This window comes from Ambystoma mexicanum, chromosome 11 (genome assembly GCF_040938575.1).
Source record: "Ambystoma mexicanum isolate Mex_15411 chromosome 11, UKY_AmexF1_1, whole genome shotgun sequence".
Taxonomy (NCBI): domain Eukaryota; kingdom Metazoa; phylum Chordata; class Amphibia; order Caudata; family Ambystomatidae; genus Ambystoma; species Ambystoma mexicanum.
Genome location: NC_090934.1, coordinates 1,272,935,363 through 1,273,218,156, shown reverse-complemented (window position 1 = coordinate 1,273,218,156; position 282,794 = coordinate 1,272,935,363). Strand labels below are relative to the sequence as shown.

At 46.8% G+C, this 282,794-nt stretch overlaps 2 protein-coding genes across 2 annotated transcripts in view; one reads left to right on the top strand and one right to left on the bottom strand.

Moving 5' to 3' along the window:
• LOC138504323 (cholesterol 25-hydroxylase-like protein 1, member 2) overlaps positions 1-3,045 on the top strand; it is a 3,874-nt gene extending 829 nt beyond the window's left edge. Inside the window, exon 1 of the mRNA XM_069624741.1 lies at positions 1-3,045. This exon is cut by the window's left edge and continues 829 nt beyond it. Within this exon, the coding sequence (XP_069480842.1) occupies positions 1-495 (495 nt within the window). The 3' untranslated portion in view covers positions 496-3,045.
• A 37,821-nt stretch (positions 3,046-40,866) lies between these two features.
• LOC138504844 (uncharacterized) lies at positions 40,867-270,309 on the bottom strand. The gene is made up of 8 exons (XM_069625281.1): positions 270,059-270,309; positions 267,714-267,766; positions 182,630-182,888; positions 182,073-182,232; positions 181,080-181,120; positions 180,431-180,596; positions 95,352-95,538; positions 40,867-41,073 (listed from the first exon to the last, which is right to left on the bottom strand). The coding sequence occupies exons 1-8, from the start codon at positions 270,226-270,228 to the stop codon at positions 41,051-41,053; spliced, it is 1,059 nt and encodes a 352-aa protein (XP_069481382.1). The 5' UTR covers positions 270,229-270,309; the 3' UTR covers positions 40,867-41,050.
• Positions 270,310-282,794: the final 12,485 nt, after the last annotated feature.

Below are 282,794 nucleotides of genomic sequence, written 5' to 3'. Positions count from 1 at the left end.
CATCACAAGAATCGCTGGCTCTACAAGACGTTTCACGCCCTCCACCACGACTACATCGCTCCATTTTCCTTGGCCACCCAATGCCTGGGAGGCTGGGAACTTATCACTGTTGGGTTCTGGACCACCGCCAATCCCATCCTTCTGCATTGCCACCTGCTCACCACTTGGGCTTTCATGCTCTTCCATGTCTACGTGTCGGTGGAGGACCACTGTGGCTATGACTTCCCTTGGACCACCTCGCGCCTGGTCCCGTTGGGCATCTACGGAGGACCCATCAAGCATGATGTGCACCATCAAAAGCCCATGAGCAACTACGCACCGCACTTCGCCCACTGGGACAAACTATTTGGGACGCATGCAGAGTTTGGACCAGCCAAGGGTTACCTAGAGCCCGTTACCCCCAACGGAACATGCCGCATCAGCCGTTGCATGGATTCTTTGTACGATGAGAGTGTCTCTCCAACAGAGCGAAATGCAGAGGAGAAGGACCGATGAGAGCTCACTTCCACATAAATGACATAGATTAGGACAGTAATAAAGGTAATGGGCGCTTCTGAAATAGTGCAGCAAAGGCACTGTGGACCTGTTTCATTAACTCTACTAACCTAGCCATTCAGCGCCTCGGATTTAATGCAGAATTGCAATGTTTGCACAGTGATCTAAGTGCATGCATAATGATTGCCTCCAGTGCAGGAAAATGCATGGCCAGTTTATTTGACCAAATTGATCACTTTCCTTAGCATTACCGGTTCTTGACCCTGCAGCTGTGGGAGAATTGATCGGAAAGTTGTTGCCGCTAAATGAATGACCAATGTAACTGTATCGCAGAAGTTGAACAGTGAATGACTATTGTTGTAAAGCAGAGAGCATGTTGTAAATATGATTGCACGTCTAAGCACGGTTACTGTCATATGTGTGTAGTATGATGCCGGGGTGCTCACTGCCAGTCAGCGAGGGCTGTGACATGTCCGTTTTTCTGTGTAACCATCGAACTAGGAAATTACCCTCTCTCAATGGTATCAGGTAATATTATCCCCACCAATAATATCGCCATATATATGGTCGTGGGGTGAGGCCATAGGCGATATTATTTGTGGGGATACTTTATGGGGTTAATGGGACCAGGGGTTGTGGGGGTGTCCCCCGCTCCATTAAAAAAATGACAGGCGTTGCAGGGGTGTCCCCTGCAGGTTCCATGGCTTAATATGGTCGCAAAAAATATGGCGATATTCTTGTATGGCGATATTTTTGCAGGGATATTAACACATGGAACCCTCTCAACATGTTCAGATGAATTGTATGCAACATTTTAATAATCGATATACACTGTGAGGACCCCACCCCTGGCTGGACTCAGCCATCGAGGACGGGCAGTGGGTTGGCATGGTTTAGCATTTGCGTGTGTTATCTCGCTGGGAGTGGGTGCAAGTGTTTGTGAGGGTTTGGTGTGCCGGGTGCCATGCAGGTGCATGATTTCTCGGACCTTTTAGTAGGAGGTTATTGGGTTTGGAAATGCAGTGATGAGCGTGAGGGTTGAGATGAGATTGCTGCACCCCTGCACGCGTTCCGGTTAAAGATACGAGAAAACGCTAATCCTTTTGTCACCAGACAAGCTTGAAAGCATATAGAATGCTTGCAAGTGCACCTGTCTTTGATCAACTTTCTAAATGGATGAAAGTGACATTCACCTCCTTGCCCCCAGGATGTTTTCGGCACAGCTATACCTACCACCTGGGTATGCAATGAAGCAACTATCATAACTTTGGAATAAAAACATTGTGTCACCAGAGGGCCTTAATCACTGTTAAAGGCCTGATATTTCACTCCCAACTTTCTCCCTCAATGATTGGTGTCTCCATTGGCCAAGAGCCAAACACCTTCTCCAACTGTTTTGGTTTGTTTGTGTGTCCCATTATGATAGAATTACAGCCCTGTGTGCGAGGCTGTAACAGATGTTACTGTCCTTTACCTTATGTGCCCTCGGTCTCACCTCGAGCCCGGAATTCAAGTGGCCTGATCAGTGGCGTACCGAGTATGGGGGAAGCTTGCCCCCCTCCGCCCCCCCCACCAGTGGCTCTTTTAATAGCCAGACCGGGACATTTGGCAGAGGGACACCTTTCCCGTTCAGCACTGAAATGACAGGTTGGGTCCTGCGATCTGCAGGCCCTCTCATCAGGATGACATGTGTCCTACTTTTGCTTCGGGCTGCCTGTCAGGGCGCCTGCGGGACCCACCTTGTGGTTTCAGCCTCTGCAGGGCTCACACTAAGTTCGGCCTCTGGACAACAGAGGCTCTCCCAGGGACCTGACACGTTGTTCTGTATCAACATAGCATTACAATGGGAGCCATTAGACATTGATGGGAGGGTGGAGGGACTATTAGATGGGACTTTGGGTCGCATTATGACTTTGCTGGTGCGGTAATAACGTGCCAGTAATTCCGTTTACCAGCACGTTACCGCACCAGCAAAGTGCAAGCTTGCTGGTGGAGCACCTGATTTACCTGCAGCTTAGAGCTGAAGGTAAGTCAGGGGCCTTACCAGCAAAAGTCGCCTTTAATAACGGTGCTGGTAATACCGGCAAATCCCCCCACGGAGTGCAATCGGGCTCCATGCAATGGGGATGTACAAGCGTTGCCAGCACTCGTAATCCAGTGGACAGATTGCTGGTAATGATAATACAGTTTGGTGGTATTTGGGCAGATTAACCGCTCAGGTACCGTCAAACTTGTAAGGGGGCCTTTTGCCCCTTAGGAACTGTAAATGGGGCTGATCAGAAGTGAAAGGGGTGCATAATGCTGCATGCTTTACGAAATAATGCTTTAAAACCCAAGGGGGATTTGTTAGGCTCACATTAATCTGCATGATCCTATTGGGACTTTTGCATGCAGGATGGGGAGAATAAAACTAAAGCCATACTCTCTTTGCTCAACACATGTATATAGTGTGGAAAGGCTAGTTTATTATGCAATGTGGTTTGCTTAAATAAAGCATTAAGCACATAAAAATACAAAGCACGTCCGTAATAAATAACTATATCTACTAAACCTGTGAAGATGTGTTCAGTTCCTTAAATTGTCCAAATGAAAGTGTGTGATCCTGGGCAGATCATTTATTCACACTGGCTTATCTGCAGCTCCGTAAGTGATTCACTTGATAGTTTATGTTAATATATCAATACTATTATTAAAAAAAGTTGAATGGCTGTAGAGTTTCTCCATATATAATAATAGTGTCATCTTTTCATTTTGCACCACAAAGTTATCTGCCAATTGGCTTACTTATGGCACCTTACTCTAAAGTCATTTCTATGGCGCCTCCAAGTATCAAACACTGCTGATGCTCCTTGCAATGTCATTTTCTGTGAAGTCACTTGTTGGTGCAATCCATAGACAAATTAGGAGGCCTGCATGTATTTTCCCCCACAGAACCTGGACAGAGCTGTAATAGTTGAGTTTTCAGCATCTGTAATGGTATTGCAGTTTTTTTTGTTTTGTTATGTGCATTTGTTAAAATGCCATCTGCCACTTATATTAGCAACACGTTGATTGGGCAGGGGGGCGAGGGTGGAATGAGAGCGTATGGAAATGGTATCGCGCGCACTGCATTTGGGGAAAGAAGTAGCAGTACTTTTCCCGTGTCTCCCCCACACCTCAATCCTCTTGCAATGTTAGATGCTCCCCTACCCTGCGGCTGATGGCAACTGCCTTAATGGCGCACAACGTGACATGACGCATGACGGCTGAGGCAGCGCGTGCACATCTTCCCGTTTTCCCGCCCACTGGTGACGCTGATGCTCGGTGGTCTGATGTCTCAGCCGGCATCTGCTGTTGTCCACTAATGAGCCGTCTGTATTCGGGTCAGTTAGTCTTTGTTGCCACCAACCCGATTTCTTTTTTGTGCCTCTCCTAATAATACTCAGTATCTGTGTCTCAAGCTTTACCTTTTTAGGGGTCCAAAAGACTCCCCAGAAATAGTGTTATCTCGACAGAACTGGAAGTGAAAATGTATTTGTGGCCAGTGGCGCAGACCAGGTTTTAGCCCCTACCCCGACATTCTGGGTTGTGATGACTTGACCTGGCTGACCTACAGAGCCGCAGCAGAACAGTACACAGACACTAAAGGCACGGCAATTACTGATGTCAAATATTTCATTGTTAGCACCTGCGTTCATAGGCCTGCATTTGTAGGCAATTGAAATCGTGACGAGGTGTTAGTGCTGGCATGTCAGGGGAGTGATTGGAAGGGTAAGAGGATGGGGGAGAGGAGACCGCTCATTCTCAGAACAGTTCTTAAGTGTGTTGTTTCAGAAGTGAAGGAGAGAGTTAACTGCTAGTAACATTGAAGCTGCACTAGAATAACCTCATTAGAATGTGTATAGATGTTGCATGCACGCCTCTCGCCACAGTCTCCGAAATTAGCCCCTCTCCCAACATTGGAAAAGCTAGACCCCCAATCCCCCACCCCGAAATGTTAGCCCAGTTGCCCCCTGCATGTGGCCAAGGAGGGGACACCATCCGTGAACACGGCTCTTCTGAGCGGGCACGGAATAGGCTTTTTAGAAGCCAGGAATTGGCCGAGAGTAACCCCGCCAGTACAAAGCAGAGCCAGCCTTTAAATGGAGAGCTGTCGCCTTTCTCACGCCTCTAAAAAAAAAGTTTAGAAGGGCCAGTGCGAAAACATTCTTTATTTTCTTTTTACGCACGTTGTTGTGTTACACGACGCTGGATGCGGGCTAGGGCTACTTCTAAGCACTGTGTTTGTTGCTAAGCAACTGAGAGACCCAGCCAAAAAAAGTATATTACAGTTCAGCATAAATGATATAGTTTAAAAGAAAGGGCTGGCAGTCAGGGCTGCTTCGAGGTGATGTAGTGGTCCGTGTACAATGTTGTGAAATGGAGTGGACGTGGGGTTAGGGACGAGATAAATGGTGCATACAGCTCAGCCGCTTTTCCTAATTTGCAATTAATTCACTGAGCTCCTCGTGGCACCTCAATTAGCTGCCCCGCTGAGCTGAGTGGTCCATCAGAGCTCCTGCACAGCACTGCACTGAGTACCTATAGTTCATCTAACACAGCTCCTGTAGGCATTGCACTGAGTACCTATAGTTATTCTAACAGAGTTCCTGTGCAGTCACCCAACAGAGTTCCCGTAGGCACTGTACTGCGTTCCTATAGTCATCCAACGGAGTGCCTACGCAGTCACCCAACAGAGCTCCTGCAGGCACTGCATTGAGTTCCTACAGTTCACCCAACAGAGCTCCGGTAGGCACTGCACAGAGTTCCTACAGTTCATCTAACAGAGCTCCCGTAGGCACTGCACAGAGTTCATGCAGTTCATCTAACAGAGATCCTGTAGGCACTGCACTGAGTTCCTATAGTCACCCAACATTAGCTCCTGTAGGCACTGCACTGAGTTCCTATAGTTCATCTAACAGAGTTCCTGCAGTCACCCAGCAGAGTTCCCGTAGGCACTGCACTGAGTTCCTATAATCATCCAACAGAGTTCCTGCGCAGTCACCCAACAGAGCTCCTTCAGGCACTGCATTGAGTTCCTACAGTTCACCCAACAGAGCTCCTGTAGGCACTGCACATAATTCCTACAGTTCATCTAACAGAGCTCCTGTAGGCACTGAACGGAGTTCCTGCAGTTCATCTAACACAGCTCCTGTAGGCACTTCACTGAGTTCCTATAGTCACCCAACATTAGCTCCTGTAGGCACTGCACTGAGTTCCTATAGTTCATCTAACAGAGTTCCTGCAGTCACCCAGCAGAGTTCCCGTAGGCACTGCACCGAGTTCCTATAGTCATCCAACAGAGTTCCTGCAGTCACCCAGCAGAGTTCCTGTAGGCACTGCACTGAGTTCCTATAATCATCCAACAGAGTTCCTGCGCAGTCACCCAACAGAGCTCCTGCAGGCACTGCATTGAGTTCCTACAGTTCACCCAACAGAGCTCCTGTAGGCACTGCACATATTTCCTGCAGTTCATCTAACACAGCTCCTGTAGGCACTTCACTGAGTTACTATATTCACCCAACAGAGCTCCTACAGGCACTGCATTGAGTTCCTACAGTTCATCCAACACAGCTCCTGTAGGCACTGCACAGAGTTCCTACAGTTTATCTAACAGAGCTCCTGTAGGCACTGCACTGAGTTCCTATAGTCACCCAACAGAGCCCCTGCAGGCACTGCATTGAGTTCCTACAGTTCATCCAACACAGCTCCTGTAGGCACTGCACAGAGTTCCTACAGTGTATCTAACAGAGCTCCTGTAGGCACTGCACTGAGTTTCTATAGTCACCCAACAGAGCCCCTGCAGGCACTGCATTGAGTTCCTACAGTCCATCTAACAGAGCTCCTGTAGGCACTGCACGGAGTTCCTGCAGTTCATCTAACACAGCTCCTGTAGGCACTTCACTGAGTTACTATATTCACCCAACAGAGCTCCTACAGGCACTGCATTGAGTTCCTACAGTTCATCCAACACAGCTCCTGTAGGCACTGCACAGAGTTCCTACAGTTTATCTAACAGAGCTCCTGTAGGCACTGCACTGAGTTCCTATAGTCACCCAACAGAGCCCCTGCAGGCACTGCATTGAGTTCCTACAGTTCATCCAACACAGCTCCTGTAGGCACTGCACAGAGTTCCTACAGTGTATCTAACAGAGCTCCTGTAGGCACTGCACTGAGTTTCTATAGTCACCCAACAGAGCCCCTGCAGGCACTGCATTGAGTTCCTACAGTCCATCTAACAGAGCTCCTGTAGGCACTGCACGGAGTTCCTGCAGTTCATCTAACAGAGCTCCTGTAGGCACTTCACTGAGTTCCTATAGTCACCCAACAGAGCTCCTGCAGGCACTGCACTGCGTTCCTACAGTTTATCTAACAGAGTTCCTGTGGGCACCGCACTGAGTTCCTATAATCACCCAACAGAGCTCATGCAGGCACTGACCTGAGTTCCTACAGTTCCTCTAACAGAGCTCCTGTAGTCACTGCACTGAGATCCTATAGTCACCCAACATAGCTCCTGCAGGCCCTGCATTGAGTTCCTACAGTTCATCTAACAGAGCTCCGGAAGGCACTGCACGGAGTTCCTACAGTTCATCTAACAGAGCTCCTGTAGGCACTGCACGGAGTTCCTGCAGTTCATCTAACAGAGCTCCTGCAGGCACTGCATTGAGTTCCTACAGTTCATCTAACAGAGCTCCTGTAGGCACTGCACTGAGTTCCTATAGTTCATCTAACAGAGTTCCTGCAGTCACCCAGCAAAGTTCCCGTAGGCACTGCACTGAGTTCCTATAGTCATAAAACAGAGTTCCTGCAGTCACCCAGCAGAGTTCCCGTAGGCACTGCACTGAGTTCCTATAATCATTCAAAAGAGTTCCTGCGCAGTCACCCAACAGAGCTCCTGCAGGCACTGCATTGAGTTCCTACAGTTCACCCAACAGAGCTCCTGTGGGCACTGCACAGAATTCCTACAGTTCATCTAACAGAACTCCTGGAGGCACTGCACAGAGTTCCTGCAGTTCATCTAACACAGCTCCTGTAGGAACTTCACTGAGTTCCTATAGTCACCCAACATAGCTCCTGCAGGCCCTGCATTGAGTTCCTACAGTTCATCTAACAGAGCTCCGGAAGGCACTGCACGGAGTTCCTACAGTTCATCTAACAGAGCTCCTGTAGGCACTGCACTGAGTTTCTATAGTCACCCAACAGAGCCCCTGCAGGCACTGCATTGAGTTCCTACAGTCCATCTAACAGAGCTCCTGTAGGCACTGCACGGAGTTCTTGCAGTTCATCTAACAGAGCTCCTGTAGGCACTTCACTTGAGTTCCTATAGTCACCCAACAGAGCTCCTGCAGGCACTGCACTGCGTTCCTACAGTTTATCTAACAGAGTTCCTGTGGGCACTGCACTGAGTTCCTATAATCACCCAACAGAGCTCATGCAGGCACTGCACTGAGTTCCTACAGTTCCTCTAACAGAGCTCCTGTAGGCACTGCACTGAGATCCCATAGTCACCCAACATAGCTCCTGCAGGCCCTGCATTGAGTTCCTACAGTTCATCTAACAGAGCTCCGGAAGGCACTGCACGGAGTTCCTACAGTTCATCTAACAGAGCTCCTGTAGGCACTGCACAGAGTTCCTGCAGTTCATCTAACAGAGCTCCTGCAGGCACTGCATTGAGTTCCTACAGTTCATCTAACAGAGCTCCTGTAGGCACTGCACTGAGTTCCTATAGTTCATCTAACAGAGTTCCTGCAGTCACCCAGCAAAGTTCCCGTAGGCACTGAACTGAGTTCCTATAGTCATAAAACAGAGTTCCTGCAGTCACCCAGCAGAGTTCCCGTAGGCACTGCACTGAGTTCCTATAATCATTCAAAAGAGTTCCTGCGCAGTCACCCAACAGAGCTCCTGCAGGCACTGCATTGAGTTCCTACAGTTCACCCAACAGAGCTCCTGTGGGCACTGCACAGAATTCCTACAGTTCATCTAACAGAACTCCTGTAGGCACTGCACAGAGTTCCTGCAGTTCATCTAACACAGCTCCTGTAGGCACTTCACTGAGTTCCTATAGTCACCCAACAGAGCTCCTACAGGCACTGCATTGAGTTCCTACAGTTCATCCAACACAGCTCCTGTAGGCACTGCACAGAGTTCCTACAGTTTATCTAACAGAGCTCCTGTAGTCACTGCACTGAGTTCCTATAGTCACCCAACAGAGCTCCTACAGGCACTGCATTGAGTTCCTACAGTTCATCCAAAACAGCTCCTGTAGGCACTGCACTGAGTTCCTATAGTCACCCAACATGGCTCCTGTAGGCACTGCATTGAGTTCCTACAGTTCATCTAACAGAGCTCCTGTAGGCACTGCACTCAATTCCTATAGTCATCCAACAGAGTTCCCGCAGGCACTGCACGGAGTACCTCCTAGGGCCATCAACAGAGCTCCTGCAGGCACTGCACTGAGTTCCTATAGTCATCCAGGATTTCTGCAGGACTGCACTGGGTACCTAGGGCCATCAACAGAGCTCCTGCAGGCACTGACCTGAGTTCCTAAAGTCATCTAACAGAGCTCCTGTTACTATAGTAATCAAATAGAGCTCCTGCAGGCACTGCACTGAGTTCCTATAGTCACCCAACAGAGATCTTGCAGGCACTGCTCTGAGTTCCTACAGTTCATTTAACAGAGCTCCCGTAGGCACTGCACTGAGTTCCTATAATCATCCAACAGAGTTCCTGTAGTCACCCAACATAGCTCCTGCAGGCACTGCATAGATATCCCACAGTTCATTTAAAAGAGCTCCTGCAGGCACTGCATTGCGTCCCTACAGTTCATCTAACAGAGCTCCTGTAGGCACTGCACCGAGTTCATATAGTCATCCAGCCTAGTTCCTGCAGGCACTGCACTGAGTACCTATGGCCATCAACTGAGCTCCTGCAGGCACTGCACTGAGATCCTACAGTCACCCAACAGAGCTCCTGCAGGCACTGCACCGAGTTCCTGCAGTCACCCAACAGAGCTTCTGCAGGCACTGCACCGAGTTCATATAGTCATCCAACAGAGTTGCTGCAGGCACTGCACTGAGTACCTACGGCCATCAACAGAGCTCCTACAGGCACTGCACTGAGTTCATACAGTTAATCTAACAGGGCTCCCGTAGGCACTGCACTGAGTTCCTGCAGTCACCCAACAGAGTTCTTGCAAGCACTGCACTGAGTTCCTAAAGTCATTTAACAGAGATCCTGTTCCTATAGTCATCCAACAGAGTTCCTGTAGTCACCCAACATAGCTCCTGCAGGCACTGCATTGAGTTCCAACAGTTCATCCAACAGAGCTCCTGCAGGCACTGCATTGCGTTCCTACAGTTCATCTAACAGCTCCTGCAGGCACTGCAATGAGTTCCTGTAGTCATCCACCAGACCTCCTGAAGGTACTGCACTGAGTTCCTACAGTCCCCCAAGAGAGCTCCTGTAGGCACTGCACTGAGTTTCTATAGTCATCCAACATACCTCCTGAAGGCACTGCACCGAGTTCCTACAGTCCCCCAACAGAGCTCCTGTAGGCACTGCACTGAGTTTCTATAGTCACCCAACATAGCTCCTGCAGGCACTGCACTGAGTTCCTATAGTCATCCAACAGAGTTCCCGCAGGCACTGCACGGAGTACCTCCCAGGGCCATCACCAGAGCTCCTGCAGGCATTGCACTGAGTTCCTATAGTCATCCAACAGAGTTTCTGCAGGGACTGCACTGGATACCTAGGGCCATCAACAGAGCTCCAGCAGGCACTGTACTGAGTTCTCATCCAACAGAGATCCTGCAGGCACTGCACCGAGTTCCTGCAGTGACGCAACAGAGTTCCTGCAGGCACTGTACTGACTTCCTAAAGTCATTCAATAGAGCTCCCGTTCCTATATTCATCCAGCAAAGCTCCCGTAGGCACTGCACTGAGTTCCTATGGTCATCCAACAGAGTTCCTGTAGTCACCCAACATGCAGGCACTGCATTGAGTTCCAATAGTTCATCTAACAGAGCTCCTGCAGGCACTGCATTGCATTCCTACAGTTCATCTAACAGCTCCTGCAGGCACTGCACCGAGTTCCTGTAGTCACCCACCAGACCTCCTGAAGGCACTGCACTGAGTTCCTACAGTCCCCCAACAGAGCTCCTGCAGGCACTGCACTGAGTTCCTACAGTGCATCTAACAGAGCTCCTGTAGGCAGTGCATTGAGTTCCAACAGTCATCCAAAAGAGTTCCCACAGCCACCCAACATAGCTCCTGCAGGCACTGCATTGCGTCCCTACAGTTCATTTAACAGAGCTCCCGTAGGCACTGCACCGAGTTCATATAGTCATCCAACAGAGTTCCTGCAGGCACTGCACTGAGTACCTAGGTCCATCAACAGAGCTCCTGCAGGCACTGCACTGAGTTCCTATAGTCATCCAACAGAGTTCCCGCAGGCACTGCACTGAGTACCTACGGCCATCAACAGAGCTCCTACAGGCACTGCACTGAGTTCATACAGTTAATCTAACAGGGCTCCTGTAGGCACTGCACTGAGTTCCTGCAGTCACCCAACAGAGTTCTTGCAAGCACTGCACTGAGTTCCTAAAGTCATTTAACAGAGATCCTGTTCCTATAGTCATCCAACAGAATTCCTGTAGTCACCCAACATAGCTCCTGCAGGCACTGCATTGAGTTCCAACAGTTCATCCAACAGAGCTCCTGCAGGCACTGCATTGCGTTCCTACAGTTCATCTAACAGCTCCTGCAGGCACTGCAATGAGTTTCTATAGTCACCCATAATACCTTCTGAAGGCACTGCACTGAGTTCCTACAGTCCCCCAACAGAGCTCCTGTAGGCACTGCACTGAGTTTCTATAGTCACCCAACATAGCTCCTGCAGGCACTGCACTGAGTTCCTATAGTCATCCAACAGAGTTCCCGCAGGCACTGCACGGAGTACCTCCCAGGGCCATCACCAGAGCTCCTGCAGGCATTGCACTGAGTTCCTATAGTCATCCAACAGAGTTTCTGCAGGGACTGCACTGGGTACCTAGGGCCATCAACAGAGCTCCAGCAGGCACTGTACTGAGTTCTCATCCAACAGAGATCCTGCAGTGACGCAACAGAGTTCCTGCAGGCACTTTACTGACTTCCTAAAGTCATTCAATAGAGCTCCCGTTCCTATATTCATCCAGCAAAGCTCCCGTAGGCACTGCACTGAGTTCCTATGGTCATCCAACAGAGTTCCTGTAGTCACCCAACATGCAGGCACTGCATTGAGTTCCAATAGTTCATCTAACAGAGCTCTTGCAGGCACTGCATTGCATTCCTACAGTTCATCTAACAGCTCCTGCAGGCACTGCACCGAGTTCCTGTAGTCACCCACCAGACCTCCTGAAGGCACTGCACTGAGTTCCTACAGTCCCCCAACAGAGCTCTTGCAGGCACTGCACTGAGTTCCTACAGTGCATCTAACAGAGCTCCTGTAGGCAGTGCATTGAGTTCCAACAGTCATCCAAAAGAATTCCTACAGCCACCCAACATAGCTCCTGCAGGCACTGCATTGCGTCCCTACAGTTCATTTAACAGAGCTCCCGTAGGCACTGCACCGAGTTCATATAGTCATCCAACAGAGTTCCTGCAGGCACTGCACTGAGTACCTAGGTCCATCAACAGAGCTCCTGCAGGGACTGCACTGAGTTCATACGGCCATCAACAGAGCTCCTACAGGCACTGCACTGAGTTCATACAGTTAATCTAACAGGGCTCCCGTAGGCACTGCACTGAGTTCCTGCAGTCACCCAACAGAGTTCTTGCAAGCACTGCACTGAGTACCTAAAGTCATTTAACAGAGATCCTGTTCCTATAGTCATCCAACAGAGTTCCTGTAGTCACCCAACATAGCTCCTGCAGGCACTGCATTGAGTTCCAACAGTTCATCCAACAGAGCTCCTGCAGGCACTGCATTGCGTTCCTACAGTTCATCTAACAGCTCCTGCAGGCACTGCACCGAGTTCATATAGTCATCCAACAGAGTTCCTGCAGGCACTGCACTGAGTACCTAGGTCCATCAACAGAGCTCCTGCAGGCACTGCACTGAGTTCCTATAGTCATCCAACAGAGTTCCTGCAGGCACTGCACTGAGTACCTAGGGCCACCAACAGAGCTCCTGCAGGCACTGAACTGGGTTCCTAAGGTCATCTAACACAGCTACTGTTCCTATAGTGATCAAACAGAGCTCCTGCAGGCACTGCATTGAGATCCTACAGTTCATCTAACAGTGCTCCTGCAGGCACTGCATTGCGTCCCTACAGTTCATTTAACAGAGCTCCCGTAGGCACTGCACCGAGTTCCTATAGTCATCCAACAGAGTTCCTGCAGGCACTGCACTGAGTACCTAGGGCCACCAACAGAGCTCCTGCAGGCACTGAACTGAGTTCCTAAGGTCATCTAACAGAGCTCCTGTTCCTATAGTCATCAAACAGAGCTCCTGCAGGCACTGCATTGAGATCCTACAGTTCATCTAACAGAGCTGCTGCAGGCACTGCATTGTGTCCCTACAGTTCATTTAACAGAGCTCCCGTAGGCACTGCACCGCGTTCATATATTCATCCAACCGAGTTCCTGCAGGCACTGCACTGAGTACCTAGGGCCATCAACAGAGCTCCTGCAGGCACTGCACTGAGTTCCTATAGTCATCCAACAGAGTTCCTGCAGGCACTGCACTGAGTACCTAGGGCCACCAACAGAGCTCCTGCAGGCACTGAACTGAGTTCCTAAAGTCATCTAACAGAGCTCATGTTCCTATAGTCATCAAACAGAGCTCCTGCAGGCACTGCACTGAGTTCCTAAGGTCATCTAACAGAGCTCCTGTTCCTATAGTCATCAAACAGAGCTCCTGCAGACACTGCATTGCGTCCCTACAGTTCATCTAACAGAGCTCCCGTAGGCACTGCACCGAGTTCATATAGTCATCCAACAGAGTTCCTGCAGGCACTGCACTGAGTACCTAGGGCCACCAACCGAGCTCCTGCAGGCACTGAACCGAGTTCCTAAAGTCATCTAACAGAGCTCCTGTTCCTATTGCCATCAAACAGAGCTCATGCAGGCACTGCACTGAGTTCCCACAGTTCATCTAACAGAGCTCCTACAGGCACTCACTTGAGTACCTTCAGCCATCAGCAGAGCTCATGCAGGCACTGCATTGAGTTCCCACAGTAATCCAACAGAGTTCCTACAGTCACCCAAAAGAGCTACTGCAGCCACTGCACTGAGTTCCTGCAGTTCATCTAACAGAGCTCATGTAGGCACTGCACAGAGTTCCTACAGTTCATCTAACAGAGCTCCTGTAGGCACTGCACGGAGTTCATACAGTTCATCTAACAGAGCCCCTGCGGGCACTGCACTGAGTTCCTGCAGTCACCCAGCAGAGCTCCTGCAGGCACTGCACTGAGGTCCTGCAGGATTCCCACAGCGATGCTGCAAACACCCAGCATTGCTCCTGCTGGCATCTAACGGAGGTCCTACTGCAGGGCTGGGACTATTTTGGACTCGGGCTTCCATGTGCCATCACCATTGGCTAATGGGAGATACAAGTCAAAACATCTGGAGAGGTTGCCTGCCCCTGTCCTACATGTAGCCAGGTGATTTCCTGCAGGTGCTGCACTTTACCACAACACGTGTGTAGATGCTCAGATCCAGGCGCTGCCACATGTTTCTACACTCACCCCACACATTTACTCTCCTTTTGACCTCTTTCCCTCTCACAGCTGCTTTCATCATCTCTCATTCCATCTTCCGTTTTCTCCCCATCCCTCTATCACCTCGTTTATGTCTTCCGTTCATTTCCGCCCCTTTCTTGATCTTCCAGAAACTCCTACTGTTTCTGTTGGCTGTTTCTCCAGCTGTCTCCCTCACTGTACGCTCCTTTCCCTTTCTTTTTCCCTTTGTCTCACAATTCTTTCTTCTTCTTAGTCTCCCTCATCCTTGCTGTCTCTTTTCTTCTATCACTCGTACATTTGACCACACAGGTCCTTTTCTGTGTTTGCATTCTCCCTCTGTCTCTGCTCCCTCTGTCCACTTATCTATATGCCTTTTTCTTTCTGCATCTAGTTTTTTCTTTCTACCCCAGGCAGTTCGTTTCTCTACTCTGGCTTTGCCACTGTAACTGTCGTGTCTGTCTCTCCACTGTTTCCTCTAGTTCTCTACCCGCCCGTCTTTCCGCCATCTCACTCTATCTCAACCAGCACCTTCTGTCTGTCACACTTTTTTCTCTTTTACTGTTTCTTAGCCTCTGCCCCACTCCATCACCATATCTCCCCTTCTCCCTGACCCCTTGAACTCATTTCTTTGCCCCACTGCTGTTTTTCTTCCTCTGTCTATTCCCGTTGTTCAACGCTCTTTCTCTCAGCCCTGTTTACCTTCTTCATTTCACACCCTACGCCCTTTTCTTCTTTAGATGTTTCTGTTTTCTGCCCTTCTTCATTCTTGGCTCCCCCAGATCTCATCAGCAAGCGCCTAGCAGAGTGAGCTATCCGTCCTGCAACTGAGCATGCGCTGCGTAGCTGAGTAGTGAGCATGCTTGCTGCACAAGGTTCTTAAGTAAAGCAAATGTGTGATATGAATTATTTTCTCACTGTTGAGGCAGCCCGAGCTTGAGAGTGGGTGCTTGGGGGGGGGGGGGGGGGTAGTGTACACACGGAGCCCTAAACCAGCAAGAGACCAGCCTTGGAGTCTTTGATGTCGTTGGCCCAGCAGGGGAACGCTCGACCTGTTTAAGGGCCAGTCCGCCCCTTCCCAGTGCCATCACATTGTACACCCTGCACAAGAAACAGACCTGCTGGCAGCTAACCCTTTTTTAACGTTGGCTTTATTGTTGACCGCTTTTCAGCCAATCCCAGGGCTCTGACTGCACTCGTGGCATGACACTGACTGCATTCGAGGCAATGTGACAAACAGCTGTCCCGCGCATCAAACAGCAAGTGTCAGCTGCTGTCCCACGCAGCAAACAGCAAGTGACAGCTGCTGTCCAAGGGCACAGCCATTCTGATCAAACGGTGCCGCAGAGAAAGCACTTGACAAACATCTCTCTTCAAAAAGTTGCACTTCAATAAAACATTTATCATGCCAGTGTAAACTGACCTGCTCATTTTTGTGACAGAAAATATGTACTTCCTGTGTGTGCTCAAAGAAAAACGTTTGCCATCACTGCCCCTTGACATGGTATGCAGTGATTATACGAAAAAAATGAAAAATATATGGTGATTGGGGGTAAGGGGTTATACAGTGTTGGGGGTGGTTCTGGGTGGGACTAGAAGGTGGGGAAAAGGGAGGTTTTTGGGGGCAACCCCCGCCCCAATTTAAAAACAAAAAATTCAGGGTTTCTTTTCAGTATTATTTCATTCATTTTTTTGTATCCGTTGTAATGACATGTAACCCCTTGACATTGGCCTGTAATGCAGACGTTAAACGCTCAGGCGTTATAAGGGGGGCAGGTATGAACTAGGGACAGCGAACCACCATTGGGACAACATGCTGTGAGCAAGCGACACAGTGTCCCTCAATCTATGACACTTCGCCTCAAGACGACTCACCGACAGGCAAGTCAGGGCATTTATTTCCAGAGTCCTATTAGATGGGTCTTTATGTGCATTTCACATCAGCACATCACACTGTTATTTTTTAAAATTTGCAATAATATTTTCTTTAAGTTAAGAGACGGTGGCTACCCTCCGCTTTTTTCCACTACTTAATTACTTCCGCCCATTTAAATCACCCAGCTTTGACGTTTTGTCTCTTTGTGTTTTCCATGAACTCTTAAAATTTATTGTGTAATTGCCCTTTTGATTTTAGTATGAATATGCACTTGTTATTGACTAATATCTTGGTTTGAAACATCGGTACACTTTGCACTTCCATGAGTGCCTTTTCGTTGAAAAGGTAGAGAGCTTACAAAATCTACTCGCTCACCCGCATCATCAAGGAGGTTTTATGACCTACTAGTGCCATTTGCATGTTATTCAACCTTTCTGGTGAGTATGGGGATGTTTGAAACTTGCATTTGACAGTTACTGCAAACAAATTTTGCAGTAAAAGGAGAAGGAAAGTTTCCCTGCACGCGGCGGGCCTTTGGTTGGCATCATTGTGCCAAATGTGATGTGTGCCGTGATGTCTTTCCTCCTTTTTACAGAAAGCACTGGTAAATTTGTTGACACCGGTCACCATGCGGCGAGTGCATTTTTCTTAGGTCGAGTATGTAAGCTAAGGAACTCGACCTGCAGGTCTAGTGTGATGTTTAAGAATTTGCAAGGTCTGTTTTTTTTTTAGTTTGCTTTTCATAGAGATGTATTTCATTTAAACAAATGAGGTGAGTTGGCAGGGCACAGTCTCACCACGATCAACTGAAGTAAGCAGGAGGTGCTAACCTGTGTGGCTATTGTGGTGTAGTTAATTGCCATTCCTCACTTATGTCCCCAGGCTTTATGTTGAACCATTACTGAAGGCAGGCAATTATCCTCTGATAATGACCCCACAGGAAATACTGACTTCATGCAGACCTTTTTGACCTCATTACTACAACCACAAATGAGTTATTCTCACCCAGTCTGTGGCACACTTTATGGATATAGCGATACTCTTGTATTACAGGGCCATCTGACACCATATACTTCTTCATTCACACCTCGCCATACATTATATTTGGTATTCTGTGATGAGTAGGGCAAGCCATTTACTTCCTAGGACGCATTCCTCAGGCTGTGCAGGTCGCGCAACCTCAGTTTTGATTGAGTCTCAATAATATTTTCCTGCGCCCTGTCCAGATTCCTATGTGCAGGCTTCACCCAAGCTGCCCTAGAGGAAGCCTGCTGCACCACGCTCTACTCAGTCAAATGCCCTTTCCACCTCTTCTAAGCTTCTCGCTAACCCCAAGATGAACAGGCGAGTCTGTACCCGACTGCTATCATGCCATAGGCTCTCACAGTGGGATCATTGAGGACCCGGCTCCACCAATTCCCCCGGTGACTCACCTGTCAATGTGCACGTGTCAGGTTTCCTTCTCTTATTCAAGTTTCCTTTTCATTATTTATCCTTTTCAGATTAGCTTTGTGTGGGTGGGAAGTTTTCCATTATAGTTGGTTAGGCCTTAACTTGATGATTCAGAATCCTGGTTCTGACCCAAGGCAAGATGGAGCCTCACAGTGACAGCTCTGATTGGCTAGAAGACAATGCTGAACAACAATGAACATTCTAAACTGTCACTCTGTGCCTTTCATCATCAAAACCCCATCTGAGAGGACGTGTTCAGTGGCTGCTCCTGCTTTAGTATTAGGCCTGGTGGATTTTATCCTTCAGATCTCAGCAGTTGAGCGGCTACTTTCTTGGGGGTTCAGGAGAAGTCTTCAGCTGGCAGGAATTCGTTTTGGAAGATAGGAAAAGCAGGAAATCTTTGTGAATTCGCTAAGGAGATAAGTGACTTTATTTCTACTGTAAATCTGTTCATCTTAAATACAGTCTCCTTGAAAATTCGTTAAAAGTAGTGTTTCAACTAAAACAATTGAACTATCGGTGTGCGCTTGTGTTTCCAGTGCGGTGTTCCTTAGCGCGAGATTTTGACTGTAACGTGCGTATTCAAGTGAGCGCGTGCTTTCTAGCGTTTGTATTCCGAGCGCGAGCAGAGGTTGGTCTCGTGCCATTTTAAAAGCGCGTGTGTTTTATTGCGCGAGAGATCCTTTTCGCCAAAAGCTATACGCAGCGTGAAAACTACAAAGCGCGTGTGAAATACAAAGCGCGTGTGAAATATAAAGCGCGTGTGAAATACAATGCGCGTGTGATTTTTAGCGCGAGTATACAAAGCGCGTGTGAAGTATAAAGCGCGTGTGAAATACAATGCGCGTGTGATTTTTATCGCGTGTGTACAATGCGCGTGTGAAATACAATTCGCGTGTGAAATATAAAGCGCGTGTGATTTTTATCGCGTGTGTACAAAGCGCGTGTGAAATACAAAGCGCGTGTGATTTTAAGCGCGAGAATCTGTTCGTCGCGTGCCTTGTGAGTGCGCGTGTGTTTTTTCCATCGCGAGTAATTTTGCGCGTGACAATCACTTCGTTGCTTTTGAACTCAATAGCGCGGGTGTTCTTATTTCGCGTGTCTCGCAGGAGAATATTATTGCGCGTGTGGACCATTGCGCGTGTGAATTGTTGCGCGTGTGGATTTTTTGCGCGTGTGGATTACTTGGATCGCGCGTCTTCATCCGTTTGCGCGTGTTCTTCAACCAGGAAGATTTCTATGTGAAGTTCAACGATTAATGGAAATAACCTGCGTGTGCAGTTAGCACGTTTTTTCCTCTTTCTTCAAGGATTCAAAGACTCAAGATAATTATAAATAGTTTGAAAAGTTTTGATATTACAAGAAAGAACATTTTAAAGACAATCTAATTGAACTACCAGTGCAAGTTGGAAATAAGACAAACAAAGAACTAAAACTTCCAGTTTTGCCTAATGTAAGAAGTTGCTGGGAATTTCTAGTATCGCAAGTAAGAGAGATTTTCAGCTTCTTATCCGCTTCTCTAAGAAATTTCAAGAGAAGAACCAGGTAGGATTCTCAATTATTAGTTAAGGATTAATTACTTCCCATTCATAAGGTTAAGTAAGTGAATTAAGAAAGTGTATATGTTATTCTTTATCCTCTGCAGGTTCAGCACTGATTAGCCTTGACGCAGTCTGCCTGGTGTTGTTTTGTTGTCCCATTCCCCCTTTCCCTTTGGGGTGTAGTTTACAGAGCTGTATTGAAAACTAGTTCTGGGAAATACATCTCAGGGGGATTGTCGGGGGTTCAGCAGCTTCTGCGAATACAGGACCTCTCAGCCTGACAGAATGAAAGGCCAATAATTTAGTCCGCCCGAGCTGTCATGAACCCCGACGAATCCATGGAGATGTTAGGATCTTTGATTAGGGAGTTACGGGAGGAGTTGAAAATTTCTCGGGATGAGAATGCTTTACTTAGTCAAAAGGTGGATGACTTAAGTGTTAAAGTTACACAAATTCAACAGAGGGGAGAAAGGAGAGAGGATGAGGTTTCAGGGGGCGCAGGTTCTCCACCAGAGTTAGAAAGAGAAGATCAGTTACCACACATACAACGGGCGCCTACAGTGGCAGAAGGGGTAAGGAGTATAATTATGCCAGTGCCTTTGGCGTCCCCAGAACGTTATCATGGGGATTCCAAGAGATTTAGGGTGTTTTTAACACAATGTGAATTACATTTTATGAGTAGACCAGAATTATTTCCATCGGATGCTTCTAAGATAACATTTATGTTGTCATATCTTTCTGGGGAAGCATCTGCTTGGGCTGGGTTGTTGGTGAGTCAAAAGAGTGCGGTTTTAGAAAATTATACCAACTTTTTAGAGATATTCCGAAAAATGTTTGATAGAAGACAGCTATCTCTGGAAGTGGATGGTGAACTTTTAGAATTAAAACAAGGTAATAGAGACTTGATTGCTTATATAACACAATTTAAGTCCCTTGTGTTAGAAAGCAAGTGGCCCGAGGCTAAACAAGCCTCGTTGTTTTATTGGGGCCTTAGAGATGAGTTAAAGGATGCCTTGTCTGGAGTAGTTGAACGCCCTCCTACTTGTGAAGGTCTGATTGATTTGGTTATTCAATTGGATTTCCGTTTGAGTGAAAGGAAGGCAGAGAGACGTCATGGTCAGAGTGATGTAAAGTCTATACTTAGAGTAGATAGACCCAAAATAGAGAGTAGACCCAAAGGGAATAATTCATCTCCAAGAATCAGAGGCCCGTTAACAGTGGAGGAAAAGACTAGGAGGAGAGAGAATAATTTGTGTTTATACTGTGGAAGAGGTGGGCATTTTTTAGGAAACTATCCTTACACTCCCAAGAAGACTTCTTCCTCAGCAGTCAAGGTACAACAGATCGCCAATACGGTGCAGACAGCGGTTCCTCATATAACCATAAATGTATTCTTATTTTTTGATTTGGAGTGTAAGGGAAATGGTCCTGTAATGATTGACTCTGGTGCGACTGGGAATTTCATGGATTGGGGTCTGGCCAAATCGTTGGGAATTCCAATTATTCTGAAGGAGGTTGTAGAGCAGGCTAGGGCTGTTGATGGTACATGTTTATCTTCTGGTCCTATTACTCATAGAACTGGTTCTTTAACTTTGGAGTTATCAGGAGGTCACAGAGAGATAATTTCATTTGAGTTAATTGATGCCCCTTTGTTGAAGATTATCTTAGGCATGCCTTGGCTTACTCTTCATAATCCCCTAATTGATTGGAGTGCTAGGACAATTGACATGCAATCTGATTTTTGTAAAGAGAATTGCTTTTCAGGAAGTCTCTTAGAGGAAGAGGTAAAACAAAGTAATTCTGTATCTAGTTTTCTGGCTGAGACTGGAATTGGAGGTCATGATGTGGGAGCTGTAGTGGGTCAACTTCCCCAGTGTTACAAAGATTTCTGGGACGTATTTGATGAGAAAGTGGCAGGAGAATTACCACCCCATAGATCCTTTGATTGTAAAATTGAACTGGAGCCAGGAACAATTTTGCCTAGTAGTAGGGTATATGCTCTTACTGAGAAAGAGAATGATTATTTAAAAGAATATTTGTCGGAAAATTTGGCCAAAGGATTTATTCGTCATTCTAAGTCACCTGCGGCCTCTCCTTTATTTTTTGTACCAAAACCGGATGGCTCGCTTAGAACTTGCATAGATTATCGAGCAGTTAATAAAGTCACTATTAAGAACCGGTATCCTCTTCCTCTCATCTCAGAAATGCTTAATCAAATACAAGGAGCAAATATTTTCTCTAAATTAGATCTGAGAGGAGCTTACCATCTTGTACGTGTGCAGGAAGGGGACGAATGGAAGACAGCGTTTAAGACCAGATTTGGGCTGTTTGAATATCAAGTTATGCCATTCGGTCTATGTAATGCTCCAGCGGCTTTCCAATTTTTCATTGATGAGGTTTTTAGAGAATTCTTGGATATTTTTGTTGTCGTTTATATCGATGATATTTTGATTTTCTCTTCTGACCTAGATCAACATCAGAAACATGTGCGCTTGGTGTTACAAAAATTGCGAGAAAATCATTTGTTTGCCAAATTGGAAAAAAGTCAATTCCATACCGATTCTGTGGAGTTTTTAGGTTTTATAATTTCACCTAAGGGTTTAGAAATGAATCCTAAAAAGGTGCAAGCCGTTCTTGAATGGCCCCCTCCTACTAAGGTTAAGGAAATACAAAGTTTCTTAGGGTTTGCCAATTTTTATAGGAGATTTATAGAAGGTTTTTCTCGACTGGTTGCTCCTATAACGAGACTTTTGAAAAAAGGAGTGAAATTTGACTGGGACCTTGAAGCAGAAAAGGCTTTTCAAGAGTTAAAACAAAGATTTACTTCTAGTCCAATTCTAATTCATCCAGATCTTTCTAAACCTTTTTTTGTGGAGGCGGATGCTTCAAATTTAGCGTTGGGGGCGGTACTTTCTCAAAGGAATGAAACTACTGGTCAAATACATCCAGTTGCATTCTTTTCTAGAAAGTTTTCTGCTGCTGAAGTGAACTACACAATTGCTGATCGGGAACTGTTAGCAATAAAGTCCGCTTTTGAAGAATGGAGACATTTTCTTAAAGGAGCAAGACATACAGTAACGGTCCTTACTGATCACAGAAATTTATTGTTTTTAAAATCTGCAAGAACTTTGTCTCCACGACAACTTCGTTGGTCTTTGTTCTTTGCAGATTATGATTTCATTGTGACTTTTAAACCTGGAAGTCAGAACAAAAAAGCTGATGCGTTATCTCGCCAATTTCCTGGAAGTGAAGACAAAGAGATTATAGAACCAGAACCTATAATTGCTCCAGAACGTTTTTTGTTAGCTGGAGCCATTAAAGAAATGGATTTTTTGAATGAAGTTCGTCAAAATATGTCCTTGCAGAAGATGGAGGAGTGGGTGAGACTGGATCCAGCTAGAAAGTTGAAAGACAATCTTCCTTTTTTTGATAATAAGCTTTATGTACCTACTGATGAGTTGAGAGAAAAGGTTTTGAGAAATTGTCATGAATCCATTTTAGCAGGACATCCTGGGTTCAGAAAAACTCTGGAACTGGTTCGAAGAAATTTTTGGTGGGAAAAAATTCGCCAAGACACATTGAATTTTGTTAAAACTTGTGTAGTCTGTGCACAAGCGAAAAGTCAAGTTGGGAAGCCGCATGGTTTATTGGAGCCGTTACCTGTTCCTCCTCGTCCTTGGCACACAATTTCTATGGATTTCATAGTAGATCTCCCTCAAGATAAGGGTTGTACTACCATTCTTGTTGTGGTCGATCTTCTTACTAAAGAAGCACATTTTTTACCAATAGAGGGAGAGGTTACCGCGGAAAAACTGGCTCATAGTTTTTTGCAAGGTGTAGTTCGACTACATGGACTCCCAAGTCAAGTTATCTCTGACAGGGGATCTCAATTTATTTCAAAATTCTGGAGGGCCTTCTGTAAGAAACTTGGAGTGGAAGTTAGTTTGACTTCTGGGTATCATCCGGAAAGTAATGGACAAGTGGAGAGAGTAAATCAAGAATTGGAGAAGTTTTTAAGGTGTTATTTACAAGCTAGAGAGGAATGGGTGGATTTGGTGTGGTTGGCAGAATTCTCTTACAATAATTGTGGAAAAGATGCTACTTCTATGTCCCCTTTCTTGTTGGGTCGTGGGTTTCATCCTCGCTTTCTGAGTTTTGAGGTGTTGGAGGAGGATTCAGGGAATCCTAGAGTGGAAGATCGCTTGTTGATAATGAAAAATAACTTGGATAGAGCAAAAAAGGTTCTGGGAGAAAATAAGTTGAAATATAAGAGATATGCCGATTTGAGAAGAAAAACTGGTCCTGAATATAAGGTGGGAGACTTAGTTTGGCTTTCTACCCGATACCTGAAAATTAAGGGGAAGAATAAGTTCAGTCCAAGATTTGTAGGCCCTTTTGAGGTAGAGAAAATCATCAACCCTGTGGCAGTACGATTGAAATTACCCAAGCAGTTGAAGGTACATCCTACCTTTCATGTTAGTCTTTTAAAACCAGTTTGTTCAGGAGCTAGATTCAGAACACCACCTTCCCCTGTGATTTTGGAGGATTCATCTGAGGAATTTGTGGTTAAACAAATTTTGGATTCTAGGAAAGTGAGGGGAAGATTGCAGTATTTGATTGATTGGGAGGGATATGGACCGGAGGAACGCTCTTGGGAAGATTCAGTTGATGTACATGCCCCCCGTTTAGTTGCTAAGTTTCACGCTAAATACCCACACAAAATAGGCCCAGAGACTGGGCATTAGGAGGGGGGTACTGTCAGGTTTCCTTCTCTTATTCAAGTTTCCTTTTCATTATTTATCCTTTTCAGATTAGCTTTGTGTGGGTGGGAAGTTTTCCATTATAGTTGGTTAGGCCTTAACTTGATGATTCAGAATCCTGGTTCTGACCCAAGGCAAGATGGAGCCTCACAGTGACAGCTCTGATTGGCTAGAAGACAATGCTGAACAACAATGAACATTCTAAACTGTCACTCTGTGCCTTTCATCATCAAAACCCCATCTGAGAGGACGTGTTCAGTGGCTGCTCCTGCTTTAGTATTAGGCCTGGTGGATTTTATCCTTCAGATCTCAGCAGTTGAGCGGCTACTTTCTTGGGGGTTCAGGAGAAGTCTTCAGCTGGCAGGAATTCGTTTTGGAAGATAGGAAAAGCAGGAAATCTTTGTGAATTCGCTAAGGAGATAAGTGACTTTATTTCTACTGTAAATCTGTTCATCTTAAATACAGTCTCCTTGAAAATTCGTTAAAAGTAGTGTTTCAACTAAAACAATTGAACTATCGGTGTGCGCTTGTGTTTCCAGTGCGGTGTTCCTTAGCGCGAGATTTTGACTGTAACGTGCGTATTCAAGTGAGCGCGTGCTTTCTAGCGTTTGTATTCCGAGCGCGAGCAGAGGTTGGTCTCGTGCCATTTTAAAAGCGCGTGTGTTTTATTGCGCGAGAGATCCTTTTCGCCAAAAGCTATACGCAGCGTGAAAACTACAAAGCGCGTGTGAAATACAAAGCGCGTGTGAAATATAAAGCGCGTGTGAAATACAATGCGCGTGTGATTTTTAGCACGAGTATACAAAGCGCGTGTGAAGTATAAAGTGCGTGTGAAATACAATGCGCGTGTGATTTTTATCACGTGTGTACAATGCGCGTGTGAAATACAATTCGCGTGTGAAATATAAAGCGCGTGTGATTTTTATCGCGTGTGTACAAAGCGCGTGTGAAATACAAAGCGCGTGTGATTTTAAGCGCGAGAATCTGTTCGTCGCGTGCCTTCTGAGTGCGCGTGTGTTTTTTCCATCGCGAGTAATTTTGCGCGTGACAATCACTTCGTTGCTTTTGAACTCAATAGCGCGGGTGTTCTTATTTCGCGTGTCTCGCAGGAGAATATTATTGCGCGTGTGGACCATTGCGCGTGTGAATTGTTGCGCGTGTGGATTTTTTGCGCGTGTGGATTACTTGGATCGCGCGTCTTCATCCGTTTGCGCGTGTTCTTCAACCAGGAAGATTTCTATGTGAAGTTCAACGATTAATGGAAATAACCTGCGTGTGCAGTTAGCACGTTTTTTCCTCTTTCTTCAAGGATTCAAAGACTCAAGATAATTATAAATAGTTTGAAAAGTTTTGATATTACAAGAAAGAACATTTTAAAGACAATCTAATTGAACTACCAGTGCAAGTTGGAAATAAGACAAACAAAGAACTAAAACTTCCAGTTTTGCCTAATGTAAGAAGTTGCTGGGAATTTCTAGTATCGCAAGTAAGAGAGATTTTCAGCTTCTTATCCGCTTCTCTAAGAAATTTCAAGAGAAGAACCAGGTAGGATTCTCAATTATTAGTTAAGGATTAATTACTTCCCATTCATAAGGTTAAGTAAGTGAATTAAGAAAGTGTATATGTTATTCTTTATCCTCTGCAGGTTCAGCACTGATTAGCCTTGACGCAGTCTGCCTGGTGTTGTTTTGTTGTCCCATTCCCCCTTTCCCTTTGGGGTGTAGTTTACAGAGCTGTATTGAAAACTAGTTCTGGGAAATACATCTCAGGGGGATTGTCGGGGGTTCAGCAGCTTCCGCGGATACAGGACCTCTCAGCCTGACAGCACGTCTCTGCGAACAGTGGTTCATTTTAATGTCCCTGTGGAGTGCATTAGCCATATTCTGTGAGCTTTGCATTAGATTCCGCGATCAATTAGAGACACCTTCATTTCTAATTACTATGAGCCAGCGAGCCTTTTCTTGAAATATTATGGTCCGCGCATAAGTAATGCTTATAACGAAAATACATTGTCCCATCCCACAGATTCCTTATAAAGGAATTCATTGGCTACCAGATCATAATATAAAACGTGCATTTGTAGCGCTTTTGACAGATATCAGATGTTAATCCTCAAATTGAAGATCATTCTAGAAACATGATCCTGGATACCCCCTTGTCTTAAAGATTTCATGTATATACTTTTATATTCTTCTACATTTTGTAAGTTGTGTAGTGTGAATTTCGGATCTACACTTGTGAGGGGAGCGATGTGTAATGCGCACATTCACAGCCAAACGTGGATTACGTTCAGCACTCTATGTACCATCACATTTTGGTTTTTACTCCTCTCTCCAGTCTATTGTTCACTAAATCTCATTTGCATATACCTTACTATCTACTAAAACTAACCCGCAAACCTTGCTGTTATTGCTTTCTGAGCAACCTGCCCATAAATGCCCCTTCAGGAACATTGTACATTTTGAAATGTTCTTGTTAACCGCTGGCCCTCCAGTTGTTTTGGCCTACAAAGCCCATCGGCATTCGCCAATACGGTCAATGGTGAGGGATCATGGGAGTCGTAGGCTAACACATCAGGAGGGCGGCATGCAGAGTTTATTTCAACAATCTTAAAGAATGAACATATGTTGAATATTTTATAGCGAAACATTTGATGAAGAATGCACTTAGGGGTGGAGTAAAGGGATAAATCTTGTGGGGAAGTGGTTGGGGTGGGTTTTTAGGGGTGGGAAATGGGTGTTTGGGCGGACTCCCCGAAAGAAAATGTTGTTATATTTTTAGTTCTAAAAGTTTTGATATATGTTCATTTTTTATATAATGTTTTGATATAAAGACCTGTAAACCAGGAAGGCCGCAGGTGGCTCACCACGGACATACACCGTCTTTATACTGAGGTAAATTGATATATACCACCCATGAGGGATCTTCTTTTTGAGGCAATGTAGCAGCAATAATGCATGACAGTGGCTGAGGTGGAGAAGGTCTCACGTCTGCTATAGGCCTAATGAGGTGCTGCCTTGGTTATCCCTGCCACGGGATAAGTGCATTCAAGGTACAGATGCACGACGATTAACCCGCACCTATGGGCTTATAGTTTCACACCCTTACCAAGTATATACTGTTGTGTTATTTTCCATGTGACCGTGCTGTGCATTTACAGTGCCCCTGCAGTGCCCAGCTAGGTCATCATGCCCGTGTCCCGGGGTCATCATGCCCAGGCTCTCCGGATGCTCTGGACTATGACTCCAATGATCCCCCACCATTGACTACGCTGGCTGAGCTGATGGTAGTCCAAAACATCGGAAAGGTTACAAATGCTGGCCCTAGTCCATTGGAAGCAGGCGCCACGTTGCCCACCTGGATGCCAAAGAATAAAGTGGAGGTTCAGTTAGAAACCCATCCAATCTAAACCAGACCTGGGCAGTGGGCTCTTTAGACAAGACAAGCCCCACAGTCATGTAAACTCCTTGTGACAGCTCTGTGTACTGATGGGTATGCCTTGAAACATCTTTCGACGTCCAAAGCTATCACACGCCCCAGTTGAAGAAAGTGATCATACGAACTGAAGAGTCTGGTTTCGGGACACCATTCTAGAGCCATGCTCGCTCTAGATGTTTGTTCTGATGTTACGCAGAGTGCTGCCATGCTAGTTCCTAGCTGCTTCCAGGCGCTGTGAGACACAGCTGCATGAGGCAATGACAGAAAAAGAAGGCACGTTTTACACAGCGGTGGTAAAACGTTAGTTCACCCTGGGGTGTTTGTAGAGGCTATCATTGCTTAGTTTGAAAAAAAATAAGTGCCAGGGCTGAAATATTTTCTAGCGCTCCTGTGACGCTGCAGGTGGGCACCACTGCTGCCACCACCCAATGCTGCTGTGCGCAGTGTCGACAAATTTGGGTTTACACTACACCTCACACCTGCTCATAGTGATTGATGGATGTATGGACTATCATCCCTTCATAATTAAAGTGAGTCTGAGACAATAAGTGCCGGGCTCAAAAATAAGTGCCAGAGCTGAGCCCTGGCAAACACCCCCACAAATTAAGCCCTGGAGGCTATAGCCCTTATTCTGAGACGGCCGAGAGCCCTCTTTAGCCCTGTTTCATTTTCGCGAAAGATGGGTGGCCCTGCTCTGGCAGCAGCCCGGCCTCGTTCCCATGCCAGCTTACTTTTGAGGTTCCACGTGTGTTTTAAAGACAGGAGCTCTCTTAAGCCAGTGCTAAGTTCTTCTGGGACTCCTCTGCATATAGAAGTTCCCACACTTCCTTTCTGTGTGTAGTTATCTCAAGGCGTAAAAAAAAGGCGTGAGCAGCGCTCCTCGAATGTGTGCAGGACTTCATAAAAATCAGTAGGAACTCAGCCAGAAAAGGAGCAGAGGATTCGAACGCCTAAATCTGTGGGGGCGCGACAACGACACACGTAGAACTAGGGAAGTATTAGCCCTCAGGACAGACACAAACAGGAATGTGTGAGTTAGTGACTGTCAAATGTGTGCGCACTTTGCTGTATCTTGTAATAAACGAAGCATGGTCTGTGAGGTTAACAATTCCAAACATACTGTGTGCCATTCGGGTCCTTTTGATGGACGCTTTTTAGCGTTATTTCGTGCCGCCTTGTGGGTAGTGTAAAGGCGGAAGTTCAGGTCTCATGGCTATTAGTCGTCCAGATTGGTCGACTGATGGGTTGCTTTCTCTGGGGCAGGAAGTGTACTGACCAAGGAAGCGCTCTCTGATTGCTGAGACCAAAGGCCTAGCCTGTTGCAAAACGAGGGTGAATCGTGAAAAGCCTGGCGACTCTTGAACAAGTGTCTGTAACCTTTGGCGCTCCAGATGTTTGGGACTACATCTCCCATCACCCCTAGCAAGCAGTGTCAATAGTAAGGGATCGTGGGAGTTATAGTCTAAAACATCTGGAGAGCCACAGGTTGCCAATCAATGCTCTAGCACCAAGGCATTGTGCACTGCAATCTGAGGTAATGTAAAAATGTATTCATACTCGGGCCATCTTAAGCACTTTTGGGGCTTGGGAAACAGACACCTTTTGGGCCCCCTCGACGGAATGAAGGGATCCCGAATATCTGGTTGCGTCCCCCTTGTTGCGATCAGTTACACAGTTTGATATGCTGCCTCGCAGTGATCAAAATAAGCATCCTGTTACCCTTTACATTCTTGCTATAATCAAAATGATAAACAAGTAGAATTCCAAGGACAACATTAGCAGTCCATAATGAGGGTACTTGTGCTCTAGCATAGGTACTGGAAACATTTCAAGAATAGCGGCCACAAGGAAGATATACTGGCTTAAATGTAGGGCACAGATTGCATGAACAAGGTGCCTGCAATCCAGCATAGACAGACGACTCAGATTAGCTGCCTTGCAGAATGCAACAGTGCTCAAGCATGGAAACAGGAGACCACTTGGAAGCAAGGAAAAAGCTGCACATACCACAGCATAGACATAGAAGGAAGATTAGAAGCTACCAGGAACGTGAGATTAGAAGAGGGATGTGGTTTTCCAGTAATGTTGCCATTAGAGAGAAAAGACTCAACTGGCGGTAGTGCACAATATATCGATGTTCACTATTATTATAGCGGAAGCAACACTATAGCCAGAGAAACCACGAGTGAGGCTTTTTTGAAGTTCTTACCCCGAGAAAGAAATCATTCTGAAAGGCTGACAATTTTGAAAGGTTTAGGCACTGGCAATTTTAGCAGGTTAGGCAATATGAGATTAAATGGGATGCCCAGGATCACACATTGGGTAAGAGGTGATGCTGGGATTTTCACCCACCCTGCAATGTCTCCACTTTACCACTTTCTTTTCCAGTTCATGCCATAAACTAAAATGATCCCATTTTGTAGAATATAAATGATAAGCACAAGAATCACAAAACCCAGCATGACCATTCTTAAAAAACCAAACGTTATAGAAGCATATTATGCAAAATCTGAATGATTCTAGCTTCATTGTCTCCATCACAAAGGGAAATATGTGAGTACCAGCATACTAACTGATGTGACCTTAAAATAAATCAGAGTTGTGAAATTATTTAACACATGCAGGAAAACCTTTGATGTACAAAAAACAGACCGTTTTTTGTGTGTCAAGTAAGCAGGCCTTAAAATATGCTTGCCAAAGGCCTGCAATAGCTGGTATCTTCTGCCACTCAAATGGCCTACTTAAAAAGAAGGAGCAGGTCATTGGCTAACAATGCCACCAGCCGGTATGAAGGCAAACCTTTTTCACAAAAGGCAGCACCGTACTGTCAGTGATATAAGATGATTGGTCCAGGATCACCATTTCGTGTGCTGTAGTGAACATCTTGGTTTCACCATCTTGAATTTGGATACCTAATCACCTCTCTGGACTAACACTTTACCCTGATCATTGCAGGTGGCTGCCTAGGTTTTACAACTCCCAATCTAAACAAACCAATGTCTAGACCTTCAACATACAGATGCTATGTTAGTTTCTATAGCAACTGCTATCTGGTGCAGGTGCATTGGTGATAATAGCACCTGTTCTGCTACAAAACAAAGTACACAGGCATGCAGGTTTATCAACTTCAGACATAGGAAAGGCTGAGTCAGCCTTCATGGAATTTGGCATTGTAATCCTGCATATGAACAAAGAGCACTGCAATGAGTGCTTAACACGCTGCGCTATCTTCTGCGCCATCGCGGCACTCACATTGATCAATATGCATTTCAACTTTTGCTATTCCACATGATAAATGTAATCCCCATAGACAGGTGAGAATGCTACAGTTGTGCTGTTGTGAACACACACACTCTGTATGCCACAGTGAACACAAAGTCTGTCAGGAGGAATTGATCGGAGCAGAAACTTGTCAACAGACAGGCAATAAGTTTAGAGCCCCAGCAGCATGCCATAATATATCATGACATGTCCTGTTTAAGATTGGTGAACCATGGGAACAGACTTCTTTTGATAGGTCCAGCTTGACACATAATCAGTCTCCTTGACTCACATACCCTCCCATCAGTCTATCACAGGACCCATTCACTAGCCAGGCCTCCATGGGTCGCTTGCAGGGGCTTAGTCGCCCCTATGGACTTTCTTACTGGCTACGACAATGCACACAGGCATTCTAAATCCTCTTCATAATTCTCATACTTTGGACTTTAATCCTCCAAGGGAGTTCACCCACAGCGCTTTGAGGCCATACCAATGTCATTAGGCACTATACAAATACCATATAACATAACAGACAGCCTTCTGGGCTCCTCTCCCTTCAGGGTGAAGGCTCGGACTGATTTGTTTATACTGCTATATTAATCACAGCAGCATCGGTTGACACGTGACTGACTCGGTCCCAGCCCCAACAGCCCTTCTGAGGCCTCCTGGATTTCTGTCGCTCTCTATTGGTCTGCGTAGTGCAATTGCCACGCTTAGCATGTGACTTACTCTCCCCAAGGCCTCCAGGCCTTCCAGAGGCCCGTGGCGATTTCTCCCATTTACGCAGCTCGCCTTTGCATTTGCTAAACATGGCGAATTGCAGCTCCTCGCAAGCCACAGTAATCCGAGGCTGGGCCCTTGTTCACAGTCTATCCATTGGGGGATTCGGGGCCGCTGCAGAATAAGCCCCAGCTCTTTCCTGTGGCCTATTTGTAGCACTGCCACCGCTGCACTGGCTTGAGAGAGCAGGGTGGGGAAACTGCTCGCAGGCGAAGACTGCTCCTTTGTGCACGCCGGACCTCTGCAGGGCAACACAAGCCGCCTGCTTTCCAAGGGCGTCCTCGGTGCCCTGTGAGATCAGGATGTGCTTCTTCACACTACCACCACGGGGCCAAGTCCTAAAAAAAAGTGGGGGGGGGGGGGCTCATTAACATACCAACTGAATGTGGCGTCACCAGAAATTAGCATATCAAGGTGCCCTCTGACAAAAGTGGGGGGACTCTGTCCATCAGCGTGTATCCTTGACATGAGCCCTGCACCCCTCGGCCCCCCTGCTCCTTTAGAGTTTGCTTGCTTGGGGGCTATCCAAACTTGAACAAATACAACCAGGAAGGTTTGGCAGTTGGCACCGCTTCCCGGCTCTGCGGCTCTCCCCCTCTCACTTCTGCGTGCTGGGCCTGTTAAATGACGAAGAAACGACAACGCACATATTGTCGCCGGTGTGTTTCTGCTCGGGAAGCTCAAATGCTGATATATGCGATAAAGTACCCCTAACCACCTTGTCACAGAGGAGTTTGTGACCAAATAGAGAAACGAGGCCGAAGTCCGAATTCCTTTATAAGGGCATGGAACTCCTTTTGACTCGTAAATATAATTTTTTACGTACAGTAGGCGGTATTTTATTCCTTATAATACATGGTCACACACTGTCATCTCCTTTACTACCTGGTCTCCTGCTTAATCGAATGTAAGAGATCTTCCATTTGCTGTGCCATATAATTCACGTAGAATGTGTTTGGATCGATAAACGGTAACATGCAGCTTGTAATGTCTTGCAGAAAAATAATTTGAGCTTTGGCTCTATCTAAATAAATAGCCGGGGCTAACTCCTACTGAGGCCCCCCAATAACACAACATACCAAATATTACCATCATAATAATCTGAGAGGACCATTTTTTATGTTGGAAAACAGATCACATTTATTGGAGTCAACATAATGGGCGGTTCCATCCTTGCTCAGTGTACTTGGCCTACAACACTCACTGGGTGGCCCTTTGCCATTCCCGGTATTCCACAACCCGTGCACCAGCACTTCGGCTTAATGTCCTTCCGGATGACCCTGTCACTTCCGGTTTATTTCCTAGCGACTGTTATTACTGCCAGGCCAGTAAGTCGCCCATGCTCTCCCGTGGAGAGAATAACCCAGGAGCACTGCATTTAGTTGTCGAGGAGTCTCAACGGTATGTAAGGGTGTCAGAGCCCATCTAACCTCAACCTGGCTTGTGTGGGCACCGGGTAATGCTTGCGGTAGCATCCGCAGCGTGACTCCTCTCCGGCTAGGACCGGCCAGTAACTCTGCCATGCTTTGGGGGTGGCTCCCCTGCAGCTCCCACTACTGATACTCACCATATAACCTCACTCACAGCCAGCCAGGAGGAAAACATTGCACCCCTCCTCTGATAGGTGAACCCCATTGTTAGCAAAATTCATGGGATCCTTCTTGCACAGCATCTTGTGCCTGGTAAAACTCTTGCCCTATTTTCATACATTTCTCCAAACTCTTATTCAGTCTTTTTCTGTATTTTTCGAGGGGCAGTAGTGGAAACTCGGACCAAACCATTTCTGTGGCTGGCAGCCTTTCGCCTGAAATTCTGCATGTGGGCTATTAGCCATCCTTTCTCTAAGGTGACAAGATCACCCCCCCCCGTGCAAGACCCCAATTGCGGGTGCCGGCATCCTCCCCAGCTGTCTGCGAACCGTGGGCAGCAAAAAATGCCATTGCATGCCTGGTGTGCCCAGCCAGACCAATTTCATGTTCCTCAGACCCATGCTGTCACTTCTCCGCCACTGCTGTGCTCTCTTCTCCGCCCGCAACACAAATGAAAATCCCATGAGCCAAACAGCCCCTTGTCCGAAATACAATTAGATGTATTAAAATTATTATTTTAAAAAATCTTTTATATATCTGTACGTATAAATTAAAACAGTAAACACCGTGATCAGTAAAGCGCAGGTTTTCCTGTTCCCACTCCATTACCGTCCACCAATCCATGATCCTCTTTGACCAGAACCTAGGCTTGCAATGGCAACCACGCCAGGCCTTACGTATAACCTGGAGTGGTCAGAATCCCACTTCCTGTATTGCTGGCCCAGGCATCCCTAGCTGGAAAGCAGTCATAGCCGCCCCTATCCTGAAGCTTTTGGAGGACTAACCCATACCATGGTAGCCACCCTTGGGCAGTGCTGCTGCCAATACCTTGCAAAATTGAAACAGGGTCAAGGGAGGCCCGTCACCATGCACTAGTAGGTAATACCCCCCCGTTGGCCTACTGCTCAAGTACTGCGAAAACAACGCGGTGGGGCAAATTTCTTTGCGCTGGGAACTAAATAAAGAAACCCATTTGCCCATCCCATCCTGATCCATCTTGGATATTCTCAACCTTTTGCTCATCCCAACGTCCGTGAACACGTCATCCTCTGCTAGCAGCGCCCTTCGTGACCGGTCACCTTTGCCAGTCGCGACCAGCCCGCTGATGCAAAACGCCTTAAAAAAAGCCAGAGCAAAGGACGCCCTAAACAGTGTCACCGCGAATGAATCATAACAAACCGCAGGCAACCCTTTCAGTAGTTTAATTAATACCCTGAAATCAATGGGCCTGTGCCCATCCTTCCTAGGCCCCTCTATCCTGCCCCATCCTTTCAGCATGGCTTGTACCCCAAAACCCTTGGTAGAATCAACCCGACCCAAAAGCTTGCTGTAGAAAGCTATTGCCGCCAGATGGCCACTTCCCAGCTCCTTGTCTTACCACTTTTGTGTGCCCAGACACAAAATGTGTGCACATGCTCTTCCAGCTGTTCATCCGCGCACCCTTGTGTATGCGACACACTTAGGCACTAACCATAGCCTCACTGGTACCAGGATTTAGCTCCTGCCGTGAGTGATCACTCCCCGAAGGTCCCAGAGCGTCCGGTCCACGTCACCCGCTGCCACCATTCATTGGTGAACTGCACCCCCACTTCCCATGCTGCGGAATGGGCCTTCTGGAACTTGTCCCACTGAAAACGAGAAAGAGCATCAGCTGCGGTTTTAACAGTACCCTGCACATGGCACACCCTAAATTCAGTATTCTGGTACATGCAGATTTCCACTCGTTTTCTCAGCAGCCTTAGTACAACCGGACATGATGCTGACCGTAAGTTAATGGACTGCACCACCGCCCTGTTATCGGACCACAAATGCACCCTGCTGTTACTCAGCTCACCTGACCACAGCAAGAGAGCTACCACAATCAGGAACTGCTCTAGAGCCATGATATTCTTGGTCCGTCCTTTTTTCCGCAATTGTGTTGACCACTTCTGTGAACACCATACCTGACCTAGAATCCTCCCAAATCCATCCCTTCCTGATGCATCAGAGTACATTTGGAGCTCCTTGCTGGTTGCCCTCCACAACCTTATCCCGTCAAATCCTATTAGGAATGCCCGCCACATGCAGAAAATCCTCTTTTAGGGCTGAACTGAGCCTGACGCGATGCTTCTGCATGACCCCTGCCGTTGCCCTCGCCAAACCTCCTAGCAAATGCTCTGCCCACAGGGATAACCCTTGAAGCAAAATTCACCTTGCCCAACAACTGCTGCATTTTACAACTGTGGTCCTCTCTTTGGCGACGTTATTTTCAATCTCTGCATGCAGTCCCATTACCTTGTCAGCTGGCAAACTGCAGGTCCCCGTGACCGTGTCTATTTCAATGCCCAGGAATGTGATCTCTGCCGCCTGACCGTGTGTCTTCTCAGGTGCCAGCAGGATCCCCAGCCTGCCCATCAAACTGCAAAAGGAGGCCAATGCACCTGCACAATCTCCAGAGCCCCTTCTCCCACAAAGATAAAATAGCCACGGTAGTGAACGACTCCACCCTCTGCTCCTCCTTAAGCTGAGCTTTAGTCCCATTTTAAGGGAAACAGATTGTGTCCCAGAAACTTGCTGCATCCTTGAGACCTTTGTTTCTAAGAACGTTGTGCTTAGAACTACAACTCCCTTCTGGATTGTAGTTCACGTTTTTTAATAATTATTTGCTGTCCGGCGGGTGAGCGCCAGCGCATGGCATCAAGCTCGGTCTGTTTCGGCATTTAAGAAAGGTCGGCTTCCTTTGCACATTATTTGCTGCTCTGTGCTATGCACCCCTTCTGACTCGGCGTGCTGTTACAAGGAACGCTACTGTCTCGGAACACAAAGCTTAACTGTATTCAGATGTTGCACACTAAGTAATATTGCTCTGGAGATTTTTTTCGGGTTCCAACTAGAAACACCTGCGTTTCTGGTAATGGTTTTAATACTGGACACCAAAAACAGACTACATCTGCCCCAATCATGAAGATAAAAGAAATAATTACAAGTACTCACCAATCGTTTGCGCTATCTCAGACCTGTGAATGCAGGATTTCCACATTCCCCCGAAACTAGGGGGTGTGTGTCAAGCGTTTGCTTCAGTACGTACAGAGACAGGTCGCATGGCAAAGAACCCCATAGTAAAACTAGGAAAAGTGAATGGAAAATTATAATACTCAAATCGTGAAACATTATAATCAATGACTTACCCCAAATCCCTCGGTATCTCCCGGGCTAGATCCAATGCACCATGCTCTTCTCTGCTTAATGGCTCAAAACAGGTCGGCACATAACTAGGTCTCCATAGTTTCTGTGTAAGACCTGTAGGGTCGTCTGATGGAGCTATGATGTATCTATTTCCTCAGCCCTTCATCTCTACTTCCAAGTCAAGTATATTATGTGGTTATTCCACTCAACTGAAATGTTGAGTCCCTGGTTGACTGTGTTCAGTCGATAGATCCATCTCTACACTAACTTGTGTAATAGTGCCGCCATGTTGCCCTTCTGTGTCTTATCTCTACAGTGGTGCTTGACTTATTCTTATTCCCCATCCTTATAATGCGTTACCATTGCCTGTTTTGCCACCATTTGCTTGTTGCACTTCACATACTCTCATGGCTCTTGCCAATGTTTGCACAGTTAATTTATGGCTTTTGCCAATGCTTATTCTCTTGATCTGCACAGTTCACAATGATATCCTTGTGTCTCCTGCCAATGCTTTCACAGTTCCTTTAACTCATGTGAGTCCACAAGACAACTTTCATTCATAACAGTATTCAACCATGCTTGCATTCATTCAAATCAGTATTCAAAGTTCCAAAGCTCTTGCTTTCATGTAAATCGGTATTCAAAATACTTATTTTCATTAAAGTGCTTGTTTTCACTTAAATCAGTATTCAAGATTCTTTCTTTCATCAAAATGCTTACTTTTATTTAAATCATCAGCTTTCTCATCAGTTTTACATGCTCACCTGCCAGCCTGGTGTCCCCTTCTCTAGGCTGACTCACGGATCGGTTCTTACGGCGTTCCAGCGAGACTTCCGGCTGTCACATGTCCTCTCTCTCATGCAGCTCCTCGCTCCATCTCCGCAGGGAAGCCGCGGCTCTCCATGGCTTTGCTTCCACCAATGATGCATCTCTTGCAGCTCGGGCCTCACTCATCAGCTTCTCCTGCTCACGCCAGTACATTTTCCGCACTCTGCCACTGGCAAGCAGCTTCCTTTAGCTGCACTTGACGCTGCAAACACTCTGCATCTTCTCTGGTTCCTCAAGCACTCCTTCTGCCACGCTGTCTTCCTGGAGAGGTCTGCCTTTGTCCCACAGTACAGATAACTGCTTCCACAGCTGCCCCCATGTTCTTCAATCTTCCTGCTTTTAAAGCTCATGCCAGGCTGATTGCTCAAAAAAAGACTAGACTGCTCATTGCTGGTTTGGGAGTTCAGTGGAACTCTTAGTTGCCTCCTCCTCATCCCAGTACATAACTATGTATCATTAAAGAGAGGCTGTGTGTTTCTAGTTGGTCTCTTCCTCGATCCCAGTATATAACTGGTGTATTTTAGGGTTTGTTTTGCAGGAAAAGTGGGGAAGGGATTGACAGCAGCCTATAAACTCTTGGAGGACATTGGAATCATGGTGAAAGGAAAAAGTGGGTTACCATGTCTTACCTAAGGACGCCTCATCCCCCACTCCCCAAGCCTCTGTCACCCAGATGACCCTCCCTCAAATATTCACCCCCCCCAGGGTCAGGATCTGATACCGATGGCCTTTCCTTGGTCACCTGGGAGGGAGATACATTGGGAAAGAAGTGAGGACGCCCTCAGATTCCTTACATAGTATATTTGTCTTGTAAACACTGGGAGTATACTGGGACTGCCAAACTGTGTGTACATTGGATTCTCCAGGGAGGGCATATGCTGAATATGTGCAAATGGGGAAATACCTGGTTGCCATATTGGAAGTGAATTGGGATTGCTAACTGAATATATGGTGGTTGGGCAAATTGGGTTGTCACATATGAGGGTCTCATAAGGGAAGTATACTGGGATGTTCATACTGGGCATACACTGGGATTATTCTGTACAAAATGGCATTATACCGGGTTTGCTTAACTAGATATATACTTTTTTAGCTAAACTGGGTTCGCAAAAAAGTGGAATATAGAGGGATTGTGAAAGAGGGATTTTTTAAAGTGGGTTTATAGTGGGGCTGCCAAGCTGGCAGAATACCCAGTTGTCAAACTGGACATGTGCTTGGTTCATAACACTCAGAATATACTTGGATTATAAAAACTAGAAATGTCAATTTGGTAGCACGTGACTGGATATGTAGAGGAATTATGCAAACTGGGACTATTCTGATATTGTGCAAAGAAAATGTGAAGTGTTTTAGAAATGTTTCACAGCAAACTTCACGGGAAGTGGGATTGTCTACTAACAGGTTAGGAGTAGTCGACTAAATGTGAAATAGTACAATGGGGGTATGCTTGATTTGTGCAATAAAGGAAAAGTGTCGAGTTTGTGTGTACTGGAAGTACACTTGAATCAGTAATGTTGCCCTCCCGGAAAACTATTGACTCAGCTACAGGCCCAGCATTTAACAATTCCTCAAACGATCAGCCATACTCAGGCTTGCCAGAACTACAAGTCCCAGCATGCAGACGATCAGCGTGCAATTCCGCCTTGCTGTCTGCTCAGGATCAAAAGAAGACAGTCATCTGTTTTAGTTGTGTCTGATTTTGGTTGTCCACATGTCCCCTAATTCTGACTCTCCCATTTTAATGGCTGTGTGTGCCGGATACAGCAAATCTTCCCGTCGGTGTCTCTCTAGTGCATCAGTTGTCCAAAGACTTCCTGGCTAGGAGTTCACAGACTTTTCTGTGATTGCTCAAAGCACAGGGTAGCCCAGCGGGTTTCTCTGTATGAGCGGAGCTTTACGAAAAGATCATTTATAGGTGAAAAAAGTAGTGGAACTGTGGTCTCGGCATGGAAGAGGGTAGGCGGAAGCATAGTGTGACATGTGACAAGGTGTGGCGCCCGGGGCCTTGCAATAGGCCAAATTGACTATTAACTAAGGCTCCTATTACAACTTTACACTTGCACAAGGACATGAATGGACAAATCCTCTATAATGAATGGTGAATATGGTCGTAAAAAGTAGAGGAATGGTAAACAGAAAAAAACAAAAGTAGTGGTACACAGTTCCTGACAGTTCCCGCTCACTTTGATCAGTGTTACAAGTTGATTAGGAGGAGTTGCCCTCCCCTAAGAGGTGCAAATGGTTGTTGAATAAATGGGATGGGAGCACAGGGCAGCACGCAGTTGACCTCATATTATTTTGCATTTTCTTTCGCAATGAATACCGTTTTGAAAGCCCAAGCGAGATGTGCTTATGTTGATATATGTGTGCAGGCTGCTACCGCCATTTTCCCTTCAGGTTAAGGAAATTAAATCTATGAACATATTTTATTTATTTATATTTTGCTTGTCATGTTTTTTTAACAATATTGTCCGGTAAATTCTTATGCCATTGGGTACTTTTCGAGGCATTGCATTGATTTAAATAGTATTATTATTAAGCTCTTAAAACCCAAAGGGTAACTAATACTGATATCAAATAAAGATGTAAAAGGCATGTTGTCAAATGCTTAAATCGCAGACTGGGCCCAGATCCCGATTTCACCACTTTACCCAAGTTTGTGATCCTGGACAAATTATTTGATCTCACTGTGGTTTATCAGGCACATTTGGGAGGCTTGATAAGTGATACACTTTGCAGATTTTGCTGTATAAAAAATCCTCTCTTATAGTTTCATAGACCATAGAGGGCCTAAATATACAATCACGGAGACCAGTCATATGTTTTTCTCGTTTCCTACACATGGAATGATGGAAACTTCTTTTAATGTTAACAGTGATGCTGTAGTTTATCAAAGATTGAAGACACTTATTTATTTTCTGTGATGTGACTTCCAGTGTTGGCAATACATATGCAAATCAGGGGGTCTATTTGGTTTTTGCCACGCAGGGCCTGTGAAGCCACGTGACAGGCCCAGGAGACAAATCTATCCGTCAGACCCCCGTATGCTTGGCAGTTTTATTTTGGTTGTGCCTTTTATCTGTTAAAATGCCTATGCATCGAAGGTTACCATAAAAGTGGACACGTGGGGAATAAGGTTGTGATGATGCTGCACAGTCGCGTCCACCACAATCTGCTTCTGCGTCAAAACTGACCTGGGAAACCATTTTCTAAAGTTGGCCACCACGCTGTCATCAAAACGAATAACTGCTGTAATCTATTTGTTCCTATTATGGCCAGGACAAAGCTCCTTACGTCCAGCAGAGGGCAGATCATCCCCAGCAACACAGGACAGAATTGAGAGAGAAATTTACCTCAATGATTTACGCCCCCTACGATCAGAGCCAAACTAGATTCCATCTGAAAAACGGCCATAGCAACGCTGCGCCTCATCTCGTGCGGGACACAACTGGAAATGACGGTTGTTCTTCTTCCGGATACGACCTGACATCCCCTTGACCTAATTCATTCGGACAACAATCATATCCAGCAGGGTGTGTTGCTGGGCCTAGAAAAGATCAGTGGCTACGCAAATGTCGGGACTGGGGGCTAACCAGCAGATTGGTTGTAGCCCCTGAGCTTTAATCCAGGTCTACAACCAAAAGACCCGGTGCTAAATACCCTGTATATCCCCCGCGCCGCCCCTCCCCATCAACCCCCTTCAGCAAGGCCTTTGATATCCAGGCGGGTCTACTTGCATGAACCAGGACGCGCTTATTGTTGAAACAAGTCAGTTCACGTAGCAAGACTCGCGATATGTCTCTCTATGCTCTAGGCAGTGAGAAATTGAGCCTGCCTCCTGGAGCTATATTTAAAACGAACAGAAAATGGTGATGTTGTTTATCAACTATCCCACACACATGATTAATCAGACATGCATTACATAGTATGAAATTGTCCACACCCCAGACGCTAGAAAAATAATATATTTATTGTACTCAACCATTCGAGGAGAGATTCGACACTTGTCCATTTACTGCTGCGTGTCTTTGGTGAGCTCGGGGTTACAGAAGGCTTTTCAGTTCAGCATGCCTTGTTGCTGCAAGCACAGTGTACTGAGGTGTCACGTTGTGCACCTCTCCAGTGGATGTAGTTATAGGCGACTGTATTTTCTTCCTTCAGAATCAAAAATAATAATTATTATAAACACAAGATGGCGCTTACTAGCAGAAGCTACATAAAGTCACAAGGGACGGTGATTGCAGAGTGTGAGAGGATACAACACGGGGAATTCTTTTCAAAACCAACTTCTAATCTGCAGCCTGTCTAATGTTAGAGGCTCCCAGGCCTTTAAGTGGGCCGCGGCTAGCCAGGGTGGTGTCCTGGCAGTATTCAAAAACGTGCTCCTGAGTCAGAGCTGTAGGCACCAACACCCCCAGTGGCCAGCGCCTTAACTCAACATAGCTGCATGGTTAAAGGGATGCCTGCAGGGTCTGTGCTTCTGATCGAGAAAAAAAACGGAGAGGCATCAACCTCGAAAGCAGGCCTTTAACCAGGATGGTCTGTTGGGTTAAAGGGCTGCATGAGGGGGCTGGCGCCTCTCACAAAGAAACAGGAGAGGCAAGGCGCACTGCTATCAATTATTTTTCTTTTGTTGTGCCCTGAACCTTTTACTCAGTGATTATGAAAGAAATGGAGAGGCGCACCAAAAAAAAAAAATGATTGATAGCAGTGCACCTCACCTCTCCTGTCTGGCTCACACTGCCTGTCCAAGTTCCATGTCAAGCAATGACCTCCCACCCCTCTATGGCACGCCCACTTGTTGGAGCCCCCACCACCCTCAAATCCTTGTAACACTTAGGAGTTGTAGACTTCAATTTTTAAAAATAGCCAAAGAAATGTGACAGGTGGAAGACCACGAGGATACCCCAGATAAAGAGCTTCCGTCTACCTTTCCCATGGATACTTGACCCAACCACGTGTGCTTTTTTAGGTTATGGCACATCGATAGTTGTGCAAATATTATTGGTATTGATGGTGGTAGGAGGTAATTGTGTTTGGACGCCCATTCACCATAATTATGAGATATTGTTCCCCTCATTACTATGTTTCTGGCATTGTGATTGGTCACTTCTGCTATCCATTTCATGGGAAAGGCCAGATGCCCGATTTCCCTGCAAGGTACTGGTGCTGTAAGACCATTACAGTGGTGACTGGCGCACTGTAAAAGCTTTATAACATAGCATATCATAACATTTAACAGAAAAAAAAATCATTTGTCTCTGCCAATGCTTGTTTTTCTTGCAGCCGTTTTACAAAAAACCTTCACAAAGATAAAACTGTCCTTTTCGGAACTCATTTAATTTCCCATCCAATCAAAAAGAAAAATGACAAACAATATACTATGCCTGTTTCCTTGACACTGTGAATCGCGTGTGTGGTCTTAGCATTGGCAACCTTTTATCATTGTTCAATGCAGGTGTAATTTTCAATCAATAGAGGTACAGTACGGGTACAGCCTTCTGTCAAGTGAAGTGCATGTCCTTTAAAATGCTCCTTATTCCTGGTGTCTGTTCTGTGGACAGCCTTAGCATTTATGTTTCCATATCTGCGGTGTCAGCAAAGCTCTTGATCCAATATCTAACCCCTTGCTCAAGCGAGTGTTAGTTGCAGCTTGTGAGCTTTGCGTCTGCTTATCTATTTTCCACCCTGGGAACTGTTGCTGGGGAGCAAAGGCTTACATTTCTACTTCATGCTGTGAGCAGTGACGTCGCTGCATTTCAGAGGCCAGCTACGTGTACTGTGGTGGCAATTTCTTTACCTTAGAGGGCAGTGTTATGCTAGAAAGCTCTGGTGCACGCTTGTGGAACTGAAGACATTTTTTTTAAAAAAATGGCTGCCACAGAAAGGGAAGAAGGGATTATGCATAGTCCCTTCTCCCTGTCCATTGCGGCCAGTGAAAAATGAAAAAAACAGTAAACAAAAAAGATGCTGCCATGGGAGAAGGGACTATGCATAGTCCCTTCTCCCTTTCCGTGGTGGCCAGTATGCGGCTGCGACTGGCCCGACAAAGGCATTGTCGGGCTGGTAGTGACCCGGCGTGGGACAATGCGCTTGCTTGTAACAAGCTCATTGTCCCTCGCCGAGTACAAATACACAGTGAATCGCCCCCCGCCTCTCCACAATGTTTGCAAAACATTTGTGTGTTGGGCTTTTCTTGAAAAAAAACCTAAACTGACAAATGTTAAAGTAGATGTATTATTGTAGGAAGGTTACTGTAGGCTAAGGCTATTTATTTGCAAGATTTCTCATATTTTTTCATGTTTAGGTATTGTGGATGGACTCTGGAGAGAGACTGATTGACCTTAATATGAACTAAACGGTCAGAGAACTTTTGTACATTTCACTAAAGAAAAATCTGAGTTCAATGTAGATACAATGTTGATATTGGATACTGAGCAAGGTCCACTTAACCACACGTGCTTGAAGACACACGCACAATAACATTTTAAAGAACACAGGAACCCTCTAAGAGGGGAACCAAATGATTCTTCCGTCCTGATGAAGGTGGGTTAAAGCTGAGAACATGTGAATTGCTCCAGAGGCTGAAACACCTGTGTGTCGCCAAACCAAAAACATGAGTAGTGCTAAAAGTACACTACTACATCCATCGGAACAATCACGAGTAGAAATTTAGATAACCCTATCAAAGAGTTAGGCGAGTGAAATGGGATGAGCTTCACCCCTGTTTTGAGTTACAATCAAATATATGTGTAATGTATTGTATGTTCACCTGTGTTATTAGGTTTATGAGTTTTACACTGTATAACTTTTGAAATTACAAATGTGTAGTGTTTATATTGACATGGTTTAAAAATCAATCGAATATGAATCAATCAGAAAGTATTTAGAAGGGGTATATAGTATATTCGGAATCACCCTGTCCAGGTTTGTTACTTAACAGTATATTGATGCCTGGAAGGGACAGTGAATAGCCAGGTGACCCGCCTTTGATGAATATTGGGAATCTCCTCTACTCCTGAGACCCTCTACTCCGACATGCCAGCAGCTCGGCAACCACAACAATCAGGCTCACATGAGGTAACCCATTTCTCCTCCATGTGTTCCGCTCCGCAACCTATGCACTTCACAGTTTTAGAGGACACTCTCTCAGAACACACAGGTGAAATCTGCTGCATCCACGTTCTGGTGTCCCTCTTGTTCTCCCACTTCTGTTTGGTTTGTGTCAGGTTGAGACTTAAAAAGTTGTCAGCAGAAGCAGCTGAACCCCAACAGTCCCTCCAGAGTGTCATGCCCTCAACTACCAAACTAACAGTTGAGCATGTCACACTCCATGGGGAAAGGGGAAGTGGATAAAATAATAAAATCCCAGATCTCCTTCAACTACTTCTTGTGGATCTGTAGAGGAAAGAAGGAAAAGAGATAATGCCTAATTACTACACTCCTACATATATTCCTGCCCCCTACATCACCTGACCCCTTCGAAAAAAATAAAAAGGTAAAAACCTGGTACTCCTCCGCAAACTGCCCAGAGGAAGTCTTTATTTCTTGTCTGTTCCTTTTAATTCACTTGTAACTTGTTAACCAAAACTGAAAGTCTGTGGTTCTTGAAAAATCTACAAAAGAGTTGGCTGATTCACTAATGTAATTTAGTTCAACTCTACATGAGCTTGTGGCTTAGTTTTAAACTGAAAAAAGCATTCAGATGAAGTACTCCATAAACACTGTCTCTGAAATCCTCCTGAAGCTTGAGTTTTGGGTTTGAAGTGAACCTGAGCTGCTAGAAGAGGTTCCTGTTTCCAAACCTTTAATTCCAGTCACCGCGCTACCTGCACCCTGCTGTCTCCAATGAAAGAACTATTGAAGCAAAGTCAGTGCGCAACCTGCGCTTTAAAAGATGCACACATGAATGTCAGTTACCAAAGTCTCTGTGCAAACCATGCTAGAAGACAAGTTCTTTTCCCAACATGAAACAATATTTGGGAAAATAATCGAAATATGCGCACGGTTAAGCTGCCACACAACGAAAAAATTAAACCTAATCATAAAAATGGAAATATGTTCCTTTTTCCTGACGGCCAGTGAGTGCTGTCAAGAATGTGCTGGCGCCAGTCCTGGAAACCACTTAAGGGTTTCCTGAAGTTAAATTTAAACCTCCTGTGTAGAAAGGCAGTTTATTTTCACTCGAACACTATTCAGATAACTCTTCAGTGCTTAAATGATACTAAAACCCAAGCTTCAGTTATTTAAAAAGGCAGTTCAAAGTCTTTGTGTGAGGAAGGCTCTTCACACCTTGTCTTCTTTTTTTCTTCTTTTTATACGTATTTATTCAAGTTAACTACACGCACAAACCCCGAGCAATCCATCTTCATCAAAGAACAACCGACGACTGCGTTGGCCTTAGAATCATATATAAAGATTCCACACAGATTGTTCACCCATGACATCACTATACATTCAACTCTATGTACTCTCTTGTTGAAGAGCAACAACAATATAACACATCTCCCTCCTTTGTCTATGCAGAACTATTTACAATGATCTTCCCTAAACGTTACACCGCCCTGACAGGGTGAACTATTTACAATATAATTTACAATGTGCTCATACATATCTGAGGTTTTCCACAATCACCCCTCAAACCTCTCTTAACAATGGCAATGCGATTCTTATTTCACACCTGGCCACCCGTCACTCTGACCGCACCCCTCATCATTGTTACGACCCTAACCGGATACAAATACAATACATCACCTTTCCTTTTTACAAGATCCTTCCTGATCCTCACCCAATCACCACATTCTACTCTCAACTCTTTCTTTCCTCTCCTTAAATTTTCTCTCATTACATATTTCCCATTCTTCTCTTTTATATTGTTTCTCAGGAGATCAACCACGCAATCCGAGATCCTCTCCCTACCTGTAACGCTCACCTGGTATACACAGGGACGTCACTCAGCCTGTTCTGACCTCTTACGACTTCGAACCCTTCCCTGGAGGCTATTCGACTGGAGACTGGGCCTGAAACACAGGATTGGTAGAGTTTAACTCCCTATTGTCTCTGTGTGCCTGAACCCCTTCTTCCCCGGGGTCCAACCCTTCCCTTTGATCCACAACTGACCTTGTTTTCTTGGATAGTGTGATCTCCATCCTGCCTTCAGCACAGGGGCGCGTTGATTGATGCAGGCTCGTTGCTGCCTAGTTACTTCACTGGCAAGAGTCCGACAGGTAAGTATAATGCGTCTTTTGAACAGTTCTCTAACTTCGTTCCTTTCCTTCCTTAGATGATGGCCGGCGTCCGGGGATGGCGGCGTGCTGCTGAGATGAGTAGCGCTGAAGGTGAGTGAGAGCACGATGCGCGATGCACCCCTTTCGTATTTGCATTGAACTGAGTTCTTTTTCTGTGTCTTTTAGGTGCCACAACGTTTTCAGCGTGGATGCCAGTTATGAAGAACAAAAGCGATGGGTAAGCGCAGTATGCGGCGCCTCTAGATGTTTCCACGCTAACCCGGAGTGTCTTTTCCCTCTTGCAGATGGATGAGAAGTTCTGGAGACAGAGTTCCCCCAGAGCGGCTGGGATTCAGGTAAGCGTTTGAAGCTCGTACAGTATTTAAAAATAAGCGAAGATTTGCAGAATGCTTACTAATGCCTTTTTTCTGTTCTTTTCCCTTTTCCTTAGGAAGCGGCGTGCCGGGTTGGGAATGACACCGCCGAAGATGCCCGCAGAACAGAAGGAGCGATGACTGATGGGCAGAAGCGCCGCAAGGTAAGGCTGTTCCTAACGGTGTACTTGTTCTTGCAGGAGCTGAGCACAGAAGAAAGATGCAGGCCTACTGCAGACCGATCAGAACACGGTGAGTGTCACGCTGCAGGTGCAGAAAACGCAAAGCATGTTTATCAGCCTAGGTGTGGCTTAAATAGTCTCTGGGTATCCCAGTTGCCTCTGGGCTGAACCACACCCAAAAGACTAGACCGCACATGCAGTTCTGGAAACCGAAATATGTGGGGGCATCCATCTTGTCCCCATCAATGCACTACAAGTCCAATCCCCAATGTTATCCTATGGGAGTGAGTGAGTCTGGTGCCACAAGTGCCAAGTCTGACTCGACGTGGGTCTTTGGAGGGATGCAGAGGCCCTTGAGGGCCATGTAGGTGATTGTGGCCTGGCTCCAGCCTGACATCTTGGAGGGCTGGGGACATGAGGGGCAGGAATCATGACAGCACTCTCCCCCCAAGGCCCCTCTCAAGGTGGCTCTTCTGTCTGGTCCTGGTTTGGTTGGATGGTTTTGATGAAATTGTCTAAGCAAGCGAGGTGCATGGATGTACTCACAAGGCTCCCATGTCCTGTCTTGTGGACCATACCCCTTCCAGTCTACTAAGTAGTATAATTTGGATCTGATGTACTTTGAATCTAGGATGTCCTTGAGTTCGAATTCTGGATCCCCAGTGACTACTACTGGCTGCGGTGGCGTTGCTACCCGGGTCCCAGGTTGAACAGGTTTAAGGAGAGACACGTGGAACACAGGATGAATTTGCATGTTTGACGGAAAAGTTAGTCTGACCGCCACAGGATTTATCACAGAGGTGACGGTGAATGGACCCAGGTATCTTGGACCGAAAGTTCCAGCTCCTTTAATGGACACGTGTTTAGACAACAGCCAGACTTTGTCTCCCACTTGGTAGTTGGGGGCCTTTGCTCGGTGTTGATCAGCAAACTTCTTTTGGCGATTCTTAGCTTGAAGTAGGTGTTCAGCTGCCCTTTTAAAGGTTTGAGAAATGGTCGTGTGCAAGGTTTTGACTGCTGGCATTTCCAGGGTTGTAGGAACATCCAACTCAGAAGTACGTGAGTGCCAGCCTTACATGGTATAAAAGGGTGTCTGCCCAGTGCTGGTGTGTAGGGAATTATTATAAGCATATTCAGCTATCCATAATAGGTCGAACCACCTTCCTTCAGCTTGGTGTAACATGCAACGTAGATACTGCTCGAGCGTCTGATTTGTCCTCTCAGTTTGACCATCCATTTGGGGATGGTGACTGGTGGATAGCCGGATGTCGATCTGGGCCATAGAGCAGCATTTTCTCCAGAAGTTAGATACAAATTGAGTACCTCGGTCTGAGACCAAAACTGAAGGAAACCCATGGAGCCGTATGATGCCTTCAAGAAATACCTTTGCCAGAGTGGAAGAATTTGGGACGCCCTTAAGAGGAATGAAATGTGCCATTTTTGAAAATAGGTCCACAACCACAAGAATAGTGTTAAACCCTTGACTGGGTGGTAAATCAGTAATAAAATCGAGGGACAACGTGTGCCAGGGTGCTGGGATTTCCAATGGTTGTAAGAGCCCAGCCGGTTTCTGCTTGGATGACTTGTTTTGAGCACACACTCCACGAGATAGGATGAATTGGATAATGTCTTTATGCCACGTGGGCCACCAATAATTTCATTTTACCTTGGCTTAGCGATTCCGGGGTGGCCCTCGATCAAGGAATCATGATAACCGGACATGACGTGTTCTCGTAGTTCTTGGTTTGGTAAGAATAAATGATTCCTGAAGTAGGGCAACTGATCTTTTATCACATAATGTTTTCCTTGTGCACCCCCCGCTTGTAATTGCTCCGGACACATCCGGTTTTGGATTTCTTCATGTAATTCTTTCTGAGTTATGGTTGCTGTGATTCCTAGGAGCTTGTCACTCGGGATGATTGCTATTGGGTCAGGGGTCTGATACCCTTGCTCTTCCACCCCATACGGGAAAGAGCATTGGCCTTCCCGTTTTTCACCCCTGGTCGAAATGTAATCACGTAGTCATATTCAGCAACAAAAAGAGCCCAACGTAGTTGTCGTGAGGATTGGGCCTTTGCCGTTTTTAGGTACTGGAGGTTCCGGTGGTCAGTTATTACGGTGATTGTGTGTCTGGCGCCCAAGAGGTTGTGCCGCCATGCCTTAAAGGCTGACTTAATGGCCAGGAGTTCTTTGTCTGTGATAGCGTAATTGAGTTCACGGGGTGTGAATTTACGCGACCAGAAGGCAACAGGGTGTAACTGGCCCGTTTCGGGGTCCGTTTGTGAGAGGACGGCTCCCATAGCCATACTTGAGGCGTCCGTTTCCACCAGGCATGGGAGATCAGGGCGAGGGTGGCGTAAGATTGGGGCAGATGTGAATCTTGCTTTGAGTTCCTGGAAAGCCTCCTCGGCTTTTGTTGTCCACTGGTACTTTTTGTTGTTTTTCCTTAGTAATGACGTGATGGGATGCACGATTTGCGAAAATCCTGGGATGAACAGGTGGTAGAAGTTTGCAAAACCCAGCATAATTGAACCCCCTTGAATGAATTTGGGGATGGCCAGTTCAGGATAGCATCTACCTTGTGTACATCCATTCGGATTCCATTCGGGCTGAGAATAAAGCCCAGGAATTCCACCTCGGAGATGTGGAATGAGCACTTTTCGAGCTTGGCGTAGAGCTGGTGTTGGCAGAGTTTCTCCAATACAGTGTTTAACGTGGTCCTGCTTTGATGCGGAATATGCTAGGATATCGTCGATGTACACTAGAGCACAGATCTCAATCAATTCCCGTAGGACATTGTTAATGAAGTATTGAAATGCAGCAGGCGCGTTGCAATGGCCAAAGGGCATTACTTGATATTCGTACAAGCCGTATTTGGTGCGAAAAGCAGTTTTCCACTTGTCCCCCTGTTTTACGTGAACAAGGTGATATGCCCCCCCTCAGATCTAGTTTTGTGTAGATTTGGGCATCTTTGACTTGATCAAGCAATTCAGGGATCAGTGACAGGGGGTAGCGATTTTTTACGGTAATCTGGTTCAGTGCGCGATAGTCGATGCACGTTCTCAAGTCCCCCTCCTTTTTCGGTACGAAGAATAGAGGACTGGCTGCTGGAGACTTCGAGGGACGGATGAGCCCGTTGGCCAGGTATTGGTCAAAATAGGCCTTCAGGTGCTGGTTTTCTGGTTCAGTGAGTGCGTAAATTTGCCCACAAGGGATTTGTGCGCCGGGTATCAGGTCGATTTGGCAATCGTATGGTCTATGCAGTGGCAGGGTATTAGCCTGGTCTTTCTGAAAGACATCTTGAAAGTCCTGGTAGTCACCTGGTGGGGTGCCGATTGCCACAGTCGCAAGTGTGGACGTTCTGGCGTCTATTGGTTGTTTCTCTTGGCGATAACAAGTGTGGGCGCAAGTCTCGGGAAAGGCCAATTCTTTTGCTAGCCAATCGATTCAAGGATTGTGAGCTACCAACCATGGCATTCCCATAATCAACCGGAACTGTGGTGCCTTAATGAGGTTGAAAACGATAGATTCTTGGTGTCCATCCTGGCGCAGAAGGGTTAAAGCTGCAGTGCATTGGGATACTGGACCAGAAGCTATTTCCGTGCCTTCGACTGTGGTAACAGTGTTGGTGGTTGATTTAGGGCGTAACGGAAACCCCATCTTTGCCGCAAGATCCTGGTCGATGTAATTCCCAACGGCTCCACTGTCTATGTACGCTCTTACTGCGTGCATCCGAGACGGTTGTTGGTGATTGATCAAGACCACAGATAGTGCAAAATGGGAGGTCTGTAGTTCATTTTCTTCGCTCGACAAGTAGACCCCTACACTTGCCGGACTGGGGAGTTTTCCGATTCCTTGATGGTATCTTCCTTGCCGTGGCCCCTACCGTCCTCCTCAGTGGCTTCACAGGGCTCTCTTTAAGGAAATGACATGACCTTCCGCAGTACAGACATAACTGCTGCTGTCTCCTTTTATCCCTTTCCGCTTTAGTCAAGGGGGATCTGACCCCTCCGATTTGCATTGGTTCTCCTGAACCTTCTGTTTTTCAGGCAGTATTGTCCTTTGAATGCACATACATAGGGCGAGGGTCCGGTCTGGTTTGATCTGCTCTTCGGTCCTGCAACCTATGATCCAGTTGAACAACAAGGTCAATGTATTGTGAGCAGTCTTTCGGGGGGTTCACTACTTGTGCGAGAACATCCTTGAGCTCCCCCCGCAACCCCTGATGAAATAACATGGTTCTCTTCTCCACTGGCCATTCTGCTTCAACTACGAGTCTATTGAACGTGGCTATGTATGTTAATAGGTCTTGATTCCCTTCGCGTAGGGACAGAAGTTTGTTGTCTAATGCCTGCCCATGAGTACGATGGGCGAACAGCTTTTTCATCTCCTGCTGACAGCCCCTGAAGTCATGCAGCAAAGGATCGTCTTAGGCAACAAAGGGTACAGACCAGTCCGCGGCGCTACCACTCAGGTAGGATAGCACAAAATCGACCCATGATTGGTCATTCGGAAAGGCCCCTGGCCTACAAAGGAAGTGCAGGCGGCACTGGTTCATGAACGTTGCAAACCTCTTGGGATCCCCCATAAATCGTTCGGGCGGGGCCAAGGGAACTGCCCCAGGAAGGGTTATCTGAACGGGATTGGCTGATGGCGCTGGCATCGAGGGCACGCTTCCCAGCAATGGTGCATGCCCTGCTTGTGACTGGAGAAGTTGCTGGCTTAAATCATCAGTGCGTTCTTTGGCTACTATCAGCTCTCTCCTCAGGGTGTTGGTCTCCTGCCTGGCTGCATGTACTTCGGAACGTAGCTGCCCCAACATGTGGGCTAACTGGTCGGTTTCTGATGTTTCCATGATGACCAGGTGGATTTTGATGTGAGGCTTTGCATTCTTTAACGCTCACCTGGTATCCACGGGGACGTCACTCAGCCTGTTCTGACCTCTTACGACCTCGAACCCTTCCCTGGAGGCTATTCGACTGTAGACTGGGCCTGAAACACAGGATTGGTAGAGTTTAACTCCCTATTGTCTCTGTGTGCTTGAACCCCTTCTTCCCCGGGGTCCAACCCTTCCCTTTGATCCACAGCTCACCTTGTTTTCTTGGATAGTGTGCTCTCCGTCCTACCTTCAGCGCAGGGGTGCGTTGATTGATGCGGGCTCGTTGCTGCCTAGTTACTTCACTGGCAAGAGTCCGACAGGTAAGTATAATGAGTCTTTTGAACAGTTCTCTAACTTCGTTCCTTTCCTTCCTTAGATGATGGCCGGCGTCCGGGGATGGCGGCGTGCTGCTGAGATGAGTAGCGCTGAAGGTGAGAGAGAGCGTGATGCGCGATGCACCCCTTTTGTATTTGCATTGAACTGAGTTCTTTTTCTGTGTCTTTTAGGTGCCACAACGTTTTCAGCATGGATGCCGGTTATGAAGAACAAATGCGGTGGGTAAGAGCAGTATGCAGCGCCTCTAGATGTGTCCACGCTAACCCGGAGTGTCTTTTCCCTCTTGCAGATGGATGAGAAGTTCTGGAGACAGAGTTCCCCCAGAGCGACTGGGATTCAGGTAAGCGTTTGAAGCTCGTACAGTATTTAAAAATAAGCAAAGATTTGCAGAATGCTTACTAATGCCTTTTTTCTGTTCTTTTCCCTTTTCCTTAGGAAGCGGCGTGCTGGGATGGGAATGACACCGCCGAAGATGCCCGCAGAATAGAAGGAGCGATGACTGATGGGCAGAAGCGCCGCAAGGTAAGGCTGTTCCTAACGGTATTCTTGCTCTTGCAGGAGCTGAGCACAGAAGAAAGATGCAGGCCTACTGCAGACCGATCAGAACACGGTGAGTGTCACGCTGCAGGTGCAGAAAACGCAAGGCATGTTTATCAGCCTAGGTGTGGCTTAAATAGTCTCTGGGTATCCCAGGTGCCTCTGGGCTGAACCACACTCAAAAGACTAGACCGCACATGCAGTTCTGGGAACCGAAATATGTGGGGGCATCCATCTTGTCCCCATCAATGCACTACAAGTCCAATCCCCAATGTTATCCTATGGGAGTGAGTGAGTCTGGTGCCACAAGCGCCAAGTCTGACTCCAAGTGGGTCTTTGGAGGGATGTAGAGGCCCTTGAGGGCCATGTAGGTGATCGTGGCCTGGCTCCAGCCTGACATCTTGGAGGGCTGGGGACATGAGGGGCAGGAATCATGACACTACCTAACCACGGTGGACTAACTTCGGTATTGGCTTTCCGTCCTCTCAGCAACTCAAATGGAGTTACCTCCATCTTGGCATGGGGCGACATCCTCAACGAATACATCCTCTCTTGAATTGCCACCTTTCTGTCCATCCCACATGTTCCTGCTATTCTAATGGCCTCCATTATGCATCTGTTCATCCTCTCCACCAAACTGTTTCCCTCAGTATGATACAAAGCCGATTTCTTGTGTCTTATACCACACTTTTTTACGTACTCTCTGAAACAACCACCAGTAAATTGGGTACCATTATCTGACAAGATACTACTCAGAATACCTTGTCTCAGAAATACATCTTGCAAGAAATCCACAATCACCTCGCCCGTTATTTCTTTAACAATTTTAAATTCACACCAACGCGATAACAAATCCACAATCACCATCATTTATTTTCCTCTCCCAAGTCCCAGATCAATTGGACCTAAAATATTGATTGCAATATCATCCCACACCTTCTGCGGGACATCAACCTCAATCATAGGTTGTCCTCTTGCCACAACACTTTTACATCCCTTTTTACACTTAACACATTCACCCACTCTTCTCTCAATCCCCCTATCAAATCCTGGCCACCAGTACTAATTTCTCAATACGCCTTTTGTTTTGGATATACCAATGTGACCTTTATGTGCCAGATCAATAATTTTACCCCTAATGGATTTGGGGACAACAGCTCATTCCCACCTAAAAGTTGTTCCATCCACCACACTCAACTCATCTCGAACCTCCCAAAACGTTTTTTAACCTTCCTGTACCTCCATTTTCTTTTTGGCCATCCTTCGTCTATGTATCCTTTCACCTTTGACAAAATCTCATAATTTCCCATGGAACCTATCCACTCATCCTCACTTATAATGCCCCCATAATTAACGAACACCATCTCAGACTGTTCCACTTCTTTACCCTCATCCTGATTTCTGCCTAATCTCAACAAACAGTCCGCCAAGATGTTATCTTTACCACTTATCAAGCGCATTTCGAAACTATGACACTGCATGTGTGTGACCCACCCAGATAGACGTCTCGACACCTTGTAATGCCCTTTTGATTTAGAAATTGCTTTCATCGACTTATGATCAGTTTGCACAATAAATTCAGTACCCCACACAAAGTTTTTAAATGTCTGTACCACCCAATAACATCCTAAAGCCTCTTTTCCAACATGGAATACCTCTTCCTAGCACCTTTCAATCCTCTGGATGCGTGAGCTATTATCTCTTCTTCCCCACACTCATTCTCCTGGGATAAAACTTCGCCTATTCCTACATCACTAGCATCCACAGCAAAATGTACCTAATGGACCTGCCAAGTTGGTCTCCTCTTTTATCTCTCTAAACTCTTTATCACAACTCTCACTGCACACAAATTCTTCTCCCTTCCTCAGTAACTTTCTCATCTCACATACCTTATCTGCAAAATTCCTAACAAACGTTTAGTAGAATTCTAATAAGCCTAGAAATGATGTAACTCACCCTTGGATCTTGGTATCATCCCATCCTTTATAGCCCTGACCACTGAGCTCTTAGGTCTTATCCATTGAGCCGATATTTCATGACATAGGTACTCTACCGTGTCGGTTCGAAAAACACACTTTTCTTCTCTTAACGTAATACCTTTTGAACCTAAGATCTCCCGGACTTTATCTAGAACTTTGTCATGGTCATTTTCATTTTCCCACATATCAAGAAATCAAGATATCATCCTGAAAGCAAAAGACCCCAGACATGCCGTAAAACAATGCATCCATGATTTTTTGGAATACAGATGATGCCGAAACCAATCCAAACGGCATTCTTCAGAATTGAAAAACCCATTCATGTGATATAAACGCAGTTAACTTCCTACAGCTCTCCTCTAATTCCACCTGGTGGTGTGCAGAGGCCAGCTCTAACTTCGAGAATACTCGCCTATGACCTATCACCGCAAGCATATCCCCTATATTTGGTAATGGATGCCTCTCGACCAACACATATCTATTTAATTGGCACAGGTCTACACACAAGAGTAATTCTCCCGACGGCTTTTTGACTACCACCAAAGGTGACCTCCACTCCACACCTCCAGCTCTCTCTATAATACCCATGTGCAGCAGCTCAACCAACTCTCTCTTCACTCCATCTCTTAAAGCTAATGGCACGGGTTGCAACTTTGCAACAGTTGTCACGATCCACTTTTTCAGCACAATTTGGTGCTGGATTCCTTTCACTTTACCCACACCTCTTTTAAATACATTCCTATATTTGTCCGCCATATTGGTATTCACTTGTAAAACTTGGTCTTCCTTATTGGGATCCGATCTAATCTGACCCACAGTTTTTCTTGTCCACGCCACCCAAGCAATGTCATGCCCTTTTTTGTAACATCGACACCACTCTACCATTCACACACACACATTTGCAAATGGACGTTCACATTCCTCTACAGCATCATCTCATACCACATTTACTGTTATGTTTTCCACTGCACGTTTTTCCTCATCATCAGATGATCCATTTCCATTATCATCATTAACATAAAATACTTTTCTTTGGCTAAAATGAAGGTTTTTACAACAATTCGCAAAGTGACAATTTCTTTTACATTTAGCACAAATGGCCTTTCTTCCCAGACATGACCATGACCTGGCAAAATGTGTATTGCTTCCACATCTAAATCTTAACAGCTCTTGCTCATCATTCTCCTCTCCCTTTGTTATTTTTATCATTGTATCTTTCCTTCACCATGGGCTTATCTCTTCCCTTCTTACTGATTTCCCATCTGCCACATTCATAACCTCCACTTTACAGTCAATACGCTCCTTGTCTGTGATCTTCGCGACACAAGCCAAAGAGTGTTTGACTCTTTTTGCTATGTTGAGCAATTCTTCTAGTGATGGCTCATCATTCAGCCATAATTCTTCCCTAATTTTATTGCTTCTACAGTGTATCATAAATTGGTCACGAATATACTCATCTAAACTATCCCTGAACTTTCATGACAATGCCAAATGTCTCAAAGCAGTGATATATTCTTACACACTCCCTGTTGTTGAGTGTGTATGCCAAAATGATACCTTTCTAAAATAGTACTGGTCTTCGGGTTGAAGCGTAAGTCTAATTTTCTCAGGGTGTTGTCTAACTCATTTATACAATCGCCATCTCCATGTTCTGGCACTGGTGGTAGAGTGTCATATACGTGTTGTCCTTCGTAGCCTAGGAAGTGCATTGATAGTGATACCTTTCTATCCTCGGAGTATGAGTTACCACATGCGGCCTTGGTATAATGTTCGAAGCCCTTCTTCCATTGGGACCACTTCTCTTTGGGAGGTCCAAGGAATGCCATAAACACTGGTGACCCTGGTAGGCCCGCCATTGCCATTTTCACTGCTGCACTAATCTAAGTGCCTGTATTCTCTCCAGAGGCGGATCTAACGGTCGCCAGGCAGACCAATGGCGACCTGACCCCTGTGCCAGGCCCCGCCCCTTTCACGCAGCAGAGGGCCCTTTGCAGCACAGGGCCCTTTCTGTTGGACGTATTGGACGTCACTCCAGAGTCCAGTCTCCTTTCTTTCTCCCTTCCAATCCGGGGCCAGTGTAGGTAGTGGTACCTGAGAGACGACCGTGACGTAGACACGTCTCGTGACGTCCATACACTGGCCCAGGATTGGAAGGGAGAAAGAAAGGAGACCGTTAGATCCACCTCTGCCAGGTGACTCAGTGTTATGTGCCGGTGTGGTGGTGCCACGAGGAAGGAGTCGCCAATCTCCATTGCCCGGGCCTAGCTGCAGAAGAGAAGGTGCTGCTACTCGAGTCGAGGGAGGCTGTCGTCCAGCAGTGTTTGCGGTCTGCTGCTGCTGCTTACTAAAACAGGTAAGCTTGGCTATTGTGGGCTTGGGGGCTTTGATGGTGTTTTTTTATTTCCAGTGTTTTTTTGTTTCCAGTGTTTCTAAGCATTTGTCTGCAGGCCTTTGCATGGAAATGGATGTATTTATTTAAAGGGTGTGTGTAATCCGCGCTATGCCACTGTAAGCCGCTTCATGGCGCTGGAGGGAGGGGTGAGGAGTGGAAGGGGAGACAGGTTGAGAGGGAGGACAGAGATGGCAGATTTACTATTTTTTATGTCGTCAGTGCTTCCGAAACTAGCGGGTGTGCAACTGTGTGTTTTCGTTTCGTTTTAAATTCATTGTAGAGTTTAGGCTGATGTGTCCTGAGCTGCCTGCCTCCTTGACTGTTTGTCTTTGCTGGGCCTCGACATAGCTACTGCTGTGGGGATCAAATGGGACACGTAGGTGGTTGGCCTCTTTATTGACGGAAGTGTGCAGCTGCAGCCACCGCGCACATTCCGTACTTGGACTCTTTGTGTGGTGGAATTTCGGAATTAGCGGATTTCGGTGGGTGATGCTTAGCTATGGGGCTTGCCCAGGTGTTAAAAGCAGTGCAGTCAGTGCCCATCCAGTGATTGTTCTTTCTTCTCTGGGGGCGCTGGGAGAAGTCTAGCCTCTCTGCTCACTCAGTGCTCGGCCATAGGGCCTCCCACCCATTTGCTGCTTGGCCTCTCGGTGAACTCTGGAAGGTCTCGGCAGTCAGTTTTGTGATTCGTTGTCTAATTTTTAATGAGTGCCCTGGGCTGGATGTAGTGACGGCTGCTCATTTGATATGCTGCGTGGCCAGGCCTTGGCTGGGGAAGAGTACTCTATAGAGTTGTCTTATGGTTATTGCGGCCCTGATTCAGAGGCAGATCCAATGGTCGCCAGGCACAGGGACCATCCCTGGCACAGTGAGTCAGAGGCTCTGGGCCCAGCTCAGAGGGGGAGTTCATGGACCGCAGTAGTGCGATGCCACCATGGGCCCACTTCCTTGCCTCTGTGTCTTTCTTTCTCGTCCTGTCCCCCCTTCTTCTCCCTTCCCCTCCATCTCGTTCATCTGTTTCTCTACAATCCTCTCACCTGCATTCTTATCTCATCCCATCCCCCTTCCCCTTTACCCACGACTTCCTCTTCCATCCTATGTTCTGTCTTTCTTTCTCTTAACTCACTTTATATAATCTTTCTCACTCCCTCTCCTAGACTCCCTGTTTTTCCTTATTCTTTTCTCCTTCGTTCTCATCCCTCCATCCCACTTCTCACTTGCCCCTCCTGTTCCTCTTTCTCATCGCCCTTCTCTAGCACCCATCATTACCTCTCTCGCCTTTCATCGTATTCCCCTTGTCCCCCCTCTCATCCGCCTCAAAAGCACTCTTTGTCCCCCTTTGTTTTTCTTTTTCTTTCCACCTAGCTTGCTCTCTTTCACTCCTCACTCCACAGCCCCCTCCCCTTTCTTCCCCCGTGGATCTTGCACCAATCTGGTTTGAAATGATTGGCACAAGACAAGCAATGCCATACCTGATATAACTAGAACACATCTCCCCTTTCTTCCCCCATGGATCTTGCACCAATATGCTGGGTCTATCTGGTTTTAAATTATTGGCACGAGACAAGCAATGCCACGCCTGATATAACTAAAACACATCTCACGTATATATCTGTTGCAAAGAGCTAGAAGCTCAGAGGCTACAACCAAAAGGCTAGTGTAGGGGAGGACTGGTCCAGGAGACCCCTCTCGCCTGCGTTTTCTCCCCAGGTGAGGGCTATGGCTCATTGGGCGTTCCCTCATGCCACCCGGGCCCAGGAGGTGGAGGGCTCACCCGCTGGAGACATTGCCCACACGTATCGATTGCCCACACGTATTGATTGCCACACAAGTTTGGCTAGGCCCAGAAACCATTTTTTGTCCGGTAAAGATGGTGTGAGCTCAGCGCACTGTAGCGCGGCCCCCACCCTTGGAGAGTCTCATCCCTGTTGCCGCAGCACCCTGGCAGATCCGCTGCGAGCACGTTCCCACGAACAAGACGGACATGAGCTAGTGCAATACGCTAACATTGTAACAGTTCACCTCCCGCAGTGTACTATCACTATCAGCATGACCCGGCCAGCAGGCCTGAACGATGAGAAGAACGGTAAAATGGTCATCTGATGGCAGACAGTCTTTATATATATGTATATATTAATGTCAAGACCACTTGCAAAGTATGCTTTCTTCCACAAAATCTCTTATATTACAAAAGCCTGTAGAATGTATTAAAATGAGAGAGCATGCTCCCATGATATAATCAATGGCGAGCTCACACCATTACAGGTGGATGCTAATAATAAAGGAACGCTCCAGGGATCTGTTTGTTGCGTGTATCACTGGGCAGCCTACCTCCCATGGTTTTGCGCCATAACTAAGCTAATGCTGCTAGAGTACACGAGAAAGCGAATGCAACTATACTATGAACTCATGTAAAGGATGCGCGAGAATGCACTTATCATGTGTGTATGTCTAAGCCCCTTATGTGCCACCACCGTCACGTACAGTGGCGGGTCGTTTTCTATGTACTCCACCGACCCAACTACTACCTCATTTACTGCGAATGTATATGCATGTAACTAAAATACTGTAGCTGCTAGAACATAATGTACAAATATGGTGCTCGGACTGGGTATAATCGAGACACATCCAGCAAAGTTTAAATGCATGTTTTGAAGTGATTTTGAATAAGTATTATAGAAAGTGTTCAAATGTTTGTGATGTCTTTACCTACATTCAGCAACACACGAGGGAGATACCTTTGTGAATGCGTACAAGGCCATTTCCCCCTCCCACCCTGCGAAGGCTGCCAAGACATGAGAACAGAGGCCCGCTCTGCGCTATCCCACCTCCCCCGACCAGACTGGAGCCGCTTCAAAGATTTGTAGCCCCACTGCAGCACCCAAGGCCGCGACCAGCCACCTGCATTATTTACAGCACAGCAGTAAACCTTTGTCTAAACTCACGCGCCCCCTCGTAAACCCCACAACCCACCGGACCGTCTTAGACTTATGGCCCTGTGCAATCAGGACACCCAACACTTTGACAACACACAGCGGAACATCCATAACTACTTCTAACAAGACAGAAAGACCTGTACCACCCGTCGCAGGCCCCGAAGCTTAGCCCCTCGACCTATGGCCCCGGTCAGCAGGACGCGGGTAACCAGGCCTCGATGTATTACCTCCAGACCTCTCACAAGGTGCATTCCTCCTGTGTTGCATTAACCTATAAAATAACCTATTGGAAGATTTACTAAAGAGAATAACACTGTAAATGACTGAATGACTGCGGTGTGCATGGCCGAGGGCAAGTAAGTCAGGAAAGGCATTCATCTCTGCCACAGGCCGCCTCGGCACACCAACACCGCCCGGATGAACTCAAGCCGACCTGCCAGGCCCAGCCCAACCCACGAGGGTGACCAGTGACGTCCTCCAGCCAAGACCAACCACGCCGCAGCAGCACCTATAGTTAGACGTCGCCACCCAATCCCAATGAACTTGTGCCCCCTATAGTATGTAGGTTTTGATGACGTTTTTTGTAAATATATACGCCTGTCTTTGCTATTGTCAGACAGAGCGCTCTCGGAGTTTTGCAGAGTCCTTTGCATGCCCTATTCTGATTGATAAACTCCCATTTAAGCTCACCCGCACTCTGTCTTGGCTTTATTCCCTACCTGGGAGAGTCCATCATTGTCTCTCATTGCGGGGAGGATCGTGCTGGCGGGGGACGCCTCCTTTCAGTGGTGACCCCGATAGCGTGATTTTTATTCCTTCCTAACTCCTTATAACCGTCCCCTTTTGGCACGAGAATCTCCGGTCGAAAAGGGATACGCACGGTGAGCCGGCTCCGGGAGGCTGCCCGCCAACGGCGACCGGTACACTAAGAAGTGCGCACTCAATAGAGAGGGGGTACGGGATCCCGGTTGAAAAATCCCCTTTGAGTACCGCTCGCCGGAGCCGGGGCTGACTGTAGAGCTGACGGCGACACTCCCTGGACGGACCCAGTTTCGGAGACTATCGGTTCAAGACGGGCACGTGAGTACTGAGTGCGAGCGATTCTAAAGGGAGCGGGGAAAGAAGTGTAAGACAGATAACGAGAAGGGGGGGTACGCAGATCTTCTAAGGATCATCTTAAATTTTCCTTGCTTTTTCTTTGCATATGGCCATTAGGATCAAGAGGTGAATAAGAGATAAAAGTGACGGGAACCTAGCTCCGAAAGGGGGTGGAAGGCGGCACCGCATAGTGCTATCTTGACCAGTACTGGGAATATATGAAGAAGTGGAGTATAAAATAAAAGTGTTCAGCAAAAGGGGACACTGAGAGTACATTAGTGACCGCTATTACTTTTTTCCTTTCTTTTCTTTAAGGGTAGGGGGAGAATAAAGAACTGTGATTACCACAAACTTAGGGAGACAGTAAGAGAAAAAGAGTCCTACTAGAAGGGGGGAAAACAGGTTAATCTCTATATATATATGGGCATCTAGATATTCAAATAAGACGAACAGGGACAGCCGGCTAGGGAGGAAAGGGAGGGCAGCTTGAATGGTGAATTGAGTGGTGCCAAGAGGTGTGTGCACCTCGTATGTGCTAGAAGACATTTTGATGTTGTGAATGTGTGAAGTGGGTATAAATGTATAATAGTTAAATGGTCATGGTAAGTGTGGTCGGATAAAACTTTTTTCCCTTTTCAGACAACGTCAATATAGTGAAGTGAGTGAGTACCTTTTTGATTTCCAGGCTGACATTGTCAAAATAAAGGATGGGTTGCTCTTGTATGTGCCCCCCAAAGAGAACAGAATAGACATTGTGTACGGCCAGTTCTGTATTGCGCAGTCAGGGAGGAGGAGAGCCCAAAGGGACCCAACGTTGAATGTGAAGTAAAATATAAAGAATAATACTGATACTACATTTACATTGTAGTTGCAAATACACGGAGACACACCAGTACTAGGAGAGCACAGAGATGGGGGCTGAAACACCCTTATCACATGTTTGTAAGAATCTCCCGGGATACGTGGAGCGGATTAAAAAATATCACGACCAATGGGTGACCGAGCTAAAGGGGGAGGGGTTACCTCAGATTTGGCCCGAGGTAGGGTCATTTGATAAAAGTGTTCTGGATACGGTGGCCACATGCATTTTTCTAAAATACAAAGGAAAGCAGCTGCAAAATAGGAGGGAAATATTAGATCTTTGGAGGTTATTTGAAGAGATACCACCGCCTAAAACACCAGCATTAAATCCTGATCTCCCGTCCACCACAGACAATCCACTACTAATACAAAGAGATGTCAAAGAAGGGTCAAGTGTAGCGCCACCAGTAGAGGTAATAAGTTTGTACCCGATATTAAAGAAGCCTGTGCCCGCAGAGGGGTACAGTGACCCCACTTACATACCTCCCCCGAAAGATACTACACCCCACCAGCCCACGGCACCTCCGCCATATGAAAGCACGAGGGAGCGAGCCCAGGCAGGCACACAAAGGGTAGATATAGAGAAGCTCACAGATGATTTAGAATCAAGACTGTCGATAGCAAAGGATGAGCTCTCAAGTATAAAAGACATATGCGAACGAACAGCACTAGATGCTACTAGATCAGGGCGTACGTCCAGAGCACCAGGTGAAAGTAGAAAGCCCGAAGAGGGGTGGAAAAAGGGCGAGATTCTGTTCAGAATTGAGGAAGAACCAACGCGAATAATAGAAGTAGGGCCCCAAGAAGGAGATGTTGTAAACGAGGAGAGGAATTGCTGTGTGATATAAGGGACGAGTTAGAAGAAAGCGACAGGTTGAGTATAGCGGTGGGAGGGGGAAGCGAGGGGGAGGAAGGTACATGTTCAATGAGAACCCTGGATGATGAGTGGACGGGGCGACTAAGGAACAGAGTGGGAAAAATGGCATCACTGGGAACATCAGCAGCCAAAACGGGTCCGGACGCAACGGCGAAAGGAAGGCTACAGCTCCCGTTGATGCACAGGGGAGGAGGGAGGCCTAACTATATCCCATGGGCACAGATGGACAAAGCCAATTTATTAAAGCTATTACCCCCGTTGTCAGGAGGGGCAAGTAAGTGGATATATGCCTTTGAGAAACATACTGCTGGGGTACCCCTAGCCATAGGAGATCAGCAGTGGGCGATCAGGCTGAAAGGGTATGGGTTAAGGCCGGTTCTCCGGGAGTAACACTAGACTAGACGGTGGCCACATGCATTTTTCTAAAATACAAAGGAAAGCAGCTGCAAAATAGGAGGGAAATATTAGATCTTTGGAGGTTATTTGAAGAGATACCACCGCCTAAAACACCAGCATTAAATCCTGATCTCCCGTCCACCACAGACAATCCACTACTAATACAAAGAGATGTCAAAGAAGGGTCAAGTGTAGCGCCACCAGTAGAGGTAATAAGTTTGTACCCGATATTAAAGAAGCCTGTGCCCGCAGAGGGGTACAGTGACCCCACTTACATACCTCCCCCGAAAGATACTACACCCCACCAGCCCACGGCACCTCCGCCATATGAAAGCACGAGGGAGCGAGCCCAGGCAGGCACACAAAGGGTAGATATAGAGAAGCTCACAGATGATTTAGAATCAAGACTGTCGATAGCAAAGGATGAGCTCTCAAGTATAAAAGACATATGCGAACGAACAGCACTAGATGCTACTAGATCAGGGCGTACGTCCAGAGCACCAGGTGAAAGTAGAAAGCCCGAAGAGGGGTGGAAAAAGGGCGAGATTCTGTTCAGAATTGAGGAAGAACCAACGCGAATAATAGAAGTAGGGCCCCAAGAAGGAGATGTTGTAAACGAGGAGAGGAATTGCTGTGTGATATAAGGGACGAGTTAGAAGAAAGCGACAGGTTGAGTATGGCGGTGGGAGGGGGAAGCGAGGGGGAGGAAGGTACATGTTCAATGAGAACCCTGGATGATGAGTGGACGGGGCGACTAAGGAACAGAGTGGGAAAAATGGCATCACTGGGAACAACAGCAGCCAAAACGGGTCCGGACGCAACGGCGAAAGGAAGGCTACAGCTCCCGTTGATACACAGGGGAGGAGGGAGGCCTAACTATATCCCATGGGCACAGATGGACAAAGCCAATTTATTAAAGCTATTACCCCCGTTGTCAGGAGGGGCAAGTAAGTGGATATATGCCTTTGAGAAACATACTGCTGGGGTACCCCTAGCCATAGGAGATGTAAAGAGTCTACTCGTATCAGCAGTGGGCGATCAGGCTGAAAGGGTATGGGTTAAGGCCGGTTTTCCGGGAGTAACACTAGACTGTGACCGCCATGATGGGGCCTCCTTTAACACTGTGCGTGCTAGGGTGTGGGATGCCTTACGCGACACATTCCCAGATACACCGGACTTACAGTCACTGATGCAGTGTACAATGAATGACGGGGAAGAGGCTATGGATTACATTTTTCGGGTCCAAGAGATGTGGAGAGCAGAAACGGGCACGCCCTGGTATCAATCGACATCTTTATTTTATTTTATTATAAAGAGAGGGCTCCCAAAGGAAGTGCAGAAGGCGCTTGACAAGATAGCAGGTATTGAAGCAAAGGGATGGCCAGAAATTCAGAGCATAATAGTACACCATTGTAAACGAATAAAGGAGAGGGAGAAGGAGGTGGCGCAGAAAAGATTGGCAGACGAGGCGAAGTTAGTACAGTCAAAGTTAGTGAAGGTTGCAGCAGCAGTAGCCGCGCTCCCACACAGTAGGGAGGGAGATGATGAGGAGGAGGGGCTGATAGCACTCCAAGGAAGGGTGGCAACTTATTGGGCGGGAACAGCACAGCGGCAGTGGACTGAGCAGGAGCAAGGTGGAGGTCCGCAGTGGCAAGAGTGGACCCCTCGAGGGGGACGAGGTGGGTACAGGGGCCGGAGAGGAGGCGGACAGAGGTACGGGGGAATGGGAGGAAATGGATGGCAGGGTCCCAGGGGCCCCCAGGGGAGTTGCTGGAACTGTGGACGATGGGGGCATTACTCCAGGGAGTGCAGAAGTAGACAAAACAATGGGTTCCAGGAGGAGGAGAATTATGGTCATCCACACCCAGGGAGCCCATATGGTCTCCCAATGGGACAGCAGCAACTAAGAAACCCCGGCCAGGGTACCACGGGCCAGCAACAGGGACACCAATATAGGACACAAAACCACCCACAAAACAATGACAGTATGCAATACACGCCAGGTAACCCTTTCGCGACAACAGCAAACGGGGCCCCCGCGCCAGCACCTTATAGCGGCATGTCAGTGGTTTCAGGGAATGTCTTTAATGAGGGAGGGGCGATGAGATACCCCGCATAGGACAGCCCACAGAGAACACTTGCGTGTCCAGTTCTATCCACCACCTACAATGCAGCAGAGGAACCATTGGTAGGGGCGCAGATAGGAGACAAGCAGTTTATATTCATGGTTGATTCGGGAGCGGAGAAATCATGTGTCAGAGAGGGCCGATTCCCGTTATCTAACAGGAAGTTAGAGATGCAGGGGTTCTCTGGGGCTGTAATTGAAGTTCCTTACACAGAAGCTTTGGATGTAACAGTGGGGGGTAAGACTGTGAAGGCACCCTTATTGTATTACGAACATTCCCCAATAAACTTGCTAGGGAGGGATCTCCTGAGTAAACTCAACATGACCATATCATTTACCGAGAGAGGGATAGTGTGTTCTACACCCGGGATATGCCCCTTGCGTGCGATGTTGGTAGTGCAAGCCTACACAACCACACAGGAAATACGAGGGCTGCCACAAAATGAGGAAATGTTTATCAAAGGGCTGAAGAGTTTGGCCCTCATAATTCCCGAGCTAAGAAGCATGGACTGGAGGATTCCGGCGGAGTTCCTCTTCCGCCCCATAGTGTGTCCCAACACAGCACCAGGATCAGTGGTATCATTAGACTTGCATGCTGTACAAGTGTCAGCAAAAAGGATCGCTGTGATTGGAGTGGACGAGGAAGGGTGTGAGTGGCGCACAGTACTGTGCACAAACGCCAACATCGCCCTACGAGAGGTAACAGATGAGGATCTCTTTTCAGACACAGAAGGGGATGGTGAGATAATAATGGAAATAGCGATGCCCTGTGATATTTTAATACAAGCAAGGGAGACCCCCGTCCAATTGATGACAGTGATAGGAGCACCACCGTCATTTTTTGATGACGACATGAGGCTCGTACCAAACAACTTATGGACAACAGGCCCCCATGATGTGGGACTGCTGCACGGAGTACAACCTGTGGTAATAAAACTAAAGCAAGGAGCAATTTTACCGCGAGTTAAACAGTATCCTTTGTCTCGTGAAGCTGAAGAAGGGATAAAAGAGACAATAAATGCCCTACTAGCACAAGGGATAATAGTGCCTTCGAACTCCCCATGCAACACCTGTATTTATCCAATAAAAAAAGCGAAAGGGGGGTCTTGGAGGATGATACAGGACTTACGCCCCCTCAATGATGTAATTCAGAAGGAGTTCCCTCTAGTCCCGAACCCTGCATCAATACTATGCAGCATCCCGAAAGTGGCATCACATTTCACAGTAGTAGACTTGAAAAACGCATTTTTTTCCATACCCCTGGCTGAAGAGAGTAGATACCTTACCGCCTTCACACTGGGGGGTAAAAGATATGAACATTGCAGATTACCACAGGGATACTGCGAGAGCCCGAGCATCTTCAACCGCGTATTACATGAAGACCTAGGAAACCTAACAGTTGAGAGCACCATTATTCAGTACGTAGAAGATTTACTAGTCTGCGCACAAAACGAAGAGAAATGCAGAACAGATTCCATAACATTATTGACTTTGCTGGCCAACAAGGGGTACAAAGTGGACAAGGGAAAGCTACAGTACTGTCTGACAGAGGTCCTGTACCTGGGACAGCTGATTTCAAAAGATGGGAAAAGAATAATACCAGACAGAGTAGAAGCCATAAGATCAGTAGGTGAACCCACAACAGTAAAAGACATGCAGAAATTCCTGGGAATGTGCAATTACTGCCGAGCATGGATATTAGATTATGCGGCATACACCAGGCCCCTATTACAAGCATTAAAGGTGGCCCAACAGGAGAACAGGAAGATGGAATGGACGGAAGAGATGAGCTCCTCTTTCCAAACATTAAAAGATTTGATTTCAAGCGCTCCAGTACTCGCAAACCCTGATTATGGACGCAAATTTTACCTATTCTCACACTGCAAAGAAACACTCATGACAGCAGTGCTGACACAAAAAACGTCCTTAGGACACAAGCCATTGGCTTACTATAGTGGTACTTTAGATGCCGTGATGCAGGGCCATTTCGCGTGTGAGCAATCACTCGCGGCAGCCGCGTTCGCGATTGAGAAAAGTGCCACCATAGTAATGGGTTGCCCGGTGACATTGTTTGTGGAACATTCATTATTTGCAATACTAGAGAGATCAAAAAGCACACTGACCACGCAGCGGGCGACAGCCTACGAGATTATATTGTCCAGCGCCAACATCCATATAGTGAGATGCAAGACAGTGAACCCCGCCACATTCATTACAGAAGCGTGTACACTAGAGGACATGCAGAACCACGATTGTGCAACCTACACAGGAGAAAGAGGGGAGGACACAGTGGTGTGTGAGAACGCTCTAAGCGAGGGGGAAGTGTACTTTGTGGATGGGTCTGCATCAATTGACGTGGACACGGGAGAAAAACACGTTGGCATGGCAGTAGTGAGGTTAGAAGACGGTGAGTATGAAACACTGGTACAATACCGCCTCCCATCACATTACTCCGCACAGGCAGCAGAACTGATTGCGCTCATAGAAGCACTACATGCAGCAAAGGGTTGTGCAGTGACAATATACACAGACTCAGCTTACATGACAACGACAGTACATGGAGGCCTAGCAAGATGGGGGCGTAGGGGATTTAGGCGGGCAGACGGAACACCAGTACAGCATGCAGAATTGTTTAAAGAGTTAATTGAGGCCCTGCAAAACCCTACAGCAGTAGCAATAGTAAAGTGCCAAGCACATACATCCAACACAGATGTTGTGTCTTTAGGGAACGCGGCAGCGGACGCTGCCGCCAAGGAGGCTTCCTATTTTCAAAAAATGACACAGGTGAGTACATGCTTAAGAACAAGAGAAACGAAGAGCCCCCAGAAGGATATAATATGATGCCCATATCACAAATAATAGAATTACAGGAAGGAGCCAGTGCAGAGGACAAATTAATGTGGACAAAACGAGGGTGCAGCAAGTCAGGAACAGACCTGCTGTGGCGGCAAAATAACTCGGGGAAAGTGGTAATGCCAATACAGCTATTAGAGGTTGCATTTCAACAGCTACACTTCCCTGCACATAACACCAAACAGCACATTGCAGCAGAAATACAGGAAGAATGGTTCGTGCCCTGTCTCCAGGAGCATGTGTCTCGATTGGCAATGGAATGTACAACATGCCAAATATACAATTCAGGAATGACATTACGCACTCTCCGGGGAACAAAACCTAAACCCATTGGCCCATTCAAAGAACTGCATATACATTATGCAGATATGGGGGAAAGGTGTAATGGCGCATGATACATGATCGTGGTTGTGTGCCCATTTTCGAGGTGGGTGGAAGCAGGACCTTGCGCACGACCTGATGCCAAGAGCGCCGCCAAGTTCCTAGTAAGGGAAGTGTTCCCGCGCTGGGGAATTTGTGACGTGATTCGCTCAGACAACGGCACTCATTTTGTGAATGAGCTTTTTAAGGAAGTCACTACATTATTGGGAATAAAACATAAATTATGTTCAATTTATCATCCTCAAAGTAATGGCGTAGTGGAAAAGATGAACGGACTGTTGAAGGGCAGGTTATCAAAACTATGCTTCTCATTAAAGAAGAATTGGATTTACTGCCTACCCCTTGCGCTATTTGAATTGAGAAATCAGCCAAGCAAAGACCACCATTTGTCCCCGCACGAGATCGTGACTGGGAGACGAATGAACACAGCACACTCGCCACTGCACGAACACTCAGACGCTCATAGAAGCGCCGCGATATTGGGAGATGAGTTCACAGATTACTTAAGGAAATTGACAAGGGCAGCGCGCATGATATCAAAGCAACTGTCCCCACCCTTCACTAGAGAAGAGGGAAATGCAACAGGCTCTGCCCCGGAGCCAGGCCAACAGCTACAGCCAATGCCAGGCGACTGGATTTATGTCAGAAGCTTTGTACGTCGGTGGAATGCACCACGATTCCATGGCCCATACGAAGTAATATTTTGTACGCCCACGGCAGTGAAGGTCAAAGGGTTGAGGTACTGGGTGCACCTGACCGATGTACGGAAAGCATATAGCAACGTACAAGAGGAGGTAGATGAGGAGGCACAGACAACAGCAAACGATGCAACTGAGCAGAATGACTGAATATGAACTTGTGTGTATGTGTTGGTACTAAACTTGAATAAATGCAGAACTGAAAAAGATACAAAAAAAAAAAAAAGAAAATTTTTTAACTTTTATCTTGTTGAGTGTGTATATATATATTTAATGGAATGCCAAATTATAGCTTGTATACACCCTTGTCTGTGGATACCCCTCCCCGTAACCCCACCCGCCTCCATTCCCCCTCACATGTATATTGGCACTGATGGTGCTAGCAAAATGTTTACATGTATGCACTCAATGCACTTTTATATCTTAAACAGGAGCTTCCATGGCATCTAACGGGCAGCCTGCAACGGATAGATTTACTAGAATTAGAGAGTGGTTAACTGAGAAATGCATATATTCGTATGAATGTGGACTATCAGCGTGCATTATATTGTTTTTTACATTAATGTTTGGTCTGGTTACATACTGGTTCATAGCGTTCATCTCTATCGAGATGAACGAGGGGGGAGGGAACAACACAACTACTGGGACCAATACAACTGCAAGTGTCAATGCCAATACAAGGGAAGGTGATTTCTTGGTATGGGACGGAACTAAACTTGTGTGGGGCTACTATACTACGCCATCCAATGTTGTCATCTCACAAGATGGAGGGCCAAGGGGTAAAAGGCAAAATAACACACTGTCCCCACCTGAGATGTCTAATTACAATGCTCACAGCTTAAATGACCGAAACCCCTCTGCCATATCCTGGTTGTATAACACCCCCACCAGCCAACCTGCCCCCATGGCCATAGACAATCAAAGAATGAAAGCAACACATGAAATATTATACGATGACTGGGTGAAGGGGGGCGGGAAGGGGAAAGGGGGGTCTGTTTTGCCCTTCGTTCAGGAGGTTGGGAAGCGCCAAAGGAACAAGAATAACAGACGGAAGAGGGAAGCAGGGAGGAGGAAGTAGGATGAGTACATTGGGCTAGGTCTAGATAAAATGGAAGACCCACGACACCCCCACCAAACAAATAAGTGGTATGCAGGTATGAGTGCCACAGCTAAACAAACAACAAACGAGAGCTGTTATGTCTGCTCCCCCATTCCCCACGCATCAGGTACACCCAAAGTATTGTTACCCAAAGAGTTGCCAGTCATAGATGCCCAGTGTCTCCTTCATCTTACGTTATGCAGGATTAAGAGCACCTTCCAGGCACATGAAGTGACTTTTCAAATGCTACAGAACGAGAAAACGTGCTACCCAAAACCGGCAGGGGTGGTATGTCTGAAGGAACCATTTTTTGTAATCGAAGGGACACTTTTTTCTGACAACAAGTGGAAGGACGAAGAAGTAATGTGTAAAGCTGAAGCACTGAGGGGTGTGGCACCGGTGAAGCTGCAATGGATAGAAGAAACTTGCACACCCATATGGAAGGAACACATTTCAAAATTAACCTGGGTTACGCCCATCGAAAAGCCTTTCAAGCTGCAGAGTGAAATAGACTATGAACTATGTTTCGAAGGAGAAGGGAGAACGTCCATGGGGACGAACAAGAAGTGCAACAAAACCCTCACCATCCCAGATCTAAGAAAAGGGACTGCGGGCCTTATGGACACGTACTGGGTATGTGGCAACCAGGCATACCTACACCTCCCCCCGTCGTGGAGTGGCAGCTGCTCAATGGCCACTCTGCACTCAGCTCTAATGGTGATACCAGAAAGCCACATCGATGGAAGCAAAAGGACACAGGAACGCACGCAACAGAGTGTGGCCCAACCAACTGCAGAATCACAAATGTATGTCCTGTCTTCCGGAAGCAAGGGAGAGGTGCTAACCTGTCACAGACGAGCATCAAATTACATCTCACAGGCATCATCAGAACTATTGGCTCAGATCCCAGACAAATATCGATTATTCAACTCAGCAGAAACATTTTTTGCCTCACTCGTATCAAGTGTCCAAGCAAGGGCAAACGCAAAATGGCTCCAGATAACCCGTTGGGAATTGATTCAGCTGGCAAACGACACTGAAGAAGGATTTAATATAATAAAGGTCGAACTAAGAGCCTTGCGACTGATGACCATGCAAAAAAGGTATGTCCTGGACCTGTTGACGGCGATGGACGGCGGTGTTTGCCGAAAAATAGGAAGTGCCTGCTGCACTTTCGTACCTTCTGAAGACGCAGAGAACGGCTCCCTGTCCCATGTGATCGAAGCAGTCCACAACCTAGGAGAAAAAATGAAGATGGAAGGCGGAGCAGAAGATAGTACATGGTTCGATAACATCTTCTCCTGGGTCCCCTCATGGCTTGGAACAACTGTGAAATGTTTGATGCCAGCTGTGGTGTTCCTCCTTTTGATTTTCTGCCTGTGCCAGGTGGGTCTTCGAGTCTGTGCTAACGCAGTACCAAATGGTGCAATGATGATGGTGACAATGGGCAACTCACACGGTACAATAAAAACAATGCAAGAAGCACAAATACAAACAGGGATAGATAACACACCCAGGTACCAACTGGTGCCCATGTACCACGACAAGGATATTGTAGATAAACTGTGGCACACCACCATCAAAGAGCCCCGCATACTAGAATGGTACGAGGAAGTTTGGGTAGATTTGGAGGGAGATGGTGGGTGTATATATCTCACGTGTACTCCAGATGAATACGCCAGGAGAGGTGAGAGCTTAAGGGGGGTGTGCAGAGCATGGATGCCTATCAAAGGAACTCCTGCATGGGATGAGGCGGTTATGGACGAAGCAGAATGTAGGAGGATAGAAGAGCTAAAGAATTCGTTACTTAAGTAACGAAAGGGGGGAAATGTAGGGGAGGACTGGTCCAGGAGACCCCTCTCGCCTGCGTTTTCTCCCCAGGTGAGGGCAATGGCTCATTGGGCGTTCCCTCATGCCACCCGGGCCCAGGAGGTGGAGGGCTCACCCGCTGGAGACATTGCCCACACGTATCGATTGCCCACATGTATTGATTGCCACACAAGTTTGGCTAGGCCCAGAAACCATTTTTTGTCCGGTAAAGATGGTGTGAGCTCAGCGCACTGTAGCGCGGCCCCAACCCTTGGAGAGTCTCATCCCTGTTGCCACAGCACCCTGGCAGATCCGCTGCGAGCACGTTCCCACGAACAAGACGGACATGAGCTAGTGCAATACGCTAACATTGTAACAGTTCACCTCCCGCAGTGTACTATCACTATCAGCATGACCCGGCCAGCAGGCCTGAACGATGAGAAGAACGGTAAAATGGTCATCTGATGGCAGACAGTCTTTATATATATGTATATATTAATGTCAAGACCACTTGCAAAGTATGCTTTCTTCCACAAAATCTCTTATATTACAAAAGCCTGTAGAATGTATTAAAATGAGAGAGCATGCTCCCATGATATAATCAATGGCGAGCTCACACCATTACAGGTGGATGCTAATAATAAAGGAACGCTCCAGGGATCTGTTTGTTGCGTGTATCACTGGGCAGCCTACCTCCCATGGTTTTGCGCCATAACTAAGCTAATGCTGCTAGAGTACACGAGAAAGCGAATGCAACTATACTATGAACTCATGTAAAGGATGCGCGAGAATGCACTTATCATGTGTGTATGTCTAAGCCCCTTATGTGCCACCACCGTCACGTACAGTGGCGGGTCGTTTTCTATGTACTCCACCGATCCAACTACTACCTCATTTACTGCGAATGTATTTGCATGTAACTAAAATACTGTAGCTGCTAGAACATAATGTACAAATATGGTGCTCGGACTGGGTATAATCGAGACACATCCAGCAAAGTTTAAATGCATGTTTTGAAGTGATTTTGAATAAGTATTATAGAAAGTGTTCAAATGTTTGTGATGTCTTTACCTACATTCAGCAACACACGAGGGAGATACCTTTGTGAATGCGTACAAGGCCATTTCCCCCTCCCACCCTGCGAAGGCTGCCAAGACATGAGAACAGAGGCCCGCTCTGCGCTATCCCACCTCCCCCGACCAGACTGGAGCCGCTTCAAAGATTTGTAGCCCCACTGCAGCACCCAAGGCCGCGACCAGCCACCTGCATTATTTACAGCACAGCAGTAAACCTTTGTCTAAACTCACGCGCCGCCTCGTAAACCCCACAACCCACCGGACCGTCTTAGACTTATGTCCCTGTGCAATCAGGACACCCAACACTTTGACAACACACAGCGGAACATCCATAACAACTTCTAACAAGACAGAAAGACCTGTACCACCCTTCCCAGGCCCCGAAGCTTAGCCCCTCGACCTATGGCCCCGGTCAGCAGGACGCGGGTAACCAGGCCTCGATGTATTACCTCCAGACCTCTCACAAGGTGCATTCCTCCTGTGTTGCATTAACCTATAAAATAACCTATTGGAAGATTTACTAAAGAGAATAACACTGTAAATGACTGAATGACTGCGGTGTGCATGGCCGAGGGCAGGTAAGTCAGGAAAGGCATTCATCTCTGCCACAGGCCGCCTCGGCACACCAACACCGCCCGGATGAACTCAAGCCGACCTGCCAGGCCCAGCCCAACCCACGAGGGTGACCAGTGACGTCCTCCAGCCAAGACCAACCACACCGCAGCAGCACCTTTAGTTAGACGTCGCCACCCAATCCCAATGAACTTGTGCCCCCTATAGTATGTAGGTTTTGATGACGTTTTTTGTAAATATATACGCCTGTCTTTGCTATTGTCAGACAGAGCGCTCTCGGAGTTTTGCAGAGTCCTTTGCATGCCCTATTCTGATTGATAACCTCCCATTTAAGCTCACCCGCACTCTGTCTTGGCTTTATTCCCTACCTGGGAGAGTCCATCATTGTCTCTCATTGCGGGGAGGATCGTGCTGGCGGGGGACGCCTCCTTTCAGTGGTGACCCCGATAGCGTGATTTTTATTCCTTCCTAACTCCTTATAACCGTCCCCTTTTGGCACGAGAATCTCCGGTCGAAAAGGGATACGCACGGTGAGCCGGCTCCGGGAGGCTGCCCGCCAACGGCGACCGGTACACTAAGAAGTGCGCACTCAATAGAGAGGGGGTACGGGATCCCGGTTGAAAAATCCCCGGAGCCGGGTTGACTATAGAGCTGACGGCGACACTGCCTGGACGGACCCAGTTTCGGAGACTATCGGTTCAAGACGGGCACGTGAGTACTGAGTGCGAGCGATTCTAAAGGGAGCGGGGAAAGAAGTGTAAGACAGATAACGAGAAGGGGGGGTACGCAGATCTTCTAAGGATCATCTTAAATTTTCCTTGCTTTTTCTTTGCATATGGCCATTAGGATCAAGAGGTGAATAAGAGATAAAAGTGACGGGAACCTAGCTCCGAAAGGGGGTGGAAGGCGGTGCCGCATAGTGCTATCTTGACTAGTACTGGGAATATATGAAGAAGTGTAGTATAAAATAAAAGTGTTCAGCAAAAGGGGACACTGAGAGTACATTAGTGACCGCTATTACTTTTTTCCTTTCTTTTCTTTAAGGGTAGGGGGGAGAATAAAGAACTGTGATTACCACAAACTTAGGGAGACAGTAAGAGAAAAAGAGTCCTACTAGAAGGGAGGAAAACAGGTTAATCTCTATATATATGGGCATCTAGATATTCAAATAAGACGAACAGGGACAGCCGGCTAGGGAGGAAAGGGAGGGCAGCTTGAATGGTGAATTGAGTGGTGCCAAGAGGTGTGTGCACCTCGTATGTGCTAGAAGACATTTTGATGTTGTGAATGTGTGAAGCGGGTATAAATGTATAATAGTTAAATGGTCATGGTAAGTGTGGTCGGATAAAACTTTTTTCCCTTTTCAGACAACGTCAATATAGTGAAGTGAGTGAGTACCTTTTTGATTTCCAGGCTGACCTTGTCAAAATAAAGGATGGGTTGCTCTTGTATGTGCCCCCCAAAGAGAACAGAATAGACATTGTGTACGGCCAGTTCTGTATTGCGCAGTCAGGGAGGAGGAGAGCCCAAAGGGACCCAACGTTGAATGTGAAGTAAAATATAAAGAATAATACTGATACTACATTTACATTGTAGTTGCAAATACACGGAGACACACCAGTACTAGGAGAGCACAGAGATGGGGGCTGAAACGCCCTTATCACATGTTTGTAAGAATCTCCCGGGATACGTGGAGCGGATTAAAAAATATCACGACCAATGGGTGACCGAACTAAAGGGGGAGGGGTTACCTCAGATTTGGCCCGAGGGAGGGTCATTTGATAAAAGTGTTCTGGATACGGTGGCCACATGCATTTTTCTAAAATACAAAGGAAAGCAGCTGCAAAATAGGAGGGAAATATTAGATCTTTGGAGGTTATTTGAAGAGATACCACCACCTAAAACACCAGCATTAAATCCTGATCTCCCGTCCACCACAGACAATCCACTACTAATACAAAGAGATGTCAAAGAAGGGTCAAGTGTAGCGCCACCAGTAGAGGTAATAAGTTTGTAACCGATATTAAAGAAGCCTGTGCCCGCAGAGGGGTACAGTGACCCCACTTACATACCTCCCCCGAAAGATACTACACCCCACCGGCCCACGGCACCTCCGCCATATGAAAGCACGAGGGAGCGAGCCCAGGCAGGCACACAAAGGGTAGATATAGAGAAGCTCACAGATGATTTAGAATCAAGACTGTCGATAGCAAAGGATGAGCTCTCAAGTATAAAAGACATATGCGAACGAACAGCACTAGATGCTACTAGATCAGGGCGTACGTCCAGAGCACCAGGTGAAAGTAGAAAGCCCGAAGAGGGGTGGAAAAAGGGCGAGATTCTGTTCAGAATTGAGGAAGAACCAACGCGAATAATAGAAGTAGGGCCCCAAGAAGGAGATGTTGTAAACGAGGAGAGGAATTGCTGTGTGATATAAGGGACGAGTTAGAAGAAAGCGACAGGTTGAGTACGGCGGTGGGAGGGGGAAGCGAGGGGGAGGAAGGTACATGTTCAATGAGAACCCTGGATGATGAGTGGACGGGGCGACTAAGGAACAGAGTGGGAAAAATGGCATCACTGGGAACATCAGCAGCCAAAACGGGTCCGGACGCAACGGCGAAAGGAAGGCTACAGCTCCCGTTGATACACAGGGGAGGAGGGAGGCCTAACTATATCCCATGGGCACAGATGGACAAAGCCAATTTATTAAAGCTATTACCCCCGTTGTCAGGAGGGGCAAGTAAGTGGATATATGCCTTTGAGAAACATACTGCTGGGGTACCCCTAGCCATAGGAGATGTAAAGAGTCTACTCGTATCAGCAGTGGGCGATCAGGCTGAAAGGGTATGGGTTAAGGCCGGTTTTCCGGGAGTAACACTAGACTGTGACCGCCATGATGGGGCCTCCTTTAACACTGTGCGTGCTAGGGTGTGGGATGCCTTACGCGACACATTCCCAGATACTCCGGACTTACAGTCAGTGATGCAGTGTTCAATGAATGACGGGGAAGAGGCTATGGATTACATTTTTCGGGTCCAAGAGATGTGGAGAGCAGAAACGGGCACGCCCTGGTATCAATCGACATCTTTATTTTATTTTATTATAAAGAGAGGGCTCCCAAAGGAAGTGCAGAAGGCGCTTGACAAGATAGCAGGTATTGAAGCAAAGGGATGGCCAGAAATTCAGAGCATAATAGTACACCATTGTAAACGAATAAAGGAGAGGGAGAAGGAGGTGGCGCAGAAAAGATTGGCAGACGAGGCGAAGTTAGTACAGTCAAAGTTAGTGAAGGTTGCAGCAGCAGTAGCCGCGCTCCCACACAGTAGGGAGGGAGATGATGAGGAGGAGGGGATGATAGCACTCCAAGGAAGGGTGGCAACTAATTGGGCGGGAACAGCACAGCGGCAGTGGACTGAGCAGGAGCAAGGTGGAGGTCCGCAGTGGCAAGAGTGGACCCCTCGAGGGGGACGAGGTGGGTACAGGGGCCGGAGAGGAGGCGGACAGGAGTACGGGGGAATGGGAGGAAATGGATGGCAGGGTCCCAGGGGCCCCCAGGGGAGTTGCTGGAACTGTGGACGATGGGGGCATTACTCCAGGGAGTGCAGAAGTAGACAAAACAATGGGTTCCAGGAGGAGGAGAATTATGGTCATCCACACCCAGGGAGCCCATATGGTCTCCCAATGGGACAGCAGCAACTAAGAAACCCCGGCCAGGGTACCACGGGCCAGCAATAGGGACACCAGTATAGGACACAAAACCACCCACAAAACAATGACAGTATGCAATACACGCCAGGTAACCCTTTCGCGACAACAGCAAACGGGGCCCCCGCGCCAGCACCTTATAGCGGCATGTCAGTGGTTTCAGTGAATGTCTTTAATGAGGGAGGGGCGATGAGATACCCCGCATAGGACAGCCCACAGAGAACACTTGAGTGTCCAGTTCTATCCACCACCTACAATGCAGCAGAGGAACCATTGGTAGGGGCGCAGATAGGAGACAAGCAGTTTATATTCATGGTTGATTCGGGAGCGGAGAAATCATGTGTCAGAGAGGGCCGATTCCCGTTATCTAACAGGAAGTTAGAGACGCAGGGGTTCTCTGGGGCTGTAATTGAAGTTCCTTACACAGAAGCTTTGGATGTAACAGTGGGGGTAAGACTGTGAAGGCACCCTTATTGTATTACGAACATTCCCCAATAAACTTGCTAGGGAGGGATCTCCTGAGTAAACTCAACATGACCATATCATTTACCGAGAGAGGGATAGTGTGTTCTACACCCGGGATATGCCCCTTGCGTGCGATGTTGGTAGTGCAAGCCTACACAACCACACAGGAAATACGAGGGCTGCCACAAAATGAGGAAATGTTTATCAAAGGGCTGAAGAGTTTGGCCCTCATAATTCCCGAGCTAAGAAGCATGGACTGGAGGATTCCGGCGGAGTTCCTCTTCCGCCCCTAGTGTGTCCCAACACAGCACCAGGATCAGTGGTATCATTAGACTTGCATGCTGTACAAGTGTCAGCAAAAAGGATCGCTGTGATTGGAGTGGACGAGGAAGGGTGTGAGTGGCGCACAGTACTGTGCACAAACGCCAACATCGCCCTACGAGAGGTAACAGATGAGGATCTCTTTTCAGACACAGAAGGGGATGGTGAGATAATAATGGAAATAGCGATGCCCTGTGATATTTTAATACAAGCAAGGGAGACCCCCGTCCAATTGATGACAGTGATAGGAGCACCACCGTCATTTTTTGATGACGACATGAGGCTCGTACCAAACAACTTATGGACAACAGGCCCCCATGATGTGGGACTGCTGCACGGAGTACAACCTGTGGTAATAAAACTAAAGCAAGGAGCAATTTTACCGCGAGTTAAACAGTATCCTTTGTCTGGTGAAGCTGAAGAAGGGATAAAAGAGACAATAAATGCCCTACTAGCACAAGGGATAATAGTGCCTTCGAACTCCCCATGCAACACCTGTATTTATCCAATAAAAAAAGCGAAAGGGGGGTCTTGGAGGATGATACAGGACTTACGCCCCCTCAATGATGTAATTCAGAAGGAGTTCCCTCTAGTCCCGAACCCTGCATCAATACTATGCAGCATCCCGAAAGTGGCATCACATTTCACAGTAGTAGACTTGAAAAACGCATTTTTTTCCATACCCCTGGCTGAAGAGAGTAGATACCTTACCGCCTTCACACTGGGGGGTAAAAGATATGAACATTGGAGATTACCACAGGGATACTGCAAGAGCCCGAGCATCTTCAACCGCGTATTACATGAAGACCTAGGAAACCTAACAGTTGAGAGCACCATTATTCAGTACGTAGACGATTTACTAGTCTGCGCACAAAACGAAGAGAAATGCAGAACAGATTCCATAACATTATTGACTTTGCTGGCCAACAAGGGGTACAAAGTGGACAAGGGAAAGCTACAGTACTGTCTGACAGAGGTCCTGTACCTGGGACAGCTGATTTCAAAAGATGGGAAAAGAATAATACCAGACAGAGTAGAAGCCATAAGATCAGTAGGTGAACCCACAACAGTAAAAGACATGCAGAAATTCCTGGGAATGTGCAATTACTGCCGAGCATGGATATTAGATTATGCGGCATACACCAGGCCCCTATTACAAGCATTAAAGGTGGCCCAACAGGAGAACAGGAAGATGGAATGGACGGAAGAGATGAGCTCCTCTTTCCAAACATTAAAAGATTTGATTTCAAGCGCTCCAGTTCTCGCAAACCCTGATTATGGACGCGAATTTTACCTATTCTCACACTGCAAAGAAACACTCATGACAGCAGTGCTGACACAAAAAACGTCCTTAGGACACAAGCCATTGGCTTACTATAGTGGTACTTTAGATGCCGTGATGCAGGGCCATTTCGCGTGTGAGCAATCACTCGCGGCAGCCGCGTTCGCGATTGAGAAAAGTGCCACCATAGTAATGGGTTGCCCGGTGACATTGTTTGTGGAACATTCATTATTTGCAATACTAGAGAGATCAAAAAGCACACTGACCACGCAGCGGGCGACAGCCTACGAGATTATATTGTCCAGCGCCAACATCCATATAGTGAGATGCAAGACAGTGAACCCCGCCACATTCATTACAGAAGCGTGTACACTAGAGGACATGCAGAACCACGATTGTGCAACCTACACAGGAGAAAGAGGGGAGGACACAGTGGTGTGTGAGAACGCTCTAAGCGAGGGGGAAGTGTACTTTGTGGATGGGTCTGCATCAATTGACGTGGACACGGGAGAAAAACACGTTGGCATGGCAGTAGTGAGGTTAGAAGACGGTGAGTATGAAACACTGGTACAATACCGCCTCCCATCACATTACTCCGCACAGGCAGCAGAACTGATTGCGCTCATAGAAGCACTACATGCAGCAAAGGGTTGTGCAGTGACAATATACACAGACTCAGCTTACATGACAACGACAGTACATGGAGGCCTAGCAAGATGGGGGCATAGGGGATTTAGGCGGGCAGACGGAACACCAGTACAGCATGCAGAATTGTTGAAAGAGTTAATTGAGGCCCTGCAAAACCCTACAGCAGTAGCAATAGTAAAGTGCCAAGCACATACATCCAACACAGATGTTGTGTCTTTAGGGAACGCGGCAGCGGACGCTGCCGCCAAGGAGGCTTCCTATTTTCAAAAAATGACACAGGTGAGTACATGCTTAAGAACAAGAGAAACGAAGAGCCCCCAGAAGGATATAATATGATGCCCATATCACAAATAATAGAATTACAGGAAGGAGCCAGTGCAGAGGACAAATTAATGTGGACAAAACGAGGGTGCAGCAAGTCAGGAACAGACCTGCTGTGGCGGCAAAATAACTTGGGGAAAGTGGTAATGCCAATACAGCTATTAGAGGTTGCATTTCAACAGCTACACTTCCCTGCACATCACACCAAACAGCACATTGCAGCAGAAATACAGGAAGAATGGTTCGTGCCCTGTCTCCAGGAGCATGTGTCTCGATTGGCAATGGAATGTACAACATACCAAATATACAATTCAGGAATGACATTACGCACTCTCCGGGGAACAATACCTAAACCCATTGGCCCATTCAAAGAACTGCATATACATTATGCAGATATGCGGGAAAGGTGTAATGGCGCATGATACATGATCGTGGTTGTGTGCCCATTTTCGAGGTGGGTGGAAGCAGGACCTTGCGCACGACCTGATGCCAAGAGCGCCGCCAAGTTCCTAGTAAGGGAAGTGTTCCCGCGCTGGGGAATTTGTGACGTGATTCGCTCAGACAACGGCACTCATTTTGTGAATGAGCTTTTTAAGGAAGTCACTACATTATTGGGAATAAAACATAAATTATGTTCAATTTATCATCCTCAAAGTAATGGCGTAGTGGAAAAGATGAACGGACTGTTGAAGGGCAGGTTATCAAAACTATGCTTCTCATTAAAGAAGAATTGGATTTACTGCCTACCCCTGGCGCTATTTGAATTGAGAAATCAGCCAAGCAAAGACCACCATTTGTCCCCGCACGAGATCGTGACTGGGAGACGAATGAACACAGCACACTCGCCACTGCGCGAACACTCAGACGCTCATAGAAGCGCCGCGATATTGGGAGATGAGTTCACTGATTACTTAAGGAAATTGACAAGGGCAGCGCGCATGATATCAAAGCAACTGTCCCCACCCTTCACTAGAGAAGAGGGAAATGCAACAGGCTCTGTCCCGGAGCCAGGCCAACAGCTACAGCTAATGCCAGGCGACTGGATTTATGTCAGAAGCTTTGTACGTCGGTGGAATGCACCACGATTCCATGGCCCATACGAAGTAATATTTTGTACGCCCATGGCAGTGAAGGTCAAAGGGTTGAGGTACTGGGTGCACCTGACCGATGTACGGAAAGCATATAGCAACGTACAAGAGGAGGTAGATGAGGAGGCACAGACAACAGCAAACGATGCAACTGAGCAGAATGACTGAATATGAACTTGTGTGTATGTGTTGGTACTAAACTTGAATAAATGCAGAACTGATAAAGATACAAAAAAAAAAAAAGAAAATTTTTTAACTTTTATCTTGTTGAGTGTGTATATATATATTTAATGGAATGCCAAATTATAGCTTGTATACACCCTTGTCTGTGGATACCCCTCCCCGTAACCCCACCAGCCTCCATTCCCCCTCACATGTATATTGGCACTGATGGTGCTAGCAAAATGCTTACATGTATGCACTCAATGCACTTTTATATCTTAAACAGGAGCTTCCATGGCATCTAACGGGCAGCCTGCAACGGATAGATTTACTAGAATTAGAGAGTGGTTAACTGAGAAATGCATATATTCGTATGAATGTGGACTATCAGCGTGCATTATATTGTTTTTTACATTAATGTTTGGTCTGGTTACATACTGGTTCATAGCGTTCATCTCTATCGAGATGAACGAGGGGGGAGGGAACAACACAACTACTGGGACCAATACAACTGCAAGTGTCAATGCCAATACAAGGGAAGGTGATTTCTTGGTATGGGACGGAACTAAACTTGTGTGGGGCTACTATACTACGCCATCCAATGTTGTCATCTCACAAGATGGAGGGCCAAGGGGTAAAAGGCAAAATAACACACTGTCCCCACCTGAGATGTCTAATTACAATGCTCACAGCTTAAATGACCGAAACCCCTCTGCCATATCCTGGTTGTATAACACCCCCACCAGCCAACCTGCCCCCATGGCCATAGACAATCAAAGAATGAAAGCAACACATGAAATATTATACGATGACTGGGTGAAGGGGGGCGGGAAGGGGAAAGGGGGGTCTGTTTTGCCCTTCGTTCAGGAGGTTGGGAAGCGCCAAAGGAACAAGAATAAGAGACGGAAGAGGGAAGCAGGGAGGAGGAAGTATGATGAGTACTTTGGGCTAGGTCTAGATAAAATGGAAGACCCACGACACCCCCACCAAACAAATAAGTGGTATGCAGATATGAGTGCCACAGCTAAACAAACAACAAACGAGAGCTGTTATGTCTGCTCCCTCATTCCCCACGCATCAGGTACACCCAAAGTATTGTTACCCAAAGAGTTGCCAGTCATAGATGCCCAGTGTCTCCTTCATCTTACGTTATGCAGGATTAAGAGCACCTTCCAGGCACATGAAGTGACTTTTCAAATGCTACAGAACGAGAAAACGTGCTACCCAAAACCGGCAGGCGTGGTATGTCTGAAGGAACCATTTTTTGTTATCGAAGGGACACTTTTTTCTGACAACAAGTGGAAGGACGAAGAAGTAATGTGTAAAGCTGAAGCACTGAGGGGTGTGGCACCGGTGAAGCTGCAATGGATAGAAGAAACGTGCACACCCATGTGGAAGGAACACATTTCAAAATTAACCTGGGTTACGCCCATCGAAAAGCCTTTCAAGCTGCAGAGTGAAATAGACTATGAACTATGTTTCGAAGGAGAAGGGAGAACGTCCATGGGGACGAACAAGAAGTGCAACAAAACCCTCACCATCCCAGATCTAAGAAAAGGGACTGCGGCCCTTATGGACACGTACTGGGTATGTGGCAACCAGGCATACCTACACCTCCCCCCGTCGTGGAGTGGCAGCTGCTCAATGGCCACTCTGCACTCAGCTCTAATGGTGATACCAGAAAGCCACATCGATGGAAGCAAAAGGACACAGGAACGCACGCAACAGAGTGTGGCCCAACCAACTGCAGAATCACAAATGTATGTCCTGTCTTCCGGAAGCAAGGGAGAGGTGCTAACCCGTCACAGACGAGCATCAAATTACATCTCACAGGCATCATCAGAACTATTGGCTCTGATCCCAGACAAATATCGATTATTCAACTCAGCAGAAACATTTTTTGCCTCACTCGTATCAAGTGTCCAAGCAAGGGCAAACGCAAAATGGCTCCAGATAACCCGTTGGGAATTGATTCAGCTGGCAAACGACACTGAAGAAGGATTTAATATAATAAAGGTCGAACTAAGAGCCTTGCGACTGATGACCATGCAAAACAGGTATGTCCTGGACCTGTTGACGGCGATGGACGGCGGTGTTTGCCGAAAAATAGGAAGTGCCTGCTGCACTTTCGTACCTTCTGAAGACGCAGAGAACGGCTCCCTGTCCCATGTGATCGAAGCAGTCCACAACCTAGGAGAAAAAATGAAGATGGAAGGCGGAGCAGAAGATAGTACATGGTTCGATAACATCTTCTCCTGGGTCCCCTCATGGCTTGGAACAACTGTGAAATTTTTGATGCCAGCTGTGGTGTTCCTCCTTTTGATTTTCTGCCTGTGCCAGGTGGGTCTTCGAGTCTGTGCTAACGCAGTACCAAATGGTGCAATGATGATGGTGACAATGGGCAACTCACACGGTACAATAAAAACAATGCAAGAAGCACAAATACAAACAGGGATAGATAACACACCCAGGTACCAACTGGTGCCCATGTACCACGACAAGGATATTGTAGATAAACTGTGGCACACCACCATCAAAGAGCCCCGCATACTAGAATGGTACGAGGAAGTTTGGGTAGATTTGGAGGGAGATGGTGGGTGTATATATCTCACGTGTACTCCAGATGAATACGCCAGGAGAGGTGAGAGCTTAAGGGGGGTGTGCAGAGCATGGATGCCTATCAAAGGAACTCCTGCATGGGATGAGGCGGTTATGGACGAAGCAGAATGTAGGAGGATAGAAGAGCTAAAGAATTCGTTACTTAAGTAACGAAAGGGGGGAAATGTAGGGGAGGACTGGTCCAGGAGACCCCTCTCGCCTGCGTTTTCTCCCCAGGTGAGGGCTATGGCTCATTGGGCGTTCCCTCATGCCACCCGGGCTCAGGAGGTGGAGGGCTCACCCGCTGGAGACATTGCCCACACGTATCGATTGCCCACACGTATTGATTGCCACACAAATTTGGCTAGGCCCAGAAACCATTTTTTGTCCGGTAAAGATGGTGTGAGCTCAGCGCACTGTAGCGCGGCCCCAACCCTTGGAGAGTCTCATCCCTGTTGCCGCAGCACCCTGGCAGATCCGCTGCGAGCACGTTCACCTCCCGCAGTGTACTATCACTATCAGCATGACCCGGCCAGCAGGCCTGAACGATGAGAAGAACGGTAAAATGGTCATCTGATGGCAGACAGTCTTTATATATATGTATATATTAATGTCAAGACCACTTGCAAAGTATGCTTTCTTCCACAAAATCTCTTATATTACAAAAGCCTGTAGAATGTATTAAAATGAGAGAGCATGCTCCCATGATATAAGCAATGGCGAGCTCACACCATTACAGGTGGATGCTAATAATAAAGGAACGCTCCAGGGATCTGTTTGTTGCGTGTATCACTGGGCAGCCTACCTCCCATGGTTTTGCGCCATAACTAAGCTAATGCTGCTAGAGTATACGAGAAAGCGAATGCAACTATACTATGAACTCATGTAAAGGATGCGCGAGAATGCACTTATCATGTGTGTATGTCTAAGCCCCTTATGTGCCACCACCGTCACGTACAGTGGCGGGTCGTTTTCTATGTACTCCACCGACCCAACTACTACCTCATTTACTGCGAATGTATATGCATGTAACTAAAATACTGTAGCTGCTAGAACATAATGTACAAATATGGTGCTCGGACTGGGTATAATCGAGACACATCCAGCAAAGTTTAAATGCATGTTTTGAAGTGATTTTGAATAAGTATTATAGAAAGTGTTCAAATGTTTGTGATGTCTTTACCTACATTCAGCAACACACGAGGGAGATACCTTTGTGAATGCGTACAAGGCCATTTCCCCCTCCCACCCTGCGAAGGCTGCCAAGACATGAGAACAGAGGCCCGCTCTGCGCTATCCCACCTCCCCCGACCAGACTGGAGCCGCTTCAAAGATTTGTAGCCCCACTGCAGCACCCAAGGCCGCGACCAGCAACCTGCATTATTTACAGCACAGCAGTAAACCTTTGTCTAAACTCACGCGCCCCCTCGTAAACCCCACAACCCACCGGACCGTCTTAGACTTATGGCCCTGTGCAATCAGGACACCCAACACTTTGACAACACACAGCGGAACATCCATAACAACTTCTAACAAGACAGAAAGACCTGTACCACCCGTCCCAGGCCCCGAAGCTTAGCCCCTCGACCTATGGCCCCGGTCAGCAGGACGCGGGTAACCAGGCCTCGATGTATTACCTCCAGACCACTCACAAGGTGCATTCCTCCTGTGTTGCATTAACCTATAAAATAACCTATTGGAAGATTTACTAAAGAGAATAACAGTGTAAATGACTGAATGACTGCGGTGTGCATGGCCGAGGGCAAGTAAGTCAGGAAAGGCATTCATCTCTGCCACAGGCCGCCTCGGCACACCAACACCGCCCGGATGAACTCAAGCCGACCTGCCAGGCCCAGCCCAACCCACGAGGGTGACCAGTGACGTCCTCCAGCCAAGACCAACCACGCCGCAGCAGCACCTATAGTTAGACGTCGCCACCCAATCCCAATGAACTTGTGCCCCCTATAGTATGTAGGTTTTGATGACGTTTTTTGTAAATATATACGCCTGTCTTTGCTATTGTCAGACAGAGCGCTCTCGGAGTTTTGCAGAGTCCTTTGCATGCCCTATTCTGATTGATAAACTCCCATTTAAGCTCACCCGCACTCTGTCTTGGCTTTATTCCCTACCTGGGAGAGTCCATCATTGTCTCTCATTGCGGGGAGGATCGTGCTGGCGGGGGACGCCTCCTTTCACTAGCTAGCCTCGAGTCCAGACAGTCCCGACATTAGCATAGCCCAGATCTTTTCCAAATCTAGCAACACCCCTCTCTGAAAGGGTGGACTTGTGGGGATGGATGGGCCTCTGTGAAACGTGACTATTTAGGGATCAAACACGTGACTCGCCACCTTAACTTGCTGTTGAGATAAAATGGGTGTACAAGGGCATCATGCGCATGGTGCAGCAGTTGCTACCCTGGGTTGCTGCTTGTCAACCCTTCACCCCCCCAATGGAGCATAATTGGGACACTGATAAACTAAAGAGAAATCTGCTTTTGTCTTTTTTGAAATGTTACTGTCTGTGGTCAAAGTTGAAAGTCATTAATTTGAGCTTCAGGAGGAGTCCGAGAGAGATTCAATGTTCGGAAAGGTAAAGCTCGACTGGAGCGTAACTGACCCCTAGGTCACTGTAATAAAGACAACTTCATAAAAAATAGCTTTTGTCCCTAAAGTTTGCCATTGTGCACTTGTTACCACAATTAACTCCGCCCACCCAAAGCTCCGCCTCCATGACCCGCTGTAGAGCTATCGCGAGAGCCCCACTCTCGCGAGATCTCGCGGCCGCACCAAGACCGCCCCCGCGCGCGCCTCGCGCATTACGGGAGCGGCAGAGGGCGCATCAGGACGCGTCCGGACGGCTCCTCCGAGATTTGGGCTTGGGGCCTGCGCACAAGGCACCCCAGCCCTGCAGCTGTTAACAGGCACGTTGCCTGGTTGTTTTGGCATGTTTATGTGCATATGTTTGCAGCAGATGTCGCCCAGTTAATAAAGGACATCAAGCTAACCGACAGCCTCCTGTCATCTTTATAAGAATTTACTACATAAATTGACGATGAGGATCACCACTACAACCCACGTGAGAACATGCAAGGAGCGACGCCACCACCGCCCTTCCTGCAAACTCCAGGTAGACCTGCCATCCCGTGGCCGCAATGGCAACCCTTATTCACGACGTATGTGGAGGCACTGGGAGGGGCTGGATTTTCAGCGGCAGGGCGCAGGGCTATGTTACTTAACGCCCTGGGAGTGGAAGGGCAGAGGGTGTTTGAGAGTCTCACCCCGATTCCGGTGGCGGGTGACAACGATGATGTCTTTAAGGAGGCAGTAAGGAGAATCGTAAAGCGATTTGCCAGCAAAGAAAACACGGTGTTGCACAGAATACGTTTTTACAGCCGCAAACAAGAAATCTCAGAACCCGTTGACGATTACGTCACCAAGCTGCGGGAACTGGCGGCGCTGTGCAGTTTTGGCAACAATGCTGAGAGCCTCATCTGCGATATGTTGGTAGTCCACACAAACAGCAGGAAAGTTCAAGATAAATTCATAGTGGAGAAAGAGTTACAGCTAGAGAAAGCGATTGAAATTGCCAGAGCAGTCGAAGAAACAGCAGGAAGACGAAGAGAACTCACAGGAGCACAGAGTTCCACCGAAATTCAAGCGGTTGCATTTCACTCGAGAAAGGAAAGACAGACACCAGACCCGAGAGAGGGGAACCCCTGAAATGCCACAGGTGCACCAGCACGAAACACCTGGCGTTTGACAGGGAGTGCCCAGCCAGAGATAAAGAGTGCTCCATCTGCAAACGCATTGGCCATTTTTCGATTGTGTGTCGATGGAGGAACAAGAAAGTTACCAGCGTAAACACAGATCGCAACATCGAGAGAGAATCGTCCTCAGAAGAGGAGGGGAGACCCACCGTCATTATGGTAAACAGCACAAGGGCGAGAAGAGAAAAGCCCCATTGTATAATCAAAATCGACGGCCTAGAAACAAAAGTCATGGCGGACTCCGGGTCGGACCTCACCATCATACCCCTACGAACCTACAAAGAAATGGTGGGAAAAGAAAAGGTCCAAGTTCTCACTACACGACACAAACCCACAGTTTTCGGTGGGGCGTCAGTCGAACTACTGGGATATATCAATGGAAAAGTGGAGTTTAAGGGAAGAGAAACCATCACCAGAGTCTACTTCAGTCATGAAGGCCCAGCAGTGCTGGGATGGGACGACCAAGACAAGCTGAAAATCAAACTGGACCCCAGCACAGAAGACCGGGTACTGTCTGTCGGTGCGAGGAGCGGGCCCATTGACAACAGTGACTATCCAAAACTTTTCTCGGAGGAGCCGGGACACATCAAGGGCTTTGTCCATAAAATAATGCTCAAGAAGAGTGCCGTCCCAGTCAAGCATCGAGTGAGGCCAGTACCAGCAACCGCAAGAGACACGCTCAGGAATCAATTGGACATAATGAGAGTGGAGGGAGTCATTGAAGAAATTGAAGCGTCGGAATGGCTGAGCCCGGTCGTACTCATAAAGAAGCCCAACTCACAAGAGCTGAGAGTGTGCATTGACCTTCGCAGTTTAAACTTAGAAGTCATCACCGACAACTACCCACTACCGAGCATAAACAAACTCATTCTGTTGATGAAAGAAGCCAGAATATTCTCAAAATTGGATATGAGAAACGCATACCACCAAATACAATTGCACGAAGAGTCGAAACCTCTCACAGCATTCATCACACCGTTTGGCACCTATCAGTTCACCAAGATGCCATTCGGCTTATCGTCAGCGGCATCAGCTTTCCAACGCATGATGGACGTCATGCTACGGAAGGTCAGAAATGTTGCCTATTTTCAGGATGACATCCTCGTGTACGCAGGGGATGAACAGACACACGATGCCACACTGAGAACTGTCCTGAACAAGCTGCAAGAAGCAGGTCTGAGACTGCGCCATGAAAAATGCGTATTCAAAGCGAAAGAAGTCGAGTACTTGGGGTACAAAATCTCAGAAAAAGGGATTAGTCCCAAACAAAACTTGATGCATGCCATAATTAAAGCACCGGAACCCACTAGCAAGCAAAGATGAAGTAAGATCATTTCTCGGACTGGCGGAGTATTACGCCAAATTTATCCCCAAGTTCTCAGAAACCTCGGCACCACTCCGTGACCTCCTCAAAAAAGGTTTGGAATTCTTGTGGCAAGAACCCCAAAAGAAGGCGATCGAAAGTATAAAACGGCACATCATGGAAGCGCCGTGTTTACAGCCATTTAACCCAGAGTGGGAGACAGTAATCACCATGGATGCCAGTGCGTATGGACTAGGAGCCGTTCTAACGCAGAAGAAAGGAGACACGGAACATGTGGTAGCCTTTGCCTCGAAGGCTTTGTCCTCGGCGGAACAGAACTACTCCACCATAGAAAAGGAAATGTTGGCATGTGCATGGGCGGTAGAACATTTCAGAACATATAAGTGGGGCACGAAATTCAAATTGGTGACAGACCATAAACCCCTCATCCACATGCTCAGCCCGGGAGGCACAAAAGTGTCTTCATCCAGATTGGCACGCATTGCAGCAAAACTGCAGGAGTACACGTTTGAAATGCAGCACATCTCAGGATGGAAGAACTCGCAGGCAGACTGCATGTCGAGACTGCCAGAGGGCAAAGACAAGGCCACCACGTTTCTACAAGGGGAGTGCATCGTGGCATCCATCACTGATATAAAAGCACCTGATTACCTGGAACTCAGTGAAAAACACTGGATGGAAGAAGACGGAAAAGACCCGACCATGGCAAAAATCCGAGACTGGATCAAGGAAGGGTGGCCCGATGAAAAAGCAATGCCAGAAGGCATGAGACCCTATTGGAAGGTGGCCGAGGAGATATCTGAAACGGACGGAATAATAATGAAAACGGACCAGATAATCCCACCCGTAGGCATGAGGAGAACCATTCTCTGCAGAGCCCATGCGGGTCACCTGGGAAACACGATGACCCGTCACAGAGTCAGAGAGGCCTACTGGTGGCCTTCCATGGACCAAGAGATTCGCACCATGATAGAGCAGTGTCATGAGTACCTCAATAGCGACAAAAGATTAAAAGTCAGAAAGGCACCTCTAATTCCCACAGAAGTACCAGAAGCGGTGTGGTCAAAAGTGGGCATAGACTTGATAGGACCCCTGGAGGCGATGGCGCCAGAACATCGGTACGGCATAGTGCTGGTAGATTACCTATCCAAGTGGGTCGAGGCGGAGTTCGTCCCAAACATCACCACTGCAACAGTAATCAAAGTCCTCATTGAAATTTTTCAAAGGGAAGGACTCCCCAAGGAGGTAGTGACGGACAATGGGGTACAACATATATCACGGGACATGGAACAATTCCTGAGAAAGCACCATATAGGCCAAAAGAAAGCGGCTTTGTATCATCCCCAAGCCAATGGGCTCGTAGAGAGGGCCAACAGGTTCATTAAAGGGGCCATCCAACTAGCCACAGCCTCTGGAATGGACCCACTGAAAACAACCAAGGAGGCCATAGCAGCCCACAGGCTCACTCCCAACGGGATCACGCAAATATCCCCGTTTCGAATGTTGAGAGGGAGGAGTGCAGCCTCCACGCTCATACCCCCATGGCTGTCCAAAGTAAGAGAGGATGAAGCAGTTGACATGTCAGAGGTGGTGTGGGAATTGAAAACAGCAAGGCACGCATGAAAACATGGAGTGACCGAAGAAGAAGAACCAAGCAAGCATCAGACATGGGAAGGGGAGATTGGGTCAAAATAAGACTGCCAAAAAAAGATCAAATCACAGGCTCGCGGTTCAGCAGACCCATCAAAGTGAGTCACAGGGGAACCAACCATGTTCGCACCGAAGATGGGCGCACGTTGAATCTCGAAAGAGTAGCCCTTTATCAGAAGAGACAAGAAAGAGCGAGGACCCCGGAGAGATCACATGCGGAAGGAGGATTAGACTATGAGCGAAGGGAAGAACACGAGCCAGAGAGGGACGACAGAGAGAGGGAAGAAACAGAGATGGAACCGGAAACACCCAGGTCTGAACCAGAACAGGAGCAGACGGAAGTCCGAACCGGAGAAGGTGGCCGACCCAGTAGAGAGCACAGAAGACCGGTGAGATACAAAGACTATGTCTTGCAATGAACTTCCTTTGCATTACCCAGGGGAGGTGTGTAGAGATATCGCGAGAGCCCCACTCTCGCGAGATCTCGCGGCCGCACCACGACCGCCCCTGCGCGCGCCGCGCGCATTACGGGAGCGGCAGTGGGCGCATCAGGACGCGTCCGGACAGCTCCTCCGAGATTTGGGCTTGGGGCCTGCACCACAAGGCACCCCAGCCCCCCAGCCCTGCAGCTGTTAACAGGCACGTTGCCTGGTTGTTTTGGCACGTTTATGTGCATATGTTTGCAGCAGATGTCGCCCAGTTAATAAAGGACATCAAGCTAACCGACAGCCTCCTGTCATCTTTATAAGAATTTACTACACCCGCCCACCGAGGGCCCTGTGTCAGGTGCTGCCCACGGGGCCCTTTGCCTTAAATCTGCCACTGATTCTTTCTTCAGCTTTATAGTGCTGTGATTGCGTTGCAAACTCTTTTCAATACTTGTGTTCTTTCTTTAGCCTTGTAAAGGCTAGCTATGTTGGCTCTAGGTCTATCAAGCCCGTGTTCCTTCTTGAGCTTTGTATCAGTAATTTGCACTCCCATTCCCTTTAAAAAAAAGTTTAAGAAAATAAATAAATAATTTATTACATGTTTAGAGTGCACTGTATCTTTTAATAAGGTTGTCCACATGTTGAATTACATCTGCATACTTTGTTTTGCCCTCTGTAGCCTTATTGCTGAATGCCGCCTGCTTTCTTTAGCCGATGCAAAGCGATATTGCGCATGCGTTATTAGCAATCCTTCGCTGCGCCTGGCTCCCTTCGACAGTACAAACTGCTACTGCGCATGCGTTTTTGGCAGCTCTTTGCTGCGCCGCCTTATTCCCTGTTATTGCATATGCAGGTTTAACAGCTGTATGCGCTTGCGCACGAGTTTGCCTGGCTAGAAGGACAAGTCCACGCAACCGATAATTAAGAAGAATTTCGCTGCTGCGCATGCGTTCGCTTGGGGAAATCTCTTTCAGCATTGACCGTATAGTACGCGCTGCTTACCGTACTTGTTTCCAGCGCCTCTGCAATACTTTCTCTGGATAAGTCACTCGAGCACACGCTGGTACGCAGCTTGAGGTAGACGGATGCGCTAGCAGTTCATATGAACGCCGCTCCTCCTACGTTTACAAGTTATCCGTGCACCACGTTGGGTGCATCTTGCTGCACACCACGTCACTCTGGAAGGCTCTTGGCAGGAGGAGCAGCATTCACAGTGGCCGCAACGACTCCTGAACCTTTGCTCCTGGGAGTCTGTATCCTTGTTTAAATCCACATCGCCATTTGTGAGGAAGGCTCTTTACGCGTGTCTTCTTTTTATGGGTATTTATTCATGTTAAATACACGCACAGGCCCCCAGCAGTCCATCTTCATCAAAGAACAACCAACGACTGCCTTGGCCTTGATTCATATATACACATAGATTGTTCCACCCATGACATCACTATACATTCCACTCTGTACTCTCTTGTTGAAGAGCAACAACAATATAACACTTTGGCCCTCATTAGGACCCTGGTGCTAAGTGTTTAACGGCGCCGTAAAAAGCTGCGGCGCCATTAAACAGTTAGCGCCTTACTACGAGGTCCCTTTGAGGGACCCCACCTGAACGGCTGGTCTAGACCACCTGTTAAAGTAGGGACCCGCAAAGGGAATCTTGAGGTAAGTACGGTACCGCAATTTGCGGTACCGTACTTACCGCCTTCCCCAGTCCCATTGAGCCCTATGGGGCAAAAATGGGAATGGGGAAGGGCCATTGTTCAATGGGGAATTACCACCCTGCCAACCTTGGAATGGGGTGGTAATTCCCCATTGAACATTGGCGGACTTGTTAAGATACCGGCACCAACCATGGTGCTAATAGCGCCATGGTTTAGCGCCAGTATCGTAATGGGGGCCTTTGTTTAAAATAAAGACAAGCTTTTCACAAACTGAATTAGACAGTCTATCCAGAACATTAGCGGTAGAACACTTAGCTTATGCTGGAAACTTGATGGCTTAAACTGCTGCCTGCTTCTCTCCTCTGCTCCAGACTCAAAGGCTTTTACTTCATAATTCCAAAAGATGCCCAAAGTTATTTGGTCTAAAGTAATGGAGCTCCTGAACAGTAGGTCTTCTCAGCTGGGCTGATGACAATGAAAGTCTAGCCACTGCCCTTTGTCTCTCCCCAGCAAATCAGGGTGCCAGATGTAAACCACCATCCTGGCTTGGGAGACTGTCCACACACTGCAGATAAAAGTTAAGGCCAAACAAACCAAACCCAACCACAGAGAAAACTACATATATTACAGGAACCCAGGAAAACCCTGACAGTTTGCCAGCCTCGTTCCTTCCTTCTACTTCCAGTGCTGCAGCATGCACTCCAGCTAATGTTCCAGCTCCTTCCGCTCCTTCTTCTTGCCTGCACCTGAGGGGGCCTTTGATGCCCCAGGTTCCTTCAGTTGTGGGCTGTTAAACCCAATTGCCTGTCTGCTACAATGGCTGTTAGGCCTAATTGCCTGACTGCTACAACTGCATGCATCTTCTAGACTCAGTCCTTTTGCAATTATGTGACTTGTAGTTTCTTTCAGCAAAATTAGTTTTCTCAACATTTGAGTTACTTGCAATGGTAGATCTAATTCCCTTAAAGTTGTTAAGAGATGGACCATGAGAATTAGCTGTTCTAGAGGAAGGTATTTTATTGAAGACAACATTTCCATACTCCTTTACATTGCACCCTTGGGATTGAGCAAGGTGTTTAGTAAGGATGAGTGGATAGGTGCCATGTTGGTAAAGTTTGCTCAGGTCTTAAAACCTTAGCTCCTTCATGAGTTTTAGGGACATTAAAATGACAATAAGCCATTACCTCTTTAGGTACCTTGGCAAGAGTCTTCCTGTCAGAGGAGAAACACTGTGTCTCATCCCATGGCATCTCCTTACTCCCGCAGTACACCACCCCCAGGGTTGGAATCAGGAAGCATCTGCCTTTCCCTGGCCACCTGGGAGAAGACTTTAGGCAGGGTGTCAGTGAGGGATCCATAAGATTGTTCATATTTCCTCAGATGGGCAATTTTCTGAAGGGCTTCTGAATGATTTGCTTTCAGAGAAATACTCATGCCTACTCTGGCAGAAGTAGCGTTTGAAGTACTGGAATATCTCATGTGCTCTCCTTCAGAGCTGCCTGTAAACCCATTGGTCTTCATTCCAGCATAAAATGATGCCGGCCATTGTATCATTTATGATCTATTATTGTAAAGATAGCATTGGGGGGCTGAACACCTCATCCAGACTCTACTTTAAAGAGAGGAGACAGATTAGATATTTCCCTCATTAGTGCGCAACCATTCAGGGCAGGTACAGTGTTCATGCCCCACCTGTTTGGAAATGTACATGTCACCACTGGATACATGTCTATGTGTTGGCTCAGATGGGCGACTATAAACATGAGGAAAGTCTTAAAGGGAAGAGTGAACAGATCTCTGCCTATGCCAATGATACCGTTAATGCCCCCACAGGTAAGTTCGCAGATGGGCCGCAATACCATAGAAGAGCCTTTGATAATGCTGAGACGTGGAAGCGGGTCCCGTACAGCATATTTTGTGCTGGGGGGTTGGGGAGATTTCAAAATAAATTCCACGTTGTGGAAAGATTTATAAAAGAGATGCATAACCTTTTATTTTCCCATAACCAAGAAAATTGACATATTAACTTTGGGAGGGAATTGTCGCCCACCTATAGCTGTGAGTGCAAACACACCAACACGCTTGTCTACATAGGCCTAGGTGGCGTCCCCCTGTGCCCTCTCTCCTGCATGACCAGTCCTGACACTGTTGATATAATCTGGGACCAATTTTGTACTGTATTCTATTTTCTTTCTTCACTAAGAAATGTTGTTCTAAATAGTACCAAAAGCAAATGTAGCGTTCTTTACCTGCAGAATCAGTTGTGCATGTTTTTGCACTTTTTCATTAATTATCATTCTTCTTAATTAGGTAATTTCTCTTAACGTACCCCCACGTTGAAGGTAGATAGAAGATATTCTCCGGCGCTGTGGGTAGGTTAAATCTCTTGTCAAGTTGTTGGTGAGTTGATCTTCTGAGTTGTTTGCGAGTCGATCCTCCTTTGTGTAGTAGGTGAATTGATCTTCTGGAATGGAGGTTAGTTGGGTCGGGTAATCACCATCATCCTCATTTAGACCCTATAAGAAAAAATAGTGGATTGTTACAAAATCTCTTCATTTTGAAGAACCTCATGCAAAGAACTAGTAGCTACTAAGAAATCTCATAGAAAGAGGGCCACATGGTGAAGGACTGGTTCTATTTGAATAACACATAGCTTTAAGGCCACCATCCAACTACCCAGAGAAAGAACAAAGGGACTTGATCAAGAACATACAATTTGTTGGACAGGATTTTCGACTGGCGGTGCTTAGTTATGACTTACAGAAACACCAATGTCCTTGGAAGCATTGTGGCTATGGTCCAGGAAAATGACTCCTATTGGAAGGTTCTGTATTGCAACAGAGATTGGAAGGATAATTTAAGAAAACCCTTCTAATATGGCTTCAACCAGTTGAATAATGATATCATCGTAGGTGAAATAGTTATGGACAGAGTCACAATGATATATTCTCAATAAGGTGCTGTCAAGGGTGTAGTCATTATCGATGCTGGTGACGACAGAGCTCAAGGCATCAACAACACCCTCTATGGGGATGCACTGTTGGATGTTGGGTCTCATCGTCCTCCTCAACGGGTTGTGGAACGACAGTGCATTAAAGAGTCATAGGCATGACCTTGTTGAAGAAGATTTTAGTCAGAGGTCAGGATTGAAAGGCACGCAGCAGTCAGTCTCAGCAGGGAAGGGGGAGAAGAAAGGAATGCAATACACCATACAAAGGACATGTGAAATGAACAAAATGATGTGACATCAGAGATTAAACTATGGAAGTGGGCATGAAAGATGGGTTGTCTGATGAAGTCTCCTGCCAGTTCTTAGGAATGGATGTTATCTACCATGTTGAGGGCAGGGGTTCTTCACATTGAAAGGTCATGGGAGATGTCAAGGCATCATGAAGTAGACACAGACAACGGGTTCAAGATTGGTTCTCAATATTTTTATTAACTTAAAATGTAGGATGGAGCAAGGCCTAACTTGCTATGCTAAGGTGGAAATCCTGTATTTGATGAAAACTAAGGATAGTCTGTGTCAGGAGGTCCAAAACAAATATCGGTCTGTGTCCAAAACCTAAACGTGCCCTCACAATTAACTGTATACAATAAGCCTCATTATGAGACCAGCGGGGCAGCCGCTGGTATAATTTTTTTTCTTGCGCCCGCGAACAGGCAATTACCAGGTAATTGCATGGTAATTGCCCATTTGCGGGCGACGGAATACAATGCTCCCCATTCCAATTTGAGCCCTGTAGGGTTCAATGGGAATGGGGAGGTTGGATGCACCGGCACCATTTGTGAATGGACATGCTCTGCTCGCGAATGCTGGTATGCCCGCCAGGCACCTGCAAGCAAAACTCGTAGTTTGCCGGTCCGGTAACAACAGCACCAGCAAGCTTACCGGTACCGTTGTTACCAGACCAGCAAACTTATAAGGAGGCCCAATGTGTAGAGATGTCAGCAACAAAATAAATAGTGTTCAGAATAAAGTTCTGAGTTTCTCCCAGCTCTTGTAATCAGCTTCCCCTTCCCCAAGTTCAAAAAAGTTCACAATGTATCAGGGTTGCCTTCCCCAAGAGTTCAAATAGTCCTGCTTTTCAAAACAACATAATTCCTTGGGACACTTCCCAGTTCTTTTAGTATCAGTATTTTTCACTTGTTCACATAAATTGTTCTGTTTCTTGACTTCAAAATCACACAAGCAGCTGCTGCAAAATGCAAGTTTCGTTATGGATACTCACCTTGGCTTTTCCATACAGAGGGCACTCGGTCTAGGCACAGTTGTCGGACCACACTGTCCACCCATTACAAGTCATGCAACCGATACCCCTTCTTGACTGCTTTGCATTAACAATTGGCCACTGCCTTCCTTTGACAGTGAAGCATGGTTCTTTCATCAGTATCACACTCTTCTAACATGGTACCATGGCTTGGTTGGCCACCATGCCCTTTGTTACACTTTTCTGCATTCTTCTGGCTCTAGCCAATACAGGCTTCCTCTTAATCTGCACTTCCTTGAACTCCTTTACCTTGGCCATTACTTAGTTTCTCCTCTCATAACGTTCTTGGTATTCTCTTGGCTTTACCAATACATGAGCCTGAAACTCCTCATTCTGTAGTATCTGCTACATGCATCACCTTTCTTTCATTCCACTCAGGAGTGCTTAAAACTTGCTTTTTCTCTGTGCAGCATTCAAAAGTGCTTATAATGTCTTTCAGTTCGTTTGGTATTCAAAAGTACTTTTTTTGGCATTCAAAAGTACTTCCAATAACTTTCAGTTCGTTCTGTATTCAAACACACTTGTTTCGGCATTAAAAAGTACTTACAATAACTTTCAGTTCGTTCAGCATTCAAATGTACCTGTTTCAAGTTCCCCAAGCACCCCCATATGAGTGTTTCACTTGTTTGTTTCCACTCACCAATTGCATGCAGCAGCTCTCTTCTGTTTCTTTCACCCCTCTGTCTGCTTTACAGCTTCCACGAGCTTCGCCTCCCTTGTGGCAGCCAGAGAGAGCATTGCTTGCTCTCCTCGTTTCCCGCAGCAGCTGGAATTCCTGGGCGAAACACAGCTCCTACTGTATGTACCTGGAAAGCAGGGTAGCAGGACTTCTTATGGCCGGCCTCGGCCGCGGTATCTCTCTCCCCTGCTCGACACAGCTCCTGGCTCCGGTGTCTCCAGATTCCTTCTCTCCAGCCCGTTCCCCTTTGTGCTGTGCAGCAAGGATTGTTATATCCCTTAGGGATAAGTGACTTCAAGTGTGGGTCATTAAGTTCGATTGCCTGACCATGGCGGAATCCATTAGGTGGACGTGCCTGGTTGTTCCACCTGTACACCTCCAAAGCCTTCTTCTTTGTCTCAGTACAGGAGTGGTGTTTTGAATTAATAAAGGAAGTGTGCATAACTCTGTGTTGTCTCCTCCTCGTCTTGGTACCTGACTGATGTGTGTCTGTATTATCAATATAGGGCTGATATGTGTTTGTCTCGCCCAAATGAGGATGTTTCTTCCTAAATGGTCTCTTCCTCGTCCCAGTGTTGAGGTGGTGTTTCTGGGGGACAGTTTGAAGGGAAGATAAGTGTGAGAAACCTGAAAGTGTCTCACCCGCTAGTCCCCAGGGATCTATCATCTAGGTGGCCATGACACGTCCATCGCTTTTGGATCCAGTTCCTGGGGGAGGAGCAGTGTGGGAGGGTAACCTGGATAGGGCTCTTCGGGGAGTGGAAGTGGGACACCTGATGGCGAGACACAGTATTCCCTTGGCTATAACACCTTTACCTCATCCTACCAGGTGGGATACATAGGGATTCAACCCCCCACACCTCTATTCTGACACAAACACTTTCTCCCGGACAACTCACTGTGACGGAAAATGGACTAACACCCAAGCCATATACCTGACATGTCTCAACACGATGCTCAGGCAGGGTCACACAATTACTGATCATTACACCCACCTGACTTCCATCGCACTTCCCCAAACGGATAAAAGGCGGAGCACGAGAGCACACTCTGAGTGAGGCAAAGCACATGATGAAGCAGCATTTTCAAGATGGCAGTTTAATACAAGGCGAAAGATGGCGAGACCGAAAACAGACTGTAAAATCGAAGTGGTCCTGCAATGGGTCAAGCTAAACCCTGTGCACATTCAAAAGTCTTTGATACTTGATTGAAATTGGTCTGACTGAGGGAGACTAATTGTGTTTACAAGGGGATCTGAGCCTGGCTGAGGGGGATCCAGGGTGAACCGTTGAGTCATGCCAAAGAATATCCTGCAGCCATTGTGCTAAAGAGATCTGAGCCCGACTGTTGGGGATCAACAGGGAAGGAACATTGTGTTAAGGAGATCTGAGCTTGATTGAGGGGGAACAAAAGGGAATGAACATTGTACTAAAGAGATCTGAACCCAACTGAGGGGGATCCGGGTGAAAAGTGAAACACCTAAAGTGAATACTTGTAGCAATCCAAAGAGGAAAATAACTTATCGTTTTTGTTTGGTTGCATCAGGCCCTCTGAATGAAGAGACTGACATACAGAAGGTCCTGATGTTATGATTGAACTGTTTCCTCATGCTAAAGAAGCCTGAGACTGTGCTATGATTGAGTGAACCACCTTGTCCAGTGCTAAGAGCGTGGGGAAGGGAGGCCAACAGTCAGAACCTTCTGACATATCATTTTGAACACTTTTTTATGTTTGTGACATTATGCCCCACACTTTTTGTATTTAGAGGTAAGGATTGGCAATAGTTTCTTTTAGTATAGGACCTTTTATTTTGAGAAGACACCACTAGGACGGCATTATTATTAGTTGATGGTCGTAGCTTGCTCCCATAAGTAGATTTAGGATTAGATAGGTGTTTATCATACCCTTGTTGAAGGTCAAGAAACACCCTTAAATTGTGGTCACTTGTGTCTGTCTTACTGTTGATACCATGCCTTCCTTACAAAAGAGAAAGCGCTGGCAGTAACCTACAAAGGCTTGGGGGATAGGGCGTTTATTCTGAAAAGGGAATGGGGGATACCATGTCTCACCAAAGGACATCCTCTCCCCGCTCCCGAAGTTCCCTCCAACCAGGTGATCCTCCCTTGCATATCCACCCCCACGGTCAAGATCCAAAAGCGATGTCCTTTCCCTGGCCACCTGAAAGGAGGCCACCGGGGTCAAAGAAGTGAGGACACCCTCCTGTTCCTCACATAGGCTATACATTTAAGGCAGCATGCTATCCTGTACTCTATTTTAAGAACATATCTTTCATCCTGAAATGCAGTGATTCCAAGATAAAACTAGCCAATCAAGCCACAAGGGCACCAAAGCATTCATGGGAAAGTGAGAATGTGTAGGCTCTCAATAGCAGCTTGTGAATATGTGGTTAGATGGAGGGGCATTAAACTGCTGCAGTCATTCTCTTATAAACTGGCAAGCTCTGATTCTCTAATATGGTGGCTTGAGCAAAAGCATCTCATGGGAAGGAGTGGAGCCAATACCAACTGAGCAGCCGAGGAGCCATGTACTGCCAAAGAGGAGCTCACACCTACAGCATGTGTAACAGAGACCATCCCAGTGGCTGAGGCCAGATCCAAATAACAGGGAGGCCATTGCAGAGGAAGGTGGGAGTTTGGAGACAGAGCAGGAGCAAGCGGTGGTGTGTTGGAGGAAAGAGGAGTTGCAAGGGAGACAGACCTGAAGGCAGGAGACTGGAGAGAGGCGGACCGGGGTAAGGACGTGTGAGAGGTGATTGGGTGTGGAGTGGAGGAGGTAAAAGTAAAGGTGGAGGAGAGGAGGAGGGAGATGTGGTAGAAAGAGGGGTTGAGGGAGGATGGTGAGCATCAGTGAAAAGGAGGAGGCAGTGTAAAAGCTAAGGGGGAGGAGAAGGAAGCTGATGGTATCTTGAAGGTGGTAGAGGGCAAGAAAAAGGAGGAGATCATATAGGAAATGGTTGAAAGTCAGGTTGATGAAGGAAGAGGTAGGGCAAAAGACCAAGGAGGAGGTGATAGAATATTTAGAGGACACAAGAGGGAAAAGGGAGTTGGAGCCAGAACTAGGGAAGGGAACCAACTTGTATGAAATGGGTGTGAGTACGCGGCTGGAGGTACGAGCATGTGGTAGAACATCAAGTAGGTGCTGGGGATTTCAGCGATAGGAACTAAAAGGAAACGTGCAGAGAAAGAGACCCCTTGAGCCCAGGGATGTGCCTGCTTGTGAGGGAGGCAGAACAGGATGGGCTGGTGGGGACCATATTAGAGCCCTGAGAAAGGTAGGGAACTAGAACCACCAAAAGTAAATGTTCAGCAACCTGGTGGCTGCTCTGTGGCTGGGCCTGGTGATGACATTCCATTGGCTGCCACCTTGGCCTAATCCTCAGGCAGTCATGGGGCCTTGAGCCATGAGGAAGAGGTCGACAGGGTCTGGCCAGAAGGAGCTAAGGAGACGATCCTACAGACCTACTGGCCTACAGGGCCAAGAAAGAAGTATAGGGACTTTTAAACACTCAAGGGCACCCATGAGGGATAACCAGGCCTAGGACAATGTACCCCCATGGACTTATGAACTCACTCCAGCAAAGCTTCTTCTGCATTTGTTTGCCTCCCTTTTTGATACACCCTTTCTTGAATCACTGAAAGAAGATACCCTACTGATTTGTGTGGAGGCTCCCAGAGTGGGTCAGGAAAATTTACTTAACCAACGGTTTTGAGACATGGACCTGGAAAATTAGGAAAGCATCCTCACTCTTTTATTATAACCAGATGTTAGATTCTTTTGCTGCACTACCTCACAAAATGCAAAGTGTCTTGTTTGTGGGTTGATCCCATTTATCGGTGAGATAGATATGACGTTGGAACATGTACACAGGCATTGGTGATGAAGATAGTGTAGGAGGTCACACAAAATACATGGGCATGGGTGAAAAACCATGCCCATGTCAAGGTAAAACCATGGGCATGGAAGGAAAGGTGTAGGGCAGACCAGTGATGTGGACGTGGAAGGAAATGTGTGAGATCAAACAAGGGTCATGGGTATGGAAGAAAAGGTTTGAGGGCGTCAAGCTGTGGGGGATGTATGTCTTTACTTCTTCTGCATTCACTTCACCATACATTCACTTTGCCACATTTACCTCTTCATACCTTTACTTCTCTGTCTTTCACTTCTTTTAACAATCCCTTCATCATTACAGGGTGGGGCTCCCTGTATACCATCCTCTCTTCTCATCCCTATTCTTCCCCCTATTATCCCTACCACTTAATCCAACCCTAACCTTACAACTAACATTAAGATCGCAATTGCCAACCTTACGATAGGCATTGCCACCATAACAACGTGAAGATTTGCTGACGGAGTAAGGGTAAGAAGAAGTAAATGTCTGGTGAAGTCAATGTAGAAGAGGTTCTGATTGTGGAGTAAAGGGGGGATACCAGTCTGCTGTCTGGACACTGAAAGGAACGTGTCAGGTCACAGAAGACTCTGGCGAAACTGCCAGTAATGCTTGCAAGGTGGTGCTGTGGCATGTATCCCTTGTTTACCGAAAAAGACATTCTTTTGTTGTAATGTGACAAAAGACTATGCCTTTCGGTAGGTTTTTACAGGTAGAAGATTTTCTCCTTGCATTTTTTAAACTTACTTCTTTGATATTCTTGTGGTTTGTCAAACAAGCCCAAATGCTCCAGTCAAAAGGATGTCAAACTGAACCAAACAGACGATCCCCATTAGGGGTGAAATGCACATCATTGAGAGGTGTTGGTCTTGAGCTGATAAAACTATGTATAAAAGGGAGCTGACCACTAAGACAATGCCAATCATCACACATGGAGGTAAAATGTATGGGTTTCAGTTAATTTGCATATCCATAGTGCATTGTTTTGTGGCTCTGAACTGGAAACTCTGAAATGCTTCTAGTGATGGCTCCTAGATGGTGCTGTGGCATGTATGGCTTGTTAACTGAAATGGCCTACTCTACATAGGTGCTGGCGGTGGGTGCAGCAATGTTGAGGGTCAAGTGAGTGTGGGTGCTCTCTTGTTTATGTGAATGGAAGATAAATTGAGCAACTCAAGAGTATGAGAGCTTGTCCATTAACTTTGTATGTTTTTTAGCAATCCACCAATAAGATCTCATCCAGAACTGCTCAGTTCAATGGAGTGTTAGTGAACACTGTACAGATTAAAGCCAACCCTTCCACATGGAGAGTAGAAGCTGACATGTCTCTTAGTGTCAGCAAACGTGACCCGACAGGTGCATTAAAGTGCCAAGAAGTGACATTCTTGAAAGAGGAGTCTTTCGATTACTAGATTATTGGATCTAGGTCATGTGAGAAACCTGAAGTTGTCTCACCCTCTAGTCCCTGGAGATCTGTCATCCAGGTGGTCAGGACACAGCCATCGCTATTGTATCCAGTTCCTGAGGGTAGACCAGTGGGGGAGGATCACCTGGATGGGGGGTCTTTGCAGAGTGGAAGTGGGACACCGACGGGTGAGATGCGGCCCACTTCCTTCTAACCTCTTTTTTCCATCCTACCCCGTAGGATACTTAAAAGCTCTACCCTCGCCCCCTTTTCTGACATGAACACTTCATTACAGCATGACAGACAACGGACTAAAACCAGAGCCATTTACCTGATGTGTCCCAACACAAGGGTCAGGCAGAGTCAGGCAATTGACAATAACTACACACACCTGACGGCCCTTTCCCTTCCTCACAGGGATAAAAGGTGAGCACAAGAGCACACTTTGAGCAAAGGTGAACACACGAGGAAACAGCTACACCGGACCAGCAGTTCAAACGGAGGAGAAAGGTGGTAGTAGAAGGGAAAAAGATTACTTTCGTTTTTGTAGTGTTAAGTGTGAGGTAGTGGGAGGACATCCATGATTTGATGGCCGATAACAATGAAGACAGCTGAGTATGAATGTCAGATGAGAAGGAAGAAAAAGAAAGGAAGAGCTGGGTGTCATCAGCATAGAAGTGGTGGGATAGGCCATAAGAAGAAATCACTTTAGCAAGAGGACAAGTATCGAGAGAGAAGATAAAAGATCCCAGAACCGATCCTTCTGGGACATCATGGGCAAGAGGGTGGGGCTCCGAAGTTGTCTCACCCCAAGAAACAGAGAATGTCCTTTGGGACAAGTAAGATTTGAACCAGGAAAGAACAGAGCTGGAAAGACCAAAGGATGAAAGGGAAGTTAGCGAGAGTGAGTGATCAACAGTGTCAAAGGCAGCAGAAAGATCTAATAGAATAAGAATGGAAGAGTGCTTGGAGTGAAGTTTCATGAGTAACAAGTTTAGGGCTCAGAGAAGAGCGGTTTCCCTTGAGTGCATAGGACGGAAACCAAATTGAAAGCGAGGGAGAATTGAGTTATTAGACACAAATGAGGAAACTTGTAGGTAGACAAGACATTCAAGTAGTTTAGAGAGATAGGGAAGAAGAGAAATCGGATGAAAGTTAGAAACAAGAGAGGGGTCAGCATAAGACTTCTTTAGAATAGGAATGATGGAAGCGTCTTGATGGAGCAGGGTAAAGTTGAGGTTAAGAGACATAGATTAAAGAAGGATGTGAGATAGGATTTGAGAGAGGAATAGACCTGAGAGATAAGAACAGATGCAATGGGGTCCATTGGTGCGGCAGTGGGATGAGCACGGGATATCAGAAGAGAGATGTCTTTGTCTGTGATGGTAGAGAAATGAGCGATAAACAGGTGGGAAGGGTGATGAGGGTGTGGAAGAAGACTCAATAGCGAGGCAGAGAGAGGCCACCTTGGAGGAGAAAAAAGAGGCTATGTCAGAGGCAGATAAGGAAGAGTTAAGTGAGTGGTGCAAGGTTAGAGGGGCGAGAACATGAGAAAGGGTTTGAAAAAGGCATCATGGGTGAGATGACTGAGCATGAAGGAGAAATACGATTGTTTTGCATCAAGAAGCCAATCATCAAATACAATTTGATGTGATGTGTATGAATTGAAGTCACCCTCAAATTTGGAATGAAGCTATCACCTTTGCAGTTGATGTAAAACACATTGCATCGACTGAAGGTGGGTAGAAAGCCAAGGTTGAGAGGGTTTACAAGAAGGATTGAAAACAGAAGCAGGATAAAGAGTGTCGAGAGATGAGGAAAGTGAGGAGAAGAGAACAGAAGCTCCATTGTCAGCTGACAGGGCAGAGAAAGCAGAGTAGGATGGTAAGGCAGAGAAACATGTGGAGACAAACAATGGGGTATTGAAGCTACGCAAGTTGCGCCGGCAGAATGAGAGAGGGGAGGAAGAGACAGGTGATGTAGGAGGAATGGGAAGGATAGAGGCAAGAAGAAGATAATGATCAGAAAGATAAACAGGGAGAGATGATACATCATAAACTGACAGAGGGGGGGACGGATCTACCCAAGCCATGGCCATCGAAACTGCACAAAACGACTCTGATGCAGCTGAACATTTCCACTTGGTTCATCGATGGGAAGAACAGAAAGATCATAAGCCCGTCCATCGACCTCAAACTCAGGGAATAGATAAACAAAGGGGGTCGCATAGGATCAACTAAAGGATGCCACGAGAGAGAGTAGAAATCAGGAAAAGTGATCTGAAAGCCAAGGAGGAAAGCAAAAGGTAGGAATTAAATTGAAGTAGACCACCTCCTCCGGTCTGTTTTTCCTGTAGAGAAACCAGACATTTAACTAGGCACTATCCAAAGAACATAAAGGATGAACCTATGGAAATAGGATGTTTGAAGGGCGAAGAGTGGGAAGAACCCGAGGAAAAGCTAAAGACCTTTAGCATCTGTTTATGTCAAACTCCTACCGAATTCACATATGAAAAGGTTTGGGTGAATGGGAGGAAGGTAAGGGCTTTGATTGACTCAGGCAGTGAGCAAACCGCTATACAGGCCGATTTAGTTACAACAAAAGAACTAGACAATGCTGTCCTAGTTAGAGTGACATGTGTACATGGAGATAATGAAGTACACTCCAAAATACCAGTACACATTGAAATCCATCCCGAATCCTGTGAAATATCATCAGCCATAATTCCCGGGCTCTCCGAAGAAGTTATTCTGTGGTGTGACTTCCTCATCTTCTCTACCCTCTTACAAGAGTCTCCACTTCCCTTTGGAGATTTTCTACCCCAGAGATCCTGGCAGGCGAACTATTACACCCAAAACTCTCCAATATGGGACTGGGAAAACTGTGAGCCTATGAATCGCAAAACGGTCCTTGAAACCCAATTTATTGGTTACTGTAGAGACCGGTAAAACCACTCCACCTCTACCTACACCGACCAAAACCAATCAGTGGAATAGGTGAGAGCTCCTGGACATCTCTTGTTTCTGTTCTAATCCAGGTCTTAACAACTGGGAACCTGAACAACGCACAGGCATATCCACCTGGCATAGGGAAAGGGTATGTGAGAGACCTGAAGTTGTCTCACCCTCTAGTCCCCGGAGATCTGTCATCCAGGTGGCCAGGACATAGCCATCCCTATTGGATCCAGTTCCTGGAGGTGGACCAGTGGGGGAGGATCACCTGGATGGGGGTCTTTGTGGAGTGGAAGTGGGACACCGAGGGGCGAGGCGTGGTAACCCCTTCCTTCTACCCCCTTTTTCCCCATCCTATCCCGTAGGATACTGAGAAGCCCTACCTCCCCCCCTTTTTCTGACAAAAACACTTTATTACATAGTGACAGACAATGTACTAACACCAGAGCCATTTACCTGACATGTCCCATCACAAGGGTCAGGCAGAGTTAGGCAATTGATAATAACTAGGCATGCCTGATGGCTCTTTCCCTTCCTCACAGGGATAAAAGGCGGAGCCTGAGAGTACACTTTCAGCAAGGCCGAACGCACAAGTAAAGAGCTACACCGGAGGACTACAAGGAGGGAATTGCCATTGCCCTTTTCAACTCAGACCCGCAAAGCTTCCGAAAGGGAAATCATAAGACCGGGCAGTGCAGCTGGCGTGCGGTGTGATAGGTGTCAACAGCACACAGGGCCCTCCCGCGCTGATAGCCAAAGGGGGTAGGAGCGCATGCTGCCATGGTGCTGTCCTTGACTCCCGAGACACGAAACTCCAACAGTTCAGCACAGCCGGTGAGTCTGAGAAGCCAAATAGTAAAACCGAACTGTGCTGAGCCCAAGGTTTCAGGCGGCAACCATGTTGAACAAAGAACTTGTGTAAATGAACTTTAAAGAAACCCTAGTAAAAGGTTCAGAAGCAGAGTTGTTCGGCATTGCGGGGCTTATTCGGAGGACTCTAACTGAAGCCTTTTTGGATTTCGTTTTTTGGTTGAAACTATGAAAGCCAAGAGGCCTTAAGAAAGGTTGGAGTTAAGTGGCGAAGTAGTCATACGAGGTTTGAGCAAAACCCCTCATACACTCGAAAGTCTTAGACACAATGGGGTAAACTGAGTGAATTGTGAAATTGGCAAATGTGAACCCGACTGAGGGATGCCTACAATCAGCGTAAACAGTGACATACCTGAGAACAAGGTATTAATAGGGCTGTGCAACGCCTGTCTGGGGGCTTTAAGAGAAGCTGGCTGGGGGCTTAATGGAAAGCGTGACTGGGGGCTGAGACTGAACATAGCTCAATGGAAAACCTAAGGGGTGTTGTGAACTGTGGCAAGTGTGAACCCGACGGTGGGATGCCAGGAGAAAGCTAGGGCAAGGGAATTCCGCTTTCTGATGAGATTGCGAACTTTGATATGGGCAAATGTGAACCCAACAGAGGGATGCCTGCGAATTGAGGAGAAACAGTGAACATTGTGATGACAAGTGTGAACCGGGCTGAGGGATGTCCAAATTGGATAGTTGTTTAAAAAATCTGTGAGACTATTGAATGATACGTATTGATTGAAGGCCGTAGTGAACCCGATTGAGGGGGGCTAACATTGTAAGAAGGATCAGACCCCGGCTGAGGGGAGTCCAAAGGGGTGAAGAGCAATCGCCCAACATGAAAGATTACCAAAAGAGCTTTTGTTTGTTTATTGTGTATGGTACAGCAGGCCTTCTAAGGCAAGAGAGTTTTACAGGAAACAGACTTGGCCCCAGAAGGTCCTGACATTGTTGAAAGGAACTGTAACCTGGTGCTGACAAGGCCAAGGAGTGTGCTGTGCTCCAAGGTCCTGCCTTTTCCCGTGCTAAAAAACGTGGGGAAGGGAGACCCCAGCCATAACATCTTGACTTATCATTTGTTGAACACTTCTTTCTTTTCTTGAGAACATTATCCAACACTATTTCTGGAACTTAGTTGTAAGGATTGGCAATATATATATATATTGTTTTTTAGTATAGGCCCTTTTTATTTGACAAGATGCCACTAGTACTGCCTTATTAATATGTAATGGTCGAAGCTTGCTCTCATCTTATATTTAGGTTTAGATTAGGTGTTTTTCTCACCCCTTATGCAGTTTAATAAACACCCTTCAATTGTGATCACTTGTTTCTGTCTTTATTGTTGCCATCATGAGTGCCTTACAGTCATAACATGTTTCTTTGGTGTAATCGGTTGCACTTTTCGAGACTCTCGGTAATTGGACAGAGAAGCTAAATTTGACATAGCTTTGTTTGCTTTCGGAGCGGTGGCTCTAGGACTAGTGCCTTTTTTCCCAAAGATTAAAAACCAGTAAGGTTTATATAGACAACGTGATGGCCATGTACACCACAAGCAAGTATAGCAAATAGTGGGGTCAAACAAACTGCAGTGGCTATTGATGATCTCTTGAGAGATAGTTTTTCATAAATCTGACCAGGAATGAGGAGAGCAATTCGGGAGGCAGGATTTCATCCAAAAAATCCTGGTGTGTCTTATTCTGACCCTCTCTGTGAATGATGCACGTTGCCGCCCCTGCTTGCTGGCAATTTATGCTTGGATGGGCAGCAACCGGCTCTGCCTGAATGGAGAGAAGACTGAGGTCCTGGTGGTTGGGGCTCTGCCCAATTCCTCTCCCTGGTCCTCCGAGTTTTGGCCTCTGGGGTTTGGCCCTCTGCCATTGCCACAGGCCACAGTGAAAGATCTCGGGGTCACCCTTTCGGCCTCGCTCTGTATGGCTGACCAGGTTAGTCCGGTCTGTAAAGCCATCGAGTTTAAACTCTGTATTCTTCATAAAGACCTCCCCTTCCTGCCATCCCAGCTTCGTTCTCTGATCGTTTAGTCTCTGGTCTCCATTTGCATTGACTACTGTAATTCTCTCTACCTGTCCCAACCTGCATATCTGATCCAACGTCTTTAGATCAACCAAAACTCTGTGGCGCGAGTGGCCATAGGCACCCCTCTCCACTACTATTCTTAGAAAGCTGCATTGGCTCCCTGTGATCAAAAGGGTTAAGTTTAAGATGCTCCATCTTGTCCATATGGCCATCTATGAGTGAGGCCTGAAGTATTTGCAACTCAAATTTAGGCAGTATATATCTTCCCACTCTGCCATGACCTGTTGTTTCATGATCCCTCGGTTTAAGCACGCTTCTGCATGGGCGGGCGCTCTTTCTTGGTTGCTGCATCTGTACGGTGGCACCATATGCCTCTCTCTCTCCATTCCATAGACAATCATGTGGCGTTTCAGCATGCACTTAAAACCTGTTTGTTCATTGTTTAAACCTTGTATTTCCCACTAATCTTTTCTCTGCTCCCTCCGTTTTGGACTCCTACCGCCATGATGCCCTAGCTGCTGATGGTCTGCTGTATATAAATACTCATAACATAACATAACAAAAAATGATACTGTTTAAATGTACAAAGTGGATCTTTTCATGACAGATTAGAATTTGTACCATGATTAGTTTTCATCAAGAGATATTCCTAGGAAAGGTTCCCAGATAGATGCGAGTTCATGTTGGCTTAAGGATTTCCTCCAGTCCTGTTATTCCATACGGTGTTCAAGAGGCAGAGGAAATACCACACAGTTGGCATTCTTACTGCACAACAGTGGTCCAGAATTTTGTTCCCACAAAGTGTTGACACTTAAGAAAGGAACAGCTGGAGGAATACGCTGTCTCTGTGAGTGCTATTTCAAAATGAAGGCTAGCTTTGTTTCGCCCATGCACAAGCATGCCAGAGTTACAAGTCTGGCGTCTGAGCTCTTAAGGCTATGATCTATTTGAAGAAGTAATTAATGATATCGTAGGAGGTAGGAGGGAGATCACTTAATGTCTGCATGTGCGTCGGTGGTGCAAAATGTGTGATCGGTCTGAGATGAGGATTGTTCATCCCTTTTCAACTCTAATTTCGTTTGAGCATCAATGTCTACATGGCCGCAACCCATTGGACCACGTTACCACCTCACATTAGAAGTATGAGTCGCATTTAGCATTCTGGAAAGCAATCAAAACTATGCTTTTTGTTTAACTGAGCCACAGTGGTTCTCAATGGCTTCTGCATGATTGCCTGTAACCACCTATGTATGTAACCTTCTAAACCTGCCATGCATGATCAGACGCTCACTGCAAAGTAATCCTACTGTAACTAAGACAAATCTCTTGCAACAGCGCCTCGATGCCCACGGGCTGTTAGTGCTCTTTACAAATAAAAAAATAAAATAAATAAATAATGTTGGAACTCCACAAGTACGCATATATGAATATTTAGTAGCTCACCACCCACATAAGAGAATAAGTGGGCCGTGGGGAGCAGAAAACGGTAATCTTTGCTTTGACCCTTTTCTCCGTGTCCATTACCAGACAATTCAAAATTGCCCCACCCACGGATTCATAAAGCCTCAGAACGGTGCGGACAATCAACACTAATGTTTGTACTGAGTGGAGATGGATAAATCCTTCAATGAAGCACAGGTCGCACGGAGCCCCAAAGATGGTGCCCGCAATGGAGCTCACGGACAGTACAAAAAGATACAGTCTCCTGGGACCCCAAAAAGGGGACCTTCTGCCAACATCCCCATGTGACTGTCCGAACCCCTGGACTGTGCAGAAGAAAATGTGCTTAGGCAGTGGTATGTCACCTGCTCAGCAAGCACTCTGGAAGTTGCTGTGGTCTCCACCAATCTCTCACAGCCAGTGTCTGGCTTGTGGGTGTGAAGCCTTGCAAGCGCTTAGCTATTGCCCACGGGGTGGGGGCTGCTTCCGTTGGTGGAACTCTAGTCGCAGAGTTAATTGGAAGAAGTCGTTTCAAGGGAATTCAGAATGTCAGTTTGGATAGAAGTTATTTGGGCCAGGGTTAGTGTGTTCCTACACTGTCTTGTACAGGAAGTGGTCTGTTCCCCCAAGCCAAGAGGTAGGAAAGGAGTAGAACTCAGTCTGAGGAGGAATATCTAGGCAGTGTACAACCTTGCCAGGAGTTCTATAACTGTCACACTTTGCCTGAAATCTCACCTGTTTGTCTTTCGAAGTCTTGGACTGGTTCTTTTCCTTTTTCCGGACAGCTCGGGGCTTGTAAAGACACGGGCGTGAATCCTCCGTCGCCAGCGTGTAGATATTTCTGACTGAGGGAGTCCGCGTTCAATTCCAGGAGGGAGCACAAGTAACTAAGGTCCCAGAAGGAGGGAGACCAGGAAGGAACCAGGAGAATCAATGGAAGAAGCGAGCCCAGCGTTGAGCGAAAGCCCTCGATAAGGGGGAGCGCTGAAGGAAACTAGGAAAGAGAAGTTCTAAGATCCTGGACAGAGGGTAAGAGCACAGGAAAATACGAACACACTTGCCGAAGTTCGGAAGTCTAGCATTGAGACGCGAAGCACCACGGGGGCGTGTCCTTTTTTAAGGGACTGGCGAACTCCTGGAAACGCTAGCGCGGTACTCGCGCACTAACGTCGCCCATGTTGAGTGTGCCTTAGAGGGAGTATAGCAATGCCTTATGGACCACGTAGCCAAGAAGGGGCTGAAACGACGAATCATGACAATAACTGCCTTTCATCCAAGTAATTTAGTGATCAGGTCCTTTGGCCGGGGCTCTACTTTTGAAAGCCCAAATTAGAAGGAAGAAGACAGAGAAGGAATCGTTCACGCCTGAATTTCAGTGTTGGACATCTTCAGCTTAAGGTTGGAGACGGTGCAGCCTTTGGTACTGAAGCGCAGAGATAGAAACTAAACTACGCAACCTTTGGTGGCATAAGACCAATTATCTGAGCTGTTAGCCTTTCCTGTACTCCCGCTTTGGATCGCTAAAAACGATTGGCCTTCACTGATCAGTAGTGCAATAGAGGGCGGAATGTTAAAAGGCAACTATTGCTCCTGCGCGCACTTGCTTCACCGATCGTTTTCTGCATCAGGATTAGTATCATCTCTATTCTAAGCAATTTCCATGTCAGCCGGGTGCGGCTCATATCCTACGTAGGATCGGCCTCTACATGCATTAAATCTACTGCGTGTGCATGCGCAGTTTCATCAGTGCACATTTAGGAAAATAACTCCCTGTTGGAGATCAGTGTCCCTGTGTGTTATTGTTGTAAGCGAACAGCAAACGGACCACCTTAAACAAAGAATGACCTTAAAGGCCAGGATGAAGGACTCTGCACGGGGAACAGAGGAGGTAGAGAAGGGGCTGCTAGAGCCCGGATGGTAGTACTGTAGAGGGAAATAAAGATGGTTCCTACAGCAAACGTCTCTGTCTCCTGTTTGCTCTCAGAGGATCTGCTCTGTCTATAGCTTGATAGAGTCCAACCAGCATGACCCTAACAGTTACTATATACAGTGCAGGTTGGTAACGCTAGGCTAGCAGAGCTGTTCTTCTTGTGAGTGTTGTGATGTATATCACATCTAGTCCTATTGACAAAACAAATAGGACACCAAGTAAAGGAAACAAACAGAATCTATATAAAATCAAACCATTCTGTATTAGGTTGCATAAGCAAAAAGTTGGAAATGGCTATTAACTGATGGTTTCCACACCAGACATGCAGTATATGCAACTAGCAACAGTAGTATAAATCAAAACAGAAAAACAAAAAGTTATGTTGTTATCATTGGAAACATAAAAGAGAAAAGCACACACCTTATACATTCATGTTCTTTGATCACAAGAGATGTAAGTTTGAATCCGGGTGGTGGTGTTGGATAGAATTGTCGGTCTAGAAAAACGGACACCTCTCATGATTGAGGGCAAACGTATTTTGGTTGCCATGGGCCAACCGTCTCATGTACATAACAATAGAAATACAGGTTTCCAAGTTTGTCCAATGAGCGGCCATTTTGATGTAACAAGAATCACCATTTTGCTCTTTAACAATTGCTCATTGCTTTCTGTTCAAACTGCTTCGCAGCTTTGTTTTGCCAATTCTGCTTATTCTGCTGACTGTTAACATTGTTGTCTAAAACGTGAAAGGGCAAGGCCACGAGGCTGATAAAGAGTTCGCTGAAACACAACGTGGGCAGCCCAGAGAGGAATGCCCAGCTCCCTCCTGGGTGTAGCCTTGAAGGAGAGCCGCAGGGCGTTTAATCATTTCACAGCTGCCAGACAGTCTCGTTATATGGTAGAAAATGTTAGAATAAGGCAGCTAGAGGCCCGAATTATGCCCCTCTTATGGCCCCCCATTTCTTGCCCTGTAGAACGTGTCGGCTCCCAGGACACGAATAGCAACTCAAAGATAGTAAGGTCTGGAATGTGACTCTTCCCCCGTATGTAGCTCGCTTACAAGAACAGAAGCACGATGTTCTGTTCAACAAAGAAGTCTGTCTTTACACTTAGAAAATTGCATATTGTTGCATATTGTTACTAGAATAGATATTTGAAGGTGACATATTCGTCGAAATTGTCCATCATCACACTGAGTTCAAAGAAACCCAATAAAGGGCGGTGTTAACATGTCATAGCTGATTATAAGATGTGCATTTTGTATATATGTAACTTATGTATGTTATTCGCTCGCTTGCGTCCCTCGAGGTCTAGAGATACACGCCGCAGGGCTTGAGACCGAGTTGGCCAACTGAGACTCTTTTGCTTTGCAATAAACCCTATCTTTTGGGAATTCAACCTCGTGTCTGGCGTATCTATCGTGTGTGGCGACTTGCCTTGTTTCCATAACGCGAGGGACCCCTGGGGGCCCTTTTCAGAAGGGGAAGAACACAGAGAAGGAAGTAGAATAATTAGCAGAAGTAAAAGGAAATCATAAAGTAGTGATAGCAACACAAGTGGGACAGGGTCGTTCCTGTCCTAACAGAATGCTATGAACAAATCATTAGGCTAAACACAATTTGTGCAGCTTAAGTTTGGGAGTGTCACTTTGTTACTCCGAATTGGGGTCTGAATAGAGAATGCAAACAAAATAAAGGTATTTCATCTGGGGTGTAACTTCGTTTTCCGAGGTGAAGGTTTGCCAACGCAGTGGGGGAACGGAGTTCAAAGAAGAAGTCTTTGTGTGGGGGGATGTAATAACACCTACACACCCCTCACAGTTATTGCGTGGATGCTGTTCGTAGACGGGTTGACACGCAAGGGCGATGAAAACCTATCTAAGAAGGGGAGACAGAACAGGTAAGTATAACTGATAGGATGTAAAGAAGTACAGAGTTGGACAAAATAGGGGGTGAACAACTTACTCTAAATTCTGAAGGGTGTCAGCTAAACTGCGTGTGTAACCTCTGGTACTCGGGAGAGTCAGAGAATTGCTTCCTGAATTACTTGATCGAGAGCGGTTCTAAAGATAACAAAAAGGATAGCAAAGTAGTAACTGCTTACTAGTGTAATAGTGGGAGAAGTATAGGGGGAGTGAAAGGCAAAACTCACTGGGCCTCATCACGACTTGGGCAGTAACCCTTAAAATCGGCGGTAACGCTTTTAGCGCCGATTTTAAGGGTCCGTCGGCTCACGACTCCAAATACCACCGGCGCAATAACAGCTGGCGCAAGGACAGCCGGCTGTACAAGCGCCGGCCATAACAGCGCCAGGAACCATTCGCGCTAAAACATCATCAATCACGAGTCCGGCGTTAGCGCTATTAGCGCCAGAAAAGCGGCGGACAATCCGCCGAAAATACCTCCAGCAAAAAGCTGGAGGTAACAGAACATAGGCCACAGCAATGAGGGCCCAGGTGGAAGCAATGCAAATCAGAGGCCTACAAAGGACCCACCCATGCACAGTACACCCTCCCCAACCCCATTAGACCAGCAGGAGCAGGGAGGAGACAGCAATGAGGGCCCAGGTGGAAGCAATGCAAATCAGAGGCCTACAAAGGACCCACCCATGCACAACACACCCTCCCCAACCCCATTACACCAGCAGGAGCAGGGAGGAGACAGCAATGAGGGCCCAGGTGGAAGCAATGCAAATCAGAGGCCTACAAAGGACCCACCCATGCACAACACACCCTCCCCAACACCATTACACCAGCAGGAGCAGGGAGGAGACAGCAATGAGGGCCCAGGTGGAAGCAATGCAAATCAGAGGCCTACAAAGGATCCACCCATGCACAACACACCCCAACACCATGCTGCCATTTGGAGCCGGGAGCCTTGATGTCGACTTCTACCAGCTGCGTCTGGAGCTACAGAGGCCAGTCAACCAGGCCAGGTCCCTGGGAGTGCAGGGGGCAGTGGGGATGAGGAGAAGGAGGAGGAGAGCAGCACCAGCAAGGCGGCCAGCCATCCCCAGGGTCAGGCCAACACCCTGGGCCCTAACTGATGGTCAGTTGGTGACAGAAGATCGGCTGGACAGGGCAACCATCACCCAGTTGCTGGACACAATCCAGGGTGACATATGCAGCCGCATAGCCACCAGCACGGCGGTACCTCCCCTAGTGAAGCTTGTGTCTGTGCTTCAATTACTTGGGACTGGCAGCTACCAACATACCGTTGCCATGATGCATGGTATGGCCCAGTCCACATTCAGTGCCATGCTGGGACAGGTACTGGATGCACTGTTGAATCATGTGAACGAACACATTGCATTGCCAGCCACACAGGCACAGGTGCCCCAGCTTAAGGGTCAATTCTATGCCATTGCCCAAGTCCCAAATGTAATAGCAGCCCTGGACTGCACACATGTGGCACTTGTACCACCCCAGGAACATGAGGCTGCCTACAGAAACCATAAACAGTACCATTCCCTCAACGTGCAGATGACATGTGACCCTGACCTCACCTTCAGCCACTGCTGTGCCCGCTACCCAGGATCCACCCACGACTCCATGGTCCTACACAACAGTACCCTGCCAGCGTACATGGAAAGGCACAGAGGCCAAAACACATGGCCACTGGGTGAGTACAAATGTATCCGACAAAGCATGTCAATTCACAACTGATGGTGCCTGTCACATAATCCATCATTCCCAATAGTCAGCAGCATCACAGCAGCATACACATTCAAGCACCTTGCACGATGAACCTTGGACATGTCCTACACAGCAGAACACACCCATGCAGGATGTAAGACATGTGGCGGCACAGTGACATATGGAATCCCCACCACAACAAAGCCTCCTGTGTGAGTAGCACCACGGCTCACAACACTGACACAGTCCATATATCCCACCCTTGCCATCCGACAGTAATGTAATTCCAAACCATGAGCTGGCACATCCACGAATGCTCCACACATAAGTAGGCCGAGTAATGACAATGCACATCCCACAGACACTGTCCCCAAAATGCCCATGGAAATGCATGGAGAACAGTACAGAATACTGAAGAGCAGCAAATGCAACTGCAGCCAAATGGATTTGCAATGACACATGAGGCAGCCACTTCTGTCAAGCAGAAGTAGATGGAAGGGCCCCCTCATCCTGCGACAAGTGAATGAGCACTGTTACATACAGAAACATAGGCGTACCAAGTGGAGAGTACCCCTTTGATTCAATCGTGCCCGTAGGACAGCACACTCCACAATGTTATAGGCCAGATGCCAATTATGGCAAAATCACACTGATGACAGGGCTCTGTACACCCACTGGATTTACCTTGTCCCCATACCGGCTTCCTCTCCCCTGCAGGTGATTCTGCATATCCCCAGTACACGTGGCTCATGACCCCTGTGCGTCACCCACACACGGCGGCGGAGTGGGCATACAACCTTGGCCATGCCCTTACACGGATCTGCGTGGAGAGGGCATTTGGACTGCTGAAGGCACGCTTCCGATGCCTCGACCGCACGGGAGGGGCAATGATGTATGCACCAGAAAAAGCTGTAAAAATTGCACTGACATGTGCCATGCTGCACAACATCTGTTGTCACAGAAATGTGCCACTGCCCCCTGATGATGGTAGTGAGGGCGATGAAGTGCCAGAAGGTGTTGCACATGCACAAAGGGTTGGGCAGAGGGAAGGGAGGTTGGCCAGACAAGGATTGATTGATGGATTCCATTAGAAATGGGTAATAGGTAAATTGTAACATGTCACTTCAACATCAAATTGCATTTATTACAATCACTACTGTCCATGCATTGTGTTTTTTGTAACGTGATTTATTTTCCCTCAAACAATCCCCCCTCCCCCCAGTGAACACCCAACAATCCCCCGTCCCCCCAGTGAACACCCAACAATCCCCCCTCCCCCCAGTGAACACCCAACAATCCCCCCTCCCCAGTAAACACCCATCAATCCCTCCTCGCCCCAGTGAACACCCAACAATCCCCCCTCCCCCCAGTGTACAACCCCCAACTGTGCAGTTGCCTCATCAGGCCAACAACAATGTTGCCATGCACCACTAGGATGGGCGCGGGCGCTTCCCTCTCCCAGGACTCTCCGGTGTGCGTGCCCTCAGGTGGCGCATGGACCGGCGCCTCGGAGATGGGTCTAGTGAACCCTCTGGGGGTGTTGTGGAAGTAGAGGGTATGGAAGCGCTGGCCATCATGTGCTGGGGCATGAGGTTATTGGCCTCGCGTTGCTGTTCTGCCAGTGCTGACACTGCCTCCGTGAATTCGCGGACTCGTTGCTCAAAGCCTGTCAGGGCAGCGGTGCATTGTTGCACAACTTGCCATGTGCGCGCATTGTCCCGCGCAATGTACTTGCACCCATGCCGGATGGATTTACTCACAGCCTTTATGTGCCGGCTCTGGACCCTTGCCATTCCTTCCACCCGGGCCTGTTTTGCCTCAATGATATCCAGTTGACCCATGACTGCTGCCCAAGTGACAAAGGCCTCTCCTGGTGCGTCAGGTGGTGGGCCGCGAATTGGGTGCTGTGAGGGGGGGGCTGCATGGCGACATGCCACCAGACTGGACTGGGCTGCCTGGCTCAGATCGCTGGCCCTCTGGACTCCCATAGGACAGAGTGTCCACATCGGGCTGTGGTGTGCTGCAGTGACGCACAGGCACATGGCGACTCCCTGCCTGGTGTCTGCCTGGGCTTGGGCTTCCCTGGGGTGTTAACACCCCTTCTCCATCACTACTGCTTTGCGAGTGTTGTGCGCTGGCATGATGCCCACGTGGAGGTGTTGCTCCCACATCGGGCTCCAGTTCAGGCCCCTCTCCCTCGGCAACGGGGCTGTGGATGGTGGCTTCTGGTGAGCTGCCAGTCGCCTCCCTGCGGCCATGTGGCTGCCACTGCTGTCTGGCGGGGCTGCATTGGGGTGAGGTGGGTGTTCCCCTGTGTTGTCTCCCATGGGTGCGGCGTCTTTGGGGGGTGCTGGTGCTGCTGGAGGCACGGTGTTGTGGGCGCATTGTCGGTGTGGGCTCATCACCATCATCACCAGGCTGTTGGGATCGACGTGTGCCTGTGGAGTACATAGGGGGTGGTTTGAGTACAATGCTACATACAGTTGTGTGATGCAGGTCATGCAAACAAGTGTGAATGAAGACAGTGACAATGACGCAGTCAACATGCATTCCGTTCAGTCACCATGTGGTGCTTGTTGTGGATGTGCATGGAGGTACACTGCATGGGAACGCGTGGTTGGGGTGGACTGCGCTCAGGCTTTTGTGGTTGTGCTGATGCACATTACCACTCTACGTAGCCGTCCTATGGGTATGGAAGTCTATCCCCTGCCCCTGTCATTCATGCACTGCACGTACAGGGTCGTCTAGGCAGCACTACCGTTCTAGGGATGTGGCCTTGACTTACGGGTGTATGCAGTGCCTCAGACACATGTCTTCACTCTCATTCATATGCATGTATTCGGGGATGGGACTCACCTGCCGTTGGATTTATGCCAGTCCCTGCCTCCGCTCCACCAATGCCCTCAATGGTTCCGACGTCGATGAGGCCCGTCAATTTCTCCCCCCATGGTGTGAGGTCGGGTGGGGGGGGTAGTGGCCCTCCTCCTGTGCCCCTACTTGCACTCCTGTGCTGGGACAGGATGCCTCGCACTCGCACACGCAGGTCAGTCAGCCGCTTTCGGCAGTCCTCCCATCCCAAGGCACGCGCCCCACTGCACTGACTCTTTGTGCAACGGATCTCCATATTTGGCCTCTGCGCTGGGCGCTGGTTTTATGCTGCTGCAGCTCATTATGGTACGTCAGTGCCTCCTCCACAAGTACCTCAAGCTCCTGGTCACTGAACTTGGGTTTTCTGACCCTGTCCAGTGCAGACTTGCCCCTAGTGTGCTCTTGACTCATTTTCAGGGTTCAGAACGCATGGATGGCTTCCAGTGGCTGTGATATCCGACGGATTGTGATTTCCAAGATGGCCCCCGCTTTATTTCCCGTTCCGGCAGTGACGCGTTTTTCATGCGCTATAAGCGCGAGTTGGCGGTAGCGCATGGTGCGCCGGATTTAAGGGTTCGCGCTAATCGTGCTAACGCCTTGGACCGGGGCACGTGCACGATAACTCGTGATCTGGCGGATTATCCGCTGGGTGCCTTGGCGTTAGCGCTATTTAGGTCCGGTGGATAATCCGCCACATTTACCGCCCAAGTCGTGATGAGGCCCACTGTGTGAAATGGGCAGAGCAAAATTGCTTCCTTAATAGAAAGCTCAAGGGGATTGAAAGGAACCGGAGCTTCGCCCAAAGCAAGTAATGAAGGAGCGAAAGTCTCTGTACGAAGAAAATGCCAAGGAGGGAACCTGTAACAGGAATAAGGGGAGAACCAAGAAAAGTAAAGAAAAAGGATAATCGTAGGCAAAGAATCAGCAAAGCTAGATCCCTAGAAGCAAATTTACAGAGCGTCGATAAACGCAGTAGCGACGCATTTGCTTGAAGCACCTCCTTCCTTATAAGAAGTCAGGTGACCTGTCGTGGACGTTCCTTGCGAACGTGAAACAACTAGGCCGCTGCTCCCAGTATGAGACAACAGAACGCCGGCCATCTTTGGAGTAATGTTCCTAATCGTAGCACATAGTCGCTTACACTGCCACAACGACCAGCGTTGGAAGTGTGTAACAGTTAGATACCATATAAGTGTAAAAAAATAAAGTATTCCGCCTTCATCAAGGCAGTGATGACCAATTTCTGCAAAACAGAGAAAAGAGAACCTGGTAAGAGGGAAAAGTTGGAAAAACATTGAAAGAGGCAGTGATTGCCAATTTTGTTGATGTCCAATAAGTTGGTCAAAGGTTAGTTGTGAAATTGTTTGTATGGAAAGGAAAGGAAAAGGAAGAGATCTCCACTGAAAATATATAGTAGGTATATTTGTTGTCCAGGAATTTCTACTGTGGCTGCCTAGTCAACAGTGAAAGGGATAGAAAAGGAGTGCAGACTTTCTATCCAGTTATTCCCATGTCCCGGTGCTTGAAGAACCGCAGCATTACACCGGCCGTGCACCACGTTACCAGCTTGGGTGTGCAGGAGAGGCTGTATATAGTAGGGCCTAGGTACCTTGATGGCCAAGGGAATGGAAGGCATCCAGGGCCAAACTGGGTCAGATGGCCTTCACCCTCGAGGTATTTGTGTGCTGGAGGCGAGGGTACGTGCCGCTTTGTCCAATGTCCGCTCGAGTGGGCGGATGTGCATGCAAGCTGGCGAGACACAAGCTGGATGGGTATGTCAGGGTTCAAAAGCACGAATAAGAGGTGGCATAATGTGCAGGAGAACTGGCTGGGGCTTACGTGTGTGGTACTTACCCACGCACGTGGATTGCCTGTCTTGGACGTGGCTGGAAAGACAACTAGAATCCGGAGGCAGCCCGGAACCGTTGGTGTGCGTGCAGGAAAAACCCAGCCGTGGGGTGCCTCTCATCAAACTGGCTTGAGAGATGTCTTTAGTTGGCGCCAGCCCTAAGTCTGTTGGCATGTGTGCAGGAGTGTCCTGTCGTAGGGCCAGACTGTGTAGTGCAAAGGAATGAATCCTAGCCAGCAGGTAAAAAGTAGGGGAGGGAGAAGAGTGGGGACACTTCATTAGTAGTGATCGCGCGGTGCAATGTGGGTCCTGGGGGTAAGGGTCCAGGGAATGAATCCCCTCCAATGGGGATGTAACCTTACTTGTATATGGGCGCTGCTGCTCGCGTACAGTGAGGCAATCCTCTACCTATTCACGGAGCAGAGAGGAGACTGTCTTAGAGAAGGGGCAGCCTCCAACTTGAGTGTCCTTGCTCGGCGGTGCTGAAGGTGGGGCCCGGTGCCTACTATGTGCGGATTGGTTGCTAGGGCCCAGGTTGCAGCGTCACCTGAATCTGCCAAACCTGCTCTCCCTGCTGAATCATTGCATGACGGGAGGGCGGTCTGGTAGCTTAGCAACCCTTGGTCCTGGTCCTGAGTTGGGGGGCGTGGCCAGACTCTGCTCGAAAGGTGGGAGCCGTCGGCTCTTGGGGGAAGGGGGACAAGCACTGGCTTGTCTTCTTAAACAGATATGTCGATATGGTATGTCTGCGCCTGAGGTAGGTGTGCATTTCCTGATCCAGCAGGCAAAGCAGAGTTGCACACAATCGAAGAGAGTGGGCGGCTGGTGTGGCCCGCGCACTGATTGATGCTCCTAACAGGGAAGACGCTGTGTCAGGCAAGCCTGCCAAAGGGTGTCCACCTCACTCCGGCTCAGAGGCTAGGAGCCGTGGCCTGCCGCAGGGGCAGTATAGGCCAGACCGGCTAGCATCTTGTAGCCAGGTGGAAAGTGAGATATGTACTAGTGCTACCCATGGGCAGGGTGTACATAAGGCTCATGTATACATCTGGAGAAAAGAAATTGTGCATGGACAGCAGGGTCGCATGGTCCTCAAATTGTGACCGCTGGGTGGCGTGAGAGGGGTCTGGATGGTGAAGGGGGTTGCGGTTCCTGCATAGGCAACTAAATGGGTTCCCCTATTCTCCCCAGACAAGGTTTCTAGACAAGTCCAATCTATGAAAGTCTCGTCAAAACAGGTTCTCCCCTGTTCCTCTAAAACCATCACGGACCACATTGACACCCTGGCTCCTGCTCTGCTGACTTCTGCAACCACTCCTTCGCCACTGGAGTCTTTCCTTCCCCCAAAGCACTCCCTTGCGACCCTCTTCTGAAGAAACCCTCAGCAGATCCCTCCTGCCCGCTATCTACCACCCAATCTCCATCACTGCTTTCCTGGGCAAACTCCTAGAAAAGCTGGCCATCTCCCAGCTCTTTCTTCACACTGAATTGTTTGGTTGTCTCCATAACGATCAGTCTGGCTTCAGAGCTGCCAGAATCACAGGAACTGCTCTCCTGAACATCCGTGAAGACCTCCTCTCCAACCTGGACTCCAATGCCCCCTGTGTCCTCATCTTTCTTAATCTCTCTTCTGCCTTTGACACAGTCAACCAGGCCATCCTACTCAACCATCTCTGTGATAACCTGGGTATCACCGAACAGGCCCTGGCTTGGCTGACCTCTTTCCTCTCCGATCGACCCTCCCAGGTCCAACTTGGGTACTTCCTATCCTCTATGTCTATCTCTACCTGTGGTGTTCCATGGGTCTAACCTCTCTCCCTGGCTGTTCAACCAATGCCTGGCACTTCATGCCCACCGCATTGCTGCTCTCTGCCCCAACTTTCAGTGCTATGCGGACGACACTCAACTCATGTCTGTCCGCTATCCAAGAGTTGTGTGCCGCCAACAATCTCTGCCTTAATGCCAGTAAGAAGGAGATTATCCTCATCGGCCCACCTGCTCCCTCCTTTCCTGTCGCTCTCTGGTCGGCCTCTCTTGGTCCTCTTCCTTCTCCCACCTGTGAGGCTAAAAACCTTGGGGTCATCTTCGACTTCGACTCCACTCTCTCCTTCTCTACGCACATCTCTGACGTTTCTAAGAAGTCACATTACCAGCTGCACCTCCTCAGAGGTATCATTCCTTTCCTCTCCTTCCCCCAGAAGCTCACTGTCTCCAGAGCTCTGGTTCTTTCTAGGCTGGACTACTGCAACAGCCTCTTTCTAAATCTGCCTGTCTCTACTCTCCGCCCTCTGCAACTCATCTAGAACAGGACTGCGAGACTTGTCCTTGGCCTCAAGCCCAGGGATCGTATCTCGCCAGGGCTGAAATCTCTTCACTGGCTCCCAGTGGCTGCGAGGATTAAGTTCAAAACCCTCTGCATTGTCCACAAGGCCTCCTGGGGCCTCAATACCTTCAACTCTCTCTTCCTAAATATCTTCCTTCATGAGCTCTATGCTCATCCGCCTCCAACTCCCTCAGGGTCAGTCGCTTCTCCAAGCAACGAGTTGGTGGTAGATCTCTTTTTTCGGCTGGGGCCTCCCTCTGGAACAGCCTCCCTGCCTCCCTGCCGCCCTGAAACTTGAGGAGAACCATCTCCGGTTCTGGAAGCACCTCAAGACCTTACTCTTTGCTTCTGCTTTCTCTCCTCTCCCCTACTGAACCCCGACTGAAACTGCACTGGTCACTTGGCTACCCTCTGATCTCAGGCCCAGGTCCCCACCCCCACTAGCTGCAAACCTGCTCTGCCTCCCGGGCAACCCGTGCACTTGGGGGCTGTTTCTGTGTCCCTACAGTCCCCACCAACTCTTGACACCTGATGTCGGCACTTACTCCTGCACTTGCCAAGAGCTGGCCACACTTTTACCTATTGTTTTTATTTATTTTATTTATTCTGTACTGTTGATCCAATGTATTGCATTGCCCCCTCACGCTCACCCCCGCACTTACCCTTTCCCCCCTCCCCTGCACTTGCACGATCTCAATATCACTTGGCCTAGTAAGATTGCTGTCTTTTGTCTTTACTCTGTTCCCCCTCCCTTGCCTCGCATGCCTTGAAACACATTTGTATAGTCGCTTTACAAATACCATATCATATCATATCATATCATGACCTGGTGAGCCTAATTAATAGCCGGACAGCCATCCCCCCCTTGCTGAAGGTGGTGTCTGTGCTACACATCCTAGCCACAGGCCCATATCGGCACACAGTGGGGCAGCTGCATGGAATCTCCCAACCCTGTTTCTCCCGTGTCCTCTTCCAGGTGCTCGATGCACTTCTGACCAAAGTATGCGACAACATCAGCTTACAACGGACTGCGGAGGAGGTGAAAGCAACTAAAAGAGCATTCCATGCACTTGCAAGCATGCCTAATGTAATAGGTACGGTCGACTGCACACATGTGGAGCTGGTGGTCAGGCATGCTGTGGAGGTAGTGTACCGCAACAGGAAGCTGTACCAATCCCTAAATGTACAGATGTGTGTGATGCCCGCCAACTAATCACACATTGTTTGTGCAAGGTTCCCTGGCTCTACACATGACTCCATGGTGCTGCACAACTCCACGCTGCCCCGCTACATGGAAAGACACGATGGACATCTTACTTGGCTGCTGGGTGAGTCTAACTACAAGGCCATGTGGACTGTTGAATTGGGGGGGCAGCATTAATCGGCACATCCAACCTGGCTGCTGGGTGAGTCGAACTACAAGGCCATGTGGACTGTTGAATTGGGGGGGAGGTAGGAATCAGCACATCCAACCTGGCTGCTGGGTGAGTCTAACTACAAGGCCATGTGGACTAGTGAATATAGGGGGGGGCAGTTATCAGCACATCCAACCTGGCTGCTGGGTGAGTCTAACTATAAGGCCATGTGGAGTGTCGAAATAAGCGCAGCATGAGATGCATTACCAGCCGATGTGCACACTGCATGCAACAATCCATCATTATTCAGAGTGTAATATTCTGTTACCTTTACCAAACATCTGTAAAAGTGCAAAGAGGCTGGATAGGCCATCAAAAGGCAAAGGTAAATGAGGAATAAGACCAAGGTACCTTACTACCCGCAACCTGCACATTAACAAACCTCAAACATAGAACGGGACATGACCACACACAGCGTTGTGAGTGCATGAAATATGGTAGTGTAGGTGTAATTGAAGGTGCAACACAGTGGTAGCATGCCAAGGCGCAAGGCCTTGACAGCCGTGTCTCCATGCATGTAAAACATACAGTGCGTACACAAGTACATGTAATTTTGGGCAGCATAAAACTGAAACCACATGAACCAGAATTCACCACACCACAAAAACAGTCAAGTAACAACACAAGTCATGATGATCAGCCGGAAATTTCAGTAGCTGCCGCACTGAATTATTTAGTGACTGCACACACATTTCACAGGTACACTGCCTGTTAGTTCCCTTCTCATGTCTCCTTAAGGGACACCTTTAAGTAGAATCCGTTTAGACCAGATTGTAAGAAATGGAAATGCCTCTACTACCGATAATCGATGATTCACATTTTGTGGGCTCATCCAATTCAGCGTTTATCATACATGGATACACTCACACACCCTTATTGCTATTATCTCACCCTTAATTCCTCACGCATACAATGGAAAGATGTGTTCTTGTCAAATGGGTTACAGTTTTTAAGGATGTCTAGATGAAGGATTGCAACCATGAATACCAATAAATCACAAATGCCAAACATGTAAATGTCAAAAGTGCCGTTGTACAGGGACAGTACACCTTAATTTGTAACACATTAATAGATTTCACATGAATTGGTGTCAGTCGTACGGACATCGCTGAGGCCAAGGTGACTGTGAATGGTCCATGTGAAAGCAACTGCACTACACCAACCCCACCTACACGCATCCTGCCTAAGTTCCCTTGGGGTACACTGAAAAGAAGATATGCTATGTAAATGTATTATTGCCTGTGCATGTTAGTCTTCTCAATTGGACAGTGTCAGGGCTGGCTGGAGTAGTAATCAGGAAGAGTTTGGCTGGAGTAGTAATCAGGAAGAGTTTGTACATAGAATTAACATTGTGGTTGCCCAAGTCAAGATGGAGAGAAAGAAACTTAATCTGATTGGTTTAAGGAACAATGGTATGTTTGGTTTGTCTGATTGGTGGATAGTGTTATGGGCGTACCCGCGCCTCGGGCCGCCCGTACTGCCACACGCACGCACATTCACACACAGAGACAGGAGACATGCATGTGGGTGTTCCGGAGTCCCGACGGCGACTGCCGCACGGACTGCCTTTATTCACTTTGCGCATGCGCATCCTCAAGCGAGGCTCGCGCATGCGCAGTAGATGCATGCAACGTCACATCCCTTTTTTTTCCAATAAAACAAAACAACATTTTAAATGCAACAACATAACTGGTGAACTACAACATAGGAACCCAAAGTGGGTTTGCAGACCTGACACGCACGTAGGCTCAGTCGCCCGAGTCCAGGACGTAGTCCTTGAGGCGAGTAGGCAGTCTGCGGTCACCTCGCACTGGATACCGAGGTGCATTTTGAGGAGTCACGCCGGGGCTCTCAGCGTCTGGCCCTACGCCCTGGGGTGTATCCTCTGCGGGGCTATCCTTGCCGGTGCTGGACGAGGTACCCTCGTCGGGGTCGACGTGTTCAGGTGTACTGTTGTCAGGATTGGCTGGGTTAGTAACAGTAACAAGATTAACATTGTGCCTTCAGAGCTGGCTGGGTTAGTTGGGCTTTCAGAATTGTCTGGGTTAGTAACAGGAAGAGTTTGTACATAGAATTAACATTGTGCTTGCCCAAGTCAAGATGGAGCAAAAGAAACTTAATCTGATTGGTTAAAGGAACAATGATATGTTTGGTTTGCCTGATTGGTGGAGAGGACAATGGGTTTGATTCTTGGGAGGTGAGCAAGATTCTAAACTGCCTTTCATCCAGAGAAATTCAGTGGCTGGTTGTACATTAGTTAAGCTCCTTAAGTAAGGCCTTTTCAGAGCTCAGAAAATCTACCAAAGAAGTAAGAATATCGTTTGCTGATCCAGTTTGAACAAGAAGTCATCAGGTGGGATCGTTCTTTTAAAGATTTTAAGATTGTCACAGTGAACTTTCATTTTCTTTTATAAGAAAACTTAAAGAGTTAACAAGTTTCAAATTTATTTGAGAAAAGAGACATTTACAGTTAAACTTATTATATGGAAAACAAGCTTGAAGATTGTGCGTAGGAGTTTAAAGTTTATTAACTGCGTGTAATGTTCTTCAAGACTGTTTAATGTGTGCGCGAGCTCGCAAGTCGTCGTTTACGTGTTTTTGAAAGCGCGCGTGTACATTTTTAACATGAAAGACGTTTCCTGAGAAAGCGCGTGTGGTTTTGCGATAGAGGGCGTGCCCAAAAGAATTGCGCGAGTGAATTTTAGCGCGTGTACATTTTTTACGTGAAAGATGTTGCCTGAGAAAGCGCGTGTGGTTTTGCGTTAGAGCGCGTGGCCAAAAGAATTGCGCAAGTGAATTTTAGCACGTGTACATTTTTTACGTGAAAGACGTCTCATGAGAAAGCGCGTGTTGGTTTGCGATAGAGCGCGAGTCCATTTTAACCAGCACGTGTTATTTTTTATCGCGTTTACGTATTTTTTCACGCGCGCGGGTTTTGTAAAGAATCGCGTGTGTATTTTAAACGCGAGGACAATTCTTCACGTCTTCTGATTTCACGTGTTTATCGCACACGCTTATTAAGGAAGAAACTATATGTTCTTTGTGTAAATAAGGAAACAATTCACACGCAGAAAGAAAGCAGTATTCCAGGAAGTTAAAGAATATTATTTAAAGTAATTTATGCAAATGGAATTCAATACTTTCAGAGAAAGACTGCAATTTATGAAAACATTGAAAACTACATAAGGTTAAAAGAACCTTGAAGCAAGAAGAATATCTAGTTCTGAAAAGATGTTGCAAAGGCCATCACTTTAGGATTCTAAAGAGACTTGATTGGCTTGAACTATATGCACAACACAAGATATATTTACAAGATATTCCACAAAGATTACTAACCTCTAAGTCTTTTACTGAGGTTTAAGAGGTAAAGAGTTTAGAGTTTATTTAGAATAATTTTAGAAAAGAAGTTTTCTTATCATATAAGTAACCAGGTGTATTTGTTTACCACAGGTACCAGAGCCTACCAGACGGTTGAAGGGCTGCAGTGTCTCTGTTGTTATTTTCTCCAAATTCCCCTTTCCCTTTCTTGGGGTTTTCAGCTCAGCTTATATTTAAGGGTTGAGAGGTGAACTCCTGGTGAGGGTCTGTGGGGCCAGCATCAGCTCCTGTGGAATTCAGTCAAGCCGGACCCTGACAACTGTCCACTTTCTTGAAGAAAGAACGGTTGCGTGTGACAGTTCCTCGTTCACTAGCGGCTGTGACCATCGTTCCCTTCACATGAGTCACGGTCCAGGGCTGGGGTTCGTAGGACAGTGACAGCTTTCCTTCGGGTCGGCGATTCCGGACCAACACCGAGTCACCTCCAGCCACCTCTTTGTTTGGTAGTCCCCTTCTCGCACTTTCCTTTACGTTGCGTGCAGCTCGATCTTCTCGTACCTTCTTGTTGTCAATGACCCCAGGTTCCCTGTCTTCGATCTCGGGTATCATCCCCCTTGGGCAGCGCCTGAAGAAAGCTTCGGCGGGGGCAAACCCCGTCGACTGGTGGGGCGTGGTCCGATACTCTCTCAGAAACTCGACCAACTTCTGCTGTAAGTCATCCCCTCCACTGGTTGATATTCTAAACACCTTGTTCAAAGTCTGCATTAGTCGCTCCGCTTCTCCGTTGGCCCTTGGCCAGAGGGGTGACACTCGTCTGTGGTGGATGCCTTTTTCTCTCAAGTATTGCGCAAACCGGCTGCCCGTAAATGGAGGTCCATTGTCGGAACATAAAATTTCGGGAAAACCATGTGCGGCAAACATCCTGTCAAACGCCCTTGTGGTGTGGTTGGTTGCTGTGGACTCAACTACTTCCACTTCAGGATATCTGGACCATTGGTCGACCACCACCAAGAAATACATGCCCCTCCCCGTCAACACGAAGTCCACATGAACAGTACCCCAGGGTTTCTCACTCCTTTCCATGGAGCTGATGGGCGGGGCCCTCTCCACCGGACTCGCCGCTTGGCACGGGAGGCACCTTTTCACATAGAGCTCCACCATGCTCTCCAGGTCCGGGAACCATACCTTGGGCCTAAGTCTCGCCTTGGTCTTGGCGACCCCTTGATGTCCTACATGTGCCAGCTCCAAGACGCAATTCCTCAGTGTTTGTGGGACCACAATTTGCCTGCCCCGCAGCAGTAGGCCGTCGTCTGATATCGAGAGCTCCTCCCTCACCCTCCAGCGAGCCTGAAGATCGTTCTGGGCTCCCACTTGCCACTTGGAATTGTTCTGAAGCACCTCTTTCCAGTCACCGCTTATTACTGCTGTCTTGATGATCTGGAATACCTCATCCTTGGCCAACTCAGTAGCTACGGTGATCCTGGACAGGGCTACCGGCATCGCACTCTCCACGACGTGGCACACCAACCCTTGACAGTCTAACACCTCCTTGGGCTGACCCTTTCTCTCGCCGTTCGGGTGTCGAGACAGATAGTCCGCCGGATTGGTGGTCCCCGGCTTGTACACGAGCTTGACCCCGTACTCCATTTGAGCTAGCATCCATCGCTCTATCCTGGGAGCCAAAAATCTGGCTTTTATTGTCTTGGCCCCCCTCGAAACGGGTGCCACAACACCCCTTGAATTGGAAGAGGGGTATCTCCGCCAAAAGTGAAAATCTTCGCCGTGGATGCCTCCAATGGTGGAGGTCCAGGAATCGATTCGTAGTGTTCGGTAGCCAGCACACAAACAGGGGCTCCCGTGTCTATCAGTACTTGCATTGGTACCCCTTGAATGTCTACCACGCACTTGGGTTGCCTCTTCTTCCTTGCCCCTGTTGCTATGTTCGAAATGAAGAACACCTCATCTTCCTCCTCTTCTTCCTCTGCAATGTTGAGACGTTGCGCATCTTGTTCCAAAGTCGCCATACTGCGTTGCCTCCTCGGACCAGTCCTGGCTGGTCCCCTTTGTATAGCAACCGGCATGGAAGCACGACACAGCCTGGCATAATGTCTGGGGCCATTACACCTTCCACAGGATCATGATTTGGAGGGACATTCTTCGGAGTGTGGCAGGTCATACACACAATATTGTCAAATGGAAGCCTGGCCCTGTGTATGAACCGCTTCCTGGCGTTTCTGGCCCCACCGAGCCTTCGACGACATCTGCTTCCCCACTGCAAAGGTCTCTTCGTGCTTGCCGGGACGCACCGCAGCGTCCATCTTTGCCCCTCTTGACTCAGCCAGCTCATATACTTTTCCGCTGTCTAGAATCAGTACTAAAGTCAAATCTGGCTCTCACAAAACTTGCCTGCGTAATTTGCCTGAGCTGCATCCTTGGATCACTTGGTTCCGGACCATGACCTCTTCGCTGTCCCATCTACAGGTAGCCGCCATCTGTCGCAGCCGCGCGCAGAATTAGTCAAGTGATTCCTCTTCCACATTAGACAAAGGAATAAAATAGTTCTTCAGGGCGGCCTTGACAGCATCGTACGTCACCACTTGCAAGTTGAGGGACTCGTAAATGCGAAGAATGTCCATCCCTGCTGAGTAGAGCAAAGTCGCCCTCTTGGTGTCGTCATTGGTTTCCCCAGTTGCAGTAAAGTACATGTCCAATTTCTTTATCCACAACAACCATTTTGGGCCCAACTTCGAGGGAGGGCCCGACGTGTCGAATTCCTGCATGGGTAGTAGGGAACCCTATTGCCTCCACACTACAGTCATTGGTTTCCCCAGTTGCAGTAAAGTACATGTCCAATTTCTTTATCCACAACAACCATTTTGGGCCCAACTTCGAGGGAGGGCCCGACGTGTCGAATTCCTGCATGGGTAGTAGGGAACCCTATTGCCTCCACACTACAGTCTGTGCCGCCGTTGTTTCTCCGTCACTGTCCGACATCTTCACAGGTCGCACAGGCACCTCCCAATCGGGTCAGAGGCCGCAAACCTGACTTGCCTGGACGGTTGACGTACCTGATCAACTTGGCAGTGGTGGTGCCGTGCAGTACCAGTGCTCTGGAGTCCCTCGTGTTACCACTGGACCCGTGGTCACTGGTTGTTGGGCAGTCCTCTTCAGTGTCAGAAGACTGCAGGGGTTCCAAAAATGTGTGTTGTGCTTATTCTTAACACATGGGCAGTGCACGAGCACCTTTCCAGGCCGCTGCTGCCTCACGCATTGCAGAGAAGCCGATTTCCGTTGCTCGCGTCCGGTTTGGGAAACACAACGGGAAAATTATAGTGATTGACATGTTAATCTGTGTCAACATGCCCCCCGTTCGCGTCCCGCTTCGTTGCCAGATGTTATGGGCGTACCAGTGCCTAGGGCCACCCCGTATTGCCACACACGCACATTCACACACAGAGAAAGGAGACATGCCTGTGGGTGTTCCGGAGTCCCGACGGCGACTGCCGCATGGACTGCCTTTATTCACTTTGTGCATGCGCGTCCTCAAGCGAGGCTCGCGCATGCGCAGTAGATGCATGCGACGTCACAGATAGGATAATGGGTTGGATTCTTGGGAGGTGAGCAAGATTCTAAACTGCCTTTCATCCATAGTAATTCATTGGGCCTCATCACGACCTGGGCGATAACGGTAACGCTATTAGCGCAGGCGGTATTAGCCCTACCGCCGAACTCCCCGGCGCTAATAGCGCCGGATCACGAGTTTGGTGGTAATGTAAGTCCCCATTCCCCACTGAGCTCATTCGGGAATGCCCCATTCCTCATTGGGCTCAATGGAGAATCTGCGCACTAATACCGCCGCCGGATTTCCCGCCGGCGGTAATAGCGTGAATTTTTGGCGGATTTCCCCCCAGCTCAGAGCTGGGGCAAAATCTGCCGAAGCCCTGATTCGGCGGACCCTTAAATCCGGCGGTAATAGCGCTACCAGCGGATTTAAGGGTTACCGCCGAAGTCGTGATGAGGCCCAGTGGCTGGTTGTGTATTAGTTAAGCTCCTTAAGCAAGGCCTTTCAGAGTTCAGAAGATTTACCAAAGAAGTAAGAAAATCGTTTGCTGAGCCAGAGTGAACTGGAAGACATCAGGTGGGATCGTTCTTTTTAAAAGTTAAAAGATTTTCACAGTGAACTTTCATCTTTCATAAGAAAACTTAAAGAGTTATCAAGTTTTAAAGTTTACTGAGTGAAAAGACGTTTTACAGTTCCATTACTATAAGGAAACACATGTGAAGACTGTGCGCTCAAGTTTTAAAGTTGTTTACTGCATGAAAAGTGTTTCAAGACTGTTTTAACACGTGCACGAGTCCGCGTGACGTCAGTAACGTTGTTATGGGAGCGCACGGGTATTCTGAGCGATAGAGCGTGTTTCCAAATGAATAGCGCAAGTGATTTTTGAGCGTGTGCACATTTTTAACGTGAGAGACATTGCATAGGAAAGCGCGTGTTGGGTTGCGATAGAGCGCAAGTCCATTTTTAACTAAGCGTGAGTTGTTTTGAACGCGTGTACAATTTTTAAGTGAGTGACGTTGCGTATAACCCCGTGTGTTCGGCAGCGATAGAGCGTGAGTCCATTTTACTTAGCGCAAGTTGTTTTTTAGCGCGCGCACACTTGTTTTCACGCATGCGTGCATTTGTTAATATGCGCGTGTGAATTTTATACGTGAGGACAATTTTTCACATTTTGTGATTTCGCGTGTTTATCGCAAACGCGTGTCAAGAAAGAAACTATGCGCTCGTATGTGTAAAAAGAAAAGGTTAACATGCAGAAGGAGAGCAGCATTCAAGAAAGTTTATGAGTTTCTATTTAATGTAATTTTTATGCAAAAGGAATTCAATTCTTCAAAGAAAGACTGCATTTCACAAAAGCATTTAAAACTCAAACTACATAGAGTTAAAAGAACTTAAAAAGCAAAGAAGAATATCTAAATCTGTAAGGTGCTTGCAAGGGTCATTACTTTAGGATTCTAAAGAGACTTGAATGGCTTGAGACTATATGCACTAAGCATGATAATTGTTTACAAGATAATCCATACAGATAATTAACCTCTAAGTCTTATACAGAGGTTTAAGAGGTAATGAAGTTAGAGTTTATTTTAAAATAATTTTAGAAAAGAAGTTTATATTAATATATAAGTAACCAAGTGTATTTGTTTACTACAGATACCAGAGCCTACCAGACGGTTGCAGGGCAGCAGTGTCTCAGTTGTTATTTTCTCCAAATTCACCTTTCCCTTTCTTGGGGTTCTCAGCTCAGCTTATACTTAAGGGTTGAGAGGTGAACTCCTGGTGAGGGTCTGTGGGGCCAGCATCAGCTCCTGTGGAATTCAGTCAAGCCGGACCCTGACAGGATGAAAGGCCCACGATCATTTTTCCACCTGAGCTAATATGGATCCCACAGAAGCATTAGCAAGTTCCATTAGGGACATGTTTTCAGAGTTAAAGGAGGAGATGAGGGCTGTGCGAAAAGAGAACCAATAATTACAAGTTAAGTTTGAAGAATTAAACTCTAAGGTTACCGGGGGGGGGGGTGAGGACATTTCTTTGGAGTCAAGAGTTTCAGAGAATCCTAGTAGAGAATTACCAGTGTTAATTAGAGAGGGTTTGGATGAAGGAATGAGTTCTCAGGGAATAAGTAGGGGAAGTTTGAATATACCTATAGGTCCAGTCCCTTTAGCACCTCCAGAACGTTTTGGGGGAGATGCCAAGAAATGCCGAATTTTCCTTACACAGTGTGAACTTCATTTCCTTTGTAGACCTGAAGCTTTTAATACAGATGCTACTAAAATAGCTTTTATGCTGTCTTACTTTACTGGTGAGGCGGCAACTTGGGCAGTGTTATTAGTTGGTCAAGAGAATCCTATACTAAAGAACTTGTTAGCCTTCAAGTTAGAATTTAAACACATGTTTGACAGACGACAATTATCTCAAGAAGTTGATGGAGAATTATTAGAGTTAAAACAGGGAACCAAAGATTTAGTGTCTTACAACACACAGTTTAGATCTTTAGTATTAGAGAGCAATTGGCCAGAAAAGAAGCAATCATCTTTGTTTTATAGAGGCTTGAGAGAGGAGTTAAAAGATGCTTTATCTACAATTGTTAATAGACCCACTTGATGTGAAGATTTAATTAATCTAGTCATACAAATTGATTATAGATTAGGGGAGCGCAAGGCTGAGCATAGAAGAGGAGGAGTTGAGCAACCCAGACTTTTCCCTAGAGTTGATAAGGGAAGATTAGAATTTGTAAATAAAGAATTGAGAACTGGGAATGCAGAGAGAGTAAATAAAGTGAGAGGTCCATTAACTAAGGATGAGAAGGATAGGCAAAGGCAGAATAATTCATGTTTATATTGTGGTAGATCAGGACATTTTGTTGGAAATTGCACTTGGTGTCCAAAAACCTCTTCGTCTACAAACAGTTCCAGAAATCAACAAGTGGCTAATACACTCCAAGCTGCGGTACCACATATTACATTGAATGTATCCTTGTATATAAAAGAGGAATTAAAGGCAAGTGGTCCAGTAGTAATTGATTCTGGAGCCACTGGTAACTTCATGGATTGGAATGTGGTTAAAGATATGAATGTGCCTTACATTGTAAAAAATATACCAGAGAATGTGAGAGCGGTGGATGGGTCCCACTTGACTTCAGGTTTAATTACACATGAAACAATTCCATTGGGGATGGAAATTGGAGGACACAGGGAGGAAATTGTGTTTGAGTTAATAGATACTCCACAGTTGAAAATAATTTTGGGAACGCCCCGGTTAACGTATCATAACCCTCAGATTGATCGGGGAAGAAGAGTGGTGAAATTGGATTCTTTGTTTTGTGTTACAAATTGCTGTAAGGAAAAAGTTCAGGAGGATGTTTCTGGTAGTTGTTCAGAAGTAGTGGAAGGTTTGGTGGAATTGGTAACCATAGTACATTCTACTGGGGTAGTAATCGGAGAATTACCCAAGTGTTATCAAGATTTTAATGATGTGTTTAGTGAAAAGGAAGCTAACGAATTACCTCCTCATCGAGAATATGATTGTAAAATTGATTTAGAACCAGGAGCCCACATTCCTTGCAGTCGCATCTATGCCCTGACTGAGAAAGAGAACCAACATTTAAAAGATTACATTCAAGAAAATCTGGCTAAGGGGTTCATCAGGCACTCTCAGTCGCCAGCAAGTTCTCCACTATTTTTTGTTCCAAAAAAGGAAGGTACTTTACGGACATGTGTCGATTATAAGGTATTGAATAAAATTACAGTTAAAAATAGATATCCTCTGCCCTTAATCTCTGTGATGTTGGACCAGATTCAAGGGGCTTCAGTGTTTACCAAATTAGATCTTCGTGGTGCATACCATTTGGTGCGGGTACGTCAAGGTGATGAATGGAAAACAGCATTTAGAACATCATTTGGTCTTTTTGAATATCAAGTAATGCGATTCGGACTGTGCAACGCCCCGGCGGCTTTTACATTTTTTATAAATGAAGTGTTGAGAGATTTTATCAACATTTTTGTAGTAGTATACATTGATGAAATTCTCATTTTTTCTAAGGATCTTCTGCAACATGAAGAACATGTTCAGAAAGTTCTACAGCGACTAAGGGAAAATAAATTATTTGCTAAGTTAGAAAAGAGCCAATTCCATACCCAAGAAGTGGAATTTTTGGGTTTCATTATTTCACCCAACGGTTTGGAAATGGATATGAAGAAAATTAAAGCAGTAGAACAGTGGCCCATTCCAACTTGTGTAAAAGATATTCAAAGCTTTCTGGGTTTCGCAACTTTTTACAGGAGATTCATAAAAGATTTCTCTCAAACTGTTTCTCCCATCACCAAATTATTAAAGAAAGGAATGAAATTTGAGTGGAAAGATGAAGCGGATCAGGCCTTTAAAAAATTGAAGAACTGTTTTACATCTGGACCAATTTTATTACATCTCGATCCTTCCCAACCATTTTTTGTTGAAGCAGATGCTTCCAATACTGCAATTGGAGCAGTACTTTCTCAAAGGCATCCTGAAACTGGGCAACTGCATCCTGTGGCCTATCTATCCAAGAAGTTGCTTCCTGCCGAGATAAACTACACGATTACTAATAGAGAACTCCTTGCAATCAAGAAGGCAATTCAAGAATGGAGACATTATCTGTTAGGAGCAAGATTCACAATAACAGTTTTAACTGATCATATGAATCTTCTGTTTTTGAAATCTGCTCGAACATTATCACCAAGACAACTTAGATGGTCACTTTTCTTTTCAGAATATGATTTTGTGGTAACATTCAAGCCAGGGCGGTTAAACGGTAAAGCGGATGCTTTATCTCGACAAAGTTCTTCAGATGAGGTAGAAAATCAATTATTACCTGAGCCAGTGATTGCAGAAGATAGATTTATTCTAAGTACTACAAAAGAAGAGAATCTGCTTCTTGAAAAGATTCAAAGGGAATTACCGGAAAAGACGATTCAATCTTGGCTTGCGGAGGATTACGGAAGACATTTAATTGATGGATTTCCTTGTGTCCATTCTAAAATTTACCTTCCAAGTAAAGAACTGCAAAAGGAAATTATGCAAGAATGTCATGAATCAGAGTTGGTGGGTCATCCTGGTATTCGTAAAACAATTGAATTGGTGGAAAGAAAGTTCTGGTGGAAAGAGATGAAAAAAGATATTGAAGACTATGTGAAAACTTGTGAAGTCTGTGCTCGAGTGAAATCAGGAGGAGGGAAACCATCTGGATTACTTAACTCGTTACCAGTACCCCCTAGTCCATGGTTTACAATCTCTATGGATTATATTGTAGATCTTCCTAAAGATCAAGGTTACACTACAGTATTAGTAGTTGTGGATTTACTGACCAAAGCTGGGCATTTCATTCCCATGAAAGGAGAGGCCTCTGCAAGGAATCTAGCAAAGAGCTTTTTGCAAGAAGTGGTGCGACTCCATGGATTACCAACACAAATTATATCAGATCGAGGGTCTCAATTCATTTCTAAGTTTTGCAAGCTTTCTGTAAGGAGTTGGGGATTGAGATAAAACTTTCTTCAGGTTATCATCCACAAACCAATGGCCAAACAGAACGAGTAAATCAGGAGTTAGAATAATATATCATAATTTATTGGCAGGAAAAAGGGAGCTGGGTGGATCTTCTTTGATTGGCAGAGTTTAGCTATAATAATTGTGTCAAAGACTCTACTAATTATTCTCCTTTTTTCAGTAATTACGGTTTTCATCCACGATTTTTGAAAGAAAGAAGTGTTACCATCTGAGTATTCCAATCCAGAGGTTGAGCATCGTTTGACTAGTATTAGGGATGGTTTAGAAAATGTAAAGAAAACTTTGGAGAAAAGTAAATTAAGGTTTAAGGCCTTTGCTGACAGAAAACGTCAAAATGCACCACATTATCAGGTGGGTCAAAAAGTTTGGTTGTCCACAAAAAATCTACGCTTACAGGGAAGAACTAAATTTAGTCTGAAATGTATTGGTCTATTTGAAATTGAAAAGATAATAAATCCAGTGGCAATCAGGCTGAAATTACCACCCAGTATCAAAAGTCATCCTACATTTCATGTCAGTTTAGTTAAACCTTGTGTGTTAGGGACTAGATTGGGAAAACCACCCCCAACAGTTTTTACAGAGGAGAATGAAGAAGAGTTTGAAGTTAAGAACATTTTAGATTCCAGGTTTGTAAGAGGTACTTTGCAGTATCTTATTGATTGGAAGGGATTTGGGCCTGAAGAAAGATCTTGGGAGGATCAGATTGATGTACATGCCCCTCAATTAATAAGACAGTTTCATAGAAAGTTCCCTGCTAAGCCAGGCCCTGGGACAGGGCTTTGAAGAGGGGGTACTGTCAGGGCTGGCTGGAGTAGTAATCAGGAAGAGTTTGGCTGGAGTAGTAATCAGGAAGAGTTTGTACATAGAATTAACATTGTGGTTGCCCAAGTCAAGATGGAGAGAAAGAAACTTAATCTGATTGGTTTAAGGAACAATAGTATGTTTGGTTTGTCTGATTGGTGGATAGGATAATGGGTTGGATTCATGGGAGCAAGATTCTAAACTGCCTTTCATCCATAGTAATTCAGTGGCTGGTTGTGTATTGGTTAAGCTCCTTAAGTACGGCCTTTCAGAGTTCAGAAGATTTACCAAAGAAGTAAGAAAATGGTTTGCTGAGCCAGAGTGAACTGGAAGACATCAGGTGGGATCGTTCTTTTTAAAAGTTAAAAGATTTTCACAGTGAACTTTCATCTTTCATAAGAAAACTTAAAGAGTTAACGAGTTTTAAAGTTTACTGAGTGAAAAGACGTTTTACAGGTCTATTACTATAAGGAAACACATGTGAAGACTGTGCGCCCAAGTTTTAAAGTTGTTTACTGCATGAAAAGTGTTTCAAGGCTGTTTTAAAGCGTGCGCAAGTCCGCGTGACGTCAGTAACGTTGTTATGGGAGCGCGCGGGTATTCTGAGCGATAGAGCGCGTATCCAAATGAATAGCGCAAGTGATTTTTGAGTGCGTGCACATTTTTAACGTGAGAGACGTTGCGTAAGAAAGCGCGTGTTGGGTTGCGATAGAGCGCGTGTACATTTTTAACTAAGCGCAAGTTGTTTTAAATGCGTGTACAATTTTTAAGTGAGTGACGTTGCGTATAACCGTGTGTGTTCGGTAGCGATAGAGCGCAAGTCCATTTTACTTAGCGCAAGTTGTTTTTTAGAGTGCGTACACTTGTTTTCACGCGTGCGTATATTTGTTAATATGCGTGTGTGAATTTTATACGCGAGGACAATTTTTCACGTCTTGTGATTTCACGTGTTTATCGCAAACGCGTGTCAAGAAAGAAAATATGTGCTCGTATGTGTAAAAAGAAAAGGTTCCCACGCAGAAGGAGAGCAGCATTCAAGAAAGTTTATGAGTTTCTATTTAATGTAATTTTTATGCAAAAGGAATTCAATTCTTCAAGGAAAGACTGCATTTCACAAAAGCATTTAAAACTCAAACTTCATAGAGTTAAAAGAACTTAAAAAGCAAAGAAGAATATCTAAATCTGTAAGGTGCTTGCAAGGATCATTACTTTAGGATTCTAAAGAGACTTGAATGGCTTGAGACTATATGCACTAAGCATGATAATTGTTTACAAGATATTCCATACAGATAATTAACCTCTAAGTCTTATACAGAGGTTTAAGAGGTAATGAAGTTAGAGTTTATTTTAAAATAATTTTAGAAAATAAGTTTATATTAATATATAAGTAACCAAGTGTATTTGTTTACTACAGATACCAGAGCCTCCCAGACGGTTGCAGGGCAGCAGTGTCTCAGTTGTTATTTTCTCCAAATTCCCCTTTCCCTTTCTTGGGGTTCTCAGCTCAGCTTATACTTAAGGGTTGAGAGGTGAACTCCTGGTGAGGGTCTGTGGGGCCAGCATCAGCTCCTGTGGAATTCAGTCAAGCCGGACCCTGACAGACAGCATACAGCCTGTAGCAACATGAAATGTCAAAGTAATTGACATGTACCTTTTCTCTTGCTCCTCTGCAGGTGATGCACAACAGGCACGAACAGGCGTACAACTGTGCCCATGTATGCACTTGCTGCACCATTTAGCTGACGGTTGGCCTGTTGAAGGCCAGGGTCCGCTGCCTCAGCAGATCTGGGGGAGCCCTCATGTCCCGGCCAGAAATGGTGGGCAAAATTGTGCTGGTATGTGCCATGTTGCACAACATGTGCATCTGGCGCAACGTCCCCCTGCCCCACCCCCCGACATGGACATGCTGCCACCAAAGGCTGAGGACGAGGATGATGAGGAGGATAATGCAGAGCGCCACGATGGCAATGATGGACGTGGCACACAGCGAGAACTAATTCAGCACTACTTTTGAGTAAATATTACAGACACAGCACTGGACATCAAGCACATTGGGCACTGGACATGGTTCACACTGGGCACTGGACACTGTATATGAATAAATGCACTCACACTGAAAGAGCAATGGCCAGTCAGGGTTTTTTGCTACACCGGATGTATTGTGACAAGATTAACTATGTACAATTGTGAAAGTCCTTACCTACCACTACCATCCCGTCCTACTATTCCCACACCCCCATCCCCAACTATCCCAACCCATAACCACTTGCAAACTATACCTCCTCACACCCGCTCCCCAACTATACCTCCCCACTCCCACTCCTCGACTAAACCTCCCCACATGCACCACAGCCTTCTCCTATTTATGCCCCTTTTTGTCGGAGGGGTGTGCCCCTCTTCCGGGCGAGTGAGCCGCTGCGATCGATGCAAAGGGCTGCTTTGCCTGGAACTAGTGGCTGACATGCTGGAGGATGTCCCCAGTGGCATTGTTTTGTGCCGTTGTTCGGCTATTGCCTGGACCAACAAAGCTATGGACTGTACAAGGGATGAGATGCTGCCATTGCCCTCCCTCACACACCGTGCCAGATGGTACACTCACTCTGTGGCTCTGCCCAACATGCGTGCAGTGTTCCTGGCAGTGTCCTGTATTGTCTGCCGCATGAGCTGCACCTCGGAACGTTATTGCTGCACCATCATGTGCATTGCTTGCTGACGTTCCTCCATCCTTGAGAGGCTCCCCTCAATATCATGTACGTTATGCAGTGGTGGTGGTTGTATGGGTTGTGGGCTTAGAGGGACCATGGGACTAAATCCAGAAGCGTCCCCATAGCTCTGGTCACTGGGTATGTTCTCCACTCCATCATCATCCCCAATGTTATCCGCTCCACCCCCTGGAAGGGGGAGCAGGTTCCTCCTGTTGGCAGGGGGGGGCTGGCCCACAGTTGCCTCCTGCTGGCAGGGGGGCAGGGCCGCGGGTGCCTCCTGCTGGCGGGGGGGCTGTGCCGCAGGTTCCTCCTACTGGCAGGGGGATGGGGCTGGGCTGAAGGTTCCTCCTGCTGTCGGGGGGGCTGGGATGCAGGTGTTGTTGGCCGCTCCAGTCTGCTGGCAGATGTGCTGGTGTCCTGGCTGGAGGTGGTCATTGTCCTGCGGCGTGGCCGTGCCCTGGTGCCCCTGGATGTGGTTGGCTGTTCACTCTCATTGCCAGATGATGTGCCTGTGGGGAACAGTAAGGCAGGGCGTCAGTGATGGGTGTGGATCCATTAGACAGGCATCAATGGTAGTACTTTCTAATTTATGTGCATTGTCATGGACAAGGTGGAGGGCATGGCATGGTGCACACATGCATGTGTCGGGATGCAGTGTGTGCAGTGTGAGTGAATGTGTGGTGTGGGGACATGGTGTGAGCAGTGTCTGTTGCCTGGGGTACTGGTGTTTGCCGGTTTGGATGTTAGGGGTGTGCCACACAAGCTCTCTGACATGTGTCTGATTGTGAAACGGATGTGTTTCACATGTAACTTCTGCCTATGGTGGTTGCTGCGTTGATGGTGATTTAGCGGGATGGGACATGGTGGGTGGGACAAGTGTGCCACATGTGTCATTTATGTGTTCATCTTGTCATATGCTGATGGTGGGGGTACCTGACACAGACGTGACTTTGGCAATGTGGTAGCATAGCGGTGACAACAGCAGTAGTGCATTGCCTGGGGGATGTATGTCTGAGTGCATGCAGATGGAATTAGTGGGGGCAATACAGGGGATCTGTGTGATGTGTGAGTCATGTATGGGTGGGTGATGCAGGCAAGTGCAATGTGCATGTGTGCAACAAGGTTGACGGTGGGTGGAATGCCAGCAGGGACTCGGGTTCAACATACTTGACATATTGGCCTAGCCATTTTCATTGGGGTTACAAGGTGTGTGATGTAACTTTGGCCTTACGGGGACTCACCGTCATCACTGGATGACACATCTCCAACCTCTGCATCTCTGACTGTGTCGATCGCCTCCATGTGCATGATACTGCTGCACGTTTACTCCCATGCCTGTAGTTTGATAGGGGATGGTGGCCACCTTCCAGTGGCCGTGCACTGGGCGCGCTGTGCGGCAAGGAGGTTGTGCACACGGAGACGTAGATCGCCCCACCTCTTTTTACAGTCCAGCACTGTCTTGGGTGTTGTCCCCACTGCAGACACCTTCCGGGCAACCTCCTCTCAGATAACCTTCTTCCGGGTCTGTGTTTGGCACTGTAGATCGGTGCAGAACACCTCGGCAGAGTGTTCAACAAGTGTGTCCGCAAGCATGTTCAGTTCAGGTTCACTGAACCTAGGCTTGCGCTTACGAACAGCAGGTTGTCTTGTAGACATATCTGACAATTTAAGTAGTGCCTCAGATTTTGCCTCACACTTATGTGTACCGAGGATTGCAATGGATTGTGTTTTTATAATGGACGCCGGTACATTTCCTTTTCGGGCGATGACGTTAATTCCGGTACCGGTAACAACAGTATGCGTGAAGCCGGAATCGAAGTCAGTATCAGCGAGGATGCCGATATGGCGATGTGCGTGCACGCTGACTCGGAATGATTCATTGATTCCGACAGCAGTGCCACCCGGACACAGTAGAACCGGCATTTGGTATTTTTCTTTTTTTACCGGAAAACTCGTAATGAGGCTCAAAGTTGCATAAATGGATCCCGCAAATGAGGGCTTGGAAACTTAGATAGATATACCGGCAGTTGCTTAATAGCTTTGCTTTTATGTACCAAATTCAAGGATAATCTGCATGTACCCCTTTTATCTTATGTATTTAAATGTTTATCAAAACTTGTCTCAACATTTTTTTTTTAACCTTCTCAGGATTTGTCATTAGTACCTCCACAGACAAATCTAAGCTATTTAGCCAATTTCTGCCCTTCAATTTCCAGATGTCAAGAAGCCATTCACTTTTCTGATTGTCCCTGTGCCTTACAAAGCCAAAGATTTCCATAAGATGATAGAATGGAGTGATTGCAAGCCTAGTTCGTATCTGAATAATGTCATCGGTAAACTCTTTGGAAGATGGGGTAGCCTTTTGCAAAAGTTACACTCGAGAAGCTCCCAGAATTGCCATGGGAGGTTCAGAGCCACTTCAACCTCATAGGTCAAAATGGGTATCACTTTCCGTTTGTGAAAGGTTACATTATAAACTTGCCATACTTCTTGTTTAGCACCAAGGCTTGCGTTGTCAGAGCCACTTCAACTCCATAGGTCAAAATGGGTGTCACCTTCTGTTCGTGTTTGTAAAAGGTACATTGTAAACTTGCCATACTTCTTGTTCAGCACCAAGGCTTGCGTTGTTAGATTTTTACATTTTAATCTCAATGACAGCATCCATCCTTTCTCATTCATACTACAATTAATAGGAACACCCAAGTAAATTAACAAATCAACCTGATCCAATTTTTCTTTACCCACATACCACTTAAAACAGTTTTTTGCTTACTCTGAGCAGTTGTCTATTGACATTATTTTGGTCTTTTTTACGTTGATTCACAGATCGTTCTTTTCAATGTATGTTTCAAGATGGTTTAATCTCTGCTGTAATCCTATTGATGTGAGGTCAATTATGACCAAATCATCAGCATATAGGATCCACAGGACAGGGCAATCATATATTTTTGGGTGAAAAGCTTTTGCCCTCTTATGACTGCCACCCATGTCACACAAACATAAGTTGAACAATGGGGGTGCCCAGGGGCAACACAGCTTCAATCCCAGAAATGTGTGATTTGTTTTTAGAGAAGGCACCGTCTAGTGGCAATCTCACATGAATCGAAGTGGATGTATATAATGACTTTATTGCCTCAACCAAATCTGAGGGACACTTCCAAGTTCGCAATTTCTCCCACAACCTCTCCCTGCTGACACTGTCAAAAGCTTGTTCCAAATCATTGAAGGCCAAGTAGATTTTAGTTTTTGCCTTGATCGCTCTGAATTTATCAGACACCCATGACCCTAGATGATCTAGTAGGACAGCTGCAAAGATCTCTTCAAGAATGTCCACAAGGGCGATTGGACGATAGTTTCTAGGGTCTTCCCTGTCATCCTTCTTGAACACTGCGATGATCAATGCAGTTTTCCAAGAGGTGGGAACTTCCCTAGCCACTAGAACCTTATAAAATAATAAAACGCAAAAGTCTGCCCATGACTCAGGGTTTTGCTTTAGAATACTATTTGACAGACCATTGGCCCCGGGGCTCGAGAGGAGCTTAAATTCTTTATTAATGATTCAATATCCTCCTTTTTTAAATCAATCAACCATTTTCTAGAAGATTCAACCTTCTCCAAGATGCCCCCAAATTAAGGCTGTACAAAGAGGGCTGCAAAGTGGGAGGTCCAACTATCCTCTGAGACCGAGGTAGAGAATATTCCTGGGTGGGTCATCTCATTATTATTAAGTAGTGCCCAGAGATTACTTGTGTTGTTCTTGCAAATTGTTTTTAACATTTGTTCCACGTCTAATTGGGATCTTTGGGCTTTAGTGGATAATAGCCATTTTCTATATTATTGTTTCCTTTTACTCCTAAGCGTCAATCTCTCCCCCTCTTGAAGCCTATTCAGTTTTCTTAAGTTTACACGATAGATTTTCCTGACCTCTGTCAGCTCCTTGTTGTATGTATGTAGTCTTTTAAATTCTGGCTTTGTCCCCACTCAATGTTTTTCCCAGAATTCCACTAGGACACACAAGTAGTCTAAGCCCACCTTCTTCAAGAGTAAATGATTTCTATATTTCACTGAAATAGATGGAACCTCACAGGGATTGATTCTTAATCTATTCCCTCCCTGAGTGGTCTGTATGGTTTCAGTCGTATTTAGTTGGGAGCTTTCTTGTGCACGCTTCCATCCCACCGTTAAAAGATGGTGATTGCTATTTTCCATAGGAGTTATTATTAGGGTGTCAATCAGGTTGATCATATTCCAAGAAATAAAACAATAATCCAGGTGTGCTCCCTGCTCACCCCGAGCCCATGTCACTCTACCTGGGATACCACCCTTCATTTGACCATTGTGCATGAATAAACTCCTGTCTTTTAGTTCCTGAATCCATAATGCAGCCTTTGTGTGTAAGGCAGATTTAGAGATCACCTTCCCCTGGTTGTGTTCACAGTTTATGTTAAGAACTCTGCAGATCATTGTGTAAGGTGCATTTAGTCAAACATACAATTGATAAAACATTCATTCCCAATTCTTACAGGATTCCAACATAAATTGAAAATTAGTATTGTCTTAACAATGCTTCAAGTGGGCATTTCCCAATTAACAATCAACATGTGTATGAATGGATTAGGATTTCTCTCTTCAATCACCAATAACCCATCACCAGACCTTACCAATGTCATTAGGCCTGAGTGGGGTCAGCCCACCAGACCTTTTTGGGCAGGGGTTGAAGAAAACCATGAATCCATCACATATTGGTTTAGATCGTATCCAGGTTTTTTGCAAGCATAAGATGTCAAAACACTTGAGGCACCAAATCTTCCTCGTTGAAGAGATGAACAAATCCTCTAGTGTTCCAGGGGCCCATTTGCAACAGGCTACTTTCCAGTTTCTTTAGATGTTATTTGCAACAGGATGCTGCCAGGGATCTGGCTATCCACGACCAATCTTGGTTCCTACCTTTGAATTCACCTCTATTAATTAGCTCCGTCACTTTCCTCTCTTGGCTTTTGGAGCAATCGTATGTCACTTTTAACACGGCAGACAAATTTTCAAAGGACGTTGGTCGTTGATTATCCATGAGATTTATAGTAGTGCTTGAGGTCTGATCATAGTTTAACTTCTTTTTACTTTCTTTCAAGATACGAGGTGGATCTATCTTTTTTAGATGTTGTGTTTTGTGATAGGAAGATTCTATTGAGTTTGTCTGTGGCTCTTCACTCATTTCAAAGCCCAGTGGTAACAAATCAGGCATTGCTTCAAGCAGAGCCGCTCTCACCAACATAGAATTCAAATGCAGGATCAACCACTCTAGACGTATCTCATTAATGAATTTGACTATTTTTATGTCCTCCTATGCAATATCTCGCAAGTTAGGGGCACAATGCAGGAGTTTTAATTAACTCGATTTAGAAGTAGGACTTCTTTAGAGGATAATAATCTCTCTACTACAACCGTTATTCTAGATTATGGTATTGGATGATTGTTTAATGAGGTATTGTTCTCTGTGATTTCCACCCCTTCTGAGATATTTATGCTAGCACAGTGTCATTTTTGCATCAGGTTTTGTCTCTTTTTTCCAGAGTTTGAAAATGGCCATTCCTTATTTCTATGGGTGTATTAGTTATGATCTGATTTGAAAACTCAAAGAAGGGCTTGCAGTTATTATCACAGGGTGGTGGATCGTTAGCAGCATTTTCATGTTCTGCACTACATGAAAGATCCATTGTCTCCCCTTGGTCTATAACATCCTCATATGAGTGTGTCAAGAGCTCCAACAAAGCCGATATTCCTAGGTCTTCAATCTCCTTTGTCCTTTGGTTTAACTTGTCCTCAGTCGCTCGCTCTTTTCGAACATGGGGGGACCAGTTTTCTGTATCAGGGGAGTGTTCAAATTCCGCAGGAATGCTTTGGATCCATTAGATTTAGGTTTATTCATCAATTGGATGTTTCTCGTCTTTTTTTTCTGTTTCCAGATTATCTTTTCAGCATGTTGTTTCTGCTTCTTGGAATTTTCAAAGATAGAAAGATAGAAAACATCTTCACACTTGGCACATTTTTTCCAGCTCTTCAGTTTGCTTTACCGCCAATGTGCCAACCCTCTCATTCTCTGAAAGTAGTTGCTGATGGATCCTTAATAGATTGCTTTCACTCCCCTGTCATTGCTCCTGTATTTGTCACTACGTGACCCTGGACACTGTGGGAAAGATGGAGGCTTACTGAGGCACCTTGCGGTCCTTTTACCGTTCTAGTCTTTTCTGGTCTTTTCCCTTTAAAAGGTAGCCACGCCCACAACGCTGTGCATTGCAACTCGCATTGTCAGCCTTTCGCTAACTTCGCCTGCATTGCCGCTCCTCGAGCTTGGTCCTTTGATTCTTTACTCCTTAGTACTTTGCCCGCTTCTGCTTTCCCTGTGTCTCGGTTGATTCCGTCTTGCGGCCTTCTGTCCGCTCCCTCGTATCTGCTCCCTCTTCCCTTTTGTGCTGGGTTCCGTACTGTTACTATCCTCCGCGTCCCTTCGCTATTTCTCTCTCGCTTGCTCTCTCTCTCTCTCTTTCGCTCGATTCCTTACTCTCGTTCACCCGCTTTCGCTCCCGCTCGCTCTCTCTCACTCTTTCACTCTCTCTCCCTTTCTTGCTCACTTTCGCTTCTGTTCGTTCTCTCATTTTCCACTCTCTCTCGCTCACCTGTACCAGCTCTCACTCTCTCTCTCTCTTACCTGCATAATAGCTGATACCTTCCCTCCTGACTGCTTGCGTGCAGCCTCCGCTTGAGCTTTCCTTGAATGCAGTGGATACTCTTCCAATCCTTTCCGACATCAGCATACCTCGTCCTGTTATACTTGGACTTAAGTACTGTTTGCTGAATTACTATTCATCGGCCTCCTCCACTTCCGACACTCTCCCTGTCAGCAAAGACTCGCCATCTAACAGGGTTTTTTCTGCCGTCAATGGCTTTTTCCCTGGCGTCAAGGGACTGGCTCCCCTGGGTCCACCTGACAGCTTGTTCTCCCCACTGTCAGGGAGGCCTCAAGCGGAGCTCGTCCCTATCTCTACGAGCGTAAGAAGGATAAGAAGGGAAGGAAGAGTTTCAAGTCGGATGAAGATCTGGAAGAGATCAAGAAGGTGGGGAGAAGAAGACCTAAGACTTCTATCCAGGAGGATTCCTCTAAGGAGTCAGGTGACGAGTCATCGGGGGTGGTAGTCTCCGATTCTGACAGTATTACACAGGGCCTCTCTTCCACCCATTCCGTCTGGTTGTCCACTGGTATCTCTAGGCCAAAAGGCTCTGTCAAGTTGTACACTTAGTTATAGTGTGCCGAGATGCCATAGTGGCGGTCACCTCTGAGTTTCTGTCTGGGACATTTGGGTCATGGACTCAGTATTTTCCTCGGGATGAGTTTGAGCCAGTTTGCCGTTTACATGGAGAGATCTCTACCATTTCATAGCCTATAAAATGGAGGCCATAATGATGTTTTTATCTGCCGCTTAACCCCTCACCAGGTCGTAAAGCCTTCCCTGCCATTAAGCATATAGTTCACCTTCTCTATCCGACCTGGCTTGTATTGATGTCGAGAAGGTTTCCAAAAATGTTAGCTTTGTGTGAATCATAGACAATTAAGTTGCTTGATCTATTATGGTCTTGTTCATAGTTTCAAACAATTTTGTGAAGGAATTTAAAGTGACTGTCAAAGTTGACATTATGTTATTCTGTATCTGGGCCATTGCAGCCGTTGATGGATGTTTATCAGATGAATTTCTAATGGTACGGAAAGCCAACCCATTTCGTGAGGGATCTGACGATGAAAACGAAGAGGTTTGAGTATCTTGTAAATCCTCCTCCAAGTGTACAGAGACTTTTGAGACTCTTTATACTAAGGGTTCTGTTGAGGAACAGACTCCCACTCTATCTGATTTACCATAGCTCCCCCTTTTGGCATACCTTCTATTATAGACGTGGGACCAGGCTTTGAGAGAAAGTCAGCCTTGCCTGAATTAAACAGTATTGATCGGTTACCATTTATGGTATCACTCAGTTTCCTTTGCCATGCTATTGTTGTTGTTATTTCGGCTATATCACGTGATTAACACTCTGTCAAAGCCGAGTGCTGACCCTCCAAAGTATTTGGGTTTAAATCATGTTCAAAGGGAGTACTCATCCGGTTAAGAATTTGTTCGGGGTTAATAAAACTCTCAAATTCAGGAGATTCAGGCCGGGCAAAAATGTCTTCCAGAAAAACATAATCCTCATCCAAGTAACAAGTTTCATCTGATAACATACCTCTCCTCTCTGTAGGTTGCCCTACGTGCACAGACTGCAGTATTACAAGGGTCATAACAATAGGGTTTATTTTCATTAAATGTTCTCCATTAGTTACTATACTCCCATCCATTTTCATTGAGCTCCCCGAGTTAAGTGCCACCTCCATTTCACGGCAATCACTGGTCAACTGTGCAGCTTCCATAGGGTCTATGGTTTACCTGGTTTTCCTATTCTCCGTAATTGCCGTTGATATTAAAGTTGCTGCATACCCTCCCACTCCTCGCTGGATAATGTAGTTATTTCAGTTTTTCCTGGCATTACCGAGACTCTCTCAAGAGGTAAACTAACAGAGTCAAAAACATTGTTCGTCTCTCAATCGCTGGGGTGCTCACCTTGCAAAGGCTCGTAGAGGTTGGCATTGCTACAGCTTCATCCCGAAGTTTCACATGGCAGCGAGTGCAGGGGCTACTCAATGCCATAAGTATCTGAGCATTAACGGCATAAAACACAAGCTCTACCAATGGTCCGATCAGCTCCTGCAGTCTGCTCATGCGTAAGTGGTTTTATTTTTATACATAAGCCCTTGCGTCTGGGACAAGTAATGTCACATGTCTCGCCTTCTTGAACTGCACAGACTGCAGTGACTGCTCAACTACACGGGGCTCCGCACACAAAGGGGTTTTTAAATAGTCTCTCCCCTCTTTCAGGTAACAGTGTAGAAAGACTGCCAGCGATCCGAGGACTGCAATGACTGCTCAACTCTGCTGCTCAACTCGAGAGTCTTGTAAAGAGCAGCAAGGTAGACTAAGGTAGCCGAGCAGAATGCTCCCAGGCAAGCCGAGTCAAGTCAAGCCTAGTCAAGCATAGAAATGTTGAAAAATGCCCTGTTCAAGCCCGAAATCTGAAGATGTATCACCTTTAATGGGTTAATGTTGCACCTTGCACGAGGGAAGACTCACCACGCTTCACCTCACTTGTGTTTATCACTAGTTCAAAGTGTAATTTTAAACAATCTAAACATGCCCAACCATATGCAAACACTATTTAAACACGCAAAGGTGAAACAACAATGCAAGCCCCGTTCACAGCCTGATCACTGCTGGGAAATGGGAATGCTGGTGCCGTTTACCTCACTACTCCGCCGTACTCCTTATTCTGGAGCGGAAGTCGGCGGGTTTCAGCAGGTGTCGGCCGGTGTCAGCAGGCACCAGAAATGTACTGCACACCCTCAGCTGCACCGCCTCAGATTCATATGACCTCAGGACACCAAACCCCAGGATTCGTAGTTCGAAGCGTTTCCACCGTCTCAAAGCACCAGAGGAAAGCACCACAGAATATGCGTAACGCAAATCAAGCCGAACCTCCAGCGAAACACTCCCACCAATACAAAGGCCTCTTTCGACTTACTGCTCCCGAATGCCAACAATTAATTAAATAAACAGATAAATCTGTTCTAGGATTTAATGGAAGTGGGGTGAAGGATGTATGTGTGTCAATGGTGGACCTGCCATAAATTAACTAGATTCTAGGAGGAAATTGTCATGACAGGCTTGCTGGAAACTGCAGGAGCTGTTGCTATTCACAGAGCTGAGTGGAGAACCCCAAGAAAGGGAAAGGGGTAGTGGATAAAAAACAAATGAAATACAGGGGACTCGCAACCTTCTGGCCCGTCCCTGGTATCTGTAGCGGAATACATATACCAGTTTACATTTACTCAAGCTAGAACATGTGCACTAGAAATACATCTGTAACTACAAATCTGTTACCTGTTATGCCTCTTCTAAAGCTTAGAGGCGTTGTATTGGCTATTTGAATATTTTCAAGAAGAACTGACTTTAATGTATTCATTGGGCCTCATTACGAGTAGCGCGGTAAAAACGGGGTCATTACCGGCATGGAGGTACGAGCGGGTCCGTGCTCGTATGACGCCGCTAATAGTGGGTGATTACGAGTGCGGCACCCGCCGATACCGCCACCGCCTAGGAGGAACCCCTTAATACTGACCCTGTAATAACAACATGCTAATACCGGGCTCGTAATACTGGACCCGGAAGTAACGTCATTGCGTCGGAACGGGAAATGCGCCGGCAGCCATCTTTAAAAACACAATCCATTGCAATCCTCCCAAACCATCAGTCGTTTCCTGGAGAGCTCAGTGGCAATACTTCCACAATGTCTAAGGCAACCCGTATGTAGTGATACACGAAATTGCAACCTTGCCAATCAGGGCTTTAGATGACAGCATTAGCCGCTGAAAGCCAATAGTGTATTCAAAGTATGTGCTAAAAATGCTGACAGTAGTCTGTTGTAGCACTTCCATTATGCAGTAGTGAGCTACAAGGAATATGACAGGCAGGGAGGGCCCCCAGCTATGTAGCTAATAGGTTTTTGGAGTGTTTGGAACATCATGGCACCTATATAGCGCTTAGATAGCCAGTCTTAAGCGCTATAAACACTAAGCTATGAGTGCATGCCTTTTAGAGCTTGCAGATGGGGTTAATACATCCCTGCTTCCCTTAGAATATTCAGCCTCACTAACGTTAGCCCTGGCCCCAAGCTAATCTTCCTTTTCTCTGGGAAGGTACTGATAAGACATTCCTCAGCCAGCGCAGATGGGAACAAGGGAGGGGGTAGGAGCGAGCAGGGAGCATCTCAGAGAGAGCTGGGTTTTTTCCATGAGCCAGTTGCACAGGGAAAGTTCTGGAACTGTGCGTCATGGTGACTGACAGCAAGAAGTTATAAAATATCCATGCACACATGGATCAGGGGGAGATCGCCTGTGGACTTGATTCGTGTACAGTCAGGTGCCCGGAATTGGCTCTCACGGTGTCCTCCAGCCTTGTTTTTCTATGAGAAACCCAGGTCTCCCAGGGCTGAGATTAAGGGACGTAAGACTGTGTTTCTCTATGTTTCTCTATATTTCTCTATGTTTCTCTATGTTTATCTAAGCTCCATGTTTCACTATATTTTGCATTGCTCTTTGTTTTATGCTTTGTAATATGCTCTAACTTGAATCCCAAATGTATATGAAATTCACTGCTTAGAATAAATATGCTAATAACACTTTGAGGGTGTCATTTGTCACTAGCATGAGATCACTGCTCAGCACAATAGAACCTGTATTTTGGGCTGAATTGGGTATTTTTGCTCTCAAAGGGCTGGCCCCGAGGAAGATTTTGCCCAATATCAAGACATTTGGTGGCAGCTTTGTGGGATTGTGAAGAGCAGTGCCATGCTGACATGACAAATGGTGTGAGAGAACACAGTGTAGAGTGGGGAGCAGGCTGTCGCATTTCCTTGATGGTCTCACTGCAGCTCTGAGACTTCAAAAGGCAGCAATGTTGTGTCGGCTTGCCGTGGCCGATAGCTTGTGTGGTTAAGACTCCCTTCAATTGCATGGGATTGGTGCCAGGGAGTACAAGGCAATAAACAAGCGGGAAATGGCTTTGTTTAAAGCACTCCGATGAATGGTTAAGAAAGATGTATGCTCAATTAGAAAAAGAATTTTATCATGTGGTTTCCCAAGTTTAAAGTTGTAATTTGGAATGCATAATGAGACGGAGTTCTCATCTCTATTCTGTCATGAGGGCAGGAAAAAAAAAATAATTGCAGGGATTTGACATGCAAATTGTGAATAGTGATTTAACCATTGACTCAGCCCCAGTGTGCTAGCGAGTGGGGGCTGTAATGTTCGGAGGCGAAGGTTCGTCTTTTTTGATGTATGCTTTTGAAGGGTTGGCATTCCTGAATAATGAGGAAGGGGAATGAGCCATGCTTAGGAGAATGAGTAACATCTGTGCTGAGAGCCTAAAGAGTTTTTTTTCTTTCTTTTGGCAACTGTAAAATTCCATGTGCTAATGGTGGCAAGTTCTGTTTAAAGGAAACACACTAAAATGGTTATATTGCATTTTAGGCTGTGCCATGCTTTTATTGGGTGAGAGACTCACTTAAAAGGAAAGTGAGTGAATGTTATTTGGATTTTCGATTTTTGTGTACTGATTTGAAATTGCAGAACCAGCTTGCAATGGTTGGGGGGAAAAACAATTTATATTTTTCTAAATTGCCCCTGGAGTATTTTTGACTGTCCCCATGCTATGCCATGGATTTGTGCTGTTGCCTCAAAAGTGATGTATGCTTTGAAAATAGTGACCTGTTGACTGTGATACATGGGGAAAAATGTTGTTGACACATTAAACAGCCCACAAGCAATAGAGTGTGGGTTGTTCTTGCAGAAAAAAAACGTGCAGGGAGCTGCACTAAATATGGCATTTTTATTTTTTAAATGCACTGAACTGAGTGGTTATAGTTTGGCAATGGTACAACAGAATGAAACATCTGTGTGTGATAAGATAGCACAAAGATTTAATGGGTTGTGAGTTCTCTTGAAAGATCGCACATTACAAGGAAAAAAAAGACGCTTTGACATTTTGCAAAATTACATGGAGTAGAAAAGGACAAGAAAAGTGCCGCTTTTGAAAACAAGAGTCTTGCTGTGTGTGCAGAGCTTGTGCCTTGAAGCTGTCTTGGGCGAGGTGCGTGAAGGCAAACAAAAGCAGAAACAGTACAAGAAAGAGTTAATCTGGATGAATTGTCTGAAAGAGTGAAGCCGCCACAGTATAAGAGTTATAGGCAAAAGAGATAAGCTGCGTGCTAATGGCGCTGCCAGGTGCACACGAAAGATAAACATGCCTACATTCCTGAGGAAGGGGGAGCAAAAACAGAGAGCTGTTCAAAAAAGTAAAGAATTTGCCTAGTAAACTGTGGTACGGAGCAAAGGCTTCATGCAGGATGGCAGACGGGCACATCACATCTGAACATTTACCTATGCATCTGTGAATGGGCCAAGAAAAGACAGCTGCCCATTCCAACAGATATTACTGTGCAAACCGCATTCCCATGTGATGTGATGTGAAGTGAAGTAAAGCGCTATTGCTGTGCAAGCTGCATTCCAATGCTCCATGTGATGTGAACTGAAGTAAAGCGCTGTGCACTGGAGAAGAAACCTCTAGGCGCTTTGAGAAGAGAAAATACACATCTGGCAAACTGCAAGCTACATTGCCAGGGGATGGAGTAACTGACAAAGACATTATGGCCTTCCAGATGGAAGCAAAACTGACAAAAGTGCTTAGCCGTTTTGCAAGAGACAACATGCAGAGCGGGGCTTTGAGGTAAAACATGAACACTGCACATTAGCCATGATCCAGAAGCCACACGGCTTAGTGCAAGAATGAATGATTTGTTGAAGCAACAAAAGAAACTGACTCAGACTATCGCACTCAAAGGAGTGGTTCAAAAACAGCAAACGCCCTTTGAAAAAAAAATGATGACAAGTGAAAAAACCAGAGGCTTGAAAAGACACTGCTAAGAAAAGAAAGATAAATACTGAAAGACTTTACCTTTGAAAAATGGAGTGATGCCAGCAGGGCAACCTAAACCAAGATCATGGGACACTGGAAGCAAGTTGGCGCCTGGCATTGGTGCTCGCTTTGGTGAAAAAAGAAAAGCATTGTGCGACCTGGGTACTTACTATATGGCTTTGTAAAAGCACAGATCAGTCTGAGGTACCATTGACCAGCTATGATTGCATTGCACAAATGAGTTTGTGATTAGGCAGTTACACCCCGTATGGTTGAGTGTAAATAAGCCCCCAGAAACATGCAGAAAGGTGATAAATAATTGCAGTAGCAATGACAAAGTGTGTAGTTACCTGATGAGACTTTTTGAAGATGGGGGTGGTATTATGGGAAGGGGTGGATAACGCTGATATTGAAGTTTTGATGACATCCTAACATTTCTGTTTGTATTTTGCCTAGGCAAAGCACGACAAGACATTTCATAATATAGGAAGATAATGTGCAGTTTGTGGGTGACACTGATCAAAGAAGGGTCAGACGCATTCTCAGAGAAAGCGAGCCACTGCGACATGCTATTTCAACTTTAACGTGCCCTGCACCGCACTCAATGCTGTAACCTGCGAATAGTGTCCAACAGAGTAATAACTTTGCTGAACTGGCACGATGCAGACTTGGCTAATTATCAAGTATTTGATGCTACACATTTAAATGACATGTTTTGCCCTTTCTTGTTTAAAGGACTATGGACAATGAATTGTGGACTGTAACATCAGGCACCACATACAGCTGTGTGACACAGCAATTGAATGCTAACACATTGAAAAATGGTTTCTAAATGCACTGTTGAGATGAATCTGAAAAAACCAAATGGTTTTACTCTTCCAACTGAATGGCTTTAACCAGAGATGTTTTGTTTTTTGAAAAAAAAAATATTCTACATTGCACGTAGGCAGGAGAATGATTTATGAACTGTTGGGGCAGCAGAATTATGCAAGCAGGAGCGTAATTTATTTTGAGATAAGATGGGTGCGCACATCAAAGTCACCTGTGCGTAGGTTAAGATTCTTAATTGAAGTAATGCTGCCAAGTGTATGAGCTATAATTTGAAATGGTAATCTTTGAAACACTGGATACTTTTACAGCCAGCTTAAGGCAGGTAAATGAAACCATGACTGACTTGATGTTTGATTTTATGACACAGAGTGTGACACGGTTTTTTGTTAAACCAACCAGTTTCATGTTTTTGTGGGGACAGCTGTCTCCAGCACACTAATGCAAAGAGTCACCTTTTGATTGTAAACATTTGGAATAATTCTTTGGAAAAGCGCTGCAAATGAGTATCCACATGGAATTGCTAGAGTACTGGCCTGGCACATTGTCAGGCATCTTTTGTCACTGAATGGATACCATTTGTTTAATTTGTCTAATGTGATGTTTTTCTGACCAAGAACTGCAGCGAGTGTTCTCGCCAAGATTTAATGAACTATAACTTGACTAAATGAATTTTTTCCATGGTGTGATGAAACAGCCACTGCCGGATAGTAGTATGGTGTTTGTGGCTAAAGTTAATATTGTATATGGTAGATATCCCACTTGAAGAAGGGTATTCTCCAAGTCACAGAAGGTAGACACTGTGAACCTGTTAGATTTTCCAGTAGTAAGACAACATGTAAATTGTAGACTGGTAATGCACACCTTCATTATTACAGTGCTACACTTAGACATAGATTTATCATGAGGCAATGTTTCCTTAGTACTACCAAGCTGCTACAAATGGAGTCCATTTCTATGGCCCATCACTAGAGTGCGCGTAGCTAGGGAGCTAGATTCATTAATTGCAGGAGCAGCGGGGAGTAACAGGAGCTTTATATGCTTGTGACATAGAAACTGTGCACTATAAGCTAGCCACTATGGGTTCTGATGCCAGCTCTGCTATAGAACTTCTGGCCTAGTGGGGCCCATTGATATGCCCAGCACTGCTACAAGTATTGACAGCCAATTGAAGATAACAGAATTTTAGACATGTAGACATTTTTGTCTGCCATAGGGCAGGTCAACAAGACTGCTAAATACACACAATGCATTGTATGGCAAACATTGTTAAATCAGCAGGTGTTGGCTTTTTACTGGGTGGGGGCAACCATCCTCCACACACTGGCACGCAGAGCTACAGTTACCAGCATACATATGGATTGAATTGCTTGCTTTTGATTGCATGAATAACACATGCCATGCTTTGATGTAAATTAGTAGAATTGTTTTTATTTAGACAACCTGGTGCCCATGGGTTCACCTTGTTCACGAAATTAGATGGTTTCTGGTTGGGTTCCACCTACCTGGGGGAAGTGTCTAGTCACACAGCCCATAGTCACGCTTGAATGCCCTGGGATCAGGGGGAGGGTAGGCCCTTAGGGTGAAAGGCTGCCAGGTTTTAGAATTGGTAACCATACATAAATGCAATAGTGCATTGTAGATTAGACTACACTGGATTGCCTTGACATTTTAACTGCATGCTGCTTTTTAACTGACAATACAAAATTGATTTAGGTATTTTTGTGTAGGCCAGGTTTTGGCTAGAGTAAATGTCCATGTTCACTTGGCGTAGGTATTTTTGTGTAGGCCAGGTTCTGGCAAGGGTATATGTCACTGTTCACTTTGTGTACATTTTTGTTTAGGTAGTGTTTTACCTTGCATGCCACGCTAACTAACCGCTAGAAGATAGCTTGCTTAAACCTCTTGCAAAGCCCCTAGGTCTTTATCACTGCACTAAATACTATGTTGATAGGTATTAGTCAGCATTTGTCGCACACACGTTGAATAGGGGTGGAATGTAGTGATACACGAAATTGCAACCTTGCCAATCAGGGCTTTAGATGACAGCATTAGCCGCTGAAAGCCAATAGTGTATTCAAAGTATGTGCTAAAAATGCTGACAGTAGTCTGTTGTAGCACTTCCATTATGCAGTAGTGAGCTACAAGGAATATGACAGGCAGGGAGGGCCCCCAGCTATGTAGCTAATAGGTTTTTGGAGTGTTTGGAACATCATGGCACCTATATAGCGCTTAGATAGCCAGTCTTAAGCGCTATAAACACTAAGCTATGAGTGCATGCCTTTTAGAGCTTGCAGATGGGGTTAATACATCCCTGCTTCCCTTAGAATATTCAGCCTCACTAACGTTAGCCCTGGCCCCAAGCTAATCTTCCTTTTCTCTGGGAAGGTACTGATAAGACATTCCTCAGCCAGCGCAGATGGGAACAAGGGAGGGGGTAGGAGCGAGCAGGGAGCATCTCAGAGAGAGCTGGGTTTTTTCCATGAGCCAGTTGCACAGGGAAAGTTCTGGAACTGTGCGTCATGGTGACTGACAGCAAGAAGTTATAAAATATCCATGCACACATGGATCAGGGGGAGATCGCCTGTGGACTTGATTCGTGTACAGTCAGGTGCCCGGAATTGGCTCTCACGGTGTCCTCCAGCCTTGTTTTTCTATGAGAAACCCAGGTCTCCCAGGGCTGAGATTAAGGGACGTAAGACTGTGTTTCTCTATGTTTCTCTATATTTCTCTATGTTTCTCTATGTTTATCTAAGCTCCATGTTTCACTATATTTTGCATTGCTCTTTGTTTTATGCTTTGTAATATGCTCTAACTTGAATCCCAAATGTATATGAAATTCACTGCTTAGAATAAATATGCTAATAACACTTTGAGGGTGTCATTTGTCACTTGCATGAGATCACTGCTCAGCACAATAGAACCTGTATTTTGGGCTGAATTGGGTATTTTTGCTCTCAAAGGGCTGGCCCCGAGGAAGATTTTGCCCAATATCAAGACACCGTAAGACAACCCCCGCCTGTGGAAACAGCGCTTTTCCGACGCTGAATTAAACATGCTTGCAGACACCCTTGCCGCACATGCTGACTTGATCAAATCACAGAACCTGAAGCATGAGGTGCAGCAGTGGAAGAAGGACATCTGGCAGGAGGTAGCCCTCAAGGTCTCTGCTGTTGCAACCACCCCACTGAGTGTCAAGGATTGCAGGAAGAGGTGGGATGACCTCCGTCTCAGGGTCTGCAACATCCTTGCGAGCAACAGGAGGGAGGTCATGGCCACAGGCGGGGGTCCACACTCTCCAGCCAAACTGACCACCTGGGAGGAGATGGCAAGCACCTTTATAAATGCCGAGTCCATCGAGGGATTTGGGGAGATGGAGATGGGTGTGGCAACATCACCAGGAGGAGGTGAGTGACCCTGCAGATCCCTGTAGGGGAAACCATGACGTAGCGCAAGTGATGTGGAAGAGAGTCTAGGCAAAGCAATGCATGTCCCAACACCCACATGAACATGTTCAAGTCCAGATGGAGTGCCAAACCCTGCCAGACAGAAATTCATTCTGAGTGCCAATCCCATAACCAACACACAGCCAACACACATGGACCATGCCCATGTAATACATCACACAAACCCCAATACAACGGCATGCCACCTGCCATGCAGCAAATGCCAAAATGTCCCCTCTGACTACCCTGTGTGACACACGTGTAATTCATGAATGCATGATTAATGAAATACTGCACAGCACCATAGCATGCATCTGGCATGTAACACCATCACTGATGCCCTGCATCTCTTCTACCCCCCAGGCACCGATGGAGAAGATGCCAGCCAGGACACCAACACAAGGGCATCCACGTCCCGGTCACAGGAAAGGGCAACCGACACCACCACCTCCGGGTCAGCCTCGCAGCCCACCCCTACAGCCAGGGCGCCTGACACCGTCGACACCCAGCTGCCCACACCCACACCAGTGGTAGGAGAGGCCCTAGAAGCACTGGCCACCACTGAAGATGACTTTGAGGACAATGCGGAGCAGGAAGGAGTCACGGATGTGGCTTGTCCAGGCACCCCAAACCCCATGCCCACCCCCCCGCCCCAAACTCTGCCCTCACCCACCTACAGCAGTGCTGATCCCTGCCTGAATGACTCTGACCTGAGCCCCTTCTCCGAGGACTGCACTGAAGATGCAGGCCCCATGACCGCATCACCCACCACTCCTGCTCCCACCAACAGCCTTGAGTCACGGCTGGTGAGGGTGGAGGCCCGACAGGAGTCGATGGTGGAGCTCCTGCGCCAATATATAGCGGATGGCAAGGACACCAGGCGGGAGATAGCCAACGCCATAGCGGGGACCGCAGCCACCATTACAGCCACACAGCTGCAGTGAATGCCTCGGCAGTGCTGATGATGGACTGTCTGGGGGCTATCATCCAGGTACTAACATCAATCCTGCTGCACATGCAGTGCCCATGACTTGCAGCAGGCGTGGAAATCCCCACCGACTCCTCATCAGCCACCACACCTGCTTCCTCTGTCCCCACCAGCCCTTTGCGGCCTACCAGAAGGAGTGAAAGGCACACTGAAATGCAGCCCCCGCAAAGCAAGAAGTCCCGCAAATAGTGTGGGAGGACAATGGAAGTGGCTCACATGGTGTTGGGGGTGAATGGAAGCATTTGGGGGAGTTCACTGGGAGGGATTGTAGTTTACTGGGGGGGTTGTAGTTTACTGGGGGGGTTGGGAGTTCACTGGGGGGGTTGGGAGTTCACTGGGGGGGGTTGTAGTTTACTGGGGGGTTTGGGAGTTCACTGGGGGTTTGGGAGGGTTTGAACCAATACACCTGTTGTGAGAAAAAACATTCAATGCCTGGACATTATTCATTTCATGCATATCCATTTAATGTATGACGGTGTTCAGTGCCCAACTCCCAACCTTCCCTGTGAGCATGTCCACATGGAACCAGTATGTCACTGACACATGTCTATCATAGTCCCTGTGGTTCAGAAGTATTCGTGAATCAGTGATTGGTGTACTGCAGGGCCATCCTGTGCATCACGTACTGGCAGGGGTGCTGCATCACCTCCGTCTCCATCCTCATCATCCTCACCCGGTGCATGCATGTCAATGTCAGGTGGCAGTGGTACATTTCTCCGGACGCACATGTTGTGCAGCATGACACAGGCCATGGTGATCTTTGCCACCTTCTCAGGCCGATAAAGGAGTGCTCCACCAGACCTGCTTAGGCAGCGGAACCGTGCCTTCAACAGGCCAAAGGTCTGCTCAATCACAACACGGGTACATGTGTGAACCTGATTGTGCTCCTCTTCATGGCTGTTCTGCAGGTTCCGCACAGGGGTAAGTAGCCACGGCCTCAAGGGATATCCTCCATCAACTGCAAGCAAATGCAAATAGGTGTGTGTCACTCTGAGCTGCCACCTTCAGGAAGCACAGTCATGCTCACTGCTATTTGGTGTGGACATGCACATGTCCCTGTACGTATGCACAAATGTTATCTAGATGCATACTATACTGCTATGAGGTGTGGTAGTCTGGATGGCGTTCAATAGATGATTCAGGGTGAGATGATGCATCCTGAGGCGGATGTACTGTGGTTGTACGACACTGTTTAGCCTCCCAAGTATACTGCATATTCTACACTGTGCATGATCACACTAGCCACATTGGCACAGTAGTGATCCTGTTTATTCAAGCATTGCTTGACATACACACGGTGGTCAGGTCGTGCGTCTCACATGTGGTCATTGATATGCGTTATTGGTCAGATGTGTGCCAATGATGTGTCATGTTGGGGTTAGGAGGTTCAGGTCAGGTGTCATTAGCTCTGCGTGCATTCTCCAATCACCGTCCATTGCCACCCAGGTGGTGTATGCATCTGCCCACCCCCCATTCCCAGCTAGGTGGGGTATGCATTGCAAAACATCCCTACCCCAATGCACTGCCATGGCCCACTCAGGCAACTCACCAAGCAGCCAGGCACGTGGTCCAGCATATCACTCCTTGTTACGGGGTAGCGTGGAGTTACGCAGCACCATGGCATCATGTGTTGATCCGGGAAATCTCACGCAGCAAGTTGTGATGATCTTGCTGGAGTCACATACCATATGCACATTGATGGAGTGGTATTGCTTGCGATTGTGGTACACCACCTCTACGGCATGGGGGAATACCAATTCTACATGGGTGCAGTCCAGGGCACTGACACAATTGGGCATGCCTGCCAGTGCGTGGAAGCCTACTTTGGTGTTGGCTATCTCCTGGGCAGTCCCTGGTAGGGATATGTGGGTGCTAGCGTGCTTCAGGAGGTCATCCAGCACTTGGTTCAGCATGCATGCAAATAGTGGTTGCGAAATGCCATGCAGCTGGCCCACTGTGTGCTGGTAGGTGCCTGTGGCCAGGAAGTGGAGCACATACACCACCTTAAGTGGCAGGGTGATGGCAGTGCATATTTCTATCAGGCTGACAATGTCATTGTATATCATGTCCACTATGGTGGTGATGGTGTCCCGGTCCAACCGGTACAGGGTGTGGATCTGCTCAGGGGTTAGATTGAATGGACTGGGTCTGATGCAAGGGATTGGCAGCTGCCTACGAGGAACTACTGGCTGCACTGGTGGTAATTGCTGGGCCAGTCTCACCCTCCTTCTCCTCCTGCGTCTCCTCTGTGCTGCCTGTTGTAGCTGCTGTAGTTGTAGTTGCTGTTGTTGCTGTAGTTGTAGCAGCATAGGCATGTCCCCAACCCACCAACACCGGCACCGCCCGTACCGCGCCCCCTCATACCGGCACGGGCGCTTATGCGCGCCCCTTCTGGGAGCAAATACCGGCATGCCGGTAATTGGAGTACATCACAACCCATGCGGGCATGCAAATACCGGCATCCCGAAGGCGGTAATTAGGGGTGCATGGTGCCGGTCATACAGGCATCGCGGACCACCTGCAAACAGCAATCAGGAAACAAACCAACTGCCACAGGTGCACACAATCCCCACAGGTGGAGTCAATGGAGGCTGGGTCAGTATAAAATGAGCACACCCACACACCACACCCCTTCCAACACCAAAATACTACCACTAGCTCTTGCAATCATGGCGCTGGTGGACATGCCAATACTGCTACAACTACAGCAACAACACCAACTACAACAACAACTACAGCAGCAACAACAGGCAGCACAGAGGAGACGCAGGAGGAGAAGGAGAGTGAGACAGGCGCAGAAATTACCACCAGTGCAGCCAGCAGTGCCTCGTAGGCAGCCACCAATCCCTCGCACGAGACCCAGCCCAATCAACCTAACCCCTGAGCAGATCCGCACCCTGTACCGGTTGGACTGGGACACCATCACCACCATAGTGGACATGATACACAACGACATTGCCAGCCTCATAGAAATACGCACTGCCATCCCCCCGCTACTAAAGGTGGTGTCTGTGCTCCACTTCCTGGCCACAGGCACCTATCAACACACAGTGGGCCAGCTGCATGGCATTTCACAGCCACTATTTTCACACATGTTGAACCAAGTGCTGGATGCCCTCCTGAAGCACGCAAGCACCCACATATCCCTAACACGGACTGCCCAGGAGATAGCCGACACCAAAGCAGGCTTCCATGCACTGACAGGCATGCCCAATTGTGTTGGTGCCCTCGACTTCACCCATGTGGAATTGGTAGTCCCCCATGCCATAGAGGCGGTATACTGCAATCGCAAGCAATACCACTCCATCAATGTGCAAACGGTATGTGACTCCAGCAAGATCATCACACATTGCTGCGCCCGATTTCCTGGATCAACACATAATGCCATGGTACTGCACAACTCCACGCTACCCCGTCACATGGAGCGACATGCTGGACCACCTGCCTGGCTGCTTGGTGAGTTGCACAACTGGCCCATGGCAGTGCTTTGGGGTACTGATGTGTAGGGATGCATACTCCACCTGGTTGGGAAAGGGGGGGTATGCATACTCCACCTGGTTGGGAAAGGGGGGATGCATACTCCACCTGGTTGGAAAAGGGGGGGGATGCATACTCCACCTAGTTGGAAAGGGGGGGATGCATACTCCACCTGGTTGGGAAAGGGGGGGATGCATACTCCACCTGGGTGGCAATTGTCGGTGATTGGAGAATGCATGCAGAGGTAAACACTCCAGACCTGAACCTCCCAAACGGAACATGACACATCACTGGCATAATAATGCATATCGATGACAACAAGTAAGAGGCACAACCAGGCCACCATGGTGATGGCAAACAATGCATGACTGTACAGGATGGCAACTGTGGCAATGTGGCGAGTGTGACCATGCATAGTGTAGGATTAACTGCTTGAATAGGAGGCTAAACATTGTCGTACTACCACAGTACATCCGCCTCAGCATGCATGATTACACCCTGCATCATCTATTGAACGCCATCCGGACTACCACACCTCATAACATTTTAGAATGCATCTATGTGACAATTTTGCATACATACAGGGACATGTGCATGTCCACACCAAATAGCTGCCGCCATGACTGTGCTTCCTGAAGGTGGTAGCTCAGAGTGACACACACCTATTTGTATTTGCTTGCAGGTGTTGGAGGATATCCCTTGAGGCCGTGGCTATTTACCCCTGTGCGGAACCCGCAGAACAGCCATGAAGAGGAGTACAATCGTGTGCACACCCGCACCTGTGTTGTGATTGAGCAGACCTTTGGCCTGTTGAAGGCACGTTTACGCTGCCTAAGCAGGTCTGGTGTGGCACTCCTATATAGGTCTGAGAAGGTGGCAAAGATCATCCTGGCCTGTGTCATGCTGCACAACATGTGCGTCCGGAGAAATGTACCACTGCCACCTGACATTGACATGCATGCCCCGGGTGAGGATGATGAGGATGGAGACGGAGGTGAAGTAGCCCCCCTGCCAGTACGTGATGCACGGGATGGCCATGCTGTACGCCAAGCACTAATTCACGAATACTTCTGAACCACAGGGACTATGATAGACATGTGTCAGTGACACACTGGCTCCATGTGGACATGCACACTTGGATTGTTGGGAGTTGGCCACTCAACACCATCACACATTAAATGGATATGCACAAAATGAACAGTGTCCATGCATTGATTTTTTTGGCACTCAACTGGTGTATTTTTTTAAACAGAGAAAAATGTGCACACTCCCCCACAACCCCCAATGAACTCCGTAACCCACCCTACAAACCCCAAAAACCCACAGTGAACTCCCTAACCCACCCTACAAACCCCAAATGCCCACAGTGAACTCCCTAACCCACCCTACAAACCCCAAATGCCCACAAATGTACTCCAAGAAATAGTTCCCTTCACCCACAACCATGTGTACCACTCCCATTGTCTGGGCACTTCCTGGCCTTTTTGTTGTCCGGGGGTGGCATCTCCAAGTGCCGTGAACTCCTCCGGGTCATCCGTACAGGGCTTGCGGGGACAGAGGATCCAGGTGTTGTAGCAGTGGATGTGTCCGAGGCTGGTTCCACGCCTGCTCCAAGGCGTGGCCGCTGCATATGGAGCAGGATGGAGGTTAGGACTTGGGTGACTGCCCCCAGACAGTCCCTCATTAGGACAGCCGGCGCATTCACGGCAGCAGTGTTCGCGGCAATGGCCGCTGTGGTGTCCCCAATGGCAGTTGTGGTCCCTGCAATGCCAGTAGCAATGGCCCTCCTAGTGTCCTCCCCATCGGCAATATACTGCCGCATGAGGTCCAGCATTGACTCCTGTCGTGCCTCCACCCTCGACAGGCGTGCCTCAAAGGTGTTGGTGGGAGCTGGAGTGGTAGGAGCTGTGGTGGTGGTAGCTGGAGTGGTGGTAGCTGGAGTGGTGGCAGCTAGAGTGGTGGATGGTGCATGCATGTGGCCTACATCCTGTGTGCTGTCTTCCTCAAAGGGAAGTCCAATTCACTGAGGTCGGAGTCTTGGAGGCAGGGATCGTCACTGCTGTAGGCCTCCATATGGGGTGGGGGGGTGGTCAGGGGGCTTGGGGTGGGTGTAGTAGACACAATTGTGACACCCTTGGGGTCCACATTGGCATCCACAACGTCCGCGGTGGTTGGTGGCGCAGGAAGGGACACCCCTCCATCTGTTGTGGGTGTGTGCTGCTGGTCCTGATGTGTGTGGGCCACACTGGCAGCAGGTGTTGTCTGCTGGCTTTCCACAGGGTCAGGCACACTGCCTGTGGGTCTGGCCTGTTTATCTGGCTGGGGGGTGGTGGTGGCGGTGGCCCTTGTCCTATGGCGTGATGTAGATGCCCTTGCACTCCGCTCCTGACTGGCATCTTCCTCATCGGTGCCTGGGGGTTAGAAGAGATGCAGGTCATCAGTGATGGTGTCACATGGCAGCAACATACAATTGTGCTGTTCTGTATTCATACATTCATGCATCCATGTCTTACAGGTGTGTGACACTTGGTGTTCTGAAGGGGCATATTGGCAATCAATGCATGGCAGGTGGCATGACATTGATATGGGGTTTGTGTGTTGGGTTACATGGGCACGGTCCTGGTATGTTGCCCGTGTGTTTGTTATGGGATTGGCACTCAGCATGCATTTCTGTGTGGCACTGTTTGGGTCGCAATCTGGACTTGGATATGTTGATGTGGGTGTAGGGACATGCATTGCCTTGCCTATTCTCACTTCCACGTCACTTGTGCTATGTCATGGTTTCCCCTACAGGGATGTGCAGGGTCACTCACCACTTTCTGGGGATGATGCTGCACCCATCTCCATCTCTCCAAATCCCTATATTGAGGATCAATAAATGTGCTGGCAGTCTCCTCCCATGGCATCAGCTTAGCAGGTGAGTGGGGACCCCCGCTTGTCGCCATGGCCGCCCTCCTGTTGCTTGACAGGATGTTTCTCACTCTCAAGCGGAGGTCGTCCCACCTCTTGCAGCCGTCACGCACAGTACGTGGGGTGGTCCCCACGGCCGACACCTTCCGGGCAACCTCCTGCCAGATTTCCTTTCTCCACATCTGGGCTCATTATGTCTGCATGTGCAGCCAGCGTGTCCGCAAGCATATTGTGCTCTGCGTCAGAGAAACGCTGTTTTCGCTGCCGGGGGGTCGTCTTCCGGGTGGCCTTGGACATCCTCAGGGCTTTCCAACACAGCACAACACGAAAAGACTGGTGGTTAGGGAGAATGGCAATGGATTGTGTTTTTAAAGATGGCTGCCGGCCCATTTCCAGTTCCTTTATTTACGGGTCCGGTTTTGCGAACCCAGTATTAGCATGGTGGTATTACCGGGCCGGTATTAAGGGGTTTCTCCAAGGCGGTGCCGGTATCGGCGGGTCCTGTGATGCCGCTATCGGCGGGTTGGAGGGTCTTTTGCAGCATGCCGGTATTGCCATTACTGGTATGGGGGTTCGAGCGTGCTTGCGCACTCGTAATCACCCGCTATTAGCGGGTTCATACAAGCACGGACCCGCTCTTACCGGCATGCCGGTAATGAGCCCGTTTTTACCGGCCTACTCGTAATGAGGCCTAATGTCTTTTTCTTTCAATTACTATGGTTACTTAGTTTTATGTTTATTTACAAGTTTCTCTTGTACTTTAATTGAAAAACTGCAGTGCTTAAACAAGGAAAAACTCTCTTTGTTGAGATTCCCTACTTAGAGCTTAGTCCTCTTTCTATTTCTAAGAACTCCTATTGAATGAAATTGACGTGCAAGCGTCTGTATTAAAATTAATTTGCTGCGGTATACTTAGAAGACTGCACACTCTGCTGACGCGCCTTGAAAGGTTCTACGCACTAGGATATGTCATAATTCCTCATTACACGTGTCTTGAAAGGTACAGCACATTCGGATACATGCAACCTATTAGTTCCCTTTAAATGAAGCCTCACCGTGCTTCATAGGAACATATAAACAAACAAGCGCCCGAGGTTGCTGAGCAATCGCGAGCTCGCACGCATTAAAACAAACACAACTCTGATTTCAGGTAGGCATTTACTTTACCGTGTCACAAAAGATGACAAAACACTTCAAAGCAATCTTTGAATCGTGCACACCAAAAACACGACACTGACTTGCCTCAGCTGCTTTCACTGCCACACCACTATAAATGCTGCTTTTCTCGCGACGCTTACTTTCAAACAGTTTAATGTTGACATTGTTGCATCTCAGCAAACAGCTGCTATTTCATGCGCTGCACTCACTTGAGGAATCAGTACAACTCAGTCACTCAATGTGCTTGTTCTAGTATCTAACTTAAACTTATTTACATATAACTACAAAGTTAACAGTTCAGCTGTTTGCTATGACAGTTTCTACTTGTTGTTCTCAAGCAATTCATATACTCTTTCCTTCATAGATCCTCAGAATGAACTGCTACATTTATATTCTCAGTTTTCTAAGCATTAAATCTCAAATTGAAACGCTCCCATCGGATGGTCTTCTAGAACATTAAATCCCACGGTGGTAGATGTCTTCTTACTTCTTGGGAAGGCTTTCAGGACCGTGGATTGGCCCTAAGTTAAGGAACTATAAATTACACAACCTATCATTAAAACTCTCTGGATGAAAGGCAGTTTATAGAACCCTGCGTACTAGTCAAGTACCCAGGCCATTGTTCTTCCAACCATTCAGATACTCCCTACACTCCACAATCTTAGCTTTGGAAGTCTGTAATGTTTAGTCTTGTGAAAACACCCTCCTATTCTATGACTCACCACACGCCATCTCTACCTACCAGACCACCTAACCCACCTACTGACAGTACCCCATCAACAAAGCCCTGTCCCAGGGCCTGGCTTAGTAGGGAACCTTCAATGGAAGGTCCTTACTTAACGAGGTGCATGCACGTCTGACTAGTTTTCCCAAGATCTTTCTTCTGGGCCATACCCGTACTAATCTATTAAATATTGAAGATGTTCTCTAACCACTCTAGAATCAAGAATTTCTTTAACTTAAAATTCTTCCTCATTCTCCTCTGTAATCACAGCTGGTGTTGGCTTTCCCAAACAAGTTTCTTCCACAAAAGGCTTCAACAAACTCACATGAAATGTAGGATGACTTTTAATATTGGAAGATAATCTCAACCTGACTGCTACTGGGATAATGACTCTCTCAATTACAAATGGATCAATAAACCACGGGCTGAATTTTGTCCTTCCTTTCAGGTGTACCTTCTTCCCCACCTGATAATGTGGACCACTTTGACGTTTTCAATCTGAAAAAGCCTTAAACTTTAAATTATTTCTTTTAAGGGCTAAAGTGGGGTTTGCCAAACCATCCCTAATACTGTTCAATCTGTGCTTGACCTCTGGATTGGAATATTCTGATGGCACTAACCCTTTCAAAAATCTGGGATGAAAACTGTAATTACTGAAAAAACGAGAATAGTTAGTAGAGTCCTTTATGGAATTATTATAGCTGAACTCTGCTAACCATAGTAAATCAACCCAACTCCTTTGTTTCCTGCCAGTAGGATCTTAAATATTTCTCTAATTCCTGATTCACTTGTTCTGTTTGCCCATTAGTTTGTGGATGATAACCAGAAGAAAGCTGTACTTCAATTCCCAACTCCTTAGAAAGCCTGCCAAAATCTAGAGATAAACTGTGGTACACGATAAGACACAATTTGTGTTGGCAAACCATGTGGACACACAACCTCCTGCAGGAAACTCTTCACTAAATTCTTTGCTGAGTTCTCCCCCTTCATAGGAATGAAATGTCCAGCCTTGGTCAACAAATCTACCACCACCAATAATGTAGTACAACCTTGATCTTTGAAATCCATAGAAACATTAAACCAAGGACTGGAAGGAATCGGCAATGGATTGAGTAAACCTGACGGTTTTCCTCCACTTGGCAGGTTTTCACATAGTCTTCGATATCCTGCCTCATACCTTCCCACCAACATTTTCTTTCCACTAATTCCACTGTTTTACGAATTCCAGGGTGCCCAGCTAAACCAGACTCATGGCATTCTTGTAAAATCTCCTATCGTAGACTCGTACCGGGAAGATATATTTTAGAGTTAAAACACGAAGACCATTAATTATATGTCTTTCTGGTTTCTCTTCTACCCAAGACTGAATCTCTTTCTCAGACATCTCCTCTTGAATCTTCTTAAGAAATAAGTCCTCATCCTACGTGGCACTCAGAATAAATCGATTCTCTGCAATCACTGGCTACGGTTGAGCCTTGCACTCAGTCTCGTCTATTGAACATTGTCGAGATAAAGCGTCAGCTTTACCATTCAGACGCCCTGGTTTGAAGGTGATGACAAAATCATAGTCTGAGACGAACAATGACCATCTAAGCTGCTGAGGAGATAATGTTCTAGTTGATTTCAAGAACAGTAGGTTCCGATGGTCGGTTAAAACTGTGACTGTGAACTTTGCTCCCAACAAATAATGCCTCCATTCTTGGAAAGCCTTCTTAATAGCCAGGAGCTCACGGTCAGTAATTGTGTAATTCATCTCAGCTGGAAGTAACTTTTCTGGACAAATAGGCCATGGGATGTAATTGCCCAGTCTCCGGATGTCTTTGAGAGAGTACTGCTCCAATTGCCAAATTGGAAGCATCTGATTCCATGAAAAATGTTTGAAGAGGATCAGGGTGTAACAATATAGGCCCTGAAGTAAAACTTGTCTTTAGTTTCTGAAAAGCTTGTTCTGCCTCTTCTGTCCAATCAAATTTGACCACTTTCTTCAGAAGTTTGATAATAGGAGAAACTTTCTGCGAGAAGTCCTTCATAAATGTTCTATAAAAATTTGCAAAGCCAAGAAAACTTTGAATATCCTTCACACAAACTGGTGATGTCGACTCGTTAACAGCTTTAACCTTCTTCATGTCCATTGCCACACCCTTGTGAGAACTGATAAACCCCAAAAACCCCACTTCTTTCGTATGGAATTGGCTCTTCTCCAATGGTGCAAATAATCTGTTTTTACCTCAGTCGTTGTAAAACCTTTCTAAAATGTTCTTCATGCTGCTGTAGATCCTTGAAGAAAATGAGGATATCATCAATGCACACCACTACGAATATATCTAGAAAATCTCGTAACACTTCATTAATGAAAAATTGAAATGCTGCTGCGGCGTTACACAACCCAAAGGGCATATCTTGATATTCAAATAAGCCAAATCTGGTCCGGAATGCTGTCTTCCATTCATCGCCCTGATGCACTCTCACCAAATGATAGGCTCGACAGAGATCTAATTTAGTAAACACTGATGCTCCAAGAATTTGATCCAACTTTGTGGAAATGAAAGGCAATGGATATCTATTCTTGATTGTGATCTTATTTAGTGACATGTAATCAATACATGTCGGTAAAGTGCCTTCCTACTTTGGAACAGCAAATAATGGAGATGGCGCTGGAGACTGAGAATGCCCGATAAAGCCTTTTGCCAAATTCTCTTGAATATAGTCCTTCAAATGTTCCTTCTCCTTTTCTGTCAATGCATAAATGCGACTACAAGGAATGTGGGCCCCTGTTTCCAAATCTATCTTACAATAGTTGCCTTGATGAGGAGGTAGTTCATTGGCTTCTCTTTCACAGAAAACGTTGTTACAATCCTGATAACATCCTGGTAATCCCCCAACTGCTGCCCCAATCGTATGTACAATAGCACCTAAATCTACTAACCCTTCTACCACCTCTGAACACCTACTAGAAGTACCCTCTTGGACCCTTTCCTGGAAACAATTTTCCGTACAGAATGTTGAATCTAATTCCACTATCCTCCTTCCCCAATCTATCCGAAAGTTATGATATGTCAACCAGGGCATACCCAGAATCTCTTTCAACTGAGGAGTGTCTATTAGTTCAAAAACAATTTCCTCCCAATGTCCCACATAAAATTGTTTAATAAGTAATCCGGCCTGAAGTGAGCTGAGATCCATCCACTACCCTCACCTCGTCTTTTAACTCAGAAAACATGTCCCTAATAGAATTTGATAAGGCTTCTGTGGGATCCATCTCAGTTCAGGTGGATATTTTAATGTGGACCTTTCATCCTGTCATGAAAAGCATGCTGGAATCTGCAGGAGCTGATGCCGATCCCACAGACCGTCACCAAGAGTTCCCTGCTCAACCCTATATTCACAGCTGAGTCGACAACCTCAAGAAAGGGAAAGGGGTAGTGGATAGAATAACAAACGAGATACAGCAGACTCCCAACTTTCTAACCCGTCTCTGGTATCTGTAGCGGAATAAATACACCAGGTTACATTTACTCAAGCAAGAACATGTAAATTAGAAATACATCTGTAACTACAAATCTGTTACCTGTCATGCTTCTTCTAAAGCTTGGAGGCGTTGTATTGGATAGTTGATTTTTTTCAAGAAGAACTGACTTTAATGTACTTAGAATAGTTGAAGCAGACAAGAGTTCTACTATAAGTCTCTTCCTGGAACTATTGCTGAGTTGTTGTGGCCTAGAAGGACGACAGGACGCTGTAGTGGATCTACTCTACTTTATTAACTAACAGCTGGTGGGGACTTGTATATGTCCAAGTTCTTATCAAGCACGTACTTACAGTTCAGTTCAGTTCAGGGCTTCCCCAGTTAAGTCACTGAGGGAAGTGGGTGCACTAGGGTGGCACACTGTAAGCTTCTAGGGCCCCCAGGTAACCTCCTGTGGCTGTGGTGTTACACCCTAGAAGCTGGGCTGTACGGCTGCTGGAAGTTCTTGCCTTCTTGGCTCCTCATCAGGAGCAGCGCTCTGGTGCGACCGCTTCATCTGGTGGGCTGCCAGCTCTGAAGCGGGAAATGTTTTCCCGCGGAGCGTGGGCTCGCAAGATCTCGTTAGGTGAGATCTTGCGAGAACACGCTCCCGCGATCGAGAGATATCCCCACACACCTCCTTTGCTGGGAAAAAGGATGCATGGTCATTCCATGACAAAGTCTGCAAACTTGCTGGGTTTTCTTCTCTCTCTCTGAGGTCTGCTTAGATCTGTATATGGGGCAGGATTGCTGGAGTGCCCTTGAGCAGATGCGGGTGATTCAAGTTCTTCTTCACTTGCTCTTCGCTGCGACTCCCTGGGTGTGGTTGGAGAGTCGGGGCTTGATAACTCGTTGCCCTGGTGTGGCTCCAAGACACCCCTTTCTGAGCGGCGAGGGTTTTCGGATGTCCCTTGGCGGTCTTGCTCTTCTCCGGTGTCCCAGTGTGGTTGTTCCACGTCTTCCCTTCTGCAGTATATGGCCACTCTCTCCAGATTCCACTTCCTTCCGTCGCTGGTGCAGATGTGGTTTGTCCCTCTCTCCATGACTTCTATGGGTCTGATGTACTTGGAGCCGGTGTCATTGTCTTTGTGGGGAAGGCATATTTTCACCAGGTCACCTCTGTTAATTGTTGTGTGTCGAGCGGCTCGACGCAAGTCCCCTTGGACCTTCATGGCTTCTTTGTTGCGCCGCATTCGAAACGCAACGTCGTCCATGTTCACGTCTTCGTCAGCCCTCACTTGATGGAGCCAGGGTGGTACCAGTGAGGATGCGGCCCTTCTCCCCCTCAGCAGATGGAATGGGGAGAAGCCAGTGACAGCGTTGGGGGTGAGGCGGTGTGCCGCTACTGCTTCCTTGACCGTCTTGTACGGGTCAGAGCCCGAGGCATGAGCCAGTTGAAGTGCCCCTTTGATGAAGCGGTTTGCTCGCTCAACCAGGCCATTGGCCTGTGGGTGGTACAGGCTTGCTCTCCGTTGTCGAATGTTGTTGAGCTTGAGAAACTTCTCCATTTCTCGGGAGACTAACTGGACTCTGTTGTCTGTGACAAGTTCTTCTGGTAGACCTTCCCGCTGGAATACGGCAGTGAGTGTTTCAATGCTTGTGGTGATGTCTGACGTGAAGTCAGCTTCTACCCATTTGGAGAAGTAATCAACCATAACTATCCCATATCTGTGCTCTGGGGGCATGTTGTCCAGGGGCCCATGAAATCCAAACCTAGTTTTCGCCACACCCCTTTGGGCACTTCGGTGGGCAGCATGGGGGCTTGCCTCACGGTTAGGCGCTTGTCACTGTTGGGGCACTCGTGGCATCTTTCGACCATTTGTCTTATGTCCTGGTCCATGCCTGGCCACCAGTAGGCGTCGCGTATCCTGCGTCTGGTCATGTTGCACCCCAGGTGGCCTTAATGTGCCCTGCACATTATCACTTTGTGGATGCTGCTGGGTGGGATGATTTGATCGCCTCTGAAGATGAGGCTGTTTATGGTGGAGATTTCCTCGTTCACTTTCCAGTAAGGACGGAGGCCTTCGGGGATCGCTCTCTCGCTGGGCCATCCCTCGCGAACCCAGGTGCTGACGTGCCGTAGGGCCTCGTCCTGTTCGAACTCCTCCCGCCAGTGGCGCTCACTCAGGTCCATGTATTCGCCGTTCCTCAAGTCACTGATGGAGGCCACAACACACTCATCCTCCAGGAACGTGGTGTCGGGGGCTCTTTGGCTCAGGAGTCTAGACATGCAGTCCGCTTGTGCATTTTTCCACCCCGCAATGTGTGCTATTTCGTACGTGTATTCTTGAAGCTTTGCGGCGATCCTGGCCCGCCTCAGGGTGGCCGTCTTGGTGCCGCCCGGGCTCAACATGTGGATGAGGGGCTTGTGGTCGGTGACCAGCTTGAATCTCATCCGCCATACGTACGATCTGAAGTAGTCGACGGCCCATGCACATGCCAACATTTCCTTCTCGACTGTGGAGTAATTCTTCTCCGATGCGGATAACGCTTTGGATGCAAACGCCACAATGTTCTCAGCGTCTCCTTTCTTCTGGGCCAGGGTGGCCCCCAGGCCATACGCGCTGGCGTCTGTGGTAATGCAGGTGTCCCATTCAGGGTTGTATGGTTTCAGGCACGGCGCGTGTAGGATTCTTTTTTTGATTTCCCGGAACGCCTCGTTCTGTTCCGGACCCCACGAGTAGGCTGCCCCCTTCTTCAGGAGCTCCTTCATGGGAGACGTGGTCTCGGAGAACCTGGGGACGAATTTGTTATAGTACTCCGCTAGGCCCAGGAATGAGCGTAGCTCCTCCTTGGACACCGGAGCCGGGGCTTCTGTTATGGCTTGCATGAGGTCCTTCTTGGGACTAACGCCGTCACTTGAAATGCAGTACCCAAGGTATTCTACCTTGTTCACTCTGAAGACGCACTTTTCATGGCGTAGGTGAATGCCCTCCTCTTGAAGCCTGCTCAAGACAGCCTTGAATGCCTTGTCATGGGTCTCGTTGTCTTTGGCATACACAAGGATATCATCTTGAAAGAGGGAAACATTTGTGAGTCCTTTGAGTAAGGAGTTCATCATTCTTTTGAAACACGGATGCCGCCGATGACAACCCGAATGGCATGCAGGTATATTGAAAGGTGCCGAAGGGCGTGATGAACGCTGTAAGGGGGCGAGAGGCTTTGTGCAGGGGAATCTGGTGATAGGCATCACGCATGTCCAGCTTAGTGAAGATTGCCGCCTCTTTCATCATGAGGACGATCTCATTGATACTGGGGAGTGGAAAGCTATCTGTGATCACCTCTAGATTGAGGCTTCTCAGGTCGATGCAGGTCCTAAGGTCGTTGCTGGATTTCTTTTTGATCAAAACTACTGGACTCAACCACTGTGAGGATTCCACGGTCTCGATGGTTCCTTCTTCGACCATCTTCCGAAGGTGGGCCTCCAATGCGGGTCTCGCTGTGGCAGGCACTGCCCTGACTTTGTGTTTCACCGGTATGGTGTTGGGTTTTAGACGAATCCTGTGGACATAGTTTCATGAGTCTGTCCTGCTGGTCGTCATCGTCGCTTGAAACGCAGTCACCATCGACACGGGAAACCGTCTTCTCCCGCCACGTGCATGCCTGAGCCACGTGGCCGATGCGTCCGCACTTGGAGCACTCCTTATTCCTCGCGGGGCAGTCCTGATCATTCGCCATGTGCTTGGTGCTGGCGCATCTATAGCATTTGGGTGCCTCCTTTTGCTTGGGACCTTTGTCTCTGGGGCCGTCGCGGGACTGCTTGTCGCTGCACCCTCTCCATTGTAGCGCCGCAAGTTCGGGCGCGGGCAGGTGACTTCCCGCCTCCTTGCGTCTGCTGGAGGTTTCCTCCTCCGCCCTAGCAATTTGGATGGCCTTGTCAAGGGTGACCTCCTTTTCTTGTATGAGCTTGTCCTGCACTTTCCTCGAGTTGGTGTGAACGACGAGCATGTCGCAGATGACCTGTTCTGCGTTCTCGCCAAAGGCGCAAATAGAGGCCAGCTCCCTCATCCTGGTGATGTAGTCGTCCACGGGTTCGCTCCCTTCTTGTTTGCGGGTGTAGAACCTCAGTCTGTGCAGTACAACGTTCTCCTTATTGGTGAACCTCTTCACGATGCGACGGGTCGCTTCCTTGTAGATGTCGTCGTCGTCGTCATCATCGGCCACAGGTATCTCCTTCAACCCAGCAAAAATGCGCTGCCCTTCAACCCCCAACGCATTTAACAGCATCGCCTATCGCTTCCAGATAGGTGGAGAACAGGGGCTCCCACTGCATCCATGGAATTGCTGGTGTCCCCGGTGACGGGAGAAAGGCAGGGGGCGGCGTGGCGCCTTGCATGGTGAGGCCGTGGGGTCTTTGGTATCCTCGTCGCCAATTATGTTGTGGCCTAGAAGGACGACAGGACGCTGTAGTGGATCTACTCTACTTTATTAACTAACAGCTGGTGGGGACTTGTATATGTCCAAGTTCTTATCAAGCACGTACTTACAGTTCAGTTCAGTTCAGGGCTTCCCCAGTTAAGTCACTGAGGGAAGTGGGTGCACTAGGGTGGCACTCTGTAAGCTTCTAGGGCCCCCAGGTAACCTCCTGTGGCTGTGGTGTTATACCCTAGAAGCTAGGCTGTACGGCTGCTGGAAGTTCTTGCCTTCTTGGCTCCTCATCAGGAGCAGCGCTCTGGTGCGACCGCTTCATCTGGCGGGCTGCCTGCTCTGAAGCGGGAAACGTTTTCCCGCGGAGCGTGGGCTCGCGAGATCTCGTTAGGTGAGATCTCGCGAGAACACGCTCCCTCGATCGAGAGATATCCCCACATGAGTGTTTACTTTCTTCTGTGGCAAACTGGAACAAATGTCTTTTATTCACTTGCAATGCAAGATTGAAATCAATATGTTTTTCTTTCTCTCGCAATTGCTGGCTGATAACATTGTCTTTTTCTTTCACTTACTATGGTTACTTAGTTTTATGTTTATTTACAAGTTGCTCTTGTACGTTAATTGAAAAACTGCAGTGCTTAAACAAGAAGGAACTCCTTTGTTGAGATGCCCTATGTAGAGCGTAGTCCTCTTTCTATTGCTAAGAACTCCTATTGAATGAAATTGACGTGCGAGCATCCGTATTAAAATGAATCTGCCACGGTATACTTTAGAAGACTGCACACGCTGCCGACGCATCTTGAAAGGTTCTGCGCGCTAGGATATGTCATCAACCCTTACTACACGCATCTTGAAAGGTACCCGCTTATTCGGATACACGCGAAGTATTCGTTCCCTTTAAATGAAGCGTCATCGTGCTTTGTAGGAAAATATAAACAAATACGCGCCTGAGGTTGCCGAGCAATCGCGGGCTCACACGCATTGAAACAAACACAACGCTGACTAAAGGTAGGTGTTTACTTCTCTGCGTCACACAAGATGACAAAACACTTCCGCTGGAGATTGCTGAGCCATCTTTGAATCGCACACACCAAAAACACGACGCTGACTTCCCTCAGCTGCTTTCACTGCCACACCACTATAAATGCTGCTTTTCTCGCACTGCACACTTTCAAACAGTTTAATGTTCACGTTGTCACATCTCAGCAAACAGCTGCAATTTCACGTGCTGTACTCACTTGAGGAATCAGTACAAGTCATTCACTCAATGTGCTTGTTCAAATATCTAACTTAAACTTATTTGCATATAACAATGAATTTAACAGTTCAGCTGTTTGCTATGACAGTTTCTACTTGTTGTTCTCAAGCAATTCATATACTCTTTCCTTCATAGATCCTCAGAATGAGTTGTTACATATAGATTCTCAGTTTTCTAAGGATTAAATCTCAAATTGAAAAGCTCCCACCTAATGCTCTTCTAGGACATTAAATCTCACGGCTGTAGATGACTTCTTACTTTTTGGGAAGGTTTTCATGACTCTGGATTGGGCCTAAATTAAGGAACTATATATTATACAACCTGTCATTAAAACTTTCTGGATGAAAGGCAGTTATAGAACCCTGCACACAAGCCAAGTACCCAGGCCATTGTTCTCCCAACCAATCAGATGCTCCCTACACTCCACATCTTAGATTGGGAAGTCTGTAATGTTTAGCCTTGTGAAAACACCCTCCTATTCTATGACTCACCACAGGCAATTTCCACCTACCAGACCACCTATACCAGTCAGCCCAGACAGAAATAGCATGTACAGTTAATCAGATTTCTAGGCTGTCTCTCATGAAGTCACCTGAGCCTTGCCTGTTGAGAGTTGTCCCTGGAAGGGACTACCCACAGTTTCCAGAAAATACCATTTTAATTAAAAGTTCCTTTTGATAGCTATATTGTTGATTGCTTCTCACTGGTGATGCAGATATGAATTCATAGCTTTCTAGATTTTGGTAAATGCCTATTTGTAAGAAGATTATCTAGAGCTTACATGAATTCCAACAGTACATTGTTGTTGCTTGCGACACATTTTTTGAATGTATAAAATCTCAGAATGAAGGCTTTACTTCTGCGACCAGACTTCAAATTCTCTGGCTTATCAACTTCTGAATAGCAATTTGAATACCCTTTTATCTTTTCACTCTGAATTAAAGCACTTGACAACAAAGTGGGGCGAAGGACAGTGTCTGTCTCTCTTTGTTTTGATTTTACTCCTGCTAATTATTTATTTTTGACTGTTTTATAAAAATTTGAAATTAAAATTAAGAGATCTTGAACCGATAAGAAAATACCCGAAGAAGTTGTCATTTTTTAAATTCCTGCAATAGCACAGATATTGCAAGAAATGATAAAAAAAGTAACTTCTGATACATATTTATTTGCTCAGTAGGATTTAAACTTGATGTTAGCTCAGTTGTTTGGTCCGCCATTCGAGCTCAGACATTGTTGTCCTTTTACTTTTACTGAAACAAACTGATTCTTTGGTGGCTAGCTATGTTCACCCGGAGGCTACTTGAGTTACAAACATTATCAACAGAATGACGAAATGAAGTCTTTGTTCTTGTCCAATTGTCAAAGCTTTCTTTACAACTCTGCAAATTTCTAAGAGTGATCAGAGTAACCTAGATTAGACCGAAATGAGTCAGCATATTTCAGGAACCTGGATTGCTAATTCAATATAGAGTTTGGGGGACCTACAAGTGAAGTAGCAGTCACCCAAAATAATGTAACCAAATAGATCTGCTAGATTTAAACCAGCAAATAAGACTCCTATGAAAGCGCTTTTTTTTAGGGGGGTGTTAAAGTACATTTGAGAATAAGCCAATGGCTGCAAAAATGGTAGCCTCTATCCAAATTGGTGAAGCATTGCTTGTGACATCATCTTTCAAAAGAGAACACATTGGCAGATGAAATAGCATCCAGTAGAATAAAAAGATGCTTGCCTTTGTTAATTCTGGTTCTGATGATGCTCTTTGTCCCTCTCATGCCTTTCCTCAACCGCCATAGGATTTTCCTGGACCAGCAGTGGCAGGAAGTCTCTAAAGGAGTGAAGGCAGGTGGGCGGTAGTAGAATATATAGACAAAGAAGCAATCATTTCTGTCCATCATTGTGTGAGGTCAGCATAGATTGCACTCCTGGCACTGTGAGCATTGTGACGAATTGAAGGTATTTGTCCCTTCTCCCCAGGGGAGCTACCCCCTTTGAGGCTAGGGAGGTGGGCCCACTCCGCGGTAACCTTCCGAGGGATATCGTCAAGTGAGATCTCAATGGGAGTGACTCCCCCTTAGGGGACAAGAACTCCAGTTACGTTAAGGAACTCCCGGGATCAGCCACACTATCAGCCTATAGACTGCCAACTGGGAAGAAGAATGCAACATCCGTACATGTGGCTAGAGGCAATGCTGAAGCAAAACTAACAGAGAACGATAAAGAAGATATCTCGTTAAGAGTCTTGCACTTCACTGAGATGAGTAGAGGAAAGGACGAAAGAGAGTATTGGATGCAGGGGAAGCCCCATGATGTGATCGCACCAAGAAGGGGCAGAGTCGAGACAAGCCGCAGATACTGCGACTTTCGAATCATAGAGGTTTGCCAAAGTGAGACAGCGGGATGCCAGCGAGCAAGGTAACAGGGAAACCGCTGCTAGAGAGAGTATTGTATGCAGGGGAAGCCAGGAGAGATGAAACCGCGTACCAAGAAGAATACACGAGTGAGTGCTGACCCCGGCAAGGTTCCCATACTCATCTGAAGCTAGCGGGGAACACAGGAAAAGTGAGAGGCTAATGTGGAAGGAGTGTATGACGAGAACAACTCGCCCCAGTCATAAAGACGTGTCAAGAGGAACGCAATTGTTGAATTACCAACGTGAAAGGTGTTTTCAGCAAATAACCAGCAACCCTGTGAGGGAATAATGTGCGTGAAGAGTGTAACTCATTATAGTCCCAAAGTGGAAACACAAGGACGAAAGCAATTTAATTGGTAATGTGAAGAGCTAGTAGAGTGAATTTCAAATAACTCTAAAAGGGTAACAGAGAGAGATGCAGACAGCTACCCTGTGAGGAAGTGAGGAAGTGACACAGTCTTAAAAGCCAAGAGAGTTTGAGAAGAGAAGCGAAGAGAAAGTACTAAACAAAGATCCCAGGTCAGAGACATTATACAAGGAAATCAAGTTCCACATAATATAACCAAGGGTGAATTGAGAGACTATAAAACAAGAGACAAGAGTGTGAGAAAGTATGAAAATACTCACTGCCTACAGAATATATTTCAAGAAAGGATACATCCCAGGAGTGTTGTCAAGAATTAAAACAGCTCATGGAGGAGACTTCCAGGGTTTATTGAAGAATATAAAGAGAGGAAACGGGTGAAACAGAGACATTTCATCCAGAGACTATTGAATAAATCACCAACCCAAGAGAATAAGGATCTTCTCTTGGATGACTCTAAGTTGTTCATCTTAATGGTAGGATCAGGTAGAGTTGAGTTTGGGCAGAGGACATTTTTACTTTGGGACTTCATGACTATGGACGAGCACCCTTAGTTCTTTAAGATAAGTAGGGTGACTCCTTTAGTGATAGGAAAGGTTAGACCATATCTATATAATTTCATTAAAAACACTAAAATGTCCTTAAAGTGTCAGACTCCTTCTTCCGACCTGCCACAGCATGAAAAGAGGTCCAAGGTCCCAGCATGGCAGCAGTAGTGTTTTAAAATACAAAAATATTACTGCTTAAGTTCAGATCCTGCCATCAGAACAAATGCTAAGACAGCTTAGTAGCTTTTCTTTGACACGTTGTAGATTACAAGAAAGTCTAAAGGTCATGCAGGGCACTACGTTAGGATTGAATATGGAAACACACCTGCTTGGCCTCATCTTCTAATGGCTCCTGTTGTGTAATGGTGTCCTCCTTGGCACAGCAGTCTATCTCCTGAGGTGTTCTCGTACTGCTCTGAATCTCTACCTGCAGGTTTTCCAATTCCCTTCGAAGAGGTAGGATTTGGTTCTTCAATTCAATGTTCTCGCGACTTGAAAAAAGGGAAAAAGAGGAATTTGAGAGACTAGGAGGAGTCAATTTCTCTCATCCGCACACCTGTGGCATCTCTATTTCCTGTTCTGAAGTTTAATCTTATTTTAGGAGTTATGGGCAGTGTGAAACTGGCACGGGGAAGCCACATTATGTTTAGTGTATCACTTTCCTTGACTACTCAAAAACAGTAACTCACCCAGCAGCGATCATGAGATTTCCTGACACATTGCTGAATGGCAATTAGGGGCTCGCCTGAGTCTGACTGCCCTTTTAGAGATACAGTTATAATGGAACAATCGTATAGGCTAGAATCCTTAGGCATGATGCATACTACTGGCTCCATTGAAAGAACCTCAAAGTTACCTCAGCACCCCCTTCAAGACTTGGACAGAACTTGTCAACACAGGGTCACAAACATGTTCTTACTGTCATCTTATTCACCCCCTCTCACTACCTAGAAAGACCAAATATTCTCACGTACTTGGCTTGTTCCAATTCCTTCTGGCAACGCAGAGTCTCCTCCTGCAATGTGAACAAGATGGTCATAACCTTTCTGACAAGTCAACCATCACATTTTGGGTGCTAGTCAAAGGAAGAGATGCGATTATAGGAATGTCAAAAAGAGCAATCAGACATCAAATCTGGAGTATTGGGCAAAGAAACCGAATGTGGGAGTGCCACCTCTCTCACCACCCCATAACAAAACATGGTACCTGATGGCAAACCATGGAAGACCCTCTGGTTGGCTGGTAAGAAGTGACAGTGTTTCCCACTCAAGGCATACATATTGTTGCTTTTCAGGGAGCTATCTTGAAGTCACTAAGCAAGGCAATACATGACCTGAATGAAGTGACCCTCCAAGTCCAAGGGGCCCAATAGTAAACTGCAGGCACATCTGTTTGTTTCTCTGGTAGAGGCCACATTCCCTTTCCTACCCCCACATTGGAGAACTGACAAGTGCTATCTTCTGCCACAAGGATATCATGAAGGTCCACCTGTAATGATTGTATTTATTTAAGGCAGTTTTCATACAATTAACGTTATTCACAACATGAAGAATAGAAGAAGCCACAGAAAGAGGTTGAAAGCAGTAGAGCAGGTCAGTTTATGATAGGGAAACGGGAAGCAACTAGTTGAGGGATAAAGAGCAATCTAAAATGTTTCGAACAAATCAGCAAGAAAGGACTTTGACATTGGCTACAGCCATCATTTTAAACAATGGGAAGCACAATGCCTCCACCTTATCGTCGGTGGCCCTGGCCGTATCATGCCACATGAAATATCTTTTATTGTGCCAGGGCATCATGTAGGATTGAATGAGCTGTGGCTGTTTTCCTAAAACCATATCCCATCAATGAAACACCCCATCTCAGAAGGCTTGGACTTTCAAACTCATGTGGGTTTTGGCCGGCATGTGTTTCTACATCCCATAAGCACCCACAATATCACCATCCACCATACAGATAGTTCTGACCTGCAACACAGCGGAGGCGGTGGGCCCTTTCCTCTGCGTTGGGGTGGCCGCACTTGAAGGCAGAGGTTCACGGTTGTAATAACACAGGGGGACAAGTGAGCCAAGTAAGGCCAACCCCAGGATCAGAGCAATGGGTATCATCCTCGATGGGCAAAGCGATCTGTAAGAAAGGTGAACAAGATGAGGGAGTCACGAAAGGAGGCCAACCTAACTCTGCAAACAGAACACTATTGCATGGGTGCTTCCCTTTCCAATTTCCCCCACCTACGTGACAATTTGGAACAGATTTTCAAAGCAATGACAAGGATTCTTGTAGTTTATCACCCACTTAGAAATGTCCAAATGTTCTTTTATTCTTTGCAAACGTGTGTATCTATGCCCATATTTTTTTTACATGAAATTGGGCTCTAATATACACTGCTGCAGGCATCAGTAATATCACTGGTTGTAGAATGTGCCACTAACTTCACAAAGTAAACATTCAAAACCAATCAGATGAGTGTCCCCCTTTTTAATATCTATCATATGACATTTTGGGGTATGGGATTCACACTTACTTTGGGACAGGTGTCTTGGTCACAGTAACCTTCTTACTCCCGACTGTAGCGGGGCTGATCAGAAACTTGAAGAAGCACAGGTATAGCAGAACGGAAAGTGCGAGGCCGCACCACTGAAGTAGCTGCTTTGAGTACCCTGTGAAGTACTGGCGGGCCAACAAGGAAATTCTCTTGGTGGCGGTGGATTCCGCAGAACTTCTGCCATTGGAGGCTGTCCGGGCGCTGATGTGCGCGCTTCTAAAATCTCCACCTGCTAGGACTAATGTTAGGGCAAGAGTTAGGGAGTTGAGGCGCTCATAGCTCCAGAAACACCACACCCACAGTTATTTACAGGTCAGTTTATGTCACATAATTGGTCTCTTCCTGTTGAAAAATAATCACTGTTCTTCCCTTGCTTAATACTACTTCTGCAGCTGCTACCAATATATAACTGTTCCTTCTCTTCTTCTCTCCCTTTCATGAGCATCCCCTGAACCCCCTCTTAATTTTTTCTGTGAAGGCAATACTGGGAAAATGTTCCTTACGCATGCTAATGAGATACTCACAGCAGCATGACCTTACCAACTCCTCACAATGCTTGTTCTTTTAGTTATCTTCTCCATCTTCTGCAATGTGGACCATTCTCTCCTCTTTCTTACACTTATGTACAAGGTTTAAGTTTAACTTTGCCCTGCGTTAACTTCACGTCTATATCTCTGCTCAATTCCTGGGATTCAAGCAGTTGGGTTTAGCCCACCTCACTCCCCGTAGGTGTTCCCCAAAGTACAGTACTTATACTCTGTAGCAACTCAGCCACTCAGCCTCTGGAGGTCACACTCTCTGGGCCAGATGGGGCAAAGCGACTATCACTCGACTGCCGATAGCCTCGACTGAGGCGATCTTTTGAGCTCTACAAGGCTTTTGTCACCAGTCACTGGCAGTGGGGAAAGCGGTAGCGGCTATCCTCCAACAAAGAAATTAGGTGTTCTCAGACTGCATTAAGTCCTTGTCATATGATTAATTGTGAAGTTGATACTATTTAGGTTCCTGTCTACCTCATGTTTTCACAAGAGATTCATGTACATGTCTAATTCTCTGCATATAGGAGTGTGCAAACGACAAACCTGAATATTGCGTTAGGACCAAGTGCCTTAAAGTATACATATGTGAGTAAAAATAATCATGAGGGTATGTTAATGAAGCAGCCTTCTATGCCTTTGAGAAGTGAAGTTTAAATCAAGTCCATACTATCTGATGAATTTTCTTCCTGCTAGGCTGTTGGTTTGTAATTACACCTTATACACTAAATAATCACCAATAAAAAAACACATCAATACAATTCTGCTTTAATACACATATATTACAATAAAACAACTCTTACTTCCTGTAACTACTCTCTTCACGAGTCATCCGTTAACTCTGCATCTTTTGCTCAGTATTGTTCCAAAATAATAAAAGGGTCAAAGAGGAAGGCACTTTGTACCCATTTACACATCTTGGCCAAAAATAATCTGTTTTATGGTAAGCTGTATGTCTAACAAGTGTCCCTAAAAATTGTATTCATAAGTCATTCAGTTCATCACAATGTTTTGCAAATTGTTTCATATTTTCTGGTGACTTTATGTCCTTTCAAGGCCCATAGTAAAGATATTTTTTTACCACAAGCCTACCTAGTGCCCAATGATGTCATGAATTGACGAGCGGAACGTCTCGTTATGCCATATGGTACCAACATGCTTTATGGGGAAGGCGCGTGTACCCGTCTAGTTGTTAGGAGCACATTGGCCAATCACTGCACGCAGCCTTGCAGACCCAGAAGACACTTAGGGCCCGATTCATGAAATATATTGCGCAGAAAATCGGGGACTTGCGTGTGCAATCGCTTGCAAATGGGCGTTCGTCGATTCATGGAACACAATGCTCGGGGCTTACCTGGGACTTGTGAGTATTCCGCGCCAGTCCAACACATCACTGCAACACCACAAAGGCCTTGCGTGAGACTCCCAGCGAAGGGTCGTCCTGGTCTGCGCAGCCACCCACAAAGGGGGCAGACTACTTTGAATGGGCAACAACAAGCGAAAATGTGGCCATTACGAGGGAGGTTACACAGTCAAACACCCGCAACGCTCATACATGTGCAAAGAAACTGTATTCATGGATTCAAACGGGGATCGACGGTGCGCAAAATAGTATGCACAAATCCCGAAACAGCTACGCACCGGCGTAGCAGGTGTAAACGTCAATGCGTACACACAAAAAATGCATAAAAAGCATGCGCGATCAACAAATGCATGTTTACTGCCACAATGAATGTACTGTTTGCTGCATGTCAGGATTGACTGAGTTAGTAACAGTAACAAGATTAACATTGTGCCTTCAGAGCTGGCTGGGTTACTTGGGCTTTCAGAACTGGCTCGGTTAGTACATAGAATTAACATTGTGCTTGCCCCAGTCAAGATGGAGCAAAAGAAACTTAATCTGATTGGTTAAAGGAACAATGATATGTTTGGTTTGCCTGATTGGTGGAGAGGACAATGGGTTTGATTCTTGGGAGGTGAGCTAGATTCTAAACTGCCTTTCATCCAGAGAAACTCAGTGGCTGGTTGTACATTAGTTAAGCTCCTTAAGTAAGGCCTTTTCAGAGCTCAGAAAATCTACCAAAGAAGTAAGAATTTCGTTTGCTGATCCAGTTTGAACAAGAAGTCATCAGGTGGGATCGTTCTTTTAAAGATTTTAAGATTGTCACAGTGAACTTTCATTTTCTTTTATAAGAAAACTTAAAGAGTTAACAAGTTTCAAATTCATTTGAGAAAAAAGACATTTACAGTTAAAGTTATTATAAGGAAAACAAGCTTGAAGATAGTGCGTAGGAGTTTAAAGTTTATTAACTGCGTGTAATGTTCTTCAAGACTGTTTAATGTGTGCGCGAGCTCGCAAGTCGTCGTTTACGTGTTTTTTGAAAGCGCGCGTGTACATTTTTAACGTGAAAGACATTTCCTGAGAAAGCACGTGTGGTTTTTGCGATAGAGCGCGTGCCCAAAAGAATTGCGCAAGTGAATTTTAGCGCGTGTTCTTTTCTTACGTGAAAGACGTCTCATGCGAAAGCGTGTGTTGGTTTGCAATAGAGCGCGAGTCCATTTTAAACAGCGCGTGTTATTTTTTATCGCGTTTACGTATTTTTTCACGTGCGCGGGTTTTGTAAAGAATCGCGTGTGTATTTTAAACGCAAGGACAATTCTTCACGTCTTCTGATTTCACGTGTTTATCGCACACGCTTATTAAGGAAGAAACTATACGTTCTTGGTGTAAATAAGGAAACAATTCACACGCAGAAAGAAAGCAGTATTCCAGGAAGTTAAAGAATATTATTTAAAGTAATTTATGCAAATGGAATTCAATACTTTCAGAGAAAGACTGCAATTTATGAAAGCATAGAAAACTACATAAGGTTAAAAGAACTTAGAAGCAAGAAGAATATCTAGTTCTGAAAAGATGTTGCAAAGGCCATCACTTTAGGATTCTAAAGAGACTTGATTGGCTTGAACTATATGCACAACACAATATATATTTACAAGATATTCCACAAAGATTACTAACCTCTAAGTCTTTTACTGAGGTTTAAGAGGTAAAGAGTTTAGAGTTTATTTAGAATAATTTTAGAAAAGAAGTTTTTTTTTTATCATATAAGTAACCAGGTGTATTTGTTTACCACAGATACCAGAGCCTACCAGACGGTTGAAGGGCTGCAGTGTCTCCGTTGTTATTTTCTCCAAATTCCCCTTTCCCTTTCTTGGGGTTTTCAGCTCAGCTTATATTTAAGGGTTGAGAGGTGAACTCCTGGTGAGGGTCTGTGGGGCCAGCATCAGCTCCTGTGGAATTCAGTCAAGCCGGACCCTGACACTGCAGCAGTGATCATGGGACACCGCAGGAGGAGGAGGATGGCCAGGGACTGAATTATCCACCCAAGGACCACCCTTTTTGGGATGCCTGACGGCCAGGTCTATGCCAGGTGTAGGTTTCCCCCTCATATCATCTTAGACCTGGTCCTGGAGGGGGAAGATGACCTTACATCACCCACCCTATGCTCCCAAGCATTGAGCCCCTTACAAAAGGTGCTCAGTCTACTGCATTTTTTGACCACTGGGTCATTCCAGCGGACCACTGCCATAGTTGGTGGCATTTCACAGGCCACACAGTCACGCTGCTTACACCAGGTGTTGGCAATAAGGACTGCGCGCCCCTTAGTCCGCTGGCACATATATATGCCCAGAACACCTGCTGAAAGGCAGGCTATGGTCCAAGATTATTTATGGGGTGGCACACTTCCCTTAAGTGCTCAGTGCCATTGATTGCACCCATGTTACTCTACGTCCACCTAGGGCAACAGAGCATATGTATCGCCACCGGAAACACTGGCACTCCATCGATGTTCGGGTTGTATGTGATGCCAAGGGCATCGTTACTTCTGTCTATGCAAACTATCCTGGCTCCACCCATGATAGTTATATATTCAGAATGTCACCCCTACACCGGGCCTTGGGTGCTGGGAGGCATGGCAACACATGGCTCATTGGTGAGCATAAATGGCCCTGCACATGCATGCACATTAGACACAGACAAATAGACACTAATGACAAACGTTCTCACCTCTCCAGGGGACAGTGCCTACCCTCTGAGCACCTACATGATGACGCCAATACGGAACCCCACTACACCTGCCCAGCTAAGATATACAACTGCCCACATTGCAACTCGGGACAACAACAAAAAAATACAATTCCTGTAACAGCGCCTTGATGCCCGCGGGCTGTGTGAGCGCTTTAAAAATGCAAATAAATAAGTAAATAAATAAATAGCAGAGCGCACATTCAGAGTACTCAAGTCACTTTTCAGCTCCCTTGACCACTCTGGTAATGAGTTGCTATATGCACCACCAGTAGTGTGCAGGATCATTGTGGCAGCATGTGTCCTGCACAATGTGGCAACACAGTGTGGCGTACCAGTGGATATGGTGGTGCCCCCACGTCCACACCCACAGGTGCGCTGCTTGCGTATGGACAAAGGGCATGTGGAGAGAATGCCTGTACCCAGCTTGTGGCTACTTTTTTCACCTAAACTCTGTCCCCTGTGGAGTGCACACGACCATGCCACATTCCAGGTGCCATTCAATGGTGACAATGGGCCGATCGACTGTACCCACCAAACCACCCTGAGTATGTGTCCCAAGATATGCAAAATTGTATGCATCCCTTACAACTTAAAAAGCATTCCTCTTTTATCACCACAAGTAATACAATGACACCACTACCAAAATGCCAAACGTTCGATAAAGTCACCTCTGTGTCACTCAACCCATCCCCTATGTCATGTAAAATGATCATAATACTGTGTCATGGTATGGCACGTCATGCAAAATGTATTTTATGAAATGCCTGATACACAGGGCAAGTGTGTGAAAGCGCTCAATGACGGATGGAACAAGAGGGGAAAAGAACACTCGTACAGAGCCCTAGATTCACTGAAACCATAATAGTCACTCCAGGCAGGCTGTGTGCATGGCAACAGTGATTATGTTTGACGATGATGCTACAGTTTCATCAAGTGCATGCATGTGCCACCATGCCGGGAGTGAGGACAGGGTGGAACAGACAGACTCTGCACAGGCATGGTGCAATCAGAAGGTGTAAGTGAACAGATGTTAACAGGGGAGTGGTATTTGGAGGGTGGGAACAAGTTCATGGGTGGTCCAAGTGCGTCCAGTCAGTGGAGGCGGGCGTATGTGCAGAGAGATGCAACTCTCTAGGGTCATTTGCCAAGTGCAGTGATGATGACGACACTAGTTTGGGTCTTGGAGGCAAGTGCACAAAACATTGCCGGCGGTTACAAGGGCCTGTGAGACCCTGAGGGACATCAAGCTGCAGGGAAAAAAGTATGGAGAGAGTGAGAGCAGAGGGATTGCTTAGCAGGGAAGAGGGAGAGAGAAAGAAGAGTAGAAGAGGAAACTACAGAGGAGTTCCATGAACGTAAGGATATGAAGCCCCAAACAGAGGGTGGAAGTAAGGGTATCCCAGAGGGGGGCCCCTGCTGACGATAAAGATCTCCCTCAAAAAATCTGCATCCAGAACTGGCTCACTTGAAGAAGGTTGGAGTAAGATGATGATATGGCTCTGGAGGGACAGCACTGAGGTATGCATATTTGCAGATAGGTAGTACACAGACCCCACAAAGCCCTGTGTACAATGCATACTTACTATGAATCAACCCTTTCAGCCACAGCTAGCCAGTGGACGAAAATCAGTGGCAGACAGATGTGGTCCCTGGTGTTGAGGCCAAGCATAATCCTTGCGGTCTTGATCTGAATGAGTCATATAGGGTGCGGATTAGAAGCAAGGACTTCGACCAAGAGGCAGTTGCAGCAGTGCATCCTGGCTAAAATCAGGGCTGTGGATACAGTGACCTGCTGGGGGAAAGTGAGAAAAGGTGCAGTACCTCTGAGGAGGCGTGTCAGATAGTTGTACTTTCAAGAGATGACTGAAATGGGACATGAGTAGGAGAGAATTGAGGTTAACATCACCACAATCATTAATATCTGTGCAGGTGGTTGTGTCTGTATGGCCAAGGGAGTCTGGCCACAGAGAAAGTGGGAAAGCTGTTCCCGGGGCCACAATGCAAATTAACCCAGTCCTGCTGGCGTCAATCCAGAGGTTCTTTGTAGCACACCATGACTGAATCGTGGACAATCAGATATGAGTGATGAAGATGAGGCAGCTGAGAGTAGCCTGAAATAAAGTACTGTGACATCCACATAACACTTGAATCCAGAGGCCATGTACACCTAGAATCACCAGGGGGATAGCTCACATCCCTGTTTTGCGCACCAGTTTGAAAGAGCCATAGAAGAAGGAGAGCTTTTGAGGTCCACGTGGGAGGGGTGGGCAGAAAGTAATGAGGTTAACCACATCATAGCCTGATCCCTGAACCCTTTGCACCATACACACTGTAGTGTATACAAGCTGCATTGGTGGATGTCGAAAACTAACATGCCGGGTAAAACTGTAACCTTACATAACGATCAATGTAAAAGAACATCTTACCTGTACCCTTGCCATGCAGTGACGCTTCAATTTCATAACATAAAATACCCATCATTACCAGAGTAAGGATCTGCAGACAAAGAAAAAAAAAGAAACATTATCATGTACCACATAAATGCACACAAATACTTGAATACACAGGGCACCCCTCAGTGAAATGAAACACATGCAAACCACAACTCACAATTCAGCCAGTAACATGTGTCTCTGCACACATGCAGAAACACCTGTACACTGTATGCAATTCAAACACACAATACACACACACTCACACCAACAATTTCTCACACACTGCCTGGCCCCATCAATGACATGCAGCAAATGTGCATGCAACACATCCACAATCATTACACGTTGTCACATACACAATGCACACTTGACTCCGCATGCTGCATGAAACTGTGAGGACAGCACATGTGCCGACAATGTAACCAAAACAAAACATTGGACACCCTTGGAACACTACCAATGTCTGGATAAGGCAGTCCATCATCTGCACACAGTCATGGAAGCACATTACCAATTAACACATGTGTTGCACATTGCTCAGGCATACATCCAATACTCAAAAAGTTTGCAAGGGCACACAGGACAACAGGTTGGGGACAGGTGAATGTAGACAATGATTTACTAACACAGATCAATCAGACAATCAATACTTCCAAAAAATCATGACAATCACTGGAAGGGGAGACAAGGCCACAATGCCTTGTGAGTGTTTACAACGTGCAAGTGTACAGGTGATGCCGTCAAAGCAAAAGGTTGGTATTAGTGCATGGAGAACATCTTGTGCAGAAAAGGCAAGAAAATAATACACAAATGGTAGTGATTAGTCACATGTTGATACTGATTGTGAGCAAGTACACTATATACACAGTACTTCACATGATACATGTGGGGGGTCAGGGCACCAAGGACACATAAGGCACATGGACATGATGTACACTACTGCATCAACAGCACGGAATAGTGGTTCAAGGAGGTGAAGAGAATGGACGACATGATCAATGTTACCTTAAGGAGTACTTGCTCAATGTGCAGGCGGCCAGTGAGACTATTACATAGAAGGCATCACACATAGCAAATGGACCCACCACCATCCCTTCCAATACCTAAGTGCTTCACACACAGGGAGTAGTTGTCTGAGGAATGCAGGAGTACAGAAGTATATCATCATGAAGCGTTGAAGATGGTACCGGGACCCAGACATCCCTATGGATGATGTACCGGTATTACAATGTAATACATGCAGAGTCTGTGAGCCTCTGAAGCATTCATATTGCAGGAGAGACGTTGGCCCTGGACCTGAGTCAAATGACGAGTCACGCATACATAATCTGGGTAATCTGTAGGGGTCACAGAGGTAGAATAAGGAACACTCAGGAGTCGGATGTTGCAGTAGTGTAGCATGGAGAGTACACAGCATGTGTAACATTGCACATCAGCGTGTTGTTGTGGAAAGATGAATCCAAGAGTCCTGCCTTGGGCTGAGTGGGCAGGGAGTGAGCCCACGTATGAAGGACAAATTCAATGCCAGAAGTAGGCTGTAGTGTAGCCAATTGTGACACGCAATTTTGTAAAAGGGGCACAAGCCAAGGTCATTTGGAGTGCAACAGTCCAGGATGGTTGTGAGACAGACATAGTGAATGAGGGTGCAAGTGTGTCACTAGGAACAGTGCTGAAGATTAGTCTGTCCTCATAGCACATGAATCAGTTTTAGAATGGTTCAAATACGCACTGCAACAGGCAAATGTATGTGTCAAAGATGCATGGCAAAAGAATGGACACCTGCATAATGCCACACTCGGCGACTGAAGTAAGGTAGAAGAAAGGACACAGTATGGTGTATCAATGGAATTGAATTTTCGGAATGACCTAAGCAAGTCCACTGTCCGTTCAAAAAGCATCAAAATTATGATGGAATGCATTATTGTGTGAAAAGCATATGAGACATCAAGGATGAAGAGGACTGCAGGGCATTATGAATTGAGTTGAAAATGGGTGAAGAACCTTTTTAGGGGGGTACCTTGTGGTGGACCTCAGCGCCCTTATTTCCACTGGAAAATGGCTCCTTTTCAGGGTCGCATGAGAAGGTAACAACAGAGTCTTTGGCTTCTCAAATCCGTTCAGGTAGAAAAAATTGTATGCAGTTACGTTGGCAGGATACCCATGCGCCCACGTTTTACCTAAAAAGAAGACTGATGACCTCTTTCTCAGTGTTACAGTATGAATTTTAATGCAAGTTGAAAATGCCCTCTGTGATTACACGTGTTTTGACGGCACTCCTGTCTTTCTCAAATCAGGGCCAAATATTGGTTGTTTGTATATATACGGGGGTTCAGGGGAGCGGGGGTAAATAAATAAATAAATAAAGTCTTTATTGCAAGTCTCGGGTTAAATCCCAACTTTGCAAGAAGTTTCTCCCAGAAGGTGCCCCAGTATGTTGGTGGACAGGAAGGCTGTGCATATGTCATAGTAAGGATGGTGCACACAAGTGAGTGCTTGATGGATGATAGAAACTAAACACCAGGAAAGGAGTGTTTGCATAGATAGCCAAGAGTATTTGACAGAGAGGAGATGTTGGCAATGATGGTTCCGTAGGAGCAGCGGGACACAAATAGGGATGACACCTTCATGGAGAAGCCAACTCTGTTGACTACTTCAGGGGAGACATGAGTGAATGAGGAGAAGAAAGAAGGATGATGGTGAGTGTCAGGGGATGCATAGGGTTGTGTTTGAAGAGCCTGTCACTAGTTGGTTCAGTCAGTTATGTGTATTTGCAAGACATATGTGCTTCGAGCGCATACCAAAGGTACCGTGAAGGAGTACTTGCACAGTATACAGTGGATGTCTTGGCAATTATTGAGCCACTCACCTCTTGCACCTTCGCCAGAACCATGCTTGATGGCACAAAGTACTGCTGCACACAGATGGAGCCGCAATGGAAGACATAAGCAGACAATGCTGATAAATTGATCAACAATTAATTCATGCTGAAAGTACACTGTTAATCACCAGACCATGGTCAATGCAGACTTCATAGTCACTGCATAGGAATGGTCTAATACTGCATCTACTCCAATGCAGCACCACCATGCACCCAGACGCGTTGCACAAGAAGCTGCATACACCATGGTGCCACATGCATGAAAAAAGAAAGAAAACCCACTAACAACACAAAACCTAATGTGCTGTTAGACCAAATATCCCACATAACATCAGACATAGCAACATGTTTGTGGCTTCACAATGCTGTAACACACCTAATAGTTGATCCATAATTTGGACATGCCAAATGTGGCAAACAGCCCTAATCCCACAAATCCTGCTAGGGATCGGATGTGTCACTCATTAGACATGATAAAAGTTCCATGAGGCCCACTTCAGCCCAAACATCTTCACCTGCCACAGTCCCTAAACTGTTGACCATGCTACACACTCCCAAACAACCATGAAAGACCAAACCGCAGTTAGAAAGCACAGTTATCATAATCAGTGAACAGTGGCCCCAGCAATCAATCTGATGAACATGACCATAGCCATCATTGGAATCACCCCCATGTGAAACATGCCCCCCTCAAGGAATAGTGTTTGAGCAGAAGGTAAGTCAATCCAAAGTGAACACACACAGTGCCACACTCCCATGCAAACACCACAGAAGTGTCAGCAAATGCCATGCACTTACCAGTTTATGGAACTCACCTGCCTTGCATACGATACACAGCGTCGGGAGACGCTTCACCGAAATTGAATACATGTTCAGACATGATCACTGAAAGAAAATATGCATACAACACACAGTGCAGGAGCAATACAGACTTCCACAGGGTGAATGGAAATCGATAGTTATTGTCCAGGAGTACAGTGTACCACAACAGAGCGAGGGAGAGAGAGTGACACCGAGAGGGAATCCCAAGGAAATGCCAGATCAATGAGTACACTGCCTGGTCTTCAGATGTACAATGACATGCTGTACAGCACAGTAGGTGCGCCCATAGAGGTATAGACATAGGTAGGCATCACAGTGACATGAGCACTACCCAAATTACCATACCGGCATGTCAGCATGCAAAGGACATATAAGACAGCAAACACATGCAGCAAACATGCACACCAATGACGCATGCTCAACATGAATCACCTTCACCAGGAACTGTGTTTCCTAATCTGGTACAGGAAGGACAGTGTCTGGTGGCGGACATGGGGAGCGTGGACTTGAAATGGTGCAGGGTGTCTCCCCGGGTCACCAGTCACCGCCACATCACGGATTACTGAAACAACATGGGAGAACACATTAAAACAGCCATTGTGAAGTACCATTGACACAGCAACGGAACACCAAAACTATAATTACCGGAACATGCCATCCTGTGCACCACCATGCAAACATGCTGGTTGACTTCACTAGGCATGACTGCATGTGCACCACAGCACACGTGTTGTCCTTGAGGAGTTAATAGCATACCTCAAGGGAAACCAAGATAAACATGAAAATAAAAACAACCAGGAAAGGGCTAAACAAAATATTCTATGCCAACATCTGGCCTGGGGGGGTACAAATAAAATAATAACCAAGAATATAAATATCCATCATGGACCGGGGGGGCACCCATGAGGGGGAAGGGGCAGGGTGCATGTCAACTCCCACATGGGTGGATGTTGAAAAAAAACATTCCCTTCATGGGCTCATGTACCGGGAGGCATTTCTCTGCTGTGAACACCTTCCTGGGTAGAATCAGAAGGTGATAGTGGTAAGGGAGGTTGACCATGTAGTGCCCTGGCCTGGTCCTCAGTGGCAGCGGCCATGCGGGACACTGATGAATGCATCTGCAACATGAAGCCTCGGAGGTCCTCATGCAACACCTCACGGGATGCACAGATTTCCTCTGAGATGGTCTGCCTCAATAGTTGCCTCTCCTGTTGTTACTGTGTCCTGTGGGCTGCCTCTTGCACTTTGATTGAAGCTCTGAGGGCCAACAACTCTCGCCTCAGGGCTTTACTGTGGGCCCAACCCTCTGCAAGCAGGGATGCCTGCAGAGACCTCAGATTGGCCCATCTGTCCTGCTGTTGCCTCCATGTGCAGCCTGTGTGAGCGGCATGTGGACTGCAATGCATGCAGCTCGTGCTCTACCTGTGTTTCTGGTGGTAATGTATCATGGAACTGACCACCCTATTCATGCCCTCAGCCAACAACTCATACGCAGCACCCTGTTGTTGTGCAACACGATACATCAACTGCTCCCTCACTGTCTCCCCAGCCTGCACACGTCCACCACATGTCGGGCCCACACCTGCCTGACCCAAGGGAGCCTGGCCCTTGCTGTGATGCCACTGTCTGTGGCTGCAGGACTGCATCCCTCCCTTGGACATCTGGCCCAGGACCAGAAACCAATTCTGTGGAGCATGGCCTTGCAGCCGTAACCACCACAGATGGACGTGACACCACTGACTGGCCCTGTGACGGCACCTGACCCCCTGCAGACTCAAGGGCAACAACAGCTCCAACACTTGGTGCACTGACCTCCGACAGCATTGAGGATTGGACATCCGGTTCAGCATCAGAGCTACTGGTTTCACAGGAGTCAGTGTCGAACCGAGACATTACCTGGATGGACTGTAGCACCAGTGGATTCTCATGGGCTGCCACACCACGTCCTCCACTGGTGATCTGTTCCGGCTCAGACTCCCGTTCCTCCTCTACCTCCTCCCCTGCATCTAGTGCCTCATCACCTGCCCAAGGACATATAAAGGCATGATGAATCATGTTAATTGCATCAACAATATACATCGGTATCACAATGCTGTCCTGAAACACATTGCTGTGCATGTTGGCATGCCAGAAATTGCATACACACATCATGTACAAGAAGCAATCAGATCATGGTGTATGCAGACTTGCAACAACATCCCATGTTCCCGACCATGTAGCAGTGGACACATTGACATCAGATATGGTTCTCTGAAAGCAATTTCTGTGCCATGGCAGAGCAAACTATTGACAAATACATACTAAATGGGCATCGTCATGTGGCTATGTAACATGCTATTACATTACATGTGTACAGGTATGCACATATTCACAGCCAATTGCACATCAATTACATGCCACACCAGTGTAAAATTGGCGCAGGGAGTGCACACAATGTGGACATTGCTTGCGTGTGGAGTCCCAGATGTGTGATGTGGAGAGAGTAATTACATGCACTGGGAAATAGGAAGAAGGGATTGTGACACACAAGAGGGACAGGGGCATGGACCCATGGAGTGTATGCAGAGTGTGGGAGGTTAACATGGATGCATCCTGACTAATATTTCACTGCGGGGTCAGTGCCATAGCAGCACCGGGGATGTGCACAGTGTTGAGAAATGCAATGTCACTCATGGCACACTGTGAGGCCAGCTGGTAGTCTTCATGGAAGTTATCTGTAGCAAGGAACCACCTATGTACATGTGTGGATGGACTATCTACACCATGCAGTGCATGATGTGTAACACGTGCGTCAGACAGAAGCACTTGTCTAGCAGAGCAGAGTCACTGACATCACTGATGCTACTAACCAGATGCCACATTCTGGTAGCATGTTGAAAACGTTGTTTGTGTATGCTGGTAGGTGATTACTGTCACAATGTCATGTGCAACGGATGTACGACACATGGGTTGTATCCACTGTACAGTAAACTGTGCACGAGTCAGTACACCATGACATTGTTCACCCAGCGCAGTCATTCAAATGCAGGCACAAGTGCAACACAATCATACTTCTTGTATCTTTTTACCCTCCACATACTCAGGATGCACAAGCTTGTTCACTCACTGGACGTGGTCTCATAATGTTCCAGGCCTCCCATGCATTGCACCTGTGTCTGTGTACCTGGGGGGGTGACAGCAGCTACCGCTGCAGCTCCCTGAACCTGGGTGGTGGGGACAGGAGCATTACCTGCACGTCCCTTACCCTTTGAGGGACGGACAGCAGCTGCCCCTGCGTGTCCGTGTACCAGTGGGGGACGACAGCAGCTACCTCTGCAGCTCCCTGACCCTGGATGGTGGGACAGCAGCTGCCCCAGCAGGTCCCTGAACCTGCGGGGGACAATAGCAGCTGCCCCTGCAGCTCCCTGATCCTGGGTGGTGGGGACAGGAGCATTACCTGCACGTCCCTTACCCTTTGAGAGACGGACAGCAGCTGTCCTCTGCGTGTCTGTGTACCTGGGGGGACGACAGCAGCTACCGCTGCAGCTCCCTGACCCTGGGTGGTGGGGACAGCAGCTGTCCCTACAGGTCCCTGAACCTGGGGGGAGACAACAGCAGCTGCCGCTGCAGATCCTGACCTGTTGGGGGGAGCACAGCTCTGTCTGTACATCCCATACCCCTGAAGGGGTGGCAGCAGCTTCTGCTGCACGTCCCAGACCCCGGCCACTGCTGCCACCTTTCCCTCTTGGGGCCTTCCCACTCATGGTACAGATAGACTTGTACAATGGAAGGCACACCAAGCAGTTGTCCTGGGCAATCGGAGTAAGGGGGCAGTGTACGTGATGGAAAACGTACTTCTGTGGTCCAGCAAGGCTCAATATTACCCCTGGTGAAAAAATATACGGGACACGTAACACACAGGCACCCCAGGCACCCCACACATCCGTAGCTCCCATAAAAAGAAAAAGCGTTAAGCGATACACTGTGGCACCCAGCAACGCAAAAAATGCATACGTGACGCCTGGAAAGCTACTATAAGGGTAATAATGGAGGTATGCGATACACAGGGGCACCCAGAGTACGAATAATGCATCTGCGACTCACCGTTAGCCTCTGAAAAAAGAAAAGTAGACACGCGTATGCGCATAGGCAAATACCCCACCAAAATAAGACGTTTGTACTGTAACAGTTGTGAACGAATTGCATGGCACCCCAAAATTCTCAGTAATGCACTCGTCCGTCCACTCCCAATTGCACATACGGTCAGATTTGCTCCTATGCACTTCTTTATCCCAATTCTGGCGTTCTGAACGCCAACGCCCAGCACGTGTCACGTAAGTTACACACTGAGGGCCTTTCCTCTGATTTCACATGTCCGCGCTAATTTTGAATGCGCAAAGTAACCGTCACTCTGTTTCCGGTTGCCCATGCAATAGACATGGAAGACCCATGCTCCTGCCTGCAAGCCTTTTTATCTGCCTCTTACTGCCCTGAGCTGCCTCCTCCCGAGCCATTTGCTGCTGCCTGCCCACTGAGTGTACCTGCTGCCCACCTGCCCTGCCTTTTGAGTGCCAGCTGTCCAGCCATTGCCAGTGCTCCTGTCCTTGGCCCTGTGACCACCTCAGCTGATTCACCAGACTCCCAATATGCCATACCTTCACCACCGCTCCACAGCCCAGCCCCTGGACCACCTTGCCCACCCACACCTGCCTCGGGGGTTGCCATGTCTCAACCAACATCTTCTGAGGTAAGTGGCAACCCCATGGCAGCGAGGCAGAGGATTGTCAACGTCACTGCCAAGGAAATGGACATCCTGGTGGAGCAGATCCTGGGGCATTATGATGCCCTCTTCAATGCACCGACGCAACACGGCAAGGAAGGATGTGAGATGATCTGGGGAGGGGATTGTGGATGCCATTAACACGGAGGGGGTGGCCTCCTGAACCTTCAGACATGTGCTGGGAGGACCTAAAATCCAGGACCCGCAACAAGGCCCTGCGCTTCCTCCTGGCCAGTGCCACCGTGTTGCAGCAACGTCTGGAGTCGTGTCAGGTGAGTGTCCATGTGTTGCTAGGCTCCACAGTGCATGTGCATGTTCCTGTATGTTGGTAGGGAGCACCATAGGCTTACAGCAAGTATGGCTCTTGTACAGATGGCTGCGTGCATGACCCAGACAGTGCTCTACATTTACACATTTTCTACTTTCACAACGTGCATGTGTTTTGTTACAAGTTTCTGAGACGTTGTCACAACCCTCGCCCAAAACCCCCTCTGGCAAACCCATTGGCCAGGTGGAGTCAGGACTCGGGCCTCTAGAGCCTGGCATCCTCTTCAAAAGCCCTCATGGGGCCAGTCCTGGTGCCTATGGCACCAGGCTCATACATCATGAACAACAATGTGCTTGGGAACTACTTTATTGTATTGTCAGCCAACATGGAGGCATCCACATAGCTTGGTTCGTAAGAACCAAGCTATGCGGTCTAGTGTTTTGGGTGTGGCAGGCCTGGAACTACTTTCCCTGGTACTACTTTACCTGGGCTATATAAACCACACCCTGACTGCAGAACATGCTTCGTGTTACTTTGCAGCTTGCAACGTGACGCTCACTGTGTCCAGCTATTCCCTCGAACCTCGGAGAAGCAGAACCTGCAAGGAGATAAAAGGAACATTAGCAGCAGCATCTTACCTGCAGTCTTCATCTTTAAACACTCGCAGCTACTGAGAACAGCTTCCTCGAATCTGCCCGCCTCCCGGACAGAACGACCTGAAAGAGAAAGATAGAGGCAACATTAATGAAAGCTGTAGAGACATTTACAAATTACGAACTGCTCAAAAGGCTTACCTGGCTGGTCGCCTCTCGGCTGGCACCACTCCAGACATTCCACTCATGCTGAAGAACACAGCGACCTACAAGGAAGGAAAACACAGGTTAGCAAAGGCAAGACTTTGCAGCGCTGCGCATAGCGCTTACTTACCGCATCATAGCGCTCTTAATGCACCATAATTTACCAGCGGGGCTCAACCAAGCCAGTTCGCCGCCCTGAAGCTCTGCATACCTAAGGGAGAAAAAAGAGACATTTTAAACAAAGAAAGGCATGCAGGATAGCAACAAAACTAAAGAACAGCAATAAGACCTACCTGAACAATATCAAACGGGCCGGCGTCAGTGAAGTAACTGGACCGCACTCGCCCATGAAAGACAACGCGCCCCTGCAAAGAAGGCAGGACGGAGAGCACGCCTAATTCTACCACAAGGCAGAACCTTCCCGGCGGACCACATCAGGGCAAAGCTGAGAAGCATACCAGCGAGTAACCCAACTGGGTGGCGTCCCTGTGGATACCAGGTGAGCGTAACAGAACACAAAAACTACCATAACAAATCCACCTGGGCACCATGGAGACATCAGAAATGGACCATTTGGCCCAATTACTAGGAGAGCTTCGTGCTGACGTTCATTCTGCCCGACAAGAGACTAATGCCCTCCGGAGAGACCTGATAGTGACCAAAGAACGCACTGAAGAGATTAGCAGGCAATACTTGCAATCACAGGCAGGACAGACGCCTCTACCTGGAAGCAATCCAAAGATGTAAAACCCCGCCATACCACCCACTCCGGTACAGATAACGTTACCTGGAACAGTGCCCCTGGCACCACCAGAAAGGTTCTCAGGCGACCCACGGAAGTAAGCGGCATTCATCAATCAGTGCCGCCTTCATTTTCTTTGTAGGCCTGGAGCATTTCCAAACAACCAAGCTCGGGTAGCTTTTGTCTGCCAACATGCACAGCAATGTAACCCATGACAATCCTCTATTACATGACTTTGGGGGGTTCCAGAGAGAAATGGAAAAACGTTTTGCTCGCCATACCCAGGAACAAGCAGTAGACAATTAACTCTTGTCCCTCCGACAGGGGAATCAGGACTTGTTTACGTACATTGCTACCTTCAACAGACTGGTTGCCGAAGCTAGGTGGCCAGAAAACAAAAGAACCACATTATTCCATCGAGGCTTACGAGGCGAATTAATAGGACGTCTTAGCCCAGGTGATTGATCCACCCAGAGACTGTGCAGAATTCATAACTATGGTCGTGCAGCTAGACCACTGGTTGCATGACCAAAAGGCAGACCGGTCTAAGATGGACCCTCGGACCGTGTATGTTTGACCAAGGGAAAACACACCCTGTGTACCTGAAAATGCTGTAGAACCCATGCAGATTGGAGGGATACGGCCTCCATTAACAAAACAAGAGCGGGACAAAAGAAGACACCAACAGCTCTGTTTGTATTGTGGGAAACCAGGACATTTCCTGAAGTACTGTCCAGTAAAACCCCCAAGAAGAACAGTCGGGGCCACAGAGAAGGATGAAGCTACGGAATCAGGAAACTACCAAGCTCGACAAATGTAGAGGTCAGTTTGTCGAGTGAGAAGAAAGAGTTGCTGACCTCGCACTTTGCAATACCAGTGATCTTAATTAACCACCAACAGTCGTCAAGAATGCATGCCGTTGAAGCATACATCGATAGAGGAGCAGTTGGAAATTATATTGATCAAGAACTGGCAGCAGAGATGGGGTTTCCTTTGTGTTCTAAGCCAACTATGGACAAGGTAACCACCGTGGATGGGACAGAAATTGCTTCCGGACCAGTAACCCATTGCACAGCCAGGGTAACCTTGGTGTGTCAGGACGGACATCAGGAGTCTATTTCATTCAATCTCATCAAGGCACCTCAGTTTAGGCTAATACTAGGGATGCCATGGTTGGTTGCTCACAACCCTTTGATAGACTGGCGGGCACGAAAATTAACCTTCCCCGGTGACTGCTCCCCTGCCTGCTATTACCAAGAGGAGAAACCCAACGTCTTTATCCCCATGTCTCACAGAGCAACAGTATCAACCCTGGGAGCAACTATTACCTTTAGAAAACAAGAAATGGTGCCCCAGAAACTCGCCGGGACAGAAATAGGTGCACTGCTAACACAGTAAAATACTGCAAAAGTATTGATTTTTATAAATAATTGTAATTAGATATCAAACACATAAGTCAAAAAACATATAATATTGCACTTCATAAATCAAAATCATTAATAAAACTCTATATAAGCACTTACAAAAAGTGAACATTCACATAGAGAAACAATTCAGTTCAACTTACTTCGAATAGTAAACACTGTTCAAAGTCACAGTGATGTACAACATAAAACTTTTGTAGAAGCACATCGATTCTAGTAAGTTAACCATATATCACTTGCACTGTGAATAGGGATTGAAAACGTCTGGCAAGATCCGGACAGAACGTCACTTTCCACAGGCAGACAATCCCATGAATAAAGAGAGGGATCCGATTTGAATTCCGTGCAGGTATGTTTACTATACGACTTCTTAAATAATCTCTCCTTACCTTAATGATTGACCTAGATTCAGTGAACCCAGGAATGTGACTCCTTTAATATATCTCTTCCACAGTTGGAGTTTCCATAAATTTATAGAAATACCTGGCCAAGTTACCATATCCTTTTGAGGGCTCGACAAACAACAAGAGGTGAGCCCTGGTTTGAAAGCATTATATTATAAATAACTCAGTGTGAGCTTGCACCGTGGTGGGACCTGTTTACTGTGCGGGACACCGCGCTCTTTTGCGTAATGTCCCGCCTCAGATCCCCTACAGTGGACAGTTGAAATATGGAGCCTTGGGGCTAAACTCTGAACCAAATCCTAAAACTTTGATTTGTTTTTAGGGTGGCTAGTGGCCACCTACGTGCTACAGCGTCTTGACCTGGTTGAAGAATGTAGAAGACACAGGTTAGTGTATGGAAGTTTAGTAAAATTTATATTTGTTTAGACTTAATTACAAATATAGTACGCATTACTCAATATTGACAAGCTTTATTTTTCATTTAATCATAGGAAGAATTGATATCTAATACCTGAAGAAGGGCATTCAGCCCGAAACGCGTAGTAACAAGACTAGGGGAGCATGTGCAAATAGGACATCCACAGCAAAACTCCTGGTCCAGATATCGTGACAGTTACAGTGAATCTAAAGAGGAATTGGAGTATTATTTGACTCTTGCAATTACTTTATACATTGACTTGTTTTATGTTGTGCATCACTGTGACTTTGAACAGTGTTTACTATTCGAAGTAAGTTGAACTGAATTGTTTCTCTATGTGAATGTTCACTTTTTGTAAGTGCTTATATAGAGTTTTATTAATGATTTTGATTTATGAAGTGCAATATTATATGTTTTTTGACTTATGTGTTTGATATCTAATTACAATTATTTATAAAAATCAATACTTTTGCAGTATTTTACTGTGTTAGCAGTGCACCTATTTGTGTCCCGGCGAGTTTCTGGGGCACCATTTCTTGTTTTCTAATTGTTTGTCAGATCTGGTAGCACAGATCTAATAGGTTAGCACCAAGAATTTTTGGTTATTTACCCAATTTTTTTAATTTATCCTTGAAGTGGAATATACGAGTGCACCTCTACAACCAATCCACAGCAACTATTACCTTGCCAAGTGAATACCATGATTTCCAGGATGTTTTCCGAAAGGACCAAGCCAATACATTGCCGCTGCACAGGCCCTATGACTGCCAGATTGACCTTGTTCCTGGTGCACAAATCCCTTGCGGCAGGATCTACGCTCTCACAGAACCAGAAAACCTTAATTTGAAATCCTATTTAGACCAGTACCTTGCAAACGGATTTATCCGTCCTTCGAAGTCCCCCGCAGCCAGTCCTTTGTTCTTCGTACCGAAAAAGGAAGGAGACTTGAGAACCTGTATTGACTACTGCGCATTGAACCAGATCACCATGAAGAACCGCTACCCCTTGCCACTTATCCCTGAGCTGCTAGACCAAGTTAAAGATGCCCAGATTTATACCAAATTGGACCTTCGAGGAGCGTACCACCTGGTCCGAGTCAGAAAAGGAGATGAATGGAAAACCGCCTTCCGTACTAAGTACGGCTTGTTTGAATATCAAGTCATGCCCTTCGGGTTATGCAACGCTCCTGCGGCATTCCAATATTTCATGAATGACATCTTAAGGGAGTTAATTGATGTGTGCGCCTTAGTGTACATAGATGACATCTTAGTATACTCAGCCTCGGAACAAGATCATGTCAGGCACGTTCGTTCAGTCCTCACAAAGCTCCGTCAACATCGCTTGTTTGCAAAGCTTGAAAAATGATTTTTTCACGTCACCGAAGTAGAATTTCTTGGTTTTATCCTTACTCCAGGAGGCATCAGAATGGACGTGCACAAGGTAGATGCCCTTCTGAAATGTCCTTCACCGACGTCTCTGAAAGGGGTACAAAGCATGCTGGGCTTTGCGAACTTCTACCGCCGGTTCATCCCAGACTTCTCTCAGGTTGTGCACCCAATCACAGTAATATTACGAAAAAACAATAAAAAGTTTGCTTGGACCGAAGAAGCAGAAGAAGCCTTTCAGGAACTTAAACATAGGTTTACCTCCACTCCAATCCTGCGACATCCTCGTCCAGACCTCCCTTATGTTGTTGAAACTGATGCGTCCAGTCTCGCAATGGGGGCTGTCCTTTCACAGAGAGACCCGGAAACCGGCCAGCTACATCCTGTGGCCTTCTGGTCGAAAATGTTCTCACCTCCAGAGATTAATTATGCCATCACACACCACCGTAACCTGCAATATCTCAAACCAGCCAAGGCCCAGTCCTCGCGCCAATTACGGTGGGCCCTTTTCTTCGCTGAATATAATTATGTAATCACATTTCAACCAGGAGTCAGAAACGGAAAGGCGGATGCCTTATCTCGTATGGGCATAGATCAAATAGTATATACAACTGCAGACCCAGTACCTATTATACCTGAAGACAAACTCTTGGGTATCACAACAGCCTTAACACAAGCAGAACTACGAAAAGAAATCCAACGGACAATGAATCATGATGCCTACCTCGCATGTCAAACTCAAGGAGAATACCATCAAGGACCACCTACCCTTTTTTAGGGATCGCCTTTATGTACCCAAGAAGGAATTACAACAGCATATTATTTCAAACTATCACGATTCACTGATCGAAGGGCATCCTGGGATCGCCAAAACCCTAGCTAAGGTGAAGGAGAACTTTTGGTGGCCTACCTGGCGTAAGGACATCATTCAGTATATTCAGTCCTGTGGTGTCTGCGCACAAAATAAATCACAGAAACAAAAAACAACTGGTCTCCTACAACCATTGGACATTCCTCCAGTTCCATGGCACACTCTTTCCCTTGACTTCCTCACTGATCTACCTCCAAGCCAAGGGTTCAACACCATCCTTGTAGTTGTGGACTTATTGTCGAAGATGGCCCATTTTATTCCTCTCAAAGGCCTCCCAGATGCAGCCACTTTAGCAAAAGTGTTCCTGGAGGGCGTGGTTACGCTACATGGCTTCCCTTTGGTTCTGGTCTCTGATCGAGGCAGCCAGTTTGTTCCAAACTTCTGGAAAAAATGCTGTGCAATGGCGCAGATCGTCATTCGGCTATCTACCAGTCACCATCCCCAAACGGACGGCCAAACCGAGAGAACCAATCAGACACTCGAGCAATATTTACGGTGCATGCTGCACCACGAACAAAGGAATTGGAAAGACCTACTATGGATAGCCGAATATGCATATAACAATATTTGCATTCAAGCACGGGACAAACGCCCTTCTATACCCTTCATGGCAGACATCCACGTACCTCTGAACTGGACCTTCCAGCCAGCTTGGAAATGCCAGCGGTAAAGACTCTACACACAACCATTACTCAGGCTTTCAAAAGGGCAAAGGAACACCTTATTCATGCCAAAGAAAAACAAAAGAGATTCGCCGACCAACACCGGAAAAAGGCCCCTGATTATCAAGTAGGAGACAAACTTTGGTTAGCTGTTAATTTCGTACCCATCAAGGGAACCCGGACCTTTCATCCCAGATTCTTAGGACCCTATACCATTAAGGCAATTATCAACCCAGCAGCCGTGAAACTGGATTTACCACCTAATCTACACATCCACCCGGTATTCCATGTGTCCCTCCTGAAACCAATGCAACCCGGCACATGGATTGGAACACCACCTAAGCCCATACTTGTTGACGGAGAACCAGAATTCGAAGTCAAAGATATCTTGGACTCTAAATACTCTGGGACCAAGCTATATCATCTCGTCGATTGGAAAGGATTTGGACCACAAGATAGATCCTGGGAGCCCAGTGAGAATATCCACGCACCACGTCTAATCAGGAAATTACATCGGAACTTCCCAACCAAACCTGGGCCAGACAGAAGGAACACCATGGGAGGGGCCTTAGGGGGGAGTGCTGTCACGACCCTCGCCCAAATCCCCCTCTTCCAAACCCATTGGCAGGTGGAGTCAGGACTCGGGCCTCTAGAGCCTGGCATCCTCTTCAAAAGCCCTCATAGGGCTAGTCCTGGCGCCTATGGCACCAGGCTCATACATCATGAACAACAATGTGCTTGGGAACTACTTTATTGTATTGTCAGCCAACATGGAGGCATCCACATAGCTTGGTTCCTAAGAACCAAGCTATGCGGTCTAGTGTTTTGGGTGTGGCAGGCCTGGAACTACTTTCCCTGGTACTACTTTACCTGGGCTATATAAACCACACCCTGACTGCAGAACATGCTTCGTGTTACTTTGCAGCTTGCAACGTGACGCTCACCGTGTCCAGCTATTCCCTCGAACCTCGGAGAAGTAGAACCTGCAAGGGGATAAAAGGAACATTAGCAGCAGCATCTTACCTGCAGTCTTCATCTTCAAACACTCGCAGCTACTGAGAACAGCTTCCTCGAATCTGCCCGCCTCCCGGACAGAACGACCTGAAAGAGAAAGATAGAGGCAACATTAAAGAAAGCTGTAGAGACATTTACAAATTACGACCTGCTCAAAAGGCTTACCTGGCTGGTCGCCTCTCGGCTGGCACCACTCCGGACATTCCACTTGTGCTGAAGAACACAGCGACCTACAAGGAAGGAAAACACAGGTTAGCAAAGGCAAGACTTTGCAGCGCTGCGCATAGCGCTTACTTACCGCATCATAGTGCTCTTAATGGGCCATCATTTACCGGCCGGGCTCAACCAAGCCAGTTCGCCGCGCTGAAGCTCTGCATACCTAAGGGAGAAAAAAGAGACATTTTAAACAAAGAAAGGCATGCAGGATAGCAACAAAATGAAAGAACAGCAATAAGACCTACCTGAACAATATCAAACAGGCCGGCGTCAGTGAAGTAACTGGGCCACACTCGCCCATGAAAGACAACGCGCCCCTGCAAAGAAGGCAGGATGGAGAGCACGCCTAATTCTACCACAAGGCAGAACCTTCCCCGCAGACCACATCAGGGCAAAGCTGAGAAGCATACCAGCGAGTAACCCAGCTGGGTGGCGTCCCTATGGATACCATGTGAACGTAACACTGAGTTGTTGTAGCTAAACTCTGCCAGCCATAGTAGATCAACCCAACCCTCTTTTCCTGCCAGTAAGCTCTAATATATTTTTCTAGCTCCTGGTTTACCCGCTCCATCTGCCCATTCGTTTGTGGATGATAGCCTGAGGAGAGCTGTACCTCTATTCCCAACTCCTTACAAAAAGCCTGCCAAAACTTAGAGATAAACTGGGATCCCCGATCAGACACAATTTGCATAGGTAACCCATGCAGTCGCACCACTTCCTGCAGAAAGGTCTTTGCAAGATTATTTGCTGAGGCCTCTCCTTTCATTGGAATGAAAGGCCGAGCCTTGGTCAACAAATCTACCACCACTAATACTTTGGTACAACCTTGATCGTTAGGAAGATCCACTATATAATCCATAGAAATTGTAAACCAAGGACTGGGAGGCACTGGTAACGGGTTGAGTAACCCTGAAGGTTTCCCTCCTCCTGACTTAGACCGAGCACAGACTTCAGAGGTCTTCACATAATCTTCTATATCCTGTCTTATCCCTTCCCACCCGAATTTCCTTTCCACTAATTCAACTGTCTTACGAATTCTAGGATGACCAACCAACTCCGATTCATGACATTCTTGCATGATCTCCATCTGAAGCTCTTTACTAGGAAGATATATTTTGGAATTGAAACATGGAAATCCATCTGTCAAATGTCTTCCTGGTTTTTCTGCAAGCCAATACTGAATCTCTTCCTCTGGCAACTCCTTTTGAATCTTCTTAAGAAACAAATATTCCTCCTTCGTGGCGCTCAGAATAAATCGATTCTCTGCAATCAATGGCTCAGGGAAAAACTTGACCTCGGTTTCTTCTGAAGAACTTTGTCTAGATAAAGCGTTGGCTTTACCGTTCAAACGTCCTGGTTTGAAGGTTATAACGAAATCATAGTCAGAGAAGAATAACGACCATCTAAGCTGCCGAGGCGATAATGTTCTGGCTGATTTCAACAACAAGTGATTCCTATGGTCGGTTAAAACTGTTACTGTGAATCTTGCTCCCAACAGGTAATGCCTCCATTCCTGAAAAGCCTTCTTGATGGTCAGGAGTTCTCGGTCAGTAATCGTATAATTCATCTTCGCTGGAAGCAATTTCTTGGATAAATAGGCCACTGGATGTAATTGCCCAGTATTCGGATGTCTTTGAGAAAGTACAGCTCCAATTGCCGAGTTGGAAGCATCTGCCTCCACAAAAAATGGTTGAAGTGGATCTGGGTGTAATAATACTAGTCCTGTAGTAAAACTTTTCTTCAATTTTTGAAAAGCTTGTTCTGCCTCTTCTGTCCACTCAAATTGTATCCCCTTTTTTAATAGTTTGGTAATAGGTGAAACAGTCTGTGAAAAATCCTTGATGTCTCTCCTGTAAAAATTTGCAAAACCAAGAAAACTTTGAATATCCTTCACACAAGCTGGTGACGGCCACTCCTCAACTGCTTTAATCTTCTTCGTGTCCATTTCTAAACCCTTCGGAGAGATGATAAAACCCAAAAACTCAATTTCCTTGGTGGGGAACTGACTCTTTTCCAGCTTTGCAAATCATGTATTTTCTCTTAATTGCTGTAACACCTGCTTAGCATGTTCTTCATGCTGCTGTAGATCCTTGGAAAAAATGAGAATGTCATCAATGTACACCACTACAAAAATGTCTAGAAAATCCTGTAACTCCGAATTTATAAAAAATTGGAAGGCTGCCGGGGCGCTGCACAACCCAAACGGCATAACTTGATATTCGAACAGACCAAATTTAGTTCAGAATGCCGTCTTCCACTTATCACCCTGACGCACTCTCACTAAATGATAGGTCCACGAAGATCTAATTTTGTAAACACTGAAGCTCTGAATTTGATCCAACATCACGAAGATTAGAGGTAAAGGGTATATATTCTTGATTGTTATTTTATTCAGTGCCCTATAATCAATGTATGTCCGTAAAGTGCCTACCTTCTCTGGCACAAAAAATAATGGAGATGCCGCTGGAGACTGGGAATGCCTGATATAACCCTTAGCCAAATTCTCTTGAATATAATCCTTCAAGTGTTCATCCTCCTTTTCTGTCAGGGCATAAATGCGACTGCAAGGAATGTGAGCCCCTGGTTCTAAGTCGATCTTACAATCATAATCCCGATAAGGAGGTAGTTAATTGGCTTCCTTCTCACTAAATACATAACTGAAAGCTTAATAACATCTTGGTAACTCCCCAACTGCCGCTCCTATAGAACGTACTATAGCTCCCAACTTCACCAACCCGTCCACGACTTCTGAACACCTACTGGAACTACTTTCTTGAACTCTTCCCTGGAAACAATTTCCTGTACAAAACGGAGAGTCCAATCTCACCACTCTCCTACCTCATTCTATCTGAGGTCTATAATACTTCAACCAGGGCATCCCCAAAATTACCTTCAACTGCGCAGTGTCAATTAATTCAAACACAATTTCTTCCCAATGTCCACCTGGTATTCCCATTTCTAATGAAATTGTTTCATGCGTAATTAAGCCTGACGTAAGCTGAGACCCATCTACCGCTCTCACCTGCTCAGCCCTATCCTTCAAAACATAAGGTACATTCATAGCCTTGTCTACATTCCAGTCCATAAAATTGCCAGTGGCACCACAGTCTATTACCACCAGACCACTTCCTTTCAACTCCCCTTTTACAAAAAAGTATACGTTTAATGTAATATGTGGCACAGCAGCTTGAATTGCATTGGCCACCTGCTGATTTCTGGAACTATTGAAGGGGTCTTAGGGCACCAAGGGCAATTCCCCACAAAATGTCCTGACCTTCTGCAATACATGCATAAGTTATTCGGCCTTCGCCTATCCTTCTCATCCTTAGTTAGTGGACCTCTAGGCTTACTAACTCTTTCCACATTTCCTGTCCTCGACTCCCTATTAACCGGTTCAACTCTTCCTCTTTCCACTCTAGGGAAAACTTGTGCTCTCCCAATCTATAATCAATTTGCATAACTAAATCCATCAAAGCTTCACAAGAGCTGGGTCTGTGCACTATGGTAGCTAAAATGTCTTTTAACTCCTCCCTCAGGCCCCGATAGAACCATGATGCTTGTTTCTCCTTTGGCCAATTGCTTTCCAATACTAGAGATCTGAACTGAGTGATGTAAGTCACTAACTCTTTAGTCCCCTGTTTTAACTCTAATAATTCCCCATCTACTTCTTGGGACAACTGCCACCTATCACACATTTTCTTGAATTCTAGTTTAAAAGCTAACAAATCCTTTAGGATAGGATTTTCTTGACCAACCAATAACACTGACCAGACTTCCACCTCGCCAGTAAAATAGGACAGCATAAAAGCTATTTTAGTTGCAATCCGTATTAAAGGCTTCCCCTCCAAAACGTTCTGGCGGCTCTAAAGGAACTGGACCTAATGGCAATTTCATACTCCCCTTATTTCCTTCCTGAAGCCCAGCTCCCTCGCCCAAATCCTCTCTGATTAACACCAGAAGTTCTCTGCTAGGACGCTCCAGCACTCTAGTCTCCAGAGAAGTACTCTCACCCCTAAGAGTGGTTACTTTGGTATTTAATTCCTCAAATCACGCTTGCAAATCTTGGTTCTCCTTCCTCACTGCCCTTATCTCCTGCTTTAACTCAGAAAACGTGTCCCTAATGCAACTTGCTAAGGTCTCTGTGGGATCCATCTCAGCTCGGGCGGAAATGTTATCGTGGGCCTTTCATCCTATCAGGGTAGTGTCACACCCTCATCAACACACATATCACTTCACGATACTTGTACCCGGGTCCCCTCCCAGCAGCAACAACGTCTCCCAGCAAATCCTCACCACTACAATAAGTCTGCAAAAGGATCACTGTGTCCTCGGACATGATGGCTGTGGTCACGATGGCGTTGGCAGTTGCCGTGGCTCTCGAAGGGCGTCCGCATCAAGCCGCGTTCCGTCCTCGCTTCTCGTTCCCGGTCACGTGGTTCCACAGAGCTCCGCTCACGTGATCCCGTGAGGGCTCACTCACGTGATCAATCAGGAAATACTTTGCAATAAATGAACGCCGGCTGCACTAAACACCGCTTCTCAGCTGTTTTCTTTCGCGGCGAGTGGCGTTTGGATTCCTGATCTTCTGTCTTCTGGTATTTTTGGACCTTGCTTACGTTTACTGACCTTGCCTTGCTTTATCCCTTGGACCTGACGCTTCAGCTACCTGTCTTCACGGTTTTTCTCAATTGTTGGCATTTGGACTTAAGAACTGCATCTGGATACTCGTTTGGCAAAGGTACTTTGGAAGGACATCTGGCTTCTGGCTTTCAGTGACTTTTGTTCTGTCGCAACTCCTTTCTTGATCCAGGACACCTGTTACTTGCCTATTCAGGCTCTGGTGACTACCATCAGAAATTGCAGGAACTTGAACATCACAGATCCCTATCAATCTGCTGCCATCACCTTGCTGCTGCTGGGTTCCCCCCTTTTTTCCATCTCGGGGAGGGAGCCACAGGGATCATCCTCATCCACATAGCATCCTCAGGCAGTCTGCTGGTAGGTGTCATTTCATTGTTCTTACTTGGGGGGTTATTCCTTATATTACTTACATTTTGGGGGCCTCATGTGTGATTGACTGTTTCCTTTGCAGCTGCCTGGGTACCGGTGTTCCTGCTTTCGTCACCTGTGGCCTCAATAACTGGCTAGGGAGTGGGTCTAGTACCTCCCTGGCCGGTGCTTGTGGGTACAGAGGTATTCATAGTAATCGCGGAGTTGTTCCTTGACAGACTGAGAAGCCTTCCACCTTGACTATGGATGCTGCCACTGGGGACCAGGTGGCTGCCTTGGTGCAGGCAATAACAGTGCTGCGAGCTGATATGTCGGCCGCCATCCATCAGCGATTAGACACAATCCAAAGCGAACGCCATGCATTACCCGCTGACCCTGAGTTTGGGGATGCATCTCCCCAAGCAGGCCCACCTAGTACTGCCCTGGCACCAGCACCCATCTATGTGCCTACCCCGTTTCCTCTGGCACCTCCCGAGAAGTTTCAGGGCGACCCCCGTAAATTCTGCACCTTCCTGAATCAATGTAAACTCCACTTCTTGTATTGCCCTCAGGCTTTTCCGGATTCCACGACAAAGGCAGCCTTCACTCTTTCACACCTGGGAGGTATAGCAGCTGCTTGGGCCAACCCGTTACTAGAGGGTGATAGTCCCGTTTTGTACGATTTTGATTTACTGGTAGCCAAGATGACCAGAGTCTTCGATACCTGGCACAAGGCCCAAGCCCGTGATCTAGAGTTGTTGGATTTAACCCAGGGTAAATCCACCTTAGTTGACTACATCACCCGCTTTAACCAGTTATCGGTAGAAACAGCCTGGCCCGAGAACAAGAAGGCTGTGGTGTTTTATTGGGGGCTTAGCGATGCTATGAAAGACACCCTAGCCGTGGTGCCCTCCTTACCTGCCCAGTATCCCGAGCTCGTAGATCTGGCCCTACAGGTGGACGCCCGAAGAGCAGAAAGGAGAATCGAAACTGGGAAGAGCGTGCCTTTCTCTCCCGGCCCTTCACCTGGCGAAGCCTTAGGGGAACCCATGCAGATCGGGGGTGTTCGCAGTCCGATCACAGCCACAGAAAGGGAACGACGTAGGGCCTCAAATGCTTGTTTCTACCGTGGACTCAACGGCCATTTTGTTAGGGAATGCCCTAGAGGCCCCAAACCAACGGTTTTTCAGAAGGCTTGTCCCTAGATGTGGGGACACGGAGGGGCCTACCACTGACCTCCTCAGGAGCCCTTTCCGGTCTTATGGGACCTATGTTGATCAACACCATTTTTATATCAGCAGACAGCACTCGACACAATGTACAACTAGTGATTGACTCAGGGGCCACGGGCAATTACGTGGACATCTCCCTGGCTGCCTCCCTTAACTTGCCCCTTCAGAAGAAGAGACGGCCAGAACCTGTACAGGCTGTGGATGGTTCATCTCTAGTATCAGGCCCAATCAAACAGCTGACAGCCCCATTGACTCTGATCATCCAAGATGTACATAGTGAGACCCTGTTCTTTGACCTAATCTCCACACCCCAGTTCGGTGTCATCCTTGGTATTCCCTGGTTGCGAATACATAACCCAGTTATCGACTGGTCTCGGGGCGATGTATTCTTTGAATCAACCCATTGCCAGAATCAATGTCTCGTCTCTCCGGGCGAAGAAGTATCGCCTTCCCAACCATTAGGTGTTTTGGCCCGTTTAACGCTCAATGATGACCAAGCCATGGAACTAGACTCACCAAGCCATGTTGTGGGGGCAAGTGTTTCCGGTATCCCGGTGGAATACCAAGACTTCTCTGAAGTATTTGACAAGGGGTGTGCTGAGCATCTTCCACCTCACCGGTCATACGATTGCCCCATCGACCTCGTCCCTGGGGCTGTCGTGCCCATGTGGGCGGATCTACTTGCTATCACCCACTGAAGACCTGGCTCTGAAAGAGTACCTACAGACCGCCTTAAGAGTGGGCCATATTCGTCCTTCCCAGTCACCTGCAGCTAGCCCCATCTTTTTTGTACCCAGGAGGGAAGGTGATCTTTGTCCATGTGTGGATTACAGATGCCTCAATCAAGTAACAGTGAAAAACCGACACCCCATCCCACTTATCAATCCTCTACTCGACAGTCTTACACATGCCACAATCTTCACCAAGCTTGATCTGAGGGGAGCCTATAACCTAATCCGAATTAGACGAGGAGATGAGTGGAAAACCGCCTTTTGCATCACGCACGGCTTGTATGAGTATATGGTCATGCCTTTTGGCTTATGTAATGCCCCCGCAACCTTTCAGAGGTTTATGAATGATACATTCCATGACATCATCGATTCCTACGTCATCGTATACCTGGATGACATTTTGGTATTCTCACCAGCAGTCCAGACCCACGTGGTTCATGTCCGTGAAGTTCCCCATCGACTCAGAACCAATGCCTTGTTTGTGAAGCCTGAGAAGTGCATCTTTCATGCAACAAAAGTGGATTTTCTGGGGTTTCACATTACGTCTAAAGGGCTTTCCATGAACACTGCCAAAGTCGAGTCGGTTCTGAACTGGCCTGTCCCCACAACACTCAAGTCCTTACAATCATTCCTTGGGTTCGCAAACTTCTACAGGCGGTTCATCGCAGGGTTTTCTGCTATTGCTGCACCTCTAACTTACCTCACCAGTCCACAGAACCCATACATTTGGACACCAGTACAGGATGAGGCGTTTACTACGCTGAAGGTGGCATTTACGTCAGCACCCATTCTACAACATCCCAATGCTGACCTGCCGTTCATTGTGGAAGCAGACGCCTCATCAAATGCACTTGGTGCAGTCCTTTCCCAGGCTTGTCCTACCACTGGGCTCCTTCATCCTGTAGCCTTTCACTCCCGCAAATTCACACCCACAGAACTACACTACACTGTCACAGAGAAAGAGCTTTTAGCTGTAAGAGACGCATTCCAGGTCTGGAGGCATCATTTACTAGGGGCCAAACATCAGATTACTGTCTACTCCGATCACCGGAATCTACAAGACCTTGCAACCCTGAAATGTCAGCCGACAGGTTCGGTGGCACCTGTTTTTTTCCGCCTATGACTTTGTCATACATCATCGCCCTGGTGTCGTCTATGGCAAAACGGACGCACTTTTGTGTCTGCCAGGCAGGGCTTCACTTCCGATCTTTCCTGAGACCCTATTGGACAAAAAACATGTTATTTGCCTTTGTGCCCCACCGGTTGGTCTGCTTGACTCCATTCGTCAATGGGTTTCCCTTCATTCTGATGTCACAGACGAATGGAGCCCGGTTTTCCATGAGGGTTTGCCTTCTGTACAAGATAGACTGTATCTGCCTACCCATGATACCCGCATACGTGCACTAGAATGGTCACATCAAACCCCGATCAACGGGCATCCCGGTCAAAAACGAACCCTTGCTTTGCTACAGCGGTGGTGTTGGTGGCCCTCCATGTGTAGGGATACCTGTGACTACGTGTCTAGCTGTTCGATATGCGCCCAGTGTAAGAATCGCAGGGGACGCCCATTGGGCTTGCTACAACCCCTACCTCTTCCCATCCGTCCCTGGCACACGGTGACCATGGACTTCATCACAGATCTACCTAAGGTTCAGGGTCACTGTTAGGACTTTGGGATGGAGGAGAAAGGGCATCAGGAGACGGTATTGCTGTGCATGAACTACATTACCCAGCATTCTTTGAGGCAATTTGTAGTTCATGCCGTGCGCTCATGTGGCCAGCTGACACTCATTAGGACAGCTTATCAACGGCCAACGGCGCACGGCAGGTGTGGCTTATTTTGCATCTTGAGGCGAAGCCATGCCGGAGGATTAAGAGACCGCGGCTCCATGCCGTTCATGCTGGAAATTCAACACGTTCCGTTTGCAGCGAGGAACACAGACTCACACTGCTTCTACGAGCCATAACAGATTACGTCCGGGAAGGCTTACGAGCTTCTTGGACGACAGATAAGTGCTGCATTGGTTTCTTTATTTAAAACGCTGCTGTTTGCGAGTGCTTCATGGTTTAATACGCACGTGGATTAGCATTTTCACGCATTCTATGATTCATATGGCTCAGTGTCAGGCTGAGAGGTCCTGTGTCCGCGGAAGCTGCTGAACCCCCGACAATCCCCCTGAAATGTAATTCCCAGAACTAGATTTCAATTCAGCTCTGTGAACTACACCCCAAAGGGAAAGGGGGAAGTGGATAACAAAACAACACCAGGCAGACTGCGTCAAGGCTAACCAAAGCTGAACCTGCAGAGGATATAAGAAAAGCAGATACAATTCCTTTATTTACTTACTTAACCTTAGGAATGGGAAAGACTTTAAATCCTTAACTAATAATTAAGAATCATACCTGGCTCTTCTCTTGAAATTTCTTAGAGAAGCTTGTAAAGAAGCTGAAAATCTCTCTTACTTGAGACTCTTGAAATTCACAGCAACCTCTTAATTTGGGCAAATCTGGAAAGTTTAGTTCTTTGCCTCTTTTCCAAAATTCACTAGTTGTCCAGTTAAATTGTCTTTATTTATTCTTTCCTTTTCTTTCAAACTTTTCTTTTGTTTTTTCAAACTATTTACAATTCAATAGAGTTTGTGAATTCTTGAAGAAACACGTGTTAAACTCACACGCGGGTTATTTCAATACAGATGAATTTCACGTTGAAAACTTCCTGCGTTGAAGAACACGCGCACGGAAGCAAAATCCACACGCAGAAAACACACGCGCTTGCCTAAGCACACCAAGTAGAATTCACGCGCAAACGAGAACACGCACAGAAAAACACACGCGCTAATAAAGTTCTCGCGCTGAGACACACGCGCTTGAAAACATACGCGCTATAAAGTTCTCGCGCTGAGACACACGCGCTTGAAAACACACGCGCTATAAAGTTCTCACGCGACGAATGAATCTCACGCTAGGAGCACCCGCGCTGGAAAACACACGCGCTCTTGGGTTCTCACGCGACAAACAGATTCTCGCGCTAAGGAGCACCCGCGCTGGAAAACACACGCGCTCTTGAGTTCTCACGCGACGAACAGATTCTCGCGCTAAGGAGCACACGCGCTGGCAAACACACGCGCAGTTGAATACACTCGCACGCGCAAAGGTTCAACGATAGTTTCAGATCACACGTAGTACGCGTTTTTACAAATAGCGTTCAAGCGCACTCAGGGAGTTCAATAGTTCAAATTCAAAGATAACTTTTTACGAATTTTCAAGTAAATGTCATTAAGATGAACAGAGCTGCAGTACAAACAAAGTCACTTATCTCCAGAGCGAATTCTTAAGGATCTTCAGAGTTTCCTGTCTTCAAAAACGAATTCCTGACAACTGATAGCTTCTCCAGAAACCCCCAAGAAAGTAGCAGCTCAACTGCTAACGCCTGAAGGAAAAAATCCACCAGGCCCAAGTCTAAAGCAGGAGCAGCCACTAAACACGTCCTCTCAGCTGGGGTTTAGATGATGAAAGGCAAAGAGTGACAGTTTAGAATGTTCATTGTTGTTCTGCTGTGTCTTCTAACCAATCAGAGCTGTCACTGTGAGACTCCATTTTGCCTTGGGTCAGAACCAGGATTCTGAATCAGCAAGTTAAGGCCAAACCAACTACAATAGAAAACTTCCCACCCACACAAGGCTGATCTAAAAAGGATAAATAAAGAGAAATAATGAGAAGGAAACTTGAATAAGGGAAAATAGCCTGAATAGGGGAAGGAAACCTGACACTCAGGGGGCACTGAGCAAGTCCCAATATGCAGATCTAGGAACTCTGGAATCTTATTCTGCTTTGCATACAGTGCATGCGTTTAGAGTATAGTAAAACGCTCTCGTAGCACAGCGGTTTTCAGTGCATTCAACTGAATTACCGGGGAAAGACACTATGACAGTACCATAGTTGTGTTGTTCTACGTGTTGACCACTTTTTTGTTTCTATGTTGTGTAACTGTGCAAACAGCTTGCCTTATGGGCCATGTGTGATGGTTTCTTCATGGTGGTAACTAGTCCCATGTATATGTTTCATACTGCTTGCCTAAATGTACTCCATGCTATGTGTGTGCCTGTATCAAAGGGTACAATATAACTGTGTGTTCAGGAACCAGTACGTTAAGACCTGTATTAAGAGGTATTAGGGTGATACTGGAAGATATATATAGTGTTATGATATGCTAGTAAAGATACTAGATAGAGTAGGGTTTTTCTCCTGTTGCTTCCCCCTAACCTATCCACACTAGGACTTTCCTTACCCTCTTTCCGGTGTCCCTTTACTCCCTTCCCCGTCCACACCCTCTCCCTAACCCTCTTCCCCCTACTGGCTGCCACGTGGTATTCTGTAAGTTATAATCAGATACATGTGCCAACCACGGGTGGAGAGTCGACTTCATTTGGCTTCTGTGGTTCGGGGGAGAGTGTCGACATCGCTCATTCCCCCACTAGTTTTGACATAATAAGCCACCCCCATATTGGGATACTTACAACCACCCAAGCCAAATGGAAGCGACTACTCCTGTATTGGCCGATGTGCTAAAAGCACTTCAGGATATTCAAGTAGAATTGGTGCAAGCAAGACAGGAATCTGACAAGTTGAAAATGCAAGTACAGGGTTTGGTAGCTCAGCGGACACCGCTGGAGGGAACTAGTACAGGAACCACGGGTCAAAATCCCACAGTTGTTGTTCAAGCACCTAGTAGTGTTCCGTTGGCAGCTCCAGAAAGATTTTCGGCGGATCCCAGGAAATATATGACCTTCCTTACCCAGTCTAGGTTTCATTTTTTGTGCAAACCTTCGTCTTTTGAAACCATTCAGGCTAGAACAGCTTTTGTGATTGCCTATTTAACTGGGGATGCTGCAGCATGGACTATGCCGCTAGTACAAAAGGATGATCCTTTGTTATACAACTGGGATGGTTTCTTAGGGGAATTTGGCAAGCTATTTGATCGCTGCGAAAACACAAGTGCTCTTCAGTTCTCACGCGACAAACAGATTCTCGCGCTAAGGAGCACCCGCGCTGGAAAACACACGCGCTCTTGAGTTCTCACGCGACGAATAGATTCTCGCGCTAAGGAGCACACGCGCTGGCAAACACACGCGCAGTTGAATACACTCGCACGCGCAAAGGTTCAATGATAGTTTCAGATTACACGTAGTACGCGTTTTTACAAATAGCGTTCAAGCGCACTCAGGGAGTTCAATAGTTCAAATTCAAAGATAACTTTTTACGTATTTTCAAGTAAATGTCATTAAGATGAACAGAGCTGCAGTACAAACAAAGTCACTTATCTCCAGAGCAAATTCTTAAGGATCTTCAGAGTTTCCTGTCTTCAAAAACGAATTCCTGACAACTGATAGCTTCTCCAGAAACCCCCAAGAAAGTAGCCGCTCAACTGCTAACGCCTGAAGGAAAAAATCCACCAGGCCCAAGTCTGGAGCAGTTGCAGCCACTAAACACGTCCTCTCAGCTGGGGTTTAGATGATGAAAGGCAAAGAGTGACAGTTTAGAATGTTCATTGTTGTTCTGCTGTGTCTTCTAACCAATCAGAGCTGTCACTGTGAGACTCCATTTTGCCTTGGGTCAGAACCAGGATTCTGAATCAGCAAGTTAAGGCCAAACCAACTACAATAGAAAACTTCCCACCCACACAAGGCTAATCTAAAAAGGATAAAAGGATAAATAAAGAGAAATAATGAGAAGGAAACTTGAATAAGGGAAAATAGCCTGAATAGGGGAAGGAAACCTGACATTCCCCCCCTCCTAATGCCCAGTCTCTGGGCCTACCTTATGTGGATTTTTAGCATGAAACTTAGTAACTAAACGGGGGGCATGTACATCAACTGAATCTTCCCATGATCGTTCCTCAGGTCCATATCCCTCCCAATCAATTAAATACTGCAACCTTCCCCTCACTTTCCTGGAATCCAAAATTTGTTTAACCACAAATTCCTCAGATGAATCCTCCAAAATCACAGGGGAAGGTGGTGTTCTAAATCTAGTTCCTGAACAAACTGGTTTTAAAAGGCTAACATGGAAAGTAGGATGTACCTTCAATTGCTTGGGTAATTTCAATCGTACTGCCACAGGGTTGATGATTCTCTCTACCTCGAATGGGCCTACAAATCGTGGACTGAATTTATTATTCCCGTTAATTTTTAGGTACCGGGTAGAAAGCCAAACTAAGTCTCTCACCTTATATTCAGGACTAGCCTTCCTTCTCAAATCAGCACACCTTTTATATTTCAACTTGTTTTCTCCCAGCACCTTTTTTGCTCTATCCAAGTTATTCTTCATTACCAACAAACGATCTTCCACTCTAGGATTCCCAGAATCCTCCAACACCTCAAAACTCAGAAAGCGAGGATGAAACCCACGACCCAAAAAGAAAGGGGACATAGAAGTAGCATCTTTACCACAATTGTTGTAAGAGAATTCTGCCAACCATACCAAATCCACCCATTCCTCTCTAGCTTGTAAATAACACCTTAAAAACTTCTCCAATTCCTGATTTACTCTCTCCACTTGTCCATTACTCTCCGGATGATACCCAGAAGTCAAAGGGCCTCATTACACGGAAGGCGGTGATCCAGGGTGCTATTAGCACCCTGGACCATGCCGGTAAATTACCGGCACCGCCTTGGCGGAAAGGGGATTTACCGCCCCATTCCAAGGTTGGTGGGGCGGTAAATCCCCCTTCCGCCATTGCCCTTCCCCATTCCCATTTCTGCCCCATAGGGCTCTATGGGAATGGGGAAGGCGCTAATTACGGCACCGCAATTTTGCGGTGCCGTAATTAGCTCCGAGGTCCCTTAGCGGGTTGGTTTTTAACGCCTGCAAAAAGCAGGTGTTAAAGCACCAACCCGCTAAGGGACCTCGTAGTAAGGCGGTAATGGTTAACGGTCACCGTTACCATTAACGGTGGCCGTTAACCATTACCGCCTTCCGTGTAATGAGGCCCAAACTAACTTCCACTCCAAGTTTCTTACAGAAGGCCCTCCAGAATTTTGAAATAAATTGAGATCCCCTATCAGAGATAACTTGACTTGGGAGTCCATGTAGTCGAACTACACCTTGCAAAAAACTATGAGCCAGTTTTTCCGCGGTAACCTCTCCCTCCATTGGTAAAAAATGCGCTTCTTTAGTAAGAAGATCCACCACAACAAGAATGGTAGTACAACCCTTATCTTGAGGCAGATCAACAATGAAATCCATAGAAATAGTGTGCCAAGGACGAGGAGGAACAGGTAACGGCTCCAATAAACCATGCGGCTTCCCAACTTGACTTTTTGCTTGTGCACAGACTACACAAGATTTAACAAAGTTCAATGTGTCTTGGCAAATTTTTTCCCACCAAAAATTCCTTCGAACCAATTCCAGAGTTTTTCTGAAACCAGGATGTCCTGATAAGATGGATTCATGACAATTTCTCAAAACCTTTTCTCTTAACTCTTCAGTAGGTACATAAAGCTTGTTATCAAAAAAAGGAAGATCTTCTTTCAAACTTCTGGCTGGATCCAGTCTCACCCACTCCTCCATCTTCTGCAAGGACATATTCTGGCGAACTTCATTCAAAAAATCCATTTCTTTAATGCTCCAGCTAACAAAAATCGTTCTGGAGCAATTATAGGTTCTTGTTCCAGAATCTCTCTCTCCTCACTACCAGGAAATTGGTGGGATAAGGCATCAGCTTTTTTGTTCTGATTTCCGGGTTTAAAAGTCACAATGAAATCATAATCGGCAAAGAATAAGGACCAACGAAGTTGTCGTGGAGACAAGGTTCTTGCAGATTTTAAAAACAATAAATTTCGGTGATCAGTAAGAACCGTTACCGTATGTCTTGCCCCTTTCAGAAAATGTCTCCATCCTTCAAAAGCGGACTTTATTGCTAATAGTTCACGATCTGCAATGGTATAGTTCACTTCAGCGGCAGAAAACTTCCTAGAAAAGAATGCAACTGGATGTAGTTGACCAGTAGTTTCATTCCTTTGAGAAAGCACCGCCCCCAACGCTAAATTTGAAGCGTCCGACTCCACAAAAAAAGGTTTAGAGAGATCAGGATGAATTAGAATTGGACTAGAAGTAAATCTTTGTTTTAACTCTTGAAAAGCTTTTTCTGCTTCAAGGTCCCAGTCAAATTTCACTCCTTTTTTCAAAAGTCTCGTTATAGGAGCAACCAGCCGAGAAAAACCTTCGATAAATCTCCTATAAAAATTGGCAAACCCTAAGAAACTTTGTATTTCCTTAACCTTAGTAGGAGAGGGCCATTCAAGAACTGCTTGAACTTTTTTAGGATTCATTTCTAAACCCTTAGGTGAAATTATAAAACCTAAAAACTCCACAGAATCTGTATGGAATTGACTTTTTTCCAATTTGGCAAACAAATGGTTTTCTCGCAGCTTTTGTAAGACTAAGCGTACATGTTTCTGATGTTGATCCAAGTCAGAAAAGAAAATCAAAATATCATCGATATACACGACAACAAAAATATCCAGGTATTCTCTAAAAACCTCATCAATGAAAAATTGGAAAGCCGCTGGAGCATTACATAAACCGAATGGCATAACTTGGTATTCAAACAGCCCAAACCTGGTCTTAAATGCTGTCTTCCATTCGTCCCCTTCCTGCACACGCACAAGATGGTAAGCTCCTCTCAAATCTAATTTAGAGAAAATATTTGCTCCTTGTATTTGATTAAGCATTTCCGAGATGAGAGGAAGAGGATACCGGTTCTTAACAGTGACTTTGTTAACTGCTCGATAATCTATGCAAGTTCGAAGCGTTCCATCCGGTTTTGGTACAAAAAATAAAGGAGAGGCCGCCGGTGACTTAGAATGACGAATAAACCCTTTGGCCAAGTTTTCCGACAAATATTCTTTTAAATAATCATTCTCTTTCTCTGTAAGAGCATATACCCTACTACTAGGCAAAATTGTCCCTGGCTCCAGCTCAATTTTACAATCAAAGGGCCTATGGGGTGGTAATTCTCCTGCCACTTTCTCATCAAATACGTCCCAAAAATCTTTGTAACACTGGGGAAGTTGACCCACTACAGCTCCCACATCATGACATCCAATTCCAGTCTCAGCCAGAAAACTAGACACTGAATTACTTTGTTTGACATCTTCCTCTAAGAGACTTCCTGAAAAGCAATTCTCTTTACAAAAATCTGACTGCATGTCAATTGTCCTAGCACTCCAATCAATCAGAGGATTATGGAGAGTAAGCCAAGGCATACCCAAAATAATCTTCAACAAAGGAGCATCAATTAACTCAAACGAAATTATCTCTCTGTGACCTCCTGATAACTACAAAGTTAAAGAACCAGTCCGATGAGTAATAGGACCAGAAGATAGATATGTACCATCAACAGCCCTAGCCTGCTCTACAACCTCCTTCTGAATAATTGGAATTCCCAAAGATTTTGCCAGACCCCAATCCATGAAATTCCCGATGGCACCAGAGTCAAGCATTACGGGACCTTTTCCCTTACACTCCAACTCAAAGAACAAGGATACATTTACGGTTATATGGGGAACCGCTGTCTGCACTGTATTGGCGATCTGTTGTACCTTGACCGCTGAGGTAGAAGTCTTCTTGGGAGTGTAAGGACAGTTCCCTAAAAAGTGCCCACCTCTTCCACAATATAAACACAGATTGTTATCTCTCCTCCTAGCCTTTTCTTCCACTGTTAAAGGGCCTCGGACCCTGGGAGATGGATTATTCCCTTTGGATCTACTCTCTACCTTAGGTCTATCCACTTTAACTAGAGGCTTTACGTCACTCTGAATATGACGCCTCTCTGCCTTCCTTTCACTCAAACGAAAGTCCAATTGAATAACCAAATCAATCAGACCTTCACAAGTAGAAGGGCGTTCAACTACTCCAGACAATGCATCCTTTAACTCATCTCTAAGGCCCCGATAAAACAACAAGGCCTGTTTATCCTCGGGCCACTTGCTTTCTAACACAAGGGACTTAAATTGTGTTATATAAGCAATCAAGTCTCTATTACCTTGTTTGAGTTCTAATAGTTCACCATCCACTTCCAGAGATAACTGTCTTCTATCAAACATCTTCCGGAATATCTCTAAAAAACTGGTGTAATTTCCTAAAACCGTACTCTTTTGACTCACCAACAACCCAGCCCAAGCAGATGCCTCCCCAGAAAGATAGGACAACATAAAAGTTATCTTAGATGCATCCGAGGGAAATAATTCTGGTCTACTCATAAAATGTAATTCACATTGTGTCAAAAACACCCTAAACCTCTTGGGATCCCCATGATAACGTTCTGGAGGCGCCAATGGAACTGGCATAATTAAACTCCTTACCCCTTCTGCCACTGGAGGCGCCCGTTGTATTTGTGGTAAATAATCTTCACCTTCCCTTTCTAACTCAGGTGGAGAACCAGCGCCCCCTGAAACCTCATCCTCTCTCCTTTCTCCCCTCTGTTGAATTTGTGTTACTTTAACACTCAAGTCATCCACCTTTTGACTAAGTAAGGCATTTTCATCCCGAGATATTTTCAACTCCTCCCGTAACTCTCTGATCAAAGATCCTAACATCTCCATGGATTCGTCGGGGTTCATGACAGCTCGGGCGGACTAAATTATTGGCCTTTCATTCTGTCAGGCTGAGAGGTCCTGTGTCCGCGGAAGCTGCTGAACCCCCGACAATCCCCCTGAAATGTAATTCCCAGAACTAGATTTCAATTCAGCTCTGTAAACTACACCCCAAAGGGAAAGGGGGAAGTGGATAACAAAACAACACCAGGCAGACTGCGTCAAGGCTAACCAAAGCAGAACCTGCAGAGGATATAAGAAAAGCAGATACAATTCCTTTATTTACTTACTTAACCTTAGGAATGAGAAAGACTTTAAATCCTTAACTAATAATTAAGAATCATACCTGGCTCTTCTCTTGAAATTTCTTAGAGAAGCTTGTAAAGAAGCTGAACATCTCTCTTACTTGAGACTCTTGAAATTCACAGCAACTTCTTAATTTGGGCAAATCTGGAAAGTTTAGTTCTTTGCCTCTTTTCCAAAATTCACTAGTTGTCCAGTTAAATTGTCTTTATTTATTCTTTCCTTTTCTTTCAAACTTTTCTTTTGTTTTTTCAAACTATTTACAATTCAATAGAGTTTGTGAATTCTTGAAGAAACACGTGTTAAACTCACACGCGGGTTATTTCAATACAGATGAATTTCACGTTGAAAACTTCCTGCGTTGAAGAACACGCGCACGGAAGCAAAATCCACACGCAGAAAACACACGCGCTTGCCTAAACACACCAAGTAGAATTCACGCGCAAACGAGAACACGCACAGAAAAACACACGCGCTAATAAAGTTCTCGCGCTGAGACCCACGCGCTTGAAAACATACGCGCTATAAAGTTCTTGCGCTGAGACACACGCGCTTGAAAACACACGCGCTATAAAGTTCTCACGCGACGAATGAATCTCACGCTAGGAGCACCCGCGCTGGAAAACACACGCGCTCTTGAGTTCTCACGCGACGAACAGATTCTCGCGCTAAGGAGCACCCGCGCTGGAAAACACACGTGCTCTTCAGTTCTCACGCGACAAACAGATTCTCGCGCTAAGGAGCACCCGCGCTGGAAAACACACGCGCTCTTGAGTTCTCACGCGACGAACAGATTCTCGCGCTAAGGAGCACACGCGCTGGCAAACACACGCGCAGTTGAATACACTCGCACGCGCAAAGGTTCAATGATAGTTTCAGATTACACGTAGTACGCGTTTTTACAAATAGCGTTCAAGCGCACTCAGGGAGTTCAATAGTTCAAATTCAAAGATAACTTTTTACGTATTTTCAAGTAAATGTCATTAAGATGAACAGAGATGCAGTACAAACAAAGTCACTTATCTCCAGAGCAAATTCTTAAGGATCTTCAGAGTTTCCTGTCTTCAAAAACGAATTCCTGACAACTGATAGCTTCTCCAGAAACCCCCAAGAAAGTAGCAGCTCAACTGCTAACGCCTGAAGGAAAAAATCCACCAGGCCCAAGTCTAAAGCAGGAGCAGCCACTAAACACGTCCTCTCAGCTGGGGTTTAGATGATGAAAGGCAAAGAGTGACAGTTTAGAATGTTCATTGTTGTTCTGCTGTGTCTTCTAACCAATCAGAGCTGTCACTGTGAGACTCCATTTTGCCTTGGGTCAGAACCAGGATTCTGAATCAGCAAGTTAAGGCCAAACCAACTACAATAGAAAACTTCCCACCCACACAAGGCTGATCTAAAAAGGATAAATAAAGAGAAATAATGAGAAGGAAACTTGAATAAGGGAAAATAGTCTGAATAGGGGAAGGAAACCTGACACTCAGGGGGCACTGAGCAAGTCCCAATATGCAGATCTAGGAACTCTGGAATCTTATTCTGCTTTGCATACAGTGCATGCGTTTAGAGTATAGTAAAACGCTCTCGTAGCACAGCGGTTTTCAGTGCATTCAACTGAATTACCGGGGAAAGACACTATGACAGTACCATAGTTGTGTTGTTCTACGTGTTGACCACTTTTTTGTTTCTATGTTGTGTAACTGTGCAAACAGCTTGCCTTATGGGCCATGTGTGATGGTTTCTTCATGGTGGTAACTAGTCCCATGTACATGTTTCATACTGCTTGCCTAAATGTAGTCCATGCTATGTGTGTGCCTGTATCAAAGGGTACAATATAACTGTGTGTTCAGGAACCAGTACGTTAAGACCTGTATTAAGAGGTATTAGGGTGATACTGGAAGATATATATAGTGTTATGATATGCTAGTAAAGATACTAGATAGAGTAGGGTTTTTCTCCTGTTGCTTCCCCCTAACCTATCCACACTAGGACTTTCCTTACCCTCTTTCCGGTGTCCCTTTACTCCCTTCCCCGTCCACACCCTCTCCCTAACCCTCTTCCCCCTACTGGCTGCCACGTGGTATTCTGTAAGTTATAATCAGATACATGTGCCAACCACGGGTGGAGAGTCGACTTCATTTGGCTTCTGTGGTTCGGGGGAGAGTGTCGACATCGCTCATTCCCCCACTAGTTTTGACATAATAAGCCACCCCCATATTGGGATACTTACAACCACCCAAGCCAAATGGAAGCGACTACTCCTGTATTGGCCGATGTGCTAAAAGCACTTCAGGATATTCAAGTAGAATTGGTGCAAGCAAGACAGGAATCTGACAAGTTGAAAATGCAAGTACAGGGTTTGGTAGCTCAGCGGACACCGCTGGAGGGAACTAGTACAGGAACCACGGGTCAAAATCCCACAGTTGTTGTTCAAGCACCTAGTAGTGTTCCGTTGGCAGCTCCAGAAAGATTTTCGGCGGATCCCAGGAAATATATGACCTTCCTTACCCAGTCTAGGTTTCATTTTTTGTGCAAACCTTCGTCTTTTGAAACCATTCAGGCTAGAACAGCTTTTGTGATTGCCTATTTAACTGGGGATGCTGCAGCATGGGCTATGCCGCTAGTACAAAAGGATGATCCTTTGTTATACAACTGGGATGGTTTCTTAGGGGAATTTGGCAAGCTATTTGATCGCTGCGAAGTATCATTAGCTCAAGACAAGGAGTTATTGGGTTTAAGACAAGGAGGGCGGATCTGGTAACATATGTCACCCAGTTAAACAGATTGGTAATTGAGACGGAGTGGCCAGAGTCTAAACAAACAGTGTTGTTCTACCAGGGATTATGGGAGGAACTGAAGGATGCAATTGCTCAAGTAGAGCTGCAACCAGGAACATGGACGGCCATGATTGATTTAGCATTACGTTTAGATCACTGTATGAATGAGAGGAGAGGAGATAAGAAAAGACCAGAAGCAGGGCCGTTCATGCATTTAGATAGGAGTAGAGGAGGAAGAGCAAGTGAAGGAGAGCCAATGCAAATTGGGAGTGGCTGAGGACCATTGTCGGCCGCAGAGAAGGAAATGAGGAAGGCTAATAAGTTGTGTCTTTATTGCGGACAGGCAGGACATTTTATACGAACATGCCCTAATACACCTCAGAAAAGTGGGGGTGGGGAAAAAAGTACGAAGGAGGCGGGAAAAGAGCTGGGACGTCCGTAAGAGGAACACAGGCGCCAGGCCCAATAGAAATAAGGTTCCCCAAATGGGCGGCAAACACAGTGGGAAGTAAAACGTCTCACTTATACATTTTGGTGACATTATGTTTTGCATTAACTAAACAGGAGGTTTTGGCCATGGTAGATTCAGGAGCCACTGATAATTTTGTGGACATTACGTTGGCAAAACAGTTAGGATTACCGCTGTTGGACAAGGTGAAAGTGGAAGGAGTTCAATCCGTGGATGGTTCTCCGTTAGTTTCAGGGCCCATTCGAAAGCAACAGAAACATTGAGCATGATCTGTGGACAGGGTCATAAAGAGGAAATAGTATTTGATTTAATTGCAGCACCTCAATTTGGATTAATTTTGGGCATGCCGTGGCTAGTTCTACATAACCCCAGCATTGACTGGGAAAAACGAACGGTGTAATTTAATGAAGAGAGGTGTCAGCAAGGAGGACCCATAGAATTGTTAACAGAAACTAGGTCAGAAGAGCATTTGGTAGGAGCAGTAACAGAAGAAATTCCCTCACAGTATGTGGAGTTTAGTGGAGTGTTTGACAAGAGGATTGCAGAGCAATTACCTCCGTATAGACCATATAATTGTGTAATTGAGCTGGAAGAGGGAGCCAAACTGCCATGTAGTAGAATCTATGCGCTTACATAAAAGGAAAATCAGCATTTAAGAGAATATCTAGACGAGATGTTGGCAAAAGGCTTTATCAGACATTCTACATCACCTGTATCGTCCCCTTTATTTTTTTTTCCTAAGAAAGAAGGCACCCTACGTACTTGCATTGACTATCGGCCATTAAATAAAGTGACAATAAAGAATCGTTTTCATTTACCCTTGATTTCAGTGCTGTTAGACCAAGTAAGGGCGGCCAAAATTTATACCAAGTTGGATTTAAGGGGAGCTTACCATTTGATACGGGTCAAGGAGGGGGATGAATGGAAAACAGCGTTCAGAACTAAGTTTGGTTTATTTGAATATCCTGTGATGCCTTTTGGTTTATGTAATGCACCGGCAGCTTTTCAGTTTTTTATGCAAGAATTATTGCATGAATTTATTGATACTTTTGTTATCGTGTACATTGATGACATTTTAATTTATTCTGAATCTCCTGAACAACACGTAGGACATGTACAAAAGGTGTTGAAAAAATTACAGGATTATCACGTATGTGTAGAATTGGAGAAATGTTCTTTTCATGTAATTCAGGTGGAGTTTTTGGGCTTTATATTGACAGATACAGGAATTGTGATGGACCCTAAAAAAGTGCCAGCTGTTAGAGATTGGCCTTCTCCTGAATGTGTAAAGGATGTTCAGTCATTTTTGGGGTTTGCCAATTTTTATAGGCTATTTATTAGTAATTTCTCTAGAATTGTCACGCCAATCACGCACTTATTAAAGAAAGCAGTGAAGTTTAGTTGGAGTGAGGAGGCAGAGAAAACCTTTCAAGAATTGAAGATAGCCTTTACTACTGCTCCTGTGTTACAACATCCCAATACAGAGAGGGCTTTTCAGGTTGAGACTGATGCCAGTAATGTGGCGATAGGGGCAATTTTGTCCCAAAGAGATGATCAGGGAGTATGGCATCCTGTAACGTTTTATTCTAGGAAGTTGTCAGGGTGTGAACAGAATTACTCCATAACTGATAAAGAGTTGTTGGCCATAAGATCCGCATTCTTGGAATGGAGACATTACTTACTGGGAGCCAGGCACCAGGTAATAGTGGTAACGGATAATAAGAATTTGCAATACTTTAAAACGGCTCATACTCTGAGTCCTAGACAACTAAGATGGTCACAATACTTTAATGAATTTGACTTTGTTGTAACTTTTCGGCCGGGCAGTAAGAATGGGAAGGCCGATGCCCTGTCCTGGCAACAAAGTATGGATAATGTAACAAGCGAAGTTAAGCCCATTATCTCGCCAGATAAAATTGTTGGAGCTATTACTAACCAGGTCATTGAACAAGTCAAAAGAGCTTTAACACCACAGCAATTGTCAGAATGGCAAAGAAGTCATCCGGCCCGGTCCATAGGGCATGGGTTGCCCTATCATAAAAAACAGTTATATCTCCCAACTAAAGAGTTACAAGAGAAGGCTTTGTTTTGGTGTCACAAATCTCCTTTAGCAGGTCACGCAGGTAGGAGGAAAATGTATATGATTTTGGAGAAATATTTCTGGTGGCCTACTTTAATACAAGATATGGAGAAATAGGTAGACTCATGTGAGAATTGTGCACGCAACAAGGCAGAGCATGTTAGGAAACGAGAGTTATTGCAACCATTACCAACTCCTGAAAAAACATGAATGCATATTTCTATGGATTTTATTACGGATTTGCCGCCAGAGAGGCAATGTGACACCATTTTGGTTGTGGTGGATTTTTTGTCCAAACAAGCACATTTTATTCCCTGTGAGGGGATACCGGGGGCAGGCAAGTTGGCTGAGTTATTCTTGCAACATGTGGTGAGATTACATGAGTTGGTGTGGGATGTTTTACCCATGCAACCAAACCCTACCACAAAAACTGTGCATTACTGGCATTGAAAATATCATGATGGCCAGAACTCCCCAGAAAATGCATAGGGAAAACATGAAGAATAGGCTGCCACCCATTTTTGCCTATGTTGTGAGCACAGGAGGGCACTGCCTAAAACCACCATTGGGCTACACACACAGTAGCCTGAAACCATTGGGAATGGCAAGGCTGATTGCCAAAAGCAACCCAGAGCTGTTGGGAATTCATTTTCTTGATGTCAAAAAGTTGCTAAAATCACGGGGGTGCAGTACCAGCTTTGTCCACAAACCGGCGCTAGCGGTCTAAACTCTGACAGTAGAACTTTACTTCAGGAGTTGCCAGCCTCCTGAGACAGCTGGAAACTTCAAAGCCTTTTTGGTTAATTAAGAATTTACACACCTGCTTCCCTGAAGACAGGCTGATTCAATTAACATTGCAAGAGGCTGGGAAACCTTCTCACCTCAGAACTACACACAAGAAGCCAGGAGATCACATGGACATGCTAACCAAATGCAGAGTGGCCCCCTGGCCTGCTGACCTCAGCCGACACAATAGACTCTTGCAATTGAATGGGGTATGTTGATTTTCAGTGTGGACTGTAAACAGAGCCCTGCCTGGAAGGAGAGACATGTGTTTCCTGACTTACCCAGTTTCTGGGGGTGGGCTCAGACACTTTTGTGGAATCATATTGCAGCAAATATATGTTTAAGTTAAATGCTTCTAAAATATTGTATTAAGCTTACAAAAATGTGCAATTTGGAGATCCTTAATCTAAGAAATGTACCCACAATTCAAGACTTGATTCAACTTTGTACCATGTTCTGAGACAAAACCCTGCTATTTATTGATATTACAGACACTGGGTTTATGCTAGAGACCTAGTAAATTAATGGAATAGGGGTAGAAAGGCGGTGTACATGGGTGCCATTTTTGGTAAACGTCCGATATTGGTAAATCAACTAAAAACGAAAATAAGTTGTCATTTTTGAATGCAAGCCCCCAGGAAGATCAGAGTTGGGCCAGAATGTACCTTAAGTAATCTGTAATATGTACATGTAATGTCAAACAACTGTGTATCTGGGAAATATGTGTAGTTATGAAAAATGATTTCTAAGGTAAAAGCAAAGGGCCGTTTCTTCAATAGATCGTAAATGGCTGACATCACTCTGACACACTATCCTTTCTCAAATCAGGGACCAAAGAATCCTTTGGCCTATCAAATCTTGAGAGTGTTGGGCATGCAGAATTAGCCGACCCACCCATTTTCAAAACACATAAAAAGAGCCACTGGAAGCCAGATAGGACTTTCTTCTTCACTTTCTGCGGAGCATTTTGACAGACAAATCCACATCCAGACTTCCGACTTCACATCCAGAGACTCCTGACTCCAGAACAAAACTCTAAGAACTCTAGAACCCAACAGCTGAACTCCTATCAGCAGGCCTTCAAAACCTAGCAACCAAACCAAACTATTCAGACAGCCGGGCTGAGCTGTTTGATTCTGGCCTAAAACCCTGTGCCATAAACACCCAGAAAGCAAAGCTGTACCCGGAACCAGAAACCAGACCACCGTGCAGTGCCAAGAACTTTTGTCAGAATCAGAGACCAGACGCTGTGAGCAGAACCGGCAGAAGTCCAGTCCAACCTGTTGACATGATCCGTGGCGAAGTCGCATTCCTTCCAAAATATAGTGTGAGTACCCAGCTAGCACTGTGCCAAAACCAATCTCTTAGTTTAAAATAATCTAATCCAAACTATTTTAACCTATTAGAACTGCCTCCTAGAATCGTGTCATTCTGTCATCTTTAAAGCTGAAAACTGTCATCTTTAATTCTGAAACTGTGATTTCATTTCTGAAAACTACCTTCACAAAGTCGTCCATATCTCCGGAACCGTTTGTGCTAGGAGCGAGTTTTAACTATCATCTTAAAGCTAAGATTCTATGCTTTCCAACAAGCCTAAACTTGCTACTCCTTATAGTGCTTCCGTAATCGCACCCGACACACTCTGAACATTTGCCGCGATTTGACATTTTGCTTCATTTTAGCCACGTGTAAAAATATTTGTCTTTTCTTGCATCCCTGAAATCAGTTTCCAACCTAATAATCCCTCATTAATCATTGTAGCGCGGACCTGACCTCATTCCAAGTATCTATCACCTACCCTGAACCTCCTATAGGGAATTAAAAGCAATTTTAGCACATTTCCCACTTCATTGTCATCACATTCAAAGCATTTTGGGCCTATGTTTAAAACTTCTACCTGTTTTCCTCTAAGCTTGCTAGGGGGGAAATGAATTATATTTGATTGCATTCCTGAGAACTGTGTGCTTTCCTTCCATCTCTTTACATTGCATAAAGGGGGGGGGCGAGTGAATTGCTACCAGGGGGAAAAGTGATTACATTGTTTTGGTAGAAATCATATCAAGTTTATTTTCTGTACTGCATTTCATTCATCATTGCATTGTCTTTGAAGCCGTATGAGCATTCTCAGCTACTTTATCCTCTCTATATCAACTTCTAAGCCATTAAAAAGAGTGTACCACTATAACATTATCCATTGTTGATCAACATCATATTCTCAAGTGTGATATCAAATATTACTTTATCATAAAAGTGTGATATATATATATTGTTTAATTTTCAAAGAAACTTTTTAATTTGCAAAACAAACCTACTTCTTGGCTCAGTGGGGTCAGGGGGATTCTAAGAGAGGGGTGTTATATAAGGGTTGTCATCCAGAGTAAATGAACTGGACATAAAAATATATCAATAAGGGTTTCCCTCAGCATCCCAGACTAGGCATTGACTTAGCTGTAGTGTTGAATTGAATCCGCTTACAGAGTGGGGGCTCGTCCGGGATCCTGGATTAGATCTATCACTTGTGCAGATTAATACAGTGTGCCAGCTGACAGGATACATATCCGGTTAGATCACCACGCTGTGTTACTCTGTAAAGCACTCCTCAAAAGAAAGCTCTAAGGAAACGGTCTGTTTTGCAAAATAAAATACAAACATCTGTAAATCAGGAAGGAACTCAAATTCCAGAATGACAACACTGGTAGACATCAAAATAGCCAGAGAGCACTTCTTACATAGGCTATTTGTGAGAGGTGAATGGACTGAGCAGGGCCAGGATGCGTGGTTGCAGGCAATCACACAACAGGTCACTGCAACTGGGTTAGATATCTGGAGAGATCAGGGTCCCTTACATGTGGCCCTGAGTGAACTATACATGGCTCCTAAAGCTAAAGATGAACACGACAAGATGGTTAGGATAGCAGCATATTTGTATCTATATATGGGAGCCATGCAGGACAAATGTGCTGAAGGTCAAGATCTGTCAAATAGGCAACAGATCGTGTTAGAGAAGGGCCAATCTGACCTGGTCTCTTCTGAGCAGAGGATGCACAGAAGCCAGGAGTCAGAAAATGAGAGCAGACAGTATCTCATTAAAATCAAAGAGGACATGTGTATCCTGCAACAGGAAAAGTCTGACCAGGATACCAGATTTCTGGCCTTGCAGAAGGAGTACCAAGAAGGTTTGGACTCCCTACTGCAGAGCCAGAAAAAGCTGGAGCAACAATTAGATTTCAATAGGGCATGTGCTGAGCAGGTAGTCACCCTGCAAAGCCACCTAGATAGGGAAAAGGCAGAGAGCAATAAACTGATCCTGAAAGACCTGGATACCCAGGCAGAGTTGGATCAGGAGTGCCAGAAAGCTGTTGCCTTTCAAAGGCAAAGGGACAACCTGGCGGCACAGATGCAGACTCTTAGTCAGGAAAGGGACACCTTAGGTCAGGAAGTCTGCCATTTAAAAAGAAAAACTGAAGAAAATCACTTGGCCCTCCAGGGGCTGGGTGACCTCCAAAAAGAGCATCAGAACTTGTTAGAGCACACCAGGAGGGTGGAAGAGGCTCTGGCAAGAAAGGAGCAGGCCAGTAGGAATGGGACTCAGGAGGTAACCCTCCTGCAGCAAAGACTGGCCCAGTACTCCAGGACCAATCAGGAGGCACAGATAGAGAATGAGGCTCTCTGCCAGCACAATGATAGGCTCCAGCAACAGGTAGCCATGCAGGAGAGACTCTAGTAAGGCCTTAACTGAGGAACTGAAAGCGCAGGCTCTTGCATTGCAACAGGGAGCAGGGGCTGACAGAGATGAGGTTCGCTGGGAAAGGGAAACGCCTGAGCATAACCTCAGGAGCTCTAGTACCAGAGGCCTTCATCTGTCCCAGTCCCTGGACTCTGCCACCCCCATGTCCCCTGGCGCACATGAGCACAGGGATGGCAGATTACTATCCAGCCAAAAGTATGGGGCTCATAGGCCAGTACCACCCAGGAATGGATGGGCAGGCATCCGGGTATGGGCACCTAAGTACAGTGCAATTTAGTGGGGAACCCCAGGAGAGTAGGCCCACTAAGGGCATCCTGAAAACCTCTGCCCAGTTAGGTCAGTGGGGAGGGGGGTACCCATCAAATCCTGGTAGCAAGGAGGGATCTGAAGACTCCTCTGAGCGTCACAGGACACAGGAGACCAGGTCCCCACATTCTGCCAGCTATTCCCAGGCTCGCAGAATCTTGGAAAACCTGGAAGATCAGACGGGCACCTCTGGGAGCAGTGCTTCTGAATCAGAGGAAGAATGGACCGGGGTTACCCGAACCAAAAAGGCCAATAAGGTGAAAAGGGCCTTGCTTAAGGACCCCTTAAAACAGATTAAGGCAATCAGGAGTGTCATCACGCCTTATCATAAGAACGCCAAGTATTCTGTTTGGGAACACTTGGAGCTCTATGAGCAAATGATGGAGACTTTCCATTTGAAGGACAGCAGTAGCTGCATCCAGTACGTCAAATGGACATTCTCCCCTGAATACTCCAGTTTCTTTGCGGGGCTGGAGGACCAAAACCATTCAAGATGGTCCACATATAGGGCGGCCATCTAGAAACATTTTTCTGTACATAGAAATACCCAAGAGGCTCGCAAGGCAGCATACAATTTGCAATGTGGGGAGGATCAGGCCCCACAAGAATTCGTGCAAGAATTGAAGCGTGCCTTTGCGCAGACCACCAGAAGGGTGCGCATGGACAGCAGAGAATTCATCAACACATTTTTCCATGCTCTTCCCAAGTACATAATGACCGAGCTCGTGAGAGATTTTCACGAGAAAAGATCTTTAGACTCGGTCATTGAGCAAGCCACCCGGATCTATGAGGTGCAGAAGCCCATAGAAAATAAAAGTAATGCGCAGAAAAACCCCAAAACCAACAGCACCCCTGCTGCTACCAAGGTGGCGGAGGTAAAGGTTGCCCCCGTTTTAGATTTGGAGATGGGGGGCCTAAAAACCTGCCTGCGCAGAATAACTCTAACACCAGAAGGCTCTCGGGCCAGTCACAGACAGGGCGTCAGGGAGGTAGTCCCACAAATGGGGTCCCTCGCTCCCCTGATTATGTAAGTCCCCGCTACAAGGGAAACCGACCCATCCTGGGTTATGTGTGGACTCCTCCAGCCCAAGGGGGGATCCAGTCAAGCACCTAACCCAGAGAACTTCCCTCCAAACTTCCCACAGGAGGGCAGAAATTCGCCAAACCCTGGGCCGAACTTTTTCCCCAGGTATCCACAAGGTTTCCAACCCCAAACTCATCCATCCTTCTTTCCCCAATTCCCTGAGCCCAGACAACCTAATCCGGGAGAGGGGAGGCCAAGGGTGGAGGGGTACCCAAATCTTCCCAACCCGGGGTATTACCAGAGAAGGGATAGCTACCCTTCCCGGGATCAGCCCAGAGGAGAAAATAGAGCCCCGTATCAGCCTGAGTGGGTTTCACAACTTGAGCGCCAGGTCCAAAACATGGCACGGGATCTGGGTCACATGCTGAGGGCGCAACAGAACCCTCAGATGGGCATGCCGGCACAGAACGCCCCAAACTCTGGACCTGGTGCTCCAGAACAATGACGGGGGCAGCACCCCGACAACCCACCGGTTCCCCTGGAGGAGGCACAAGGGGAAGGGGGGTGTAAAGCCTTGGAGGAAGCGTCCTTCCCCACTTGTAAACAGCCCCTGGAAACCCAGGAACCGGAAACAAAATCTCCTACCCCTGAAAGTCTGCCACCCAAGAAGCAGAGAGGAGGTAGGAGAAACAAAGGACCCAAACAGACCCACTTTGTGGAGGAGGTACAGGTCTTCCAATTTGAGGAAGAGGGATCCTCAGAGGATCCTGGGAAAAGGATCTTCTCCTTCAGAGATGGGGGAACTCCTCCCAAGGAAAAATGGGTCCCAAAAGATTCCAATCCAGACTGGGTGGATGTGGGGATTGAGCTGTCGCCGCCCATCATCCTATCCCAGAACCAACAAAACCAAACTTCCCTGGTTCAAACCCATCCTGGTGACTGCCTCCAAAAAGGCAGGGGCGGCCCAGAACCAGAACCAGGGGAACCTAAAACCGAATCAACAGACTAGGTAGATGTGGGGATTGAGCTGTCGCCACCCATCATTCTATCTCAGAACCAACAATACCAAAATCCCATGGGTCAAACCCATCCTGATGACTGCCTCCAAAAAGGGCGGGGCGGCCCAGAACCAGAGACCATTTCCAGTTGCCAACTTTTTCTTTCAGATTCCCCAGGCTCTCCACAGAATTCTGCCCAAATCTCTTCTCTCGCCATGTCCAAAACCCGAAAGTTAGCCCACCCGTTGTCCAAAAATGTGCATTATCTGTGCCCCCTTGAGGAGAAGGAGGGAAGATACTATGCCCCGGTACAAGTACAGGGGCAGGGTACAATTTTGGCACTGGTGGACACTGGATCCCAAGCTACCATTCTGTCCAAAAGGGCCTTTGATGAACTAAATGCAGGAAGGGGGGAGAATTACCGCATTCCCCTCACCTCTCTTCCTGGACAACTCCAGAACTTTGACGGGAAGGAAATTCCCGTTGAGGGGACTGCAGATTTGGACATCAAAATTGGGCGACACAAGGTGAAACACCCGGTCATAGTAGTGACTCCAGAGGGCACCCCTTGTTTACTAGGGAATGACCTCCTGAGAAGGTTGTCACCCCTAATAGATTGTGTACACAAGGTCCTCTGGACCCAGACTAGCCGACCAATAAAATTAAAGCAGAGTGTCAACCATGTTAGTTTAAACGGCACATGCCACATGGTTGAACAAAAATCTGACCAAGTAGAATTTCACTTCCAGAACAACCAGATTCCAGACGTGACAGTAATAGCAGTAGGACAATAGACTGGTGATGGGGGGTCCTCTCTATTTCTGAAAATCAACCTTCCAGTTTAAGATGGTATTCCACACTGGAAGGAAACACTCTGAAATTCTTTACTAATCCACAATCAGACACTCCCACTCCTATAGTCCAGAAAGATGTGAAATCAGCTCAGAGCCTGGCTGATATTCAGCAAATTGGAGAGCAGTTGTTCATCCCTGTTCAGTTGAATGATGGGAAGGACTCTGTTCTCTCTCGAGTATGTGTGAACAACGGTAAGAGCTTCATCAGCGAAGCCATGTTCCGCCAACTCCCAAAGGATCCAGCCATTCCCACATTCAAACTGATAGACAAATGGGAAATGGATCTGGAAATACCCAATTCGAAACATCTCCTGCCAAGCAGGTGTATGCTCAAAATCTCCATTGGCAACAAGAGCATAGTCCATAATTGTTGGGTCGTGCGAGACGTCACTGCCGCCTTTTACTTAGGCAGTGACATTCTCAATCGCTTTGCCATTAGTTTGGACCTAATAAACCTCAAAGCTTGGTCCCGATTAGCGGATAATCCCATGGGCTTTGATGATCCAGAAAAAGCATTTAGGTCAGCTCAATTGCTACCTTATGCAGTTGAAATTCAGCTTAAAGAGGAAGTCACCATCCGAGAAAGGACCCGACAATTCTCCCTGGAAGTGAAAGATACAAGAGGACAAAAATTGAAAAACCCTGATGCTTATATTCATCTAAATGCTTCTCTCCAACAGCAAGGGTTGGGGGTAAACCCAACACCATTAGTCAACATAGAACATGACACCATTCCAATAGAGGTGGATAACAGCGACTTAAAGAGTATTACTCTAGCTGCAGGCACCATTATTGGAATGGCGGTTGATGACCGACATTTCACCATTGATTTAGGAAATGAACTGTTAGGACCAATCCCCAAGGACTGTTTTGACAGTGACAGTGATGACAATACAACACCAGACATGATCTTTACCCGGCATGGGGGGAACTTCCTGGTGTACACTTCTTGCCCTTATGATAAGGAAGACGTGACTTGTGACTTTAGAAGGGATGAGGTGATTTTCCAGGTCCATGAGGGCTGCCTTTCCCACCTGAAGCCTCCAGTCCAAATCAGCACTCTGACCAGGGACTTCTCCACCCAGCTGGAGGAGGCCGCTGAGATAGCAAAACCAGAAGTCTTTCCAGGCTTCAGGCAGATGGTGGAAGAGAGAGTCAACCTAGCTGATGCCTGTGTGACTCTGGAACAGAAGCAAAAGTTGAAACAAGTTTTCTTGGATTTCCAAGATCTCTTTGCGATAGACTCATATGACTGTGGTCGCATCGACATCCACACAACAATTCCCACGGACCCTGGCATGACTCCAGTGTTTGTGAAGCAATATCGCTTGCCTCTCGCATCCATGGAGTCCCTTACTGAAATAATTAAGAACCTTGAGTCCCGGGGAATAATCCGTCCAGTCCACAGCACTTTCAATAATCCGGTGCTGGGAATATTGAAGCCAAACGGCCAGTGGAGATTCTGTGCCGACCTTAGGGAGCTCAACAAACGGGTCCATACTTCCCGATGGCCTCTGCCCTACATTGACCAAGGGCTGGCCCAGATTCAGGGGTCACAGGTATTCACTGCAATAGACCTGACCAATGGATACTGGACCATGCCTGTCAGTAGGGAGGACCAATACAAACTGGCTTTCACCTTTGGGGGCCAGCAGTACACATGGACCCGAACTCCCTTCGGATACCTCAACTCCGGCAATGAATTCAACATTTTCCTACATAAGGCCATGCCCGACCTGGGTGCGAGGGGTAACTGGGCTTATGTAGATGATGTCCTCATCAAAGGTTTATCTGTGGAAGAACACATAGCGGAGATCCGTTATGTTCTGACACAGTTGAGGGCCGCCGGAGCAAAACTTTCCTTTCAGAAAGCACAGTGGTGTAGAACCCGTGTTAATTTCTTGGGGCTTGAGATTACTCCTCAGGGTCTTTGTCCCTAAGAAAAGAAAGTGGAAGCACTTCAGAAACTGAAGGATCCCACAACTCTGCGGGAACTAAGGAGCCTCCTTGGACTGACTAATTACAGCAGAAAGTTCATTGAGGGCTACGCAGAGATCACCAGACACCTGATTCATCTTTTGAAGGGGGTGGTCAAGTGGGAATGGGGTCCAGAACAATCCGAGGCAGTAAGACAACTCAAAAGAAGCCTCTCACAAGCGCCTTGCCTAGCTTACCCTGTCAGAAACAAGGAGTTCTTCCTGGAGACAGGGTTCTCTAACACGTGCTTGACGGCAGTATTATACCAAGACCATCAATAAAGTAATCTCCTATGCGAGCAAAACTTTATCCTCTGTGGAGGAAAAATTCAACGATTGTGAAAAGGCACTCCTGGCAACGGTGTGGGCATTGAAGAATTACCGCCCGTTCATCCAGGGGGAACACATCATAGTGGAGACTCCACACCAGCCTCTGCAATACCTCCAAAGTGACAGAATGCGGGCCGGAAATGTGAGTAATTCCCGAATTACTTCCTGGATTCTGTCAATGCAAGGCTTTCCTGTGGAGGTCAGATATGGCCAAAACAAGAAGAGTCCCCTCGCGCAAGGTCTGGCTGACTTGCATGATTGTGCCAGAGAAAACTGTCTCGAGGACGAAAGTCTAAAACTCAAGGACAACATGGAGGCATACCTTAATTACCCACACAAAGTCTTTGAAGAAGACAAGTGTGAGGGAATGCCCACTGTCTATGTGGAAGGATGCTCTTACCATGTTGACAACAACGGGGAAAAAGAACTGGTGGCCGGCGTAGGGAATGCATGGGTGAATGAGTCCCCAGAACCCTCCACTGGGTACAAAATTGGTCCACGAAGTAGTCAGGTAGCATCAACTCCACGAACTGGTCATAATCACAGATTCGGATTATGTACGGAACGGGTTCGTGGAGCACCTGGTCAATTGGAAAACCAGAGGCATGTTATGTGCTAATAACAAACCTCTGAAACATGGGAAGTTAATCCAAAACATTGATGATCTGGTCACATCGAATGGGATGACCATCTACTGGAAAAAGATGAAGGGTCATTCCAAAGTTGAGGGACCAGACAAAACTGGAAATGACTTAGCTGATCAGCTGGCCAAAACCGGGGCCATCCAAGGGGATCTAATAGAAATAGAGTCCCTGTTGGGGGAAATCCAGGTCATTGCTATCACTAGGTCCCAGACAAATGCTCACAATGATCTTTCAACTGCACAATGGAGTAAGGAGACCCCAGATGCTGATTTGATTACGGCTCAGAAGGGGGATCCAATAATTGGTAAGTTTTACCAACACATTGAGGACCCTGAGAACTTTCCCCTGACGGATACCGATTACATTGGGAAAGAGGACCTTAGAGTGTTGATGAAATGTCCAAAAATGTTCCGAATCCAGGACGGGTTGTTGGTAAGGAAGTCCCAAGCTGGCAATGGTCAGTGGGTGGTTCCTACCTCATTCCGAAGCCTGATGTTAAGTCACGCCCATGATGCGGCCACCGCCGGTCATAGGGGGTTTCATACAACCCTTGAAATCTTAAGAGAGATTGCATACTGGCCACACATGGGCCAGGACCTCAACCAATATTTGAAGGGGTGTCTTGTGTGTGCACAATTTCAGCCAACATCCCTCACACACCGGGCGCCTCTCCAAAAGAGGGGAATGACACTGCCATGGTCAGATTTGCAAATCGACTTCGTAGGCCCTGTAATTCGCTCGTCTAGATGAAACAAGTACATGTTGACCGTCACATGCTTGTTTACCAAGTGGGTGGAATGTGTCCCGGCCCCAAACTGCAAGGCAGAAACAGCAGCTGCCCTGATGGTTAACCACATCTTTTCCCGTTTTGGTCTACCTTAAAGGATTGAGTCAGACAGAGGTAGCCATTTCACCAGCGAGGTAATGACAAAGATGTGGGAGATACTGGGGGTCAAAAGGAAGCTACATATTGCTTACCGGCCAGCTTCTTCTGGAGCAGTAGAGATATACAACCGAACCATTGTGAGCATATTAAAACATTTTGCGGCAGACTCTGGGCCAAGTTGGGATATCCGATTACCTCTGGTCCTAATGGCCATCAGATCTACCCCGTCATCTGCAACTAAAATGTCACCATTTGAGCTGATGACTGGACGCAAGATGGTGCTTCCCCAGCATTTGCTCTACAGGACCCAAGAGCAGACGTTGATAAATGCCTCCACAACTCATGAGTGTGTGGAGAATTTAAGAAAACACCTCCAACATGCTTTTGCCTATGCTCAGCGGAATCTGGAAAGATCAGCTGATAGCATGAAGACCCACTACGACCTGAAGACCACCAGGAAGGAATATAATGTGGGAGACCGGGTTTATCTATACAATTTCCAAAGAAACCAGGCCAAACAGCGAAAATATTTGCCTACATGGAAGGGACCGTTTGATATTATAGACAAGATCTCCCCAGTAGCTTATTAGATCCGCATCCCCAAGGGTAGTCTGGTGGAAGGGGAAGACAAGTGGGTCCATATAAATCAGCTAAAGTGTTGCCATCCCAGGCACACTCTGCAGCAACTGGAGGAGTCCTCTGCAATACCAGAGGGGACCGCTCCAGATTAATTCAGTTCCAACCCTAAAATATCCCACATATAGTCTCTAAAATATTATGATTCTTGTATGCAACTGTCTTTGAATTATATCTTGTTTTTCAAAATAAGAATGCTATGTCTCTTGATTTATAAAATGTACATGCCGCCCCACTATATCAATAGTGGGGGAGAAATGTCTACGAATAGGTATTGCCGCTTTTGCTTTATCATCCTAGGAGAGATGAAACCATGGAGACTGACCAAGGAGAACGATCCGGGGACCGGGAGCAGAGATCCGAGGGGCTTGGGGTACCGCCCAATATTCCCATCAGGACCGGCGAGGAGAACAAATCGATCCACCTAATGGAGGAAAAGATACAGAACTGTGCCATCTACCGGAAGAAGATGAGGCGAACATCCCAGATCTTGCAAGTTCCATCAGTGAAAGATCAGAATGGTCATCGCAAGAGGGGGGGGCTTGTGGGATGTTTTACCAATGAAACTGAGCCCTACCACAAAAACTGTGCATTACTGGCATTGAAAATATCATGATGGCCAGAACTCCCCAGAAAATGCACAGGGAAAACATGAAGAATAGGCTGCCACCCATTTTTGCCTATGTTGTGAGCACAGGAGGACACTGCCTAAAACCACCATTGGGCTACACACACAGTAGCCTGAAACCATTGGGAATGGCAAGGCTGATTGCCAAAAGCAACCCAGAGCTGTTGGGAATTCATTTTCTTGATGTCAAAAAGTTGCTAAAATCACGGGGGTGCAGTACCAGCTTTGTCCACAAAACGGCGCTAGCGGTCTAGACTCTGACACTAGAACTTTACTTCAGGAGTTGCCAGCCTCCTGAGACAGATGGAAACTTCAAAGCCTTTTTGGTTAATTAAGAATTTAAACACCTGCTGTTCCATGAAGACAGGCTGATTCAATTAACATTGCAAGAGGCTGGGAAACCTTCTCACCTCAGAACTACACACAAGAAGCCAGGAGATCACATGGACATGCTAACCAAATGCAGAGTGGCCCCCTGGCCTGCTGACCTCAGCCGACACAATAGACTCTTGCAATTGAATGGGGTATGTTGATTTTCAGTGTGGGCTGTAAACAGAGCCCTGCCTGGAAGGAGAGACATGTGTTTCCTGACTTACCCAGTTTCTGGGGGTGGGCTCAGACACTTTTGTGGAATCATATTTCAGCAAATATATGTTTAAGTTAAATGCTTCTAAAATATTGTATTAAGCTTACAAAAATGTGCAACTTGGAGATCCTTAATCTAAGAAATGTACCCACAATTCAAGACTTGATTCAACTTTGTACCATGTTCTGAGACAAAACCCCGCTATTTATTGATATTACAGACACTGGGTTTATGCTAGAGACCTAGTAAATTAATGGAATAGGGGTAGAAAGGCGGTGTACATGGGTGCCATTTTTGGTAAACGTCCGATATTGGTAAATCAACTAAAAATGAAAATAAGTTGTCATTTTTGAATCCAAGCCCCAGGAAGATCAGAGTTGGGCCAGAATGTACCTTAAGTAATCTGTAATATGTACATGTAATGACAAACAACTGTGTATCTGGGAAATATGTGTAGTTATGAAAAATGATTTCTAAGGTAAAAGCAAAGGGGCGTTTCTTCAATAGATCGTAAATGGCTGACATCACTCTGACACACTATCCTTTCTCAAATCAGGGACCAAAGAATCCTTTGGCCTATCAAATCTTGAGAGGGTTGGGCAGGCAGAATTAGCCGACCCACCCATTTTCAAAACACATAAAAAGAGCCACTGGAAGCCACATAGGACTTTCTTTTTCACTTTCTGCGGAGCATTTTGACAGACAACTCCACATCCAGACTTCAGACTTCACATCCAGAGACTCCTGACTCCAGAACAAAACTCTAAGAACTCTAGAACCTAACAGCTGAACTCCTATCAGCAGGCCTTCAAAACCTAGCAACCAAACTATTCAGACAGCCGGGCTGAGCTGTTTGATTCTGGCCTAAAACCCTGTGCCAGAAACACCCAGAAAGCAAAGCTGAATCCGGAACCAGAGACCAGACCGCCGTGCAGTGCCAAGACCTTTTGTCAGAATCAGAGACCAGACGCTGTGAGCAGAACCACCAGAAGTCCAGTCCAACCTGTTGACACGATCCGTGGCGAAGTCGCATTCCTTCCAAAATATAGTGTGAGTACCCAGCTAGCACTGTGCCAAAAACAATCTCTTAGTTTAAAATAATCTAATCCAAACTATTTTAACCTATTAGAACTGCCTCCTAGAATTGTGTCATTCTGTCATCTTTAAAGCTAAAAACTGTCATCTGTCATTCTGAAACTGTGATTTCATTTCTGAAAACTACCTTCACAAAATCGTCCGTATCTCCGGAACCGTTTGTGCTTGTGCATCTTAAAGCTAAGATTCTAAGCTTTCCCACAAGCCTAAAACCGACTTGCAACTCCTTATAGTGCCTCCATAATCGCGCCCGACGCACTCAGAAAATTTGCCGCGATTTGACATTTTGCTTCATTTTAGCCACGTGTAAAAATATTTGTCTTTTTTTGCATCCCTGAAATCCGTTTCCAACCTAATAATCCCTCATTAATCATTGTAGCGCGGACCTGAACTCATTCCAAGTATCTATCACCTATCCTGAACCTCCTATAGGGAATTAAAAGCAATTTTAGCACATTTCCCACTTCATTGTCATCACATTCAAAGCATTTTGGGCCTGTGTTTAAAACTTCTACCTGTTTTCCACTAAGCTTGCTAGGGGGGGAACTGAATTATATTTGATTGCATTCCTGAGAACTGTGTGCTTTCCTTCCATCTCTTTACATTGCATAAAGGGGGGGGGGTGAATTGCTACCAGGGGGAAAAGTGATTACATTGTTTTTGTTGAAATCATATCAAGTTTATTTTCTGTACTGCATTTCATTCATCATTGCATTGTCTTTGAAGCCCGTATGAGCATTCTCAGCTACTTTATCCTCTCTATATCAACTTCTAAGCCATTAAAAAGAGTGTACCACTATAACATTATCCATTGTTGATCAGCATCATATTCTCAAGTGTGATATCAAATATTACTTTTTCATAAAAGTGTGATATATATATATTGTTTAATTTTCAAATAAGCCTTTTAATTTGCAAAACAAACCTACTTCTTGGCTCAGTGGGGTCAAGGGGATTCTAAGAGAGGGGTGTTATATAAGGGTTGTCATCCAGAGTAAACGAGCTGGACATAAAAATATATCAATAAGGGTTTCCCTCAGCATCCCAGACTAGGCATTGACTTAGCTGTAGTGTTGAATTGAATCCGCTTACATTGCCAAATAGCATTGTTTCGGACAGGGGCTCACAATTTACCTCCAGATTTTGGCATGCCTTTTGTCAAATGCTAGGAATCAATTGTGCCTTGTCCACTAGCTATCACCCCCAAACTGATGGACAGACTGAAAGAGTGAATGAAACACTTGAGCAATATTTAAGAGGTTACTTAGGTGATGGCAGGGAGTCATGGGTGCAAGCTTTATGCTTGGCCGAATTTACCTATAACAATACTTATCATATGTCCTTGGGAATGGCCCCTAATGAATGTTTGTATGGACAAGAACAAAATATGATACCAGAACACCTGCCAGAGATGGAAAGTATACCAGTATTGCAGGAGCACAAACAGTTGCTTCTAGGGATTAGGCAGAAGGCACAAGAAAATCTGGAGAGAGCCAAAAGACATTACAAGAATCAAGCAGATGAACATCGACAGGAAGGTCCTACTGTTAAGACGGATTTCTGAACTCTGTCCTGGAGGCGCAGAGGTTCAGAAGGCCAACCTAATTACTTGGAACAGGGTAACCTCTGGACAAGCCAGACCAATCAGGGTAGCGATCGCGGCGGTCAAGACTAGGTCTCAAGAGGGGTGAGGGTGACTGAAAGCCCGCAATGAGCACACAAAGCAAGGACACTTACAAATTACTCCAAACAGGTGTTATATTAAAAATATATACACATTTATTCCAAGGCCTTTGCAACAATGACCGTAGCGAGAAATCACAATAAAACTCTAGTAAACCAACACATACCAAACCAATACAATATATATACAAATACAAACGAGTCTAAAGAGTTAGATGCACGAAATGTGTAGTCCACCTAGAACGGGAGGAAAACAGGCAGTGCGAAATAATGATTAGACCCAGTCCGCCTTCAGAGGCACCTAACTAAAAGGAAGTCCAAGCCCTACGAAGAGTGGAGCCTTGTGCTCAAAAGTACCTGCACACGCTGGTGCCAACGGGCAAAAAGGGGAGTCTCTTCGAGGGAATCAGGCAGTTCAGTTTGGTGCACAAATGAAGAAGAACAGAGTTCCGCGACTCAAGCGCAGCCTCCACTGTGGGCAGAAGCAGAGCGCGAGTACGGAAAGGCATGCTGTTTGACACAGCGGGGAAAAGCTATGGGCTCCTGCAGGAGGGCGACCAGTTCCTAGCTATGCTACTCACCGGTCCCCGATGCAAGCAGACCCAGGCTTCTCCGCGTCAGTTTCAGTGCTGGCAGGTTCAGGGGAACAGGGGACGTCTCGTCGTGTAGATTCTGCAGCAGCAGAGTTGAGTTAAAGATGTCCCAAACGAAGTGAACCCGCACAGTTTGTTACCACAGCAGGGCAACGGAGCGGCCGTGTGTATCTCAGCCAAATGTACACTACTCACTTCAGACCTGGGAATGCCAAGTGTACGAATCATGTGAGAGTGACAAGGACTCAAAATACAGCACATCCTGGCGGCGGTTACAGAGCAAGACTCCTGGGTAGGCTGGTCAGTCTGCTGGATGGCCCAGAGACACTTCCGAAGGCTTACATGCAGGAGATGGTGAAGATGCCGAGAATAGCTGTCCCCGCTATTCCAAGGGTCGAAGTACCAGTACAGGCCTTCTGGTTCGATCAGAGGTAGAAAGGGTTTCACAAGGCGACAGCAGTGCAGAGGAGCAGTCCTTCAGCGGGTCACCAGCGATTCCTCGGTTCAGCCTCGTGGTTGCAGGATACTTGGTTCCTGTATTCCTTTGTTCGTGAGAATTCAGGAGATCAACATGGTAGTGGCGTTTCCAGCCCCCTCTTATCCACGGTTCCCTTCGCGCCAAAACGGAGGGGACCCAATGGGAGATCCGCTCATCAAACACTCACACCATACGTGGACCTATCACGGACCACGGTGGTCCCAGGCATTCATACTACACTAGACGCTCTGGCACCCAGGATGTGTATTGGGACCAGACATCCCAGCCCACATCCTGGAGGCACACACAAGGCCTGTAGAAGCCCGTGAAAGCATCTGTGTTTCGCGGGAAAGTACATGCCCAAATAAGGAAGGCCCCGGGTCGGTTCAACCTGGGGAACGTGAAGGGGGCAAGACGGTCAGCGGACAGGACAAAGGAGCCTCGTGGTCTGGCCATTTTGGGAGCCAGGCCACCATTTTGCCCTAAGCGCGAGAAACGCGCTTAAAATGCCAAAAGGAGCTCAAAAACACAAGAAACGACCGCTGCCACCATTCCCGTCCGTGATTCACTTGCACCGATCATTTACAATCCAAAAAGAGTATCTAGGGCCTGTAGAAGACTAGAGACCCAAGAGAGCAGTAACTTAGCTTACAGTGCCCTCTTGTGTCATGTTGCCCGAAAGCTGCAACATGATAAAGAAAATACGGAAAACAACGTTTCCCGGTACTGACTGTCTTAAGGGCATGTCAGTTTCCCCGTAAGAATGGAGCGAAAGCCCAGAGGAGTGCGGCAGAAGGCTGCACTTCTCTGGCAAAGTCTAGATCCTGGTGAAAACAACAGCAAAACGTTTAGGGGTTGCCACATGGAAGGAAAATTACCCACAATTAAGAAATCTTTCCTAACACTCGCCCCTCCTAGACTATGGACAGGGGGAACTAATCCACCCCTGGATGAGTCTCGTGTTCAGGTCGGTTAAGCATTCTGGACAACCCATCAGCATTGCTATGTTGGACAACTGGCCTATGCTCAATAGTGAAGTCGAAACCTTGTAGACTTATGGACCACCTGAGCAACTTTGGATTCTCTCCCTTCATGTTCATTAGCCACTTTAAGGGCTTATGGTCAGTTTGCACAGTGAAGTGGGTCCCATAGAGGTAGGGCCTCAGCTTCCGTAGGGCCCACACAACAGAGAAACATTCTTTCTCCACTGTGGACCATCTGAGCTCTCTGTCCTTAAGCTGGCGACTAATAAAACCAATAGGGTGTTCCTTACCCTTCTCATCTACTTGCGATAGTACAGCTCCTATCCCAGTGTCAGAGGCGTCCGTCTGCACAATAAAAGGTCTTTGATAATCAGGGGCCCTGAGGACAGGGGCCTGGCACAAGGAGTCTTTTAAGCCATTGAAGCCCTTCTCACACTCGTCGGTCCAAGTTACCTTCTTGGGTTTCTTCCGAGTGGTGAGGGCAGTCAGAGGGGCAGCTATGGTGCCATAGTCTGCCACAAAGTTGCGGTAATACCCCGTGAGTCCTAAGAAGGCTCTCACTTGGGTCTGTGTAGTGGGGGTAGGCCAGTCTTGTACTGCTTGTACTTTACTGGGAAGAGGCTGTATCCTCCCTCCACCTACTTCATGTCCAAGGTACACCACTGAGCCTTGTCCAATCTGGCATTTACTAGCCTTTATGGTCAAGTGTGCATTCTGAAGAGCCTGGAGCACAATCCCGAAGTGTTTCACATGGTCTTCCCAGGTGGCACTGAAAACTGCTATATCGTCCAGATATGCAAGACAGAATTCGTCCAACCCATTCAACACATGATTCACAAGCCTCTGGAAAGTGGCAGGTGCATTTTTCAACCCGAACGGCATTACCCTGAATTGGTAAAGGCCGTCTGGAGTAGAAAACGCTGTCTTCTCCTTGGCATGTTCTGCTAAAGCTATTTGCCAATAGCCAGCAGTGAGGTCAAACATGCTGAGGTACTTGGAGGCACCCAAAGTATCCACCAGCTCATATGTTCGAGGCAAGGGGTGTGCATCTGTCTTGGTGACAGCATTCAGAGCCCTGTAATCCACGCAGAACCTCAATTCAGACGTGCCTGCCTTTGGAACCAAAACCATAGTGCTGGACCAAGGACTACTAGAGGGTTCAATCACCCCAAGGTCTAACATCTTGTTGACCTCGGTCTTAATATAAGACCGTACTTTGTCTGACATCCTGTATCCCCTACTTTTGGTAGGTACACTGTCTCCTGTGTCTATGTTATGTTTGCACCAAGGTGTCAAACCAGGTGACTGTGAAAACAGGGGGGGAAAACTGCCTAAGCAAACTTTTTACCTCAGCCTGCTGATTAGAAGTCAGGTGAGGGGCCACTCGGACACCCTCAAAGGAGCTATCTGAAGGACCGCTTTGGAACAGGTCGGGGAGAGGTTCAGACTCCTCTTCCTCAACATCTGAAGCCAGTAGCAGTGCTGCGATTTTGACTCTTGGGATGAAAGCCTTCAGCCTATTTACATGAAACACTTTTGGAGCCTGTCCAGGCCTTCCAAGGTCCACTAAATAGTTAACCTCACCCAGGGGCTCCACCACTGTGTAAGGGCCTGACCATTTGTCCTGTAAAGCTCGAGGCCTTATGGGATTCATGATCAGGACTTGCTGACCAGGTGTAAAGTTGATGAGGGAAGCTTTCTGGTCATACCAATGTTTCACCAGCGCTTGTCCTGCCTTCAATTTATCACTAGCCAAGCCCATCAGAAGTACCATCCGTTTTCTGAGCCCTAGCACATAATCAACTACGTTGGTAGTAACAGGGGGAGTGGGCATCTCCCATCCCTCTTTGACGATGGCTAAGGGTCCCCGTACGGGATGACCGAACAGAAGTTCGAAGGGGCTGAAGCCAACACCCTCCTGTGGTACCTCTCGGTAGGCAAACAGTAAGCATGGTAAAAGAAGATCCCATTTTCTTCTCTGAGGTTCCTCCAGAGCCCCAATCATGCTCTTTAACGTTCTGTTGAAACGTTCCACCAGACCATTGGCCTGGGGGTGGTATGCAGAAGAGAACTTGTAGGTGACCCCACATTCTTTCCACATAGCCTGCATATACTTCGACATAAAGTTGCTGCCACGATCCGACACAACTTCTTTAGGGAAGCCAACCCTAGTAAATATGCCGAGTAAAGCTTTTGCAACTGACATGGCAGTTACAGTTTTCAAAGGGATGGCCTCAGGATACCTGGTTGCATGGTCGACCAGCACCAGGATAAACCTATTGCCCGAGGATGTTTGCGGGTCAAGGGGACCAACGATATCGATCCCTACCCTTTCAAATGGTACCCCCACAACTGGGAGCGGTACCAACGGAGCTTGGATTGTCGCGTCAACCTTACCAGATAACTGGCAGGAGGCACAACTCCTGCAGTGACTTTCTACTTGCACCCCCATCTTGGGCCAGTAGAAGCGCATGGATAACCTTTGCTTGGTCCTCTTAATACCAAAGTGACCAGCAAGGGGCACTTCATGCGCCAGCTGCAGGAGGAGGGGTCTTACAGCAAGGGGATCCACCAACCTCCTATGGTCTCCTTCTGTAGACTCTGTGGGCTCACTATACAGGAGTCCACCTTCCCAATAAATCCGATGCGTCCCAGGAGGTTCACCCTCAAGCTGGGAGCAGGCCTGTCTCCTTAGGCCTTCCAGAGATGGGCACTCACGTTGGCCTTTACTGAATTCTTCCCTGTCAGGACCACCTTCTACTAACAAGTCTTTTAGTTCCGGATGGTCGTTGGGGTCAAATACTTCAGGCATCGCCACCTCCTCGTCAGGCCCGGGCGATTGACCAACTTCCTCCACCGCAGTGGTAGGCGAGCTCGGGGGAATGTTCTCTTTCCCTCGTCTTGACTTGTTTACTCCTTTCGCCTTGGGTTTCCCCTTCGGCTGGGGAGGCGTATTGGTCTTGGCCAATGCTGCCCGTGTTTGAGATCGTGTGCAGGGTCTGTCGGCAGTGTCTCCTACGAGCCCTAAAGCTCTGAGATCATTGCCTAACAAGACCTTTCCTGGGACGTTTCTCTGAATGCTCACTGGAATCCTGACTGCTGTACCATTTAAAGTAAGATTTACAGGTATTACTGGGAACATGTGAAGTGGGCCGTCAGCCAACTTAGTGGGCATCAGAGTAGCTCTGGCAACTTCCTCTGAGTCTACCAAGGTAGAATCCACTACAGTTCGACTGCACCCACTATCCCTAAAAGCTGGAGTATCTACTCCATTGATCAGCACACTGTCTTTAAAGTAGTGCTTGGTATTATCTGGAATCCTAGCATAAGCCTCTGCGACTTTAGGCTCCCAGGAACCCAGGGAAACTAAAACTACCTCAGCTTCTATCCCACTGGGTAAGGAGTCTGAGGAGAAGGATGCTCCTGTAATCTCTTCTTCCTCGTAGGAGGAGAAGGCCAGATTAGCGGAGTGGACCCCCAAAGGTTTAACCTTACACCGGGGATCCCCCTTCACGTGGTCAGTTGCTCCACAAGCAAAACAAGATCCATTGGGTCTGTTTACATAGGGAGGCTTATTGTAACCAGAGTTCTGTTTCGGAGGCTGACCTCCACTACCCTGTGAGTTCTCTTGTGTCTTACCCTTATTTTTCTTTTTGTGGCCCTTTTGAGAAGAAGATTTATCAGATTCTCCACCCTCCTTATCTTTGGACTTTTTCCCTTCCTCCTGCTTACCAGGATGAGTTTTGTCCTTATGGGACACTCGATGTGACACCCATAAGTCTGCTGCAATGGCCAGCTTCTTAGAATCTATCTCCTTCGAATCGGCTAAATGCTGCTTAAGCTCCGGGGAAGAAGATGCAAAAATGTGTTCCAGCATGACAAGATTTATCATGCCTTCAAAGGTAGAAACCTTATAACCTTCGACCCAGCCAGTCAAGTTTTTTAAGGATTTGGTTACATAAGATACCCAAGTACCACCTTCTTTTTTCTTGTACTCTCGGAATCGTTTTAAATATTGGGCAGGAGTCTTTCCAAACTTTAAAATGAGAGTTTGCTTTAACATTGCGAAATCAGCTCGCTCAGCCTTCGACATTTCCATAATGGCACTACAGCCAGAATGGGGCAGTCTGCTGAGTAACCAGGCAATCTTATCAGCATTCTCAACTTGTTGAACTTCACATGCATACTCAAACGTATTCAGCCAGTCCATAATGTCATTCCTTTCCTCATACACACTGAGCAGATCTTTCGGAAACCGTGGATGAGAGGAGGCCCCAGACCCATGTCCAGGACCCTTGGACCCATTTGCAACCTGAAGCTTGGCCAGTTCCAACTGGTGATCCCTGTCTTTCTGTTTTTCGGCCTGTTCGATTTTTAGTTTGGCCATGTTGAAATCAAGCTCTTTCTGCCTAAACAGCAGTTCTTGCTTCTTGAATTCAAGCATGGCCTCCCCATCAACACTGGCAGAGGAAACATTAGACATCTCATCCTCCCTGTCCTCGTGGTCGCGGTGGACCAGTGCAGCGGCAGAACCGTCGGTTCTACCAGTGAAAGCAGCCCCACCTCCTTCCGCACTGTCCTCAGAAGTTATAGCGTCAAGCTGCGCTTCTTGCCACGCCACGATTCTTTGGATCATATCCAATTTGGTGCCTTGAGAGGAAACACCTCTCTCCCCACACATCTTTTTCAATGTTTCGGATTTAGAAGCATTTAAGGTTAACAAGGTATTTGTTTCCATACTGTTAGATAGGACTATGGCCTTTTAAAGTTATACTATGACAATTCACTACGTGTCCTGGTAGGAATAACTTGAAATGCCTTAGTTCGTGCGCAACACTGGATACCTTCAGTCGTATCCCACCGCTGTACACCAATTTGTTAAGACGGATTTCTGAACTCTGTCCTGGAGGCTCAGAGGTTCAGAAGGCCAACCTAATTACTTGGAACAGGGTAACCTCTGGACAAGCCAGACCAATCAGGGTAGCGATCGCGGCGGTCAAGACTAGGTCTCAAGAGGGGTGAGGGTGACTGAAAGCCCGCAATGAGCACACAAAGCAAGGACACTTACAAATTACTCCAAACAGGCGTTATATTAAAAATATATACACATTTATTCCAAGGCCTTTGCAACAATGACCGTAGCGAGAAATCACAATAAAACTCTAGTAAACCAACACATACCAAACCAATACAATATATATACAAATACAAACAAATCTAAAGAGTTAGATGCACGAAATGTGTAGTCCACCTAGAAGGGGAGGAAAACAGGCAGTGCGAAATAATGATTAGACCCAGTCCGCCTTCAGAGGCACCTAACTAAAAGGAAGTCCAAGCCCTACGAAGAGTGGAGCCTTGTGCTCAAAAGTACCTGCACACGCTGGTGCCAACAGGCAAAAAGGGGAGTCTCTTCGAGGGAATCAGGCAGTTCAGTTTGGTGCACAAATGAAGAAGAACAGAGTTCCGTGACTCAAGCGCAGCCTCCACTGTGGGCAGAAGCAGAGCGCGAGTACGGAAAGGCATGCTGTTTGACACAGCGGGGAAAAGCTATGGGCTCCTGCAGGAGGGCGACCAGTTCCTAGCTATGCTACTCACCGGTCCCCGATGCAAGCAGACCCAGGCTTCTCCGCGTCAGTTTCAGTACTGGCAGGTTCAGGGGAGCAGGGGACGTCTCGTCGTGTAGATTCTGCAGCAGCAGAGTTGAGTTAAAGATGTCCCAAACGAAGTGAACCCGCACAGTTTGTTACCACAGCAGGGCAACGGAGCGGCCGTGTGTATCTCAGCCAAATGTACACTACTCACTTCAGACCTGGGATTGCCAAGTGTACGAATCGTGTGAGAGTGACAAGGACTCGAAATACAACACAACCTGGCGGCGGTTACTGAGCAAGACTCCTGGGTAGGCTGGTCAGTCTGCTGGATGGCCCAGAGACACTTCCGAAGGCTTACGTGCAGGAGATGGTGAAGATGCCGAGAATAGCTGTCCCCGCTATTCCAAGGGTCGAAGTACCAGTACAGGCCTTCTGGTTCGATCAGAGGTAGAAAGGGTTTCACAAGGCGACAGCAGTGCAGAGGAGCAGTCCTTCAGCGGGTCACCAGCGATTCCTCGGTTCAGCCTCGTGGTTGCAGGATACTTGGCTCCTGTATTCCTTTGTTCGTGAGAACTCGGGAGATCGACATGGTAGTGGCGTTTCCAGCCCCCTCTTATCCACGGTTCCCTTTCCGCCAAAACAGAGGGGACCCAATGGGAGATCCGCTCATCAAACACGCACACCATACGTGGACCTATCACGGACCACGGTGGTCCCAGGCATTCTTACCACACTAGACTCTCTGGCACCCAGGATGTGTATTGGGACCAGACATCCCAGCCCACATCCTGGAGGCACACACAAGGCCTGTAGAAGCCCGCGAAAGCATCTGTGTTTCGAGGGAAAGTACATGCCCAAATAAGGAAGGCCCCGGGTCGGCTCGACCTGGGGAAGGTGAAGGGGGCAAGACGGTCAGCGGACAGGACAAAGGAGCCTCGTGGTCTGGCCATTTTGGGAGCCAGGCCACCATTTTGGGCTAAGCGCGAGAAACGCGCTTAAAACGCCAAAAGGAGCTCAAAAACACAAGAAACGATCGCTGCCACCATTCCCGTCCGTGATTCACTTGCACCGATCATTTACAATCCAAAAAGAGTATCTAGGGCCTGTAGAAGACTAGAGACCCAAGAGAGCAGTAACTTAGCTTACAGTGCCCTCTTGTGTCATGTTGCACGAAAGCTGCAACATGATAAAGAAACTACGGAAAACAACGTTTCCCGGTACTGACTGTCTTAAGGGCATGTCAGTTTCCCTGTAAGAATGGAGCGAAAGCCCAGAGGAGTGCGGCAGAAGGCTGCACTTCTCTGGCAAAGTCTAGATCCTGGTGAAAACAACAGCAAAAAGTTTAGGGGTTGCCACATGGAAGGAAAATTACCCACAATTAAGAAATCTTTCCTAACAACTACATATAAAGTGGGGGACAGAGTTTGGTTATCTACTCAGAATTTGTCTTTGGTTGGGGCACGAAAATGTACACCTCGGTTCATTGGGCCCTATGTGATTAGTAAATGTATATATACAACTACCATGAAATTGCATTTACCTAAATCCGTACCGATACATCCAGTGTTCCATGTATCTTTACTTAAACCCGCAGCTCCAGGAACGATTACCAGACGGCCTCCAGCGATCATGACAAAAGGCCAAGAAGAATATGAAGTGCAACATATTCTGGATGTGAAGAAGAGAATGAATCAGTTGTGGTACTTGATTCACTGGAAGGGTTATGGACCGGAGGATTGTTCTTGGGAGCCGGCAGAGGGAGTGCATGCTCCTAGATTGGTCAAACAATTTCATCAGCAACACCCTGGTAAACCAGGTCCTGGAAAGGGCCCTGAGAGAGGAGGTAATGTTAGGACTTTGGGATGGAGGAGAAAGGGCATCAGGAGACGGTATTGCTGTGCATGAACTACATTACCCAGCATTTTTTGAGGCAATTTGTAGTTCTTGCCGTGCGCGCGTGTGGCCAGCTGACACTCATTAGGACAGCTTATCAACAGCCAACGGCGCACGGCAGGTGTGGTTTATTTTGCATCTTGAGGCGAAGCCATGCCGGAGGATTAAGAGACCGTGGCTCCATGCCGTTCATGCTGGAAATTCAACATGTTCCGTTTGCAGCGAGGAACACAGACTCACGCTGCTTCTACGAGCCATAACAGATTACGTCCGGGAAGGCTTACGAGCTTCCCGGACGACAGATAAGTGCTGCATTGGTTTCTTTATTTAAAACGCTGCTGTTTGCGAGTGCTTCATGGTTTAATATGCACGTGGATTAGTATTTTCATGCATTCTATGATTCATATGGCTCAGGAGGCACTGAGCAAGTACCAATATGCAGATCTAGGAACTCTGGAATCTTATTCTGCTTTGCATACAGTGCATGCATTTAGAGTATAGTAAAACGCTCTCGTAGCACAGCGGTTTTCAGTGCATTCAACTGAATTATCGGGGAAAGACACTATGACAGTACCATAGTTGTGTTGTTCTACGTGTTGACCACTGTTTTGTTTCTATGTTGTGTAACTGTGCAAACAGCTTGCCCTATGGGCCATGTGTGATGGTTTCTTCATGGTGGGAACTAGTCCCATGTACATGTTTCATACTGCTTGCTTAAATTTAGTCCATGCTATGTGTGTGCCTGTATCAAGGGGTACAATTTAACTGTGTGTTCAGGAACCAGTATGTTAAGACCTGTATTAAGAGGTATTAGGGTGATACTGGAAGATATATATAGTGTTATGATATGCTAGTAAAGATACTAGATAGAGTAGGGTTTTTCTCCTGTTGCTTCCCCCTAACCTATCCACACTAGGACTTTCCTTACCCTCTTTCCGGTGTTTCTAGACTCCCTTCCCTGTCCACAACCTCTCCCTAACCCTCTTCCCCCTACTGGCTGCCACGTGGTATTCTGTAAGTTATAATCAGATACCTGTGCCAACCACGGGTGGAGGGTCGACTTCATTCGGCTTCTGTGGTTCGGGGGAGAGTGCCAACATCGCTCATTCCCCCACTAGTTTTGACAGTCACGACACGATTTGGGTTGTTGTGGACACTTTCACGAAAATGGCACGTTTTATCCCTTGCACAAGCATTCCCTCTGCCCCCATCTTAGCCAGTCTGTTTTTTTGCTCTGTCTTCTGTCTCTTTGGGTTACCTTCAGTTCTGATTTCTGACAGGGGTTCACAGTTCACTTCCCGGTTTTGGCGCTCCCTCACTAAACTCCTGGGTATTGACGCCCGGTTTTCCTCCGCTTACCACCCTGAAACAGATGGGCAGACCGAACGCATCAATCAAACCCTCGAACAATACTTACGTTGTCTCTCCCTGCACCACCAGCACTCTTGGTATCAGGTTTTGCACATTGCTGAATTCGCATACAACATTGCCCTGCACTCCGCCACTGGTTTTTCTCCGTTCTACACCTTGTACGGCCAGCATCCTCGTGTCTTGCCCTTTCCTGAACTCTCTGCTTCTCATGCCTCTGCTTCCGATGCTTGTCTAAGGGATTTGAGGGGCATTCAAGAACAGGCCCTTACCCATCTTTGGGAGGCTCAAGCTGTTATGTGCCGCTTGGCGGACAAAAAGCGTGCTCCAACTCCCGTTTATGCTGTTGGTGACAAAGTCTGGTTGTCGACCCGGAACCTTCATATACCTGGGTGTCGTAAATTGCTTCCTCGTTTTGTGGGTCCTTACAGGGTCACCAGAGTCATCAACCCGGTAGCTTACCATTGGTCTTTGCCTCCTGCCTGGCGCATACACCCTGTGTTCCACAGCTCCTTGTTAAAACCCTGCCCGGCTACCACGAGAGCTATACTGCCCCCTGCTCCGCTTCTGCGGGGCACCACTGATGAATATGAGATCAGTGGCATCCTGGGCTCCTACATGCATAGGGATCTCCTGTTTTACTTGGTGGATTGGTTTGGGTTTGGTCCCGAGGAAAGGTCCTCGGAGCCTGCTTCTAATGTCCACGCCCTGATCTTAGTTTCTAGGTTTCATCGGGACAAGCCCACTTGGTCATGGGTCTTTGTGGGGGGTGGGTTCTGTCACGCCTTCATCAACACACACAGCACGTTACGATACCTGTACTCGGGTCCCCTCCCAGCAGCAACAACGTCTACCAGCAAATCCTCACCACTACAATAATTCTGCAAAAGGATCAGCGTGTCCTCGGGCATGGCGGCTGTGGTCACGATGGTGTTGCCAGTTACCATGGCTCTTGAGGGACATCCGCATCAAGCCGCGGTCCGTCCTCGCTTCTCGTTCCTGGTCACGTGGTTCCATGCAGCTCTGCTCACGTGATCCCATGAGGGCTCGCTCACGTGATCAATCAGGAAACACTAATAACAATAAATGAACGCCGGCCACACTAAACAGCGCTTCTGAGCTGTTTTCTTTCACGGCGAGTGGCGTTAGGATTCCTGATCTTCTGTCTCGTGGTATTTTTGGACCTTGCTTATGTTTACTGACCTTGCCTTGCTTTATCCCTTGGACCTGACGCTTCAGCTACCTGTCTTCACGGTTTTTCTCAATTTTTGGCATTTGGACTTACGAACTGCATCTGGATACTCGTTTGGCGAAGGTACTTTGGAAGGGCATCTGGCTTCTTGCTTTCAGTGACTTTTGTTCTGTCACGACTCCTTTCTTGATCCAGGACACCTGTTACTTGCCTATTCAGGCTCTGGTGACTACCATCAGAAATTGCAGGAACTTGAACATCACAGATCCCTATCAACCTGCTGCCATCACCTTTCTGCTGCTGGGTTCCCCCCTTTTTTCCATCTCGGGGAGGGAGCCACAGGGATCATCCTCATCCACATAGCATCGTCGGGCAGTCTGCTGGTAGGTGTCATTTCATTGTTCTTACTTGGGGGTTATTCCTTGTATTACTTACATTTTGGGGCCTCATGTGTGATTGACTGTTTCCTTTGCAGCTGCCTGGGTACTGGTGTTCCTGCTTTCGCCACGTGGGGCCTCAATAACTGGCTAGGGAGTGGGTCTAGTTCCTCCCTGGCCGGTGCTTGGGGACGAAGGTATTCATAGTCATTGCAGTGTCGTTCCTTGACAGGTAGGCTTGCCGAAATACGCAGGAGCTGATGCTGGTCCCACAGAGCCTCACCAGGAGTTCCCTTCTCAACCTATATTTTACAGCTGAGTCGAGAACCCCAAGAAAGGGAAAGGGGTAGTGGAGAAAATAATAAACAAGATACTGCAGACTTGCAACCTTCTGGCCGTCTCAGATATCTGTACTAGAAAAACAAACACACTTAGTTACATATGCACAATGTAGGGCCTGCTACTCTAAATTATTCAGCTATAGGATGGTTCCCTTTACCTGCTCTACCTCAACTAACTGCTTAAAGGCTTAAACTATTCACATAGAAAGTCTTCTAATGATTGATGTGTTAAATATACATTAGAGTTTGTGCTTAACCTTAAAAGTGTCTTTAAAACCCTTTGCACATATAGACTCTGCACTTCAACAGGCAATGCGGAATACTAAGTTGTCTTTTCCCTTAATAGGTACTGGTAGTTCAACTTGAATCTGTTAGGTAATATGCACTTGTTGGCTGAATTAAAAGTATTCTACTCTTTCTTTGCTTTCAGTAATTAGTTACTCTAACCAAACCTGCAAGGCGCTGTGCAACTGGTTTAGGAACTATACTGCATGCAACGATAACCAAGAGTTCCTCTTTCTTTGCTTGTCCTTTAAATGGTAATCCTCTTTCTACCCTCATGAATTCACTTGAATGCCTCTTGAACAAAATGTCAGCGTTGAAGTTCATTAAGAGTTTATTCTCCGCTAGCGTAACTGATGTCACGCTGAATTGTTAAGGAAACTGTTCAGCCCTGACCGACCTTATTGGCGCTGAGTTATACGCGCGCTAGTGTTAGTACCCGAGCTTCTTTGAAAACACGCGCTCACTCTGCTAAGCTGCGTAACACTATTTTTCTACTAACTCGACACGTGCATTTACAAATCCTCAGAACCCAGCGTTTCACCCGTGCTAGAGTCTTGCTAAACCGCGCTATACCCGCGCATGAATTTTAGTTGACTTATTTACACCAAACAACACGACGCGCTTCTTCAAACCAAACGGAGACGTGCTCGGCGGTCGCGTACGATTACCCGTGCGTCTCCTACACAACGCTTATTCAAATCAATATGGCTCGCGCTCGCTCACTCAGCCCGTGAGTACAACAAACGCTGTGCTGTAGCTGAACAAGACTTATCCTTTACTTTAAAGTTGTTTATGGATTAATGTATAATATAACGCTGTGCAACACCTCTGACAGTTCCCTTTTCAGCACACTGAACTGATAGTCTATGGCACTGCGCTTCGGAGAACTCCTTATATTACTATTTACAGAAAATATACAGTCTCAAATAAAAAGGGTTCTTAAAACCAATCATTCACCAGATACTTTCTTAATTACTTATTCCTCTGCTCAAACAGTCTCGAAGCCTTTTTTTAAAAACTTTGAACCTTTAAATGAAACGCTCCCACCTGAGATCTTCCAAGGAACAACTGCCATCTTCTTACTTCTTGATTGGGTTTTCTGAACTCTGGAAAGGCCTAAGTTAAGGAACTTCAAAAACATACAACCTGCCTCTGAATCACTATGGATGAAAGGCAGTTTAGAATCTTGCTCACCAGCCAAGTACCCAGGCCATTATCCTCCCCACCAATCAGATAAGGCAAACATACCATTGTCCTCCCAACCAATCAGATAAGGCTAACATACCTCCATCTTGACTTGGGAAACCTACAATGTTTATACTTAAAGAAGCAGCTTCCTATCCTATGAATCACTACAGGCCTATTCCAACTACCAGCCCACCTACTCCGCCCAGCCTTGACAAGGTGTATGTTTTATTTATTTTTAACCAGACTTCATGGACATTTATTTATATTTTAAATTGTACATTGCAGTTTAGGCATGTGTATAATAATTATTTGGATGATATACATGGACACCTTTTTTTTTTACAGTCTGTATGACGTGAATACTTCTGTATATTTTTAATTTACTCGAAATCATCGCTTCTTGCTGTTCTTTTTGGTGTGTGCCTGTTTGCTAGTATATTTAGAAGCCGTGCTTCTCTCCATTGGTAGTAATGTGTCTGGTTGCGTACATGCCTGTGTATTGTTGCTGGGATGGTTGCCGAGGGCAGTATGCACATGTGGTAGGCCGGTGGTGCTGTGTCAACTGGACAGATGGTTGTGCATTTTCAAATGGTATTTCCTTTCACATGTGCTGCATCACTCTGTGTTTGCCTTCACTGTGGTTGGGGTGGAGGGAGGTGGAGTGACTGTGGGAGTGTTACATGTTCACCATCAGGGCACATGACTTAGTTAATGGTGTGTAACACACATGTAGTGCATTCATCTTCACCAGCATGTGTTTCCACAGTATTCATTTGCTCAGGTGTTGGTCAACCTCTTGCACTGGGGTACAGTAGTGGAATTCTTTTATATTACACAGTGGCTGCCCAATTCACCAGTCTCTGTGAATCGTGCACTCTGACTGCCCTGTCCTTCACACATGCCCGGAACGGTGATGTGATTGTTAGGGAATATTTGGAATACTACCAGCTCATTGATGCTCAGGCTGTGACACACCGGCCCACTGTTTGTTTATGTAGCACACATTGTTGGTATGTTTGCTTCTGTCATTGGCAAACATTCCGTCATTGGGGCTTAATGATATGCCATTGTAGCATAGGCAGCAGGACCTCACTTTAACATTCACTTTTCACATGTGTATGTTGGGGGATGGTTAAGGCCAGGAAGTGTGTGTGAGCAGATGCAGCACTCAAGGATGTAGCTTCAGTGAATGCATTTATTTTGGTTTGCAGGATACATGTTCCTGATGATATTCAGGCTGATGTCACAATACGGCGGTCCAGGTGCACAGCACACATTCATTGCAGTGATGATGTGTCACAATGTCAGGGTACGTCCTGCAGGTGGTGTCACTTCTGGAGGGGGCTGCCTGCAGGGGGTTGTCACAGGTGAGGGGGGCTGGGGGTCGGTGTCCCTTCGGATGGGGGCTGCCTGCAGCGGGTTGTCACTGGTGAGGGGGTATTGGGGGGGTCCCTTCATGAGTGGGCAGCCTGTAGGGGGTGTCAGAGGTGAGGGGGGCCTTCAGGGGGTAACCCTTCTGGTGGGGCTGCCTGCAGGGGGTGTCCCTTCATGAGTGTGCTGCCTGCAGGGGTTGTCACAGGTGAGGGAGCCTTGGGCGGGTGTCCCTTCTGGTGGGGGCTGCCTGAAGGTGGTTGTCACAGTTGAGGAGGCTGGGGGGGTGATGTCCCTTCTGGTGGGGGCTGCCTGCAGGGGGTTGTCACAGGTGAGGGGGCCTTGGGGGGGTGTCCCTTCATGAGTGGGCTGCCTGTAGGGGGTGTCACAGATGATGGGTGCTGGTGGGGGGTGTCTCTACATGAGTGGGCTGCCTGCAGGGGGTGTCAAGGGTGAGGGGGTCTTGGGGGGGTGTTCCTTCTGGTGGGGGCTGCCTGCAGGGGGTTGTCACTGCTGAAGGGGTCTGAGGGGCAGTGTCCCTTGTGGTGGGAGCTGCCAGCAGGGGGTTGTCACAGGTGAGGGGGCCTTGGGGGGTGTCCCGTCATGAGTGGGCTGCCTGCAGGGATGTCACAGGTGATGGGTGCTTGTGGGGGGTGTCCCTTAATGAGTGAACTGCCTGCAGGGGGTGTCACAGGTGAGGGGGCTTGGGCGTGTCCCTTCTGGTGGGGCTGCCTGCAGGGGGTATCACAGGTGATGGGTGCTGGTGGGGGTTCCTTTCATGAGTGGACTGCCTGCTGGGGGTGTCACAGGTGAGAGAGGCTAGGGGGTGGTGTCCCCTCTGGTGGGGGCCGCCTGCAGGGGGTTGTCACAGGTTAGGGGAGCTGGGGGTGGTGTCACTTCTGGTGGGGGCTGCCTGCAGGGGGTTGTCACAGGTAAGGGGTCTGGGGGCATTGTCTCTTCTGGTGGGGGCTGCCAGCGGGTGGTTGTCACAGGTGAGGGGGTCTTGGGAGGGTGTCCCTTCTGGTGGGGGCTGCCTGCAGGGGGTTGTCACAGGTGAGGGAGTCTGGGGGGCAGTGTCCCTTCTGGTGGGGGCTGCCAGCAGGGGGTTGTCACAGGTGAGGGGGCCTTGGGGGATGTCCATTCATGAGTGGGCTGCCTACAGGGATGTCACAGGTGATAGGTGCTGTGGGGGGTGTCCCTTAATGAGTGGGCTGCCTGCAGGGGGAGTCATAGGTGAGGGGGCTTGGGCGTGTCCCTTCTGGTGGGGCTGCCTGCAGGGGGTGTTACAAGTGATGGGTGCTGGTGGGGGGTGTCCCTTCATGAGTGGGCTGCCTGCAGGGGGTGTCACAGGTAAGGGGGCCTTGGAGGGTGTCTCTTCATGAGTGGGCTGCCTGCAGGGGGTATCACAGGTGATGGGTGCTGGTGGGGGGGTCCCTTCATGAGTGGGCTGCCTGCAGGAGGTTGTCACAGGTGAGGGGGGTTGGGGGGTGATGCTTCTGGTGGTGGCTGCCTGCAGGGGGTGTCACAGGTGATGGGTGCTGGTGGGGGGGGTGTCCCTTCATGAGTGGGCTGCCTGCAGGGGGTGTCACAGGTGAGGGGGTCTTGGGGGCATGTTCCTTCATGAGTGGGCTGCCTGCGGGGGGTGCCACAGGTGCAGTGGAGTAACTTTGCTGAAAATGTTGGGGGGGACATGACATCTGAAGAAAAGGTGCCACAGCCAAACGAATGGGGACAATATGGTGTGCTATGAAAGTTGGGGGGTACAAACACCCCTTCCCCCCCCTAAAATTATGCCCATGCACAGGTGATGGGTGCTGGTGGGGGGTGTCCCTTCATGAGTGGGCTGCCTGCAGAGGGTGTCACAGGTTAGGGAGCCTTGGGGGGGGGGGTATCCCTTCATGAGTGGGCTGCCTGCAGGGGTGTCATAGGTGAGGGGGGCTTGGTGTCCCTTCTGGTGGGGGCTGCCTGCAGGTGGTGGTCACAGGTGAGGTGGGCTGGGGGTGGAGCCCCTTCTGGTGGGGGCTGCCTTTGGGGGTATCACAGGTGAGGGGGGCTGGTGGGAGGTATCCCTTCATGAGTGAGCTGCCTGCAGTGGGTGTCACATGTGATGGGTGCGGGTGGGGGTGTCCCTTCATGAGGGGGCTGCCTGCAGGGCGGGTCACTGGTGAGGGGGCATTTGGGGGGTGTCACAGGTGAGGGGGCATTTGGGGGTGTCCCTTCATGAGTGGACTGCCTGCAGGGGGTGTCACAGGTGATGGGTGCTGGTGGGGGGTGTCCCTTCATGAGTGGGCTGCCTGAAGGGGGTGTCACAGGTGAGGGGGGCTGGGGCGGTGTCCCTTTTGGTGGGGGCTGCCTGCAGGGGGTTGTCACAGGTGAGGGGGGTTAAGGGGTGGTGTCACTTCTGGAGGAGGCTACCTGCAGATGGTGTCACAGGTGAGGGGGCCTCAGGGGGGTGTCCCTTCATGAGTGGGCTGCCTGCAGGGGGTGTCACAGGTGATGGGTGCTGGTGAGGGGTGTCCCTTCATGAGTGGGCTGCCTGCAGGGGTTATCACAGGTGACGGGGCATGGGGGTGGTTTGTGTACTACAGTGTTTCATGTGCATTGGGGGATATGTGGACAGGGTGGGTGCCGATGGTGAAGGGTTGGCTTAGGTTTTGGTAACGGGTGTAGCTTACACTTACGAGGGTGCACACGATTTCGCTGGGGTATGCCTGGGCTTGCGTGGGGGGGCATGCGATTTGTCTGGGGTCCGGCCAGTGTTTGCGAGGTGTTGTCGCGCGATTTGGCTCGGGTACGGCCTGGCCTTGCATGGGAGGGCATGCGATTTGTCTGGGGTGGGCCGGGGATTGCGAGGTGTTGGCGCGCGTTTTCTCTGGGGTGTGGCTGGGGATTGTGAGGTGTTGACGCGCAATTGTGTTTGGGTACGGCCTGGCCTTGAGTGGGCGGGCACGCGATTTGTCTGGGGTGCGGCGGGGGATTGCGAGGTGTTGACGTGCGTTTTCTCTGGGGTGCAGCGGGGGATTGCAAGGTGTTGACGCGCATTTTCTCTGGGGTGTGCGGCCGGGGAATTCGAGGTGTTGGCATGTGATTTAGCTGGGTACGGCCTGCCTTGCGTGGGAGGGCACACAGTTTCTCTGGGGTGTGGCCGGGCATTGCGAGGTGTTGACGTGTGATTTGGCTGGGGTGCGGGTGGGGATTGCGAGGTGTTGATGCGCTGTTTGCCCGGGGTGCGGTCATGTATTGCGAGGTGTAAGCGTGCGATTTCGCTAGGGTGCTGGATGCTGGGCCACGGATGGCGCAGAGCTGTGCACCGTGTTATGCCTTTTGCTTGCTATTTGGTGTGCATGGAGGCGTGTTGGGGCGTTACTCGCGCAGCTTCCTATTACTTACGCAACGGCTGCTGATGCCTGTTGAAATCCATGAATATGCGTGCCGCGCACGTTTTTCTCTGCACCACCGCTCGCGCAAAGTCCTTCTCGGCGCACGGGCCTTGCGCCATTTCTGCGCACGATTCCACGAATCGGGCCCTAAATCTCTGCAGACACTGGAGTCCTCGCATCACGATTGTTTAGGTAAGCTGCATTGGCGCTGTCCCTTTTTTCTCCGTTCTTGCCTTGACCCTTGTTTCAGACTTGGTTCTTCTCCTCCTTGTCTCCTGCGCTCCCGCTCGTGAGTATATGAGAGCTTCTGACACCCCTTCCTCGCCTTTCGCTTACCTGTGCTTCCTTCCTGCATCTCTTCCTGTTCATCCATATTCCTTCTCGTTATGCATCGTCTGGATCATTTCCATTTGAATACAACCTCTTTCTTATAAAGTCTGCTACTCTACTGTGGATCCTTCATACTGCTCGAAAACACAAGAGTGGGTTCCACCATTATAGACTACTTGACAACAGAAGAGTGTGTTCCACGTGTTACAACATCGGCAGGGTTTTCTACCTCAGAGGGATTCCCCTCTGAATTTTTGATCTACCTTGGTAGTGGCCTGGTTGGTCACCTTGTAGGCTACTCTGGGGTGTCAGCCTGGCCACCTCGAGAGATAGAGCCTACCTCTTCGACTCAAGAAGTCGCCGGAAGCAAGAGGTACGGAAAGCTTCAAATCGTGATCCTGACAAATACTTCGAGAGTGCATTGCATATGTAACTGAAATGTCATGTCATATATGTTCACCGCTCTGTGAGCTAAAAGACAGACGTAGGGTTGAGAATTTAAATACCCTGGTGAAACCTTAACATAGCCTTTAATTCATATGATAAAATTTGCAACAGGAAGTATGAAAGGCATTGCAAGGTAATTACAATATAGTGGCAAATATGATGTCACTAAAAAAGGATGATGCACTGCGCAAAGCGACATATTCCAATGCACGTAGTGCATAAGGACAGTTTATTGATATTGTTCTACTTGCACATTTTCCCATTTACAAGTAGAAAAGTGAGATTGCCTTGCTGCATCCTGATGAAGACCTATGCACTGTAATGTGCTATATAATGTCGAAACCCGCATGTGGCCACTGATTGGATGTAGCATCTACCATAGCTTTATCCCCTCCCTCTGTCTCATCATGAGCACTTAAGTATTTTAGGTCTAGGCCTGGCACAGTACCATGCACATGCTTGCCCTTCCAGTCACTATTTCTTTTTCAAGACTTACCATTGAATGTAGGATGTGGTTTGTCTATACATGATTTGCTAACTCTGGGGCTGTGTAGGCTTCATACAGAGTTCATATTTGGACGGGTCTGTGTGTATTGGTACAGAGCCCTGAATGCATCTGTGTTATTTCAATAACTGAGCTCTGTGTGACTAAGGATATTATCAGAATAAGGGCCTTGCATGACTTTGTATTATCAAAAGCGGAAAACAAGGAATGTTGCTGTTACAAGACTAAGCCATTGTATTTAAGCAACAAAAACAATAGTACACCCTCTGCTCATTCTGAAGAATCCTGCCAAGACTGGTCCTGTTATCTGAACCTTCACAAATAAAAGAATCTTTGGCAAAGCCATCAGTTTTGGCTTTTGTGTAGGTATGGGGTAAGCAGTTACCACGCACTGCTATAATCGTAGTTTCTTGCCATAAGAGGGCTGGAAAATGGTGTAGGTACCTGGGCATATAGTGCCCATGCCAAGCAAATGTCTATACATTACATATACACAGACGAAAATTTTCACTTTGCCAATGTTTGTTTTAACATGAGTTCAGTACAAGGAACAGATGTGAGGACACAAGCTTATGAATCAAGTGGATGAAGGTACACTTGGTTAAGACATTTGTATTACACACCACTAAGCTTGATGTTACAGCGTGTTAGAGCTAGCTCAAAGAGATCCCAGAAGGGTGTCTTTTGGGCAGCAAGCAGAAGGTAGTGGGTGGGACTGGCCATAGGCATTAGCATGGCCTTGGGCCATCAATGGGTGTTTAAACAGCCACAGTACACAGGCTGTGTGCCCCGTCGCCTCATTAAAAACACATCCCCTAAGAACATATTGAGCTATCTCTATCAAGCAGTAACATCAACAGTTGTTTTGAGCTGGGCCTGCCTGTGTTATTTCAAAGTAGTCTTCTGAGAGTTAATGTCCAAATGGCAGCTGTACATGCACTACTGGAGTAATTAAGCAATCTTAACACTGCATGGCCTCAGTCAATGTATTCATAAACTGTACATGTGTATCCCTGCATCTGAAGACCTGTTAAAAACAAACATGTATTTATTTATTTATTTAACATTTGTAGAGCACGCCAAACCCGTGGGTATCTGGGCGCTGGAAAACCGGTAATGAACATGTTTGACTTGTGTATAGACATTTCCCAGGCACTGCGATCATATGCCCAGCTTCTCAGCCCAAACGGGTGGCTTTGCCAAAGCTTGTTAAGCAAAATGTCTTGACGGCAATCCATTCACACACATACTCCCACTGAAAAGAGTGATATCATTGGCTACACAGACTCATTTAATTTAGTATTATTCAAAACCAATATGATTTTTAGTGAGGTGATCTCTCTGGCCAGTACCCCCAATCTAGATTTTTTTTCGGCACCACTTTTTATGATGGTCTTTAAAACGTCGAAGGTGTAGGGAAGGCTACAGGCGCAACGCGCAGCTGTCCAGCAACTATTTTCCATCCGTGTCATGAAGAAATCACAGAACTGTACTTACAAATCACCATGGCGATAGGGAGACAAGTTGACTAGTTGCTTAGCAACATAAACCTCAATTGTGTAGAAATGGTGAAGAGAATGGCTGGATTTCATGCAAGGTAAGGCCATGTTTCCTATCCCTTCTAGTGCATAGATGGGGGGGAAAACAAGGTACATAGAAAGTGCACTCACCCCTTCTGGATTCTGCAAGATGCAGAGCACTGCTCTGTTTCCCGCGTGTCTTCCTAAAAAAAGAAGACACCATTTTGAGAATAATGCTTAGGGTTAACGTGGCTCCATCTTGGCATTCTTTTCTAAAGCGCTTTACGCCTTGCATTTTATACTGACTTGCATCAAATTGGATTTTCCCAACACTTATCCGAAAGCCCATGTTCCCCTGTTCGTGTGCACCTTCTCACTGCCATGTATGTTTGCATCTATGCGATTCATCAAGTACAAACATCGTCTGTACAAAGGAAACACATTGCGGGATTTACAGGTAGGGTGGAGGGGGTAGTAGACATAGCTGGAATGGGCAGGCCGAGCAGGGGACGGGCTTTTCCAAAGGCGGAGAGGATTGGTTGGTGATTGGGGAGATGTTCTTTAAAAGGTAGGGTCTTCAGGTCCTTCCTGAAGTGTTGGATGGTAGGAACCAATCTTATTTCTCTTGAGCAGGCTGTGTGGCAGGGAAAGGACCTCTTTCTATGTTTTTCCTCTGGCAGTTCTAGGTTTCCAGCCTGGCAATGTTGTCGCTCCTGGAGGTGTGCCTGCCTCTGGAGATGGTGAGTTGCTCGACCAGATAGAGTGGCTTTTTGGTTGTGGCTGCTTTGTAGGTGACTAAGGCTATCGTGAACATGATGCATGTTTGAAAGGGTAGCCTGTGCAGACAGTGCGGGTGATGTGGTCAAATTTACTTAGTGCTCTGAAGAGGTGTGCCGCAGTGTATTGGTTGGCTTTCGGAGGGGCCAAGGTGACCTCTGGGACTCTAGCAATTAGGGTGTGCCAGCCTTCCATGTCGGAGATGATCAGGGCTTGGACAACTTTCTGAAAATTGGGATAGGATGTACGGTTTGTCTTTGTGGAGTAGCACAGGCTGGTACCATGCTGCTTGGGTCTTCTTGGCAATGTGTGTCTTGAGCGTGATCACAGTGCATTTCACATTGGGTGAGAGATTATGAGTGAATCCATTGAGGTTCATGTCCGTAAGACAATTCTTGGCTTGGACATGCCTGGTGGGGGTTTCCTAAGAAAAGGAATTGTGTCCTTACCGGGTTAAATTTTAGGGAGACTCCTGACATCCATGCTTGAATGAGGGAGCAACAGTCCTTGAGTTGATGGATGTCATTGATGTGTTTGATCTTCAGATAGAGGTGCATGCAAGGGTGTTGCTAGGTTTGTAAAAGATCCGGGCGGGACTATCGGGACTCAGGGCTAGCAAGCCTTTTGGTTGTAGCCACAGGGCTACAACGAAAAGACCCAAGGCTATAACCACCCCAGACCTCCACTAGAGACGTCTCTGGGTGCATGGCATCTGTGCATTGGTGTATCTTGATATCAGTAATGACGAGGAGTTCCCCGTGTCAGAGTGATAATTTCCCCTGTATTTCTGAATGTTGGGAAAAACGTTCTCAACTGCTAAAACCGCTGCACCAGGGGACAGACAACGTTGTCTAATATCCTCCTCCTCACCCTGAGCCGGCCTTAGGGGTGGGCCTCCCGGGTGAACGCCCGGGGCGCCCTTCCATTAGCCCCCCACCATGCCAGCTCGGGGGTTGATTTTCAAGGTCTCTGCCGAGCTGGCGTGGTAGGAAAAGGCGTGCAAGCGCCCATTTGAACTTAAATGCGCCCCGTTACGGGAGCGGTAGAGCATTTAATAACAATAGGGAGCTGATCAGCAACTATTGACATTGTTGTTGGGCCGCCCAGGGCACTGCAGCCGCTAAGGCCGGCCCTGCACACCTTCCACTTTTGGGCAACTCTATTACACCTCCACCTCACATACGGCCTCACACGACACGTTGTCTATCTTTGTGATTCTCCACGGGGAAACCTGATCTACTGCTTTCTACAGAGAAAGTAAGCTAACATGATATTTACCCAGTGTACACGTGCATTAGAAAGAGTCACATGGAACTAGTTGACCAGATTATTCCCCCAAAGAAAACCACACCACTGGAGGACTCACCAAGTAAAATTCCATGATCCGCTTCATAACTCAATGCTGGTAAGATAGCTCTGCGGGTTTAGAGCTCACTTCTGCAATCTGTGTGTGATCTGCAGGTCATCGGTTTTGGAATCCTGGCAAGCCTAGGTCAGCATTTCATCCATCCAAGGTCAATAAATGAGTACCAACTTTGGTTGGGTGATAATTCTAAGTAAATATGTTCTATGTAGAGCGCTTGGTTGAAAGCGCTATTAAATAACACATCACTATCAAGGATTCCTCGAACAGAGGGGCTACCCATGCCATTCTGATTGCTTACATCGACACGTGAGACTTTTATGCAGGTGTGAGCGTGAACTATACAAGATATTACCTTTCTTTGGGTGTCTTTTCCGCCTGCTGTATCTCAAAGCTGCCATCACTACTTCTACTAGAGCTGCTATCTCCATTAGAAGCTTTGCGATTTAAAGCTGCTATCCTTAAGCTCCTCCGAGGCCCTTTTGACCCATCGACCGTTGAAGAGCCTCTGAGCAAGGACACCATTTTCTAAAATAACACAGACTAGCGAGGCGAGAGCAGCAGCTTGATCATAACAGCAGATGAGACGAGGAGGATCTACACACTGGCTGAGCAGCGTCAGCGGTTTTTATTGAGTGGATGACATCACAATGGGTGGACAAAGCAGGAATGGACCAATGGACTGTGCCTGTCTCCAGCAGAGCATGATGGGATCTGTGTCTAATGCTTAAGAAAGGTTTTGAATAGGTAAAGGCGGAGTGAAGATGAGAATTCCAGGGCCCTGCGAATAGGCAGCAGGCACTCTTATGCATTATTGGTGAAGGGCTTGGCTACCAGAAATGGCCTTAATGACTAGCAGAAACTTTGACATCAAGCAAACTACAACCTTTTCAGAGGATTCCACAGAACTCATCTGTTATCTCTTCCTTATTCAATACTTGTTTATTTTGGAATTTCCATAAAAACAGTTTCATAAAATATAATTAATATGATAAACAAATAGAACAGGGTACATGCCTGGGCAATTTACAGCCAACTAAAACAGCTTTCATAGCAGTGATAGGTAGCCGGTAGGCCTCTCCTTCATCACTTTATCACTACACAAAGTATTTATGAAGCATATCCTGTTTAAACACAGATCCCCCTGAACCAAATTAAAAAAGGGATATAGAGCAATCTTCTCATAATCAGAAAGTGCACCAGCATATCTGTATTTCCCAATTTTTTGGTATCGCCCATCGGGCCACAAGTGACTGACAGCATTTTGCCGTGGGCCGTCTTACCCACCTTACGGTAAATTTGGGGCGTTAGAGGGGTGTCGGGTGGTAAAATTGGCGTTTTGCGTGGGGGAAAGGGAGGTGGGGTGATGGGAACAGACTAGGGACCTGCTGCCCCACCCTAATCAAATCTGCATTAAAATGTGACAAATGTCCTGTGAGGCCAGGAGGGGTAGATCCAAGTGTTTAGCGTTACACTATATGTCCAACAAATATCGAGGCTCAGTTGCAGTCCCCAAAGGAAGAGCAGTTTTTGGGTGGCGTGTAACATTTGCACGTTTGATGAATCTGCACGAAGCTTTCCGAAGAACGTTTGGGGCGTAGTTTCGTCAAGGGGGTAGGTCAACGTTAAAAGTGGGGGAACATTTTTCAAAATCCGTATTGACTTAAATGGGGGAAACGTGTATGTTGCACCTACAGCCTGAACCGCTGGATGGATTTTCACCAAATGTGAGCGAGGTGTTAAACCGTCCAGTTTAATTTCTTCCAAAAATGTAGGCACAAAAAAATTGTGATATAGCTTTTTGCGCCTGAGGCATGGTCACCAGGGGCTATGAAATGATTGAAGGCACAGGTAAGTCAATGAAATCTTCTTTATTGAAGTATAAGGATTAGCACCACCGGCTACTCTGACAGATTCTCATACTCTCTTAACACCTTTTCCTCTGGCATCTTTCTTCTCACATTCCATGTTCCATATTCTTCATTCCCTGAGGTACATCACATGGAATGCTACACATCCCCCCTTTTTACAGCACAAAAATGAAACATGTATAATTATGTACAAGAACAAATTAATTAAAATAGAGTATGCTATAATTACATTGCAGAACATTAATATGTACACGACAATAGAGCAGTAGATAAACCACACATTTCAGGAGATTTCTCCAACATGTGCCTCAACAGCATAATGTTGCAAACCAACAGGTGATGTACATCTGTATTCAACATAGTCATTCAAATATAACGGTCTACCACAAACTCGTTTAGCATGAGCGGAGCGACCTTGGTCCAACATACCAGAGCAATTTTGTTTCTAATTCTCTTCACATACCCTCCTCCTCTCTACCCCCGATTTGGTCCACACAGAATTCTCACCCAAATTCTTTGTACCAAGGCACTTATATACTCTGTTGACATTCCACACTCTCCCATCCGACAGTTTTACAGCTCCATGTAACCTCTCAACAACTTCCACAGGCTCAGACCAATTCACACCCTTTTCAGTCCTAGCTTGAGGACATTTAATGCGCACCCAGTCCCCTCTCAAGCACACATTTCTTAGCGGCCTTCTGAACATCAAAGTGAACTTTATTGCACATCTGTCTCTTATTGATATTATCCATGACCAATTGAAAATCGATATCCTTTTGGCAGGCCCTGCCCAACCAAGGTGGACAAACTCTAGTGTTAGGTTTCCTCCCCCTCAACATCTCGAAGGTGTGTCTACTGCAGCTTTCCTCCAATCACCACCTTCCGAAATGGCCGACCTAATGCTATTATTAATGACTATTAAACTGCTCAACAATTCCATTAATTTATGGATGATATATTGAACTAGTTCGGTGCTCTATGCCATTTCCTTTATAAGAAATGTCTCAATTTCCTCAGGAACAAGTTGAACACTATTGGCCATCACAATGTTAGCGGGATACCCTTCTCTCCTAAATATTTAATTAAAAACTTTCACAATATTCCTGGTGCAGATCGTCTGCACTCAAGAAATCTCCACCCAGCAGGACAGCATATCAACTAAAACAATGCAGTACCACAAAGTTCCTTGCCTTCTCACTGGTCCCACAGTGCCCAAACCTACACGCTCCCATGGTACTGACGGAATAGACATCAATGTCATGGGTTCCATTCTTGCAACACATCCTTTAACAATATCTTTTTACATTGGATAATCCCTGATTAGTCTCTACACCTGCAAATACATACTAGGTCACCAGTAATCTTGTTTTATCAATTGTTCTGTTTTCGTCACGCCCTGATGACCTTCATGTGCCATTTTCAAAATGTTTCTTCTCACACCAACATGCGGAAATACTTTGTCTCCCCTCAATACCTACCATCTTTAATCAGCAACACATCAAAAACATACTTTACAGCATCGGGAATTGCTCCTTTCCTAATCTCACTACTTTTGACACTGCACTCAAGACACTCTTTGACATCTCAATGTACCTAATCTGCTAACATAGCTTCCTGCCATTCCTTTTCCGATACTACATCTTGGTTAATACTTAGAACTTGATCCTCTTTATCATCACTGTCATCTTCATCCTCAATCACGTTCATCAACCTGGAAAGACCATCTTCTGCTCTGTTTTTCACACTCAGCACATACTCTGTTTCCCAATTGGGATCCTGCAAACTTGCAACCCACCCGCGTATTCTAGAACACACTTTATTCAAACCCTTCATGCTCCAAGTTTCCTTCAAAGGTTTGTGGTCTGATAAAAACAAACTTTATACCCCAAAGAAAAAGACAGAATTTATCAGTCTACCACTTAATCGCCAACAATTCCTTTTCAATCGTGGGGTAATCGTTTTCTGCATCTTTAAGCACTCTGGATGCAAACGCAATGGTACTCTCCTTTCCCTCACTTCTCTGAGAAAGGATGACACCCAAACCATGATTGCTGGCATCTGTTGTCAGAAAACCTTCCCTATTGGGGTCAAAAGTGCTTAAAGTAGGAGCTTTACTCAAAGCTAGTTTGATTTCCTCCAACTCTCATTCACATTCATCATCCCATTGAAACCTCACCCCTTTTTTTACAAGTCTTCTCATATTAACATATTTACTTGGCAAATTCCGAAATAAATTTGGAATAATATTCGGTCATTCCCAGAAATGACACAACTTTCTGTTTGTCAAATACCATGTTCAGAAATCTCATGTCCTAGATATTGTATGACATATTTGTGGAATTTCCATTTATCCTTTTTTAGTGTTAGGCCAGCATCTTTGAATATGTCTAAAACTTTCTATAACTTAGCATCATGTCCTTCAACATTTCTGTTTTGTACCAACACATCCTCCTGAAAGCACAACACCCCTTTTATATCACAGAACAATTGATACATGATGCGCTGAAATACAGTCGCAGCAGACACCAAACCAAAGGGCATGCATTTACATTGAAACAACCCCTCTGGAATGATACACGCTGTTATGTTCCTAGAAGCTGGCTGCAGCACAATCTGGTGATAGGCAGGCTTCAAATGTAAAGTACTCATGACTTTTGCACCACTCATTGTCCCCAACTTCTCCATTATATTAGGTAAAGGATGTCTATCGGGTATTATGCAGCGATTTACAGATCTTAGATCTATGTACAGTCTCAGTTTTCCATTTGTTTTGTGCACAACTACTAACAGTGAAACCCATTCGGAAGACTCAACCATTTCTATCACACCCTTCTCTCCATCTGATTCAGTTCATCTTTTACACCAGCCCTGATGGCTAAAGGCACTGTACTTATGTTTTGTACCACTGGAACAGAATTGGATTTCATCCGAATTATGTGCATATAACCGTTCATGTTGCCTAGTTCCTCTTGGAAAACTGCATTTTGAGTAAACATTTCGGGCAATTTATCACTCACACCATCCACAGCATAAACTGTTTGCTCAGCATTGGGATCACGTTTTATATTCAGTCTTTTCTGATGTGACCATCTTAAAAGTGGGTAGCTCCCTCTGCTAGAAACATACAGCGTCCCTTTAGCAGATCTGTCCTTGAATTGCATGACGGCCCCCAACCAACCCTCCAGATCAATTTGTTTTCCTCCATACGCAACAGGGTTTATGTCCACTTCATTAAGTATCACCCCACTTCTCATCTTCACTTTGAAAATTACCCTGGGCAAAGTATATTTAGCTACAGAGTCAATTATCATATCTATATTCATCCCTCCACTTTTTATGGTAGACATGGGCTTTTTAATGTCGGCATCCTCATCCTCAACATTACCTATCTCATCAGTCATACCATCAATAACACATGCGCATTCTTCCCAATCCTCACACAGTTCGTCAACACAATCAATATTCACTATCTTTGTTTTACAGTTAGTGAAATGCCCTCCTTTGTTATACCTTTTGCACAAAGCCCTAATGCCCGGACATTTGTCACTGTTACAAACTATCATAATGAAAACACCTTTTCCTTTCCCCTTCATCTTTCTTCTCTTTGTACCTCCCTGATCTTTTCTTCACAACTACTTCTTTTTTGTTCCTTGCTTCTTTTTGACCACGTTTTTTCCTTGTATTGCCAAAACTTCCATTACTTGCACATCTTCCACTTTCTTTGTGTCTGGTTCAGTTCTTTTCTCTAATTCCTTCACACATTTGTGCGTATGGTCCACTTCTTTTACAACCTTAATCGCCTCATCAATAGATGGATTACTTTTTGACCACAAGGATTCTCTCACCTTCCCGTCACTGCACGGCAACATAAATTGGTCCCGCAGACTTTCATTCAAAGTGTTCCTAAAATCACAAGAGGCCGGCAAACCCCTGAGATGCACTGTATTGTTCTACAGATTCACCATTCTCCCGTTTCCCTTTCCCAAAATGATACCTTTCTAGTATGATGCTCACAGATTTATCATAGTGTTTATCAAGCATCTTAATTGACTTTTCATGCTCAGAAAGATTTGCTCATTCCTCCTCAGAGAGTTGTGGCAGATTATCAAATTGTTCCTGACCATTTCCCCACTTGCAGGTGCTGGGGTGAGTAGTGCTGACCTTAGGCACTGTAAACTGCATTATTTCTGTCATACCTGTTGGTGCCGCATCGCTTGTGTTGCCGCTCCCCCTTGCCATTGTCCCTGATTCTGTAGTTCTCTCTCCCCTACCCCCTCCCTCAAACCTCATGCCCATTGGGCACTCAGCCCTTACAATCTGCCACCTCAGGCAGCCTCTGCCATGGCAGCCCCCTCAGTGAAGGACCCTCAAGCTAAGGACAGCTCCTGATGGTGTCTGCCGGGGAAGCAAGAAGCCTGCAGCCGTCAGCCTGCCGCGACTGACCAGGAAAGTTGAATCTGGGTGTTGTGCATTGCTGCTGTGTTAAAAGACTAGGCATTTCTCCCTCATTTTAGGAATGTTGAATCTGGGCGTTTTGCATTGTGGTGACTGTGGTAACTGTGATACTGCTTACTCTGACTCATTAGGCTCTCCCCCACTCTCTAGATGCCAACCCCCGCCCCGACCAGGAGTTTCTTGTACCGCTGAGTGTACCTATCTGCCCCTCTGCGTGTTCCCTACTGTTTTACCCCCAACTCCCCTCTGCACATCATGTGGGCAGTACATCCCCCTCGCTCTTCTCTCCCTCCTCCTCCTGCTTCCTCCTTGCACTGTCTATGGTGCTTTCCGTCTCCTCTATCTTCTCTAACTGCTACTCTATCTCCTATCCTATCCCTCTCACTAAGTCAGGAAGGGAGAAGTTCAAGAGGCACATTCTGGTCTCCAATCCAGGCCTGCCTATCGCTGATAACTACACAAGTGCTTCCTCCAGACAGACTCTTAATGACATCCTCTTTGTCGTTCCATCTCCAGACCTATGGACCACTCATATGGTCTTGTCTCTCTCTCTCCTTTTTCTTCCTATCCCATTAATGGTGGCACTCGGTGGGAGGCCCTTATGGCTTCCTTCCACTCCTCCAAGACCATCAGTAATGTCTATCTGAATGGCACCGTCTTGGTCCAGGTCCCTCAGCCTAATCCCCTCCATTTCCGTAGTTGTCTCCCGCATCTTATCAACTTCCTTCTTTCTCCTGCTGCTCCTACCAGCTCCTCTCTGGCTCCTTTGCCACCTCATTCTTCTGCCACTTCCCAGGCACCCTCCTCTTCCTCTCTGGCTACTTTGCCATTTCCTTCTACCTCCACTGCTAACTCTTTGGCCCACCTACCATCTTTGCAGGGTGTACCTCAAGCTTGTACCCCTCCACGGAAGTCTTTCAAATGTGGCAACCTGCTCCACGTGGCTACTCTCAATTCTTGCTATGCTGTCAAACACTCCTCTGGCATCTGCCACCTCCTTGAAGAACTTGAACTGGATGTCCTGGCTCTCATCGAGACATGGTTCATGAGCAGCTCTGTCAGGAGTTTTGACACTCTCCTCCCTGAAGGCTACATGATCCTCTCTGAACCCAGAACCAACCGTCCCATAGGTGGAGTAGCTCTGATCTTGCGAGAGTCAATCCCTGCTTCTGCCATTCCTATGCAGGCCTACTCCTCCTTTATATGCCTGTTGTGCAGGCTCTCTCTCTCTCTCTCTCCTGGCCTCTCTCTGACTGTGGCCACCATCTACAGGCCTCTTGACCAGGTCGCCCTCTTGCTTTCAGAGTGGGCTGACCTTTCTTCTTCTTTCCTTGCCTCTACCTCTCAACCTCTCCTCCTCAGAGATCTCATTATCCATCTGAATGCTTCTAATCCCTCTTTGGGGCTCTTCCGCAACCTCTGCGACACTCTCTCTCTTTCCATTCTACCCTCCGTTCTGACACACTCTGCTGGACACACCTTGGATGTGCTCATCTCCTCTTATATCCCCCTCTCAAACCCTCTCACCACTCTTCTCTCTGGGACTGACCACTTTCTGCTCTCCTCTCACCTGAAGCTTTCTGTCCCCCAGGCGAAGCTGACCCCAGCACTGCCCACTACCATTTGGCCCATGAAGCGTGTGTCAGTGGAGGCCTTTGCCGCTACTTTCTCTGCTCCTCCTCTGCGGCTGACTCACACCCTGAGACAGCCCTCTCTAACCTGCATCTTTCTATCTCCAACACTCTGGATGTCCTTGCCCCTCTCATGAGAATCCATCTGAAGCCTACCTCTAAGTGCAACTCTTGGTATGACTCTGATCTCGCCACCCTGAAACAGATGTGTAGGGTGGCTGACAGAAAGTGGAGGGCATTGGATGCATCCTCTGAAAAACTGGCCTGCCACCTGCTCCAAAGGCAATACGGACTCTCTGTCATAACCAAGAAGAGAGCCGACATCCAAGCCCATGTCATTGCAGCTTCTAATAACACAGCCAAACTCTTTCAAATCTGCAAGGAGCTGGACAATCCTTCTGCTGTCTCCACCTCTCCTGTTCCCTTCCAAGCACTCTGTACCACTCTGGCTTCTCACTTCACCACTAAAACTCAGGATATCCTGTCCTCTCTCTCCTCTTCCTATGCCTCTCTTGTCCCCCCTCTGGCCGCCTCACCCTGTCCTCCTCCTTTCTCCTCTTTACCCCGACCACTCCTGACGAGGTTTCTAGACAAGTTCAATCTATGAAAGTGTCATCCAAGCAGGTGCTCCCCTGCTCCTCCAGAACCATCAAGGATCACATTGACACACTTGCCCCAGCCAGGGGCTATTTCTGCAATCACTCTTTTGCCACTGGAACCTTCCGCTCTCCCCTCACGCACTCTCTTGTGCACCCCCTCCTGAAAAAGCCTTCCGCCGATCCTTCCTGTCTGTCAAACTACTGCCCGATCTCTATTACTCCTTTCCTGAGCAAACTCCTGGAAAAGCTGTCCATCTCCCAGCTTACTCACACACTGAATCTGTTGGTTGTCTCCATGACCATCAGTCTGGCTGCAAAGCAGGCAGAGGCACAGAAACTGCTCTCTTGAACATGCATGAAGATCTGCTCACGAATTTCGACTCTAGCATTCCATCTGTCCTCATCCTGATGGATCTTTCCTCTGCTTTCGACCTGATCTTTCATGCCATCCTGATCAATCGTCTCTGTGAGAACTTGGGTATCACGGATCAGGCCCTGGCTTGGTTGACCTCCTTCCTCCTGGACTGACCCTACCAGGTCCAACTTGGGTCCTTTCTCTCCACCACCTTTCCCTCCACATGTGGTGTTCCCCAGGGCTCTAACATATCCCCCTGGCTCTTCAATGTATACTTGGTCCCTTTGGCCCAACTTATCTCTACCTTCTCCTCTAGCTTTCACTGTATGCGAATGACACTCAGCTCTCAGAGTGGTGCACCTCCAAAATGATCTGCCTTAATGCCAGTACGACTGAGATCCTTCTTATTGGGACCTCTGCTGCTGCTTTTCTTCTCTCACTCTGGCTGCCCTCCTTGGGTGCTCTTCCTTCTCCTTCCTGTGAGGCTAAAAACCTTGGTGTCATCTTCGTTACACTTCCCCCTTTTCTCCCCATGGCACTTATCCTCTCCCTCCCCGCTGCACTTTCGTCTCACACTTGCACAATCTGAATGAGACAAGGCCTAGTTAGATCGTTTGTTTTGTCCTCCCTCTGTCTTCCCTCCGTTGTCTTGTCATGCATAGAAACACTTGTGTACAGGCGCGTTATAAATGACTTATCATATCATATCATATATCATACCATAATTGCCCAGACAATGCATAACTAGGCACTTTTTCCACTCACTTGCAAAGTTTAGTCTATGGATTGCAAGCACATAATGGTTGAAAGTTTTTTCCATTGCTTCCAGGGTATGCTGAGCTCCCCCACATTGTCCAAAAAGTAATTTGGAGGAGGTGCTCCTTGCATGGTTTTCTCTGTACACCAGTATTTCTGTGTGTTTTCAACCACCTAACTGCTTCTTGATGCTAATGTGTGTAAGTTCAACAACTTTAGGAATCACAACCAATCCATGAATCATAAGTAGTTGTATCAGTTAATTTAGAACTGCCTTGATCTGTCCTCCTTGGCTTTTAAGTAAGCCTTCTTCACTTTTGGTACAACAGTTATAAAATTGGCAACAATTTTGTACACATGGCATGCCGTCGTATCTCCTTTATTCTAATTCAGTGACTGTCGCAAGGATCATTTATTCGTTGCTCTGAGACTGGTTCTGCACAGTAAATGTTGCTTCTGCATCTCTGTGAGGTGCACAGCAAGGTATAGTTTATTGGTTGCTTTGGCAACAAAAATGGATTCACGCAATGAGGGCGCTGTTGGGTCCTTTTCTCAAATTAATAGAGACTGCACGCTCTAATGCGCGCTCTCATGCACCCGCTGTGCTTGCGCCGTGTGGCAGCGTAATGCACACGCACAGTGGCCCCAAATCTGTAATCCTTGCCTGGAGGGCTTTTAAATTTGAACCCGTTGTCTTTTTTTTGTTTCTTAATGAGCGCAAACACAAGCGCACTGCAACTCTCCCCTCCCTCCACCAGATCCACTAAGCACAGATTAGCAATTTTGCTGGTAGCAGGGTAGCAGGCCAGCAGACCACCCTCCACAAAGACACCTCACCTCGTGTTTCCTGTATCCTTTTAAGACGACGAGCAGGCATACAATTCAAGGAGACCACCAGAGAGATGTGGATGCCAGTAGGGACAACCATTAGCAAGCAAAGCAGGCACGTAAATCGGTTCACGCAGTGACGGCTACTTAGTGGGCTGCTGTGCTGTTCCCTCGTCGCCAATGAAATGATTGAAGGCACAGGTAAGTCAACAAAATATTCTTTATTAAAGTATAAAGGTTAACACCATCAGCTACTCTGACTGCTTCCCAAACTCTCTAAACAGCTTTTTCTCTGGCATCTTTCTTCTCACATTCTATGTTCCATATTCTTAATTCCCTGAGTTACATCAAACGGGATGCTACAGATGTAGCTTTTGGAATGGTCACCAGGGGCTGGTTATGGGGTTAAAATGTCCACTGGGCCTGGCCTGCAGCAAGGCCCAAGGTCTACTCTTAGATGTTTAGCGGGGCCTGCAACATGGATGAAGCCCATGTCCCAGGTATTGTGGCCACTGCACATGGCCGCAAGCCAATGACAGTACCCCACGGTCCCATCGTGGGGGTGCAGTTGTCGCTGGGCAAGCCTGCATTCCATGCCCAATGCCTACTACAAGTTGATTTGTGGGGCAGGAAACATGGCTGAAGCCCATTACTCAGGGTTTGTGGTCATGGTCTAGTAGGCAATGCATCAGGCTATAGGCCAAACCCAGTGGCTATTTTGTGTGACGTTGTGGAGCCTGGGGCACGGCGCAACCTCATACCCTTGGCAATTCAGACATAACTTTCATGCTGCAAGGAACTCATGGTGGCAACAGTAAAGACAGACACAAGTGATCCCAATTCAAGGGTGTTTATTAACTGTAAACAGGGTGGAAAATGCCTAACCTAAACCTAAATCTAAGATGGGAGCAAGCTTTGACCACCAAATGAAAAATACGGCAATCCTTGTGGCGTCTTGACAAAGATACTAAAAAAAACGATTGACAAATCCTTACAACTAATTACAGAAAGAGTGTGGGATAGAGTTTTCAATAAAGAAGTCTTCACAAATAATAAGTCAGGATGTGATTGCCAGGGGTCTTCCTTCCCCACGTTTTGAGCACAGGTCAAAGTGGATCGCCTGATCACGGCACACGCTCGAGCTTTCCCAGCACAAGCCGACAGCTCCGTACCATTTATCAGGTTTTTCGATGTTTAAGTCTCTTTTCAATGTAAAAAGTCTCATGCCTTCGAGGGCCTGATATGTTCAACAAAACAGACAAACAAAATGTTCCTTTCCAAATGGACTTTGGGTGACAACTTTTCACCCCTGGATCTCCCTCAGTCGGGCTTGGATCCAAATGCCAAGGGGAACAATTCACTTCCTCTGGTCATACAATACTTGCACTCACAAATTGTTATGTCCTTTTAAACAGTTCTTTAGGCTTCGCCCCTTTTTGTCGGCCTCCCTCTGGCGGTTTCACTCTTGCCACTTTTTGCTAAACAGTTCACTGTGGACACCCCTCGGTCGGGTTCACTCCTGTCAACACACTATTCATAGGGACTTCAGGCCTCGCCCATTTCGTTAGCATCCCTCTGCCGTGTTCACTCTTGCCAACTTATACTACACAGTTCACTGTGGAAATCTCTCGTCGGATTCACTCTTGTCAACATACTGTATTCCGGGACTTTAGACTTTGCCCTCTTTTATCGGCATCCCTCCTTCAGGTTCACTCTTGCCAATCTTGCCATTCAAATCTTTCCCACTCATTTCTTGTCATGCATCAATCACTTTCCTTTGCTTCACGCAAATCTGTCAGGCAAAGACTTTTGACTGTACAGAGGATTTTACAAGACCCCAGTAGGACCACTTTGACCCCCTTTCGCCTTTTCCTAAAGCCTTCTAGTTACGGTAGTTTCTACCATCGGTAATCACCCAGAGTTTCCTGCGTGAGCACCCATGTGGTGCCAGACTCGTCTGTTGCTGGTTTTCCTTCTTTTCCATTAATAGCTCTTTAAGCCTTTCACAGTTCAAATTAGCCATTTGCAACTTTTCGTTCAACACAGTTCGGTTTCTTATCGACTCTCCCCTCGACTCACCGGCTGTGATGAACCGCTTGGCTTTCTTTCTCTTTGGAGTCAAGGTTAATATCACAGAGACAAGCGTCTCTCCCCAGCTAGGTAATCAGCGGATGAGAGTCTTGTGTACCGTTGACATCTGCTGCAGCACACGCTGGCTATTGTTTGCGGTCTTATGATTCCGTCTGCGGAGGTTTCCCGGGCCTTGGTTGGAAAGGGCAAGGTCGCTTCTCTCCTTGTCACCCTCTCGGTATGAGCCGTCTTTTCTCCTCCTCTTGAACTGCCGTGCTGAGTTAGCTCTCACATTGTGCGCTCTGCCTTGCTCGACCTGTGCTCTCGTGCTCCACCTTTTATCCATGTGGAGAAGGGAAAGGGCAGGTGTGTGTGATTCTGGTCAATTGCCTGACTTTGCATGACCCTTGTATTGGGACATGTCAGGTAAACGGCTCTGGTGTTAGTCTGTTGTCTTTCATGTTGTGCGAAAGCGTTCTTGTCGAAAAAGGGAGGGGCAGTGTTTTGGAATTTCTGCGTGTTT

Excerpts from the sequence above, each read along its gene's own strand:
- LOC138504844 (XM_069625281.1), bottom strand. The coding sequence starts at position 270,228 with ATGGTGTCCTTGCTCAGAGGCTCTTCAACGGTCGATGGGTCAAAAGGG. Across the intron at positions 267,767-270,058 it reads GAAAAGACACCCAAAGAAAG|GAAGACACGCGGGAAACAGA; the intron begins GTAATATCTTGT and ends TTCTTTTTTTAG. Across the intron at positions 41,074-95,351 it reads TATCTACCTTCAACGTGGGG|GAAGAAAATACAGTCGCCTA; the intron begins GTACGTTAAGAG and ends TTGATTCTGAAG.